This window comes from Telmatherina bonti, assembly GCF_933228915.1.
Source record: "Telmatherina bonti genome assembly, chromosome: 16".
In the NCBI taxonomy this organism is placed as follows: domain Eukaryota; kingdom Metazoa; phylum Chordata; class Actinopteri; order Atheriniformes; family Telmatherinidae; genus Telmatherina; species Telmatherina bonti.
Window position 1 is genome coordinate 33,769,610 of NC_136614.1, and position 288,358 is coordinate 34,057,967.

Consider the following 288,358-nt stretch of genomic DNA (forward strand, 5'->3'; position numbering starts at 1 on the left):
ACACCTGCAGAACGCGGCTTTGCATCGTCTTCCAAGGACGTCTGTGAAAAAGATGTCGCCCCACTGTTACCTAAACCTGTTCACCCAAACAGGTGTTCCTTAACCTAACAGGTGTTGCCTCCGTTCCAGCTTTTCTGGAACAAGTTGCAGATCCCAAAAATAGGCGAATTTTAGCCCCCTCAAAAGAAAAAAGTTCACTTTGAACAACGTATTAAAATGATTGATTAAAAGGGATTTGTCATTTTGTTTGTATTTACATTTCACACCCTGCTCAGCATCACTGGAATGGGGGTAGTGTGTAATTCTGCGGAGTAAAGTGCGGTGGATGTCTTGTCCTCCAGAAATCTATGGAAGTTTTTCCTGGTATTTATATCCTGGACTATTTATGTTTAATCCACAATGAGTGAGCCATAATAACATAAAAAGATCATTTTCACCACTGGCTTCCTAAGAGACCTGAAATTTCACCTGGAAATTGTGATAAAGGTACATTCTGCCAAACTTTTTACTCATCAGAATCCTTAAATAGAAGAAAATATCCAATCAGAAGCAGCCAAACATCAAGCAGAAAGTTGTGTGTGTGTCTGAGTAGAAGAAAAATAATGGCTGAAATTTAGACTGATGTTTTCGATGCGACGCGTTGCCAGTGAAACCAGCTGAACGTAACGGGTAGTACCATCCTTTAGAAAACAGCTTTCTTTCAGGATTTCTAACTCCTATGAATCTCTGCATCACTCAGGTGTTTGTCATTTTAAATTTCCTGCTGGGAGAAGTTCATCTTTTATTCATTTTAGAAGATTTAAATCTTTTTAAGCCTCTGTTACTAGTTGTTTCTCACTTGATTTGAAGTTAAAATAAAATGAGAATATTTTACAATCCACTGAGGTGGAATGATGAGGTTTGAGTTATATTTTATTTGTTTATATTAAGTAAGGATCAGCAACTTTGCTGTATGAGCATGAGTCAATCTGAGATAAACCTTGTGGTCTTTTGGAAACATCTGTAAAATTCACTCAGCAGGAGGGCTGACTCCGGGATGGACTAACCAGTCTGGCTTGGTGTTTATAAGGGAGACCCGACTTGGAAAGCTGCAATCCTGCAACTTCTAGCTCAGCGGTGCCCAAGTTTGGTTCTTCAGATCTACCATTCTGCAGCATTTAGGCCTTGTCCACACGTAGCAGGTGTCTCACAAAGATATTTTCTCCAATTTAGCCCGTCATCCACTCCAAAACGCAGATTTCTGCACTTAAAAACGATGGTTTTAAAAACCCAAAGTGAAGGTGTGTGAATACTCCGTCTGCATGTGGACATATGTAACCGGGGGTTTTAAGGTTTGTAAACGTCCCCGTCTGCGACATAAAATGCCATGTGGGACCTTTGTTCATGCGTCTGTACTTTTATAATGTATAAAACAAAAAAGTTCTGCAGAACTGGGACAGCCGTCTTATTTCTAGTCAGCACCGTTAAACTTTCACCAACAGCACGGCGCAGACTTCCGTCGGCACGCCGCTTACTGAACACATGAACTCTTTTACATTTACAGCAACGTGGACGTCCTCCAAACTGTGATGCCGTTATCTGTTGTCCAGGCGCTTGTTTGTTTTTACAAGCTCAATATAAACTACCAACAGCAAAGGACAACATTCAGGACAGTTAAGGTAAAGAGAGGTTTATTTGATTCAGATCTGTGGGACATGGGTTGCATAGAAAAGTTGCAGGATGGCAGATTTTACGGACTGAACTTGGACACCCCGGTTTTAGATGCATCCCTTCTCCAACACACCTGATTCAAGTCTGAATTCCCTCCGCTGCAGTTCATCCAGCTCTGCAGAGGTCAGGTAACTACAGTCATCTGATTCAGGTGTGTTGGAGAAGGAATGATGCTGTAAATGGCAGGATAGCAGATCCGGCACCGGACTTAAGCTCCCCTGGTTCACATGAAACTAACACATCCAGGATCCTCTGACAAGGCTGGGAAGCAGGCTCTAGGTTTTTCCTGGTTCAGACTTTAACATTCCTGCCCTTCAGAGCCTCCAGGTGTAACACGCTTAGTTTTTACAGTGGCTTTCACTCTGACTTGCAGTGACGGGCTTTGACCTCTGGGGGGCAGTGTTGGCAATGGGACTGGTGTGTACTCTGTATACAGCTCTGGTAAGTCGCTTAAGTTTCCATATCTTAAATTTCTTTTTTTCTTATTATTATTACTATTTTTATTTTTTTATGTTTATTTTTTATTTATTTTTATTTTTTATTTATTGTCATTAAATTTTTTATTTTTATATTTAATTTTTTAAAAACATTTAATTATATATATAATATATAATTTTTTAAAAATTTTATTTAATTTTTTTATTCTTTTCTTTTTGCACATTTTTGATGAATACGACTGATAAACCACACCGTTCGTGTCTCCCAGGGGGGTCTGAAGGCAGTGATCTGGACCGATGTGTTCCAGACTGTGGTGATGTTTGCAGGCCAGCTAGCGGTTATCACAGTGGGGGCCAGTCAGGCTGGCGGCATGGGCGAGGTGTGGAGGAAAGCGATCAATGGCAGCCGCATCGCTGGACTAGAGTGAGTACTGAACAGCTATAACACGAGGTGATGCTGAAGCAGAGGTGTAACCTGGACTTTCTGGCCGTAGCCTGAACCCCGACCCTCTGCAGCGCCACACCTTCTGGACGTTGGGAGTGGGAGGAGTCTTTCTCATGTTGGCTCTGTACGGTGTCAACCAGGCGCAGGTCCAGCGATACCTCAGTTCCCGCACTGAGAAGGAAGCAGTCATGTGGGTATCGTCAGTTTGTCGGGACGTTCCCGGCTCCTCCGCTGAAAGGTTAAACAATGTGAAACTGTTCCGCTTCAGGTCCTGCTACGTGGTTTTCCCCTGCCAGCAGATCGTCCTGTGTTTAGGTTGTCTCATGGGTCTGGTCATGTTCGCTCGTTACGGAGAGGACAGCCCTCTGGATATGGGCTACGTCCAAACCAACGACCAGGTCCAGCACAGACACACACACACACACACACGCTGCAGCAGCGTGAAGACGATCCCGTTGTGCTGATGGAAAGTTTCTCCGTGCAGATGGTGCTGTACTTTGTGATGGACGTGTTCAGGGATCTGCCTGGCCTTCCAGGACTCTTTGTGGCGTGTCTCTTCAGCGGAGCGCTCAGGTAAAATGGCTCACGGCTGCGTCATGCTGGTTTCCAGTGAGCTGTGTAGTGCTGGAAGTCTGATCAGGAGATTTATTATCTGCTAGACCAGGGGTCGGCAACCCGTTGGTCTAGAGCCGCATGCAGCTCTTTAGCGCCGCCCTAGTGGCTCCCTGGAGCTTTTTCAAAAATGTTTTTTTTTAAAAAATGGAAAAAGATATATTTTTGTTTTGATCTGGTTCTGTAGGAGGACAAACGTGACACAAACATTAACGTTTTCCAATGCTGTAAAAATGTGTAGAATAAATATTCAATTTTAACATTTCTGTCAAGGAAGATTTGCGTCATAGCCTGAGACACACGTAGCCTATCAGCAGCGCGGGAGGAGGCAGGTGGCGTTGTAAACAAACCGGGGCTGTGTGATGGGACATGGATCCTAAAGGGAAAAAGAGAAAAATAACCGAGGAGAACAGAGGATTCAACGTTTCTTGGACCGAATCATTTGCATTCATTAGCAATGCGGAAGGATTGTCTGAATGTTTGCTCTGTAGCGAGAAGTTGTCAAATAACAAAAAGAGTCATGTGGAAAGACATTTCCAGGGAAAGCATGCTACATTTGCAGCCAGTTCCCAGTTGGGAGTGACACAAAAAGTGCGATTGCATTACTTCTGGAGAAATTAGAGAAGCGCAAAAATAGATTTAAGTGGATTGCATCTCCAAACTCCACTACTGCTGCAAGTTTTGTTGCAACCCGGGAGATAAGAAAGCGTAGAAACCCGTTCTCAGATGGTGACTACATGAAGGAGTCAGTCATCAACATATCAGGACACGTATTTCCAGACTTCAAAAACAAAACCGAGATAAAAACAAAACCCCTCTCCGTTAAGACAGTGAAGGAAAGGACCATTAAAATGGCGGCAACATCACCGATCAGCAAATCAAGGACATTAATTCAGCACAAGTTACATCTTACATGTTGAGAAGCTGACCAGTGATGTCCGACAACAGAAGTCACATTAAACGGGTAAGAACATCATCCTTCATACACACATATTGAGAAACAAAGTGGATGTTTTTATAAAATGATTTCTGATTTTTGTCAGTATATATCTGGAATGACACGTGGTAATGGTGCTCAGGTCGGAGGATAGCTGCGTTGGTTGCGTGTCTAAAGAGAAGAAGATGCTGCTGCGTTTTATCCTTGCACTGACTTGCTTGACAGAAATCAAACTGTATTCATTTGATTTTATATACTTTACCTTTTTTTTAAAAGGCTGCTGGTTTATTTTTTATAAATGCAGGCTGCGTTTTATTGCGCTCTGTTTATTACCCAGATAAGGGGCGCGTTATGCACGTTCCATTTTGTTGTTTTCAAATTCTTAAAAATAAAAATGACATTAAAAAAAATCAGATTTCTTTATTGGATTGTTTTAGTTTGATCAATGCAACGAAACACAACTCATTAATATAGTAATGAAGTTAAACATGAGACGACATCGTACAACAGAGTAGTCATGTGGTGCATCATTCTCTACAGGATGCGCAGCGGGGAAAATAAACATTTTATCATTAAGGCTTATTATGTATTTGTAGCCATATTAGTCATTTTGATAGTAGGCTAATATAGATACATAAAACATGTGTTGCCTTCATGATAAGGCTTATATTAGGCTTTTAATTTTTTGCAGCTCCGGACATATTTGTTTTTTGTTTTTTTGGTCCAATATGGCTCTTTCAACATTTTGGGTTGCCGACCCCTGGTCTAGAACGTTCAGACAGCTGTGTGTGTTCCCTGCAATTCATTCTTCATCTGTTCCTCCCTTCAAGCACCATCTCATCAGCTTTCAACTCCTTAGCAACAGTAACTATGGAGGACCTGATTAAACCCCATTTCCCTAACATGACTGAAGCAAAGGCCACTCTGCTCTCCAAAGGACTCGGTAAGACGAGTCTCTTCTTATTTATCGGATGACTAACTCGGTGAAGGTGAAAAAGGTTCTTGTCTCCTCAGCTTTGGTCTACGGCCTGGTGTGCCTGGCTATGGCCTACATCGCCTCTGTAATGGGATCTGTTCTGCAGGTAACTCCTCCAGAGAAGCAACACTGACTCGTCTGTAACGGCCGGACAGAAACGTGTGTTTAGCTGGCGACTGCAGTAGTACCACCAGCAGTAAGCAGTAGTCGGTTTTTAGGCAGGTTTATATGTTTGTCACCTTTCATGTAGAAGACAGTTCAAAGTGTTTTACATGAAACAAAAAAAAAAAAAAAAAAAGCATGACAGAAAATACAAATAACAAAATCACAATAAATCATAAATGATATTAAAATAATTAAAAGCAGAATGAATTCAAAGTTACTGTGCAGATGTCATGCAGGCGCATGAGAAAAGAAATGTTTTTAGAGACTGGTCTGGACTCTGGTCTGATCTGGTCTAGACTGGTCTGGACTCTGGTCTGGACTCTGGTCTGATCTGGTCTAGACTGGTCTGGACTCTGGTCTGGACTCTGGTCTGATCTGGTCTAGACTGGTCTGGTCTCTGGTCTGGACTGCTTGGTTTATAATCTCTGAACATATCTATCTGGTCCAGAACCATTCTGGGATCCTGTAAACCAGGGGTCACCAACTCTGGTCCTGAAGGGCAACCATCCTGCAGGTTTTATATTTTTCCAGGTACAACACACCTGACCCAAACCAACGGCTCATTAACAGGCAGGTGCAGAAGATGACAACAAGTTCTTGGAGAACCTTTTCACTTGGATCAAATGTGCTGTACCAGGGAAACACTAAAAGCTGTAGGATGGTAGCCCTCGAGGACTGGAGTTGGTGACCCCTGCTGTAAACCATCAGCAGGTTTACAGGACACGGCGTGACGGTTCATTAAGTCCGCTCTGGCTTCAGACAGAAGACTTATTTTAGAAAACAGTTTTACCTTTTGTTACGTTTCGACTGTCACTAAAATCTTCTTCAGAAACGTCGTCCGTCTTCACTCGCTGCTGGATTCCTGGGGGCGTGGCCTGCCTGCTGATCTGACAGATGTGTCGGCAGGCCACGCCCCCTTCCTCCAATAGGACAAGAAATCATGAGTCGGGTAAAAGACACCATGAGTCGTGATGGCGAGGATGGATTCATGCTGTTCCAGACTTGCGACTCTTTCCTGCAGAGACCAGCGGAAAGTGTGGATCCGCCAGCTGATAAAAACACGTCTTGTTCTTTGGACAGCGGAAAGATAAAACTACTGAGTCGTTGTCTGACAAATGGAAAGTAGATGTTCCCAAAGTGTGGTCATGTTTGTGTCCTCAGGCCGCCTTCAGCATCTTCGGCATGGTGGGGGGGCCGCTGCTGGGACTCTTCTGCCTGGGCATGTTCTTCCCCTGGGCCAACCCCATCGTGAGTCGGACTTTAAGAGAAGGAAATGCTGAATCTTTGTGTCTCTTCTGAGTCTTCATGTCCCCGTTTGCTCCTGCTCTCAGGGTGCAGTGCTCGGCCTGGCGGCGGGCCTCGCCATGGCCTTCTGGATCGGCATCGGCAGCTTCATCACGCGCATGTCCACTCCAACGCCACTCCCACCGCTCAACAGCACCGTTCTGCCTCCGTTTGGCAACATGACGAGCACCGTTCTGACCTCGCTGGTCGGCGCCGCTGCTCCCAGGCAACGGTAACGCGTTGCATCTGTTTGCTTTTGCACATAAAATCTTTTATCGTTTTTAGTTGAAATGTTTTACTTCTGGATTTGTTAGAAAGATGAAACGTTTTTCCAAGTAACACGTGTAAGAAAACGTTTTTATTTCTCTTTGGTCCGTCGTTCAGGCCGAACGGCGTGGAGGCGCTCTACTCGCTGTCCTACATGTGGTACAGCGCTCACAACTCGGCCACCGTGGTGGTGGTTGGGCTGATCGTTAGTCTGGTAACAGGTGAGAACATGGAACTAGAACACAATGTTTTCTTTTCTTTCCCAGCATTTCACGTGATCCAGTTCTGGTCGGCATCGGTGTGCTCATCGGCTCTCTGCGTGGTATTTGTAGGAAGTTCTGTCAGTCAGTTGTTTTTGGTTGTTCAGGGTGGCTTTTATGCTACTGATGCTTTCTTTTTTACATCATTTTATCCTCAAAATCCGACAACTGAGGCTGTCCTGAAACATGTCTGGATGTGAACTGGGACTAAAAGGTGTAGATTTAAACTAATGTAATGCTACTTTTAACAGCTGTTTGTGAAAGAGACCGACGCCTGCAGTGTTAAGTTCAGCTCTGTCCTCATCCAGCTGGAGTGGAAACACAGCTGAGGTGAACGAACACTGCACAGCACGTGGGAATGAAGCTGTTCAGTCCTACCAGAAGGTGGAGCACTCTTATCAGCACTGAAATGCAGATGTTGCAGCACTTTCGCCTCAAATCTTCTCTCATCTGTTCAGTCTTTCTGTTTCTTTTTCTGCTTAGATAAAAAAAAAGGTGAATGTTTCATCCTGCTGCCATGTGCAGATAAAAAGAGAAGAGAAGAATTCATCTTGCTTCAGTGAAATCAGGATCAGATTCTTTTCTTATCTTAGTTTCTGATGGAAATCTGAAAAGTTGCTTGTTTTTATGTTCGTCTTTCTTAGTGACAATAAAACCACAGTTAGAGTGGACGAATACACGCAGTTAGAAGCTTCATCTGCTATTGTCAAGGCATTGTGAGGAAATGGAGCATTTTCCATAGTACAACTTCTACTTTACATACTACCTCCTGTCTCTTCCTACACCTCCTCCCTGTGACATTAAAACACTGCAGAGAAAAAAGCTGGAAACGCAACCAACTATAGGCGAGAGCGATCTGTGAGTGGTTTCATTTCCTCTTTTTTTAAAGTTGAGATTTTGTTTGCATCAACTCTGTAAGCTCTTCATCAGATCCACCATGGTAGTACCGGGTTGGACCCCTTTTTCTCTCAGAACTTCCCTAATTCTAATTAGGGAATAATCATTGTCATTTCATTCTGTGTGGTGGATTCAACAAGGTGGAAACGTTCCTCAGAGATGTTGCTCCAAATCTCCCGTTCCACCCAGCCAGCAACCTCCGGCGGTTAAAAGTGAAGCCGATGCAGAAGTGCATAAAACAGTTCCCCCTTCGTCCACTAGGGGCTGCAAAACAGAGCAAATCCCATGTGACTCCCATGTTAAAAAGACCAACTTCACAGCAGACATAAACATGTTTACAGCAGGAATAAACATGTTTACAACCTGGTTCAAAAATCCATTTTAGGTTTAATAGGTCAGGTTTACCTTCATGACAACTGTGGGGGAAGTGAATTTTTTTCCAACTCGCCCGTTTAAAAGTAATTTAATCTCAAAGTTTGGCATATTTCGGGGCGTGTCCTTTTGATTGACAGGTACCCGATCTCCCGCTTTATGTAAGAAGAACGTAGAACAACTGCGGTTTTTAGCCGGTTAACAACGTGATTTAGCTTTAGCCCGCTTACCTCCGTTAGCTGATTAGCTCCTGTTATCTCCAGGTTAGCTCAGTTAGCTCTTAGCTATAGAAAGCTCGGAGTCCGCTAGATGTCAATCATCCACCATGACACTCACAGCCCCCCTCTCAGCTCCACCTCTTTGCCCATATTTGTATTTTCCGGGCGAGACAACACACATGCCCCTGCCAAGATGGCGACGATGGGAACCGATTCAATTCAGCTCTTCATGAAGTGGAACGTGAAATATTTGACTTCCTGTTCCTTTCTATCCTCCAACCAGTCAGTCCAGTCTCCTCTGACATCAACCAGACGTTCTGGTCCAGACACCTGCTGCTCGCTGTTACGTCTCTTTTTCAGATCATCTCTGTAAAAATCCCAACATTTAAAGTAATTTAAATCATATTTCTTCCTCATTCTGATGCTCAGATTGAACTTCAGCACGCCGTCTTCATCGTGTCTACATGACTAAATGGTTTTCTGGTAAACTGGTCTGCTGCCACAAGACTGGTTGACTTTAGATATTTGTGTTAAGAAGTCATTGAACTGGTGACCCAGATGAAGTGGATGTTGTCCTGAAACTGACTGAAAATCATTGTGAATCATTCATTCATTTTGATTGTGAAACAGCAGCCATATTTCTTTGTCTTCTTCTTCACTTTTAGGCCCTATGAAGGAGAAGGAGCTGACTCCAGGCACGGTTTTCCCAGTCCTCGGCACGTTGCTCTTTTTCCTGCCAGAGCGCTACAAGGAGAAGCTGTGCTGCGTCACTCCGCTGGGTCAGAAGGTAACTTCATGTTTCCACCTGCTACAGCTGCACGTTCCTCACAACATGTGCTTTCAACGGTTTCTTTACTCTCACTGACCAGTCCAAAGAAATCCACATGCAGCCTTATCAAATGGCCAAGAAGGAAAGCAACGGAGCCGCTTACTGCAAAGAGGACTTGGTAACGGAGGACAAGGAGGCAGAGAGCGACAGAGCAGAGACAGAGGACGACGATGTGGACACAAAGATGTCTCTGCCCTCGTGCCAGCTGGCGAACACCACCGTTCAGGAAACATCTTTGTGATCCTTTATTGTCCCTTTAAAACGCACGTATTCACTTTGACCCCAGCTGCTGTAGTATCCCGTCACCATGTGGGAAATGGCAGCGAAAGACAGGTGGAGGAGTATAAGCGATCGCAGCTTTAGTTTAATTTTCTTATAGAGCAGAGAGGAGACGATGAAAACCGAGCACACGGGATCAAGGGTCTGTCCAGGTGTTTAAGTTTGGCATGAAGAAACCAGGCAGCTCCCAGCCACAATGATCTGTCCCACCCCGACCGGATCCTCGCCTCCTTTTAACCCTAACAAAGAAATCAGGTCGTTAAGTGATGCAAGACGTAAAACTTTTATTTTTGTAGGGAAGATTAAGCTGCCGAATAGCAGAGTTTATGAAGATAGTAAACTCGGAGAAGGAACTTTAATGAAGGGCGTCGTGTCTTACAGCGTTGGTTTAACACAAAGATGAAGCCGTGAGGATGAGGAGGATAGAAGAGTGGCATCTCATGGGAGTCTGCCAACACTAGTCGGCTGTGTTTCAGTCATAAAACATGATTGGCTGCCTGGACTTTTCTATCACTGTCGATATTCGACGATACCGAAGCCAATTTAACGATCACTCTTATTCATATCAAAACACTAAAGCAACTAAAATAACTTATGTCTGTTTATAGACGTAAAGCAGGATAGAGTCTAAATGTGCAATCTAGTTCCAACCAGGTACAGTTAGAGCAGATCAGATCATAACATTTTGAAACATTCCCTTCAATCGATCGTTTCTCTCCTTTCATAATACCAGCTGGTGTTGCATTATATTACCATTACATGGTTGGAAAGCCTGGTGTCCAGGTGTAGCCATCCTCTTGTCTTGCTAGCATAGGCTCCAGCTTCCCAGCAGCCCTGAAGTGGAATAAGCAGAGTAGAAAGGAAAGCCTGATCAGTCACCCTGGTAGGAATGGTGCTTCTGCAGAAAGAGCAACACAGCTTAGCATGTGGGTCGGTGGGCCAGAATCTCCTGCAGTATCCATATGTTGGTATTCACTCTGTTTCTGAGGTTCTTACTGGTTCGGATGATGGAAAAACCATCACATGTTGGCCACTTTAATTTTCCATTCAACATTCAAAGTCGCTTAAATCCCCTTTCTTCCTCATTCTGGTGCTCAATTTGAACTTAAAGTCGTGTTGATCAAGTCATTGATTTGCTACCATGTGATTGGCTGTGAAATAGGATGCAAGGTGTCTGAAAGCCATCATAGATATGGCAGAGGTTCTGGGTGTGGATAAGGAGGGAGTATTGGGACTGGGGGCATCAGTAATGGGGTGGCATGGAGAGATCGCTGCCATCGCTCCACCAGCAATAGATGTACGAAGGTTAAAGGAGAGAAACCCCGTTGACTGGTGGTCCCCAGCTGATGACCGACACACGCCCAAGGAGATGTTTCGACTACACTTGTGTAAAGGCAGCAGGTCTACCAGCAGGTAGAATGTTAACAAGTAATTGCAAAAATGGGCCAAACTCCTGTAATATTCATATGTTGGTTTTCACTCTGCTTCTGAGGTTCTTAGATGGATGGAAGTCTCCCACAGTAAGATGGAAAAACTCACATATTGGCCCTCGAGCTTATTCCAATGTGTCTGTTCTTCAGTCGGGTTCGCATTGCACATCTAAGGCCTTGTCCACACGTAGCAGGGTGTTTTGTGGAAGTGACATCGTGAGATGGAAGGTTATTCTGATTGGACAGGACTATGGGTGCTACCAACGGCTAAAGGTTTGATATGCTGATGAATGTATTAACAACGCGGCGATGCAGATAGGTGTGGATGCATTTGTTTTTGGAAAATGAGGATTTGTGGACTCGTTTTTTTTTTTTACTGGCCGGTCCCCCCAGAGGGGGGACAATATTTGTCCATCCATTCATCCATCTTCTACTGCCTATCCGGAGTCGGGTCGCGGGGGCAGCAGCCTAAGCAGGGAAGCCCAGACTTCCCTCTCCCCAGCCACATTTGCCAACTCTGCGGGGGGATCCCGAGGCGTTCCCAGGCCAGCCGAGAGATATAATCCCTCCAGCGTGTCCTGGGTCTTCCCCGGGGTCTCCTCCCAGAGGGACGTGACTGGAACACCTCACCAGGGAGGTCCAGGAGGCATCCTGACCAGATGCCTGAGCCACCTCAACTGGTTCCTCTCGATGCGAAGGAGCAGCGGCTCTACTCTGATCTCCTCCCGGATGACCGAGCTCCTCACTCTATCTCTAAGGGAGAGCCCGGCCACCCTGCGGAGGAACCTCATTTCAGCCTCCTGTATACGAGATCTTGTTCTTTCGGTCAAGACCCACAGCTCATGACCATCGGTGAGGGTAGGAACGTAGATCGACTGGGAAATCGAGAGCTTCGCCTTCTGGCTCAGCTCCTTCTTCACCACGACAGACCGACGCAGAGTCCGCATTACTGCAGACGCCGCACCGATCCGTCTGTCGATCTCGCGCTCCATCCTTCCCTCTTCATAAACAAGACCCCGAGATATTTAAACTCCTCCACTTGAGGCAGGACCTGACTGCCGACCCGGAGAGGGGAAAGAAACACTGGAAACCAGCTGGAGAATGTTACAGAAGATTTCTGTACTTCAGCTGTTTGTCGTTCCACAGAAGCACCTTCCTTACCACTTCTATCTGGCTTTAAGCAGCCAATCAGCTTTCCTCCATGTATAATAATAATAATACTGGTATTAAAGGGGAGAAATGACCAACTGTATAAATGTTTCCAAACTTTTTAATAGTTTAAATCTTTGAATATTTACAAAATTTCATCATCAGATCCAAGTCAGCAGGTTGGCTTGAATTATTAGGTTGTTAAAAGAGAAAAAATAGAAATGATTGCATTTGATTTAGCCAAATTATATATCTTAGAAAAATAGTGACGGTGTTGAGGTTATTGATCACTGGATCCTAGTTTCACACTAATAAAGTGATAATCACATTTACCATTCTGACCGTGAATCATCCAGAATGTGACGCACTGGAAATGGGCGGCTCGTGTTACCGACAGACCAGAACACTTCAGAGATCAGCATGGTGGAAACGTCATCGGTGGGAGCCACCCTGGTTATTTTACCTCCATTGTGTTCAAGCAGCAGTTGTTTGTGTCAGAATTTGACGTTTAAGTGCCTCCCCGACTAAATGTTGTCTGTAACTCTAAGTCTAGATGTTTAGTTTTCAGCGACGTGACGCATTCTCCTAGCTGGACGTGGAGACGTCCCACAGACCCTCGTGGGTTTAACTCGGTGACGCTCTTCATCACAGAGAAAGTGTGCGTGGAACAAAGTATCTCGGAAAGTGCCCGTGTCCTCATTCATTTTCCCTTTTAAATGTAATTCAGGTTGTTGTGGATGTGTCCTGACATGAGTGGATAATTTCAACGTGTCACATCTTCATCATGACTTTTTGGAATCTGAATTCTTGACCATTCACTCACTGTGTAAACGTCACTGTGTTTAGTGATGTTTCTGCTCCTCCTGGTGGACTCGGTGTCCATGTCCTGTCACCTCACTTAGGTTTATTCAGCCCAGGGGTGTCAAACCAGCTCGCTGGATGAATTTGGCGAATGCAAAACTGTGACGTAGCACTTTTTTAAAAAAAGATTTTAGGTGTTTGATATTTTCTAAAAGGAAAATTGGTTAATTAAATGAAAATATTCTGATCTCTGTACATCTCTTAGCAGTAAGACAGATAGATTTGGAGCGTTTTTCTGTTTTGTTTTGTTTTTTTTTTCTTTTTGGGGGGGTTATAATTCTGCTGGTTAGCTGATCCAGCCAATATGAGATGAACTCCCTTTCTGCCAGCCAGTATCATAGCCGAGAGCTCCAATCTTCTGGCATTTTGAAGCATTTTGGTCTTTTCACGATGCACAAAATGCAGTACTGGGACCACAGAAATGAAGCGCCAGTTTGGCCGGGTGTGTCTGACCAGGTGTCTTCTTGAAGCACGTTCACAACACATTGGTGCACGAGCAGAGTGCGTATTTTTGGGACATTTTGACGCACACACCTGGCCAAATCGGCTTTTTGTACACAGAAACCGCAAGGCGCCTTTTGGCGTCTTTGGCGGTGAACATTCGGGTTCAGAAGGCGTCTTTGCACCAACGAGATGACAACACATTTATACCAGCCTTTTTGATTCCAATCCGCTTCGTTTGGAGACTTTTAAATAAATTGAATTCAAATCAAAGAAGTGGACTCGTCAGTCCATTTCCAGCAAATCAAATGCAGGAAGTGGAGCGCGAAACAAAAGTTGGCATAGTGTGTGTAAACAACCGCAACGTCTCATGTGTGGGATGATAGGTGACTGTACAGGAACAACGGCTCGGAAATGGAAAGGTTTTGAAAGAAATATGATCAACACAAAACCTCTTGGCCCTGACGCAGCTCCATGTTTAGGTGTTAGGTTACCAGAGACCAAAGCTGACCTGCGTAAACCAACCGACGGGTTTCCTTCTTCGTTGTGAATCTCGTCGTCTTTCGTAATTGTTGATGCAGAGAAACTTGTCTCGTTAAAGTTCTGATTCGTGTGAGTGGTGCAATGTGAATGCAACATCGGTCCAAAGGAAGGTTTCACCTCCCAAACTGAACAGAACTCCCAGTCGGACCGAGTCTGGTAGACTATTCTGCTACGTGGCTCCCGCACTAAAATGGCTCAGCTGTCCTGGCCAACCCAGTCCGACTGGTTTACGGCAGATGTTCCGCTGTCGCCTGGCATCATAAAGTCTTGAGTTAATTTGCCAAATGAAAAGTTCTTTTTGTTTTTTTAAATCGTGCAGTCCAGACAATCCGACTCTGTTGCTGAAGAAACGTTGAAAACACCGGTCCATTATGGAAGCAGCGTGTTCATCCCATCGTCCCAGAACCTGAATACCTCAGATCTATCCAAACCATACAGAATCTGACTTCTTTCAGATTTGTTTCGTACCAATCGAATGTATATTTAAAGTCTCATTTAGTATATTTTTGGAATCTTACATAAAGCCTTCACATAGTGAAATGTGAGATTCTATATGCAAGAAGATCATGATTTTATTCTTTTCCTGTGAAAATCAAGGTCAGGTAGAATCGGTGATGTAGCTCTGTCCACTAACTCATGAAACTGCAGCATAAACATCGTTTTTAAACCTCTGACAGCATTTCATGTGAGAAATGTTGGCAAGTGTTTTATTTTTTTGTGCTACATCCAGAAATTCTGCCAAATTCTCAACTATTGAAAACCTTTAATGCCTCAGAGTTGAGCTGTTTTTAATGCCATGTGTACTTATGATTGCCTTGAATCCTCCTTCATACCTGAAATTACTTGAAGTGTGTGCCTGTTAATGATCCAGATGATGTGCCCTTTCACTGGAAAGGAACCAAATTTAAGAGTTCGTATGTCGCTTGTCAACCTGGAACACTGTGATGATATTAAACACTAAGACCGAGAATATGCTTGCATCCATGTTTTCCACCTGTTTGCCACGGCTGCCGTGCGTCTTTTTAGGTTTGTTATAAGCATCGTAGAAATTTACGCTCCATTTACAGACTGGAAATGATGTGACTGACCTGTGGGGGACGGTTTAGGGACCAAGTTGTCTGGATGTGATGCGAGAGGGTCGACGGCAGTAAAAATGACCAAATGTTGAAGACTAACTCGTTGACCAAAGTCCTGTCGAGGCGTGCGAAGGTATGAAGTGTTACAACAAACCCCAGTATGGACTAATGGAATATTCCTGAACACAAAAGTCTGTTTTACCGCTGCAAATCTTACGTTCCCCATTTTCGACACCTGCTAAAGAAACAGATTTCTCTAATCGCTAATCAATCACAAGACGAGGACGACCAAAATTCTTTGCATGCACAACCAAACTACTAATGGTCTGGAAGACCCGCGCTACGGCGGTCTGACCACCGCCATCATCTTCGATAGGGGGAGCATGGCGGGAAAATGGCAAAAGTTCGGTCGTGTCTTTAAAGCTAATGTGGTTTCTGGAGATTAAATTAATTTTTTTTTAAAATGTGTCTGCTATGATTTGATTCTGCTATGGGTTCTGAGTTATCTACTCTAACCTGATTTACTGGAAAGAAGCTGTAGCCTGGTTTCTACTGGGGTCCAGCGCGCGATGGAACGGTTTAGGTAAAATCTGATCTCTACGGGATTTCCGCTGCCATCAGATCAGCGTCAGCGGGGTGTTATAGCAGCACATTGTCTGGAAAAACAGGACAGGAACGCTGGATATCCAACCGAACGCCATGAATCTTTTTACCAATCAGCAGTGTGCTAATCTCCACCCTTTACAGTCAGACTGGTTAGACTGGGATCCAGTTGGAGTCTCTCAAAACGTAGGATGGCTTGGATTAGATATTCTGGCATCTGTTCCAGTTTATTGCTCTGGAAACTACAAAAACTAAACTCACGTCCTGTTCTGACCCAGTATGGACACGCAGTAATGCGAGGCTTGCGGCGCTTGTCCTGACGATTGGTTAGGGTTAGAGAAATCTGATTGGTTCAGAGTCTGTGCCTAAAATGCTGAAAGTGCTTTACGTATATTAAAACAGTAAAACAAATTAGACACATCATCATTCACAGACTGACACCCCCCCAAAGTCATGATGCCTGATAAAGCTTCTAAAATAGTCTTCTGTCTCTTTAACTGACAATAATAATAATAATAGTAGAAGAATAAATGTAAAAGAGATAGCATCTGGCTTGGCAAACTGTGAGGAAACGATAAAACTGACCCTTTTTTTTGTTTTGTTTTTTGATGTTTAAGAATTAATCTGCACTTTTTACATTTCTGTCCTTGTTAGGGTTTTAAGTATGGACAAAAATTACTTTTTGTCCCAATCCTGGTTCCGTACCAGGCATTAGACACCCAACTGTGTTATACACCTTGATGCTTCTCATGAACTAGTTTACAGCTCTTTTAATTTGTTAAACTCTTAACTAACCAGCTAACCTGTTGCTGGGAAGCCATAAACCCTGAGACGTCTTCTCCACAAATTACTACGGTAGATATTTTTATTTACACTACAAAGTCTGAGTTCTCTGTCGTAAAGAGTGTGGTATAAAAACAGGTACGCAGGTGTGTGTGGAGCCGGTTGCATACGTGAACTTGTGGTGAAACAGCAAGTATATTCTCGGCCAAACGCCTCATAAAGCACAACGGGATCAGTTGTTCTGCTGCTGGAAGAATCTGACCGAAGCCATCAGATGCTGGAAAGCAGCTGGTAGCATTTTTATAATAATCAGTCAGTTGTTGATTCAGCAGGTTAAATAAACTGATTTTTGTTACCTTTTTACACTAAATTAGTGAAACAGTGTGGCACTTAGTAATTTCTGCTAATAATAAATATTGTTTTGAACAATATTTATTTTTCCTCCACAAGAATTCCTCCTGTCATGCATTCCAAAAATAAAAGGAAAATCAACCCCATAAGCACTGAAGTCCGGCGGACTCTCTGCTTTGGATGTGCCTTCATTGTGTGATGGTGTCGTTTCTCCAAAGTCCTCTCCATCCTGATGTACTTTCCAGAATTAATGAGCTGAAATATCTGTCCAGAACTGGACCGAACCAACATGTCGATGGATGGACGGACAGGTGTTGGAGGGATAGCAGGAAAGCGGTGCATGCACCTTCCATTCAGTGGAAAACTAAGCTACTACAATGAATATGTCATGTCTAAGTGTTTGGATGTTGTAACATGTATTAGATTTCTACTTTGAGATGACATTGAGGATGCTGACACGTCCACTGTTTCTGTAAGAACTTGTGGAGAAACGTTGGTGAACTTGTCTTCAGTGTGGATGTACCATCTAGTGGAGAAGCTGTTTAAATGCCCCTCTTCTGATTAAACTGCTGGAATCAACAGAAACATGACTGGACATTGTGTGTGTTTTGAACTGTAGCTGAAATGTGAAGCGTTAGGCGGTAACTTATCTGTGTTTTAAAGACTTTTTTTCACTCATATTCCAGATTTTCTCAGCCACTTTGTCACCCTTCTTACAACAGAATTAACGTTAACAGATAGTGTGTTCCTCAGAACATTTGGTACAAACTGCAGAACCTGATGGAAAAACCTGCAGAAGCATCGCTTGTTAAAACGAAAAAAAGCAAGAATTTAAACTGTCAGAGCATCAACATGAAAAGTCCTGTCGGCATCGAGTACCCAAACAACTCAGACGTGTTTTCTTTGAGATGGTCTGACCTGTGTTTTATGAATACAGAGCAGCCAGATCTCAGAGACAGCCTGAAAATGCCAAAAACAGCACAACATCCTGGACGTACAGCCATCTGAAAACTACAGTAAGTTACTGATTTTAATGGAGAAACTGAAAACATGACAAGATTCACATTTTACTTAATTTGTTTGCCAATTTATAGTCATGTATTTAGTTTTTTGCCACAAAAAAAAAAAACAGTTGAACTGTAAACTCTATCATAATTGTACTGTAACAGTACATTTTATTGTGTTGAATGGAACATAACAAACTAAATCACTCCTGTATAGAAAACTAATCCTCCAGGACTTTTTCATCGATTCAACAAAGTGGAAACTTTCCTCTGAGATGTTGCTCCACACTGACATGAAGCTTCAGGAGTTGCTGCACATCATGATGATTGAAATGAAAGGGAACTAGATGAGCATGTTAAAGGTAAACCCTACAACACCACCGCCAAGCAGCTTGATGTTCCAGGTGCTTCTGCTATATATTCACGGGACTATAAGCCAACGTCGCTGGATGTGGCCGCAGGAGGAAGACTGGTGACAAATCAGACGGATAATACGAATGAGCCCAGAGAGACTTCTAAAGAGATTAAATGTGAACTTCAAGTTCAATGAACATCAGTGTGAGATCGCACCATCCGTTGTTGTTTGAGCCAAAGTGGACTTACTGGGAGATGATTGAGGAGGACACCATTGTTGAAAACAAATCATAAAAAGCCAGATTGGAATTTGCCAAACTACATGTTTACAAGCCACAAAGCTTCTGGGAGAATATCCTACGGCCAGATGAGACAGAAATGGAACTTTTGCCACATCAGCTCCATGTTCAGATGGAAAAAAGAAGCATGTGAAGAAGAGAAGACTGTCTCTGCTGTGAAACATGGAGGATGATCTGGTATGTTCTGTTCTCTTATGTTCTTTGCTGCATTTGACACAGGATGTCTTGAATCTGTGCAATGAAATCTGAAGACTTATCGAGAGATTGTCAGGAGAAATGTGCTCCCAGTGTCAGACAGCTTGCTCTCGGTCGCAGGTCATGCGTCTTGCAACAGGACAATGAGCCTTGATAGACAGATATATAGTCGTCCTTAGATGTATTCATACCCTCCCATTAAAGAAGGAGAAAAACAGCTGCCTGGGAAATAAGATGAAATTGACAAAACTAATAATAAATTACAAATTTTATGAAAATCATCACATTATTTTCTAATTCTGGTTCAACAGAAATATTTTTTAAAAAGCAAATTTGATAATATATATTATATCACTCATAAACTAATATTTTGTTGAACAATCCTTTCATGTTTCCACTACAGTCAGATGTTTTCGGTTCCTCTCATTCAGACTTCTGCACCTGTTGACAGGTATTTTGTCCCACTGTTCATCAGAAAAATACACTTATTTGTCCAGGACCCATTTGTTTGTTTCTTTTTTTTCTTTAACTCAACTAAATGACAGTGTCTTTTATCTCTGAATTATATTTTAGCACATTTTTAATTATTGTTCCTTATTCCAGTCTCCAGTTATCTGAGTGACTGAAATAAATTCAGCCTTTTCTTTAATGAAAGGGGATGAAGACATCTGAGAACGACTGGAATTAAATTAATTTGTGGTTATTGGACACAATACCGCTGTCCTCCCAGCTTGTCTGCTGGGACAAATAAGTGTGTATATATATATATATATATATATATATATATATATATATATATATATATATATATATATATATATATATATACATATATATATATATATATATATATATATATATAAGAAGAGGGCATATAGAATGGTGTTGGACTGTCAGCTGTGAGGCAGACTAACTATTTTTGTTTGTTTATTTATTTATTTTTCTTTTCTTTCCTAGTCTTTTGTTCATTTGGAGTTCTCCCCCCACCAAATGTACCTGGTGGTCAAATAGACCTTGGTTTCCCCGGCTCCTGAACCCTGACTTTTGAGCGTTGGTCTTCACGAGTGAGACTTGCAGTGATGGCTGATTGGTGCGCTTTGTGGTGCCACTTTTGGGTCGTTTTTCAGGGTTCTGGGTATGCTGAGGTTTTTTGGAAGTGTATGACCAGTCCAGCTTAAACTGAGGTGGGATTTCACTGAAGTTTATGTCAATAAAATTGCTTGCTAATTTAAAGAGAGTTCTTTGTTTATTGATAGTTACCTGTTTCACGAGTTTATTTTTATATAATCTGTTGAAGCCTGGTTGAAAAGCAACATCTGAGTTTCATTGGTTAAATTTCATAGAATTTTTATTTATTATTACTTTAGTCAGATTCAAGTTATTCAGTGAGTTTTTCGGTCATTGACCAACATTTTTGTCCCGTGTGTATCCACACCCCATCCGCCCTGTTCTGAACCTCCTCCATTGGTGTAACGAAGGTAGAGGACCACCATGTTATATCCCACAAACAGGATGTGAATGTTAGACTGTAATAAGGGTTGTTAGTACGATGTGTGCTCTAATCAGACCGTCATTGTTCTCCTGCCTTCTGTTCTCCCTTATTCCCTCTCAATCTTTCATTCTCTCCAGTTATTTCTCCTCCTTGTTGTCAACTCTTCCCTTGACTTCCGTTCAGTTCCAGCAGAGGTCTGGCCAAAACAGAGGGGGTGGGGGGGGAGTGTGGCCTAACAGGCCAATAAATCCAACCTGTAATCAGCATGTACTGGCCATAATGAGCAGGAGATAGGGAAAATATGCTGATTATCTGCAAACATGAGGGAGGTAGACACCACAGACACACACTTTGTTGAAGCTGTTCCAGTGGAAAAAAAATTTCTGAGCAGGGAAGCAAAACGTGTTCTACAGAGATTATTATGAAGAAGCGAATGTCTACAAATGGAGACGATTAAGTTACTTAAAACCTCTTTTAAGGATTAACATATTAAAACTGAAGTGTTTTGTCTTGCAGCTTTGGCAACACAGCTGTTCATCTCAGAGAGGCCACATCAATTCAACAGGTGATAAGTGATGATTGTGACAATGAAGAGCCAAACTCTGTGAAAGTTTTACATTAATCATATAATATGTAAGGAAAATGATAGAATATATTGCTATTTGTAGGTGTTACAGCTAAAGTAGGACAGAATGACATTATTTCCAATCCAAATGGGAAAAGACAACTATCTGTTGACGCCTTTCTATAATATTTTCTGCTAAATAAAAGCGATATTTCTACATGTCGACAAACAACAATTGCGGTTTGCGGCTGTTTCCATGGTTTCCATTAGACAGCTTTTACTGCGTTAACCTCCGTTCTCGTAAAATCCCGTTCAGGTGACGAGATGTTGCGAGAATTGTAGCGAATACAAAGTGGCCACGTAGCGTTAGATTTGTGTTTTCTACTTGCTCTGGAGAACTTGCTACGACTTTTCAAAACTTTTGTCCCTCATTTTCTTTTCTAAAGATCTTAAATTCGCTGTTGTTTGTTTCGTACCGCGACATTTTTTTAAACCGGAAATGAACTGGTCACATGACCCTCACGTCACACCTGGGGACACGTAATTGCTTACAAGTGTTTCTATTACACTTTTGCAATATACTTTTATATCAAAATGTCTGAAAAACCACCTGATGAGAGCGTAAAAACTTTTTCGTGATATTTAATACTGTTTTCTAAATGTAGTTGTTTCCATTAGTGATTTATTTTTTAATTTGCAATGTTTAATTTTTTTGCTAATCACGGTGTAATGGAAACTGTGTGAAACCAGCAACCTAGTCTCATTGGATGGTTTGAAAAGACTTTTTTCCCACCACTGGTCAATGAGTGACCAGTACTCTCTGGTGGTTTTACTGGTTATTGGCTGGCTCCACTAGCTTCTCAGTTTTTTAAACCATCTGTCTTTTATTTAGGCCTCTGCTAAAAGAATAGCATGTTTACAATTATGGGAATTTATTATGGGTTTAAAAAAAAACCTTCAACATGAGTGCACGGTGGAATAGTGGTTAGCACTAATAGTTCACGTTGGTGGTCAAATGATGGTCTTTCTGTGTGGAGTTTGCATGTTCTCCCCATGTATGCGTGGGTTTTCGCCGGGTACTCCGACTTCCTCCCATGGTTCAAAGACATGCATGTTAGGGTGGTTACTGGTTACTAACTGGTTACTCTAAATTGTCCCTAGGAGTGAGTGTGAGCGTGAATGGTTCGTTGTCTCTAGGTGTTGGCCCTGAGATGGACTGGCGACCTGTCCAGGGTGTACCCTGCCTCTCACCCAAAGACTGCTGGGATGGGCTAAGGGGCAAGAACCCGGAGAGAACCCACGCATACATGGGGAGAACATGTAGTCTCCACACAGAAAGGCCACCGTTCGAACCCCCCAGCTGATGTGTGAAACCAGTGACCACTGTGGTGCCCATCAGGTATATAATACTAGATTAATGTTAAGATATTGATTTCTAGCTGAGAAAACTGTGAGATAAAGTAGTTTTTGTTTTGTCTCTTTCTAAGCAATAGCATTACTTCTGAGATTTAGTTTTTTTTGTTGTTTTTTTTGGATGAGTGTTTTATGTATTTGTCATTTGTTTAAATATGTCTTTTTAGGTTGAGTCTGGCTACGATGCGTTAAAAAAAAAAATGCAAAGGGAACAGCTGACGAGCAGAGAGGAACACCAAGGGAAACACCCATCCAGGCATCAAATGGTAGATTAAAGACAGATATTAATTGTTTTATTTGTTTTCTTTTTCAGCATACAGATGAATGAATATGTTTTCTCTCCAGACTGCGACGTGGAGAACCCGATGACCTGTTGTGTCTTCTTCGCTGAGGTTCTGCATGAAGCAGAGAAATTCATTGCTGAGCTTCCAGAACTGCTGTATGCTCCATTCCGTCGGCCAGACAAGGAAAAGTTTGCCGTTTGGGAAAACCTGTTGCTCTGTTTGAACGCTCTGTCTTCTAGCTAAGGATGCTCCAGCAGCTAAGCGCGCATTTTTCAGTAAATTTGTCCTCAAATTGGATGTTAAACTAATGGTCTGGAGGCAAAACCCAGACCACCAGAGGGTGCATTTAGGGAAATGTGAAAACCCCATAGAAAGGACAAACTGCAGATTTTTACTCAAAAGAACTCTTGATTTATTCTCTGGAAGTCATGTTCTTCATTTAAATATGAAATATTTACAATGTAGGAAAAACTTCTTGTTGTGACGCTTACTTAATAGAGCTCATTTCAGTTTGGATAATCAGGTAAGTTTAAAATGGAACTATTATGTGCATTTCAGGCTAATTTATTTTTATTTCTGAGACCAGAAGGGCTGGGATTGATCGAGTTATTGTCACAAATCACTTTATTTACTTCAGACCGACCCTCTCCGTAGGCTGTCAGATCAGCCTGCGGGCAAAATGAGTGGATTGAGACTCTTCCACATTAAGCCCCGCCTCCTGCCACTGCACTACATCGGGAGCGCGCACCACACCTGCTTTCGCCGTCATTGTAACATCTCATAAACAGAAGGATTAGGCTAATATGAGCTCAATAAAACAACAAAATACAATGTCAACACATAGCATACAGCCCTACATGTTGGAACCTGAATCAGAGCCTGAAAACGAAGTGGAAAACAGCAACCCACAGCAACGAATGCAGCAGGATGTCTCTCTTTGGTAAACTCACCAGCCATCGTTGGAAATAACTTTATCCCACGTTTTCCACCCGCCTGATGTATTTGTACATGCCCTTGTTAACCAGTAGAAGGAAACCAATCACCGAACCTTATCCCCCGGGATGTCACAAGGATTTCCAAGTAGAAATGGAAACCGAACAGAGAGAGTGCTGGAACTGTTTATAGGTTATTATGCTGCTATTTGAGGCTCACGGAGATGAAATTGGGATGAATGTGGCCCTCACCAAAGTGAAATGGGTTTGAGACAGATAGTGTGAGGATTCAGTAAATAAATACGTCAAACTGTCCCAAACAAGCCAATACATCCACAAGAGGGCGTTGCTGAGTTTACGTTCACTTCCGGGTTCTGAACTCTGATAACAGCGATGGTGGCGGTGCAGGAGATCATGACTGTTCTTGTACTTCCCAACTGTACTTCAGGATTATTTGCCATTACACCCTGGTGTGGTAACATTACAGATGAATTTGTAGCTCCGGACACATCTGTACAGCTTCCCTTATAAACTTTCTACCATTTCTGTTGTCTTCTTCTTTCCTGTTCCTTTTGTTGGCCACATGTGAGCTATGGATGAATTTGGGAAAATACCCTGCATTGGCTCTGGTTGCTGCTGCAACAGAAACCGATGACTTCTGGGTGACGTGGAGGTTTGGGACCGAACCATGCAGTTAGCAACCCTCGTCCCATTGGGAGTTCTGGGATTATTGCCATCATTTATTACTACAGTGGAACAACAAAGCATGACTCGTCAGAATATTGTCTGATTAAAGTCACATAATGTGGCAGCAGGATGCTTGCTTCTTTAAAAGCTGTTAACATGCAAACAGAGGAATAAAAAATCACATTTTCTTTTAATTTCTTTTAACATAAACGTTGTATAAACTCAGACTTTCTCCCCGTTTGCAGCCATTGGAAAGCTATATGCGACTGTTGCTCGACTACATTGTCCAGCTTGACCCTTTGTTTCACTCCACCAGCTCCAAATTAGTCATGGTTACACATGGGAATGGAGGGCCAACCCCCCCCCCTTCAGACAGATTTATAGAGCTAACCTTGAACGCTGGACTGTTGCTTGTGGAGCTGAGCCCATTTTGTTTAAGGGGGGAGATGACTTCAGGAAGAGTCTGGTCTTCCATCTGTGGTAGGCTTCTTCTATCCAAAAACAAATCAAAATGACTTACTGGGCTCTCGTTTCTAACAAAATATGATGGTAAACTATGAATTGAGATACAAAACGGAGACATAATGTGGAAACAAGAGGACCACACAGCCAACCAGCTTAACGTTGGTTTAACCAGTTAATAGTTTTAGTATCTTTTAGCATTTTCATTTAAGTAGCATTATTTCTAAACAGCAGTTTGAGCTCAAAGTGTTGCAGTAGTTTTACTTATTAGTCGTGTTCTAGACCGACTTAATAATGCCTTATGGTAAATTCGAAAAGGGTTTTCAGCCTCGTCAGACAGCACTGGTCAACGTGTTCTGGTCGAGTATCAGTCCTGGTTCTGCTGGGACTCAGTGCTGTGTTTGAGACTGTACCTCACAGAATCCTGTTGGACAGGCTGGAAAACTGCGCTGGACGTTCAGGAGCAGTCCTTAACTGGTCCAGGTCCTCTTAAGAAGGCTGGTCTTATTTTGATACGATACGTAGCTATGGCTCTGAGTGTGTGGCCTTTGACTTGTGGAGTCCCTCAGGGGTCAGACCTTGGCCCTCTGTTCTACTTATACATGCTCCATTGAGTCAAACATTGCAGAAATTTAATTATCACACTTATGCAGATGATACACAACTTTACGAGTCTGTGTCACCAGACGACTGCAATCCAGTTGGCTTACCGTGTCGGTGTCTGGAGCAAATTACCAACTGCATGACAGAATTTTCTCCAATTTAAAAAGAAAAAACTGAGATAATTCTGGTTGACAACAAAGGAAACTAATTCATGCTGTTTTTTTCACTATAAGATTGAACTACTGCATCATTGATGTTCCAAACATGCCCTGAAAAGTCTCCTGCTGGTCCAAAATACTCCATCGAGGGTTCTGATGAGAACTAGCAGGACAGATCATATTTCTCCAGTTTAATCTTCTCTACTGGCTTCTTTTTTAATCTAGAATCCATTAAAAAAAATTCTTCACATATAAAGCTCCTCATGATAAAGCTTTTTATATGTCAAAGATGCTGAGGTCCCATAGACTCCCAACAGTGTACTTTGCTCTCAGACTGCAGGTCTACTTGTGGTTCTGAAGTCTTAAACAGTGCATTTACATCAGGATAGTCTGCTAGACTCGGTCTGATTGGGGACTTGGCTCAGTTGTAGGGGGGTGTATCCATGCAGACCGAGATCGTGTTCACGTTGCAGCTTGGTTATCCAAGCCGAACCATTAGAATAATATATCCCCATTTCCACCAGAGGCGGCGCTGCACTAGTATTTAGCAAAAGCGAGAACAAGACCTCCATGAAGAAGAAAACTGTTTCCTCCACCTTCAAGTTAAACATGGAGACCAAACTATGGCTGTTTTGGGTTTTTATTGTGTCTTATGCAAGTATACTGCAGAAATACTCTGCAATGGACGCAGTATGAACACCAGACAAGGCAGAGGACTCTTAACGCCATCGTCATGTAATTACCAACAATACAATGTTACGTCACATGCAGGAAGTGACTTTTTTTGTAGTCTGCTTCCTGTATTTGGTCAGATCAGATTTTGTTCGGTGCGCTCACATTTCCCACAAACGAAGCACTTTCCGAGCAAGCGGGCTCGGATTCAGATCAAAAAGGCTGATGTGAATGTGTCCTCAGAGTGAAATTGGAGGTGGAACTCCACTTATCAGGTCCTTGTGTTGTAGAATCAGCTCCCAGTTTGGGTCTGGGAGGCAGACATATGACAGTGTTGGCTGTTTTCCTGTCCTCTCCACTGCTTCTGCTGGAGGTTTTCCTCTCTGTTACAGGAGGCTTTTTCTTCTCCTCTGTCGCCCACCTTTACATGCAGCTCAGAATGATTCAATCAAAGCCTAGATTTGATACAATCTGTCAGGTTTTTTAAGCTAAGCTTTTATTTTTTACATACTGATTTATTTGTAAAATGACATTGTTGTAAATTACTGCTTTACAAATAAAGCTGAATTGAAAGTTAAGTTGAAAGACAAGTCAGCTGTGGTAATAACATGAGACTGTCTCTTCAGATCCCACGTTCCCCACAGCGCTGATTTTAAACCAACTCATAACATCAGTAGAATAAAGGTTTAGTCCCTAAAATTCTGAGCTGAAACAGATCCAGCTGCCTATAACAGCATTTTTTACAGTTTTCTGCAAAAAGAGCATAAAACATCTGCATCAGCTGTCATCCAAGTCAAGTCTCTCTGATCTTTGGCTGTTTTTTTTATGTGTACTCTGTCTTCTAAATCTCTATTTTATCAGCTTTTTATACTGAAATGTGTCCTTCAATACAGAGTAAAACACATAGATGTATTTTTTTAGGTTTCAGAATGCAGCTTATCAGTATAACACGCAGATGATCAGATTCAGTACTTATTACAAGCAAAAACAATAAAAAACAGACCAAGAAAAATGCAAAAACAAAAAATCTTCACATTAAAGGCAAAAAGTGAAGTCTAAGTGAAAGGATTGCAGCAGCATGCAAACTTCACGTTTATGCCTTTTCTTGTGTGAAAAGATCTACTTTGTGGGTCTGAAGGAGAGTTTTTCCAGAGCTGCAACATGAGACGGAGCAACATGTCATGCAAACACGTATGTTTCAACACGGATTTAATATTCTCTCTTTTTTAAAGACGTTATATTCACTTTTAGTTGACGTCACCTGTTTCAACATGACCTTTATTTAAAGTCTAACAGGTATATGACACATAAAACTACCCAAACGTCTGATACTAACGTAAACATCTATCTGTGGGTTTTTGTTGGTTTTTGTGAGTGATTTAAAAAAAACAAACAAACAGATAATTATCCATTTATAGTACGATTATTTAATGAGTAACCCCTGAACCCTGTCAGGCCAGCGATGGTCCCCCAGTGTTAGCCTGGACACCAGATAGCTGCAGTCTGATGGATAGATGCAGAGAAGAAGATTCTTTCTTTTATCAGATTTAATCTTGTGATTGTCAGAGTCCAGATTAGAAACCAGACCAAAAATTAGACCAGAAACCAGGCTTTTATGGTTCCACAATGAAAGCAAAACTCCTGTGAAATTTATAAACTAGCTGACCTTTAAAAGAGCTCAACTAAACATATCGATGCTCAGACTGGAACCTGAACCTCACACAAAGACATTAAGCGTAACTTGTATAGTCTTTCATCAAAACCAAATAACACACAGAGCAGGAAATGACAAACAACAAGACAAAGCTCACCAACTAACTAAAGTTAATCACCCTTCCCCTCCCCGCTACCCCATCCCCACCACAATCCAGCAGCACATGGCAGAGCCTGATGAGCTGCCGTCCAGATTTAGGGCTCCTTTGACACACCTGTCATGCTCCAGGTAAGGAATTAAATCATTCCGAGTTTACAGTATTCTCCTAAGTTGGAGGTGTACATGGAAACACATCCTTGCTTAATTCTGCTTCAGATCGGCGGGTTGGGAAGGGTTCCGACAGAGGGTGGACGTGACATGCTTACGTCTACTGAAAGTAAACAAATTTCACTTCCTGAGTTCCTTAGCTTTACATGAAGCTTTACATGAAGCTTTACATGAATCTTTTCATGACACTTTACATGAAACTTTACATGACGCTTTACATGAAACTTTACATGAAGCTTTACATGAAACTTTTCATGACACTTTACATGACGCTTTACAGGACACTTTACATGACGCTTTACATGAAACTTTACATGAAGCTTTACATTAAACTTTACATGAAACTTTACATGAAGCTTTACATGACGCTTTACATTAAACTTTACATGAAGCTTTACATGAATCTTTTCATGACACTTTACATGAAACTTTACATGACGCTTTACATGAAACTTTACATGAAGCTTTACATGAAACCTTTCATGACACTTTACATGACGCTTTACATGACACTTTACATGACGCTTTACATGAAACTTTACATGAAGCTTTACATTAAACTTTACATGAAACTTTACATGAAGCTTTACATGACGCTTTACATTAAACTTTACATGAAGCTTTACATGAATCTTTTCATGACACTTTACATGAAACTTTACATGACGCTTTACATGAAACTTTACATGAAGCTTTACATGAAACTTTTCATGACACTTTACATGATGCTTTACATGACACTACATGACGCTTTACATGAAACTTTACATGAAGCTTTACATTAAACTTTACATGAAACTTTACATGAAGCTTTACATGACACTTTACATTAAACTTTACATGAAACTTTACATGAAGCTTTACATGAATCTTTACACAAAGCTTTACATGAAGCTTTACACGAAGCTTTACATGAAGCTTTACATGAAGCTTTAAATGAATCTTTACATCAAGCTTTACAGGAACCTTTCATGATGCTTTACATGAAGCTTTACATGAAGCTTTACATGAAGCTTTACATGAATCTTTACATGAATTTTTCATGATGCTTTACATTAAACTTTACATGAATCTTTACATATGTACTGTTAATTCAGAATTATTTAATTCTGAATTACTCATTTTGAATGAAAAAACATCACATAACCGTACCTATTGTGGGGTTTTGGTCATCACAAGCTGCATAAATAAACAAACATAATCACAACCTTTCCTTTGTTCAGTATTGTAAGTTTAAAGAAAACTATGACTAATAGCAACTTTTTTTTTTACAGTCAGAATAAAAATGATTATTTCTGGGTCTGATTTCATATTTGAGCAAAGATCTATTTTCAGTATGATTCTGAAATAATATAATAAAAATAAATAAATATATTTCTTAGCTTTAACTTTGTTCTTTGGACATAAACTTTATTTATATGTTTTATTTTTCCTGCTCAGGATATTAAACTATTTTTAATTTAATTTAATGGCCTTTGCATGTCATCTGAGTTTAGATGCACCGCTGCTTTCCAGTTCACTTGTAATGATCACACTTATGTCCTCTCAGCTTAACAATCTCTCACTTACGAATAACTTTTTTATCATTTTCCACGCTGGATTTTCTCTTCGCCAGTTTGCAGCTTTAACGCACCAGTAAAGACATTAAGAACCAGATGATAAAAGGACCAGTCATGTGTCCGTTCTGGGCCTTCTGGCCTCCTCCCCAGACCCACCCTGACGTTAAGCCGTCAGAACAGTGACTAATGTAAATTACATCATAGCTCAGTGTTTTTAGCCAATCAGATCATTTCCTTGCAAAAAAAAATATTAAATATAAACTTAAATGTCAACATGATGGAATGATTTTGTGTTTTATTTCAAAAGTTGCTTCATTTGATCATTTTCTGTACTGCTTATTTGTAGCAAGAAGACCTTGCTTTTGTCTGTTAATTATGTAGTAACCCAGAGGAGTCCGACAGGGGCCACAACGGTCCCACAAAGGGCCCGATGTGGCAGATGGGATGAATCGAGACATTATAAAAATGACATAAACAACATTAACTGCAATGTTTAAATAAAAGTAACCTTCATCCCTTATTTTTACACATTGTGTTGCATGTTTTGCATAAACAGTCCAGGAAAACTACTTTTATATCCATTGTACGGAACGGATCTGACTCCAGTTTATATCATGAGCTGTTCAGATGGTCAGGATAACTACATACATGTGCAAATGTACATGCATCTAAAAACACCTCTAGCCCATTAAAGGTTCCTCTAATCAGGATGTGAAGTGCTGCCATTTCCAGTCCATGACGGGTGATGTGATTGATCCATCTGCATGGCTGATCAGCCAATCACACCTTGACTCTTCGCTTTGACTCACATGATGGTGGTCAGTGACGACCGCCTGACAAGAGCTCACGCTCAGGACCAGAACCACGAATAAAAAGCTCGTTTTGTTTGGTCATTTCATCCTCACAGAGACAAATCAGAAACATTCACCTCTGCACTCAGTTTAAGGAATCAATCCTTTGATAACGACGCTGATAAAGAAGCTAAATATTGTTTTAACGGCAGTAAAAAGCATCAGATGATGAACTGACACCGACGTTAACGTCTGACTGATATTTTTCATCTCTGAATTCTCTGAACAGGAACCAGTAAAAACGTCTTCCTCTCCGTGGATTCATCACAAACTGGTTCAGGATATTTTCAGCTTATTTTTCCTCGACGATGTTTTTCTTGCTGTGAGGAAGAAACAACGTGCACACTGATGTCTCGTGGAAGGAAAAGGTCACATTCTGTGGCAGAGCTGTAATGAGAACGAAGTGGTCAGACAGCTGCTGTGTTCCCACAACAATCCCTCCCTCATTGCTCATCTGCCCATCCATTCAGTCACTCCCAGCGCACACACACACACACACACACATAAAAATGATGAAGTAAGCTTTAATAAACATGTTTTATTTCTTTTAACAGCAAACAACTGACTAAACACTTCAACAATGCAGAATCAACACCTGAAAAGCAAATGAAATCCAGATCACAGACAGTTCCTCCATTTGTTATGTCATCAGTCTTTCCAAATTTTACATATTTAAGTCAAATTTAAGTAGCAAAATTCACAGGCTGCTACTGGACAATCAGACAAGAAGAAAAGTTCTTTTCCCTTAAAATGGGACATGAGGACACAGAATGAGGAAATTTGGGTTTGGTGGATTTTTTCTCAGTTGGAACAATGCCTCTGTAATAAATCTTATAGTGCAGGAAAGTCTGTTTATTTCCCTTCTAAATAAAGCACAGTTTGAAGGAAAATGCATGTTTGCGATGACTGAGCGGCCGGGCAGCTGAGCATGTGGGTCGCACACATTAAAAACTTACCAAATCTTCTCCAGAAATAATAAATGATCCACCAGGAACTAATTTACTGACATTTTTGGTAAATTTTATGGTGAAAAAATTAAATTAATGACAGGGGAAAACAAAACTGGTATAACATGTGAGATCCTTTAGGATTATTTTTATGAAATAATTACAAAACATTTTTTTGTTCTCCAAAAAGGGTGAAATTCTTTTCCCAAGTCCGATCACTGTTTGTCTGTTGGAGGGGTCAGAGGTCGTGTCCTGTCCTGTCCAGTTGGAGGGATCTGATTGGTTGATAGCAGCTCTCCAACCGCACCACAGTAGAGCAGAGAGCGCATGGGCCACTTCTGAGGACAGATACATTATTATGTCATTACACTCTGAATGGAATCACGTTTTTACGTTAATCACCGATTTTATTTTTGTATAAACACACAGGTTGTTATAGAACGGTGTAATAGTGGTGGGACTCTGTAATTCCAGCTGATTTCAGCCAATGAGACAATTCAAGACGACAAAAACTGAACAAATAGAATCACACTTTATTCATCACCAACAGTAAATTATATTCTTACATTATTTATATTTATGATATTTTGTTATCAATTGATGATGTGCAATAATAGTGATAATATTTTATTTATTTATTTTGAAAACTTATATGACAAATATGTAATCCACCAATCACAGCAACTCGGTGCATGTAGACATGAGAAAGATGAACCACTGAAGGTCGATCTGAGCGCCAGAATGAGGAAGAGGGGAGATTTAAAAGACTTTCATTGTGAATTGGTTGCTGGTCTGAAGCTTTACTGGGACTTTCACACACAACTATCTCTAAGGTTTCCAGAGAAGTTCTGAATAAGAGAAAATATCCAGTTGTTGATGTCAGTAATAAGAGAAGAACAGACAGACTGGATGGAGATGATGGAAAGACAACAGGAAGTCCAGTAAGTACTGGTTCCAACAAAGATTGAATGGAGATTCTCATGGTGATGAGTTGGAAAGGGAGATTTTCATGGTGATGTGGTGGAACCAAGCGGCAACCTCCGGTGGTTAAAAGTAAAGCCTATGCGGAGGTGCATAAAACTGCAGTTCCCCCTTCATCCACTAGGGGCTGCAAAACAGAGCAAATCCCCATAGACTCCCATGTTAAAAAGACCAACTTCACAGCAGGAATAAACATGTTTACAGCCTGATTGAAAAATCCATTTTTGGTTTATAGGTCAGGTTTACCTTCATGACAACTGTGGAGGGGTGAATTTTTTTCTAACTCACCTGTTTAAAAGTAATTTAATCTCGAAGTTTGGCAAATTTAGGGGCGTGTCCTTTTGATTGACAGGTACCAATCTCCGGCTTCAAGTCCGAAGAAGGCAGAACAACCGTGGTTTTTAGCCGGTTAACAACGTGACTTAGCTTTAGCCCACTAACCTCTGTTAGCTGGTTAGCTCCTGTTATCTCCGGTTAGCTCGGTTAGCTTTTAGCTACAGAAAGCTCGGCATTCGCTTGATGTAAATCATCCACCATGATGCTCACAGCCCCCCTCTCAGCTCCACCTCTTTGCCCATATTTCTATTTTCCGGGTGAGACGACACGCATGCCCCTGCCAAGATGGCGATGGTAGGAACCGCCCACCGAGCTTCAATTCAGCTCTTCAGAAACCTACGGGTGACGTCACGGAGGCTATGTCCATTTTTTTATATACAGTCTATTGGTGAATCGGGTGATTCTCATCATGATGTGCAGCAACTGTGTGATTCTTCATGTCAATATGGAGCAAAACCTTTGAGGATTTTTTCCAACACAAAGAGTTAAGAAAGTTATAAAGGGGGTCTGAGGTAAAGATAGGGACGAAGTGACTACAACTTGTCAGTCACTTCGACAAGTTGTGTCTTTTGTCAGTGAAGACGTGTCCATTGTCTTCACTGACAATGGACAAGTTTGCTGTTACGCTTTGAGTTCAAGGACACCTGGAAAACCAGGTTAATACCACTGCATACCACTAAAAGATCCAGTGGCGCTATGCAGTACCAGAAAGAAAGAAGAGCGGCTTTTAAGACCTCATTCAGAGACCCTTTTAGGTTTTTGCTCGTTACCTCATGACCTGTTCTTAGACACTTGTCTTCTGGATGTTCCAATGTTGTAATTAAAAGGAACAGTTCAACATTTTGCCAAGTGTTTTTAGTTCCCACCTCTTCCACAGGTTCACAGGTAGCCTGCTGTAAAATACTGAAATGTTTTGTTTGTTTGGTTTTTATTTTGCTTTTTTAAAATGGATTAAGTCAGAGATAACAGCTTGGGTTTGACAGTAGTACAAGCAAGACGTTCAAATTACCTTCACCCTTTGTTTCGTTGCATCAGTCAAACTTAACCAGGCAACAATCAGTTTGCTTTCCGTGTGGAGAGTAAAACTTACAATGGCACTGTTTGGTATCATTTCAATGAACCCTGGTCTGCATCCAAAGATAATCCATTTCATTTAGAACATTGTGAACGTGCATTTACCAAAGAAGTGTAGTCTGGTTCAGCAAAAAACCGCGTGTCTGGATTAACTTGCAAAAGAACCCTGGTTCAGTTCACTCACATTGTGAAAGCAAACCAACCGTGCAGGGAACCAAACAGAGGAAGTGGCATACGGTGGGTCATGGAGCACCATGCTTGACACTTCGCTGTCTCTCTTGCTGATCATACTGGACAGATTCTTCTGTGAAATATTGGAGATATTCTTGCCAAACGAACACTTTGGACTCTGCTGGTGTAAATATGTCTAAAGTCGGACGCAGTGGTGTTTTAAACGTCTCTTTCCCAGTTTAGCTGAAAGGTGTCGATGGTCATTCTGTATGTTATCTTTGTACCATATTCAGCAGAATATCTTTTGTTTTTTACACATTTTATATTTATAGTATTTTTACAGGGAATGTCAATCTTTCCTCTTGTTTTACTCATAAAATGAGTGAAGAAGTTCAATACTGTATGTTAAAACAACAAAAGTCAGTTCATGTTGCTGTCCCTCACCTTAACAGGGTGCAGGTACCCTCCGGGCCTGGAGGGCAGAGGGTGATCAGCTGCTGTCCCTCCCTGGTCCAGCGTCTCTGTCAGGTAAGCTATATAGTTAGTAGCCAGAACCAAAACATCCAGCTTGGAGAGTTTGGTGTCAGGTGGGACTGAAGGTAAAGCTGCCTGTAGACAGATGCATGTTTTAAAATTTACATTTCCATTTTAACTCCAAATAAAGGAGCCGGTTTGTACCTGCAAACTGTGGAAGGCTTGCCGCAGGTTGCGCACACGACTCCTCTCTCGAGCTGCATTTTCTGGGGAATGCTGATTCCTCAGCACCCTGGGATGGACCACAGGCCCACAACCAGATGCAGAGACTGACCTGGATCCACACACGGCCTGCGCCTGAAGCAGAAAACCAGACATCCAACCGGATTTTTCTGTGCAACTCTTTAGTGTTTTTACTCACGCTTTTTTATTTTAGATGTTACGCTTTTTTTTTTTTTTTACATTCTATTGTTTCTTTGTCGAAATGGACAGAAACTCTGGAAGACGTCCGTCTCGTCACGGTGGGGCAGAAACTCTGGAAGACGTCCGTCTCGTCACGGTGGGGCAGAAACTCTGGAAGACGTCCGTCTCGTCTCCGTAGGACAGAAACTCTGGAAGACGTCTGTCTCGTCTCTGTGGGACAGAAACTCTGGAAGACGTCTGTCTCGTCTCCGTGGGACAGAAACTCTGGAAGACGTCTGTCTCGTCTCCGTAGGACAGAAACTCTTTATGACGTCTGTGCCGTCTCCGTAGGACAGAAACTCTGGAAGACGTCTGTCTCGTCTCTGTGGGACAGAAACTCTGGAAGACGTCTGTCTCGTCTCCGTAGGACAGAAACTCTGGAAGACGTCTGTCTCGTCTCTGTGGGACAGAAACTCTGGAAGACGTCTGTCCCGTCTCCATAGGACAGAAACTCTGGAAGACGTCTGTCTCGTCACGGTAGGACAGAAACTCTGGGAGACGTCTGTCTCGTCTCTGTGGGACAGAAACTCTGGAAGACGTCCGTCTCGTCACGGTGGGGCAGAAACTCTGGAAAACGTCCGTCTCGTCACGGTGGGGCAGAAACTCTGGAAGACGTCTGTCTCGTCTCCGTAGGACAGAAACTCTGGAAGACGTCTGTCTCGTCTCCGTAGGACAGAAACTCTGGAAGACGTCTGTCTCGTCTCTGTGGGACAGAAACTCTGGAAGACGTCTGTCTCGTCTCCGTAGGACAGAAACTCTGGAAGACGTCTGTCTCGTCTCTGTGGGACAGAAACTCTGGAAGACGTCTGTCCCGTCTCCGTAGGACAGAAACTCTGGAAGACGTCTGTCCCGTCTCCGTAGGACAGAAACTCTGGAAGACGTCTGTCTCGTCACGGTAGGACAGAAACTCTGGGAGACGTCTGTCTTGTCTCTGTGGGACAGAAACTCTGGAAGACGTCCGTCTCGTCACGGTGGGGCAGAAACTCTGGAAGACGTCTGTGTCGTCTCTGTGGGACGGAAACTCCGGAAGACGTCTGTCCCGTCTCCGTAGGACAGAAACTCTGGAAGACGTCTGTCTCGTCACGATAGGACAGAAAGTCTGGAGACGTCTGTCTCGTCACGGTAGGACAGAAAGTCTGGAGACGTCTGTCTCGTCTCTGTGGGACGGAAACTCCGGAAGACGTCTGTCCCGTCTCCGTAGGACAGAAACTCTGGAAGACGTCTGTCTCGTCTCCGTAGGACAGAAACTCTGGAAGACGTCTGTCTCGTCACGGTAGGACAGAAACTCTGGAAGGCGTCTGTCTCGTCTCCGTGGGACAGAATCTCTGGAAGACGTCTGTCTCGTCTCCGTAGGACAGAAACTCTGGAAGACGTCTGTCTCGTCACGGTAGGACAGAAAGTCTGGAGACGTCTGTCTCGTCACGGTGGGACAGAAACTCTGGAGACGTCTGTGTCGTCTCTGTGGGACGGAAACTCCGGAAGACGTCTGTCACGTCTCCGTAGGACAGAAACTCTGGAAGACGTCTGTCTCGTCACGGTAGGAAGGAAACTCTGGAAGACGTCTGTCTCGTCTCCGTGGGACAGAAACTCTGGAAGACGTCTGTCTCGTCACGGTAGGACAGAAATTCTGGAAGACGTCTGTCTCGTCTCCGTGGGACAGAAACTCTGGAAGACGTCTGTCTCGTCTCTGTGGGACAGAAACTCTGGAAGACGTCTGTCTCGTCACGGTGGGGCAGAAACTCTGGAAGACGTCTGTCTCGTCACGGTGGGGCAGAAACTCTGGAAGACGTCTGTCTCGTCACGGTGGGGCAGAAACTCTGGAAGACGTCTGTCTCGTCACGGTAGGACAGAAACTCTGGGAGACGTCTGTCTTGTCTCTGTGGGACGGAAACTCCGGAAGACGTCTGTCTCGTCTCCGTAGGACAGAAACTCTGGAAGACGTCTGTCTCGTCACGGTAGGAAGGAAACTCTGGAAGACGTCTGTCTCGTCTCCGTGGGACAGAAACTCTGGAAGACGTCTGTCTCGTCACGGTAGGACAGAAATTCTGGAAGACGTCTGTCTCGTCTCCGTGGGACAGAAACTCTGGAAGACGTCTGTCTCGTCTCTGTGGGACAGAAACTCTGGAAGACGTCTGTCTCGTCACGGTGGGGCAGAAACTCTGGAAGACGTCTGTCTCGTCACGGTGGGGCAGAAACTCTGGAAGACGTCTGTCTCGTCACGGTGGGGCAGAAACTCTGGAAGACGTCTGTCTCGTCACGGTAGGACAGAAACTCTGGAAGACGTCTGTCTCGTCACGGTGGGGCAGAAACTCTGGAAGACGTCTGTCTCGTCTCCGTAGGACAGAAACTCTGGAAGACGTCCGTCTCGTCACGGTGGGGCAGAAACTCTGGAAGACGTCTGTCTCGTCTCCGTAGGACAGAAACTCTGGAAGACGTCTGTCTCGTCTCTGTGGGACAGAAACTCTGGAAGACGTCTGTCTCGTCTCCGTGGGACAGAAACTCTGGAAGACGTCTGTCTCGTCTCCGTAGGACAGAAACTCTTTATGACGTCTGTGCCGTCTCCGTAGGACAGAAACTCTGGAAGACGTCTGTCTCGTCTCTGTGGGACAGAAACTCTGGAAGACGTCTGTCTCGTCTCCGTAGGACAGAAACTCTGGAAGACGTCTGTCTCGTCTCTGTGGGACAGAAACTCTGGAAGACGTCTGTCCCGTCTCCGTAGGACAGAAACTCTGGAAGACGTCTGTCTCGTCACGGTAGGACAGAAACTCTGGGAGACGTCTGTCTCGTCTCTGTGGGACAGAAACTCTGGAAGACGTCCGTCTCGTCACGGTGGGGCAGAAACTCTGGAAGACGTCTGTCTCGTCTCCGTAGGACAGAAACTCTGGAAGACGTCTGTCTCGTCACGGTAGGACAGAAACTCTGGAAGACGTCTGTCTCGTCTCCGTAGGACAGAAACTCTGGAAGACGTCTGTCTCGTCTCTGTGGGACAGAAACTCTGGAAGACGTCTGTCTCGTCTCCGTGGGACAGAAACTCTGGAAGACGTCTGTCTCGTCTCCGTAGGACAGAAACTCTTTATGACGTCTGTGCCGTCTCCGTAGGACAGAAACTCTGGAAGACGTCTGTCTCGTCTCTGTGGGACAGAAACTCTGGAAGACGTCTGTCTCGTCTCCGTAGGACAGAAACTCTGGAAGACGTCTGTCTCGTCTCTGTGGGACAGAAACTCTGGAAGACGTCTGTCCCGTCTCCGTAGGACAGAAACTCTGGAAGACGTCTGTCTCGTCACGGTAGGACAGAAACTCTGGGAGACGTCTGTCTCGTCTCTGTGGGACAGAAACTCTGGAAGACGTCCGTCTCGTCACGGTGGGGCAGAAACTCTGGAAGACGTCTGTCTCGTCTCCGTAGGACAGAAACTCTGGAAGACGTCTGTCTCGTCTCCGTAGGACAGAAACTCTGGAAGACGTCTGTCTCGTCTCTGTGGGACAGAAACTCTGGAAGACGTCTGTCTCGTCTCCGTAGGACAGAAACTCTGGAAGACGTCTGTCTCGTCTCTGTGGGACAGAAACTCTGGAAGACGTCTGTCCCGTCTCCGTAGGACAGAAACTCTGGAAGACGTCTGTCCCGTCTCCGTAGGACAGAAACTCTGGAAGACGTCTGTCTCGTCACGGTAGGACAGAAACTCTGGGAGACGTCTGTCTTGTCTCTGTGGGACAGAAACTCTGGAAGACGTCCGTCTCGTCTCTGTGGGGCAGAAACTCTGGAAGACGTCTGTGTCGTCTCTGTGGGACGGAAACTCCGGAAGACGTCTGTCCCGTCTCCGTAGGACAGAAACTCTGGAAGACGTCTGTCTCGTCACGATAGGACAGAAACTCTGGAAGACGTCTGTCTCGTCTCCGTGGGACAGAAACTCTGGAAGACGTCTGTCTCGTCTCTGTGGGACAGAAACTCTGGAAGACGTCTGTCTCGTCACGGTGGGGCAGAAACTCTGGAAGACGTCTGTCTCGTCACGGTGGGGCAGAAACTCTGGAAGACGTCTGTCTCGTCACGGTGGGGCAGAAACTCTGGAAGACGTCTGTCTCGTCACGGTAGGACAGAAACTCTGGAAGACGTCTGTCTCGTCACGGTGGGGCAGAAACTCTGGAAGACGTCTGTCTCGTCTCCGTAGGACAGAAACTCTGGAAGACGTCCGTCTCGTCACGGTGGGGCAGAAACTCTGGAAGACGTCTGTCTCGTCTCCGTAGGACAGAAACTCTGGAAGACGTCTGTCTCGTCTCTGTGGGACAGAAACTCTGGAAGACGTCTGTCTCGTCTCCGTGGGACAGAAACTCTGGAAGACGTCTGTCTCGTCTCCGTAGGACAGAAACTCTTTATGACGTCTGTGCCGTCTCCGTAGGACAGAAACTCTGGAAGACGTCTGTCTCGTCTCTGTGGGACAGAAACTCTGGAAGACGTCTGTCTCGTCTCCGTAGGACAGAAACTCTGGAAGACGTCTGTCTCGTCTCTGTGGGACAGAAACTCTGGAAGACGTCTGTCCCGTCTCCGTAGGACAGAAACTCTGGAAGACGTCTGTCTCGTCACGGTAGGACAGAAACTCTGGGAGACGTCTGTCTCGTCTCTGTGGGACAGAAACTCTGGAAGACGTCCGTCTCGTCACGGTGGGGCAGAAACTCTGGAAGACGTCTGTCTCGTCTCCGTAGGACAGAAACTCTGGAAGACGTCTGTCTCGTCACGGTAGGACAGAAACTCTGGAAGACGTCTGTCTCGTCTCCGTAGGACAGAAACTCTGGAAGACGTCTGTCTCGTCTCTGTGGGACAGAAACTCTGGAAGACGTCTGTCTCGTCTCCGTGGGACAGAAACTCTGGAAGACGTCTGTCTCGTCTCCGTAGGACAGAAACTCTTTATGACGTCTGTGCCGTCTCCGTAGGACAGAAACTCTGGAAGACGTCTGTCTCGTCTCTGTGGGACAGAAACTCTGGAAGACGTCTGTCTCGTCTCCGTAGGACAGAAACTCTGGAAGACGTCTGTCTCGTCTCTGTGGGACAGAAACTCTGGAAGACGTCTGTCCCGTCTCCGTAGGACAGAAACTCTGGAAGACGTCTGTCTCGTCACGGTAGGACAGAAACTCTGGGAGACGTCTGTCTCGTCTCTGTGGGACAGAAACTCTGGAAGACGTCCGTCTCGTCACGGTGGGGCAGAAACTCTGGAAGACGTCTGTCTCGTCTCCGTAGGACAGAAACTCTGGAAGACGTCTGTCTCGTCTCCGTAGGACAGAAACTCTGGAAGACGTCTGTCTCGTCTCTGTGGGACAGAAACTCTGGAAGACGTCTGTCTCGTCTCCGTAGGACAGAAACTCTGGAAGACGTCTGTCTCGTCTCTGTGGGACAGAAACTCTGGAAGACGTCTGTCCCGTCTCCGTAGGACAGAAACTCTGGAAGACGTCTGTCCCGTCTCCGTAGGACAGAAACTCTGGAAGACGTCTGTCTCGTCACGGTAGGACAGAAACTCTGGGAGACGTCTGTCTTGTCTCTGTGGGACAGAAACTCTGGAAGACGTCCGTCTCGTCTCTGTGGGGCAGAAACTCTGGAAGACGTCTGTGTCGTCTCTGTGGGACGGAAACTCCGGAAGACGTCTGTCCCGTCTCCGTAGGACAGAAACTCTGGAAGACGTCTGTCTCGTCACGATAGGACAGAAACTCTGGAAGACGTCTGTCTCGTCTCCGTGGGACAGAAACTCTGGAAGACGTCTGTCTCGTCACGGTAGGACAGAAATTCTGGAAGACGTCTGTCTCGTCTCCGTGGGACAGAAACTCTGGAAGACGTCTGTCTCGTCTCTGTGGGACAGAAACTCTGGAAGACGTCCGTCTCGTCACGGTGGGGCAGAAACTCTGGAAGACGTCTGTCTCGTCTCCGTAGGACAGAAACTCTGGAAGACGTCTGTCTCGTCTCCGTAGGACAGAAACTCTGGAAGACGTCTGTCTCGTCTCTGTGGGACAGAAACTCTGGAAGACGTCTGTCTCGTCTCCGTAGGACAGAAACTCTGGAAGACGTCTGTCTCGTCTCTGTGGGACAGAAACTCTGGAAGACGTCTGTCCCGTCTCCGTAGGACAGAAACTCTGGAAGACGTCTGTCCCGTCTCCGTAGGACAGAAACTCTGGAAGACGTCTGTCTCGTCACGGTAGGACAGAAACTCTGGGAGACGTCTGTCTCGTCTCTGTGGGACAGAAACTCTGGAAGACGTCCGTCTCGTCTCTGTGGGGCAGAAACTCTGGAAGACGTCTGTGTCGTCTCTGTGGGACGGAAACTCCGGAAGACGTCTGTCCCGTCTCCGTAGGACAGAAACTCTGGAAGACGTCTGTCTCGTCACGATAGGACAGAAACTCTGGAAGACGTCTGTCTCGTCTCCGTGGGACAGAAACTCTGGAAGACGTCTGTCTCGTCACGGTAGGACAGAAATTCTGGAAGACGTCTGTCTCGTCTCCGTGGGACAGAAACTCTGGAAGACGTCTGTCTCGTCTCTGTGGGACAGAAACTCTGGAAGACGTCTGTCTCGTCTCTGTGGGACAGAAACTCTGGAAGACGTCTGTCTCGTCTCCGTGGGACAGAAACTCTGGAAGACGTCTGTCTCGTCTCCGTAGGACAGAAACTCTTTATGACGTCTGTGCCGTCTCCGTAGGACAGAAACTCTGGAAGACGTCTGTCTCGTCTCCGTAGGACAGAAACTCTGGAAGACGTCTGTCCCGTCTCCGTAGGACAGAAACTCTGGAAGACGTCTGTCTCGTCTCTGTGGGACGGAAACTCTGGAAGACGTCTGTCCCGTCTCCGTAGGACAGAAACTCTGGAGGACGTCTGTGTCGTCTCTGTGGGACGGAAACTCCGGAAGACGTCTGTCCCGTCTCCGTAGGACAGAAACTCTGGAAGACGTCTGTCTCGTCATGGTAGGACAGAAAGTCTGGAGACGTCTGTCTCGTCTCCGTTTCCGGCAGCCAGCAGCAACCATCACACATCATGTCTTACTGCAGCTGGTTTTATTCCAGCTGTGACTATGCTTTTGTTTGATGTGACTTAGGAAGGTCCTGTTGTTTCCATGGAGATGAATGTCATGCTCGTTTCTATGGAGATGAAGGGGGTCACTCTTCCTATCATAAACTACTTTGGGCTTTGCGTCTTTCCGGACCCTCATTGTGTTTTTAAGGTGAATTTGGGGCGATGGTTCCGGTCTCCAGGCTCTGACATAGAGGTGTTTATGAGCAACACTGGACGATGGGATTTTTACTCCTCTAATAAAACAGCTTGAAAACCGCACAGATGGTATATTTTAGCCTTTTTAGCTATATTTTAACTAACTATTATCTTCTGGTTTTTCTGAAAGTAATGTGGTTTTCTTGTAGGAGGAAATAACCGTGTTCCAGGTGATTTTACTCTGTAACTCACAGCTTATGACACTTCTGTGTTACTCACACACGTCTCATCTTTCTGTTGAGTCCAAGATTATTCATACAGACCTCGTAGATTTGCTCAATATATCCTGATCTCATTTTGGATGGGAGGCAGAGAAGACAAGAGAATAAGCTTGGTGAAGAAAAGATTCATATTTTGTCTGATCCATCCAGACATAAAGCTTATCACTTAATGCGTTTCCTTATCTTCAACTTTCCAATGCATTAACATAAAACAATTTTTTTTTTGTTACTGTTCATTTATTCTTGCTATGTACTTTTATGTAGCATTATTATTATGATTATGATTATTATTATTATTGTTATTTATTCAATATTATTATTATTAGTAGTAGTAGTAGTAAAAATAATATTATTATCATCATTATTATTATTATTGTTATTATTACTATTATTTTATTTATATCAATAATAGTAATAATAATAATAATAAGAAGAAGAAGAAGAAGAAGAAGAATTTAATTATTATTAGTTGTAAAATAATTATAATTTTTAATATTATGAGTAAAAATATTTTTATTATCATTATTATTACTATTATTATTATTTTATTAATAATAATAAAAATAATAATAAGAAGAATTTTGTTATTATTATTAGTAAAATAATTTTTATCATTATTATTATTATTATTATTACTATTATTATTATTGTTATTATTACTAATAATAACAATAAGAATGACAAGAATAACAATAAGAATTTTATTATTAGTACTAGTAAAAAGAATTTTTATTATCATTATTGTTATTATTAATATTGTTGTTGTTGTTATTGTTATTATTATTAACTACACACACCCTGATATATGTATGAATGAGAAATATGCAACATTAACTTTAACTTCCTTTATTCCTTTATTAACCCACTTTGCGTCAGCCGACAGCTGTGACACCCCCCCCCCCAGCATCCTGAGAGCTGCATGAAATAATCTGATGCTTCACTGCAGAATCTGTCTTTCCATTGACGTTGTAAAAAGTGCAGCGTGGGTCCAGACTTACCCACTTGCTGGGTTCCCGGCTGGCCTGCACGCCCTGCCTGCATCTGTGCAGGGATGCAGGGCCATCAGCTGCAGGAGGCTGCAGGCTCTGCTCCTCTGCTGTGGAGCTGGACACCAGCTGCTGGTTCACCGCCACTGACATGAGACCCTCCAGGGGATTCACCTCCATGGACGCTGCCAGAGTGGACACTTTCAGCCTCTTTATTCTGTTTTCATTGGCTGTTGGGAAAGATCCCGTCTGCTTCTATGAATTTCGCACAACAAAACTTGCAGTCTCTGTTCATATTTTCAGCGAATCTGAGTGCATCTTTGACGTCGTCCCTACGCTGAGGAGCAGCTGAAAACACTCTCCAGTTCCTTCTGGATCCTTAAAACAACAGCTGAAAACTTAAGAAGCTGGGTCTCTGCTCATCACTGGCCAGCCAGTGGATTCCTCCCACTTTCTCTCTCTCTGCTTCGCTCCCTGCTTGTTTCCTAATCGGGTGAGGTAATGTAAGGAACTTCATGCGGCCCTTATCTCAGCCGCCCGGTCATCTTGATCCTCCCATGGATGTTTGGTTGCCAAGAGGAGCAGGCAGGCAGTCGTGCCTGTGGGAGTGCAGCATTTGGAGGGTGTCCTGAGCCAGGCCAATGGAGGGACCTTGGGAAATTCAGAACTCTGCTTACAGCTGGACGGGGGGGAGGGGGCTTTGGGGCCCGGGGTATTGCGACATTAACTTACCAAAGAGGGACAGAAATGCATTTAGTTTGGTTCATGATATTTGAGGCATCTGGGAAGCTTGGTCAGATCTTGTGAGACAGAACAGGAGACGAGTCTGCGGAGAGTTTCTGGACTTTGGGTTTGAGGAAAACCTTGAACTCTCAGTCCCAGCAGCGATGCCCAGCTTCTCCCTGCTGCAGATGTGAAGCTGAACGAAGCCAGGCCTGTTTGTGCGAAACATCTGCATCTGTCCACAGATGTGCAGGAGTCGTCTTAGTGTGACCCAAAAAAAGCACCAAACACAGTGTGCACACACACAACGTGCTCTCAGGTTGGCTGCTGTCAAAGACCTTCGTTGGAATTTAAAGTAAATAAATAATGTCCCATCAGGATGGTGACCTGTCCAGGTGTTCCCGCCCCCGTGATTGATGGGAAAGGCTCCAGCTTCCCTTGACTGGAATAAGCGGTGAAGAAAACAGATGGATGTACCGCTAACCCAGCTGACTGAATAAATTAAACTACAGCCTCAGTAGTTATGATATGAAATGTAAATAAAAAAAGATTGCAACAACTTCCTAATCTCATCAACTCATATTTTATTCCCAATAAATAGGATTCCAGCTGCTCCACAGTCCTGGATCCTGGTTTGTACTGGTGGAACTGGACTTCAGCAGACCAGTTCTCCTGTTCCACCATCAGGATGTGGTCCAGCATGGTGGAACCTGCAAGGTCTTCCCTGAAAGAGACGTTGTCTGGATGGGAGCAGATGTTTCAGCATTGATGGAGCTTCCCAGATGTGGAAGCTGCCCACGCCATCGGCACTAATGCAACCCCATCCCATCAGAGATGCAGGCTGATAACAAGCTGGATGCTCCCTCTCCTCTTTAGTCTGCAGGACACGCCGTTCATGCTGTCCACAAACTATTCCACATCTTCATCCAGGTTTCCACTCAGAACATTTTAAATGCGCTTTGGTCCAGAGAAGACGGCGTGTTTCTGGATCCTGTTCCCACTTAATTGTACATTTTGGTGTACATATACATATTTGTATTTTGAATATACAGTTGTGCTCATATGTATTCATCCCCTTTCATGAAAGAAAAGCTGAATTTACAACAGTCACTCAAATAACTGGAGACTTAAAAAAGGAACAATAACTGAAAATTTGCAAAAATATAATTTAGTAATATAAGACACAGTTTTTTCATTTAATTGAGTTGAAGAAAGAAAAAAGAAAATTGGTCCTGGATAAATAAGAGCACTTTTCTGTTGAACAGTGGGACAAAATACCTGTCAACAGGTGCAGAAGTCTGACTGAGAGGAACAGAAAACACCTGACTGGAGTGGAAACATTAAAGGATTGTTCAACTAAATATTACTTTATGACTGATGGAATATGTAATAAATTATCTAATTTGTTTGCTTTTTAAAAAAAATATTTCTATAGAACCAGAATTAGAAAATAATGTAATGATTTTCATAAAATTTTTATTATTACTTAAGTCAGTTTCAGCTTATTTTCCAGGCATCTGTTTTTTTCCTTCTTCAATGAAAAGGTATGAATAAATATGAGCACAACTGTGTCTGTAATGTGACCACAGTATTCAGAGCAGTGTGTGTTAAGAAAGAGGAACACGGCAATTTCCTTTCTTACTGTGACGGGGGTCAAATGCAAACCCCCCCCGTTAGCTAAGAGCTAACCGAGCTAACCCGGAGATAACAGAAGCTAAGTCCCGTTGTTAACCAGCTAAAAACCGCGGTTGTTCTACATTCTTTTTACTTGAAGCAGGAGATCGGGTACCTGTCAATCAAAAGGACACGCCCAGAAATATGCCAAATTTCAAGATTAAATTACTTTTAAACAGGCGAGTTAGAAAAAAAATTCACTCCCCCCCACAGTTGTCATGAAGGTAAACCTGACCTATTAAACCTAAAATGGATTTTGGAACCAGGCTGTAAACATGTTTATTTCTGCTGTAAATGTGTTTATTTCTGCCGTAAACATGTTTATTCCTGCTGTGAAGTTGGTCTTTTTAACATGGGAGTCTATGGGGATTCGCTTTGTTTTTCAGTCCCTAGTGGATGAAGGGGGAACTGCAGTTTTATGTACTTCCGCATAGGCTTCACTTTTAACCGCCGAAGCCGCCGTCCATCTTTCATATACGGTCTATGGGTCCAGAGGGAGAGGCTGGTGGCAGGGCCAGGCAGGAGGGTTCCCCTCTTGGGATTGTGGACTACTATATTTGCTCCTCTCTGCAGGTCATGGGACGTGGTGCCGCAGAACAGACGACTGCGTAAATGAATACGTCGCCATGGAGAGGAGGACCAACCCAAGCCACACCGTGGATCTTTTAGAGGACTGGGTTGGTGGTTGGGGTTTTAATATTTTAATCTTTTTTATCTGTTTTTTCAATAAATCGGTTTTTACTATTTTAAGGTTTAGTGTGGTTGACTCTTCTCCCCCTGATTTTTAAAAGGACCAAAATGGCTCGGAGGACCGTTAGTTTGACCTGTTTTTACTTTATTTATTTATCTTATGTTGTAACATGTCCCGCCCCCAATGGTCTATCCCAACCATTGGCCTTCATGTATAAAGTGAAACTCCACCACTAAACAAAACACACTTATTTATATATATATGTATATATATATATATATATATATATATATATATATATATATATATATATATATATATATATATATATATATGAATTTTATTTTAAATCTTGATATAGAAACTTCAGAAGAAATAAGAAAGCCATTCACACACTGGCAATAACACGTTGAAGCCACGAGTGTGTGGAATAAGCTGCAAGCATTTCTGTCCTGTCTGTGATGTAAATACTACAGCTGCATCGCTACGAGCACTGGAAGTAACACCGTACAAGTTCCTCTGTCTATAAACGTTTGAGTTCACAGCTAAAACAAGACCAGAGATCAGTTTTTTAATGATCCTGGTCTTGTTTCACAGCATCCAACCTGCCTACAGATCCAGTGCCAACACGTTCTGCACACAGAAAACCGTCTTGGTCACAACTTTTCGGCATTCTCGCTGGTAAACTTTCACACTTTGCAGGGAAAAACAAACAAGACGTCATAAAACTGTAATCATAAAGATAAGTTTTTAGGACTTTAACTGCATTTACATTCTCCATCTGAACAAGATGTGGGACCAGGAGAAATCACAGCTTCAGCTTCCCACCAATCGCCGCGTTGATCTGGACGTCGTCACGGGAACGAAGTCGTCCCAACACCTTCGCCAAATCCAACAAATTTACAGTCAACAGTTTGTGCTGCTTAATGTTTTGTTTTTGCCACCAGAAATTTTAAAGATATAAAAGTTTAAAGTTATCTAAAGGTTCAACGCCTCTGTGTGGCAGCAGATGATTCGCTGTGCGTAGCATCAGACAAAGAAAATCGACCAATCAGAGTTGGTGCATACTTTTCTGGCTTTTCAACAGGTTACCGCTTTATTATGTGATTCATTAACTGCTGGATGCAAAAGTAAAGTTTCTGAATCCACTCCCTGTGATTATTTCTGAGTGGAGGAGAAAGTCCACTCACGTCTGAGCATCAAGCCGAATCGCTCTGAAAACAGCAGGAAGGATTGACGCCATTTTGTTTGGTTTAGTTCCTGCTGATGACCAAACTTTTATGAATATCTTTAAAACACCAGCACAAACATGAATTTTAGCTGCACAACTGTTTCAAAATTGATTGATTTCAGATTTAAATTCATCAGTTTTTTTTTCCACCAACAGGTCCAGGTGTTACATTTCCATAACAACCACATTGTCACAGGACGTCCAACCCCGCCCCCTCAACATTTTGATTGGATTAACCCTAACCACCTAACTACGCCCATTTGACGTCCAACCCCGCCCAATATCCAGGCCCGCTCTATTCTTCAGGCTGCAGCTGGGGTTATTGGCGTATCGATCAGACACCCATCAGCTACGTGGTAGCATGCGAACAAAGACTGTATATAAAAGATGGACGGAGGCTTCGTGATGTCACCCAAAGGTTCCCACCGCAGCAGAATGGTGGACTTCCAGCAATATGCGTTCTCTCTTCCTGACTTCTGGCTTTAAACAACCAATCAAATGATTCTGACCAATCAATGGACTTCAGCGTTTCAAGCTCCAAGCTGATGGGGGCTGGATGGCCCTAAAACATCCATATCTTCCAATCAGAAGGGGTGCAAACCACTGACACCAGTGTTTAAAGCCAGTGTGTGTGTGTGTGTGTGTGTGTGTGTGGCGGGGGGCTTTTATAGAAAACTTTAGCATCAAAGTGGCACACACAAGAAATTTTGCATCCCAAATTTTTGACATAATCTCTGTCAGATTTGAAGAAGTTGGGAAAAACTTTGCGCAGGTTAGATCTTCGTCGTTATGAAACGAGTTTGTAAACATTTATTTCCAGATGTTTGCTGAAAACGATATGGAGATACTTTCACACTTCGCTTGGCATGATTTCCAGTAAAGCAACATATTCAGCCTCCACATGCTGACGACAGTAGCCATCACATCATGTCAAACTTTATTTTGTTCATCGTATCGTTCTACTGTTTCTTTGTCTTCTCAACCATTCTTATGAATTTCTGAATGTCTTCCGCCATCAGCTGGGGCTCTTCCATGGCAGCAAAATGCCCGCCACGGGCCATGGGAGTGAATGTGAGGAGTTGGTGGTATTTCTGTCTGACCCACAGCTTGGGTGTGTGCATCAGCTCGTTGGGAAAGCAGGCGAAGCCTGTCGGAACGTAGACTGGGATCCTGGAAGAGACGATGGTTGTCTTGCATCAAGGAGAAAACTGTTTGCACGTAAAAGCTGTTATAGAAAAGTATAAACCATCTGAACTGTCATTTAGCTTCTCATCCAGAAATCTGTTATTATTCAACAGCTTGCACCTCTTCAGGTCATCTCAGTCCAGAACGCAACCACTGCCGTGTTTAGCACAGCCTCTATAACTCAAACGTCACTGAGTCAAATGTAATTTAATTATTTCCAAATAGCACGAACTCATATTTTCTTCCCAGTAGAACATAAACAACATATCAGATGATGAAACGGAGACATTTTATCATAGAATATAAAACATGAGCTGAATCTGATGCGGCAACACGTCTGTAAAAAGTAGTTCCAGGATAATGTTTAGCATCGCTAGCATCTCTTCCTCTAACATCTGTCTGTATACATCTGGGAAACATCAGCGTGTTCCAAACTCTTCACAGACGTTTCGCTGCTGTAAGATTCAGAATTAGTCCATTTTCTGGCTTTTGACAACATTCATCTCCTAAAACTCCAGCAGCTGCTCTCCTTACTTCCCAGATGTTTCCAGACAGATGCTAGAAGAAGAGGAGATGCTAACAATGCTAAACATCATCCTGGAACTACTTTTTACAGACACATTGCTGCGTCAGACGACAAATTCTCCATAAAATGGTAATTTGTTGCAGTTTAAACGTCTGATATGTTGTTTATGTTCTACTGGGAAGAAAATGTGGGTGTGGGTGTCCCAAACGTTTTTGGAACTGGGGTTGTGTATGCTAGGAGGCTAACACTTACTTAGCATGGGGCTGGTTCAGACCTTTTCCAAAGTTTTCCTTGTAGAACCTCATGGAGGAGACGATGCACCCGGATGTCCAGTAGATCATCACATTAGTCAGCAGGTCATCAAGAGAAAACTTCCTGTGACACAAATCACAAGGAATTTTATTTTCCTCTGTCAGCATCGTGGAGGTTCGAGTTCCCTGACTCAGTTTGTGTCCTGCTCTATGCACCTGGTGAGTCCACCATCCTCCAGGTTCCTGAACTCTCGGCTGGTCCATGTGGAGAACTTCTCCAGGATGTAGGCAGCCAGACCCACCGGGGAGTCATTCAGCCCTCGACCTGACGGGAAAAGACGACAACAGACGGACAGAATGAGGAGATACCGGATGATGCTGCTGAAGGCTGCCTTCCCTCTGGTTCTTACCCACAGTGTCCGGTTTGGTGGCCTGGATGTGCATGTAGCCAGACTCTTTAATGGACTCCACCACCAGTTTGTCCATGCACGGGTAGAGCCGCTGAACATCAGTTTCAGAGAAGCCGAACAGCGAAGGGAAGCGATGGCCGAGCATGACGGATAAAGTCACAGCCAATCCCGGCTTGGACGGCGGAGCGAAGTTCACATGCAGGCCTTTAACGGTCCTGGAGCGTCGACACAAACAAAGCCACAGAGATTAGAAGACTTGATATTAAATGACTCACAAAGAAAGATGTAAATGAGCTTCAGCATCTACACAAGCACCGCTTGCTCCAACAATCTACAGCTTAACAAGTCCATCCAGCCATTTTCAGTCCAGTCGCAGGAAGCTGGAGGCTGGAGACTTACCAAGACCGCTGCCAAACTGGCCTACATGCAGAGCCTGGATGTGTATTTCTAACATCACAGCATGGTTACACCTGTCATGCCTTCATCAGAGAAACTTATTGTGTCTTACTTGGGCTCCAGCTGAGCCATGTTGGTGGTGACCAGCCATCCCCAGTCTCCTCCGTGGGCGTAGAAGTGTTGGAAGCCCAGACGCTTCATCAGCTTGAGGAAGATGCGCGCCGCACAAATCGAATCAAAGCCTGTGTGCAAAATTAGAACCGTGTCAGGTTGGGTAAAGTAAAACTTTAACCAGCACAAAACACTCCGACACACCCTGCATTCAGTTCAATGTGGCACTGTTACTTTCCTACGTTGGGCTGAATTCACCATCATCCACCTACGAACTGCAACTTTTGTCATATTGTTCCTAAATGTCGACTATTCTTAGTTGAAAGGACGGATCAGCGAACTTTCCTTTGCAGGAAATCACCCATAAAAGGTCAAAACGTACAAACAGACACGGACAAGGAGAGAAAACATGATGGAAAACAAAAGCTAATGAAGAAAAACTGTGTAAGAAATGATCCCACGATGAGCTTCAAATAATGTAAAAGCAGCTTTGTACAAACGGGTCATTAATCCATCCTGAACGTGGACAGCTGTCTGGTCACATGAACGCATCAGGACGCTCAAAGGGAAACATACGTTGTCATGATAGAGCCTAATGTAGCTTCTAGAGCTTTTCAATTCAATTCAACTTTATTTATATAGCGTCAAATCACGGCAATGCCATCTCAAGACGCTTTACAGACAGAGGGGAATACATAATGAAGGCCAATTCATAATAGCCTATATAAGGAAACCAACAGATTGAGTTGAGTCCAACTCAATCTCCCATCCTGAGCAAGCACACTGGCAACAGTGGGAAGTAAAAAACTCCCTTTTAACAGGAAGGAAACCTCCGGCAGAACCCGGCTCAGGACAGGCAGCCATCTGCCTCTGCTGTGTGGGGGGGAAGAGGACAGAAAGACAACAGACAACAGGAACTGCTACTCCCGGCCAGGGAGACCTGCTGAGACAGGAGACATACATGTTAATGATGCAACACTGTTATCAGGAAATGTCCCTCAGCAGTCTAAACCTATAGCAGCATAACTAAGGGAGTCTAACCATCCCTAGCTATAGGACTTATCAAAAAGATAAGTCTTCAGCCTAGTCTTAAAGGTGGGGAGGGTGTCTGCTTCCCTAACACTAACTGGGAGCTTATTCCATAAGAGAGGGGCCTGATAACCAAAGGCTCTGCCTCCTGCTCGGCTCTTTGAGACTCTAGGAACCACAAGTAAGCCTGCAGTCTGCGAACGAAGTACTCTACTTGGTATATAAGGAACAATGAGGTCTTTGATATATAGTGGTGCCTGGTTGTGGAGGGCTTTATATGTAAGGAGAAGGATTTTAAATTCTATTCTAGGTTCAACAGGCAGCCAATGAAGAGAGGCTAAAACTGGAGAAATATGATCTCTCATGCTGGTTCTGGTCCCATCAGCTGAAGGCTTTTCAGGGCATATTTAGGACAGCCCAGTAATAGAGAGTTACAGTAATCTAGTCTCGAAGTAACAAAAGCGTGAACCAGTTTTTCTGCATCACTCCGAGACAGAATGTCCCTAATTTTGGCTATAAATGAAAGAAGGCTGTTTTAGTAACCTGCTTTTAATATGTGGACCAAAGGACAGGTCAGGGTCAAATATTACTCCAAGGTTTCTCACTGTAGCACTGGAAGCTAAAGTAATGCCATCCAGGTTCATTACAAAACCGGAAAATTTAGCTCTGAGTTTTTCAGATCCAACGAGAATTACTTCAGTCTTATCTGAGTTTAAGAGGAGAAAATTTCTAGACATCCAAGTCTTTATGTCTATGAGACAATTTTGTAGCCTATTGGGCTGATTTGTTTAATCTGGTTTAAAGGATAAGTATAGTTGAGTATCATCTGCATAACAATGAAAGTTTATTCCATGCTGTCTAATAATTTTGCCTAAAGGGAGCATATATAGCGTGAAGAGTATTGGTCCAAGTACAGAACCTTGAGGAACTCCATGACTTATTGTAGTTTGGGAGGAGGACTTGTCATTTACATGAACAAACTGAAGTCTATCAGATAAATATGATTTAAACCAGCTTAACGCTGTACCTGTAATTCCAATCACCTGTTCTAGTCTTTGTAACAGAATGTTATGATCGACTGTATCAAACGCAGCACTAAGATCAAGCAAGATAAGTACGGACACAAGTCCTTTGTCTGAGGCCATAAGAAGGTCATTAGTAACTTTCACCAATGCCGTCTCAGTGCTATGATGAGCTCTAAATCCTGACTGAAACTCCTCGCATAAATTATTTCTGCTCAGGTGGGCATGTAGCTGAGCTGAAACTATTTTCTCCAGAATTTTGGACATAAACGGGAGGTTAGATATAGGTCTATAATTTGCTATCACCTCTGGATCCAGAGATTGCTTTTTAAGTAAAGGCTTGATTACAGCAGTTTTAAATGATTGTGGTACATATCCTGTCACTAAAGACATATCGATAAGACTTAGTAGTGATGTATTAATTAAAGGGAAAATGTCCTTAAAGAGGCTCGTTGGGAGAGGGTCTAAGATACAGGTGGATGGTTTAGATGAAGCTATTATTTTAGTTAATTCAGAGGGTTGGACAGGACAGAAACTATTTAGACACAAGTCAGATCCTGGTTCTAAGGATGCTTCGGAGACCACAACAGGCTCAACATTATAGGTAGAAGGAAGAGTATTGTGAATTTGATCTCTAATAGTGTCAATTTTATTCCTGAAAAAATACATGAAATCATCACAGCTAAGTGAGAAAGGAATACATGGCTCCACAGCGCTCCGGCTCCTAGTAAGCCTGGCTACAGTGCTGAAAAGAAACCGAGGGTTGTTTTTGTTTTCCTCTATCAATGATGAATAATAAGCTGTTCTTGCCGTACGTAAGGCTTTTTTGTATACGATTAAACTTTCTTTCCAGGTTAAGTGAGACTCCTCTAATCCTGATGAACGCCATCTGTTTTCCAAACGCCTTGATGCCTGTTTTAGAGCTCGAAGCTGGGAATTAAACCAGAGAGCCTTCATAATCTTACCTAATTTCTTCTTCTTTAGGGGAGCAGCATTATCCAAGGTTGTACGCATTGAAGCTGTTATAGTATCAGCATGTTGATCAATCTGAGCAGGAGTAAGGCTTAAAGGGGGACTCTCAGTCATGCTAACACATGGTAGAGGTGAAAAAATTGATTCAATTGATTGTTTAAATTTTGTAATATAATTCAAAGGTTAATAAGAAGTGATCGGACAAGACAGGGTTTTGAGGAAATACTTTGAGCTTATCAGTCTCAATACCATATGTTAGAACAAGATCAAGAGTATGACCATGAGAGTGAGTGGCTCCATTGACATTTTGTGAAAACCCAATTGAGTTTAGAATAGAGCTAAAGGAAATGTTTAAACCCTCATTTTCATCGTCAACATGAATATTAAAATCACCTAGTACAATGACCTTATCAGTAGTCAGCACTAACTCAGACAAGAGATCAGAGAATTCGGTCAGAAACTCGGAGTAAGGTCCAGGTGGGCGATACACTAATGCTAAAAGGAGCGGTTTCTCTGAATTCCATTTTGGATGAGATAAATTTAATGTCAGGAATTCAAAGGATTTATAGTTAGTTTTGTGCTTAGGATTAATTAAAAATTCTGACTTAAAGATAGCTGCAACACCTCCTCCTCTGCCTGTAGTTCTAGGAATGTGAAAGTTTAAATAGTTAGCTGGCGTAGCTTCATTAATACTAACATAATCCTCTTGCTGTAACCAGGTTTCATAAGACAGAATAAATCAATGTGGTGATCACCTATCAAGTCATTGACTAATAAAGACTTATTTGGGAGGGATCTAATATTCAGTAGGCCACACTTTATTGTCTTATTTTCAGATTTTATTAGATCCATTGTTTTTATTTTTATGAGGTTTTCACGATTAACCCCAGAAGTGTTTTTGTGTTGTTTAATTCTTACTGCTGGGGAGTTGTATAAAGGTCGGAATGGGGTTTTGGGTGGGTGGCGGCAGGTGGGAAGCTGCAGAAAAGTGTGTAGGACTACAATTCTGCCTCCTGGTCCCAACCCTGAGTTGTCAATTTAGCTGACTAATAAAAGAGTCCATATTGCTAGATAAGAGAGCGGCTCCATCCAACGTGGGATGGATGCCATCTCTCCTAATAAGACCAGGCTTTCCCCAAAAAGCGCTCCAATTATCTATAAAACCCACGTTGTTATCGGGACACCACCTAGACAACCAGCGGTTGAAGGATGACATGCGGCTAAACATGTCATCGCTGATTAAATTTGGCAAGGGACCAGAGAAAACTACGGAGTCCGACATGCTCTTGGCAAAGTTACACACCGAAGCAACATTAATTTTAGTGACCTCCGATTGGCGTAACCAGGTGTCGTTACCGCTGACGTGAATTACAATCTTACGGTATTTACGTTTAGCCTTAGCCAGCAGTTTCAAATACGATTCGACGTTGCCCGCTCTGGCCCCAGGAATGCATTTGACTATGGTCCCCGGTGTCTCTAGAGCCACGTTTCTGACTATGGAACTACCTATAATCAGGGTTTCTGCCTCAGCGGGTGTGTCGCCGAGCGGGGAAAATCTGTTAGAAACAAGCTTGTGGTGTAAATTTGCACCTGTGATAAATCCTGCAGGTGATTCTGACAGGTGGTTGGTAACCAGGTGGGCGTGAAATAACTGATTGGCTAATGAAGATCACCATCAGAATAACAAGACACTGAATTTTACATATATGTGCAACTTTACTTTGATGTGTCGTTTTCATTGATGTTGAAGCGTTTTCTATCTGTGACTCTCCTCATCATCAACCAGGAGGTTTGAACAAGTTCAGGTGTTTACACGTTTTCATTTTCCACACATGAAATTATGAATCTGAGACCATGGTCCTCGGCTGGAATAGGGTGGATTGCCCTCTCCGGGTCCGGAGTCAGGTCCTGCCTCAAATGGAGGAGTTTAAATATCTCGGGGTCTTGTTCACGAGTGAGGGAAGGATGGAGCGCGAGATCGACAGACGGATCGGTGCGGCGTCTGCAGTAATGCGGACTCTGCGCCGGTCTGTCGTGGTGAAGAAGGAGCTGAGCCAGAAGGCAAAGCTCTCGATTTACCAGTCGATCTACGTTCCTACCCTCACCTATGGTCATGAGCTGTGGGTCTTGACCGAAAGAAGGAGATCTCGTATACAGGCGGCTGACATGAGTTTCCTCCGCAGGGTGGCCGGGCTCTCCCTTAGAGATAGGGTGAGGAGCTCGGTTTTTTGTAGTTAAAATCAAGAAAAATGACGAGCAAATAAAAAGTTTTGGACATTTTTTTTAATCTACAAAAATCAGCAATATGGAAGAATTGTGAGAATTGTAATTTTATTATTATTATCATCATCATTATTATTATTTTTTATTATATTGAATTTAAACCGAATCAACACCCAAAAAAATCGGAATCGAATCGGGACACAGGCATGTCGTCACAGCCCGACCGTACTTAGTACAGCGAGTTTACCTGAGAATATATATACTGGGAATCTATAATACTTCAGGTATGAATAGAGCAGGACAGCGAATGACTCATAGAGTTACGATTTCATCTTCCTTGTTTATTGGCTACTGGTCTGCAGACTAGCACGACTTTAGTTTTGAAACCACCGCCGTGTCCCAGCTGGACCAGCTCGGTCCCTCGCAACGTTCCAACTCACCTTTCTTCTGTGGTGCGTCAGAGAAGCCATACCCTGGTATGGAGGGACACACCACCTCGAACACGAGGTCCTCGGTGTCTGGAGGCTGTGTTAACAAGGGGATCAAGCCATAAAACTCATAGAAGGACCCGGGCCAGCCATGAACCATTATCAGGGGGATAGCACTGGTCCCCTCAGGCACCTTCGTGGGCTTCACGTGCACATAATGGACGTCAATACCTGGATCAAAGTTACAAAAGCCAGAATAAGTTGGAGATAACAACCATACCTGCTGCAGATGGCCCAGCCATGCCATCTCACCTTCAATACTGGTTTTAAAGTGGGGATACTGGTTCAGTTTGTCAACTTGTCTTCTCCAGTCAAAGTCATTTCTCCAGTAAGAAACCACCTTCTGCAGATACTGGGAGTTGAAGCCGTAATGAAACTGGCTGTCCTCCAGCGAGGGAACAGGACGGGTCTGGTCAATCCTCCGGTGCAGGTCCTGACAGAGAGGAAAGCAGGCGTTGCCGTAGCAACAGGAGACCATGGAAGGAGTCTTAAGTAAGAGAGGAACTGACCTCCAGCTCTTCGTCACTGGTGGCCACTTTAAAGGGACGGACGGTGACGTCTTCGTCACTGGGATCTCCTGCCCTCCACCAGCCATCTGATGTCTGCAGAACTTGGGTTCTGCTCCTCTGAACCAGGAAGAAAATCAGTCCTCCGATCACCACGGCAACAAGTATCTCCGTCAACATGATGATGTGTCTGAGTAGTGATGAAGATAGGTAAGATGGAGGAAGATGATGATTTTATGTTCAACATAAAGACACAGAAAAACCTGATGTAGACAAACAGATTGTTTAAAAGTTGAACTAAATACAAGAAAAAAATTACTGCAGTTTAACTGCTAAGACTGTTTCAAATACATGACAAGACCATCATAAATGCCTTGTGTGGATGTGAACATGCACTTCAACAAGACGACAAACACGCTGACAGAGGCATGAAGTCAGGCTGCTGAAACCAGCCTCATTTAAACAAGAAAATACATTAACTGGATTTTTCCCAAGCAAATGGAAAAACAAGGACTTATAATAAATTTATCATTGAAAAAAGTGATGAGAAAATGAGGCAGTGTTTAAATACAAACATCTAGAATAATAAAAGGCTCAAATCAAACATCGACTGATAGTTTGTGTCTGTTCTGGATGATATCTGGAGCCTGTGCTCCTGCTGCCTTCGAGGTCAGCTCTCTCTTTTCCAAGAGAGAGCTGACCTCGAAGCAATGTGGTTTTTAATCTTAAACTAATTAAATAAACTGTAGAGCCTGAGAGAGTCTTTTTCTGCATAAAAATAAATCCACAAACTTTCCCACAAACTCTGTTTGGTTGTTGGAAACCCGGAATTTAAAGGTCCAGTGTGTGTGACTTACTGACATCTAGTGGTAATGATGAGTATTGCACCACTGTGAACTTCTGGCGTCAAGGTCTTTCAAGGCCTTACGTATCAAATTAAACTTTATTTATTGATCAAATCAAACTTTATTTATTGAGCATTTTAATGCCAGAGGCAACACAGAGCTTTACATGACAAAACCAAGTCATACAGATTAAAAATAAAGCAAACCGTGATAAAAAAAAAAAGATAACATAGCATCTAAAACTATTGAAAAAACAGTCATATTCTCTTTCACACACACACACACACACACACACACACACACACACACACACACACACACACACAGAAACACGAACCAACAGCAACATTGGTGCTACAGTTTTAAAGCTCACTGGGTTCTCACTTCCCACAGTTTGTCCATTCAGAGACACCGTAGCAAGAATGGCGGCACAATCATAGCAGCTACAATGTATGTAGACCACAACAAGTAGATATAAAAGGATCATTACAAGAGGATAAAAATGAGTCATTTTAGTAACATGAATTTATATAGAATTATATAAAAGCAAAATAAATACAAAGAAATATATTTTCATCTATTTATATATTAGTACCATTAAACATAGCAGCAAAGTAACTATATGTAATAAATGATATATAGTTAATAAAATAAGACGATCTGAAGAAGAGAAAACATCCAGCGAGCAGCAGCTGTCTGGACCAGCGTGTCTGGTGGTCCGAGAACACTGGACAGACTGGTTGGAGATGGTAGAAAAGTAACAGGAAGCCTGATAAATAATGATGTAATATGACCAGAAGTCCACAAACAGTCCTGCACACAGTTTGTGTTGTAAAGCGAATCTGGGTCACAAGCCTTTCATCGCTGCGAGTTTAAAGCTAGCAGCACTGGGACAACAGAGTGGTTTTGTTTGTGACCAGTGGACGGGATTAGAGAGCAAAGCTGAGAGCTGCATGACGAAGCTTTTTCCTCTCAAATCCCTTCCAACTCGTAGTTTTCACGCTCCAAACGCAGCTTCGTCAACACGAGTCACACTGACACCCAGGAAAAACTGCAAATAGTTGTTTCTGAAGAAGTTGACTGATCTGTTCAGACTCAGCCGCAACATTCCCAAATCACAAAACCATTTTCTCTTCTTACAGAGAGACTCGGCGTCATAAAACAAGCAGTGTGAGGTAATAATTAACCAAAGTTATGCAAATTAATTACTCGATCTGAAGACAAAACAAAGATCAAACTGTGCGGTGACTAATCCGCATCAGGTGTGCCCAGATAGGACCGCTGTCCTAGCGGCTTTCCATGTGTCCGTGTCCCTTTAAATATGCCGAATTTTATATAAAATTACTTCTAAACAGAAGAGTTAGAAAAAAATTCACTCCCCCCACAGTTGTCATGAAGGTAAACCTGACCTATTAAACTGAAAATGTATTTTTCAACCAGGCTGTAAACATGTTTATTTCTGCAGTAAACATGTTTATTTCTACTGTAAACATATTTATTCCTACTGTAAACATGTTTATTTCTACTGTAAACATATTTATTCCTACTGTAAACATGTTTATTTCTGCTGTAATCATGTTTATTCCTGCTGTAAACATGTTTATTTCTACTGTAAACATATTTATGCCTACTGTAAACATGTTTATTTCCGCTGTAATCATGTTTATTTCTATTGTAAAAATGTTTATTCCTGCTGTAAACATGTTTATTTCTACTGTTAACATATTTATTCCTACTGTAAACATGTTTATTTCTGCTGTAAAAATGTTTATTCCTGCTGTAATCATGTTTATTTCTACTGTAAAAATGTTTATTCCTGCTGTAAACATGTTTATTTCTGCTGTGAAGTTGGTCTTTTTAACATTGGAGTCTATGGGGATTTGCTCTGTTTTGCAGCCCCTAGTGGATGAAGGGGGAACTGCAGGTTTTGACCTTTCTGCATCGGCTTTACTTTTAAGCGCTGCAGGTCGCTGCTTGGTTCCAACACACCTTGCTTACATTAAACAGACCCATCAGCCTATTAAGTTCTGCACAATGTCTGATTCATAGGAGTCAAGTGTGTTGGAACAGGGATACATAGAAAACCTGCAGGATTTAGGCCCTTAAGGGCCGAACACCCCTGACCGCTATAGATCAGTGGTGCCCAGTTTGATCCTGCAACGCTTCTGCAACAATGGCTGAATTCCCACATCTGCATGTGGTGCAGACGCCCATTAACGAGATGTTCATCAGATTCAAGTCTGTTGGAGAAAAGTTGCAGCTTATCCGCTCTGGAGGACCAGACTTTGGGCGCTACTGGTGGGAATAAACTCAGTCCAGCGTTCAACATGCTTTTATTGTTCTTTAGCAGGATACCATAAAAGTTCAATAATAAAATAAAATACCACAATTAGCATTTTCTCAATTTAAATAAACTTTTCTTACATCTAAAAGAGTGTTATTAATTTACATATTGTATAAAATAATCACTGACTTATCAGGAACTGGTCTCCTGGGGTCCAAGGACTTCATGCACACCACGAATCAGAAGCCAACTTCAGCCTCGCGCACTTTAACCCGCATAAGCTTGCACAGCGGTCTAAAAACATCTGTAAACTCCCAGTAAAACCAGAGCTGGAGAGCAGTTGTTTCCAGTTACTACCGCAATAACTGCGCTTATTCAGCGTTTCTGCGCCATTTGCAGATCATTGGAAACGTTCAACAGCTCGTGCAGCTACTTTCTTCTATAAGTAGGTTTACAGACTAAATACACATAAATGCAAAAACACAGCAGGTTTGTGAAATTTTTACCTGGATTACATCCACAGTGGGGAGGAGGAAGACCCAGACCAGGACCAAGACTCTGGAAGCCGTTTCTCTGCGTGGGATTCCTAAACTCTGCAGACGACCAGTGAACTGCACAATCTGGCCTAAACTAACGCCCCCCCCCCAGCTGGAAGGGAAATAAGTGACGTTTCAGAACTGCGCATGCGTGCTGGGGAACAGAAAGGAGGACCAGCAGCACCAGTAACAGTTCCAGTTCACCATCCCAGATACTGTTCATGTATAATTTAAATATGAGCTTATTAGATCTGTAAATAAGTGGATTCTGTTTGAACATTTTAATAAATGTAAATCCAAAATCTATTTTTATTTATAACTGGTGTCATATAAAAAAAAAAACACTGAAGATAAACAACTAAAAAAAGAAGCTGGTTGGGTTAAACTCCCAAAATTAAAACCTCAAGTACCTTTTAATTGAATCCGGGTGCAGAAGCCCATCGTCACAGAACATCTAGATTTGGGAATATTTCCAAATCTTCCAGATTTTTATTTATTAGAATAAATGTTATCAAATCAGGAGATCTAATGGTGTTTTCTGATGATGACCTGGCACACTTCAGCAGCCAACACATAAATTACAGCACACAATAAAAGAAAGTAATAAATAAAGTTTGAACCCGTAGAACCCAGCGTGACATTTTTGATACAGTTTCTGAGACATTTGGCATCAGCTCATGATACAAACTTTGCTTTAAATCCTGTAGAACATGAGTTTTGTATTCTACTCCTTAATGCAGTGTTTTTCAACCTTTTTTTAAGCCAGGGCACAACTTTTTTCACTGAAAACTCACAAGTCACACCACAAACCAAAATGCTTTTTTTTCCTAAAAGGCCCATATTATTAATATAAAGTCATCCTGTCAAAGTGTCTTGAATAGAAATAAAATAAACACAAGAAAAAAGGAATTTTATTTTATTTCACCTGGGCCTCTTTGGACGAACACGGAGCTGCCTTTTCGACCAATCAGGTGAAATTGGGTAATTTCTCAGGGCACACCTGATGATCTCTCACGGCACAGTGGTTGAAAACACTGCCTTAATGGACACCAGAAAGGAGATAACACTAAAAGAATTTGACATATTACATGGTAATAAACGGTAAATAAAAAAAGGTTCTTTATTTTACATTTAGTTAAATAATGACATCATATTGATAAATTGGACTTCACTGGGTTGGGTGTTGATGGGTTAAACTGACCAGACCCGGTTACTGAACTTTAGGGTCAAACGGTCTCAGACGACTGCAAGATGCCACATAAAACACACTTCTGCCTCACTTAGCAGAATGTTTTGTTGCCGTTTCATTTTGGTCAGATTTAGTCTTTTAATGTTTAACTTATGTTCAGTAAGTGCTTTATAAATAAAGTTGGCTTGTGAGAGGAGAGCAGATTATAAATACGCATATAATCAGTGTGACCATCGTCTAAAACACTTAAACTGTCTTTTCCAAGCAGTAAAGTTAAAACACAAATCTTTTCTAAACAACTTCCTGTTTTCCCATCAGGTGTTCTCTGAAAGTGAAGTCACTGCAGCAGCAGTTGTTTCCTTCAACTAACAGAGGATGTGAGCAGAGAGCGAGGCCTGGAAAAAGCAGGAATTTGGTTTTCTTTGCGGTGAGAACCAGGTTCAGGTTTCACACAGAACCCTGGCCGTACTGGGGGAGTCTCGTGTTCTCAGAGCCCCTCTTCAGGTCACAGTTCTTCAGCTGGATCTTGTTCTGGCCTCTGGGTGCTTCTTGTCGACGAGGTTGTCTGGGCTCATCACGTTGCCTGAACGTTGTGGTTCCAACGTGAACCCGGTCCCCTGTGGGTATGGTGGGGGCTCTTCATCATATCACGATTACTTGTGCAATTATGAAAGATTTTATGTCGTAATATTTAGCAGATTGGCGGTCTCTGGTGCTGCTCTGTAAGAGGAGACTTCATCATCAGTCTAGACAGGTGGAGCATCGTCACCTGTAGGACGCATCCAGAACTTTCTGCAGGTCTCAAGGATCATTGTTGGACGTTTCCAAAGCATGAAGCAGAGTTGCTGCTTCCGTGTTTTTCCTGTTGCAGGTAAAACGGATTGTTTTGATAAAACAGCTGATCGAGGTGGTGAGAAAGTAGGAACATTTTTACATGTGGCATTAAAACACTCGGACCCTGCCACGTGCACGACCCGCCCCACCGCGGACGAAGTTGCTTGTTAAAAATGAAACTAGAAACTCGGAGAGCGGAAACCACAATGTTAAAGAATCCTTTTAAAACATTCCTGGATCCAAACGGTGATCCGGATCACCACCAGAATTTCATCACTTCTTCATTTTCACATCTCCAACAACTCTTGAAATGTTTATAAAAATCTGTCCGTAACCTTTTGAGTAATCTTGAGCACAAAGACGGCGGAAAAAACAACCTGGTGGAGGAAACAACCGGGTTCATTGCACATAAAAGCAGACATCGCCCCCCTGCTGCAGACCTACTTCTCCTGGAGGATGGATGGACCTGACCAACTCAGTTCTTGCTTCTCGTGGAGGATGGAACAAGCTTTACTGCTTACTGTACACCGGGAGGGTCCAGCTCCGGCCCTCAAGGGCCACAATCCTGCAGGTTTTCCATGTTTCCCTGCTCCAACACACCTGACTCAGATGAATCAGTCACTGTGCAAAACTTCATTGGCTGCTGGATCCGAGCCATGTGTGTTGGAGCAGAAAAACATGGTAAAACCTGCAGGATATGGGCCCTGGAGGACCGGAGCTGGACACCCCTGGTGCAGCACATCTTGTTGGGATGGGGAGTTTGTGGATGACGGAAGACTGGCTCATCACGGAGGGAGGTGTGAAATTACAACAAGCTGGTCCTCAGCACAAAAACGTGGAAAAGACGGAGAGGGTCTCTGGCTACTCGTCACCTTGGTAACTATGGATCAAACATGACCTTCCTGAAAGTTCTGAGCCGCACCGACGCAGCCGAGGAGCTGCTTCTATAGATGCGTCGCCGAAAGTCTACAGACATGGTGCATTGTGTGGTTGCCAGCGCCGCCAGTCAGGAAAACAATAACATGAGTCGTCGGAGAAGGTTGGCACCGACTCCTTCTGGGAGGAGCTGCAAAGGTCTCCCTGCTTACGAAAGCATTGCACCTGCTGCACGATAAGACTGTACCTCACCTGAATGACACGATATTTGTCGTCATCAGTCTCCACAGCATCTGCGACCACTAAACCCCACCGTCTGCGACATGAATGAAGCTCAGATCCGGGATGTTTCAGGGAAAATAAACATTTATTTAACAGATAATGAAATCCTTCCTGGTGGATGGAGCTGCATTTTGAAGCCTGGGCTTTTCTCTGCGGAAACAGGATTTTTATTTTCTCCTCATCCTCGTAGGAAAACGGAGGATCCCGCCTGGTCGTTGGGGCACAAGTACGTTAAAAAAACTGAAACTGCAGGACTTAAATGCAGATGAACATAAAAACCTGTTTTTCTGCCCAACATAAAAAAAACAAACAAAAAACAACACATTTTGACCCTCCGAATTTTCCCTCCTGTGGCGTTTTGTCAACATCTGCGCAGCCTCAACAGAGCTTTTCTAGAATGATGCCGTTGGTTCGTAAAAACGCTAAAAAACAAGACAGGATCATGAGATTTTACCGACTGAGAAGGTAAAAAAAAAAAAAACAGAATCCTCAGAGAATAAAGTATAAATTATGTATTTATGTTGCTCCACCATGTCAGTGCGTGCAACCGGATCAACCTCCGTACCGCCGCCGCCGCCCGTCAGCCCCACATCACACGCTGATGCTTCTGCGCCTTCAGTCCATGTCCACCAAGCTCAGTCCAGGTGCTCCGAAAGGTCTGCACGGCATGTTAGTCTGTCTCCATGGCGCTGCTGTGAGTCTCCTTGGACACCATGAGTCTCATCAGTTTCCCGTGGAGCTTCTCGATCTTCTTGACATCCTGGGCTTGGTCAGTCTTGTACTGTAAACACTGAAGACAGAAAAACACAAACTTTCTTTTAACTATGATAAAAAGAAAAAGCCCCAAACTACCATTCCGCTTGACTTTCATCAGCTTCGATTCCAGCAGCTCCGGAAAGGTCACATTTATCTCAGAGCTGCACTCATTCTTCTTTGAGGTCTTAAACGTCTTACTGAACATAGACCTGACCGGCTGCAGCAACTCCAGGTAATAGACCGCCCCCACAGGCCGGTCCAGTAGACACCATGATGTCTGCATCACTTCATCTGAGTCTAATCCCACCCGGATGATCCTTCTGGAACAGGGTCCATGTGGATCCATCAGACCACATGGTGAATGTGTAACAGGGTCCATGTGGATCCATCAGACCACATGGTGAATGTGTAACAGGGTCCATGTGGATCCATCAGACCACATTATGAATCTGGAAAAGGGTCCATGTGGATCCATCAGACCACATGGTGAATGTGTAACAGGGTCCATGTGGATCCATCAGACCACATGGTGAATGTGTAACAGGGTCCATGTGGATCCATCAGACCACATTATGAATCTGGAAAAGGGTCCATGTGGATCCATCAGACCACATGGTGAATGTGTAACAGGGTCCATGTGGATCCATCAGACCACATGGTGAATGTGTAACAGGGTCCATGTGGATCCATCAGACCACATGGTGAATGTGTAACAGGGTCCATGTGGATCCATCAGACCACATGGTGAATGTGTAACAGGGTCCATGTGGATCCATCAGACCACATAATGAATCTGGAACAGGGTCCATGTGGATCCATCAGACCACATGGTGAATGTGTAACAGGGTCCATGTGGATCCATCAGACCACATAATGAATCTGGAACAGGGTCCATGTGGATCCATCAGACCACATAATGAATCTGGAACAGGGTCCATGTGGATCCATCAGACCACATGGTGAATGTGTAACAGGGTCCATGTGGATCCATCAGACCACATGGTGAATGTGTAACAGGGTCCATGTGGATCCATCAGACCACATGGTGAATGTGTAACAGGGTCCATGTGGATCCATCAGACCACATGGTGAATGTGTAACAGGGTCCATGTGGATCCATCAGACCACATGGTGAGTGTGGAACAGGGTCCATGTGGATCCATCAGACCACATGGTGAGTGTGGAACAGGGTCCATGTGGATCCATCAGACCACATGGTGAGTGTGGAACAGGGTCCATGTGGATCCATCAGACCACATGGTGAGTGTGGAACAGGGTCCATGTGGATCCATCAGACCACATGGTGAGTGTGGAACAGGGTCCATGTGGATCCATCAGACCACATAATGAATCTGGAACAGGGTCCATGTGGATCCATCAGACCACATGGTGAATCTGGAACAGGGTCCATGTGGATCCATCAGACCACATAATGAATCTGGAACAGGGTCCATGTGGATCCATCAGACCACATAATGAATCTGGAACAGGGTCCATGTGGATCCATCAGACCACATGATGAGTGTGGAACAGGGTCCATGTGGATCCATCAGACCACATGATGAGTGTGGAACAGGGTCCATGTGGATCCATCAGACCACATGATGAGTGTGGAACAGGGTCCATGTGGATCCATCAGACCACATGATGAGTGTGGAACAGGGTCCATGTGGATCCATCAGACCACATGATGAGTGTGGAACAGGGTCCATGTGGATCCATCAGACCACATGATGAGTGTGGAACAGGGTCCATGTGGATCCATCAGACCACATGATGAGTGTGGAACAGGGTCCATGTGGATCCATCAGACCACATGATGAGTGTGGAACAGGGTCCATGTGGATCCATCAGACCACATGATGAATCTGGAACAGGGTCCATGTGGATCCATCAGACCACATGATGAGTGTGGAACAGGGTCCATGTGGATCCATCAGACCACATGATGAGTGTGGAACAGGGTCCATGTGGATCCATCAGACCACATGATGAGTGTGGAACAGGGTCCATGTGGATCCATCAGACCACATGATGAGTGTGGAACAGGGTCCATGTGGATCCATCAGACCACATGGTGAATGTGTAACAGGGTCCATGTGGATCCATCAGACCACATGATGAGTGTGGAACAGGGTCCATGTGGATCCATCAGACCAGATGGTGAATCTGGAACAGGGTCCATCTGGATCCATCAGACCAGATGGTGAATCTGGAACAGGGTCAGTCTGGATCCATCAGACCACATGACCTTCTTCCAGGTCCGGAGTTCAGCCCTTACGCTTTTTTCCACCATCTGGTTCTAGATGTTTCCCTGCTGCAACACACCTGGTTCAAATGAAATGCATTTACGACAGTGGTCTAATTCTGTACCAGCCTCTTAACGAGCCACCGATTAGCAGCACAGAAACCTTAAACACTGAGGTCTGCTGGACCAGGAGGTCTGGAGTCGATGATCCCTAATGATTAATTAACAATTAAATGATTTGTTGATCACCAATAACGGTAAAATCAACATGTTTTCTGACCACATTTCTTCCAGGAAGAGGATGTTTCTCTGCTTTTCTTCCAGTTTAAAACACTATGTTGCAGTTTTTTTCACCTAATTTTAGTAGTTTCAGAATCTCCAAACATGTTTTTCTTCACATGACGCCAATACTTTGATCCTTCTGAAACATATTGACATCTTTTAAATGACCACAGTGTGCGTCTTCCCACACGGCTGTTTAACCCTTTAAACATCAAGCGGTTTTTCTTCCTGACTTCATCAATGGTTCGTTTACAGGCTGGTGCAGAAGATGGTGACAAGTTGGAGGACCTTTCCATTTCAATCCAGTCTGTTGTACCAGGGAAACACGAAAACCAGTACAGGAGTAGGCGACCTCTGAGGCTTAAAGAACAGCTGGAACATCATCATTTATACAGAATGAGCCAACAGGAGGTTCTCACCTATTTGCTTTGTTAAATCCAAGTGGGGGCAACCAGCTTTTATGTTTTTATCTGTACTTTCGCCTTAAATTACCAACATTTTTTATGCTCATGCGGTCGCTTTACACACATTCCGGCCACATTCCGACGTGTGACAAACTAGAGGTGAATATTTACACCTCCGGGGGGGGGGGAGGCCCTCTTAGAATATTCTAAGAGCCCCATGACTTGATAGGGGCCCGAAAAGATGTAACAAACTATATAAGAAAATCATTAAACCTTCATTAAAAATAATACTTTCATAGGCCCCAAAATTCCTGGCAGCGCCCCTGCTCGTGTGGTCACATTCCAGCCAAATCCAGTGATGTGTGACAAACTGGAGGTGATTATTTACGTTTAATCAGAAATTATTTAAGGAAAACTTCACACTAACTCGGTCTTATAGGAAATTACATAAAATGAGCATATTAGTGATAAGTAATGTCAGACATTAGGAGATTTTACACAGAAAATGAGCCGCAGATAAAAGCTCTGTTCCGCCTTCAGTCTCCTGGCTTTAGCAGTGTAAAAACAGCAGGTTGGTTCAGATAATGTGCGTTTTAGTAGTTTTACTGACCACGGCGTTGTCGGTGACTTTGATGCAGAGGTTTCCGTCACAGTGTCTGTACTTCAGAACCACCCTGACCTGCAAACAAAACGACAGACATTTCCGAGTCAGGAGCTATCCGGCTACCATGTGCGGTGCTGGGAATAAAGCCTTCTCACCTTCATGGGATCCGTCAGATACAGTTTTTCTGCTGCGCGAGCGAACTCCTCCCACGTTTGATAATAAGGCATTTTGGTTTTTTTATTTTATGCTTTTATTTGAAGTTCCTAGCTCTCAGTTTTAATCAGCTTGACTTTTATACTCGCTAACTTCGGAAACAACACATCAGCAGCAGCAGAAGGGGGCGGAGCCACTCAGGAGGAAGGAGGCGGAGCCAGATCTGTATCCGGTTACATCCTTTCACAATAAAGACTTAGTCGTTTTTTGTTGTTGTTTTTTTTTTGTTTTTTTTTTGTATTATCAAAGCCGCATGACTTAACAGTGCGTCATTTTACATAGTGGGGAAACAGTTAGCTTCTATCTATCTATCTATCTATCTATCTATCTATCTATCAATCTATCAATCTATCTATCTATCTATCTATCTATCTATCTATCTATCTATCTATCTATGACTTTGTTAGTTTGCATTGTGCTGATGAACAATGGTGGATGTCCTTGGAACATATTTCGTCTTTAAGGCAGCATATGATGCTCTGATATGCCAGTGCATATTTCTGCAACGCATGAGATTATTATTATTTTTTATCTAGCTTAACTTTTATTTGTACATGTAGTCCAGTGGAAACATTAAGTCTCATTTACATAAATAAACTTTATTGTAGACACAGATTAAAACTTAATAACATCACAGACTCTTTAGGACTTTCTGCTAACAACAATCTAAGTATTTTGTTTTTCTCTTTGGTCCACACATCATCCACTTTTTTCTCAAAATGTCCAGAATGCTGATTTGTCTGATCTCCACTACATGTTTCCACCACTCGATGATCCCAGGTACCTTTAGTGGTTACAGGTTACCAAATGTCTTGCAGGTTATCAACTGGAATATTATTTTTCCACAGAAAATACAACAATTTAATAACTCACTATATATCAATGGACACAGTATATAAGAAAAATGTCCTTTTTTCAATTTTATTTGAACAATTATTTCATAAACTTGTTTGTAAACAGAATGCCACACAAATAAGACACCCTGTTAAGGTTATTTTGCGCACTTTTCCTTTTTCTTAAGTAAAATTTTCATTTATTAAAAGAAGTTATTGCAATTTCTTAAATACATTTCAGTTGGGGAAAAGCCTTCCTCGCAAAAAGAACATTACATTTGTCAGTCATGTGTTTATAACTGTTAACCATATAAAACATACAGATTGGGGTGCAAAATCAATGCTACAAATGAATCTGAAGGTTGAAGTGATTGTTCCAGCACACTCAGCCCTCACTCTGCCTCCTCTGTCACAACAGGCTTTTAATGTGAAATCACCCTCGTTCACAGACCCGGAAGTGTTTTCCTGCTGCTGCTGAGTGAAACTTTATGTGTCGCCCTCTGGTGTTTGTTCGTCCACTTCAGGAATACATGTCTTTAGATTTCCCAAAGTCTCAAAGCTAAATATAAATAAATAAAATAGAAAAATTGAAATAATAATAATAAAAAAATCTAAGTAAAGTCAGCAAACATGTTGAGCTTTTCTGGAGGAAACAAATGTGTCACTTGTTTAGAGACAGAACGATGCAAACATGACTAACATGAAACAAAGCTCTTTTTTGTGGTTTATTTTTGCCATTAATTCAGAAAGCACTCAATTACTACATTCTAATCTAGTAATTTGATGAGCTAAATTAAACAATCAGAGAAGAATGTTTTTCTTTATTTTTCTTTTGAAAAATCCAATTAAATAATAAAAATAAACACCGAAAATGTATTCTAAATGTAAAATTAAGTTGTTCAAAAAAAGCAGAGCATTAATTATTCAGTTTACAAATTAATTTATCTATTTTCTATGTTCCATCAAGCTTCTAATAATGATGAAAAAATATTAAGTGAAACACCAGATGGTACTCTTGGCACACAACACAACAGTGTAACAGGCGGAAGAAACCTGGGACTCTTATCATCTCTGCTTATTGATCCATAACAACTGCTTTTTTCCTGGAACAAATTAATTCCCTTAAATTAAATGAAGTATTGATTTAACCTTTTAAACACAAAGCATTAGGGATGACCTTGGTTCTTGAAAATAAAATAAAATAAAGAATATTTGAAAAGATTTTTAAATAAATAATACATTTTTTAAGGAACAAAAATAATAACAAAAAAAAGTATAACTCATACAAATTATAATTAAATGAATGAAGTAATAATTGGAACATTGTAACTCAAATTACTAATATTAAAACTATTAAATAATTTAATATAAATTAAAAAATTTAAATGATGTCAATAACTTATTTATATCTATGCAATATACTCTGTTTAGATTATTAAAAAAAAGACATGCTTTAAAATAAAATAAGATTACTTCATTTGTTAAATAAGAATTGCATTTTAAACTACTACAGTTTCACAGTTTCCACAAGAGAATATAATAATTATTTTCATTCTATTTTTTCAAGTAATTTAGTTTCAGAATTGGAGAAAGAAGACAAACATAAAAAAAAACTGAGTAATAATGCTGCCTGTGATGCGAGTCATAGTGTTTATCAGAAAAATCATGTATTGAGGTTTTTGCTGATGCACAAAATAAAGATCTGAAGAGGTCAAAGGTCAGTCATTTTACATCAGTCCCATTTGTTTTCACACTTTACCTAAACACACGTACACACACACACAAGTATCACACTGCCAGTGACCACCTGTGGCAGAGCGTCAGCTGCTTGCTGTGTGTCTGACATGCCACACACACACACACAGTGTGTGATCTGTAATGCCAGATAACACATGTAAAACAGCACAAACTGGAGTGAAAAAGCTCTTAGTCAAAACTACCAACTGAAGCTAACAGCTTATATACACACACACACACACACACATATATATATATATATATATATATATATATATATATATATATATATATATATATATATATATATATATATATATATATATAAAATAATAATAATAATAATAATAATAATTATTATTATTATTATTATTATTATTATTATTATATAATTATTATTATTATTATTGTGATTATTACATCAAGTTGAGTGATGTGCATCAAGTTTCCCAAAACTGGTCCAGTTCTGAAAGTGATCCTTTCAGTACTGGACCTTCATATTTTCTACCAGTATGTTAACAGATTCAAACTACTTCTGTATGTCTCTGTTGCAGGTTTATGATTTTTTATAAAGACAGATTACACAATGTGTGATAATTTCAACAGAAACTATCAGTTTAAAACTCATATTTTTATTTCCTGATATCAGTTTAACACCTCACACGGATCAAGACATTAAACTGAGATGTTTGTGCGAACTGTGTGTGTGTGTGTGTGTGTGTGTGTGCGCGCGCGCACGCTCCGGTCTACACGCTGCGTCCAGTGCTGCGTTCATGACCCTGTGAAATACCACTCTCAACAAGTAGCCAGCAAGTCCAAGTAAACAAGCTGCTGCTGGTCTCAGTTGTCTAATAAATTAATCTGAAATTATGGCGAAATAAACAACAGCAACTGTTTTAAATGAGAAAGAGAGGGGAAAAAAAGACATTATTTCAGTAGCAACAGCTAACTTTAGAACAACCAAAGATTTATAAAAACGCATATTTCTTGTTTAAAATGTCCATTAAGCTAGTTTATCTAACTTCAATCAGTCTGTTTACTCCTACAAACCTTTTGGAGACGATTTAATCATTTTAATCTGGAGGTTTTCCCTCAAGCGGAGAGTGGAGTGTTGCGTTTGCGGTGCAGCCGTGAACGCAGCACAAGTCGCAGCCAGCAGGCAGCAGAACCTCATCCGAGCTCCGCACAGCTCCGCATCATACAATAGTTAGAGGGGAGAGAAGAAAACGCTGCGGTTTTCCACTTTCCTCCCACTGACTCATCGCCACAAGTGGAGCCGCGATGCTCCACGACATGCTGGATTAGACTGTTTCCTTTCCAAGCCCTATTTTCCCCCCATTTTCTTTTTTTTTTAAATGTCTTTGCTGGGTTGCCTGCAAACAAGCCGTCAGAGCAGCATTCACAGGGTCCCCTGTAGCCCACCATAGCAGCGAACTTTTTGGTCAAACTACAAGCAACGCCCCCGTTGTCGCTTCCCAAAGAGTCGGATCTATTTTCGGCCTGACAGCGCAGCGAGCATGAGGTAAGGACGCATCTCTGTGGCGTCTTTTTTTCCTGTTATTACGGGGTAACAGTGGAGAGGAGATGGTCCGGAGGGAGACAGCATGAGGAGGGAAAGGCAGGGGAGAAGATGGGGAGGCATCGCGCAGACCAGCTGGGAGCGCGAGGAAACTGTTGGCTGGAAATGTTGCGCAAAAATGCGCATTTCCATCAGCTGCGGCTGAAAAAGTGCTCCAGCCCAGCTGGTAGGGGACACGCGGCGTGTTCTGTCCGCGTGCACTGCCAAGCCAGCCTCATCTTTGGGTCAGCGTGGCTGCTTTTCTGCTCGTGCAGCATTACAGCCAGTTTGTGGTGCATTTTTGGGACGTGCGCGAGGTCGGAATGGCGCTGCTGCTGCTGCTGCTGGTCCCACGTTGCATTACAGGGATTATCTGTTAGGGCTGCGTTTATTTGATGCCACTTTGTGATTGTCTCTCTCTCTCTCACACACACACACATGTTCGTGCACTTTTGTCAGCTGGGAGACGACACACACTCTTGTTTTATATCTTTAAGAGGACTCTGATGTGAGGTAAAGAGGATAAACCAGTCCCAAACTTAAATGGACCAGTTTGTGATGGAAATTAGTTGGTGGGATGAGCAGCAGAGCAGAGTGTGATGTGTAGCCCTTAGTGTTTAAGTAAGAATAAACAAGACATGTTGGCTATTTAACTATTTATTCATCAGTATCAAGGCCGGATTATCCAGTGGGCCTTATGGGCACGGGCCCAGGGGCCCACTATTGAGGGTCCATGTGAGGCCGACGTAGGGCCAACACCAGCAGTTTGGACATGAAACATAATGTACATAAAAGCCATATAGTTACACCACAGTGTCTAGTGTATTGCTAATAGTACCACTGGCATGAGAAATGTTAGAAAAGTCATTTCAGAGGGTATCATTCACAGTTTTTACGATATTATGTTGTGGAACGGGGCCCCATGGAACACTCTGGACCCAGGGCCTGTGCACTTTTTACCCGACCCTGATCAGTAAGATGTGGAGGAACCATCTGCAAACCCAACACCCTGACCAGTTTGGTCACACATCAGGCATTTGTTGAGGATGTCCCAATTACTTGATTAATCATGGTATTAAATGCTACAATGAATTAATCTTGAATCCTCAATATCTTGACTTTCCATGCAGGATTGTATCCCAACCATCAGAAACTTGGAGGCATGGAGGGAAGTTACATAACATCGGTGTGTTACTGCTTGTGTTGCTTTGTTTACAAGTTGCAAAAGAAGCGAACAGGAGTGAGAATGTATGGCAGAAAATTACATCATCCTTGTTGGATTTCTTTGGTAATAGTTGCGCTTAAAGGTGCAGCGTCGAATAAAAACCACTAACAGTCATGTTTCTACTGGCATTTAATCTCTTTACCAAAACAACTGTTATGTTTTTATTTCTCTTAGAATGACACATTTAAATCCACTTCCACACACACATGACAGCTGCCATATTTGTGCCATCAATTTAAATACGGCGTCTCGGAATGGACAAACAACTTCGTTTTTGAAGTGAGGGCCCCCTAAGCTTTAAAACTGCAGATGAGAAGTAACCATAGACCGTATATGAAAGATGGATGGAGCCTTCAGTGGTTAAAAGTGAACCCTATGCAGAAGTGCACAAAACTGCAGTTCCCCCTTCATCCACTAGGGGCTGCAAAACAGAGCAAATCCCCATAGACTCCCATGTTAAAAAGACCAAGTCTTCAAGTCAGAAGAACGTAGAATAACCGCGGTTTTTAGCGGGTTAACAACATGACTTAGCTTTAGCCCGCTTACCTCTGTTAGCTGGTTAGCTCCTGTTATCTCCAGGTTAACTCGGTTAGCTCTTAGCTACAGAAAGCTCGGAGTTCGCTCGATGTCAATCATCCACCATGACGCTCACAGCCCCCCTCTCAACTCCACCTCTTCTCACACATGAAAACGTGATTTTTTCTGGAAGAATTTTGGCCACTGATGGCCACCATCCATTCACACCTGTGTTTGGTGTTCGAAGCCATTGCTATAGCCATAATTTGTCACTAGATGGCAATAATTCATCCACATTAGTCCTTTAAACATGTTAAGACGATATGCTTTTGTCATGATTCGATTCCGATTTTTTTGGGTGCCGTTTCGATTTAAATTCTTATAATTTTTCAGTGTTGCTGATTTTTGTAGATTAAAAACAAAAAAATCGTACAAAACTTTTTTTGCTCGTCATTTTTCTTGGTTTCAATCAGGATAAAACAACACAGTAGCCAGACCATCACTCTGCTGCTATAATGCCCAAGAAGACAAGTAAAAACATCAATAAAAACAATAAAAATGACAAAAATATTATAATGGATTATTTTTCTTTACTTTAAAAAAATCGATTTTAAAATTGTGAAGCAAAACATCCAGATTTTTGATTTTTCAATTCGATTTTCCCACACCCAACAGCAATGCACTGCAAACTAACGGTAGACATTCCATAACTTAGAGTAAAGGTTATAAAAGAGTTGGGCAATATGGCCAATTAATAAAATCTAGTTTTTCCAACCAAATCTGAGTGGCGATTTGAGTATTTGTCCCTTTTTTTCCTAAAAAACTGTAAAACAAAGTAAAACTTGAGCTTTAGGTCTATTCAGTTTTGCCGTGATATATTTTAGGATTCCTTTTTTACTGATTTGAATTGAAAACACATTTTTTAATCATTAATCGAACCCGAGTTTACAATATGAAAGTCTGAGTCTATTTTTTGTTTCAGCCGTCCACTAAAACCTATCTATCCATTTTCCTGACTGCTTGTTCTAATTCAGGGTGGTGGCAAGATGGAGTCTATCCCAGCAATCGCTGGGCGAGAGGCAAGTACACCTGGACAGGTCACCAGTCCATCACTGGGCCAACTAAAATCCATTTAGATTAAAAACTTTGCCTTTTTGGAACAAATATTCTTATGTAACTAAAGCGCATTGATTAATTCATTTTTTTAAATCAAGTCCCACCTCTAATATGTATGAAAATTAAAACAGTGTAATATTTACTGCTAAGAAGTTTTATTACAACAACACAGTAATCCACCAAACATCCATTTACTGACCTTTATTTGTTGATTTGTGAAGTTTTTGTTTCATCAAGCATTATTTCTGCTCATGCTTTGTGGCTTCTACAATGTTTCGACCAGCATTTAGCAGGAAACCCACACAGTTATGTTGCTGCCACATTTCTCCGGCAGAGTTTGTGTTTGCTGTTGTTGTCGTGCATAAAAGTGGCAGACGGATCATTTTAAGCCGGCTTTTGTTGGCGTGGAGCTTCCTTCCCTGCAGGGACGTGCCATAAAGCGAGCCTGAGGTTGCTGATGAGGCAAAAAGCGTCTGTTTTGCTTGATTCTGTCAGACATGGACGCTGCAGAAAAGCAGTTTCAGTTGCTTTGGCAATGTTCTCGCGACGCTGATGAAGAGAAAAGAATCTGTCAGCATGTCTTGGGTGGAAGTGTGCGGTTGTGATGTAGGTTTTTGTGTCATTTATTATAAGGTATGTATGTTTTCTGAGAAGTGAGATATGCAGTCTGGGCTGAGGCTGGTCCCGTTTAAGGAAAATCTCTAATTCAGTCCAGCTGGTGGAGTCTCTGTGCGGCCGAGCTCAAACTGTGGTTAACAATAGCTTTGGCCGCGTTGCAACTACGTCCCAGAATGGAAACCACTGAATTTTTCATCTTTCTCATCCCCTCCCCCGCTTCTCCTCATAGTTTTAGGCAATCTCTCAGTAGTTGCTTGTAGACCATCGACAACCCCCGACAGCAGATGATGCTTTTAAACACAAGTTGTTCACCGCTGCTGTTTTTCAGAGCGAAACGTGCGTGTCGGTGTGTAACAGGTGTGTGAGCAAGTGGCTGCCGCAGCTGCTTGACGCTGACTCATGCAGGACGCTTGTGTGACTGTGTGTGTTTATGTGCCAGATGGTAACGCTCTTCACCATGAGCTGCTGTCAGGACCGTAGGGGCCTGTTCAGGACCCGTCTTAGGCTTGAAGACTCTCCAGTGTCCAGAGAGGTCATAAGGTCACCTTCACTGATCTGTGGCCAGCTGAGACTCATGGTGGAACCGTTATAGATGTTCCTATTGTTGGAGAAATGACAGGATCAGGACCACATTGTCATGTTTTATGTGTTAAAGGTTTTTAAGTTGGATTCTTTTTTTCTGTCTTTTGGTGGCAACGTAACAAAGTAACCCAGAAGAGTCATTCCAGGTAAAAAAAAGACTCAAATCTGACTGTTTGTGCACATGTGACCCATATCTGATCTTTTTAAAAAAAAAATTTTTATAATTTTATTTTTATTGGGACAGAAGTGCATATATGCTAGGGGTGGGAAAATTGAATCAAAAAATCAAAATCAGGATTTTTGCTTCACAATTTTAAAATGGATTTTTTGTTAATAAATAGATTTTTTTTCAAATAAATAAAAATAATCCATTATAAAATTTTTGTTATTTTGACTGTTTTTATTGATCTTTTTACTTGTCTTTTTGGGCATTATAGCAGCAGAATGATGGTCTGGCTACTGTGTTGTTTTTTCCTTATCGAAATCAAGAAAAATTATGTGCAAAAATAAAAGTTTTATACATTTATTTTGTTTTTAATCAACAAAAAAGAGCAATATGGAACAATTGTGAGAATTGCAATTTAAATCGAATCGGCACCCAAAAAATCGGAATCAAATCGAATCGGGACAAAAGCGTATCGTCACAGCCTTAATATATATGTATATGTTTACATACAATATATGTAAATCCGTCTTTTTTTTTACATTTGTAAATTGAAAAAAAATAAAACAAAACAGGGATGGAAAAAACAAACAAACAAATGGACAAGAAAAGATGAAAAAAAACCCAAAAACCAACACCACCACAGATATTGTACATTCGTTCAGCCTATGTGGAGTTTGTCTTATTTATAACTGGTAGCCAAATGTGCAAGAACTCCTCGAGGTTATCTTGTGTGCTATACGTGAGTCTTTCCAGAGGGAGTATCTTCAAAACCTCTGCATACCAGTCTTCAATTTTAGGGCAGTACTCAGAAATCCAAAACTTCAAGATAGTCTTTCTCGCCAAATAAAGAAGAATTTCAGCCAGTTTAGCATGATGTTTGTTCCTCTCATTTTTCACTTTGCAGCGAGAATACACTGAAAAGTTGAAAGCTCTAGATTATATTCTAATATTGCACACACTTCATTTTATATCTGATCTTTTTTATGACAATCTGAACTGCACGAATCCCACTCAAGCCAAAGTAAAGTCATTATTACTGTTAATTTAGCACCACATTTACTTCTGCGACTTGTTGGATCAAGTAGTGGCGACGTCTGGAGTTAAAGCTCAGGTGTGATTTTAGGGATTGTCACAGAAGCGTTTCTTGCAGGTGGGTAACGTGTGATATGTTTTGCTAACACACACTGCTTGTGTACAAACCTGCCAGGTCTTTTCCCACAGGCAGAGGAGGATCACCTCCTCAGTTCTGACTCACCGGTTGGGAGTTTCAGGCCCAAGTGATGCGTCCAGATTGACTCGGAGGTCAGAAGTCAGATCTGGGAATGACGTCATTGATAAGTAAAGTGCGTTCTCGTTTGCAAAGTCGGAAAAGTCAAAAACCAATATGGATGCCGCCGGGAAACTATTTGTTTCATTCGCTTTGCCATGTTTCACATGAATCCATTGGAGCTGAAATACTTTTTTGACGTCTAAATGAAGAAAAAACAACTTTTGATTTAAACAATTCCTCATAAAACACGATGGTTTTAGAGTTGGTTGCTGTGTTTTTCTGTTTTAGTCAAATTGTAAGTTTTACTGAACTCAAAATAACTGAAATTAAACCTGCAAGCAGCGTTGGAAGCCCTCGCACCCACACTCTCAAAAATAGAGGTACAAGATAAGGACATTTCTGTACCTATAGGTACATTTTAAAGAAATGTTCTCTCAAAAGTACAATACTGGTCTTTAAGAGACCAGAAGCACACCTTCAGAGTACGAAAAAGGGTTCAAAGTGACATAAAGTACAAATTTGTACCGATTTGACCATCAGGGTACCTGCAGCATTGAAAAATGTAATGTTAATGGCTGTAATGTTACAAACTAGAGCAGAGTTGAGTGATGACAGTAGTACTACTTAACAGTCATTTACTACACCAGACAATGAAGGTCAGATGCTGCAAACTAAGTGTACGGCTGGTCAGTATTTTGAGTTCTTGAAGATTATTTCTAGATTAAAGATAAGATAATATTGCTAAGTGGAATGGACCAGGCCTAATGCTGTGGAAACATAAAAAACATAACTTGATAAGGTGAGGTTGAACTTGATAAGGTACAAAAATAGACCAGAAATGAAGGGTACAGAAATGTCTCTCAAAAGAGTACACCCCCAGCGACAAGCATTTGTACCTTTTTAGGTACAAGCTGGTACCTCTACTTTTGAGTGTGTACGGGGCCGCTCGGTCTATGTCGCCACGGCGTGCCCCATGGTCCTCTTCCCCCACGTGCAGCCAGACTAAAGATTCGGCCATTTAGGCTTTAAAACGAGGGACTTTCTGTCTCCAGAAAATAATTTGTTCTCCAATTATTGAAAAGCACATATGTTCAGGATGGTTTAGCATCATATGTATGAAATTTGGTGCAGAAATCTTGTTTTATGGGGAGAGTTTTATCATTTTGTTTCTCATGACAAGACATCAAACTTTGAGGCCCCTACACACCTCATATTCTGTAAACGTTTAACACAACTTTTAATCACAAATGCCTCCTGAGCATCCTGACCAAATTTGGGTGCAGTTGGATTAAAGGCCAAAGACGAGGTCGGTCAAATGCGCGACAAAGAAAATGGAAAAAATTGGCCAAGCCAATGGCAACTTTTTCAAAATGGCAAATTTCCTGTTTAATTTAGCCAGAAGGTCCAAGAGACATTTTTCTACGTACTGCCGTCTTCTTTCATCGTGCAGAATTTCATGCATGTCGGTCAACATAACTGATGGACACCAGGCCTGTGACGGTATGTTTTCATCCCGATTCGATTCCAGTTTTTTAGACGCCGATTTGATTTAAATTGCAATTTTCACAATTCCTCTATATGGCTGATTTTTGTAGACTAAAAACAGAAAAAAATATCCCAAACTTTTATTTGCTCGTTTAATGCCCAAGAAGACGAGTAGAAAGATCAGTAAAAAAATGACAAAAATTAATGACAAAGATTGTTTTTATTTCTTTGAAATTTTTTAAACAAAAAAATTGATTTTAAAATTATGATACAAAAAAATCCCGATATTCAATTTTTCCATTCGATGTTCCCACCCCTAAAGGACACAAAATGAGTTTACAGGTAGAATTCTAAAAGATAGAAAAAAAAGTAGATTTGTGTTCACGTAAACGATCGTTCATTCATTTACTAAACCGCTTAATCCAATTCAGGGTTGTGGGGAAGCTGGAGTCTATCCCAGCTGGCTTTGGGTGACAGGCAGGGTACACCCTGGACAGCTCGCCAGTCCATCGCAGGGCCACACATGCTCACACCTAGGGGCAATTTAGAGTAACCAATTAACCTAACATGCATGTCTTTGGATGGTGGGAGGAAGCCGGAGTACCTGGAGAGAACCCACTGACCAAACCCCTCCCCAACCAAGGATTGAACCAGTGACCTTATTGCTGTGAGGCCACAGTGCTAACCACTGTGCCACCGTGCAGCCTAAACAATTGTGTTTAGATAAAAATGAAAGTTTATTACTGGTATGATTGTGTTGATTAGCGTCTGCCCCGACGTTCCGACTTATAGAACGTCGGGGTAGAAATCGCACCGTGAAGCTGTCGTGTGTTTCACAGACCTAAATGACCCGTTCTTCGAGCGGTTTGGATGTTTAGCAGCTGCCTGACAGAGCAGAACGCCGCTTCACCTTCGCTCTCCGAGCTGATCTCTGCAGATGGATGGTGGAAGGTTGGGGGTGGGGGAGGGGGGACGATCTTCGAGCCACAACTGGTAACGGAGGCGTTTCTGTATATTTACACGTCAAACATACCTTTTTACCAGACGATACTTAACCTGACACTGGCTGGATGTGTGTAAACACACACACACCCATGCGGGACTGGGCTGACTTTGCTTCGGGTGCGTGGAATAGCGGGAAGGAAGAGCGAAGATGTCTTCCTTCTTTTGGTCGCTTGCAAACAGGCGCTTGGATTCTGAGGAGCAACATTTCTGAAGCTTTTTGTGTCAGCTCTTCAGATACGAGAGCAGACACACATTCCTGAAGCCCGCGGAGCAGAACGCCATTTCCCTGCACCGTATCAGAGCGCGCCGATGCTATCTTATCTTTAGCTGTCGGTTAAGCAGCATTGTCAGGGTGACCGGGCTGCTAAGTGTCATGGTAACACATCTTGACAATTGCTGAAAGGCCTTTTGCCTCCCAAGCACTTCGTGTTGCTTCCTGCCACAGATGCATGACAGAAGCTGAGGCTGCATGCAGGCAGGCTGGAACATTTTAATCTGACGACATCACTTTATGTGGAGACAAACGCCCCCGATCCATTTACAGCTGATGCTGGACGGCAGCCAATCACGGTGGGGAGAAAAAGAAAAAGGAACTCATTTGACAGGTTTTGTTTTCATGGTTTGTGACTCTTAAAGGAGAGTTTCAGTCAAAATCCAGATTATCTGAAAAGATCTGAATGTGTTGAGGTGAATAAAGTAAAAATATAAACAAAAACAACAATAAAAACCGGTGACAACACAGGTGCAGATGAGATTTTATGATGTTTGAGCTGACAGCAGAGTAAATAAACCCAGACTGATGAGTGGAGCAACTAAACCACCAGTCAGGAGACGGTTCCCCGGAGGTTTCCCACCAACTCACTGGGATCATAAAGCAGGAACACAATCCAGACTCCAAAGCGGTTTGGATGCTGTGTGAAATGCAAATAAAACAAAACATTTATGAATGACATCAACTTGTCTTTTATTCCTAGTAGAACATAAAAAACACATCAGGTGTTTTTTTAACAACTTTAATGAAGTATAGAAAGCTTTATTGAAGGTTGGAAAGCTGATGCAAATCAAAACCAACTGGAGGCGCATTTGACAATCAACTGGTTTAACTGGCAGCAGGTCGGTAATGTGACTGGGAGTGTTTCAGCGAGGGAGAGTGTCTCAGATGGAAAGATGGACTTTCGCTCAACAATCTGAGACAAATAAAGTCAGAAAATATCTGAAAACAGGTTCTTCAGTGTAAAATTGTCAAGAGATCCCATCATCTACAGTATAATATCATAAAGAGGTTCGGAGATCCAGGAGGAATCTCTGCATGCATGGAACAAGGCTTAAGGTCAAACTGGATACTGGTGGTCTTCTCCATTAAAAACAGACATGATTCTACTGGAAACCAGTGCATGGACTTTTTACAATTCAGTTCAATTCAACTTTATTTATATAGCGTCAAATCACGGCAATGCCATCTCAAGATGTTTTAACGACAGAGGGGAAAACATAATGAAGGCCAATTCATAACAGCCTATATAAGGAAACCAACAGATTGAGTTGAGTCCAACTCAATCTCCCATCCTGAGCAAGCACACTGGCGACAGTGGGAAGGAAAAAACTCCCTTTTAACAGGAAGGAAACCTCCGGCAGAACCCGGCTCAGGACAGGCAGCCATCTGCCTCTGCTGTGTGGGGGGAAGAGGACAGAAAGACAACAGACAACAGGAACTGCTACTCCCGGCCAGGGAGACCTGCTGAGACAGGAGACATACATGTTAATGATGCAACACTGTTATGGGGGGGGGGGGGGTAAAAGAAAGAGATAAAGAGAAAAAGAAAGAAGCTCAGTGTATCAGGAAATGTCCCTCAGCAGTCTAAACCTATAGCAGCATAACTAAGGGATGCTAACCATCCCTAGCTATAGGACTTATCAAAAAGATAAGTCTTCAGCCTAGTCTTAAAGGTGGGGAGGGTGTCTGCTTCCCTAACACTAACTGGGAGCTTATTCCATAAGAGAGGGGCCTGATAATCAAAGGCTCTGCCTCCTGCTCGGCTCTTTGAGACTCTAGGAACCACAAGTAAGCCTGCAGTCTGCGAACGAAGTACTCTACTTGGTATATAAGGAACAATGAGGTCTTTGATATATAGTGGTGCCTGGTTGTGGAGGGCTTTATATGTAAGGAGAAGGATTTTAAATTCTATTCTAGATTCAACAGGCAGCCAATGAAGAGAGGCTAAAACTGGAGAAATATGATCTCTCCTGCTGGTTCTGGTCAGGACTCTGGCTGCAGAATTCTGGATCAGCTGAAGGCTTTTCAGGGCATATTTAGGACAGCCCAGTAATAGAGAGTTACAGTAATCTAGTCTCGAAGTAACAAAAGCGTGAACCAGTTTTTCTGCATCACTCCGAGACAGAATGTCCCTAATTTTGGCTATAAATGAAAGAAGGCTGTTTTAGTAACCTGCTTAATATGTGGACCAAAGGACAGGTCAGGGTCAAATATTACTCCAAGGTTTCTCACTGTAGCACTGGAAACTAAAGTAATGCCATCCAGGTTCATTACAAAACCGGAAAATTTAGCTCTGAGTTTTTCAGATCCAACGAGAATTACTTCAGTCTTATCTGAGTTTAAGAGAAGAAAATTTCTAGACATCCAAGTTTTATGTGTATGAGACAATTTTGTAGCCTATTGGGCTGATTTGTTTAATCTGGTTTAAAGGATAAGTATATCTGAGTATCATCTGCATAACAATGAAAGTTTATTCCATGCTGTCTAATAATTTTGCCTAAAGGGAGCATATATAGCGTGAAGAGTATTGGTCCAAGTACAGAACCTTGAGGAACTCCATGACTTACTGTAGTTTGGGAGGAGGACTTGTCATTTACATGAACAAACAGAAGTCTATCAGATAAATATGATTTAAACCAGCTTAACGTTGTACCTGTAATTCCAATCACCTGTTCTAGTCTTTGTAACAGAATGTTATGATCGACTGTATCAAATGCAGCACTAAGATCAAGCAAGATAAGTACGGACACAAGTCCTTTGTCTGAGGCCATAAGAAGGTCATTAGTAACTTTCACCAATGCAGTCTCAGTGCTATGATGAGCTCTAAATCCTGACTGAAACTCCTCGCATAAATTATTTCTGCTCAGGTGGGCATGTAGCTGAGCTGAAACTATTTTCTCCAGAATTTTGGACATAAACAGGAGGTTAGATATAGGTCTATAATTTCCTATCACAAATCCCTTACAGACATGTTGCTGCATTTCCATTTTCAATTAAATGAAAGAATCTCATTTTCAACATGTGATATGTTGTTTCTTTTCTACTGGGAATAAAATATGGCTTGATGAGTCACTGTTTTTACGTATTAAGCAGGTATACTTTTGGTGTCTGTTCCACTGACTTGCCTGGTGCTTTCATACTGGTTGGTCATCAGTCAGTGAAGCATCCTTTTCTCTCTAATTCCACAGACGATACAGTCTCCCATGTAATCATCAGATCTGCGCCGTCCTCGGACCACAGCTCTTCAGCTGAAAGTCATCATTTATGAAATGTACTTTGAAACACATGAATGACTCGTTCATCTCTCCTGACCACAAATTGGTAGTTGTACCGCGTTGCTGCTCAGCAATGAGCTTTTATCCCTGCATTCCTTTTACAGTTCTGGGATAGTTTCAACATCACAGCCTCTCTGACAAGATGACGTCATAAAGAGCCACTTTCACCACAAAACACAGGAAGCTGCCCATACCATAAATAACATCTTCTTACCAAGCATCCACAACATCTGTGCCGCAGCAGTCCTAATGAAAGTCCAGTTTTCCCTATTCAGTTATTGTTGTACTTTTATCCAATTATTTTCTTTGTGTTTTTCTGATTTCTTTAACAAGGAAGCAGTTGTGATGGACGGAGCCGTGAGAAGACAGTCAGGCACAGCGTGAAGTCATATAAGTTTGTTTTTTTAACCCAAAAGTATTTAATGTAAAATGTACAAAATGAGTTGGAAAATGAGCCTGTAAAAGGCGTCAAAGTGTACTCAGAATAACCCGATCAATCGGGAATTTAAGTAGTGGCTGATCAGCCCACAAACAAAACAAAGATGCATGAAAATGCAACAAACTAAGGGTGCATTCACACTAGCTTTACAGTAAACTGAGGGGTCTAACTATATTTCTCATTGTTCATGATTACATAATGTACAGACTACTATCAGGACGAGGAACCAATTCACCCAGAGTGAAATAAAATGTCTCTGAGCTACATTACCTACCCCAGCTTTAAGTAAGGACGTGTTTCCATGTGGAAATTTATTGTTTCCATGTAAACTTGTTGAAAAATAATGTGACTTCAGAATTATTTAATTCCGAATAATTAATGCAGAATTAAAAACCATCATGTAATTTGTAAAAGATTTGGCATAATGTAATGCAAGGGCCTTCGATAAGATGTGCCGACCATTTTTATTGTATCTGTCGAGAATAGCCTAGTCCCTGTGGATACCCATTGCTCTCCCTGTTCTCAATCTAATTTTTTCTATCTGTGCATGTACCTAATTGTGTACAAACTGTACTCGAGTTGTACTAGTTTTCTTTTTTTGTGTGTACAAGGAGCCCCCCCCCCCCTTTTTTTTTTCTCCTTCTTTTTTTTCCTTTCTTTCTCTACCTTGTGTCTCTATGTATGCATTTGTGTTCGTTACCTGGTTTGTTGACCTATGTACGTGTTCCTTATTTGCAGAAAAGTTCTAAAAAACAAAACAAAACAAAAAAAAACCCATCATGTAACCATACCCAATGTGAGTGCTTGTAGTCCGGACCAATTAGCTTTTAGCATATAGGCTAGCTCCCCTTTGAAGCCAGGAAACTTCAGCTGAAGCAACTCAACAACAAGAAAGAGAAACAGTTAAATCAACCCATTTAAGTTAACTTTATCAAATATAAATTTAAAATTAGCACACTTATTTTACAACACAGTGTTAATAAAATAAAGCTAAAACTAGGAATGCATATTGTTCTATGAATTAAATCTTATATCCAAAGAAAACAAAATGTGTGTTATGTGTGAAGCGGTTTACTGCAAATGTTTGCTGGTTAGCATGTTTGTGTGTATTTGCATCTGCAGCAAACATCAGTCACACGATGACTGAGCTCCCGGGACGTTTACAGATCAGTTTCAGCTATAGAAAAACACATGTTGGTCCACTTTTGGCTAACTGTTCTGCTTTATATCTAATGCTAAATGAGATCTTGGTGATGTCTGCCTGAGGCTAAAATAAAATTAGATTTAAAAGGAAAAAGATCCAAACAAGGACTCCACTCAGCCAACCTGAAGCTGGTGTCTTCTTTACAGAGCTGACTGATGTACGACTTCACTGTCATGCCATAAAACATACGACTTCATCACTGACTGGATGACTGGGCTAAAATGAATTTTCATATTCAAATCTATTTTCATTTTCATGACTCTCTAATGATTCATAAAACCCAAGATTGATGCTGTAATATGTGTCTTTACCAGTGGGAAGCTTTGCCGTTCGTCATGGTTAGCAGTGCGGACCCTCAGTCCTGGTTCTGGTTCTTTTGTTGTGTTCAAACACCTGTCAGCTTCTAGTTAAAATATCCCAAAAAGGACTTAGGAACTGAAGAGAAATAAGAACTTGTGAATGAGTCTGATTCAGGAAAGACGAAGGCGCTAAATGTCAGTGAATGTCAGCGTTGCAGGCTTTGTTCTAAACTTCCAAGTGGCAGATTTCTCCTCCATCAGCGCTCCTCTTCGCTCTATGGAGAAACGAATTGCCCTCTAGAGCTGTTGTTTCTAACCTGCACAGGTTGTCAAAGTCAAGCTTAGACATCTATCTGACCATTGGCTGGACTCTGAAGAAACTTTATTTTGTTTGGCAGGCGATGATTCTGTCGGATTCCTCACGTTAAACCAAACAGAAATGTCTCTACTCCATTTCCTGGCTGCAGGGATCCAGACTAACCTTCTGCATGGGTCATGTTGATGTGCCTAACGTCTTAACTGGAGTGCACGAACTTCCCAGTTGCTCTCAGCCAATCAGAAACCTCTGAAAGTTAAAAGCGAAGACTACGCCAAAGTGCAAGAAAAACTGCAGTTCCAATCGCCTCCACTAGGGGCTCCATAACAGAGCAAATCCCATGGTAAAAAGACCATCTTCACAGCAGAAATAAACATGTTTACAGCAGGAATAAAAATGTTTACAGCAGAAATAAACATGTTTACAGCAGGAATAAACATGTTTACAGCAGGAATAAACATGTTTACAGCAGGAATAAACATGTTTACAACAGAAATAAATATGTTTACAGCAGCAATAAACATGTTTACAGCAGGAATAAACATGTTTACAGCAGAAATAAACATGTTTACAGCAGGAATAAACATGTTTACAGTAGGAATAAACATGTTTACAGCAGGAATAAACATGTTTAGAGCAGGAATAAACATGTTCACAGCAGGTATAAACATGTTTACAGCAGGAATAAATATGTTTACAGCAAGAATAAACATGTTTACAGCAGAAATAAACATGTTTACAACAGAAATAAACATGTTTACAGCAGGAATAAACATGTTTACAGCAGGAATAAACATGTTTACAGCAGAAATAAACTTGTTTACAACAGAAATAAACATGTTTACAGCAGGAATAAACATGTTTACAGCAGGAATAAACATGTTTACAGCCTGGTACAAAATACTTTTAAAGTAATGTTTCTCTCTGACTTTTAAGTAAAGTCTAAAACTTGTTATTGCAGATCCTGTCCAAATGTTTGAATTTCTCTTTAGCAAAACTTGAACTATTTTTCATCCATTTTATTAATGCAAGAACAAGTCAAGATGGATTTAATTCTGGTTTTCCTAACACCATCGATGCAAAAGACTTCACACACACACCAGATCTGCTCCCTCAACCACTAGAATATCACTTCATAATGTCCAGGTCACCTGAGACTCGCAGATCCGCCTGCTGGTCTTTAATAATTCAAATTTACCACAACAGCAGCTTCTTATTATCACCTTTAAGTAGTCAGTACTGCGTCCTGGCTGCCTGCTTTCTATCAGACTCACCTGGAGATGTACTTCTCGCTCTGCAGGCGAATTGTGTCTTAAAAACAAGCCACAGCATTCATTCAGCTGCACTTTCCAGTAGGAGTTGTTTGGAAATGACACCCTGCATGCAGCCCACAAAGGCACTCACAGGGCAAGTAACTAAGATCATTAGGGCTGTGTCGATATGCTTTTGTCCCGATTCAATTCAGATTTTTTTGGGTGCCGATTCAATTTAAATTGCGATTCTCACAATTCTTCAATATTGCTGATTTTTTTAGATTAAAAACAAAAAAATAAATGTATAGAACTTATTTTTACTCGTCATTTTTCTTGATTTCAATTAGGAAAAAAACAACATAGTAGCCAGATCATCATTCTGCTGCTATAATGCCCAAGAAGATGAGTAAAAAGATCAATAAAAACAATAAAAATGAAACAAAACAACAAAAAAACAAATAAATTGTATAGTAGATGATTTTTTTTTTTTTTTTTACAAAAAATCGATTTTAAAATTATGAAGCAAAAAAATCCCAATTTTTGATTTTTCGATTTGATTTTCCCACCCCTAAAGATGATCATCACCTGCTGGGTGAGACCAGAAGTTTTCATTTCTACCTGCCAACATGGACTTCAGAGAGGGGACTATCAGCGGCCTTTGTCTGGATGTCTTGCATCAAACGCATCAAACGCTGCCGTGTCGCACTGACATACGATGTTATGAAGACAGGAAGTGGAGGAATAATTATAAAACCTCATCTGAGCTACTTGTCTGCAGTTTCATGTAAAACATTACACGCCCTCTCCAGTCAGACCAGTCAGCAGATGCAAGGTCGTGGGTCACACATGCTCTTCATGCACAATCTGAAGGAGAAAAAGTGCCAGAAAAACAAAGCAACGCATGTCTGGCACTCCAGTGTTTGGACCGACACGGCGAGCAGCTCGTCTGTTTGCTGTTTTTTTTTCTTATTTTCAGCTTTTAATGCTCTCCTCAGTGGGATTCTTTGTTTTTTTCTTTAACATGTCAGAGTGAAAAGTCTCGAATCAGATTTATGAAGCGTATTTCAGTATTTTTCCTCTTTCATTCCCATAAATGGCCTATTTTGGCGTCTTCTATGAAGAATTTCTAATTCCTCAGTTTTTTTTTCTGTTCAGGTATTTCATGAAACAAAACAGTTTCATCCATCACGTCGTATCTTGTGTCTTATTCCTTTTCCATCTGCTGGAAGGCGATCTGCGAAGGTAAAGTCAGTCCAAGGAGAAAATTAATTACATCCCCAGACTTCGCAGGATTATTGCTGATTTGCTGCAGTGAGACGACTTTTCAGAAGTGTTTATATTGCAGTAATGTTAAGTCGTGGTGGAGAAAGCTGGATGAGTCCTGTGTGTGTGCACGTGGGGGGAAATGTGACAGTCTGAATGACTGATTAAACAGATTCTGACCTGAGGACAGTCGTCTTAGTCTCCTTGCATCCTCCATTTCAGATTAGAACGGGAAGTTGTAAAACCAGATTAGCAGTGGCAACTTTACTTTTCACACATCCAGCTGTTAGAGATGCACAGTTTTAGAGTTTTTTATATTATAACTCGAGCAGCACTACTGGGATGCTCGATTATGACAAAAATTCTAATCATGATTATTTTGACTGAAATTGAGATCTCGATTATTTAACACAATTATTCAGTATATTTATAAACAACGCAGCGCGTCGTGGTGTTCTGGACTCCGTGTCGTGCATTATAACCATCTAATGCACGGTTCCGAGTTGTTTAATCCACTTTTACTGCTTATATAGGAACTCTTTTATATTATATTATATATTATATTTATTTTATATTGGCCTGGATGTACGTTTTATACCAAACAACCGCTGTCAGGCTGCAGCACGTTTCTCTCATTCACCTGTTAAAAGACGGCTGATCTGAACCAGCTGGTTAACACGTTGCTATGGTAACGCCCCGTAACGGAGGGATATTACAGTGTTTAACTGGCCATTTTGGCCGTGTCACATGGATCAGAAGTCCGACCCTCCTAAAATGTCCTGGCAGCAAATTGCAAACATCAGAGACGTCAGGAAGCCTTTCAGCTGCTGATTTGTTTCATTCATTCATTCATTCATTCATTTTCCGAACCGCTTATTCCAATTCAGGGTCGCGGGGAAGCTGGAGCCTATCCCAGCCGGCTTTGGGCGACAGGCAGGGTACACCCTGGACAGCTCGCCAGTCCATCGCAGCTGATTTGTTTCATTATTTGAATATTTTGGTTTCAACGGACATGAGAACAGATGAGGTCTTACTCCATATGTAGGTTGTTTAAGGCCAAGTAAAACCAAAATAAAATGTAATTGTAGCACTAAAGACATGTGACAGCAGCTCCGTTCCAGCCCGGGTTGGAGGAGCTTGTTGTTCCAAATACTACCACATTCATCCTGAAAATATGTTACATATGTTCAGATTTATTCACGGTTGGACATAAATAAAAGATTATGGAAATAAATGTGTTTGGTTGAATGGAGTAGAAAGTAGTATAAATGTAGTCACAGAAAATAAGCCTAAAAGGGGAAAAAAAGTTGCATGAAAATCCTGATAATTGTTTAATAATCTAATTGTAACACGTTGAATTGTAATCAAATCATGAGGTACCTAAGATGGTACAGCCCTATGACTCGATACGTCTTCCCTCTGCTTCGTTTCCCGTTGCAGACGATATTACCCCCTGTCCGTGGTAGAATCAACTTTTTCCTGGACGAGCTTCGCTGTGTAATTAGAGCGGTTATCGTACTGAGTTTGACTCAGAAGAGTTTAAATATCTGCTGGCAGTGATCGTAATGAGCTGTCCTTCGTTAGCAGATAAAATAACATCCGTTATTCACGTTCACAGTATGCAAACCTTGAACATCAGTATCTGAACTGTGTTTTGGACACTCAAACAACTTTTTTCTCTGACCGGCAGAGTTTCAGTGTCTCTGGAAAGTCGAAGCATCTACAGTGCACCTGAATTCTCAGTGTGCACCAGCGTGTTGTGTCCAACACAGCATGTGTCATTTGCCATTAAGCCCGGTTCTGACCAGCTCTGTGCCCACAGTGGACTCATCTTTGTGATTTGCTGGCTGGAGGCCAGAAAGCCCCGATGAGCCCCAGCAGCTCATGACTGTGCATTCCTCTGCTGCGTTCTCCCAGTTTCTGACTCGTCAACCCCACCCCCCCAGTTTGCCTTTCTTTGAGGTTATTTACGCTGTTTCAGCTGTGCTGGTCAGCAGGCAGTGAGGAGTGATAGGGATGATGGTAGAGGAGAGGAAGCAAATGTGATGCAGAAGCATATTTTTCTCTGTTTCTGCTGAGTCCAAAGGAAAACTGGTGGGATGAAAGCTGAGCTGCTGGTAACAAAATACTTCATCGGTTTTAGAGTTTCACTTTAAATGTTTCTTCTTGCCTTTGGAAAATGTTTTTGACTAAATCCTTCACAGTCCATGTCTCCATGAAGTCAGGCTGCGACATTGATTAGTGCTTCTGTTAAGGAGGCGTATTGATGGAAAGCCTGCTCATCAGCTGACCTCATCTTTGGCAAGACAACGCTGCTGAACCAAGAGTCCATTCACACCAGGATAAATCGCTAGACTTGTTTAATTGGGGATTTGGCTCAATTCACCGACTATAGGACCTTTTATAACGTGTTCCATTCTCTACCAGAGGAGGTGCTGCACCAAGAGTACCGAAACAAGAAGAGGAGACACACAGCGAAGAAGAAAAGTTTGTCATCTATCGGGTTATGCAGAACAACTTTATTTAGGACATATTTAGTTAAATGTGGAGCTGCGTCCGATCATAATGGTCTTGTGTTGCTCTGAGCTGTTTCTCCAGTCCAGAGCTAACTATCGTCCCCTGCTTGTTTTGGTTGTGTTTACCCACAATGCACTTTGTTTTGTAGTCCTGTATTTGGTCTGCTAGAAACAGACCTGAACTTGCATTTGTAGGTGGACCGAGTCAGATTCTTTGATTCAGTTCAGACCTTGTTTGCGCTTTCAAACCCCCCGGATGAAACAGACTTTTTGAGCAAACAGACTGGAAGTCCAATCAAAAAGGCTAAAGAAGAAGGCATACGCCGATACCATAGACTGTATAGACGTACAAATCTACTGTCTTCTTCCATGGTTACATCCATAGACTGTTTACAAAAAGATGGGCGGAGCCTCTGTGACGTCACCAGTAGGTTTCTGAAGAGGTGAATTGACGCTTGGTGGGCGGTTCCTACCATCGCCATGTTGGCAGGGGCATGCGTGTCGTCTCACCCGGAAAATACAAATATGGGCAAAGAGGTGGAGCTGAGATGGGGGCTGGTGGATGATTGCCATCGAGCGAACGCCGAGCTTTCTGTAGCTAAAAGCTAATCGAGCTAACCCCGAGATAACGGGAGCTAACCAGCTAACAGCGGTAAGTGGGCTAAAGCTAAGTCACGTTGTTAACCCGCTAAAAACCTGTTGTTGTTCTACGTTCTTCTTACTTGAAACAAGTGATCGGGTACCTGTCAATCAAAAGGACACGCCCCTAAAAACACTGAATTTCGAGATTAAATTACTTTTAAAGGAGCGAGTTAGAAAAAAATTCACTCCCCCGACAGTTGTCATGAAGGTAAACCTGACCTATTAAACCTAAAATGGATTTTTGAACCAGGCTGTAAACATGTTTATTTCTGCTGTGAAGTTAGCCTTTTTAACATGGGAGTCTATGGGGATTCGATCTGTTTTGCAGCCCCTAGTGGATGAAGGGGGAACTGCAGTTTTATGCACTTCCACATAGGCTTCACTTCTAACCGCCGGAGGTTTCAGCTTGGCCGATATGCGTTGGTGTATTTTAATGGTTTTGTCCATTTTTATTAAAGTCATTTAATTTCTAACATGCCTGGACCTGGATTTTTATTTCCAATCACTTTAGATTTGAATCCTCTCCTCCTGACCAAAAGGCTGGTGTTGGTGTGCCCCACAGCTGACTGACTGAAACAGCTCCAGATGTTTTGCATGTGATATCTGTGTGCTGTTCTGCCAGCGACAGGAGAGACGGATTGTTTCACCTTCACTGTTAGTGTGAGGTCCTAAAGCTGGACTTTCAGAGCCAGGAGTTTAGATATTTGTTGAAAACGCTTTGAAAACTACGTACTAGCATGACATCTAGAAAACATGCAATATTTAGCAACACAGTTAAAAGTTGCCATGACAATATGACTTGTAGGAAATAAAATTTGATGTTTTTTTACACGGAGCTCAACATGCTGCTATAGTTGCCCTGTTTCAGCTTATGTTAGACTTTAGGAACTCTTCCAATAGCTCCTTGTGGTTGTACTATAGGTGGCAGAGTATATTCTCCATGTTTCCTCCGGTGCTTGGCACAAGTACAAACAGAATATTTGTGTCTGTTGTCTTTTATTTAGCCACAAGTTTTTTTTAGAATCAACTATGTTATTGCGCCTCTTGCTGTCGTCAACAATCACAATATTCTCTTCATGTGTGATAGCGTTGTCTCCATGTTTAACTCTGAAGTTGAGGAAACACGGTTTTCTTCTTCATTTGGGTCTTGTCCTCTTTTGCCAAATACTAGTGCAGCGCTACCTCTGGTGGGAATTGGGATATATTATTCTAATGGTTTGACTCATTTGACCAAAGTGCAGCGTGAACACGATCTCGGTCTGCATGGATACACCCCAACTGAGCCCAGTCCCCAATCAGACCGAGTCTAGCGGACTATCCTGATGTGAACGCAGCCCTAAAGCCTGCAGTATGGTAGCTCTCAAGGACCAGAGTTGGAGACCCCTGAACTGTGGCGACGTAAAAGATGCATGGAAGAATGAGGATGGCGACGTCTGAAAACATTTGAAACAGACGTCGCTATTTATGTACGTTAGTGAATATAAATGACGTCATCAAGACTTTGAAGAAAGAGAAAATGTGTTTCTCAGACGTTTGGTGGATCGGTGCCACTGATCCTCGACACAATGTGATAGTCTGATAATATATTGGTTTACTTCAGGATAGGGGTTGGAAAATCGAATCCAAAAATCAAAAATCAGGATTTTTTGCTTCACAATTTTAAAATAAATTTTTAGTGAAAAAATGTTTTGTTTTAAAAAAAAAAAAAAAAAAAAAAAAAAAAAAAAATCCATTATAAAACTTTTGTAATTTTTATTGTTTATATTGATCTATTTACTTGTCTTCTCGGGCATTATAGCAGCAGAATGATGGTCTGGCTACTGGGTTGTTTTTTCCTTTCAAGAAAAATGACGAGCAAAAAAAGTTTTGTACATTTTTGTTTTTAGTCAAAAATCAGCAATATTGCAATTTAAATAGAATCAGCACCCAAAAAATCGGAATCAAATCGGGACTAAAGCATATCGTCACAGCCCTACTTCAGGATAACGTAGCTAAACTATTACTAAAATGAGCTGCAGAGTATCTTTTTGTTTTTTAAATCTTTCCTGAAGTAAGATAGAAGAGAAAGTTGTACTTTGTCACATGACTGTATAATGACCGCCACTTAAACTGGCCCAAATACTTGTCTCATCACATCAGTTGACATGGCAACGCAGCAGTCACTGTGTTTGACTGTTGGATTGGACACTTCACTGCTAGCTGCATGTTGAATGACCTGATGCATTCTTAGCAAGACAAAGAGAGGCAAAAGACAGGAACGAGACAGAAGGAGGAAGGACCCCTGAAACAGGTCATTTCCATCGCAGTCAGGCTTCATTTGGCCTCCGTAATGGCGAGTTCACACAAACCTTAACCTCTTTGTTGCCCAGAACAATGGCTATGCAATGGGAGGGAGAATCATCCGACCCATGAACTCCCAGTTGTCAGTTGTGCTGCAAACAGGTCGGGCACACACTGGGGAAAACTGCCAGTCTTCTTTGGTTTTATGAGAATAGTTTGTTAGTCATGAAACAGACCAGAGAATTCACTAGGAACATTATTTACTTGGCGTTCCTGCCCTTTATATTGTGTATGGACTGGGTTTAAAAATAAAAAAAAAAAAAAAAAATCATTTATAAAAAGCATCTAAAACTGGTGAGGAAGGACTTTTTTATTTTTTGGCTATTTTATTTAAAAATTAAATAAATAAATAAAAGAAATAAAAAAACATAATTAAGACAACAAAACTCCTTTGCGTTTTTTTCCTGCAATGAAATTCAAGGTATCAAGAACTAGGTAGTTGAGGTAGTAGCTGAGCTTTCAGAGAGCTGAGTCAGTGTTTACCGGGAACACGCTTCATTCTCATGCCTCCTCTAGGGCTGGGCGATATATCGAATATACTCGAGATATCGTGGCTAGTCCCCTGTGTGATATAGAAAATGCCTATATTTGTCATATTCGAGTAGCCTGTTGTCACGCAGGTGTTTTTAGCTGTGGGCGGGGTTTTCTCCCTCCTCCTCGACTCTGCACCGCTTTGCACAGAGAGTTAAAACAAGCGCACCTCGTTACGTACATAACGTGAGCTACGTGCTACGTCATGAGAGGCAGCGTGGAGCCACTGTTGCCCACTTGGCGACTTTCTCGCTAAATCTGGCGACTTTTTTTGTGAAAAGCGACTAGCGACAAATCTAGCGACTTTTACAGGAGTTATTGGAGACTTTCCTGATGTTTTGGCGACTGACTATAAAGCGCATATTGTAAAGTTATTGTCAGAAGGAGAGTCTCTCCCCGTCCTAAAGCACTCAGTCGCTCCGGCTGCAGCTGCAGCCAGTCAGAGCAGCAGAGAGGACACCTGCACGACTCCACCTACAGTCACAATGAACAGCCAAATCCGCCACTGATCCCGCTCTGGATTACAGAGTGGGACGTAAATTACAAAGTTTTTCACGTCACGCAAAAATAATTAATTCTATTTGATTACATTCACAGCCTCTGTCACTTACTCACCTCATCCACTGTGTGTGACACAAGCATATTTATCTGGCTCCTCATGTCTCTAGAAAGTACAGAAAGCAGTGGGAATCAAATCCTGAATTAAAAACTGGCTGAAGCCGTTTATTGGAAACGATACGAGGACATTCTGCCTGGATTATAAGACTGATTTCTATGCTAAACTCTGCGATTAAAAAAAACATACACGACAACTCAAAAACGTAACCATAAAGCAAAGCCTGATAATAGTTCATCATTTGAAAAGTCCCCCCTAGAGCACCTATTTTCATACGTTGCATTTATTACATCATGCAAAGTCACTTTATTTCGTTTTAAAATGATTTGTTTTGAAAATTTCTGCCACTGCTTTAACTGTTCAACAAATACGGTTTTGATCAGTTTGCTTCGTTACAATTTCATCCTTTTGGCATGAATGTTTAAAATCAGCATATCTTAATGCAGTATTAACAATTATGTTTTAATGGAGACACAAAATCATCTTACTGATGTGATTGTATGCACCAAAGCATTAATTCAAGGCTAAGGTAAATATCGCGATATATATCGTATATCGTGACATGGCATAAAAATATCGGGATATTACTAAAAGGTCATATCGTCCAGCCCTAGCCTCCTCTGATAAACATTAACATCTTACATGTTAACATTAACATAACATGATGCCCCAAGGCGAGTACAACAACATAACTGGACAAATTTTTGTCCCGATCTCCCCTTTATGATGAAAACCAGCAAAGACTCGATTGTTGAATGTTTGCGAACAACATTGCCTGCACTTACATAATGTCTTTTAATTCAGGATTAAATAATTCAGGATTAAAGTATTTTCCTTTTACATGGGCTTTTACATGGTTTACATGGAAATGGTGATTCTGAATTGAGTTTTAACTAGAAAACTTGTTTATTCATGTTTACTTAATTCTGCTTTAGATTGGCGGGTTGGGACAGATTGGACAGGAGGGGACGTGACGTATTAATCTCTAACAGAAATAAAAAAGAATCTACTGATCTAATGAGAGACATCTTATGTGATCTGTGTTTTTTTTGGTCTGGTCTCTAAATCTGTGAAGGTTTTAAGAATCTGGCATTGAGCATCTTGAATTAACCGGATTCTTGGCTTCTGTGCGGCTCTTCGCCAAGGCTACGATACAAAGTACCTGCTGAATGTCTGCCAGTGGTTGTGAATGCAGTATTACACACTGTACCCTCTCAGTTTGTCATACAGAACACTACAAGCTGTAAGGAATACTATTACCCCCCAAGAAAAGAAAGCTGAAGGGGAAGATCAAGGTGGCAAATCTATCAGAGCTGAAAAAGCATAAAATAAAGAAAGAAATACAAGAAACTGTTCATACCTGAGGGAATGGAACCCCCCAAACAAAGACACACAGCTTTGGTTGCCACAGGTAGTCTAGAGAAGCAGAGGCGAGGAGAAAGAATATCCTCACCTCCATCCAGGGTAGACACCATACATAAAAAAGCATATGGGACAGGAGGCATCACATAACACCAGCGCTCCATGGCTGGTGGATCTGAAAGCTCTCTCTGAAGCTTTCAGAATCGATTAGATTCCGATTCTGAAAATTTAGAATTGATTATCACAACTGGATTCCTCATAAAACACGATGGTTTTAGAGTCGGTTGCTGTGTTTTTCTGTTTTAGTCAAATTGTAAGTTTTACTGAACTCAAAATAACTGAAATTAAACCTGCAAGCAGCGTTGGAAGCCCTCACACCCACAAAAATAGAAGTACAAGATAAGGACATTTCTGTACCTATAGGTACATTTTAAAGAAATGTTCTCTCAAAAGTACAATACTGGTCTTTAAGAGACCAGAAGCACCTTCAGAGTACGAAAAAGGGTTTAAAGTAACTTCAAGTACAAGTTTGTACCATTTTGACTATAAGGGTACCTGCAGCATTGAAAAATGTGATGTTAATGGCTGTAATGTTACAAACTAGAGCAGAATTGAGTGATGACAGTAGTACTACTTAACAGTCATTTACTACACCAGACAATGAAGGTCAGATGCTGCAAACTAAGTGTATGGCTGGTCAGTATTTTGAGTTCTTGAAGATTATTTCTAGATTAAAGATAAGATAATATTGCTAAGTGGAATGGACCAGGCCTAATGCTGTGAAAACATAAAAATCATAACTTGATAAGGTGAGGTTGAACTTGATAAGGTACAAAAATAGACCAGAACTGAAGGGTACAGAAATGTCTCTCAAAAGAGTACACCCCCAGCGACAAGCATTTGTACCTTTTTAGGTACAAGCTGGTACCTCTATTTTTGAGTGTGTAGTGCGGTTCCACTACTTCCATTCGCTGCCTGAAGCCCTCATTTTCAACAACAAAATAAGGGCGCATATCCTTGCAAATGAAGCCCACAATCGCCTGTTATTATGAGAGAACATACAGAATTGGCTGGTAGATGTAAAGTTTTCTTGAGTTTAATCTGTTGCCGCCCGGTGGACGGCTTAGACATGAGATGTTGGTGATGTCTCAACATGTGGTTCCACAGGTTTGTTGTATATCTGCAAAACTTCACCTCCATTTGGCATGTCTTGCAAATCGCTTTGCTTTTGTTGAGTTCCTCTTTCTGTTTGTCTTCTCTGAGTTCAAAATATTTCCAGATCTCAGCCTTAAAAGTTTCGGGCATTTTCAAAGCCGGGGCTAGGCTAACAATGCTAGTGCCTGACGCAATGTTCATTGTTTTAAAGTCGTCACATGAAAAGCACATGTTTGAATTCAATGACGTGGCAAAAAGGCAAAGTTCACCGGGGTAAAAAGTTCTTTTGAAAAATATATCTTTGGACTTACGGATCAATCTTTAGGAATTAATATGAAAATCGATTCAGAGTTGCTAAATCGATCTTTTCAACACACCTTGACTCAGACAGACAGACTTTGATGAGCTTGCCACAAAGCAAGAATCTCACATTTAGGACAAACACTGAAGAAAATACTGAGAATAAAGATGTGGCCGTAGAGAGGGAAGTGGATCACAGCTGATGTTGGCGACATCTACGAATACCTTGGGGTCCCACATGGAAATGGCCGCCTGTTAGAGGCTACAAGTAGTCGGCCACAACCAAGAGACTTTAAAGAGTGAGTCAGGTCTTGTAGCATTAGCTTGAGGAGAAGAGGTCGTGAACACAAATATCCTGCCGGTTGTCGGCGTAGCCTACTTGTATAATAACTTGGAGGAGGAAATGGAAGCTACTGATATTAAAAGGGTCCAGAAAATCTAGGGAGGTTTTTAACCAGAAGTCCAGCACTGAGACTGCTCAATAAGTTCACTCTCAATACAAAGTCATGAAAGGTTTGTTGGCTGTAAATGAATGTTATGAGTGATTTCAGAGTTTATATTTGTAAATCAAGATTTGTCATCGTGCAAAAAGAATCTGCCTGAAAAATCCAGGATCTGTATCGGGGGGATGAGGGTGTTTCCCTGTCGCAACACATCCCGATTCCAGTCAGGCTTAATTTGCAAGACTTGTCTTGATGTCAAGCTAGATATACACATTGATCTGAGTCAAGTGTGTTGCAGCAGGGAAACTCTGAACACTTGCAGGTCTGCAGCCCTCAAGGACCAAGATTTGCATTTCTGGAAGAAAATTGTTCTTCTGCAAACATCATGTCTATACATGCGAAGCATAAAACTGCGTGCAAGACTCTGAAGTTGCAGATATCAATTTTGTCCTTGTCTGTATGCTTCTGTCTGATTGGGTGGTGACCAATCAAACTGTCCAATCAGAGAGCAGACGGCTTCCTGTCCTTCCACACCGCTGCAGGCTCTTGTAATGGAGCAAATATCCCTTAATGGCGCTTTACAGACAGCTTACCTGACTTGATGGGTAATGGGCATCGAAATTAAGGTATTTATATTTTAATATGTTAAAGTCACCTTCCACTCCCAAAACTCTAGTTTCTCAACCCACCCTTCTCCTTTCTGCTGTTGTTCCAGTGAAAAGGATGTGTGATTTTCAGCTTCCATGACAAACGTCTTGTCCATGAGGGACAAAAAACCAGAGACCCCCTGATAACTGACTTCTAGTAGTAGTGACGTAGTTATTAGAAGGTTCATTGATGGCAAACCTGCACTGAGGACTTTATTTTGAAATTTGCTGAATGTTTCCCACTGCTCCTGTGTCTGATTTCCAGTCTGGCTCCATCTGAACTGCTGAGCTTGACGCGTTCTGAAAGCATACTGGGTCAAAAATAGACCTGGCGCGTATGTTGAGCCATGACAAGATGCTTCTGGGACGCACCTGACCCTCGCCACGGCGCGCCCTGTGTGAACCACACCATTGACTAAAACCACCACGGGCACGCGCACCTGGTGGAAATTGACCTAAAGTGTGAAGGAAGAAGGCCTGGGTGTTGATAAACATCAGACTCAGCACCAAAGCTCCAGAACTACATCAGTGAAGGCCCATGTGATGGACTGCTAAGTAAGCGTCTCAGGCAGCGGGACCCCGCTGAAGCAGAGGTTCCCCTTCATCATGGAAGGCTAAACTCTGCAGGGTATGTTTCAGTGACAGTTTGAAGACGTGGTTGATACAGAGAAGGCCTCTCAGCAACCAAAAGACAGGCCCTAAGTATGAGAAGCAGGGAATGAGACCAGGAGTAACAGAGGCTACTTCCACCACAGCAGGTGTGCAAAGCAGCTCAGTGAAAGTAGCCGATGTCGGCGTTGTGTACATGGAGATCCGCAACAAGGCGATGAAACAGTGTGCAGAAAAACAGCCAGCTTTGGATTGGAAGTACCAAATGGCAGAGCTAGGAGCCCATGGAACTTCTAAATGCAGCCTGATAAACTAGACACGGTGGACACGATGGGGATGCAACATGCATGCGACATGATCTTCCTTCTTCTTCTCACTTAAAATATAACAAGATCACAACAATCCGATGCAGTTAGGATGTGCTCAGCAGGCAAAGTGCATAAAAACTGTCAGATTTCCGCTGAAAGTATGCTGCACCAGCTCAACATGTCACATCAGATTTATGTGAAAGCATTTGTAAAAACAGATTACTTGACATAAAATGACAAAGTTCATTACAGCTCAGTAAAGTAAGCAGTTCACAGCAGAATCAGATAGCTGTAGAAAATGTGGCTTTTATTGTTTGTTTTTTTTTCTAAAATGACCCAAATATTCCTAATCCAGTTTAGTTTTTCAGCTTTTGATCTATGAGGAATCATGTTGGTGCAGATCACATTCCCAGTGATGCTGTATTATTTCTGCAAGTTCTGTTTCCACACATGTAACCTTGGTAGCAGATGTCACTGGTCGCAGAAACTGCAAGAGGCTTAAGCAGCCTGTAATTCCTCTGCCAGCCTAATGCTCAACACCCTGCCCTGACTGCCAGTCTGTCTGCGTATACATGTGGCTTTGTGTTTGGTTTGTTTTCGCTAATCCTGTCCAGACTACATGCTTGTTGCTTCTCCTGCTGTGACTCCTTTCTGTGTGATAAAAACACAAGGTGTGGCACATAAATGGCTTAATCTGTAAAATCAACGAAGTTCAGTCATCGTAACATTAACAGCGTTCAGTCTCATCCAGACAGGCACATCCATGATGGGAATGTTTCCTAATGTTCTCTACCGTAGGGCCCCTTAAAAGCCGTTTTATTTTTTCCCAAATTCCATTTTTTTTGTCCTAAATTCTGTTTTTTCCATTTTAATTTTTGGAAATTCCATTTTTTCCATTATATTTTTTGGGAATCCCACTTTTCTTTCTTCTACTTTCTTCTACTTTTTACTCCTAAGTTACTTTCAAAAACATTGCTTTTTATTTAGACAACTATAATGTACACAAATTAAATAAAAATATACTTTAAATTTATTGAGGTGAACTCTACTCAAACTCCAAGATAACACGTCGGTGTTTGCAACACGATAGCTAAACAATAAACTAAACCATTTTTACACACTGTCTTCTATTTTATTTATGTGTTTAGAATGGCGTGTGGTGCGCTGATTGGCCTGATCAGAGCCGTTTCTTGCTAAAGGCAAACTTGGCGGCGGCCTCGGACCCCCAAGCCACCAGAGGGCCACAAAACTGCATCTTTAGTCTCTTCTGAGGAGAATTAAAATATCAGTTTTTATCTGCAGTTATCTTGTGTGTTTTATTACCCTTATAAGCTTAAAAATAAATGTTGGGCTAAATAAAATAGTAATAGGCAGGTTGTTGTACTTAAGGTGATGCAGTTGGTTGTATTGTGACCTGAGGGTTGGTGGTTTGAGGTCCTGATCCTGACATTGCCTACTCACAAGTGATGATTTGCTGTAGTGAGAGTTTTTGTTTTGTGTTATATGTGGTTATATTTATCTAATTTGTCTTTTTTTCTTTCTGTTTTTCTTCACGTTCCATTGTTAACCTTTGAATTGTACAATTTTGATACAATACTTTATTTTCAGACTCGGGTAATTTAGCATCCCTGTGTGTGTTGGTTTATTGGATTTTCTTATTTAAAGTAAACACATTTTTTCTTAAATAAATACTTAATATTTTCTATTTATTGATATATAGACAATTCTTTTCCTTGTATTACGTGTAATTTTAAACAGTTTAACTTGTTGAGTGGCTTAGCATAAGATCTTTTCTTTTACCTGCATCTTGATTTGCTCATGGAGTGTAATAGATGGTGGCATCTTAGTAGACCATCTAAAGGTTGAGGAATCTCTTCATCACAGTTTGACAAACTAGAGGCCCCCAGACAGCATCTTGCCCAGGGTCCCCACAAAGTTAGAAACGGCCCTGGGCCTGATAAAGCGGCAGCTGACTGTGTTTCTGCAAGCATTTATCATGGAGGAGAGAAGTTTTTAGTGTTGTTAAGTATTTAGTGGCCTGTTGAAGTTGTTGAACAGCGGATCACAGCCCAGACTGGAGGTCCACAGATCCAGATCCACAGCTGTTCTGCATGTTTGTTCTGTTAATGTGGCTGCTGTAGTTCATACTTGTGCAGTGGTGAAAGTGATATGTATGAGTTTCTTGGTCTGACCTAGTTAAGACTGCCAGGAGTCGTCCCGATCCGATGCCTGAACACCTCGGCTGATGCAGGGTACTGGCTCTTCTCCAAACGGTTTCTAACGGGCTGGGAAATCCTGCATGTTCCACAGCAAGCATCGTTTCTTTTCCCCATTTATTGAAATGATTAGGAATTCAGCGCTTTGCAGTGTTGGGGATAATATTCTTATCAGCAGTTAACAATGCAACGCAGCTTAAGCTCCTTTGAATACACTGCAAGTTTCTTCCGTTCTATTCCACTAAAATATCTACAATGTGCAGAACTTGTACCTTGCTCCGTCGGTACCAGACTGTCCGTCTTAGGCAGGTTTCCAGCGGCGAGCTGAGCCTCTGCCTGGATAGTAGATGTGTGTGGGGACAGATTAGGGCGGCGGGACATGTCTAACCCTGTGATATATATACAGTATCATAAACAGTAGAGGAATTTTCAACAGATGACTTGAAGAGCACTTTAAGTTGCAGTCCTGCCATCCGTTGACATGAACCTGCACTGATCTACAGCACAGCTTCTGTCTGTTTCTGAGTTATTCCTGTTGTTTGTTTGCATTTATTGTGCCAGAACCTGAGTAAATGTTTCTTTCTATCCTGTTTCATTCACAACTGCCTGAATCTGAGTAGCTGTAAACAAAAACGGACCGGTTCACCATCCACGGATGGACAAATGAACATGCAGGATCTGCGATGTGACTGTTGCACATACGTACGCTGTGATGATGATGATGTGTGAAGGTTATGCAGCTCCAGGACAAATACATAAACAGAATAAGTAAAATATAACTTATGCTCAGCTAATTCTGCAACAGCTAGCATACTTTTATTTTATCTAGATTAATAAAAAAAAATCCAATATTAATCCAAGAATGACATCAGGAACATGATTCCAGTGTTGGATTGGATTGGTCCAGGTTCCAGACATAAAGGATAGATGTTCTCATGTACACTGGACCTGATCATGCAGGTTTAAGATGCATACAGTTAAACTGAGGAGGAATAATCATAATCATTTCATTACTGACCATATTTATGACCACAAAACAACGCCATTTTATCTTCGTGGATGCAGTTGGAGACATCTGGACATTGAAATTAACGTGGAAAAGCGTGAAGCGGAATGTTGTCGCTTCACCACTTGATCGAGATGGTGAGAAAGTAAGAACATGGATGCAAGTTGTGGACCGTTTGCACACACAACCTGCCCTGCGGTGAAAGAAGTTCCTGTTCAAGAGGAAATAAGTGGGTTAGTTGCTCATTGTGCATCGATCCTGTCCCGTCCATGGACTGTAAATAAAAAGATGACGTCACCCGTAGGTTTCTGAAGAGCTGAATTGAAGCTCGGTGGGCGGTTCCTACCATCACCATCTTGGCAGGGGCATGCGTGTCGTCTCACCTGGAAAATACAAATATGGGCAAAGAGGTGGAGCTGAGAGGGGGGCTGTGAGCGTCATGGTGGATGATTGACATCGAGCGAACTCCAAGCTTTCTGTAGCTAAAAGCTAACCGAGCTAACCTGGAGATAACAGGAGCTAACCAGCTAACGGAGGTAAGTGGGCTAAAGCTAAGTCACGTTGTTAACCAACTAAAAACTGCGGTTGTTCTACGTTCTTCTGACTTGAAGCAAGTGATCGGGTACCTGTCAATCAAAAGGACACGCCCCTAAAAACACTGAATTTCAAGATTAAATTACTTTTAAACGGGCGAGTTAGAAAAAAATTCACTCCCCCCACAGTTGTCATGAAGGTACCCTGACCTATTAAACCTAAAATGAATTTTTGAACCAGGCTGTAAACATGTTTATTTCTGCTGTGAAGTTAGTCTTTTTAACATGGGAGTCTATGAAGATTCACTCTGTTTTGCAGCCCCTAGTGGATGAAGGGGGAACTGCAGTTTTATGCACCTCCGCATAAGCTTCACTTCTAACCGCCGGTTGTCGCCGCTTAGTCCTGTCGCAGACAAATTTTCTCGTGGAGGAGGAAATGACCGGACCAAAACAAAAGTTTTTCTTGTCCTTGCAGTCTTTAGAAAGAGAAGAAAGTTCTCGCTTCTCATGGGGTGTGTAACAAGCTTAAGCTATGTAGATGGAAGCATTTTTCACAAAGAAAGACGATACAAGTGTGTGTGAGCCCGAGACAAGCTAAAACACCTGGTTTTTAGTTTTCCAGTTTGTTCGTTCTTCCATCATGCGCATATTTCTCATCTGGTTTGGGGTCACAAGCTGAATAAAAGCACAATCATACGTAGACTTACGTAAGTGGAGGTGTCCATCGGTTGTTAGGCGGTACGTCCATTAGAGGGCAGTACAGAGTTTAGAGTCCACGTCAAGCTTCCAACGTCAGTTCCGACGTAGACACGAGCAGCTCGACTGTGGAGAAAATGATGATGATGATGATGCACATCAGAATGATGTGCAGCAGAATCATTGTTCTTTTGCTGGTCACACATCATGTGAACTGCTCAACGCTGCCCCCTGGTGGTGCAGCTCCGGTTACTACACAAAGGCAAGCAGAAAGCTCGATCTGTTTAAGTCAGTAAGTTGAGCTTTTTTCACACATGCAGTGGAGTCCTGAGATGTTGACAAGCCCTGGAGAGAAGGCATGTATGCAAATATGTGCAGCATTTGCTCTAAACCTCTTGTGGAGGTTCTACTCTGAGAGATATGGAAGTAAGACCATGTTTAAACTCAGCCATAAATCCTCCTCAGCGCTTACTGCTTGTGGACAATACGCCTTCTTTTCTCTTTTTGCTGGTTTGCATGTTGCATTGTTGATACAAACAGATACATGGTGCACTGATATCAACACAGAAAGAGCCTAAATCTGCTGTTCTCAGTCTGTCATCAACTGTCTTGCAGATCGACAGATGCCATTCTCTCTCCATTTTTTCCTAACGCTTTACTTCTCAGTTGCCTGTCTGTTTTCTCTGTTGTGCTCATGCACGCACAAACACGTGCAGCCGAGCTATTGTTTCACACTGCAGACATCTCCAACTGCAGGATATTTTTCAGACTTTTTTAATAAAACCGTTTCATACCTGTTGAAGGCTTAAAGAGACGTCCATCTGGAGAACGGCTCCATTTGTTTTGTCTTAATTCTCGTTATGTGTGATAGAATTCATCAGGTGTGTAGTTTTACATCCTCCAGTCCCAGACTGTGTGTTTATATTATATTTGGAGGAGAAGATGGGAAGGAAAGAATCACAGGAAGCCAGGAGCTCGACTCCTACAGATATTTTCACCAGTCGGAACGGTGCAGCGGAACAGCAAGGTGACGGGAGGAGAGTTTTTTTGTTTTCCTTTGCTGATGCTGTTGCTGAGTCCTTGTTGTACTCATTAAAATTCCTGCTGAGTGAAAACCTCTGGCTAATGAACCAGCAGCGCCAGACATTCCCTCTTTTTTTTTTCTCCTCATGACAAAAGTACGTTTGTGAAGTGAAAACTTGCCGTTGTGATGGATCGTTTTGCTTTTAAAGGTTTTCAGATCCCGCCTCTCTCTTAAATATCAGTCACGCTGATTACTTTATGTATTTATTCGATGACATATTGTCCACAACAGCGGCAAATCCCACATCACACAAATAGTCGGCAGTTTTGAAGTTTAAATTGCAGATTTTTTTTATTTTTCTTCATTTTTTTTTATCTTTATCTTTTATTCTTTTATTGTTACTGATTATCTTAGTTATTTTAGTCTATATATATATATATATGTATATATATATATATATATATATATATATGTGTGTGTGTGTGTGTATGTATGTGCATCTTGCTGTAAAGCACTTTGGCTGGCCGTTGCCTTTTTAAAATGTTCCATATAAATAAAGCTGACATTGACAGATCTATGATGAGCAGTAAAACATTCAATGAGGAAAACGCAGCTTTCTGACTGAACAAGAGATGGTATATAATTAAAATAGGAAATAACTATCAATAATAATGTTAAAGTGTAATGTGATGACTTCATGACAAAAATACAGACAAACAAGCCCCAAAATAGTCTTTATATTGATCAGGAAGGATGTAATGGGAATGAGTTTGCGCTATATTTACACCAATAGGATTTGATGCTTTACAGTGTGTAGCTTGGAGTGTGTGTGTGTGTGTGAAGAGATAAATGAAGGCTGACTCTGGATGTGGCTTTCGGCAGGGAAGCAGAGGATAGGTCAAAGCATTGCCTTTGTTGTCATTTCTGATAATGCACAGTAGAGATTACCAGTTTGTTTTTAGTGATGTTACCTAACGTGACGGATTCTGGCTGCTGAAGAGCTTTTAATGTTGTCAACCAGCGACTTACGCAACATCCTTTTCACTGTAATCCCATAAAACTAACAGTTAATATACATTTTCTCTGCTGGTAGTGATATTAAAACATGGTGATTTTACACATTTATGTTTACTGTCCAACTCGCTGGTATCCTTTTATCCTACAGAACTGCTTTAACCTTAAACTCAGGACCAATTTCTGTCCTAAATGATGCACCAAAGTTATTTTCATGAGGCCCATTTTTCTGCTTCTGATACAAACCCAAAATAAATGAAAAGTTCCACAACTACAAGGGCTGTATGTAAAGTGTGTATCATCTTAGACTCAAAAGAAAGCTGAGACATGTGAGATTACTACAGTAATGTAAGAATTAAGATGTGTGTTACTGTGTCGGAGCAAATTCACCAGGAACACAGTTTTATTCTTCTGAAAGAAAACTGTTAAGACATCAGCCCAGTTCATCTACTCCCATGTTAAAAAGACCAACTTCACAGCAGAAATAAACATATTTACAGCAGAAATAAACATTTAACAACAGAAATAAACATGTCTACAGCCTGGTATAAAAAAATCCATTTTAGGTTTATAGGTCAGGTTTACCTTCATGACAACTGTGGGGGGAGTGAATTTTTTTCTCACTCGCCCGTTTAAAAGTAATTTAATCTCAAAATTTGGCATATTTAGGGGCGTGTCCTTTTGATTGACAGGTACCCAATCTCCTGCTTCAAGGTGGAATGCAGAACAACCGCGGTTTTTAGCCGGTTAACAACGTGACTTAGCTTTAGCCCGCTTACCTCCGTTAGCTGGTTAGCTCCCGTTATCTCCGGGTTAGCCCGGTTGGATCTTAGATATCGAAAGCTCGGAGTTCGCTCGACGTCAATCATCCACCATGACGCTCACAGCCCCCCTCTCAGCTCCACCTCTTTGCCCATATTTGTATTTTCCGGGCGAGACAACGCGCATGACGCTGTCAAGATGGTGATGGTAGGAACCGCCCACCGAGCTTCAGTTCAGCTCTTCAGAAACCTACGGGTGACGTCACGGAGGCTCCGCCCATCTCTTTATATACAGTTTATGAGTCAGACAAATGACCAACTCTTGAAGGCTGTGGAATTGACGCACGATTTCACGCTGAGCAGATCTAGGGCTGGTGTTTAAGTAGAGGGCAGCATAGGTGAGGATAATCAGCATTCCAGCAGGTTAGGAGTGCAGAAACCATGACAGAAAACACAAATTTCTGCCTCATTTCTGCCGGAAAACAACAATTCCCCACACCTTTACATCATCTCCACCAGCTGACATGTTTGGGTGAACAACAGCGACTGGAACAAACTGTCTGGGCTTCTTTATGAAAACACACCCCACAACCGCAGCATCAGCTGACTGAGAAATGGCGAGTTCAGTCCACCGTGGTTGTCCACAGTCTGGTTTACAGTGAACCTTGTGTTATTGTTGAAAATCACACGAGTGTAGCTGCGTTAAAGCGCTGACATTCCTTCCTCTGATGAGCCTGAAACACACAGTGGCTCATTCATTCCTCCAGCAAGGTATCGTGACTCACTGTCAGGTGTTGAATTTCGGATGGAGAGGTTAGGAGGACATTCCTGCTTACAAACAGGTAGAAGATCAAAATAAAAGTCATTCAGTCGATGTGACGAGCTGTCAGCTTTACTCCTGTTGGGGCTGTAAACTGCACGCAACTTACCTTTGACAGTATTCCCTCACATCCCTCTTACATGTCCGGATTTTCCAGCTGCTGATGAAGCAGGTCTGATTCAATGTCACTGGATTAAATGTAAGTTTCTGTAACAGAAGTCAGAGAAAACACTTCCTTTGCCAGTAACGGTCAGAGTTAATGCGGTGTGGGAAATGTGTTTCTCTTTGTGTCTGACAGAAGCTGAGAGGAAACCAACAAGACCATTGCTAAAAAATTCAGCTTTAGATAATTTAACACTTTCATGCATAGTGGCGCTATGTAGAACACCTATTTACAAGCTTTTTTTATTGCATATGCATGAAAGAGGATGGTATTTTCTGTAAACAAACCACTTCAGTGGATGTTAGTGAGTCATCCAATATGTTTCCACTCGCTGGAGAATAAATAAATATATGATTTAACTGGGCCTTGCGATGGACTGGCGAGCTGTCCAGGGTGTACCCTGCCTTTCGCCCAAAGACTGCTGGGATAGGCTCCAGCTTCCCTGCGACCCTGAATTGGATTAAGCGGTTAGGAAAATGAATGAATGAATGATTTAATTGAATATAATGTTAACTAGAAACAGCTATTATTGAAATAATAGCTAATGTGAATGCCCATTTATTGAACTATGCTGAATTATTGAAATGAAATAGCATAAGTATAAGAAATTGAAAAATAATAAAGCACAGCACTCCTGAAGTGAAGCACACTGACTTAACCCACTATGCCACTAGTAATCTTAATTTCATTTTGTAAAAAAGGGTTGAAATTTTTCCAATTAGCATGGGAATGTTTTTTTGTTTTTTTCACTTCCAGCAGGGTGTAATTAGCGGGATTGCAAAAACATGTGCGAGGTTCAACTAAAGTTCATTAAAGATGTGAAAGACTTTTTTTTAAGTTGTTTAAGATTTATCAAAGTGTTGAAATGTTGCAGGGAACATTGTTGGAACAAATCCTTCATATTTAACTGTGACATTTGCTAATAAGTTCCTTTGCTCCTTAAAGTGTACAGCTGAGACCAACAGTTCACGTTGAGCAGCCTGCATGCCATCACAGAAGCAACGACTAACAAACAACAACAAAGCTGTATGTTAGATGCTGTATTTGAACCAGTGCCTTGTATGTGTACCTGTGTACCGGTGCACAAAATGGACCAATCGCTGAGCTGATTTCCGTTTCGTCCAATCACACAAACGGATTTCAATCCATTGACAAAAACTTGAATTACTTAAAAAGTTTAAATGTTACAAAGACCAAAAGTCATAGCACATATCTCCTGAATGGGCTGAAGAGTTTGATACCTGAATGGTTAACGTGAGACAAATGGTGATCACGTTAACCATTAGTACCAGAAGTAACCAGAAGTAGCGTTTCAAATATTTTGCAGGACAGACACTGGGGACGAGAAATTGATGAACCGGACACTGCAAACCGGTGCAGAGCTCCAAAACCCTGTTGACCAATCGCTGTGCTGAATTTTTGCAAGGTCCAATCCGCATTTGGTTGGAAGGACTTTCATCCAATCACAAGGCTGAATTTATTTTTACAAAATTCTAAATATCTCAAAAACTACAAAGATTTAAAATAAAAAAAATCGCAGCACACATGTCCTGAAGGAGCTGCACAGTTTAAGATCTGAATTATTGAAGTGACCTGAACAGTGCAGGAGGAGTAGCGCGGCAAAGTTTGGCGGAATAATAATAAAAATGACCGAACAGGATCTCAATAATATGAATGCCTCATGGGCATTCACATTAATTACACAAGTTTGTCTTTGTGATAAACAGGAAGAGAAAATGACAGCTGTATTTTGTAGAAGATGCAAAGACAGATCAGGACGATCGAGTCGTGTTGTTCACTTTGAATTTCAAGGTAGAACGCACCCCTGATCTTCACCAGTAAAAAGTTACAAAGAAAAACTGGAAATAAACTTTTATTTGTGTGTGGGTTTTTTTAAAGAAATAAATGAAAAAGACACTATGAACACATTTTTTAATTCCCTATTTAATCATGTATAAAATACCAGGCTGTTACAACAATAAACAAGAAAGATATGTGCTTTTGAAACAGGTAAGCTTGATTTTTTTTCCTGTTTGTGAAAAAAAAAAAAAAGCAGTTTTATCAGGAAAAAGTGTCATTTTTTATGCAGTGTGATGAAGGTTAAAGGAGATAGAGACAGTGGAGGGATGATAACCTTTAAATGTCTCGAATAACACCTTTAGGATTACCTCTGCTTGTAGCTTGCAGTATTGGTAACACAAACTCAAAGATCCTTTACGTGAAGCAGGTAACCATGGCAACATGCCAACGTGCCAACCTGCACATACCAAACTGTCTGCTTTTCCACTAGAGCATCTTAGACGGTGAATACGGTGGCTTGGCCAGTCTGAAACAGAAGCAAATCTGGTTTTAACAGACTTTATCTAAAATGGGAAGACATTAATCATAGAATGAGCATCATCTTTGCAGGATAAGTCTGAGCAGGTTGGCGTTCTCTCGATGAGTTAGGATTATGTTGATGACAGAACACCAAACTACCGAACATTTAGGGTTTTTGTGTTTGTTCTTCTTTGAATGTCTGATGATGAGTAGTTTTATTTATTAGACAGAAGTATGAAGTTGGAAATGTTTCACGTTGATTTGAAAAATAAAAGAAAGATTACTCTGTAAAATATCTTTTTTAAAAGGATTTTCTAAAACAAACCAGTAAATTAGCTGCTACCTTTTGACTGATGGGGTTGTCGTTGCATCAGATGGCTCCTGTTTGACATTGCTTGAGGTGAAATTGTGTAACTTGCTGTGAGTGTTGAAAAACTGGATGGTGGGAATAAAAAGGCTCCAGTTGCCATCTTGCTTCATGTAAGTACACCACTCTCATGCTGTGCCATTATCCTCCAGGGCTTTTCTCACCAGCAGTGAAATAAATCATATTACTGCAAAGCTGTGAATGCTGGGAACACGATACACACCCACTTTATCTGGTTCCCCTGTAAAACTGCTTGTTTAAACAAATAATCGTCCAATGTAGACATGGTGAGGATGACGTGCTGAAGTTCAGTCTGAACCACAGAAGGAGGAAGAAAGGAAATTTAAGCAACTTTGAACGCAGCATGGTTGTTGAGTATTTACTGAAAATATCCAGCGGTTGTCTGGACCAGAATGTCTGGTTGATGTCAGAGGTCAGAGGAAGGCACTGCTTTGTCGTCCGCTGGTGACCTGCAGGGGCCCGTAGAGTTCCCTCCAAACGTCCGGACCTCCTCGAACATCCATGAAGCGATGTTTCCACGTGCCATCTTTGACCAGAGATTTGATAAACAAGTCTGTTTCTGTGAACATGTTGCAGCTCCTGCTGAACATGTTTTAACATCTTTTAACATCTTTTATGTTGTTGTCTTCTCCTGGGAATAAAATCTGGGTTGGTGAAGGGAAAAAAAAATCACTGCATTCTTTTCTATTCTATTCCATTCTGGAAAGTTAGGTTGGGATTATTTGCAGTATTTTGCAGAGGAGTCTCTAGTTACAGAAAAAGTTTTTAATATAAGGCCGATGGAGGGGTCTAAAAAGGAGCTAAATGTTGCGTCAGCGCAATCAGTTTACCAAGAAATTGGTAACAAACACTGACAAACATGCAGCATTGCTTGAACTGCCATTAAATGCATTCATTTCTTGGCTTTTATGTAAGTAATCATAATTAAGGTTTTAGACTTCCACTTTCAATACACAAAGGGAGAAGAAGTTAGTTTGCCCTGATGTATTGCTGTCTTTCTTCTACGAATACAATCTCCTCTTCATCCCTGCTCCTGAGTATCGTTTCCAACACTATCATTTTATTTTTGTCTGCTACTTTCTTTGCGTCCTGAAGCCTGTTCTGTTTTGTGTTTATGTAGTACTTTATGGAAGATGTTGTGCTGCTGTGATGTCATGCTAATATGTAGCTGAGGACTCTATCGCTATCCGGTGTAAACACAGTGTTACAACATCGTGATGGCTGGCCAAAAGCAAACCGTCCCTTACTGAGAGTTGGTTGAAACGAGGCTAAAATGTCTTGTTAATGTCACGATTCTCATGGTGATGAGGTGGAACGGGAGATTCTCATCATGATGAGGTGGAACGGAAGATTCTCATCATGATGAGGTGGAACGGGAGATTCTCATCATGATGAGGTGGAACGGGAGATTCTCATCGTGATGAGGTGGAACGGGAGATTCTCATGGTGATGAGGTGGAACGGGAGATTCTCATCATGATGAGGTGGAACGGGAGATTCTCATCATGATGAGGTGGAACGGGAGATTCTCATCATGGTGAGGTGGAACGGGAGATTCTCATCATGATGAGGTGGAATGGGAAATTCTCATGGTGATGAGGTGGAACGGGAGATTCTCATCATGATGAGGTGGAACGGGAGATTCTCATGGTGATGAGGTGGAATGGGAGATTCTCATCATGATGAGGTGGAACGGGAGATTCTCATGGTGATGAGGTGGAACGGGAGATTCTCATCATGATGAGGTGGAACAGGAGATTCTCATCATGATGAGGTGGAACGGGAGATTCTCATGGTGATGAGGTGGAACAGGAGATTCTCATCATGATGAGGTGGAACGGGAGATTCTCATCATGATGAGGTGGAATGGGAGATTCTCATCATGATGAGGTGGAACGGGAGATTCTCATGGTGATGAGGTGGAACAGGAGATTCTCATCATGATGAGGTGGAACGGGAGATTCTCATCATGATGAGGTGGAACGTAAAAATTCTCATGGTGATTAGGTGGAATGGGAGATTCTCATGGTGATGAGGTGGAACAGGAGATTCTCATCATGATGAGGTGGAACGGGAGATTCTCATCATGATGTGGTGGAACAGGAGATTCTCATCATGATGAGGTGGAACGGGAGATTCTCATCATAATGAGGTGGAAAGGGAGATTCTCATCATGATGAGGTGGAACGGGAGATTCTCATCATGATGAGGTGGATCGGGAGATTCTCATGGGAATGTGGTGGAACGGGAGATTATCATCATGATGAGGTGGAACGGGAGATTCTCATCATGATGAGTTGGAACGGGAGATTCTCATCATGATGAGGTGGAACGGGAGATTCTCATGGTGATGAGGTGGAACGGGAGATTCTCATGGTGAGGTGGAACGGGAGATTCTTATCATGATGACGTGGAACGGGAGATTCTCATCATGATGAGGTGGAACGGGAGATTCTCATCATGATGAGGTGGAACGGGAGATTCTCATGGTGATGAGGTGGAACGGGAGATTCTCCTCATGATGAGGTGGAACGGGAGATTCTCATCATGGTGAGGTGGAACGGAGATTCTCATGGTGAGGTGGAACGGGAGATTCTCATCATGATGAGGTGGAACGGGAGATTCTCATCATGGTGAGGTGGAACGGGAGATTCTCATCATGATGAGGTGGAACGGGAGATTCTCATCATGATGAGGTGGAACGGGAGATTCTCATGGTGATGAGGTGGAACGGGAGATTCTCATGGTGATGAGGTGGAACGGGAGATTCTCATCATGATGAGGTGGAACGGGAGATTCTCATCATGATAAGGTGGAACGGGAGATTCTCATGGTGATGAGGTGGATCGGGAGATTCTCATGGTGATGAGGTGGAACGGGAGATTCTCATCATGATGAGGTGGAACAGGAGATTCTCATCATGATGTGGTGGAACGGGAGATTCTCATGGTGATGAGGTGGAACGGGAGATTCTCATGGTGATGAGGTGGAACGGGAGATTCTCATGGTGATGAGGTGGAACGGGAGATTCTCATCATGATGAGGTGGAACGGGAGATTCTCATGGTGATGAGGTGGAACGGGAGATTCTCATGGTGATGAGGTGGAACGGGAGATTTTCATGGTGATGAGGTGGAACGGGAGATTCTCATCATGATGAGGTGGAACGGGAGATTCTCATCATGATGAGATGGAACGGGAGATTCTCATGGTGATGAGGTGGAACGGTAGATTCTCATGGTGATGAGATGGAACGGGAGATTCTCATCATGATGAGGTGGAACGGGAGATTCTCATCATGATGTGGTGGAACGGGAGATTCTCATCATGATGAGGTGGAACGGGAGATTCTCATCATGATGAGGTGAAACGGGAGATTCTCATCATGATGAGGTCGAACGGGAGATTCTCATCATGATGAGGTGGAACGGGAGATTCTCATGGTGATGAGGTGGAACGGGAGATTCTCATGGTGATGAGGTGGAACGGGAGATTCTCATGGTGATGAGGTGGAGCGGGAGATTCTCATGGTGATGAGGTGGAACGGGAGATTCTCATGGTGATGAGGTGGAACGGGAGATTCTCATCATGGTGAGGTGGAACGGGAGATTCTCATGGTGAGGTGGAACGGGAGATTCTCATCATGATGAGGTGGAACGTGAGATTCTCATCAAGGTGAGGTGGAACGTGAGATTCTCATGGTGAGGTGGAACGGGAGATTCCCATCATGATGAGGTGGATCGGGAGATTCTCATGGTGATGTGGTGGAACAGGAGATTCTCATCATGATGAGGTGGAACGGGAGATTCTCATCATGATGAGGTGGAACGGGAGATTCTCATGGTGATGAGGTGGAACGGGAGATTCTCATCATGATGAGGTGGAACGGGAGATTCTCATGGTGATGAGGTGGAACGGGAGATTCTCATCATGATGAGGTGGAACGGGAGATTCTCATCATGATGAGGTGGAACGGGAGATTCTCATGGTGATGAGGTGGAACGGGAGATTCTCATGGTGATGAGGTGGATCGGGAGATTCTCATGGTGATGAGGTGGAACGGGAGGTTCTCATCATGATGAGGTGGAACGGGAGATTCTCATGGTGATGAGGTGGAACGGGAGATTCTCATCATGATGAGGTGGAACGGGAGATTCTCATGGTGATGAGGTGGAACGGGAGATTCTCATCATGATGAGGTGGAACAGGAGATTCTCATCATGATGTGGTGGAACGGGAGATTCTCATGGTGATGAGGTGGAACGGGAGATTCTCCTCATGATGAGGTGGAACGGGAGATTCTCATCATGGTGAGGTGGAACGGAGATTCTCATGGTGAGGTGGAACGGGAGATTCTCATCATGATGAGGTGGAACGGGAGATTCTCATCATGGTGAGGTGGAACGGGAGATTCTCATCATGATGAGGTGGAACGGGAGATTCTCATCATGATGAGGTGGAACGGGAGATTCTCATGGTGATGAGGTGGAACGGGAGATTCTCATGGTGATGAGGTGGAACGGGAGATTCTCATCATGATGAGGTGGAACGGGAGATTCTCATCATGATAAGGTGGAACGGGAGATTCTCATGGTGATGAGGTGGATCGGGAGATTCTCATGGTGATGAGGTGGAACGGGAGATTCTCATGGTGATGAGGTGGAACGGGAGATTCTCATCATGATGAGGTGGAACGGGAGATTCTCATGGTGATGAGGTGGAACGGGAGATTTTCATGGTGATGAGGTGGAACGGGAGATTCTCATCATGATGAGGTGGAACGGGAGATTCTCATCATGATGAGGTGGAACGGGAGATTCTCATCATGATGAGATGGAACGGGAGATTCTCATGGTGATGAGGTGGAACGGTAGATTCTCATGGTGATGAGATGGAACGGGAGATTCTCATCATGATGAGGTGGAACGGGAGATTCTCATCATGATGTGGTGGAACGGGAGATTCTCATCATGATGAGGTGGAACGGGAGATTCTCATCATGATGAGGTGGAACGGGAGATTCTCATGGTGATGAGGTGGAACGGGAGATTCTCATCATGATGAGGTGGAACAGGAGATTCTCATCATGATGTGGTGGAACGGGAGATTCTCATGGTGATGAGGTGGAACGGGAGATTCTCCTCATGATGAGGTGGAACGGGAGATTCTCATCATGGTGAGGTGGAACGGAGATTCTCATGGTGAGGTGGAACGGGAGATTCTCATCATGATGAGGTGGAACGGGAGATTCTCATCATGGTGAGGTGGAACGGGAGATTCTCATCATGATGAGGTGGAACGGGAGATTCTCATCATGATGAGGTGGAACGGGAGATTCTCATGGTGATGAGGTGGAACGGGAGATTCTCATGGTGATGAGGTGGAACGGGAGATTCTCATCATGATGAGGTGGAACGGGAGATTCTCATCATGATAAGGTGGAACGGGAGATTCTCATGGTGATGAGGTGGATCGGGAGATTCTCATGGTGATGAGGTGGAACGGGAGATTCTCATCATGATGAGGTGGAACAGGAGATTCTCATCATGATGTGGTGGAACGGGAGATTCTCTTGGTGATGAGGTGGAACGGGAGATTCTCATGGTGATGAGGTGGAACGGGAGATTCTCATGGTGATGAGGTGGAACGGGAGATTCTCATCATGATGAGGTGGAACGGGAGATTCTCATGGTGATGAGGTGGAACGGGAGATTTTCATGGTGATGAGGTGGAACGGGAGATTCTCATCATGATGAGGTGGAACGGGAGATTCTCATCATGATGAGGTGGAACGGGAGATTCTCATCATGATGAGATGGAACGGGAGATTCTCATGGTGATGAGGTGGAACGGTAGATTCTCATGGTGATGAGATGGAACGGGAGATTCTCATCATGATGAGGTGGAACGGGAGATTCTCATCATGATGTGGTGGAACGGGAGATTCTCATCATGATGAGGTGGAACGGGAGATTCTCATCATGATGAGGTGAAACGGGAGATTCTCATCATGATGAGGTCGAACGGGAGATTCTCATCATGATGAGGTGGAACGGGAGATTCTCATGGTGATGAGGTGGAACGGGAGATTCTCATGGTGATGAGGTGGAACGGGAGATTCTCATGGTGATGAGGTGGAGCGGGAGATTCTCATGGTGATGAGGTGGAACGGGAGATTCTCATGGTGATGAGGTGGAACGGGAGATTCTCATCATGGTGAGGTGGAACGGGAGATTCTCATGGTGAGGTGGAACGGGAGATTCTCATCATGATGAGGTGGAACGTGAGATTCTCATCAAGGTGAGGTGGAACGGGAGATTCTCATGGTGAGGTGGAACGGGAGATTCCCATCATGATGAGGTGGATCGGGAGATTCTCATGGTGATGTGGTGGAACAGGAGATTCTCATCATGATGAGGTGGAACGGGAGATTCTCATCATGATGAGGTGGAACGGGAGATTCTCATGGTGATGAGGTGGAACGGGAGATTCTCATCATGATGAGGTGGAACGGGAGATTCTCATGGTGATGAGGTGGAACGGGAGATTCTCATGGTGATGAGGTGGAACGGGAGATTCTCATGGTGATGAGGTGGAACGGGAGATTCTCATCATGATGAGGTGGAACGGGAGATTCTCATGGTGATGAGGTGGAACGGGAGATTCTCATCATGATGAGGTGGAACGGGAGATTCTCATCATGATGAGATGGAACGGGAGATTCTCATGGTGATGAGGTGGAACAGGAGATTCTCATGGTGATGTGGTGGAACGGGAGATTCTCATCATGATGAGGTGGAACGGGAGATTCTCATCATGATGAGGTGGAACGGGAGATTCTCATGGTGATGAGGTGGAACGGGAGATTCTCATGGTGATGAGGTGGATCGGGAGATTCTCATGGTGATGAGGTGGAACGGGAGGTTCTCATCATGATGAGGTGGAACGGGAGATTCTCATGGTGATGAGGTGGAACGGGAGATTCTCATCATGATGAGGTGGAACGGGAGATTCTCATGGTGATGAGGTGGAACGGGAGATTCTCATCATGGTGAGGTGGAACGGGAGATTCTCATGGTGATGAGGTGGAACGGGAGATTCTCATCATGATGAGGTGGAACGGGAGATTTTCATGGTGATGAGGTGGAACGGGAGATTCTCATCATGGTGAGGTGGAACGGGAGATTCTCATGGTGAGGTGGAACGGGAGATTCTCATCATGATGAGGTGGAACTGGAGATTCTCATCATGGTGAGGTGGAACGGGAGATTCTCATGGTGAGGTGGAACGGGAGATTCCCATCATGATGAGGTGGAACGGGAGATCCTCATCATGATGAGGCGGAACGGGAGATTCTCATCATGGTGAGGTGGAACGGGAGGTTCTCATCATGATGAGGCGGAACGGGAGATTCTCATCATGGTGAGGTGGAACAGGAGGTTCTCATCATGAGGTGGAACGGGAGAGTCTAAAGGTGATGAGGTGGAACGGGAGATTCTCATGGTGATGAGGTGGAACGGGAGATTCTCATCATGGTGAGGTGGAACGGGAGATTCTCATGGTGATGAGGTGGAACGGGAGATTCTCATGGTGATGAGGTGGAACGGGAGATTCTCATCATGGTGAGGTGGAACGGGAGATTCTCATGGTGATGAGGTGGAACGGGAGATTCTCATGGTGATGAGGTGGAACGGGAGATTCTCATCATGGTGAGGTGGAACGGGAGATTCTCATCATGATGTGCAGCATCTATGTGATGCTTCATGTCAACATAGAGCAAAATCCCTGAGGAATGTTTCCAAGTTGTTGAATCAATAACTTCAAGAATTGAGGCAGTTCTGAAAGAAAAAAAAACTCTGAACCAGTAAAACCCAGTAAGGTATATTATACACAGAGTTACTTCTGACGATGGCAGCTATGCACAGTGGAAGTAAATCAGCTGGAAACTCCGGACTGAAAGTGATTTATGAAAAGGTCTGATAATAATGTCACATGAAAACTCATAGTGCTTATTAGACCCAAATCTGTGTTATCCATCATTATTACATCATTAAAGCTTTAGCCTTTTATCTGATCTGGAGCTGCTTGGATTTTAGAGAAAGACCAGAATTCCTGAGAGCAAAGAGTAAGAATACAACCTTTGTTTTTCTTTCTGTGGCTCCAGTCTCTGTTCTTCTGTCTCATTCTCCTGATTACCAGCTATTTTCTGTCTGCACAGCCTTACTTGTAGCCTTTATTCCCTTTAGGTGCAGGTTTACCTTCCTGGTGCAACTGCTGCCAAAATCTTCCGTAGAATAATTAGTCATCCTCGCCGTTTATGTGGCGGCTGGCTGGGCAAACTCCGCCTTCCTTATACGCTCCATGTTGGGTTAACTGGCCAAATTTAATTTCCTCCTCTTCTAATAGATGAGTGTGACTAGTTCATTATCTCCCACTAATCTATTTCCCAGTCATATTCTGTGTGTCTGAAATCAAACTGCAGCTGAATAGACGGGACTCTGGAGTGTTACCAACGCCCCATGTACACGCCAACACAGAGACAGTAAAAATGCAAACGTTTTGTTGGGTTTTGGACTTAAGTTTTCACAGTAACAACATGCAAGGCACACAGGTTGCTTCCCCTGAATCCTTTCCATCCATTGGCCTCATTCTCTGCGCCCTTCAATAGAAAGAAAGGTACATTACCATAAAGACAACATCAGCGGTCCATTAGTATGAGAGGTGAGCCGAGGAAATCAGAGGACAGACGGAGAGCAGAGACAGAGGGAGAGAAAGAGGATACCCAGGGAGGAGTGGTGCAGAAGTAGGGGCCAGAGGGAAAGAGATGAATGAAAGGGAAGTGTCTGAGTGTTGGCAGAGGGAGGCGGGGGAGTGCAAAACTTTAAAAGAAGTGATACATTCACTCTTTTTTTCTTTAGGAGAGGAGGTTTACCGCCGTGGATAATTCTGCTTTCCTTGCTTCTCTATTTCCTGCTTTCTTTCAAACTTGTTCTTTCTTCATTCAGATGCAGTTTGTAAAACTTTATTTAGGCTGAGAAAGCGTTTGGTCCTCTACAGAAACACAGCTGACAACGCAAACGCAGTCCGGACGAACAGATCGCATTGAGGTTTGAGAAAACCGGATTCTGTTTGTCTTTGTCAGTCCAGAAGCTGAAGGAGTTTAACCTCAGCAGAACATAAACAACATGCCAGATGTTCATTCATTCATTCATTCATCTTCCTAACCGATGAAGGGTCGCGGCGAAGCTGGAGCCTATCCCAGCAGTATTTGGACAAAAGGCAGGGTACACCCTGGACAGCTCGCCAGTCCATCACAGATGTCAGATGTTGAAACTGAGACGTTTTATCATAGTAAAAGTTCCAGGATGATTTTTAGCATCTTTAGCATCTCCTCTTCTTCTAACATCTGTAAACATCTGGGGAGTGAGGAGAGCAGTTCGTCCCGTTCTGGTCTGATGCAGGATCCCAGCTGCTCCACAGTCCTGGATCCTGGTTTGTACTGGTGGAACTGGACTGCAGCAGACCAGTTCTCCTGTTCCACCATCAGGATGTGGTCCAGCATGGTGGAAGGTCTTCCCTGGAAGAGACGTTGTCTGGATGGGAGCAGATGTTTCAGCATTGATGGAGCTTCCCAGATGTGGAAGCTGCCCACGCCATCGGCACTAATGCAACCCCATCCCATCAGAGATGCAGGCTGATAACAAGCTGGATGCTCCCTCTCCTCTTTAGTCTGCAGGACACGCCGTCCATGCTGTCCACAAACTATTCCACATCTTCATCCAGGTTTCCACCAGAACATTTTAAATGAGCTTTGGTCCAGAGAAGACGGCGTGTTTCTGGATCCTCTTCACATATGATGGAGCTTTAACCTGCATGTGTGGATTTCAGGCTGAACTGGGTTCACACTGGTTTCTGGAAGCTTCCTGAGTCCATGCACTGGTTTCCAGTAGAATCATGTCTGGTTTTCATGCAGATCACCAGTATCCAGTTTTTACCTTCAGTCTTGTCCAGTGAGCACAGAGACTCCCGCCTACTCGCTTTTGATGATGTTATACACAGTAGATGTTGGGAACTTTGAACTATTCACAGTTTTAAGTTGAAAAACATTTTTCTAAAAGTTGTCCACATTTTTTGGACCCGGTTTGTCTCAGACTGATGACTGGATGTCCGTGTTTCCATCTGAGAGACTCCGCCTCCCTGAAATATTCTTTCACACACCGTTACCTTCAGTGGTTAAATTCCCCCCCAGTTCCTTTTCCAGCCTGTTGTTGCTCCTGTCGAAGCTTTTAACCCGTGTTGCTGCCGTCAGATATAAAATAAGCTCATATTTTCCATGAGACATTAAAAAATGTCTCAGTTTTAACATCTTTTACGTTGTTTATCTTCTACTGGGAATAAAATCTGGGTTGGTAAAGTGAACAAATCACTGCATTCTTTTCCATTGTGGAAAGTAAGGTTGGGATAATTTGCAGTGTTTTGCTTCGTGTGCTGCGCTGCCAACATGTGACCAGCTCCAGTTTTTGAGCACCTGCAGGACTTGATATGAAACAGCTGAAGCTATCCTGAAGCTGAAGCCTCAGCTCCAGCAGCCCACACTCAGACATGCTGAATATATTTGTGTCTTGCAGACAGAAGCTTGAGACGTCAGATGAAGAATCTGAAGACAGCAGAAGTATTTCGCAGCTACTGTACATGTGGATGACACCAGTCAAGATGGCTGACTTCTATTTTTTGTGGAAGAGAAGCACTGGATATGTTTGAACTTTGACCTCTGTGTCGGCTTTTACACAAACCGTCTGGCTTATATAACCTGTCAGGAAGGGGACCGTGTTGGAGCGATGGACTTATCTCGTTGCTCCTCTTGTTCGCCCTTCTCAGCTCACCAAATCTCATCCCAGTTCAGTTACTGGTGAAATGTTGGTGATAAGAGGATAAAACCAAGGATCTCCCTCCATACAGTCAGTGTACTCACTAAAAGAAAGGGTTTTTTTTCACGCCAGTCCAAAGCTCACCTACCTCCACAAACATCTGGTTTATGTCTCCACTGTGAAAGCGTGGAACTGCTACTGAGTCCAGGTTAAATGACTCTTTACAGGCTTATTAGCTGCAGCTCAACAGGACAAAAGTTTGTACACAGCATCCAGCTGTGCGCTAATGTTCAGTGAGTGTGCTGTAGTGGGCGCGGCTCAACTTTTTCTTCTCAGAAACATGTTGACATGAGGTGCGTTTCCATGACGCCTAGAGTTACGCAAAAACTAAATATTGCAATTAAAAAACGCAAATGGAAACACATTTTAGGGCTGTGACGATATGCTTTTGTCCCGATTCGATTCGATTTCGATTTTTTGGGTGCTGATTCGATTTAAATTGCGATTCTCAAAATTCTTTGATGTTGCTGATTTTTGCAGATCAAAGACAAAATAAATGTATTAAACTTATTTTTCTGCTTGTCATTTTTCTCGATTTGAATTAAGAAAAAACAACCCAGTAGCCAGATCATCATTCTGCTGCTATAACTCCCAAGAAGAAGTAAAAAGATCAATAAAAACAATAAAAATGACAAAAATTTTATAATTGGTTATTTTTATTTCTTTGAAAAAAAAACTGATTTTTTTTTTTTTAAATCAAATAATCGATTTTAAAACTGTGAAGCAAAAAAAAAATCCAGATTTTTTATTTTTTTATTCGATTTTCCCAACAGGGCAAGAGTTTGTACTCAACATCCAGCTGTGCGCTAATGTTCAGTGAGTGTGCTGTAGTGGGCGCGGCTCAACTTTTTCTTCTCAGAAACATGTTGACATGAGGTGCGTTACACCTAAAGTTACGCAAAAAATATTGCAGTAAAAACTCCAAATAGAAACACGTACATTTTGATAAAAGGCTCAAATATTGCTAAAAAGTTTTTACGCTCTCATGAGGTGTTTTTTTTTTTAGACATTTTTATATAGAAACATATCGCTGAAGTGTGATGGAAACACTTTTTTTGCATTTACGTGTACGCGGACGTGACGTTGGGGGTCATGTGACCCGTTAATTTCCGGTAAATATGCCACGGTGCGGAACAAACAGCGAATTTAAGAGTTTTAGAAAAGAAAATGAGCGAGAAAAGGCGTAACAAATTCTCTGCAGCAAGTAGAAAACCCCAAATTAATGTCGCAGTTTTTGTAAAATCTCTCGAGAAGAACGCGACTTTTCAAGAATTGAGGCTAATGCGTTAAACACTGATCAATGGAAACACGCGCAAATTGCAACTGTTTGTTGCTTTTATTCGCTTTTATTTTCTGAAAAATTAGATGGAAACGCAGCTATGGATGATATGAAACGTAGATGAGCAACTCAGACATATGAGAAGAGAAGCACTCTGCAAAAAGAATTTCCTCGTCTCATAAAGCTCATCAGGCCTCCTGTCCAACACAAGCTTGTTGACCTGATCTACTTTTATCGTAGCACAAATGTTTTTCCTCCTTTGAGGATCCAGTAATCCCATCAGCATCCATCCAGATCCGTACTGGGAGCCGTTGTGGCTTCATGTTTGACCTCAGCGGATGAATCCGCTATGGTTCACAGTGGGAACGGAATTGTTTTGTTTCAGCAGAATTACACGACTTTAAAACCTTTTTAAACTTGTTATATTTTCTGTACGAACTGCTACATTAGCACTTTAAATCTTCATACCTTTAGGAATGGCAAAGAGTGTGCAGACACCAGAAAAACACCAGCGAGGAAGCTACAACACTTTACTCTGCAGATAAAACAAGTCTGTGGGCCTGAACTGGTTCTTGACATTCATTACTCAGCAGGTGAAAAAGGTTCAGGTGGAGGTTGAGTGTTGTTTTAGAGGTGTTGACCTGTACTTATGAGGTTTGGGCTTCCACATTTTCATCCAGGAGGACGTGGAGTGTTTGTAATGTTCAGGCCTTTGCAAGTGTTTTCCCACAGGTGGAGGAGAGCTGCTCTGAATGAGGCATTCTTTCTGACTGTGGAATACATTGTTATTCTGCAGGGAACGGCGTGTGCTGCATCTGGTTCAGGCACAGAAAGCAAAAGGATGGGATGGTTTTTTAGTTTTATAGTTTATTTTATAGCAAATGAAGGCTTTACAAGAGACAAACTTACTGATATGAAAGCATTTCACTGTGCCGGTTATAATCAACCATAAAAAGAGAAAATCAGTGAAACAATTAAAATACTAACAAAGCATAATTAAGAAGATTTCATGCTAAAATATGTTGTTTATAATTGTATAAATTCATGAGGAAAATTTTTTTTTCACCTGGATTTATTTCTACATTATTGGATTTATGTCTTTATTACTAAATTTATGTCTGTATTACTGGATTTAGGTCTAAATGACTGGATTTAGGTCTAAATGACTGGAATTAGGTCTACATTACTGGATTTAGGTCTAAATTACTGGATTTATGTCTTTATTACTAAATTTATGTCTAAATTACTGGATTTATGTCTATATTACTGATTTATGTCTACATTACTGGATTTATGTCTATATTACTGGATTTAGGTCTGTATTACTGGATTTATGTCTATATTACTGGATTTATGTCTATATTACTGATTTATGTCTACATTACTGGATTTATGTCTATATTAATGGATTTATGTCTTTATTACTGGATTTAGGTCTCTATTACTGGATTTAGGTCTAAATTACTGGATTTATGTCTACATTACTGGATTTATATCTATATCACTGATTTATGTCTACATTACTGGATTTATGTCTTTATTACTGGATTTAGGTCTACATTACTAGATTTAGGTCTAAATTACTGGATTTATGTCTACATTACTGGATTTATATCTATATCACTGATTTATGTCTACATTACTGGATTTATGTCTTTATTACTGGATTTAGGTCTACAGTACTAGATTTAGGTCTAAATTACTGGATTTATGTCTACATTACTGGATTTATGTCTATATTACTGATTTATGTCTACATTACTGGATTTATGTCTATATTACTGATTTATGTCTACATTACTGGATTTATGTCTTTATTACTGGATTTAGGTCTATATTACTGGATTTAGGTCTACATTACTAGATTTAGGTCTAAATTACTGGATTTATGTCTACATTACTGGATTTATATCTATATCACTGATTTATGTCTACATTACTGGATTTATGTCTATATTACTGATTTATGTCTACATTACTGGATTTATGTCTTTATTACTGGATTTAGGTCTATATTACTGGATTTAGGTCTACATTACTGGATTTATGTCTATATTACTGGATTTAGGTCTACATTACTAGATTTATGTCTAAATTACTGGATTTATGTCTACATTACTGGATTTATGTCTTTATTACTGAATTTATGTCTACATTACTGGATTTAGGTCTAAATTACTGGATTTATGTCTACATTACTGGATTTATGTCTGTATTACTGGATTTATGTCTACATTGCTGGATTTATGTCTGTATTACTGGATTTATGTCTACATTACTGGATTTATGTCTATATTACTGGATTTATGTCTTTATTACTGAATTTATGTCTATATTACTGGATTTATGTCTATATTACTGGATTTATGTCTATATTACTAGATTTAGGTCTATATTACTGGATTTATGTCTATATTACTAGATTTAGGTCTATATTACTGGATTTATGTCTAAATTACTAGATTGAGGTCTACAGTACTGGATTTATTTCTACATTTGGGGAAGGTTTAGTCTTCACTGACACTTTGTTCCACTTGTTTGCAGCGTAAAGTTAATCCTGCTTCAGGAATTCTGGATTCCCGTTGGTTTTGCTGAAACATTTTCAGTTTTCTGTATCTTAAAGGCCCTGCGATGGGCTGGCGAGCTGTCCAGGTTGTACCTCGTCTCTTGCCCAGAGACTGCTGGGATAGGCTCCAGCTTCCCGCACGACCCTTCATCGGTCTGAGCAGTTCGGATAATAAGAAAAAAATTAAAAGAGAGAAAGAAACAAAACAAGAGTCATGGTGAGATGGTCTCCTGCTGGCTGGAGAGAGCTAACCGGTTAGGTAGGATGTAAGATGGATGCCAAGTTAGCCGTCGATGGGGGCTGTTGGCGGGAAAATGGCAAGCGTTCTGCTGTTCATCTTTAAAATCCTGATTTTGACCAACATGAATGTTGATTAATCCAACAGGCTATCTGGCTGATTCACCTGGAATATTTTTACTACGCCGCGTTCAGAAATAGATGCTAACATCTGCCGCGGAATGAGTAAACATTGTACTGGTGCGCCTCGAACAATTCCCCACATAGTTCCGGCTGATGATGTGTCCAGGTCAGGATCTATTTTGGAACAGCAGGGAGAGATATGCTTCAGCCCCCATTGCTGGAGTCATTGCACCCTCTACTTGAGCCCACCCAGGTGATCCACTTTTAGCCCAGGCTCCAGAGGGGTGGGTAGGAACAGGGGGGGCTCGCAGCTCTCTACTGTCCCTGTCCTTCTAAATATCAGTTCCCCCCTCCACAGTCCGTCATTCAGCCAAGCAGCTGCTTCGTCAGTCCGTCTGTGGAGAAAGTGGACACTCGAAGAATCAGACCAAACTGTCCTCGCGACAGATTTTCCCGTAGGTGGAGCGGCAGGACTCACGTGTTGCCGACGCCAAGATGACTTGTGACTCGTAAGTTTTATTTTTACCCCATTTTATTTTACCAGTAGTTGAGTTTCTGTAGAATAAGGAGGTCAAAAGATTGCAAATGGGAATCCAGTGTTTTCCCTTTCCTTACCCCCCCATCAGCACTTCGACAGCAGATTTTACATGAGCGGGATCAGAGACGGGAGCTTAGTCCACGTTCGCCGTCCGCCTCTCTGCCGAGACGCTCCTTCTGCCTTCTAACTCAAAGTGAGAAACGCGCTTGAGCTTTTAGCAACATCCACCAATTCATTTATTATTTGGAGCCGTGTCTAAAAAAAAAAACTCGGAGGAGAAGCCGTTATATTTATAGATTAGCAGCGGCTGTTAAACTCTTCAGAGTCCAATCAGCAGGGGTTTTCATCTCAGTTACAGGATAGGGTTGTTGGAGGGGCTCTTTTCTCCTCGCCGCTGCTGTTGGAGCTGCTGCTACCTTCCTGGATTTCTGCACTTTGAATGCATTAAAAAAGCTCTTCGCAGGTTGTCAATAAGGAGTTATGGGTTCCTGCTTAGTTGCAAAGTGTAAGTTTTGGGTGGTAAAAAACAAAAACAATGATTAGTTTCTACCAGATTGTGTCGTAAGCACAAGTGCAGGTTAATGCTGCTTGATTAAAACCCACATATGCAGTGAAAGTAAAGTGTATTTATACAGAAAAAAAACACAAATTTCTGTACAGTAAGGGGGTTTTAATAATACAGCCGAATAATTTAATAAAAGAAATGAGGAAAAACATAAACTAGAAGCTTTCCTGAATGACATGAAAGGTCTTTGGGACCTTCAGGAGGCTCTGGCCTGCAGACAACGGTTTTGAGGAGTCGGGGCTCAGCAAGTCAGCGATAAACTGGAAAGCCTGATAATGTAAGAACATATAAACTAATTTCTGAATTCTACTGATTTCTGAAAAGCTTCTACTGATGATGTCATCGGGAAATTCCATTCTGATTAGCAAAAAAATACAATACTTAGACCCGAGCACCGAAAGGCCTGTTGAAATCCTAAACTAACGAAGTCGGAGTTGGTCTATTAGAAACAGAGCTTTCAGAATACTGTGTTAAACCACAGGTGTCAGACTCCTCGAGGGCCAGTATCCTGCAGGTTCTTGTTGTCTCCATGCTCCAACGCACCTGATCCAAAGTGAATGAATGACTAAAAACTGTTGGATCCATTTCATTAGAAAAACAACAAAAACGTACCGGATGCCGGCCCTCGACGACTGGAGTTAGACACCCTTCATGGGGTTGTATTGATAGAAATAAATTGATAAATTAATAAACAATTTATAAATAAATTGTTTATGAATATTTATAAATAAATTGTATTTATAAACAATTTATAACAACAATATTTATAAAGAATTTATAAATAAATTGTTTATTGATAGAAAACAGGCATCGTTTGGCTTTACTAGAAGCCACATGATTTATTTGAGGGTCAGAAATGTTATTTTTTGTACGCTGAACAGTCGGGTAACGCTCAGGTTGTGGGACATCCGCAGTCCAGCAGTCCTGAGGTCTCATGCTGCGTTCTCATTACATTTTTTGCAAAATAAAAGCAATATTTGTAAGTTTCAAGAAACAACAATTGCGATTTGCAGGTGTTTTCATTGAACAGTGTTCAGCACTTAAGCTGCAGTTCTTGTAAAATCTCGTTCGGCTGATGATATTTTACGAGAACTGCGTCCTATGCAAGGTAACCATGTCGCGTTATTTTAGGGTTTTCTACTTGCTGAGAAAAATTTGCTGCGACTTTTCTCCCTTATTTTCTTTTCTAAAACTCTAAAATTCACTTGTTTGTTCCACATCGTGTCATCTTTACCAGAAATGACCTGGTCACATGACCCTCCACGTCACATCCGGGGACACATAAATGCGAAAAAAGCGTTTCCGCTACACTTTGGTGATAAATTTATACATCAAAACGTAAAAAAAAAAAAAACACCTTACGAGATCGTAAAAACTTTTTAGTGATATTTCTGTATTTTTTTCAAAATCTAGGTCAACTTTAACGTTTTTTTTATTGCGATATTTAGTTTCTGTGCAATTCTTGGTGTAATGGAAACACACCTTTAGAGTTTTAATTTACCAGGATGACTAATTTAATTACTCTGTTCTTTGTCATGTCACCTCCTTTGAAAAGTTGTAGTTGTGCATTAGTGTCTGTGTGCGTGTCACCTGTTGCCAGTGTGGCGACTTTACCCGACAACAATGACATCATTGTTGTCTGGCCAGCAGAAGCCACTCAGGTCAGATGACAGCAACACAAAGTTATGCTCCTGTGTGTGTCGTTGTCGCCCTGTGGCCTTGAACGGCGACTTTAGGGCAACATTTAACCAAGTAACAAGTCCAACAAGTGAAACGTTGGTCTGTGTCATCTCAGGCTGCTTAGACGACACCTCTGTATCTTATTATTTCCATTTGTCAGACAGACTCTACTGACTGCACACACTGCTGGAAAACACTTTCATACATAAGTAATTTGTCTTTGTCAGTGTTTCAGGGCTACTGGGACAACTCCAGTTGGAGTTAATGACATTAATCAATGCCTGAGTTGGATGGTTTACTGGGAGGCGTGGCGTGGATCATCCTGGCTTAGCCTGCGTTGTGTCCAACCCCACCATTATAAACACAGACACATACAACAATAAACACCCAGTAATGACATTATTTATGATCCCAGTTTAAAAAATAAAAAGTTGGGAGGCTTGTTAAAATGTAAAGAAAAATCCCACCATGATTTACAAAACATTTTATTCCCAGCACAGTCATGCCTGCAGAATCATGCAGAATCACCAGCATCCAGTGTTGACCTTGAACCTTGTCCCCTTCTGCACAGAGATTCCTCCTGATACTCTGAATCTTTTAATTTTATTACATAGTAAATGTAAAACTACAATAAAAAGAACAATGTAAAACTGTGAAGACCTTCAGTCTTCACAGTTTTACATTGTTCTGAACGGATTCCACGACTTTGACACAAAGTTTGTCTCGGTCTAATGAAGCTCTGAGACTCAGAAATGCTCCTTTTACACGCAGTTATGTTGCCAACATGCTGCCAACTAACCTGATCAGTCGTCTAATGCGTCTCCAGTCTTATTTTTTATTACTTTTCCAGTCTTTCGTTGCTCCCGTTTAAACTGTTTGCAGATGTGTTGCTGCCATCAGATTCAGAATGATTCGGTATTTTAAACCATTAAATGGTCAAAGTGGTCAGTTTCAACATCTGATGGGTTTTTAACAGAGGTGTCTAAAGTAGAAGTAGAAAGTAGAAGTCCGGTCTGGCCAGTTCCACCCAGTCACTAAACCAGTTGAATGTCGTCAGCTCAGCTCCACTGATGAGCCTGTTGGTGAAAACACCAACCATTACCACCAATGCATTAATCTAAATGCATCAGTAGATCCAAAAACATGGCAGGACTTCTACTTTTTTTTTACTTCTACTTCTAATTTATACGCCTCTGGTTTTGAACAGGGGCCTGGAAAAATCTAATCCCAGGCTTTTTAATTAATTAATGTAATTTAATTGATTCACATAAGATAATAAAAAAAAAGCAACTTTTTTTTTTATATTCAAATGGACTAAATCAAATAAAAGACACAGACTTTTATTTGATTAATTTGATTAATGTTGTAAACGGAAGCTCCAGAAATATCTAGAAAAATGCTTTTAATTTGAAATGCTTTCAGTAACATCTGCAGCTGTTCTTTAATAGTCACTAAGAGTCTCCTATACCTGCAGAAAAGTCACTAAACTTGTTGATAATTGCTTTTCCCCCCCAGAAAACTCACTAAAAAGTCTGAAAAACCGCTAAATACAGCGCCATGTGTTGATACGTTACGTACGTTACGGTAGGTACCGTGTGCATTACTGTAATCAGTGTATCAGTTTCACAATTAAATACATCATTTTTGCTTAACGCATTAATTTTTCTGTGATTTATTAGTCATAGTTATGTATTTATTGCATTAAAGCCCCCCTATCCCAGCTTTTAATCTTTTATTTGGAATAAAATATGTGTTTATAAGGTTTGCATTTAGTTTTTGATGACATTTTAAGGAGCAACTTTTTGTAATTATAGGTTGTAAAATAAAAATGCCTTTCTGCACAGTTTGTTAAACATTTAGCAACAAGTTATTTGTTCAAAACATTTGAACAGATAACTTGAATAGTTAAAAGTCTGTTGCACTTCATTAAAGTTAATAAAGGTCCATATTACAGAAAATTCCCATTTTCTTTTTAGAGCAGGACAAGATAGTAACCAAATATGTAAAATTAATTACATGAGATAATGTCTCAAATTCAGATAGTTTATGAATAATAATGGGTTTATGTTGGTCTTTATTGCTGCATGGTTACATTATCCATCCGCTCTACATTCAGTCTTAGTGATGGGAAGCTACATGTGTAGCTATAGCTGTCCTGGACACACTGACAGAAGCGATTGTAGGTCAGCAAAACTAAAAACTGAATAGCATTAATTCATTTTAGCATATTTAAATAAATATACAATAGTCAGAGATTTTATATCTAAACATAATTTCTCCTTCCCTTCCTTCCTTATTGAAACCTAATGGCGTCTTTGACCATTAGTTTGTGTTTATTCGACTCTCGACTCACCAATCAAGACATTATCCAACCTGGATGTGCTGATCCACAGAGATTTCTGAATTGTTTTATTAAAAAGAATAAAAAGGCGCAGTAAAGATGGACCTGCCTGGACCAGTTCTGTCCTCATGTCACTGGAAAAGCAGCGAATGGGATTTTTTACTTGATCGTGCTGGTGTTTGGTGCATTTGGACCAGCTACAGAACCACCACCTGGTAGAGAGGCGATGTGCTCTCTGTTGTGTTTTGGTGTTCGATGGCAGTAAGCTGTTTATCAGAAATGCTTTGAACATTTAACTTTTGACCACTGGTGACTATTAAAGCCGTAAAAGATGGAAAATATGAAGCAGTGATGCAGTTTAGACGGAGACAAGCTGCTACTCTGATTCAGAACATGATGTGTGAAAACTGTACACGGTGTGACACATCCTGTTTGGTAATTTGATTAAATTATGACAGGTCATCACTGGAAGTCGCACCCAGAGACAGGCGGATTCATTAAATTATACACCACATGATGAGAAGCCACAGTCTCATATTCAACGTGCATGTCTCTGTGGTCTTGTGAATGTGTTGCGTGGGCATCAGCTTGTGCTTTATCAGGGGTGTTTGTGGCATTTGAGCCACCTGTGCCTGAAGCCTCCTGCAGTGACACAAGCTGAAATGGCATCAGGCCTCAGGGGAGAACCGAAGGGCTTCTCACTTCCCTCTCTAATTTCTCCTCCTGCCTTTGTTTTCCTTCATAAGCCCAGCCCTCTCCATATGTCCTCTGTTATTCCCGTCCTCACCCTGTCTCGAGCTTTTCTTCTCTGTGAACATCTCAACATCCGCCACGCCCGGGGTAGCAGAGAGTCGGGTTAACACCCGGCTCTGCAGTGTGTCCTGTCAGGTCTGTTGTGTAAATATTAATGTGTGATTTCCACTTAAAGCACAGAATCTCAGCTAAAAGCTCATTGAAAGAACCTCTATCACCAGCAAACACAGCTAGGACAACAAAGCGGAGGTAAACAAAGTCAGCATAAAGACGTAAACACAAATAATGGGTTCATCTGGACAACCCATGGCATCTACACAAACAAGGAAGCTCCGTTTCCATTATATTTTTTACCAAAATAAAAACGATATTTCTAAGTTTTGACAAACAACAATTGCAACTTATGAGTGTTTCTATTGAACAGTGTTTCGAGGATTAGCCTCAAGTCTTGTAAAATCTTGCAAATTGCAGCTCATGCAAGGTAGTCACGTAGTGATTTTGGGGATTTCTAGTCGATGTGGAGAATTTGCTTCGGCTTTTTGAAGCTTTTCTTTCTCGTTTCCTTTTCTAAAACTGTGAAATTCGCTGTTTGTTCCATACAGCGCCATCTTTTTACGGATAATTAACTGGTCATGACCCCTCCCCACCACGTCACATCCAGGGAGACGTAAATACAAAAAAAGTGTTTCAAATTACAATTTTGAGATATGTTTCTGTTTTAAAACGTCTGAAAAATCACCTCATCAGAGATTAAAAACGTTTTAGCGATGTTTTAGACTTTTTTTCCGAGATGTGTTGCCATTAGCGTTTTTTTTTTTTTTTTTTATTGCGATAATTGCGTTTTTTGCGCAATTCGATGTGTAACAGAAACGCACCTAATATCGCTGCTGAAAGCACACATCTCGCCGATTGCATCACTGAGGATCAGTTGGGAGTTGCGACATTCTTCCTGACAGAGTTATTCCACTTTCCACCAGAGGGGGCGCTGCATCACGATTTCCTGATAAGGCGCACAATGAAAAAGCAAACTGCTTCATCTATTGGTTGATAATGGACAACTTCCATTTCTACTACTGCATCGGATCCAAGCAGCTTTGACATCGAACCGCGAGCCGTTTTCCCGTCCAGGCTCGCCTGTCGTCCCACATGCACCAGTTTGGTTGTTTACCGGCCGTGTGCTTATTTGTTTACTTGAAGATTGGACTGAGTCCACGTCTTTAATCTGAATTGCAATTCTCCGAATGGCATTGACTTTCTGAGCAAATGGATCTGAATCCACAAGGCATCTCGTCTTGCCAAGAGGAAGATCCACGGAACCAGAAACAAGAAGCCAAAGTAAAACTCTGCATTTGAAAACCATAATAAACTCTGTTTTATCTTTGCTGTTGGTTTCAAAATAGTTTCTCCACCAAGATAAAGCCGCATTTACTGAAAATCTCAGTGTCCGGAGAGAAAATCACTGTTTTCTGTGTGGTTACATGGACAAACACGAGCGTCATTCTGCAGCACAGATAATCCCCTTCTTATTGATGATTATTGACAGTATTGATGTAAACATAGTGGATGGTGTAATTCTTCTGGATCCCTCAATTGAAAGGAGGATCAGTCATGAAAGTCGGTTGGATCGCAGCTGAGCAGCAGTGCCAGAGAGAGGGAGAGTCCCTGTTCGCAGTGCTATCTTCCCTTTTTTGGCTACTTTTGGATAAAATTGGAATCCTAAAAGAAGCACTAGAAGATGCAGAAGATGGTTTTAAAGAGTTGTGTTTCCCAGATTCGTCGAGGACCTCGCTGAAAACGCGACGGCACATGCTTTGTTGTATCACTAGCTCTGCTGAAAGCAGCAGCAGGTGCTTTATACAACTTCTTCCTGTCTCTCTTCCCTCGCTTACGTTTTCTCCTCCTAACGGATTGTAACACTTCCTGATGTGGGTGCAGTTGTTGAAACAGCTCTTGACTGTGTTTAACCTGAGTGTGACCATCTGCTCTCGCCATGGACCTTCCTTCATTTTCCCAGGATGCTCCTTGCTTTGTAAAGAGCCAAATTAATAATCCAGTCCAAAAGCGTGGCAGCTCCATCTCACAGCCGCAGCAGTGATTTCATGTGATCGTAAATCACAATTAATTTCTGAATAAAAGGCCGAAGCTTCAGCAGAGTAGATTCAAGCATGATCACCTCCTGTTGTTAAACAGCTACAATAATTTCTGCCTTTTATAGTGTAGAAGAGTGAATCTAGCGTGCTTGTGTTGTCAGTTCTCAGAGCTGCGATGTCCTCAGGAGCTGTTGTTGTTCTGAACTCAGAGGTTGTTAAAGCCTTCCGTTGCAGCCATGTCTGTGTGTTTGTGGTATCTCGCGTCCTACCCTGAAGGCACTGAACATGTTATGCCTTCTTATTTCATCTATCTATTATGAAAAGGGAGGGAAAGGGGCTTTTTTTTAACACTTGCAGTAATTGCATTGGATTAGTTGGGTCTAAATGACAAGTTTGTTCATGGAATTATCTAGTTTTAGGAAGCAACGATCAGTATGAGATGGTATCAGTGATTTTAGCACAACGCTCCAGTTCATAACAAGTAGCTAGCATCAGTGAAACTGTTACTTGTGTACCATGCTTGTTACCAGAAAATTCCACTTGGAGGTGCATTAGAGAAATCCGACTGGTGAGAGTTGATATATTTGTGGTTCGTAAACAAATCGAAACATGGCGATGAGATGGTAGCGTACGTTTGAAGATAATAGCGGGAAAAATAACTATAGCAGTGGCATATTAGATGGTTGGCAAGGACCCTAAACCAAGCACTCTGTGTCTTATCTTACACTCTTATCAAAATATTTAGTATTGTAGAGGGTGTGACTTTACATCTGGTCAAATCGCTGCACTGCCCCCTACTGGTCATATGCATATTGCAGCTTGTGAATACACAGGAAACGATGCAAATGAAAAACACAAATTTGCCACACAAATTTGTACTCCTAAGCCTGATCAGACATGTAAATTAAAAAAAAAAAAGTTATTTTAAGATAGATAAACTAGACTACATTCTGTAAGATTTCATCGTAAATGTAAGCCTTCATGCTGCTCGCCGTCCTCTCATTTGTCTTCATATCTGTGTTGGAACTACACATTTAATTGTTGGACAAACATTTTCGGTCAATGAGAAACTCACAAACATTTCTCTCAATGTCCCGACATTTTCCTGGTCAAATTGACTTTAAAAATGGTGAGAGGAAACTGTCTCATGAAACAGTTGAACATCTTTCAAGACCATTAACAATATGAAGAGTTTAACTGGATTCAGAATCCAACAATCGATACACACATTCATTCACTTTCATTGATATCAAACCAGTTTGAGGACTGATCGACAGTTTTCATTGATGACTTAAATGCAGTATGGAAAGAAATTTTTTTTTAAATGCTCTGATAAAACCGTTTCATTCAGATGAGTCGCACTCAAGCAGCAACCTCTGGCGGTTAAAAGTGAAGCCTATGCGGAAGTGCATAAAACTGCAGTTCTCCCTTCATCCACTAGGGGCTGCAAAACAGAGCAAATCCCCAAAGACTCCCATGTTAAAAAGACCAACTTCACAGCAGAAGTAAACATGTTTACAGCAGAAATAAACATGTTTAGAGCAGAAATAAACATGTTTACTGCCGGGTACAAAAATCAATTTTAGGTTTAATAGGTCAGGTTTACCTTCATGACAACTGTGGGGGGAGTGAATTTTTTTCTAACTTGCCCATTTAAAAGTGATTTAATCTCAAAATTCGGCATATTTAGGGGCGTGTCCTTTTGATTGACAGGTACCCGATCTCCTGCTTCAAGGTGGAATGCAGAACAACCGCGGTTTTTAGCCGGTTAACAACGTGACTTAGCTTTAGCCCGCTTACCTCCGTTAGCTGGTTAGTTCCTGTTATCTCCGGGTTAGCTCGGTTAGCTCTTAGCTACAGAAAGCTCGGGGTTTGCTCGATGTCAATCATCCACCATGACACTCACAGCCCCCCTCTCAGCTCCACCTCTTTGCCCATATTTGTATTTTCCGGGTGAGACGACACACATGCCACTGCCAAGATGGTGATTGTAGGAACCGCCCACCGAGCTTCAATTGAGCTCTTCAGAAACCTACGGGTGACGTCACGGACATCTATATACAGTCTATGATCGCACTAAATAGGGTTCAAGTTCAGATCTCAGATGACTTGTTGAATTAAAAAAGAATACCGGAAACATTTCACGACTCAGATGTGATTCCAGTGACAGTAAGTTCACATAGTTCATGTTATGTTCTACGCAGCAGAAATACTCCGTGTGATCATCACTGGAGCATTTCTGGTCATTTTCACTTTTCTGGGAAAATTAAAAAGCAGAAAAAAAAGATTTTCAGTGGGTTGGCGTCTTTTTCAACGCTGCTGTCTGTCTGCTATTGGAAGTGTGCATGCAGGTGTTTTAAGGCTTAATTTCCACCAGGTCTGCGTGCACCACGGTGTTGTTTTGACGACCCTCAGTCCACATCAGAGGCGTTTCAGAGATGCGGATGTAGACTACACAACTGCATCAACGAGATTACGAAACACGCGATCTTTTAACAGGTACCGCTCCTAAAAGTTATTAGATGTATCAGGTGGGTCGTCCTGCAGCCACGTGCACGCTTCAAAACTATCTTCATAAGTGAGGAGGATGAAGTGGCACTGACATGCCCAAACTTTGCTTCCTTCGCTGAGATGAAGACGGATGATTTGTACCGTCTCATATGGTCACAAGCTGCGAGTAATCACCGAATGACCGTGATTTTAGAGACAAGCAGGTTTGCTCTTCTTCATAATAAGGTGAGAAGCTCTAGAGCTGCTGCTGCTGCTTCACATCGAGAAATGCCAGATGATTTGGCTCGTGAACGCCTCCCTGGCATGTCGCACAGCGGGACGTCTGGGGAACACCCAGGAGGGGCTCCGTCTGTCAGCTGGCCTGGGAATTCCTCAGAATTCCTCCAGAAGAGTAGGAAAAGTGGCAAGCGAAGGAGCGGTGTTGACCTCTCTGCTTCAGCTGCTGCCCCCGTGACCCCGACACTTTTAATAAGCAGTAAAACACGGATGTATGGATGGATACTGTACTTATATTTTGAATTAGGATTTATATAATGACTCGTTGATCGCCTCATTGATATAATGGTAGAAGTGATGATTGTTTGCTCCACGCAGCAAATAGCTGAGTGGATTGCAGTGAAATCTCTGTACAGCAAGTTCTACATCATAACAGTCTGCAGACTTTTTCCTCCATCGTTTTTTTAGGAGCTCTAATGAGCACAATGATGGCAGAAATGCCCGTCAGCAGATAACCTTGTGGCATTTCAGTTCATTATTGTTCTTTTATATCATCCATGCTCTGATGAATGACATTATTTTCTCTCCTTCTAACTCATTACAGCTGAAACGATGAGCACAGCGGCACAGAAGAAAGGCTTCAGTGTGCTGCTCATCATGTTCAGATGAAGGCGGTGTGTCTGTGTCTCGTGATGAGAAAACCTTCTTATTGGAGTGTGTTGTTTTTGAACGATTCACGAGTAAAATATCATTTCTTCTAGCTGCTATTTCTTCAACTGTCTTTAGCATATTTATTTTGGAGGGAGAGAGAAAGAGAGGGAGAAGTTGAGTGGGTGGATTATGATTTCACATGGAGAGTCGCTCACATGAAAGCAGAGAGAGGAGCTTGGAAGGAGGAAGGGAGGACGCAGATGAAAGGGGAAGGGTTGGGGGGGGGGGGGGGGGGGGGGGGGGGGGGAGATCAAGTGAGACGCAAAGATGTGAGATGCATGTAGCCGAATCTACCAGGTGAGAGGAAGAGGAGCGACCGCAGGCAGCCGAAGATCAGCCCTACGTAGACCCTCCTGAGGAGAGCCGTTCTGGGATGCTCAGCGTTGCCGTGGGGAATTCTCGACAGCAACCTCCACCGGGACGCACGGAGCGAAACAGCAGCTCGAGCAGGAGCCTGTTGCCTGGATACCTCTGCTGTCGCCACAGTGGCGAGAAGCCAGGACTGAACAGCGTTAACGTGTGTTTATGTGTGTGTGTGTTTGCTGGCTACAGTCGCTGCCATGAGAAAAAATACAGCTGCCTGACTGGATGACTCCCTCGCATGCCCACTTGCTGGCTGATTTGCTGACATTGCATGTATGATTATGGAAAGAATCACTGATACGGGGGCTTTGAGGAGCGGAGGAACAGAGGCTGGCTGTGTGAGGGGGTGGCTGGCACACTGATTTGGGTGATGAAGACAGCTGGTTAGTAGAAAGACAGAAAAAGCACAGATTATTTTGACTACCAAGTAAAGAAGGGGAGGCAACAGAGGACGAGAGCACGGTACAGGAGAGCTGATGGAAAGCAGTAACGGGGGCAGCAGACTGTTTTACTCCAGCAGCTTGCAAGCCTTATGAAGCCATGCAGATCCAGTCCTCTGGTCCACAGTCTAAAGCCTCCAGCTTCATCCTCAGTCAGAGATGTATACTAGCCTCCAAAATGGAAATCCACCGGTACGTACCTGTTGTGCAAGAGTCATTCCAATAATAACACCTGTGGTGAAGCAGAGTTATCGCCCTTGTAATACTTATTCTGTAACATGCAGCTTTGTTTATTCCTGCTGTCTTACGGTTGTTCTGTTACATAACAGCTGTGGTTTAAGGCAAGAACTGGCACGATTCATGAATCACAACTGCAGAGTCTGCTCTTTATTCCCTTTATAAACCTGCCAAAGCAATGCCATGGCATTACTCATTTTGGCACATTCAGTATCCATTTTTCATCCTGTCTCTTCTCCCAGACCTTTCCAACCAGTAAAAGTCAGTCTGTTGACTCTCATTGTTTTCCGCCATAACGTACCTCTCGTGTTTCTTTGCCTAATTAGCCATGTTAAAACGGCTTGTGATGTGGTAGCTTCAAGCGAAACCCAGCTGTAACACGATGCTCCAGGCTGGAAGTGTGAAGTGTGGCGTCTCAGCCTCGGTACACCGCAGGGCAACTTCAGCTCCAGGATTGTACATAAAAGCTGGCAGTGTGTCATCAACTCAGAAACAGTTTTAAGTTCAGTTGTGTCGCTTTAACCCATAAAGACCCAACCCATTTGAAAATAAGGTCTTTATTTGTTCATTTAACAGAATGTAAAATAAAAAAAAGTACCATAATATTTTAGGGATATTTTCCATTTATTGCCATCTGATATGTCTATTTTTATAGAGTAATTTCTACTTTCTGGTGTCCATTAAGGGGCAAAAGACAGAAAAAGGATGTATTCAACAGGATTTGTCCCATAAAGTGAAGCCAAAGGTCTCATAAACTGCTGTATTGGCTCTATTGGTTAAAAAGAAGCTAGACGTATTCCACTTTTGTGACAAACCTCATGGTCTTTGTGGGATCATCTGCACCCGGTTTGACTTCATCACTCCTCCTAAGTTGCTGTGTTCCAACAAAAACTGGCAACAGAGACACAACCGATATGTTGATATAGCAGTATATTGCAAAGTGTAGACTTAGAGGTGACTAAGGTTCGCTTGGTGAAAATGAGATTGATTAAATCTGGTTGCTCTGTCAAGGCGAGACCAGCCCTGCTTTCTTCTTTTATCATGGATAAAAGTCCTGCTTTTGTGTGGTTATATGAGCTTATTTGGCTGTCAAAGCCAACGGACAGAAATGCTACATTACAGCAGAATTTCCTCATGGTGTTTAAAATACATGAATAAGGCTGCTCCTTCACGGTTTTAAAACTTTAACCATCGAACAACCCCAGAAAACAACTATGAATGCTATTCATGAACCTGCTTAAGCTTCTGTGTACTGCATGTTTTAAGGTTCATTGTATAGGTGTTACATGTGTACAGGTGTTAACATGACACTTTGCAAATCAGTCTCTAGATTTTCATAAACGCTGCAAGTATTTACCTCGACTTTCCCACCAGTAGATGTTAACATCTGATAGCACAACAGAACGTGAGAGCCATTTCATAAACTTTATGAGCTCTTTGCGACAGTCCACCTCTGTGTTCTGACCTCCACAAAGACAGATATGTACAGTTTCTCAGCTCAGAGCAAAACTGGTGGCTGATCCAGTCCATGACCAGTCCAGTCCAGACCTACTCGGCTTTCAATGCGTCCCCTGTCTGCATTAAAGCAAGGACTTCATTGGCCAAATGTTAAACGCACCAATAGTTACCGTAGCACAACTCTGTGTGTGTGTGTGGGTGTGTTTGTGGGATTAGCTACAGTTAAAGATTACATACCATCTCAGGCCTTAAAAAGAACTGGTGAACTCTGCCATCTTTACAGCAGAAGCCAATATCCAAAGTTACTTTTACCGCCTTGCTTCAACAAACTGCTAGTGCTAACATTTGCTAACTGCTAGTACTAGCATTTGTACATTTCTAGGGATAGCATTAATGAATTGCTAGTCCTAGCATTTGTTCATTTCTAGTGATAGCATTTATGAATTGCTAGTCCTAGCATTTACTAACTGCTATTGCTGATATTTGCTAACTGCTACTACTCGCATTTGATCATTTCTAGTGCGAGGGTTTACTAACTGCTAGTGCTAACATTTGCTAACTGCTATTAATAGCATTTGCTCATTTATGGTGCTAGCGTTTTCTAACTGCTAGTGCTAGCATTTATTAATTTCTAGTCCTAGCATTTGCTAACTGCTATTGTTAATATTTGCTTACTGCTAGTACTAGCATTTGATCATTTCTAGTGCTTGGGTTTACTAACTGCTAGTGCTAACATTTACTAACTGCTATGAATGGCATTTGCTCATTTCTGGTGCTAGCATTTTCTAACTGCTAGTGCTAGCATTAATAATTGCTAGTCCTAGCATTTGCTAACTACTATTGCTAATATTTGCTTACTGCTAGTACTAGCATTTGATCATTTCTAGTGCTAGGGTTTATTAATTGCTAGTGCTAACATTTGCTAACTGCTAGTACTAGCATTTGATCATTTCTAGTGCTAGGGTTTACTAACTGCTAGTGCTAACATTCGCTAACTGCTATGAATGGCATTTGCTCATTTCTGGTGCCAGCATTTTCTAACTGCTAGAGCTAGCATTTGCTAACTGTTAGTGCTAACTTTGAACAGTCTTGTAGATGAAATGTGCTCTACAAATTAACCTGCCTTGCTTTGCCTACCAGCGGTATTGTTAGTTTGCTAGTTTGGCTATATCCTTCTTACGCATGTCTTCAGACATTGTGTTTGTGACAAAGTCTTCTATTGTTCCACATTTAACCTCAAATCTGCTTTTTATAGTGTCAAAGTTGCCATTAATTTCTGATTTATAGATGGTCATTCTGTTGTATTTTCCTTCTCAAATATCCATCAGTAGTTGTTGAAGATGGATGACCTGCTAGCTTCACCCGCATACGTTGAAATGGACCTCATTACATTCTCTTGAAGGGGCTTCACAGGACTTATAAATGGTTATTATTGTGTACTGGACTCTGGCTAACAGTGTTGACTTTAAAGTTTTCTAAAAAAATAAAATTGAATTGGACTAGATAATGTTTCTTGTATTAATAATATTGTGATGTGGTGGAACGGGAGATTCTCATCATGATGAGGTGGAACGGGAGATTCTCATGGTGATGTGCAGCATCTATGTGATGCTTCATCTCAATATGGAACAAAATCTCTGAGGAATGTTTGAAACAGCTTGTTAATTCAATGACACCAAGACGAATGGGCTCCAATTTGGCACATGCTACCTTAGCTGCCAAGCTTGTGTATACTTTTTTAATTTATTACCATGAATAATGAGCTTCAGTTCTCTTCGTTAATAAATAATATCTCATTCTGATCTGAGGAAACCAGGAGACACGATTCACAATTGCCACCTTGTCTTTACTTCATCTGACACGAGATGGAAGTTATGGTTTGTCTCTAGGGTCTGACAGATTATCCGCTGCAGACCTCTGAATGGGATTTCAGTCGCCCCTGTTTGGTTTGTCTTTATGTTAAGAAGTCTTCCATGTTGTTGCGCAGCTTTGTCGCGTCAGCAGAGACTGTTTCCACTGTAGCAGGGATGGAGTCCTTTTACTCTTCCTGTTTCTCTAATAAGCAGGTTGTCTGGATGTATCTGTCTCACATGTTCGATCCCCTAACCCCCATCCAACTCTGATCATGGCAGGAAGTTGGGTCAGCAGTGAGACCTCCTGGAGTTGCTGGGCCCCCCTTTGAAGTCAGAACCCTTCTTACCTCCCAGCATTATTAATATTAATGAAGGAGATGAAAATGTTCTCGTTTCTTCTCCCTTCATCCATTCTCTTTCTCATTAGCTCTTCGCTGCCTGTCCCCCTCTTCATCGGGGGTCTTTAAATAGCATCACATTTGGAAAATTTCATTTCATCACCTTGTAATATTGCAGCATATTTCACATTAAGTTTTCCGCTGCTCATAAATTCAAGATATTAACTGGTTAGTGACTGTTTGTAAGAAGGCGACTATGATCTGCTGGGACCATCGTTACAATCTAAAAAAGGAGACGACTGACTGAGTTGGCTGCAAGCACGGAGATGGCTGAGCTCCTGGGTTCGAGGGAGGAGATAACCGGGATTTGATGTGGGTCAACAAGCCTTAACTCCACATTTCACCCAGATGGTGACATCAGGGTGCTGCAGTCCGCTAACATGCACATAAATCTCACAGAAGAATGTAAATAATGCTGACAGTGTTGTAAAAGCGAGTTGGGCAGTTTGTTTTTCTGCATTGTAAAGCACATACATGACGTTATCATGTCTGCTTCACGCTACGCCTCTGACAGATGCTTTAAGGTCTTTTTCTCTACTTTCACCGGCAAGTTTTCTTCATGCAGCCGAAAAGAAGTTTCTTCACCTCACAAAAATGTGGAGTAATGAAAAGAGCGCTTGCAGCCCAGCAGGGGACGGTTGATCCTCTCCATCGGTCCTGAACACGGATTTCTAGCAAGCTTTGAGCGTTGTCTAAAAAAGAAAACTATGAAGAACAACATAAAAATGTTAATTAAGGTGAAATGAAAAAAAGAGAAAATTTTACTAAGCTGATAAAGTGATGCATGAAATTTGCAGCAACTTTCTTGATATTCTGCTGAAAAATGATTAAAGTGAAGAAACTTCCTGCATGTTTTGCAGCAAAACTTGTTTAAAAAACTTAAAATAAAGCAACTTCTATTCAGGCGAATGTGTTTTTAGCATTCCCACTATCAGGAAAACAATCCTGATTCAATGTCCTGCAGAAAAGTTTTAGACATTTACATATTTTGTAGTTACTATCCAGGACTTTAAATGAAAAAGTACTATTACAAACAGAAGGATGAGACAACATGCGCCTCCCCACATCTGGCAGAGGTTGTGGTTGCAGGTTTAACACGAGGAAACAAAAATATCATCTACAGGTTAAAGCAGGAGAAAACAGAGTAAAGAACAAAAATAATATTAAATGTAAATGAAGTTGGAACAAATTAATGAACAGTTCAGGTGAGACGAAAGACGTTGCACATGATCACGTTGCAGCGTGTTGATCAGAGCTCCTGCAGACCGGAACTCCTGGTGGTCCTCGTGGTCCTGGGCGACGTCCTCGGTGATGCAGGAGGTTCTTCCCAGCAGCAGGGACCGTCTGTCTGCAGCTGTTGTTCTGCGTGACGCCCCCCCCCCCCCCCCCCCCCCCCCCCCCCTTGTAGAACCCTGGTAGCTGGAGGAGAAGAGGACTTAAAGCATGTCCTGGTGGGGGGGCTAAGGGTGATGGTGGAGGTTGTGCTGACTGGAAAGTGAAAGAGAAAGTCTGCCTCCCAGTTGCAGATGTGCAGGTGAGACCAGGTTGTTGAGGAGTCTGTGGGGTCGTCGTGGTAACTGGAAGAGAGAAATCCAGGACAGGAGACTCTGCCGATGAACTAGAGGAGACGGCTTCGGCACCACAACGGTTCCCCCTGTAGGCGTACAGCCGGTTGGGTTGAGTCCGCCTCTAAATCCCCCAAAGTGAAGCAGTAAACCGTCCCACCAGGCTCTGGGGACGGTCGGGGTCTCTGTTCTTGTGGTTCATGTGGCCATCGAGCATCCAGATCACCGACTTCGCACCTGAACAGAAAACAGCTCTTCTTTTATTATTTTATCAAAAAAGATGTTTTTAAACCAAGTTTTTGCACCTTTGTTCATATAAAAATACTTTTATTTGAAAGGTTTTCATTCGGCATCAAACCACCGTTGACGGTGTGTGTAACCAAGTAACACACGTAGTTTTATATGTGTGTTTGAATTTATGGTTTTACAAATTGTGGTTGTGCACACAATTATTATTTTTGCATGTACTTTTTTTTGCCATGTGCACCGTTAAATCTTTATGGAAAAATGTATTTTGAGCCACAATGTAGGCATAAATATGTAAATACATGTTTTAGGATGCATATTGTGTGTGTGTGTGTGTGTGTGTGTGTGTGTGTGTGTATGATGGTTTCTACATATGTGTGGAATCATAGTAACAGTACATTAGCATGAGTAGCTTGTATCTGTATTTAAAAGGACACACACACACAGATATACATATATTAGTCTTTGTCTAAATAAAATGTAAATAAAACAGACATATAAACAAAGATCAGCTGAAATGCTTTACAACGTGAAACTTGTCATGAAACATTATAATAACATAAAATCACACGAAAAACAAACAAATCTGCACCCAAACTAAAGTTAGTCCAACAAATACAGCATAAAAACACACAAACACCCTGGAATGAATATAAATTGTGTTTTCTATCAGGGTCACACTGAGCTGAGACTAAAAGCTCATTTTCAGGATTCCAGCTGCAGTTTGTGCCTCATGAAGCGGATCCATGTCCCGCTTGTTTCCTTCCCAACGAAGAATTCATCTACAGAACAAGCTGCACTGCAAAAACTGAGATCTAAGTTTAAAACTCTTAAACTGAGTACACAAACGCTTATTTTTTTAAATGTAAGATAATTCCTCTTGTTTTAAGAGTATTTTTACTTGTTTTGGGAAGTCTTGACAAGCCAAATTTTCTTGTTCTGTTGGCAGATAATTTATCTTGCTTTAAGTCAAATTTACCTAATTGTATATTTTTTCTTGTTTTTTTAAGGCTGAGTTTTTGCAGTGTGGTTGTGACTTTCATAGTTAAAAAGAGTAAAAAATCAACAGAAGTAGGAATTTTCTGCCAGGCTGGACATGAGAATCCCACCTTGTTTGGAGTTTCAGTGGAGTTTCAGTGTCCAGATCTTCACCCTGCTTCCTGTGTGTCGTCTGCTGCAGTGAACAGAGCATCTGCCAGGCGCGAGCCGCTGTCATGGTGTATGACGACGCCAACAAGAAGTGGGTCCCGGCCGGCGGCTCCACGGGCTTCAGCAGGGTTCACATTTACCACCACACGGGAAACAACGCCTTCCGCGTTGTGGGCCGCAAGATCCAGGATCACCAGGTTAGTGGTTGCCACGGCAACTCTCTCTCGCCGTGAAGCTACTCAGCTGACGACGACTAAAAGCAGAAGATACAGGAGAACTTTAACGAGTGTTTATTGATTGAGATCGAGTCATCTGAGTGGAACGTCACACACACACACACACACATCTCAGGCCTACTTTGTGTGTGTTACCCAGCATTCCTCCCAGCAACAGTCATGTCACCAGTCAGCAGGAAACGTCCCGTTCTGGTCGTGTAAGTCTGTGTGGTGCGGCCTTGTTGCTCCCTGAAGCATTCAGATGATGCTTCCGGCTTCGTCAGACTAGCTCCCTCACACCGAAACGCACCAACCTTGCTGCACCGTTGTGTGTCTTTTCAGTTTCAGACATTTGAATCTGGTGAAGGGAGGAAACTGAGCTCTCAGAATTTGAGTGGAGCAGTTATTTTCTGCACGCGTCAGCCTTGTGGACGACCTTCTCAAAGGCACGATATCATACTCTGGTGTGATATTTACTCGTTATCTCCTCCAGGTTTCTGTTAAGCCAAACACACACAACGAGACCGAAGCTTCAGATTCCTCAGATGAAACATTTTATGTGAAGGATGGAGATTGTTTTCTCTCTAATGAGTCCATCATAAATCCTCGGATCAGTGCCGTCACACTCAGATTGAAGGTTTAATACACTGAAACCTTCAGTCAGCTTTTACATGAATCATTTTCCCATTTTTTCTTTAGAATTACCGAGATAAAGACTCGTTGTGTTGTAGACCAGGTGCTGATTAAACATCTTCTGCATGAGAGCCTGTGTGGACGGCAGCATCACGTACGGCGGGAAGCAGCGATGCTAACAGGCAGCATGACGGGGAGAAACTCTGCATCCAAACCAAGCGGCAACCACAGGTGGTTAAAAGTGAAGCCGATTCGGAAGTGCATAAAACTGCAGTTCCCCCTTCATCCACTAGGGGCTGCAAAACAGAGCGAATCCCCACAGACTCCCATGTTAAAAAGACCAACTTCACATCAGAAATAAACATGTTTACAGCAGAAATAAACATGTTTACAGCAGAAATAAACATGTTTACAGCAGAAATAAACATGTTTACAGCCTGATTCAAAAATCCATTTTAGGTTTAATAGGTCAGGTTTACCTTCATGACAACTGTGGGGGGAATGAATATTTTTCTATCTTGTCCATTTAAAAGTAATTTAATAAAAAAAAAAAAAAAAAAAGTAATTTAATCTCGAAGTTTGGCATATTTAGGGGCGTGTCCTTTTGATTGACAGGTACCCGATCTCCAGCTTCAAGTCAGAAGAACGTAGAACAACCGCGGTTTTTAGCCGGTTAACAATGTGACTTAGCTTTAGCCCGCTTACCTCCGTTAGCTGGTTAGCTCCTGTTATCTCCAGGTTAGCTCGGTTAGCTCTTAGCTACAGAAAGCTCGGAGTTTGCTTGATGTCAATCATCCACCATGACGCTCACAGCCCCCCTCTCAGCTCCACCTCTTTGCCCATATTTCTATTTTCTGGGTGAGACGACATGCATGACCCTGCCAAGATGGCGATGGTAGGAACCGCCCACTGAGCTTCAATTCAGCTCTTCAGAAACCTACGGGTGAGGTCATGGAGGCTCCGCCCATCTTTTTATATACCATATGATCCAAACCAAACACAGTCAGGACCTCTGATCATTTCTTCACACAGACGAGGCGACAGGTTAAAGCAGAGACTCAAACTGATTTCTTCCAGCTGTAAAAATCTCTGCTGATGTTCTGCAGCCGTTTGGCCAACGCTTTCATCCAAAGCGATGAGTTATTAACTAACCCAGCATGCATGTCTGATGGGTGGGAGGAACCTGGAGCAAACCCACGGCGAGAACATGCAAACACAGGTTCAAACCAACCAAGGCTCGAACCAGCAGCACTAACCACTACGTCACCGTGCATCATGAAGGTCCTGCTCGTTCCCATGGAGATGAAGGGGTTTTATAGAAAGGCAACGCTTCCTATCATATATTATTTTGTTCTTGTTGAAGAATTTACCTGGAAAACTGCTCAGATTCCCAGTTTGACCTTCTGCTGCAGCACAGCTCCTCATCAGACTTGACCTCACTGCTGGTTCTCCTTCAGGAGGAAGGAACATGTTCCACCGCGTTCCAGAGAGAGTCACACACGTCTTTATTGTTCGGTTCTGACCTCAGCTTTCTGTAGAGAACCAGACCGTACACCCAGCAGTCTTTTATTTTCCTGTCAGACAGAAAGATCTGATGAAGAAGGGCTGAACTCCTCCTCCTCCCATAACGTTCCCTCTTTCCTCAGGTGGTGATAAACTGTGCCATTCCCAAGGGGCTGAAGTACAACCAGGCCACGCAGACCTTTCACCAGTGGCGCGACACTCGCCAGGTCTATGGCCTGAACTTCGGCAGCAAGGAGGATGCCAACGTATTTGCAAGTGCCATGATGCACGCGCTGGAGGTGCTGAACTCCCAGGACACAGGTGAGACTGTGTGACAAGCCTGTATTAACCCAAGCAGAGAGGACAGGTGTGTCTGGGCTGTTCCAGGGTTTCTGGTTCATGTTGTGCATCAGTACTCTGAGTAAATGAAGGAAAACTTCATGGTGGAAGTCGTTGTGTGACGTTAAATCTGGCAGACCAGCTTCCTGCTGCAGAGCGGCGGGGTTAAACATCCGACTGTGAGCAGCAGGGTTCATGGAAAACCATCCGATGCTCTTCCACAGCTCTGAGGCTGAGAATGAAGGAACTTAATCAGCACATTGATCCAGATGCGAGCGGATCTGTTCTCCATCATGTGGAGTTTGTGTGCACTCTGAGGCACGTTGGTGCCGTTTCCTGCTGTGTTTGTTCCTGCTGTGTGTCATGTACATATGTGCATTATGTAACGTTGCAGTATGCAGCTGTGTGCATGTGTCCGTGACAGATTTCCGCTCAGGGACAGTACAGCTCGTCTTGTGAGACAAATCTCTGCACAAACAAAGCTTAAACTGCTTTAAACTGGGAAAAACCTGCCGTTTCCTTTAGAACTGGTTTTCCTGACAACATCTCGGCGTAAATATCTGGTCGCTGCAGTTGTTTGAGGATTTTCTGCTGTTACAGGATAAATAAACTCTATTTTTAGCCAGACCTCTGCATTTACAGTCGATTGCATCAGCTACAACGTGACTTTGTGCTCCAGCGGGTTTTCCTTCTATCCAGGCTCCAACGAACCTGAATCAAACGTGGGATACGGTATGAGATGTAAATCTTTTTATCATTTCATGGAAGATTTGAGCTCATTTTGAATCTGGTGCAGCAACGTGAGCGTGATGTTCTCCTGTTCCACCACGCTGCTGGTCTGATGCAGGATCCCAGCTGCTCCACAGTCCTGGATCCTGGTTTGTACTGGTGGAACTGGACTGCAGCAGACCAGTTCTCCTGTTCCACCATCAGGATGTGGTCCAGCATGGTGGAAGGTCTTCCCTGAAAGAGACGTTGTCTGGATGGGAGCAGATGTTTCAGCATTGATGGAGCTTCCCAGATGTGGAAGCTGCCCACGCCATCGGCACTAATGCAACCCCATCCCATCAGAGATGCAGGCTGATAACAAGCTGGATGCTCCCTCTCCTCTTTAGTCTGCAGGACACGCCGTCCATGCTGTCCACTAACTATTCCACATCTTCATCCAGGTTTCCACTCAGAACATTTTAGATGAGCTTTGGTCCAGAGAAGACGGCGTGTTTCTGGATCCTCTTCACATATGATGGAGCTTTAACCTGCAGGTGTGGATTTCAGCCTGAACTGGGAGGTTTCTGTAATCTTTCTGAGTCCATGCACTGGTTTCCAGTAGAATCATGTCTGGTTTTAACTCTTCATGTCTGATTCGGTCCCTAGTGACAGAAAATGACACGATTTAAATGATTTTAACTCCTCGAGCTTTTTTCTATCGCTGTCATCAGGATTCCAGCAGACGGAGGAGCAGCTCTGATAAATGATGAGTTTTGTGGCCTGAAAGCAGCCGTTTATAGTCAGAATTAATTCACTGATAAAAGAGGTTCATTAGTGACGTTTTCTGAGAAAGTAGTAGTGTTAATGTTGTTTCTGACAGTTTTTTGTTTCTTTATTCAACATGAGAGGGACGAACACTCAACGGATCCTGAAAAATTGTTTTTGACACATTCATTCAAACAAATGAGGAAAATTCACACAGTCCTGTCTTAGCCCATTCATACAGAGATTCCTTTTGATTCTCTGAATCTTCTGATGATATTCAACACTGTCGATGGAGGATCTTCAAAATCTGACGAAGATCTTTCCTAAAGTATTTCTCAGTTTTTAGATCCAGTTTGGTGACACTCTGTCCATCTTTCATCTGAGAGACTCTTCCTCTCTGAAATGCTCCTTTTATTCCCACTCATGTTGCTGACCTGTTGACAGTTAACCTGGTTAGTTTTCATTGTTTACTTTCCAACCTTTTGCTGCTGCATCAGATCCTAAATGAGCTCATATTTTCTTTGAAATGGAGAAAAGTCTCCGTGTCGTCGTCGGATATGTTGCGTGTGTTTTCTGTGGGATAAACCTTCTGGAAGGAAACCTCATCGTTCGGCAACTTTTCTCTAAAATGTGCAGATTTGACTCCTCAGTCAAGCTTTTGTAAATAAAACCAGCAGCTTCTATTTTCAGCGTCTCTGAACATCTGGTTGCAACATCTGACAATAATGGATCATTTATGAAGTTTGTAATGGTCCACTGGTCTAAACGTAACACGGACGACCTCACCATCCCAAGGTTCCTGCTTTGCATGCACACACACACACACACACACACACACACACACACACACACACACACACACACACACACACACACACACACACACACACACACACACACAGACTAGTCTGATTTCTGCAAACTGAGTAGGTTGCTGATGTTGAACAGATCCGTCCTTCTGAGGCGGCTTTAAAGAGGTTGAAGTGGGAAGCAGGGAGGTCTGCAGCATCCATTCCAGAAGGGGCGTGTCAAACTGCTGGTATCTGGCAGGTTTTTGTTGTTTCCTCTACCAACACCAGGGATGCACCAATACCAATACCAGCATCAGTATCGGCTCAATACCAAGCCTGTGTACTCATACTTGGTATTCATAAAAGTGTACCGATACCACACTAGTCAAGCCAGCGCGGATGTGTGTGATGACATGCTTCGGACATGTTTTAAAAGAAACAAATGCCTTGAGTGTTGAAATATTACATTTTTTGTTTCACTAAAAGCGAGATCTTTGTTTCAAAACCACACATTTATAGTTGTATTTAGGTAAAATGTGCCGAACCAACATAAAACTTGTTGAAATTTTTAGATCTGTAATGTTACTATATGTGTATTGGTGAGGTAACTTCAGAAAGGATGGGTCATTTATTACAACATAATGAAATCTTACACAGTTATAACAACAGTAATAACCATAGTCACAATAATGTTCACATAAACAGGTCTGGTATCGGCAGATATTCAAATTTCAGGTATCGGATCGGATCTGAACTCCCAAAAAGTGGATCGGTTCATCCCGAACCAACACAGCTGATTCACATCAGATGGATCCAGCGGCTTATTGTCAACATATTTATGGATTTCAGTCAGGTGTGTTGGAGCATGGAGACTACTAAAAGTTGCAGCATACCGGCCCTCGAGGACTGGAGTCTGACACCTGTGTACCTCATCTACACCTCTCATCACATCTGATCCCAACACTAGTTAACCCCCCCCTCCCGTCAGAAACATACTAAGAAATGCATCTTTAGGTTTAGTGGCTGTATTCCAGGTAACTATGATTAAAACCGTGTCAGTATTAATATCCGTTCTTCTGCTTCAGTGTGAAACGTTTTAAACCAGGAATCTCTGCGAACGACTTCATGTGGGTTTTCTATGAGACGATGCTGCTTCAGTAAAACAACTTTGTTGGATAGTTTATTTCTAAAGTAACCTGCAGGCTTTTCTTTGTATTCAGGATAAAAAGTCCCCAAGTGGTGGAACTTGTTTAGCTTCATACTTCATGGTATTTAATAATAATATTTTGGAACATGCAAAAAAAAACTTTGGTCTCATTATTACCCACCATTGATTATTATTGTTACTAGCCAAGCAGGGACAGATTTGGTTTGTGACTTGAAGTCTCTCTTGTTGATTTATCATCATTTTTACAAATGTATCAAAAACTCCCAATTGTTATTTAGCCTTGCCCCCCCCCCCCCCGTGATGATTCTGGGCCCCCACTGGGGAACCCGCCCCCCAGTTTGGGAACCATTGAGTTAACCTGATAGTGGTGTTTTTCATCACACTGATGGTGCAGAGATGTTTCTGCTGGGTTTGTAAGATGTGGAGAAACGGAGTCACAGAGACTCTGATGAGACCTTTCTGCGTTTTCTGCGTGCAGAAATGTGTTTCTGTCAGCAGCAACTTTCAGGTTTTACTGCAGTTTAACTTCATACGCAGGAAAGTCCCGCCAGGAGCACGACATCTGCGTTGCATGTCTGCTGCATCTGTTGTGTTTCAGCGTTTGGCTGCAGTGCTGCAGCCGCCTGCGGTTGTCTCTAACACAACACACCGTTGTCGTTGATCTTAAATGCAAAAATTTGCAAAGTTTGTGAAGAAGAAGAAAAAAGATGGAGGTAGTAATCCTGTCAGATGGCGAGTTGTTGAGTTTTATTAACAGAACTTTACAAGACGTCTGAGCAGCAAGTCTGTTTGTTTTTTCTGTCTTCCAACAAAGCTCTTCTATAAGTGAAGATGAACACTCGTCGACAAACTTCAAGGTTAACCTTTAGATGAATACGCAGTTCATTAGTTCAATGATGTTGGAAAAGAACGCAGTCACGGATCTGCAACACGTCCTGTGGATCCGTGTTGTTTGCAGCTGCAGCTCAGCAAACTATATGCAACACGAACGCCACACACGTCCTCACACGTCCTGGCGTGGACGCCACACACGTCCTCACACGTCCTGGCGCGGACGCCACACACGTCCTCACACGTCCTGGCGTGGACGCCACACACGTCCTCACACGTCCTGGCGCGGACGCCACACACGTCCTCACACGTCCTGGCGCGGACGCCACACACGTCCTCACACGTCCTGGCGCGGACGCCACACACGTCCTCACACGTCCTGGCGCGGACGCCACACACGTCCTCACACGTCCTGGCGCGGACGCCACACACGTCCTCACACGTCCTGGCGTGGACGCCACACACGTCCTCACACGTCCTGGCGCGGACGCCACACACGTCCTGGCGCGGACGCCACACACGTCCTCACACGTCCTGGCGCGGACGCCACACACGTCCTCACACGTCCTGGCGCGGACGCCACACACGTCCTCACACGTCCTGGCGCGGACGCCACACACGTCCTCACACGTCCTGGCGCGGACGCCACACACGTCCTCACACGTCCTGGCGCGGACGCCACACACGTCCTCACACGTCCTGGCGCGGACGCCACACACGTCCTCACACGTCCTGGCGTGGACGCCACACACGTCCTCACACGTCCTGGCGCGGACGCCACACACGTCCTGGCGCGGACGCCACACACGTCCTGGCGCGGACGCCACACACGTCCTCACACGTCCTGGCGCGGACGCCACACACGTCCTGGCGCGGACGCCACACACGTCCTCACACGTCCTGGCGCGGACGCCACACACGTCCTGGCACGAACGCCGCCCACGTCCTCACACGTCCTGGCGTGGACGCCACCCACGTCCTGGCGTGGACGCCACCCACGTCCTGGCGTGGACGCCACCCACGTCCTGGCGCGGACGCCACACACGTCTTGGCGTGGACGCCACCCACGTCCTGGTGCGGACGCCACACACGTCCTCACACGTCCTGGCGTGGACGCCACACACGTCCTGGCGCGGACGCCACCCACGTCTTGGCGCGGACGCCACACACGTCTTGGCGTGGACGCCACACACGTCCTCACACGTCCTGGCGTGGACGCCACACACGTCCTGGCGTGGACGCCACCCACGTCCTGGCGTGGACGCCACACACGTCCTGGCGCGGACGCCACCCACGTCTTGGCGCGGACGCCACACACGTCTTGGCGTGGACGCCACACACGTCCTCACACGTCCTGGCGCGGACGCCACACACGTCCTCACACGTCCTGGCGCGGACGCCACACACGTCCTCACACGTCCTGGCGCGGACGCCACACACGTCCTCACACGTCCTGGCGTGGACGCCACACACGTCCTCACACGTCCTGGCGCGGACGCCACACACGTCCTGGCGCGGACGCCACACACGTCCTCACACGTCCTGGCGCGGACGCCACACACGTCCTCACACGTCCTGGCGCGGACGCCACACACGTCCTCACACGTCCTGGCGCGGACGCCACACACGTCCTCACACGTCCTGGCGTGGACGCCACACACGTCCTCACACGTCCTGGCGCGGACGCCACACACGTCCTCACACGTCCTGGCGCGGACGCCACACACGTCCTCACACGTCCTGGCGCGGACGCCACACACGTCCTCACACGTCCTGGCGCGGACGCCACACACGTCTTCACACGTCCTGGCGCGGACGCCACACACGTCCTCACATGTCCTGGCGCGGACGCCACACACGTCCTGGCGCGGACGCCACACACGTCCTGGCGCGGACGCCACACACGTCCTGGCGCGGACGCCACACACGTCCTCACACGTCCTGGCGCGGACGCCACACACGTCCTGGCGCGGACGCCACACACGTCCTGGCGCGGACGCCACACACGTCCTCACACGTCCTGGCGCGGACGCCACACACGTCCTGGCGCGGACGCCACACACGTCCTCACACGTCCTGGCGCGGACGCCACACACGTCCTGGCACGAACGCCGCCCACGTCCTCACACGTCCTGGCGTGGACGCCACCCACGTCCTGGCGTGGACGCCACCCACGTCCTGGCGTGGACGCCACCCACGTCCTGGCGCGGACGCCACACACGTCTTGGCGTGGACGCCACCCACGTCCTGGTGCGGACGCCACACACGTCCTCACACGTCCTGGCGTGGACGCCACACACGTCCTGGCGCGGACGCCACCCACGTCTTGGCGCGGACGCCACACACGTCTTGGCGTGGACGCCACACACGTCCTCACACGTCCTGGCGTGGACGCCACACACGTCCTGGCGTGGACGCCACCCATGTCCTGGCGTGGACGCCACACACGTCCTGGCGCGGACGCCACCCACGTCTTGGCGCGGACGCCACACACGTCTTGGCGTGGACGCCACACACGTCCTCACACGTCCTGGCGCGGACGCCACACACGTCTTGGCGTGGACGCCACACACGTCCTGGCGTGGACGCCACACACGTCCTGGCGTGGACGCCACACACGTCCTGGCGTGGACGCCACACACGTCCTCACACGTCCTGGCGCGGACGCCACACACGTCTTGGCGTGGACGCCACACACGTCCTGGCGCGGACGCCACACACGTCTTGGCGTGGACGCCACACACGTCCTGGCGCGGACGCCACACACGTCCTGGCGCGGACGCCACACACGTCCTGGCGCGGACGCCACACACGTCTTGGCGCGGACGCCACACACGTCGTCACACGTCCTGGCGCGGACGCCGCCCACGTCCTGGCGCGGACGCCACACACGTCCTCACACATCCTGGCGCGGACGCCACCCACGTCCTGGCGCGGACGCCGCCCACGTCCTGGCGCGGACGCCGCACACGTCCTGGCGCGGACGCCGCACACGTCCTGGCGCGGACGCCGCCCACGTCCTGGCGCGGACGCCACACACGTCCTGGCGCGGACGCCACACACGTCCTCACACGTCCTGGCGCGGACGCCGCACACGTCCTGGCGCGGACGCCGCACACGTCCTGGCGCGGACGCCGCACACGTCCTGGCGCGGACGCCGCCCACGTCCTGGCGCGGACGCCACACACGTCCTGGCGCGGACGCCACACACGTCCTCACACGTCCTGGCGCGGACGCCGCCCACGTCCTGGCGCGGACGCCGCCCACGTCCTGGCGCGGACGCCACACACGTCCTGGCGCGGACGCCACACACGTCCTCACACGTCCTGGCGCGGACACCACCCACGTCCTGGCGCGGACGCCACCCACGCCTCTGCAAGACGCCTCTGTTTAATAAAACTGTCAAACACAGCTGCTCCTCCAGAAAATGCACAATTTTTTTTGTTGTTCAATGAACCAAAACTGGATAAACAGTCAACAAAACAACAGGAGTAAGTATGGACGACGTTCACGTCCCTCCGAAGACATTCAGAGACAGGAACAGGGTGGGATAAAGGCAGGAGTGATGACCAGGAACATCGGAGGAAAACACAGAAGTGAATAAAATGGAACAAAATAAAAGACTTAAATATCTACTCGTCCTTTTGTAAACATTATGATTCATGTGCTTTTTAACACGCCTGTTAAACTGCCAGACACTTCATGAACATCTTGTTTGTACTTACAGTTAATAACCAAAACAAATAAATATATTTATATTCAGTCCATATTAATTCCCTCCTGTTAAAGCCGTTTGCAGCAGCAGAAAATTAAATTTACAGGGACTGCGCCGCTACACGGCAGCTCCAGGGTCCAACGGGACCCCCTTCAGCCTGACTCGCACTGACGATAGAATAGAATAGAATAGAATAGAATGGAATTCATCCTGACAAACGAGACTTTGCACTGCTGGGACTCCTTTTCTCTAATCTTTTTTTCTACCTTTTCTTGTTCCCCTCTTTTGCAGCGTTTCTGTTTTTTAACCTGCTGTTTCTTTAGGCTCCGCCTCCGTCACGTTGTCATTTCTCTCATGTGTTTCCTCCTCTCAGTGGTGCAGCACGCTGCATACAGAGCCGGAGGAAAGGTCTGAGAACCGCACAGTCCCTTTTAAAACACCAGATTTACCCCGAATCGGTCACTCCTCCTGCCATCATACCTGCTTGTATGTGGTCATAAGTGCATTGGGATTAATGTGATGATCACTAATGATCATGTTAATCGCTAATGATGTAAAATACTTCTGTCAGTAACATTTAATAGAGTTGTGATTCACACTGCGACACTTTAAATGGAGAAGTAAGCTTTTAGTGGAAGTTTTTCTCAGTCCAGGAGAAATCTGCAGCCTTTTACAGGAAACAATTACCCGGATCAATAACTAGTGAAAACAGATCAATGCGTGACCTTAACAAAAGGGCTCTGGGATGACAACCCTTTCTTCCATTAGCATCTGTCACCAGTGAGCTGGTGTGGTTGCACTGGCCACTCTGGTACCATCAGCAGGTCCTGTTGTTTGTTTAATGGGGTTGGGATCACATCATGTGGAAACACTAGATCAGAATGGATCACGTCACGTGGAAACACTAGATCGGAATGGATCACGTCACGTGGAAACACTAGATCGGAACGGATCATGTCACGTGGAGACACTAGATCGGAAAAGATCACGTCACATGTAAACACTAGATCGGAAAAGATCACGTCACATTGAAACACTAAATCGCAATGGATCGCATCACATTTGAACATAGATCGGAACGGATCACGTCACATGTAAACACTAGATCGGAAAGATCACGTCACATTGAAACACTAGATCAGAAAGATCACGTCACATTGAAACACTAAATCACAATGGATCGCATCACATTTGAACATAGATCGGAACGGATCACGTCACGTGGAAACACTAGATCGGAAAAATCACGTCACATGTAAACACTAGATCGGAAAGATCACGTCACATGTAAACACTAGATCGGAAAGATCACGTCACATGTAAACACTAGATCGGAAAGATCACGTCACATGGAAACACTAGATCGGAAAGATCACGTCACATGGAAACACTAGATCGGAAAGATCACGTCACATGTAAACACTAGATCGGAAAGATCACGTCACATGTAAACACTAGATCGGAATGGATCACGTCACGTGGAAACACTAGATCAGAACGGATCATGTCACGTGGAGACACTAGATCGGAAAAGATCACGTCACATGTAAACACTAGATCGAAAAGATCACGTCACATTGAAACACTAAATCGCAATGGATCGCATCACATTTGAACATAGATCGGAACGGATCACGTCACATGTAAACACTAGATCGGAAAGATCACGTCACATTGAAACACTAGATCAGAAAGATCACGTCACATTGAAACACTAAATCACAATGGATCGCATCACATTTGAACATAGATCGGAACGGATCACGTCACGTGGAAACACTAGATCGGAAAGATCACGTCACATGTAAACACTAGATCGGAAAGATCACGTCACATGTAAACACTAGATCGGAAAGATCACGTCACATGGAAACACTAGATCGGAAAGATCACGTCACATGGAAACACTAGATCGGAAAGATCACGTCACATGTAAACACTAGATCGGAAAGATCACGTCACATGTAAACACTAGATCGGAAAGATCACGTCACATGTAAACACTAGATCGGAAAGATCACGTCACATGTAAACACTAGATCGGAAAGATCACGTCACATGGAAACACTAGATCGGAAAGATCACATCACATGTAAACACTAGATCGGAAAGCTCACGTCACATTTAAACACTAAATCGCAATGGATCGCATCACATTTGAACATAGATCGGAACGGATCACGTCACGTGGAAACACTAGATCGGAAAGATCACGTCACATGTAAACACTAGATCGGAAAGATCACGTCACGTGGAAACACTAGATCGGAAAGATCACGTCACATGTAAACACTAAATCGGAAAGATCACGTCACATGTAAACACTAAATCGCAATGGGTCGCATCACATTTGAACATAGATCAGAACGGATCACGTCACGTGGAAACATTGACCTGAGATCTTTATTAGGAATGATTTCAGTCAGAGTAAAAACAAATCTGTATGTTTAACTTTTTATTACATTTTATAGAAATGTCTTTGAACCGGAAATCAGAACTGTCTTTCTATAAACAAACATTCACACGGCGATATGGATGCTAATCCTTTTGAAACACTATATCGGAATGGATCACATCACATGGAAACACTAGATCGGAATGGATCACGTCACGTGTAAACACTAGATCGGAACGGATCACGTCACGTGGAAACATTAGATCGGAAAGGATCACATCACGTGTAAACACTAGATCGGAACGGATCACATCACGTGGAAACACTAGATCGGAACGGATCACGTCACGTGGAAACATTAGATCGGAATGGATCACGTCACGTGTAAACACTAGATCGGAACGGATCACATCACGTGGAAACACTAGATCGGAACGGATCACGTCACATGGAAACACTAGGTCGGAATGGATCACGTCACATGTAAACACTAGATCGGAAAGATCACGTCACATTGAAACACTAAATCGCAATGGATTGCATCACATTTGAACATAGATCAGAACGGATCACGTCACGTGGAAACATTGACCTGAGATCTTTATTAGGAATGATTTCAGTCAGAGTAAAAACAAATCTGTATGTTTAATTTTTTATTACATTTTATAGAAATGTCTTTGAGCCGGAAATCAGAACTGTCTTTCTATAAACAAACATTCACACGGCGATATGGATGCTAATCCTTTTGAAACACTAGATCGGAATGGATCACATCACATGGAAACACTAGATCGGAATGGATCACGTCACGTGTAAACACTAGATCGGAACGGATCACGTCACGTGGAAACACTAGATCGGAACGGATCACGTCACTTGGAAACACTAGATCGGAATGGATCACGTCACATGTAAACACTAGATCGGAACGGATCACGTCACGTGGAAACACTAGATCGGAACGGATCACACGTCACGTGGAAACACTAGATCAGAACGGATCACGTCACGTGGAAACACTAGATCGGAACGGATCACGTCACGTGGAAACACTAGATCGGAACGGATCACGTCACGTGGAAACACTAGATCGGAACGGATCACGTCACTTGGAAACACTAGATCGGAATGGATCACGTCACATGGAAACACTAGATCGGAACGGATCACGTCACGTGGAAACACTAGATCGGAACGGATCACGTCACTTGGAAACACTAGATCGGAATGGATCACGTCACATGTAAACACTAGATCGGAACGGATCACGTCACGTGGAAACACTAGATCGGAACGGATCACACGTCACGTGGAAACACTAGATCAGAACGGATCACGTCACGTGGAAACACTAGATCGGAACGGATCACGTCACGTGGAAACACTAGATCGGAACGGATCACGTCACGTGGAAACACTAGATCGGAACGGATCACGTCACTTGGAAACACTAGATCGGAATGGATCACGTCACATGTAAACACTAGATCGGAACGGATCACGTCACGTGGAAACACTAGATCGGAACGGATCACGTCACATGGAAACACTAGATCGGAATGGATCACGTCACATGTAAACACTAGATCGGAACGGATCACGTCATGTGGAAACACTAGATCGGAACGGATCACACGTCACGTGGAAACACTAGATCGGAACGGGTCACGTGGAAACACTAGATCGGAATGGATCACGTAACGTGGAAACACTAGATCGGAACGGATCACGTCACGTGGAAACACTAGATCGGAACGGATCACGTCACTTGGAAACCCTAGATCGGAATGGATCACGTCACATGTAAACACTAGATCGGAACGGATCACGTCACGTGGAAACACTAGATCGGAACGGATCACACGTCACGTGGAAACACTAGATCGGAACGGATCACGTCACGTGGAAACACTAGATCGGAACGGATCACGTCACGTGGAAACACTAGATCGGAACGGATCACGTCACGTGGAAACACTAGATCGGAACGGATCATGTCACTTGGAAACACTAGATTGGAATGGATCACGTCACATGTAAACACTAGATCGGAACGGATCACGTCACGTGGAAACACTAGATCGGAACGGATCACGTCACATGGAAACACTAGATCGGAATGGATCACGTCACATGTAAACACTAGATCGGAACGGATCACGTCACGTGGAAACACTAGATCGGAAAAGATCACGTCACGTGGAAACACTAGATCGGAACGGATCATGTCACGTGGAAACACTAGATCGGAAAAGATCACGTCACATGTAAACACTAGATCGGAAAGATCACGTCACATGGAAACACTAGATCGGAAAGATCACGTCACATGTAAACACTAGATCGGAAAGATCACGTCACATGGAAACACTAGATCGGAAAGATCACGTCACATTGAAACACTAAATCGCAATGGATCGCATCACATTTGAACATAGATCGGAACGGATCACGTCACGTGGAAACACTAGATCGGAAAGATCACGTCACATGTAAACATTAGATCGGAAAGATCACGTCACATGGAAACACTAGATCGGAAAGATCACGTCACATGTAAACACTAGATCGGAAAGATCACGTCACATTGAAACACTAAATCGCAATGGATCGCATCGCATTTGAACATAGATCGGAACGGATCACGTCACATGGAAACACTAGATCGGAAAGATCACGTCACATGTAAACACTAGATCGGAACGGATCACGTCACGTGGAAACACTAGATCGGAACGGATCACGTCACATGTAAACACTAGATCGGAAAGATCATGTCACGTTGAAACACTAAATCGCAATGGATCGCATCACATTTGAACATAGATCACGTCACGTGGAAACATTGACCTGAGATCTTTATTAGGAATGATTTCAGTCAGAGTAAAAACAAATCTGTATGTTTAATTTTTTTATTACATTTTATAGAAATGTCTTTGAACCGGAAATCAGAACTGTCTTTCTATAAACAAACATTCATACGGCAATATGGATGCTAATCCTTTTGAACCAGAGTTGAGTAGAAAGTAGTCTCCGATAAGCGTGATCTATTTTACCCGTCATCGCCAAACGTTCTCTGATAACATCCTTATTGGAAACGTGATTTTGTGCTAATCATCCAATGTTGGAATATCTGGTTGGAACCAGTTCTGAGTCAGGGCCGTCTTCCCTCCCATATGTAATATCTTTGTTGCTTCTTTCAGTTACTTCTTTTTGTCAGATGAAAAGATTTCCTGCTCTCATAAATACTTTTTACATCTTAGAATAATTTTCTTTATTTGAGTTTGTCTGGACAAGATTGTTGTTATTTATCGGTTTGGTTTCTACGTTGCATTTTCTCACCAGAGGAAGCCTGCAGTGCAGAACGCCACCTTTTGACAAGGCAAACAGGTGAATGAATTTTGGAAGTGTGTGTGTGTGTGTGTGTGTGTGTGTGTGTGTGTGTGTGTGTGTGTGTGTGTGTGTGTGTGTGTGTTTCTTTTTATGGAGTGCACAGAGGAATGTGTGAGTAACAAAACACAGAATAGTTTCCATGTGAGAGAAGATCCTCAACATGGTCCAATGATGTGAAAAAGCTGCGTGTTTGCTTGTAAGGAGTTGATTTATGGAAAATACTATTCGGTCTGGTGAGGGTCATAGTCTGTAAACACTGGACTCACCAGCATCTCCTTCATCTTCTTGTCTTATTAAAACAAGCCTCCCCCCTTCGCTCGAAAACAGGAAGCTGGCAGATCGAAGCAGCAACCTTCAGTTTCAGAAACATTGCTTCAGTTTCAGCTTTTTATCTCCAAACGGGCTGCAGGGAAGGGAGGGTGGATCACAGACTGCCAGCCAAGCGGCTGTCTTTGTGTTGCTCTGACCAGTTATTGCTTTAAGGACGACCGGGGAGAGAAAAAATAGGCTTCAGATATGCAGGCAGACGTAATATTAAAAAGGTCTGCGCTGATTGATGGGGAGATATTTTTTAATCAAAATGTTCTCTTCTGTTGAATTAAGATTTATGCAGATTTCATTAAACTTACAGTAAAAAGAGCTCATGAACCTGGAAGCATTTCTAGTTTAAAAGTCTCCCCAGTAGTTAGTTTTTATTTTAGCAATATAATATTAGCATAAGAAGACCCTCCTAAAAACTGTTCTGTAAAATTAACAATATAATCTGGTGAAAAATGACCCCAAGTTAGAGGTAATATCTAAATGCTGTTAGATATTACCTCACACCAACCACAAACAGTCAGGCCTTCATGCCTTTATGATGTTTGTTGTCCAACATAGTGGTTTCCAAAATAACATATGCTGGTGTTCGCAACCCCCCCACCCACCTAAACTCCTCGCCAAGGTGAATTAGTACCCGTAATAAGTTTGTTTATGGACATCAGATGATTAAAAACTAGATGTAAAGCTGGAAAACTGTCAGAAATGTCACAAATGACTGGACTGGTATCATGAAAAGGCCCGAGTCAGCAGTTTCTGCTGAGGACGTCTGGTTGCATCAGACATCTTCTACACACAGCAGATGTTTATTTCTACTCAGTTTTACATCTACATTCACTTAAGAGACGGGAGTTCATGTTTGTTTGGAACAGAAGTGTGTGTGTGTGTGTGTGTGTGTGTGTGTGTGTGTGTGTGTGTGTGTTTTGGGTGTGCATGCTGTTTGAAGGAGATTATTATGTCACATGTGTTTCTGTGTTTTTAAATCGATACCTTGCTGTGTGGACGCTTTATGTAAATTTGCAGAAATTGTTTTTTTTTCATGTAAAGCAGGTTTTGTTGCTGTTTGCATGAAAAGTGATTTATAAATAAAGTTTGTTTTTATTATTTGGAGCAGAAAAACCTGAACAAACTAGTGGGGAAAGCCAGCTCTGTAGTCCTTTTTATTACCATCATCATTAACTGCTGGTTAATATGCTGATGTCACTGCAAACTCTTATTGAACTTGTCCCTTTTTACAGGATCATAGGAATTTCCCAGCGGTGGGACTAATAATGAAAGAACCAAGATAAACTCAGTTTGATGCTTTCAGAAAACACCTAAACCCCTAAAATCAGTTTATTTGTTTGAAGTTGTGACGAAATCAGGTTTTTAATCAGGAACTTTGTGTTTTAAGCATTAATGCTTCAAACAAATATCACATGTATACAACAGATAAGCTTGGTTGCATTAACACATTAATATTGACACCTAAAGAAATCTCGGATTAATATATTCAGGTTTTTTTTACAATGATCTGACGACCCCCTCAAACCCAGGGATCCCTGTGGCGGTCAGGACTCCCAGCTTGGAAAAAAACTGGTCTAACTTATCTGTCATCTCCTCATCATCACATCTTCATGATGTACTGTCTAATATTTTTCTCCATGACTAAGCTTTAGTGTACGGAAAGGAATAAATGATAGAATCATGTGCATCTCTCTGTGTTATATAAGTCGCTGTGTGGAGTTGTAGCTCTGAGCTGGAATAACATAATAACCATCTGTACCGTGCTGTTGTTGTTAAACTGAAGAAGCCTCTTAATGAACCACTTTCACATTCTCCTTGGCACAAACAGCTCCAGGGGCCCCGCAGTCGTCCCCAGCATGGAGCCAGCCAGATTTCTCACCCAGCAGATGGTCGCCAAGCAGATTGAACTCTCCATTACAGACTTACAGAAGACGTGCAGCATCTTGCTAAGCTGAGATTCCCCAAGAAGTAGCTGGATAGATTGTAAGACGTAGTTTAGTTTACATGCGCAGACGTTCACATCAGCCTTTCTGATCCGAATCTAAATCCATTTGCTCTGAAACTCTGCTTTGTTTGTGGAAATGTAAATACACCAAACAAATTCTGATTTGGATCGAAGAAGTGGACTCGGTCAGCCAACAAACAGGTTTCAATCCGTTCAAGCGGACTACTAAAAAAAAAAAGTCACTTCCTGCATGTGGTGTAGCATTGCATTATAGGTAATTTCCTATGTATTTACCCACCCACTATGGCATTAAGCGTCCTCTGCCTCGTCTGATGTTCATACTGCGTCCATTGTTGCAGTGTAATTCTGCATTATACTTGCAGAAGACACAATAAAAAAAAAACCTCACAACTCTCCATGTTTACCTCACAACAGAGTTTTCTTCTTCACGCAGGTCAAGTCTTTTCTTTTGCTAAATACTAGTGCAGCGCCAACTTTGGTGAGAATGAGAATATATTGTTCTAATCGAGTTTGTTTTTAATACAAACTTTCAAGAGCTCAACATTATTGTACATTTAGATGTTAAGAAAAATAGAAACATTAAACTCTTTTAAAAAAAAGTTCACGGAAAATGTAGCAAAGCACAGAAATGCCAGGATCACATTGCTTCAATAAATACGAGAAAATAACAACAAACAAAGCAACTAGTGCGCTAACGTGACATTTGCCATTATAAATACTGCCGTGTTTTATGAATCTACTTGTCACACGACTGTAAGACGATGATAGTGTCACATGTAAGCACTGGATCGGAACAGATCACTTCACATGAAAACATTTGCATTAGAGATGTAAGGATGTCGCTGTATGGAACAAACAGCCGTGGATTTCAGAGTTTTAGAAAAGAAAATGAGGGAGAAAAGCTTTTAAAAGCCATATTAAATTCTCCACAGAAAGTAGAAAACCCCCAAAAATACTACATGGCTGCCTTGCATACATCGCAATTCTCGTAAAATCTCGCCAGCCAAACGGGATTTTACAAGAACTGAGGCTAACTTCGCACTGTTCAATTGAAACACCTGCAAATCGCAACTGTTGTTTGTCAAAACTCAGAAATATTGCTTATATTTTGCGAAAAAATGTGATGGAAACTCAACTTGTCACGTCCGCTAACACCAGAAGCTGTTAACAGTCGATGGCCGCTAGCTTTTTGCCTCCCAACATGGCAACGTAAGAAAAAAGTTTCTGTTTCTTCAAAACAAACTCACTTGTGAAAACAAAAAGGGTTTTTACATGGTAATAGTTAAAATATTGTAAATTTCAACATAATTAATATTAAAAGGAAACTTTCAGGATTTTTTTTAGTTAAAAGGAAACAAGCTGGATGTGTTTAAAGCTGTAAACATTCCTGATGGTATATTACTGCCATCAGGTGTGTTATCCTGCTGGAAAAGACTACAAGATGACTTAAAATCTCAGATAATATGAGATTATTGTCAGTTAGTCTGCAATTTGACATTTTCTGTTCAACTTCTGTTTGGCAGCAGGAGATATGATGACGCGATCGGAACATGAAGCGACATGTTTAGTCCGTACACAAGTTAGTTTAAAGCTTTTTAAAACTCTAAATCCTTTTATTTTGAGATTTTAACTTTCCGCTTGGACGTGGTAGTTCGGGCCCCACTTAAAGGGATATGCCCACCAGCAACACCAGCATCCTTCTGCAGCCAGTCTCCTCTCTGAGATCTCTCCAACCAGTAAAAGTTAAGCTATGTCACGTAGGTCTATGGCGGCGTAACACGCACCTCTTCCAAAACTGACAAGATGTAGTGCTTGTAGTGCGATTACACAGAAATGCTCCCTTGTGGTTGGTCAGTTTGTGTTTCTGGATCTTCTCGCTGAAGTTATGTGGTGACCACAGAAGAGAAACTGCAACGGTACGTCGCTTCGATGTCAACAGCGTCGGCTCCTGCGGCGCAACCGTACGCAGTAGCTGCGTGAGCAGAAATCCAGCATTAGTCGATAGTTGAGTCATCTTGTGTCTTGCTCTTTGCTTTTTGTCCTTTTTCTTCCTGCATGTCTTTGCTAAATCAGCCAGTGTTAAAAAACAGTGTCCAGTTTCTGTCATGTGACACGGTGCCGTTAAGCAAAACTCGGCTGGATCGGCTTCAGGCTGAAACATATGGAGAATATATGCTAGGTCTGGGCGATTAATCGGATTTTAATCTCAGTACGATCTGGGTTTTCAACGATGATAAAAATAAAAGGGTGTGATTATTTTTCTCTCTGCAGTTTCCTCTCCTGCTGTCTTCAGCTGCTAATCGAGCGTCTCTGGCGTTGCAGCGCTGTGCTGTAAACTCCTCCCACAGCCGCTTTGCTTTCATTCAGACACTGTTGCCAACTTGGCGACTTTCTCGCTAAATCTGGAGACTTTTATTGTTAAAAGCAACAAATCTAGCAGCTTTTACTGGAGTTATTAGAGACTTTTCTGGTGTTGTGGCGACTGACTTGAAGGCACATATTGTTCTGCAGTTACTGTAAGGAAGGAGCAGCGGGAGCCTCTCCCGTCCTAAAGCACTCCCAGGCGGCCAGTCTCAGTCGGCTCCGGCTGCAGGTCAATGTAGAATAACTGCAGTAGGTTGTGGAAGTTCACCTAAACATAGTTTATACCATTGTCAGTGACAACTGGTTGCATTATTTTCCTATACATAGTTTGGTGAGTTAAACACTGTAATATCCCTCCGTTACGGGGCGTTACCATAGCAACGCGTTAACCAGCTGGTTCAGATCAGCCGTCTTTTAACAGGTGGATGAGAGAAACATGCTGCAGCCTGACAGCAGTTGTTTGGTATAAAACGTACATCAACGCCAACATAAAATAGTTCCTATTTAAGCGGTAAAAGCAGATTAAACAACTCGGAACCGTCCATTAGACGGTTATAATGCACAACACGGAGTCTAGAACATCACGACGCGCTGCGTTGTTTATAAATACTGGATAATTGGGTTAAATAATCGAGATCTCAATTTCAGTAAAAATAATCATGATTATAATTGTTGTCATAATTGAGCAGCCCTAGTATATGCATAAAGTATACTGATGTTCTAAGTCTACCTGATTGGACAGTCTCACCACCTTCTCTCTAAGGACGGGAACGGTTTCAGACTTTGCTGTTGATTTTCCTGCCATGTTTTTTTTTTTTTTTAAAGGAACCTTTTCATGGTGAGAAGGAGAGAATGCAAAGAAAGCTGAAGTTGCAGATACAGACAAGGATACAAAGGGACACTTCTTCCCTGGTCCCATAGAAACAGAGCCCCCCCCCCCCCCCCCCCAACCCCAGCTGTCCAGAGGGAGTTTGTTTTTACAGGTCACACGGTTGAGACCACGGTGTAAACATTTTAGGATATTGCTGCTGCCAACCTTGCACCTCATCGGTCTGGCATGCACTCGTGCTGGTTTTGTCGAGACGGGATCCCTCCAACCCCGCTTCCATCGGCCCACCTGCCCCACTTTTCTGTTTATTAATGAACCCGTGGTCTGTGGGATCACAACTGGCTGGCAAAGTGGCAGACTGCACAGCTGGATAACAGCAGAAAGAAGAAATGGAGGAGCTGCTGTAGAGAAAATTCAGTTTGTGCTCAGCAGTAAATGCAGAAAGGAAAGAAGAGTCTGAGTAAAGTTTAACAAATAAAGGCAGTGGTTTGGTAAAACAGGACGACTCTGAGGCCTCATCACCACAAACATGCCTGCAACAGCAAGAGTTCAGCGGTTCCAGGATCAGCGGAAGATAAGCCATACTCTCATCATCCTGAGGAGTGAGTAGTCACCTTCGGGATTCCTCTGAAAGCTCTAGTTTCATGTTGGATTTACTTTGCTTGGTTTGTGTCTGATTTCCCAGCATTGGATCTGAACTGGGATCCTCTGGGTCCGTGGTGGATGGATAGCACCTAGAAATACGGAGAGATCTTAATGCGACATGCGACTTTTTTAGTTTTGTTGTATTTGCAGCCTGATGATTGTGCGTACGTAGCATCAGTGTGACGTGACGGCTGTGTGAATATAGACGAAGCCGTCCAGGCTGCACGTTTCAGACATCGTCCCGGCTGTCACATTCACAAATGAGTCATTTTATGGACTAAGAAATGTATTAAAGGGGAAAGCACACATATTTAGTGATATTTTTTAATGCAGAAACAAATCTTTATGACTTAGTTTGAGTCAAAACATGAGTTTTTTTTACTTTTAAATTCCACGTACAAATTTCCACGTGTACAGAGCAAAACCGCAGCATCGAGTCATATGGTGTGGTGATCGAATTGAGCCTATCAGGTCCACCAGATACAGCGGTGGCTGCAGCTCAGGGGGAACCGCTGTCATGTGTGTGATAAAGTAAAAGCACTTGGTATATAAAATGTATGAGTGTGTGTGAATGGGAGAGTGTGACACGTAGAGTTAAAGTGCTTTGAGTGGTCTAGAAAAGCGTTGTACACGTACAGTCCATTTACCTTGCTGGGACTGGGTTGGACCGAATTTTTCCTCCAGAACTGCTTTATTTCTTGGTGTCGTAGAATAAAGAAGGAGTTGAAAACATTCTTTAGACATTTCTCTCCATCAGAAGACGCTACACTGTAGTCAGCAGCAATACTGAGGTAGGCTGTGGTGGTTAAACCATGTCATGGTGGTACTGAGGGACCAAAGTGGGACGAAGATCGGATGGCGGTTCCAAAGTCCAAGAACCAGGTCCTAGTTTGTGTTTTTCCCACATTTTAAATGTTGCATCTGGCCAGTTTATAACATTTTATTGAACAGATGGAGGTCAGTACTCTCATATGATCAGTAGCCGGCTGGTCTACATCCCACTGACCGAAGACGAGCCACAGCTGGGATGTGGTTCTGACTCCAACCCTCCTCTTTCTGAATGTCTGAAACAACTGCTTACCTTCACGCTTCCAGGCCAGCTAATCATTCACTTGTTGCCATGCAGTTCTGAATCTATTATGAGCACATGCTTGAAGGTTGTGTCACTGACATCCGATGCCACTCATCTGACAGTGGTTTCAGGATCATCCCAGTTGAGTCATCCAGACATGCTGACACTGTATTGCATTGGGAAAACATCCACTAGTCATGTGCAGGGTAGCGAGAGCAACATGCAGCTGAGGTGCAGGCGAGGGGGGGGGTATTTTACAGCCGCTCCAGACATCCTGACCCCCATCAGCCTTAAAATAATTCCCCAATGTGTAAATACCATGAGGGAGTCAGTTCAGCTGAACTACGTCTTTCATCGTCCATAAATCTGCTTTTAATCGCATTCAGTTTAATTAACATGAATTTATTCTCTCCGGATATGTCAGAGGTTTATGATTCAATCAGTGCTGTTTTATTACGGATATTGTTTTCTTTCCTTTGGTTGCACAGAGAGGAGAGTCAGTGTTGGTAAACACCTGGAGACTTCCCACTAAAACCACTAGACTGGATTACAGGAACGATCTTTTCAATGGACTTCCCACTAAAACCAGCAGACTGGGTCAGTGGAACGGTCTTTTAACAGGAATTCCCACTAAAACCAGTCAACTGGATTATGGTAACAGTCTTTTAACAGGGCTTCCCAGTGAAACCAGCAGACAGGGTCACTAGAATGGCCCAGAAACATAAAACAATATCCCACTTCAGGCGCAGAAAGTCATTTTTTCGGCCCGTGCCTGGCTTGGAGACATGACCACCACATGAGCTCCCACAGATTACTGTCATATGTGTCCAGCTCAGCTCCCAATATATGGACATTTCTGCTCCACAAGACACTTCACGGTGCAGTTACTGAGCTGAAGCAGCCCGGATTGGACCCAGTCGGATCTGCTACGTGACTTATAAAGACCCTGACCTGCCCAGTGCAGGGCCCAGTGTTTCCCATTGTCCCAGAAAGAACCTGGTCTTGCTCCTGCCAGCTCAGCTTTTCCAGGCCTTTACAGATGGACCCTGTGTCTGATAGCTGACTAAACTTTGGGAACCTTTGCAGCACCTCTTGTCTTTATCGCTACATATCATATGATACTTGTGCTCCATGAGCATCAAACCTCTCCGAGTCACACAGGCCAGCATTTTTCTGTTGTTTTAGTTTTGGAAGCAGCTTTTGCCACATTGATGCCAGCCTGTGTTAGTAATAACACATAACCACCAGTCACATGTTGCCATGGTACGTCAGTAAAATTTTAATTTCTGATTAAGGCTTTATGGAAATGGTTACCCATCTATTGCATATGAATCGGTTCCAGTGGATATTTTAATGCTACGCATATTAAAAAGTGTCTCCTCAATGTTTACTGAAGATATTTTAAATGTTCTTACCTGCAAGTGTTGCGTTGGGGTGTAAATCTCTGCTGTGTGTTATTATTCATGTTACTGGGCTGCTTGGCGACCATCATTGCTCTAATGACAGTTTGCTGTTCCTCAACCTAACCCTGACCCTTCCGTAACTGCTTCCTGATCTTCCCCACGTTGATCAGGCTGATTTGGAAACGTGGTGGAGTTTGAGAGGTTTTCCTCTGAGATCAACTGGGCAGGTTTTTTATAAACAGATTTTGGAGGATGACGTCAGGAGCTTTGTGACGTTAGGACCTCTTTAATCCTGCAGCCTCAGCCGTTACCGGACAGTCTAGATGAACGGGGGCGTTTGGTCAGGTTGACAGAGTGAAGACGGGGTCCTCAGATTATTTAGAGGGCTCTGTAAGGCTATCTGTTAGCCAGTGTGTTGAGTTACCGGTGTCGGGACTCTCTGGAGACACATGCTAAAAAGGTATGTTGCTCCGATGCTTTCAGGCTCGGAGGATCAAAGTATGGATCAAAACAGAGAATGCTTGTCATATATTATTTACAGCCCAGTCTGCATGTCTCTGAAAGTTTGATAGATGGACGTGGATGGAAGAAGGCCCTGAATAAATAATCATCTACTGCAGACGCACACCGAGCACAGAAACACCTTGACCCCCGACAGTTGACAGCATCAGCTCGAAAACAGCTTTGGTGACAACTTGTTTGTCAGCTGGTAGAATGGATAGCTCTGAGGGTCAAACAGGGGAGAATAACCCCGTCACTGTGTCTCATCCACGTCCTGCGACAGGTTTGCATTTCTTCGTTTGTGTGTGAAAACATCAGTCCGGCGTAGAATGGCCATGATGGAGACAAACGCCAGAGACGGGGGTGAGGATGGGGGGTGAGTCGCTGAGGCAGCCATCCCCAGACGATGGATAAGATGTCGCAGACAAACGGTCACTGTCGTGCCTGATTATGGGTTGTCAGATCGCAGAATAAGCGTCTTCACCCCGTTTAGGGTGACATAATGAGAGACTGGCGATGTGGCGTCCAGAACGCTTCACAACCCCGACACGGAAAGTCTGGTGTTCCAGATGTGTTCCTACATTTTCATTAATAGCATAACAAAAATAATAAATAACATCTGTTTATTAGTAGTTATGTAGACATATGTATATATATATATATATATATATATATATATATATATATATATATATATATATATATATATATATATATATATATATCGACAGCCCAATATCACCCAAAATTGCCATGATGGATTGACACCTGCTTGTCCCGCCTCCCCATCTTGTGGCCTCAGAGGATGATTGACAGCACGCGATGGCCCTGGTCCTTCTGGTATTGGGGCCCCTTACCAACACAAGACACTGCTCAAATTTTTGACACCGCGTCTGTTAATCTGAAGTAATGAACGTCGTGAACGATGAAAATAATCGTGTCTTCTGATCCAGGTATTGGGCCACTGCCCCCCCCACCTGATCCCGGTTTTACACACGCCAACCAAGTGATGGAGATACTTCGGGCAGATTTATTTCCACAAATAAAATAAAATAAGCTCTTCCAAACAGTTAAGCAACCTTATTTTGCTTTCTGTCTTCATGTCACTTCATTTAACTTTTGCTCCTTGTTCAGCTGCACTTTGGTCAGACGGTAGCGGGTAAATAAAAAACGCCACCATGCAGCCAGCGGGTGTATGAGACCAGCGCGGAAGGGTTTTCTTACAGGAAAAGACGTGAAAGCACAATCCAGTGAAGGTCAGTCAGTTTTAGTTCAGTCATGCTGAGTAACAGAAACCATCTAAAGAAAAGCAGCAAGATTTTCACGCCTCTATTTATCGGAAATACACGGGTGTATAGAAAACAGAGTTAAATGAAAAATACGGCTGATATGGCCTCTCACATCTACCTGCACTTTTCATTTTACTCATCAAAACAAAACAGAAAACCGTAAATACAAAGATTTACTTTACAAATTAACTTTAAGCATCCATTTAAAACTATTATTTGATTTAGCTCCTAACTCTTTATTCCATAAACAAACAGCTTTTTTCAGCCATGTGTCGTCATTTTTAGGTTTATAACAGTTGTCTGTTTTGATGGGAATGTGTTCATATGTTCCCCATACATGGTTTGTAAAACACACTGACTGGTGAGGTTTGTCTTTATCAATAAACATCATGTCATTTGTGCGAGTATCTCTTCATTGTTCCCTTACTGCCCCTTCAGCGTCCCTTCAGCGTCCGTTCAGCGTCCCCTCAGTCCAGGGACAATCTATCTTTATAAAACATCTCTGGAGGGGAATGAATAAAGTATCTATCTATCTATCTATCTATCTATCTATCTATCTATCTATCTATCTATCTATCTATCTATCTACCTACCTACCTACCTACCTACCTACCTACTTACCAACCAACCAACCAACAGCTTTAACTGGAATCACTGGCTTCGGAGCTGGACCGTGACTTGTATCCTGGTTTTAATGAGCATTTGCTTCATGGACATGTTGTTCTTTTGTAAACAGTCCTGGGTGGACGATTCTGTTGCTTTTTTTCCTCTCTGGCTGCGATGGGATCAGTCTTCACCTGGTTTATGTCCACACAGATGCCTAAAATCCACCCTACCAGTGGAGATGCAGAGGTTCATATGAAGAACATAAGCAGGAGAAAACAGGCTCCTGATTTATATAAATATGATGCTTTACTGTATAAGACCAGCAGATAATCAGCTGGAAGAGGAAGACGGTGTGGATAACCCATTTAAACATGTCCTGTGCAACTGGTCACCAACGCTTTGTTAAATTTCTTGAAAGATACTGATGCCAGCTGAGAGCCTAAAGGGAGTTTGCTTGTGTGTGTCACCTTCTGCAGGCCCGACGTTGTCAAGGCAGGGCCCACAGGTCCAGAACGGCCCGACACAAGAGGAGATGGACCTGCAGAGAAGGTAGGAAACTTGGCCTGACGAACACGGATTGCACAAAACATAAATGACCAAGGTGTTTTCCAGAATGAACCGGGATGTGTGTCCACATGAAGCCTTCAAGGCTTCATGTTCCAGCTCACTTACGCATCTGTCACTGTTTCAGCCCCGCTGCGACAATTTGTTGATGTCCCGATGTTTAAAAGATGAATGGTTTGACCCAAGCAGGTTACCGTCCCAACACTTAACGTCCTGCACAACAGCAACTCCCAAAATGTTTGGAAAATATGTAAAATAGAATAAAGGAGAAGTCAGTCATTTCCAGATCTCAACCCATATTTTCCTCCCAACAGGAAGATCTTATGGTGAAAGGAAGACATTACACTCTTTTATGGAAAATATGAGCTCATTTTGAATTTGATAACAGGTCACAGAGTCCACAGTCATTTCACATTTTGCTCCATCTGACCACAAAACTGTTTCCCACTTTTCCTCCAACCATTTTAATGACTTTGGTTCAGCGAGGACGGCAGTGTGTCTCGTTCATACTCGTATACGGCTGCAAGTTTATAATTCTGAGTTTTTATGTGCTGGGAACGTTTCCATTATTCACCTGGGAAGAACCAGCAGCATAATGACAGCTCCATCAGCATGGAGATGAATGAATTATCTCCAAGCAATGAGTAATGAGAGAGAGAGCGAGAGAGAGGTGAGTCACCAGTAGTCCCCAGTCTAATTAGAAGAAAAGAATCATTGACAGTAATAAAAGATGTACATTTAATTAATCATGAAAAAATAATTCTACAATATTCAGTTTTATTTGTAAAGCACCACTTCATAATGTCGTCTCAGGAGGCATCACTCCAGCCAGGTCAAAATAAACAGCCTGGATAAGGAAAACCAGCAGACTTGGGTACAAATTCTCCATCCTGAGCAGCTCGAGGCGACAGTGGGAAGGAAAAAACTCACTTTTAACAGGAAGGAAAAACCTCCAGCAGAACCCGGCTCAGGAGAGGGGGAGGTTAGGAAAGAGAGACCAACGTGCACTAGGGTTGTTTTTCCAGGAACACCTGCAAAAAGAACCAATATAATGTTATTTATTAACGTCATGGTTGCATGTCTGAACATAAACAGACAGAAAACCAGACTGATAATCAGACAGATTATCATGTAAGTCTGAGTGATTAGGCTTACTTTCAACTTTTTCCCCCAAAATGTTTAATAACACGCAATAAAATATGGTTACATGACAGCTGGATTCAATCTAGTGTCCATCAGAAAGAGGACGCCCTAAAAGCACATCCCATCGTCATGGATATGCAGCAGTATGGAGACGCCGTTAAGGCCTGTTTACACGCAGAAGACAGACGTGCAGATGGACAGACGGTTTTATGTGTCTCCTGCATCCGTTATAATTGGTCCTTTTTCAAGGAGCTAATCACGTTTCCATGACATTTTTTTGTTAAATATAAGTGATATTTCTACGCTTTGACAAACTAAAATTGCGATTTGCTTTCGTTTCCATTGAACAGTGTTTAGCGTGTAAGCCTTAGTTCTTGTAAAATCTCGTCAGTCTCGTGAGATTTTACAAGAATTACGGCTTTTGCAAAGTAGTCACGTAGCGTTATTTTGAGGTTTTCTAGTTGCTGCTTAGAATTTGCTACGACTTTTCAAAGCTTTTTTCAGTCATATCTTATCTTAAAACTCTAAAATTTGCTGTTTGTTTCACACCATGCCATCCTTACCGGAAATGAACTGGTCACATGATCCCCCGCGTCACATCCAGTGACACGTAATTGCAAAAAAAAGTGTTTTCGTCACACTTCTACAATATGTTTCTGTATTGAAACATCTGAAAAACCACCACATGAGAGCGTAAAAACTTTTAGCCATATTTTGAGACTTTTTTCTAAATGTAAGTGTTTCTATTAGCATTTTTTTTATTGCGATATTTAGTTTTTGCACAATTCCATGTGTAATGGAAACACACCTAGTGAGTCGTTGCTGTTCTTTGCTCTCAACCAACATCAGTTTTAGCCGCTGATGCTCATATTGTTGGGTTATTGCTAAGCAAAGCGTCATCACCGCGCTACATGTAGCAGATGTTCTGTCATTACTACAGGCTGAGATTTTCCATACTTGGCTGTTCTGAAGTTCAATATGTTTATTGCGTCATGCCTCAAATATGCAGAGAGCTCTCATATGAGCAGTAAAACATTGTTCAGGAGTGAGTCAGCGGTACTTCTTTTGTTTGAGTTAAACTCGTATCTGATGAGTGTTTCACACGCTCTTCATGTCTGAGGATCTTCCAGCCTTTTTCTTTCTTTTTCCTTCTCACCTTCCCCTCCTCGTCTCCTGTCTCGGCTCCATTTTTAGCTCTGGAATAAAGACTGGCAGTCAGTGGATCGGTTTCTGAGCTGATCCGCTGATGTGGGGCCAGTGTGGGCCCAGCGGGAGAGAAAGCGAGGGATGTCTGACTCGGAGTGAGAATAACATGAAAGAAGTGAGGCGTGGGATAGAGCAAGAGGAAGAGGAGTGTGCCGATTAGAATGGATGAAGAGTGACTGAGAATTGGAAAAGTGGCGGGTCGTTGAGGAACAGATGTTATTCCCACTTTCTGTCTTTTTGTTGTAACGTCTGTGAAAAATACGACCGTTAGTCTTTCAAAACTTGGTTTCAATAAATTTCAAACATCTTTGTAGCTTCGGTTAACCTGAAGGTTTATTCTGCTACACATCACACCAGTTTAACATCTTCCACTGGTTTCCAGTCGGTAACAGAACATTTTAACCCAACTGATGGTCCACAAATCCCAGAGAGGCCCAGAATCCATGTAAACCTGCCAGACCAGAGTCCAAACCAGAGTCCAGGCCAGGTACCAGACCAGAGTCCATGCTAGAGACCAGACCAGAAACCAGACCAGAGTCCAGGCCAGGTACCAGTCCAGAGCCCATGCTAGAGACCAGACCAGAGTCCAAACCAGAGTCCAGGCCAGGTACCAGTCCAGAGCCCATGCTAGAGACCAGACCAGAGACCAGACCAGAGTCCAGACCAGGTACCAGTCCAGAGCCCATGCTAGAGACCAGACCAGAGACCAGACCAGAGTCCAGACCAGGTACCAGTCCAGAGCCCATGCTAGAGACCAGACCAGAGTCCAAACCAGAGTCCAGGCCAGGTACCAGTCCAGAGCCCATGCTAGAGACCAGACCAGAGTCCAAACCAGAGTCCAGGCCAGGTACCAGACCAGAGTCCATGCTAGAGACCAGACCAGAGACCAGACCAGAGTCCAGACCAGACACCGAATCAGAGTCTAGATCAGAGTCCAGTCTAGAAACAAGACCAGAGGCCAGACCAAAGTCCAGACCAGAATCCAGACCACAGACCAGATCAGAGTTCCGGCCAGAAATGAGACCAAAGTCCACACCAGAATCCAGACCACAGACCAGATCAGAGGCCAGACCAGAGACCATTATTGCTCACATTAAGCTGATGTTTGGGTCTATAGACATCATCATGGTTAATTACGCTGTTAGCAAACGGCATGCTGTCTGGTAAACACTGAAAAGTTTTCCATGTAAATTAACATTTTGGAGAAATTCAAATTAAATCTGGTCACATGACCTGCTATATCACATCTGGTGACACGTACTGTAAATGTGAAAGTGTTTCCATTACACTTTTGCGACATACTTCCCTGTAGACACATCTAAAACCACCCATGAGAGCGTAAGAACTTTTTATTGATATTTGAGAGGTTTTTCTGAATGTCTTCATTGCCAGTTTTGATTGTGATATTTAGGTTTTGTGTAAAACTAGAGGTGATGGAAACACAGCAATTATCTCTTTTACTATGGAAACATTTTCATCATTGAGTCTCTGCGATGAAGGTCACATGACAACACAAAAAAAGAAGATGTTCTTTTATTTTTCATTGCCTGTCTTCTTTCCATGTACACTGGATCCACTTTGCCCTCCCTCGCATACTTAATCCTTCTTCCTGTGGAGACGTAGAAGGATTGCTATAAAAATTAGTGCATTGAGGAGCAGGTTTATAACTGGATGAGGGGGAGAAAGCAGGCATAAAGCACCTGTTACAGGGTGTTACACTCAGATTAAAGAGCATGAGGTGGAAACGATAAGCTGTGGCATAGATGTCTGTGTGTTGTGTGGGAGTGAGAATCTGGTAGAAATGTGCTGCACTGAGTGAAAGTAAGAATGAATTGTCATCCTTCAATGCTAAGGTTTTAAACATCAGGCAGTAATACAAAATCCTCTTGACCATTTTACCAACAAACCTGCTGAACCTGTGGAGATGATGAAGGCTGCTAAACTATTCAGGCTGTCTCTCCTCAGAGGTTTGCATGACTGTCTCCCAGAAGCAGGAAATGCAGACTGAATGCAGATCAGCCCTTTAACTAAAGAACATTTTGTGACTCTCGTCCAGCTAAGTCATCATCATCTTTTCCCTTCTCTTCTCTGAGCTCCCATCAGCGAATGAAAGTCCTCTTGCTTTTGTTAATGTCTCAGCCGTTGTGCTAGTTGTTGATATTCAGTTGCTAGCGTGTGACGCGGTTAGTAAAATGAGACTCGGCTGTAAATTGACTCGTGTGAAGCTCGTTTTTACAGCCTCAGGACACTGTTGGAAACAGTGGTTCCAGGAATGGACTTAATGTCACTTGACCGATGAGTCAGAAACAGGAATGTCAGAATTAATTATGTTATTAAACACTATGATTAGTTAATTGGAAAGAGCCCATGATATTATGACTTCACATCATAGACTGTATATAAAGAGATGGACGGAGTCTCCGTGACATCACCCGTAGGTTTCTGAAGAGCTGAATTGAAGCTCGGTGGGCGGTTCCTACCATCACCATCTTGGCAGAGGCATGCTATTCGTCTCGCCCGGAAAATACAAATATGGGCAAAGAGGTGGAGCTGAGAGGGGGGCTGTGAGCGTCATGGTGGATGATTGACATCAAGCGAACTCTGAGCTTTCTGTAGCTAAAAGCTAACCGAGCTAACCCGGAGATAACGGGAGCTAACCAGCTAACGGAGGTAAGCGGGCTAAAGCTAAGTCACGTTGTTAACCGGCTAAAAACCGCGGTTGTTCTACGTTCTTCTTACGTGAAGCCAGAGATCGGTACCTGTCAATCAAAATCCCTAAATTTGCCGAACTTCAAAATTAAATTACTTTTAAATGGGTGAGTAAGAAAAAAATTCAAACCCCCCCTCACAGTTGTCATGAAGGTAAACCTGACCTATTAACCAAAAATGGAGTTTTGAACCAGGCTGTGAACATGTTTATTTCTGCTGTAAACATGTTTATTCCTGCTGTGAAGTTGGTCTTTTTAACATGGGAGTCTATGGGGATTTGCTCTGTTTTGCAGCCCCTAGTGGATGAAGGGGGAACTGCAGTTTAATACACTTCCATATAAGCTTCACTTTTAACTGCCGGAGGTTGCCGCTTGCTTCACATAAACAGTTCTGCCTCAACTGCAACAACAAATCATTTCAAAGAACGGAAACAAGGTTAACTAACATCTGTGTGCTATAGCTTACATCTCTTTGTTTTTGTTTCATGTGAGTTGCAGAAGAGGCATGTTAGAGTGGGAAACAGTGGCAGATGGTGACTTATGCCATCTAAATAAATAGATTAAATCTGCAGAGTTTCTTGCTACAGAAAAAATGAAGACATGCATGCAAAAATAAGGGAAAGATCTAGTCTTTACACATTTGTATTGTTGTGAAGAGAATAATAATACTTGCAAAAGTTACATAATATTCATAAACACATTTTATATATATATATATATATATATATATATATATATATATATATATATATATATATATATGACGCTCACGGCTGCCCTCTCAGCTTCACCTCTTTGCCCATATTTGTAATCTACCATATACAAAATACATACAAAAACTATACGTGTTTGTATGCATGTGAGAAGACTTGCATGCTTTCACACTGACTCACTTAGCAACGGTTTCCCCGGCAACTCCTGCAAGATGCAAGTGTGACATCAGGAGAGGTTTTTCACAGATTTGAATGCTGTTACATTTCCCTGACAGGCAGAGGAAAGAGATGGCGGTTTTGAGTTGACCAATAAGAGGAAGAGCCTAACTTACACGGGAAGCAATGGGATTTAAAGGAGTCATAACCTGGTCTTTTCACGTCTCCACTGTCCTCTCAGTGTTTTTAAATAATTGTACCAGCCTTTTCCACGATTTTTGTACACACTTCCAAAAATCCAAATAAAAAAAAATTTTGAAAAAAGGGAAAAGGATTTAGAAAATTACAAATGATTTATTTTTCTTTAAACAAAAAAATAGAATAAAGGTGGATCATTACATGTTTGTTCCAGTTAACAAAAACCAACAAAACGCCTGAAAGTGGTCAAAAAATCATTTCATCCTTTCTCACACCACCTGACACTGATTTCCAAATTTAAAAAAAATACAAAAAACACCACCACCGGACGTGACAAATTACCTGTCTTCCCTCACCGTTCTCACCCTCATCCAAAAGCTAAATACCAGACTTTAAATAAAAATCTATATGTGTAATATATCCTAATATACTAAAATATAATACGAAAAATAATCTAACTTCCAGAACAGCCATTTCTTATAAAAGAAAAAAGAAAAAACAACACATAAATGGCCTCTCCAATAATTGTTTAAAAACTTATTAAACCTAAAAATGTTTTTTTTTTTAAAATGCTTGTTTTGACCATTTATTCATAATAAAACTTTTTTTGTGACATTTCATGTGAGATTTTGATGAACATAGATGTTAGTTTAAATAATGTTAATGAGGTGCGCGCTGATTGGTCGCTGGATATCCAGCGCCGGAAAGGGGCGGGGCCAGTATGTCCGATGCTAAAAACAGCAGCTAGTGATAGCAGCTAACTGAAAGCAGCAGCTTTCTGATTTCAACCATTTATGTTTGAACTGGACTCTGAGCCTGAGAGAGAAGAAATGGAGATGGTGGAAGAAGTACGTTTACAACAAACTGTCTGTGAATGATAAAGTCATTTTAAAGTCATTTTAAAGTCTGCTCACCTTTCTGTAATGTCAGATAGCATGCTGACAACGAGGCATGTTGTTCATGTTAATACGTCTCAGTTTTATTCTGTGTGGACCGTTTTTTAAACTATGAATGTCCTTTCATTGTTTCTCTTCTATACCCAAACATTCAGAAATAAAGCTAATCATATGGCAAATAACTGTAAAAGGTGATTATATATGTTCTTGCCATTTTATCTAACAAATCGTAACTTTGCTGCAATCACTTAGGACAAAAGTTATATAAATTAAATACACAACTTTACCATATAAACATCTCTACATCTGACTTCTGAATTTAAAATGTAAAGCTCATTAAAAACAATGTATTTATTAACGTAAAGAAATAAAATCAATGCTCATTATTATTGTAATAAAATAAAAATGATATTTTCAGTCTTTGTCAGTCTAATAGCAACATCTACCTGTAGACAGCTGGTGCTGCGCATGGCATGAGATGTGCTGGACTAATTTCTGCTAATAGAAGTTTGAAAAATATCACATTATCTCAAAATAATGAAACAAAATAATAAAAAATAACCATAACCCTAACAACAGATAAAATCAAACTTTATGAAACACTTTAATGCGAAAGGCAACACAAATTTTTTTTGCATACTTTTTTTAAAAAAGTAAGATGTCACTTTTTTCTTTATACAAATACATCTCCTCACTGATGAAATGACTCCAGCATCAGATGACATGATGATCACCGTGTTAGATTAAATGATAACAACTGCTACAACACCGGCATCATGACAAACCAACCATCATAAATACTGTACTTACTGTGTGGTAGCAGGCATGAAAAATAAGAAATAGAGAAGTCTTTTACAAATATTTACGTGGCAGAGCACAAGATAGAAGAAAATAAAACATGGAGCTCATTTGTTCACAGCAGGATGTTAAACCTTTAGCTTTATCCCGTTAGCATTAGCATTATCTGAATATGGTCATGGATGAATAGAAGGGGTCAACTGGATCAGATGAAAAAAGAAAACTCCATACAGTCCAATTAGTAGGAAATGATGACTTTGAAAACACGAAAATGAAATTCTAGCACATTTGAGTTTCAAGGAGAAAAAAAAAGAATTTTTTTTTATCTATGTTATTCTCAGTAGAACATAAACACCTATCAGATGATGACACTTGAGGTCATGTTGAATCTGATGCAGCAACACGTCTGTAAAAAGTAACCAGGATGATGTTTAGCATCGTTAGCATCTCCTCTTCTTCTAACATCTGTCTGGAAACATCTGGGAAGTGAGGAGAGCAGTTCGTCCCGTTCTGGTCTGATGCAGGATCCCAGCTGCTCCACAGTCCTGGATCCTGGTTTATACTGGTGGAACTGGACTGCAGCAGACCAGTTCTCCTGTTCCACCATCAGGATGTGGTCCTACTGGACCAGTTCTCCTGTTCCACCATCAGGATGTGGTCCAGCATGGTGGAACCTGCAAGGTCTTCCCTGAAAGAGACGTTGTCTGGATGGGAGCAGATGTTTCAGCATTGATGGAGCTTCCCAGATGTGGAAGCTGCCCACGCCATCGGCACTAATGCAACCCCATCCCATCAGAGATGCAGGCTGATAACAAGCTGGATGCTCCCTCTCCTCTTTAGCCTCCAACACTTTGTGTTGTTGCGTGTTCTTCTGGAGGGAATTAAATATGGGTTCAGATCATTGTATGCTACTTTCAGTCACATAAGCCTGTCTGATCAATTTTTACATTATCAATTAGCCATTTTTCCATTTATTCACAAAAATATTTCTTCAATTTTTGAGAGTATAATCAATTATTTTAACCATTTATCTCTTTTTAATCATCCCAACCACTGCTGTTTAGTTAGGGGTTTATTGCCTTTCTACATGCAGGTGGTAAAATCCTGAGAATACGTCATTTTTACTTACATATTCCTTCATATCTTCACAACACTTTCTGTGTCTTACATTTCTAGTGTATAAGAGAGTGCAGTCTTCTGTGTTCTGGTTAGTCGCTAAGATTGATCTGAGCCTCTTCCTGCTGTTTGCCCAAATCACAACACTGACAACTCCATTTCAGTTTTCCTGGAGAAATGAATCACCAGCTAAAGAAGGAAAAGTCTGCATAGTTTAACCCATATTTCTCCTACAAACCCTGAAATATTTCCATTTTCTAACCACGGATCCATGCAGTGATCCTTTTTTCTTTCCAGCCTTTGAAACTGTGATCAATGAAACTAGGTTTGAGTCCAAACCAATCGTTTCCCATCTCTGACTTCAGCTGTTGTACTAACTCGCAGCAGATGTGGAGTGTGTGGGAGGTGTGTCCTCCAGGTTTTGAGTTGCCTACGAGGGCTTGGACTGGAATGTTTGCCTCTTTATCTCAGTGTTTTTCCACTTTGAATCGTAGTTCAATGTTTGACGGCAGTTGTAGGTTGTTCTGCATGATATCAGTGATTTAGATTTGAGGAGTGCCATGTCCTCCTGTCCTTCATCAGTTGTTGTGGAGAAAATTCTTTAAGGCATTTTCCACCAATATGTAACTAGAAATAGCAAAATGTCTACTTTAAACTGTTCTTGGAGTATTTTAAAAGGAAGAGATTGGAAAAGAAATTCGAAGGGGCAGGTTGGGGCTATATAAGGGTGTGGTGGTTCACACTGCAGCCTCAGAGCAGGACACTGGTTCGATCCTTGGCTAGGGAGGGGTTAAACAGTGGCCTTTCTGTGTGGCGTTTGCATGTTCACCCTGTGTATGCCCCGGTTCTCCTGATTCCTCCCAACATCGCTTTAAATCCTCTCTAGTAATGAGTGGTTGTTTGTCTCTGTGTGTTGGTCAAGCGATGGACTGTCCAAGGTCTCCTGCGTGTTGCCAGATGCCTGCTGGGATTGGCTGTAGTTCCCCGTCACCCTGAATGGCACTAAGCTGTACAGAAAATCAATGACTATGATTGGAAAAGTTCATCTGGAGAGTATTTTTATTTTACTACCTCGGCCAAAGAGATGGTGGAGGTTACGTTTTTGTCGGCGTTTATCTGTCCATTTTTATTTTTGTTAACTTTATGCAAAACTCCTGAATGTTTCTCTGAGAACAGATCCTGGTCTAACTTAGATCCAGATCAGCATCTGAATGCAGGAATGTTGAGAAGGATTCTTCCTCATTGTGAGATAGAACCATTTTAAGTATATCTGCAAATAACTCCACAATACATGGTGAGAAAATCCAGAAGTTTCCAACAGGTTTTCCAAGATATCAAAGATAGATGTGGAACCTTGCAACAATCTGGATACGACCATCCAGAACAGGAACAACATTCCTAATGCTACTATCCAGAACAGTAACAACGTTCTGGATACTCCCATCCAGAACAGGAACAACATTCCTAATGCTACCATCCAGAACAGGAACAACATCCTGGATACTACCATCCAGAACAGGAGCGACATTCTGGATACTACCATCCAGAACAGGAACAACATTCTGGATACTACCATCCAGAACAGGAACAACATTCTGGATACCACCATCCAGAACAGGAACAACATTCTGGATACTCCCATCCAGAACAGGAACAACATTCTGGATGCTACCATCCAGAACAGAAACAACATTTTGGATACTACCATCCAGAACAGGAACAACATTCTGGATACTACCATCCAGAACAGGAACAACATTCTGGATACTCCCATCCAGAACAGGAACAACATTCTGGATGCTACCATCCAGAACAGAAACAACATTTTGGATACTACCATCCAGAACAGGAACAACATTCTGGATACTACCATCCAGAACAGGAACAACATTCTGGATACTACCATCCAGAACAGGAACAACATTCTGGATGCTACCATCCAGAACAGAAACAACATTTTGGATACTACCATCCAGAACAGGAACAACATTCTGGATACTACCATCCAGAACAGGAACAACATCCTGGATACTACCATCCAGAACAGGAACAGCGTTCTGGTTACTACCATCCAGAACAGGAACAACATTCTGGTTACTACCATCCAGAACAGGAACAGCGTTCTGGTTACTACCATCCAGAACAGGAACAACATTCTGGTTACTACCATCCAGAACAGGAACAACATTCTGGTTACTACCATCCAGAACAGACACAACATTGGACATGAGTCCCAGCGTTTCTGTTATGGCCCGCAGCTGAGTGGAGAGATGGGATGGCAGTCCGCATGTCGGATTTAACTCAGTTCTCTGTCGGTCCATGGTTTATTCTAGCTGCAGGGATTTAATACCCTTAATGAAGTCTTCATGGACCCAAATCAGAGTTTTTGGGTTAGAAACGTACGCAGTGCATCTTTAAAGCCTCCTAAAAGTAGCATCCGTTACTTTTTGCTGCTGCCAGCTCAGGGTTGAGTTACTGTATCGATTGATTTATCTGGTTAAACAAAGACAGAAAATTCCTCCCATTAAACATGTAAATATGTAGGAAGTAGAATGGAGGGTATATTATCCCTCAAATGGCAGAGGTTTCCTCTGAATGTCCACCAACCTTTTTCAAAGTTGGAGAATTTCTTGAATGATTGTGGTCAGGTCCGTCTTCGGGCTCGTTGCAGCTACCTTTGTGGTTTAATGATATGTTAGCATCTCCTGTGCGGATGATGTAACCCTCTTATTCTTACACTGTGTCAGTAAATATCAGACAGCTTTCTCACACAATGTGTATTAATGCTGTGTATTAATGTTTACGCTAGGTTGTTCTGTTTCTCTGAGAACGGTGATGTCCTGTTCGTTCTTTCATTTAAGGGTTTCAGTTTGAACTTGTTTTCAGCGTCGCCATCCCTCCTGATGTTGCCTTTCGGAGCGAGCGAGTGCATTTAGAGATGTTTGGGACTGATATTTCTGCAGCTAGCTATAAATGTGATGCAGGTTCTGCCTTGGTTTGTCGGCGAAGCCGTAAAATTACCTGGGGATCTGAGTCAAGCGCTATGGTGCCAGGAGCGTGATTATGATGCACTCCACCGGGGTTTTGACTTGTGTTATATTGACGGTATTCCCCTGCCTTCATTCTGTGTCTACTTTGTTTCTAATGAGGACGCTGCGCAGCCGGGCAGTTTGTCGATTCGAACATAGACATATATAGGTAGACGCCGCATTTTCTCTTTTTTTTTCTTTCTGATTTTGTTCATGTTCCATTGGTAACTTTTGAATTGTATAATTTTGACGTTGTTTTCAGACTTAGTACAACTTTATCTCTATATTGATTAATTATTAAATGGAAAAAAGAAAGAGTCAACCTTAGTCAAGAGAAAACTAGCAACTATTCCCGTATTTTGTTCAGCATACTGTTGCAATAACCGGTGAAATATTGAAAGCAGATGGTGTGGAATTACATTTTACAAGGTTGAATAATAATTTGTTATTTGACCAGATAAAAATAGATAAATCAAAATGCATCAATAAACAATGTTAGTATCAAATTCATTTATACATTTATTTATATTGTAGCTGCCTTTTGTCTTCGTTAAATAGCATTATAGAAAATATTTTAGCAAAAAAAACACGTTTATTTTGGCGGCGAGATGAGACGTCAGCTCGTATTGGCAGCGTGACACCATGCGGCGTCTATGTAAATGTCTATGGTGTTGAACTTGTGAATACTTCATAAGAATCAGAGAATAGCAACATTTCTTTTCTTCTATGGTTTGTTTTCAGTTCAGAAACAACTTTTTCATCCACCAGTTATTCCAAGATGTTTGTTGTTTGTTAAAGTTCTTCTGTTTATTCCATTATTGTGTCAGTTTTCCGTCACCTGATGTGCTCGTAAAACTACTCCAAAAACAGCCGACAGGTTCCTTCATTCCCCACAGAGTCACAGCTGTACAACCTCTGGTAGAGATTATCTACGCAGACACGAGCAGAGCAGCAGTCGTCGTGTGCACAACTCAGTGTGTATTACATACAGTGGTACGGAGTCTATAAGCAAGGCACAGTTGCAGAGTTCCATACGTCCGACAGCAACGTGACCGCATTCTCATTCTCGTCTGTCCACTTTCACAGTGGATGATTTCCCAGGCTGTCCACAGTGAACTGTTTCTGAGCCTGTTGGTGCATTCTGCCCGATGGGAGGGTGGGAAGCCAGAGTCCTGAAAGATACCCGCTTGTGCAGGCAGGCTGAATGACGTCCTCCTTCCTGGGAGATGTGGATCTGGATGGAGGGAAATGGTAAAGTCACTGGCACAAATCAAAAGAAAATGGATAATTTGACTAAGAACTGGGTTAAATGGCAGCAGACCAGTAACAGTTTGGGTATAAAAGAGCATTTCAGAGAGGCAGAGCCTCTCAGATCTAAAGATTTATAAAGTTTCACTGATCTGAGACAAACTGGGTGTAAAAAAATTGTTCCTGGATGTAAAATTGGGAAGATTTTTGGAGTTTCCATTGGTTTTGTAACGACACAGTTTTCCTTTCGCTTCTTTTCACATCCACATCCACGCTTGTGGTTCCTGCACCGAGTCCAGCTTCTCTCCTCCACACACCGCTGCTGGTCTTACTGGTTCAGCAGTTGTTGAGCTGCCTTCTGCTGACACCTACTGACCAGACGCTGCTCAGCACATCTACAGGGAATGCCTGCAGGACACGGCAGGAACAGCACATGCAACTTGTTGTTTCTATTTATTTTTTATCATAATAATTCAAGCTGCTTAGTTTGAGGCAGCTATTGAAGTCAAAACGTCCCAGTAAGGCAGTTGGGGTCAGATGTGCATGTCAGGCTGGCGATGCACAGCTTGGTGGGCAAACGTTTCACCCACAAGCGGCTCTCGCTTCATTGTGTGATTTTAATGAGCTCTCTTGTACGTGAAGCTGTAATGGTTACATAACATCATTCTGCCTGACAGAAATTATTGTGAGATTTATATAATAAGAAATAATTTCCTGTTTGTCAGGAGGGGCGATGCTGCTTCCTACATAATTCACTGGTTTTGGTGGCTATTTGGTTAATTAGAGCTCGCTGTTTGGTTTTCTGTCAGGATGGACGCTGTGTTACGTTATGTGAAGCCCAGCTGTCACTTCTCCTCCCTCGCATCCGTCTTCACTCCATCCTTTCTCTCTCTCCCTCAGGCAGCTTCAGGAGCTGCAGAGACAGAAGGAACTGGAGCGGGAGCGTCAGGAGCGGGAGCGTCAGGAACGGGAACGCCTTGAGCGAGAGATGCTGGAGCGGCAGGAGCGTGAGAGGCAGGAGCAGGAGCGTCAGGAGAGGGAGGCGCAGGCGGAGAAGGAGCGACTGGAGCGGGAGCAGCAGGAGCGCACTGAGAGCGAGCTGATGGAGAGGGAGAAGGTGGAGAGAGAGCGAGTGGAGAGGGAGCAGGAGCAGCTGGACAGAGAGCAGCAGGACTGGGAGAGAGGGAGACGCGTCTCCAACGCCGGTGAGTTTTCCTGCACAACGCTGGAAGATTTCAGCCTGATGAGAAATTATATTTCTGTGCATTGATAACAGATTGTAAATATTTCTTTTAAAAACAAAAAAATGTAGACTTTATAAGCTGTAGTTCAGAGAGTTTCTCCAGAATATTGTTCCACTGGTTTATGTCAGCAAGCAAGATGGTTTTATCAGTGGCTTCTTTTACGTCATTTTAGGGCATTTTCATAGCAAAATGTTAAATATTTTATGCTACAGGACATTTTATTTTTTACCCCCAATTACAAAGAGATGTAACGCTGTGAAAATGTAAATAAAAACAGAATCTGATGATATAAAAATCTCATAAAGCCATATTTTATTCCTAATACATCGTAAAAATGTTTTAGATGTTTAAAACAAGACATTTTACCATTTCATGGAAAATATGAGCTCATTTTGAATCTGATGGTAGCAACACAGGTCAGAAAAGGTCGGAACAGGAGCAAAAAAAGGACAGGAGAGAATTTAATACAAATCAGAAACAACTGGAGAAACATTTGGCAGCTAACTGGGTTGAGTGTCAGCAGATCAGTGACGTGATACTGGAGCATTTCAGAGTTTCTCAGGTATAAACACCAAGTTTCACCGTATGAAACAAACTGAGTTTAAAAATTCCGAAAAATTGTTCCTCATCATAGAACTGTGAAGACTATATAGATCCCACCATTCATAGTGTATAAAATCAGCCTCTGTGCACAGAGCCAGGTGGAAAAGGTAAAAACTGGATACTGGGGTCCAGAAACCTCCCAGTTCAGCCTGAAATCCACACCTGCAGGTTAAAGCTCCATCATATGTGAAGAGGATCCAGAAACACGCCGTCTTCTCTGGACCAAAGCTCATTTAAAATGTTCTGAGTGGAAACCTGGATGAAGATGTGGAATAGTTTGTGGACAGCATGGACGGCGTGTCCTGCAGACTAAAGAGGAGAGGGAGCATCCAGCTTGTTATCAGCCTGCATCTCTGATGGGATGGGGTTGCATTAGTGCCGATGGCGTGGGCAGCTTCCACATCTGGGAAGCTCCATCAATGCTGAAACATCTGCTCCCATCCAGACAACGTCTCTTTCAGGGAAGACCTTCCACCATGCTGGACCGCATCCTGATGGTGGAACAGGAGAACTGGTCTGCTGCAGTCCAGTTCCACCAGTACAAACCAGGATCCAGGACTGTGGAGCAGCTGGGATCCTGCATCAGACCAGAACGGGACGAACTGCTCTCCTCACTCCCCAGATGTTTACAGATGTTAGAGGAGATGCTGACGATGCTAAACATCATCCTGGAACTTTTTACAGACGTGTTGCTGCATCAGATTCACAATCAGCTCATATTTTATAGAAAATATATTTTTTTAATTACATTTTATGCAGCATCTAAACTATAGTTTTTTAAATTTAGCTTTTTTTTAGCTCCAGATAAGTCCGCTGTATCATCTGCCACCAAATGGGCTCTAAAAGATCGCTATCCTGTAACGTGGGGGGGGCCTTAATGTGTTTACATGGACCACTCTGAGACCCTGCTGCCATCAACACAGACAGCTTAGCATAATGTTGCTCCTGTGTGAAGAAATCACCACTTCCACTCGAGTTAAGCAGCAGGGCGATGTGGAGTCGCAGATGGGAGCGTGCACACGAGGTGCGGTGCTGTGATGGAGGAGCGTTTGCTTGTCAGATCAGGAGGAAGTTCGCTGCATCCCTGAACGGGGCCAGCAGGGAAAGCTTGCTGTTTGCCGCTCATCCATGTCATGCTTGGGTTGTTGGCGTATGCATGGGTGAACACACACACACAGAACAGACACACATCACTAAACAGATGAGGGACAGATCTGCTGAGGCTTCCAGACATTTTGGTGTTAACAGAAACAACATGACTGTCAGTAATGTAGCATCGACAGGGTTTGGACACTTTTATCGTTGCATCTGGCGCTGCTGCACGTTAACGTACGGCCATTTGGAGGGGTGAAATAAGTGACTGCAACTTATTTACTAAGTCTCAGTTCTCTGCTGCTTTGTTCATGTTTAGCTTTGACAGAAAAAGTCAACTTTTATGTCTGACTTGTTTGTGTTTGGTGTGTTAAGGCGGTACGAGAGTCACCTGAACACAAGTTTCTGTTTAAGGTGTTTTTAAACCAATTATTTGATGAATCTGTGACACGAGAAAAGCTGGAAAACAAGGATAGATAGATGGATAAATAGATAAGCCATAAAAGGGATATATATATGTCTATATAGCAGCCTGTGGACACAAGATAAACAACAACGATGTTTCCATGCTGACATACTCAGAGAGAGGATAGAATGGATATATTATGACTCATGACTCATCATAACGATTATATCTGGAACTATCATTTAATTTTTCCCACTTTGGTCACCGTATCATAAATCATTTCAAATGAGTGGAATCTTAGCTTTCTAACCAGCTGTTAAAGTATTTATATCGGTTCATGAGTGACTGAAGTCTGCCCTCAATGTGTGTAGTAACTATGAGCTATTTGGCTCCGCCCACTGGATTTTCTATGAGCAAAGTAAAGTTGTAGAGTTTTGGACACAGTTCTGAATCCCTTTTGCTTCGTTGGTCACAAGTAGCCGAAACCATTTTACATTTGTAACACCTGCTCCAGTATAGCTAATGCTAATGCTAACATAACCTGCTGGGCTAACACCATAGACCGTATATGAAAGATGGACTGAGTGGTTAAAAGTGAAGCCTATGCCGAAGTGCATAAAACTGCAGTTCCCCCTTCATCCACTAGGGGCTGCAAAACAGAGCAAATCCCCATAGACTCCCATGTTAAAAAGACCAACTTCACAGCAGAAATAAACATGTTTACAGCAGAAATAAACATGTTTACAGCAGAAATAAACATGTTTACAGCAGAAGTAAACAGGTTTACAGCCTGGTTCAAAAATCCATTTTAGGTTTAAAAGGTCAGCTTTACTTTCATGACAACTGTGGGGGGATTGAATTTTTTTCTAACTCGCCCGTTTAAAAGTAATATAATCTCAAAATTCTGCAAATTTAGGGGCGTGTCCTTTTGATTGACAGGTACCCGATCTCCCACTTCACGTAAGAAGAACGTAGAACAACCGCGGTTTTTAGCGGGTTAACAACGTGACTTAGCTTTAGCCCGCTTACCTCCGTTAGCTGGTTAGCTCCTGTTAGCTCCGGGTTAGCTCGGTTAGCTCTTAGCTATAGAAAGCTCGGAGTTCGCTCGATGTCAATCATCCACCATGACGCTCACAGCCCCCTCTCAGCTCCACCTCTTTGCCCATATTTGTATTTTCCAGGCGAGACGACACGCATGCCCCTGCCAAGATGGTGATGCTAGGAACCGCCCACCGAGCTTCAATTCAGCTCTTCAGAAACCTACGGGTGACGTCAGGGAGGCTCCGCCCATCTCTTTATATACAGTCTATGGCTACCACAGACCGCCTTTCTAGCAAACCACAAATACAGATGTTTAAAACCCCAACTCCAAAGAAAATGGTCACTTTGTAAAATGTAAATAAAAACAGAAATTACAGATCTTTTTACCGTCTAATGGAAAATATGAGCCCTGTTTTAATCTAATGCAGCAACATGTCTGTAAAAGTAGTTCCAGGATGATGTTTAGCTTCGTTAGCATCTTCTCTTCTTCTAACATCTGTCTGGAAACATCTGGGAAGTGAGGAGAGCAGTTCATCCCATTCTGGTCTGATGCAGGATCCCAGCTGCTCCACAGTCCTGGATCCTGGTTTGTACTGGTGGAACTGGACTGCAGCAGACCAGTTCTCCTGTTCCACCATCAGGATGTGATGATGCAGGATGTGGTTCAGCATGGTGAAATCTGCAAGGTCTTCCCTGAAAGAGACGTTGTCTGGATGGGAGCAGATGTTTCAGCATTGATGGAGAAGAAGGATTTCTGGATCCCGTTGACAGATGATGGCTTCTACTTTGTATGATGGAATAATTTGTGAATTTCAGCGTGAACTGTGTCACACAGGAAAACCTAGAAGTGTTCTTGACCCCCAGTTAAGAATATTGTCTGAGGACCTCACAACTGGTCCCAAGCACACAGAGATTCCTCCTAATTCTCTGAATCTTTTCATGTTATTCCACACTGTAGATAGCGTGATCTTCAATGTGTCTGTTGAGGAACATTAATCTGAAACTATTCCATCTTTTTAGACACAGGTTTTCTCAGATTCCATATTTTGTTGCTCTTGTTCCAACTTTTTATAACATGAGCTCATATTTTCCACAAAATGGTCTTATTGTCAACATCTATACAATACAACTTTATTTATAAGGCACTGTGAAAACAACAATGTTGACCAAAGTGCCGCAACAACATCTGACATGTTGTTTGTGTTTTATTAGGAATAAAATGTAGGTTGATGAGATTTAGATTTAAATCTTTCTTTATTTCAGAAAAAATAACACAAATTAATCAACAGGTTAAAAAAAGTAGCAAATCTTATCGAGTCTGAAAAGGAACAGGATGAAGCAGTGCTTATGTATTCCTGCCCTCCTGTACATTTACAGATCTGCACATGTTTTAGAGCTTGAGTTCGTGAAAGCCTTAATCTATTTGTCCTCTATTTCAAACAGCTTTAATGATGTTAAAAACAAATAGCATGTTCACCTTTTTGCCCACTTTTACTGCTGTTTAGTTGGGAGCAGACCCTGGCTTGTTTACTTAAATCAATCAGTTACAAAGAGAAACTGATGTTTAGTCATTCAGGCCAGATGTGAGGGGGTGTTTATAAAGTACTGGAACAAGATGGCGAACTCTGTCATTAAGGCTTCATTCTTCGTGTTCTGCAGCTATTTCTGTTTCATCGAACAATTAATCAACCAACGTTTTCTACAAAAAACACAAAAAAACATTTCAAGAAGATGCCAAATAAACACAATATGAGTTCTGTGGTACCATCCGAGTTGTATCGGACTGTTGACCATCTGCAGGCCTGCCTGTTTGTAGCTCCAACCGTTCAGATCAGCCTGTTGCCTCAGAGTGTCACTTAATCAATCACACAATGTCGTTTTTATTTCCAACAGCCAACACATAAAGCATTTGGTAATATCTTTCGTATATTACCAAACTTCTTATCCTTCATAACTCTCAATGACCTGTTGCAGACCTCATTCCTCTTCCTCATTGGACAAGTTCTGGTCTTCACTCGTTGACTTTAAAGACTTGTTGCTCTGCGCTGAAATGATGTTTAGATGTTTGGTTGCATTGATGTGATTAGGAACTGTTGTAAATACAAACATTGTTGCTTTTCCTGCGGTTTCGAGGCATAAAAGTACAATTCAATGGTCTTGTTTTTCCTTTATAAATATTTTCCAGCAAAATACAAAATTACAGTGTTGTTAAATCCATCGCCTGTAAATCTTTGCTAATATGTCTATTTTATTGCAACCACAATCACACACACACACCCAGCACTTACTCACATCTGCAGGGTTGCTTACTTGACAACTTATAGACTTTATTTGTGTTTATTTTTTTCTTCTTTAAGACATTCGTAGCTTTAAACGTAGTGACATGTCAGACCAAGCAGTCGCAGTGATTAGTTAAAGCAGTGTTTCCCAGTCCAGGTCCTCAGGACCCCCTGCCCTGCATTTTTTATGGGAAACCCTACTTTAAAACGTGCAGGGCGGGGGGGAACTGAGGACCTAGATTGGGAAACACTAAGTTAAAGGCTGGACTCAGCCCAGCCATGCCCAGTACTTAATCAAAGAAAAAGGAAGCTTAAACACAGATCAGCTTAACTTAAAGCCACTGACAGATTATGTCTGTACCACTAATTCTTTACATTGAAGTCGCTTTGTCACTTTGTCACCTACCTGAACGATTTTATACACGGCTAACGTGACAACAGTCCTCCCCTGGAGTTGCACCCTGCTCTAGCCCTGTTGTTTGACTCCTCACTGCCAGGAATATGGTTTTTATGCTGTATTATGTGATGTGTGAAAAGTGATAAACTTAAGCTTTACTGTCCGACTCTTTGCTTGTAGTTTCCATTTTCTTTCAGCAAGCAGAACTCTGACATCTTTGCGTCTTTGGGTTCTGGTAGTTTATGCTAACCCTTGTCCACTAACACGGTACCTTCACCTCTGTCTATTGATGCATTCGCACCAGGATAGCTTGGGTGACTCAGGTTGATTGAGCGGGGAAATTTGAAGAATTTTACTTGTTAATTTGCTTTCACACTTTACTCAAGCAGACCAAAGTACTCAAACATCTCACAGCTACAACAACTGCTCGCTAGGGTGCGAAATTCCCTGAAATGACCACTGACCAAGAGGAACGTAGAAGGAAAGCTAGCAGGATGAAAAGGATTCTGTTTTGGCTAAAAGTGAAGCCAAAACCTGCAGTTCCCCCTTCATCCACTAGGGGCTCCAAAACACAGCAAATCCCCATAGACTCCCATGTTAAAAAGACCAACTTCACAGCAGAAATAAACATGTTTACAGCCTGCTGCAATCCATTTTAGGTTTAATATGACAGGTTTACCTTCACTTATGACAGGGGCGGGGGGTTATAACCCATCTAATAATATGTTATTTAATTTTGAAAGTCCTGTGATAGACTGGCGAGCTGTCCAGGGTGTACCCCGCCTCTCACCCAAAGGCTACTGGGATAGGCTCCAGCTCCCCCGCGACTCTTAATCGAACTAAGCGGTTAGCATAAAGAAAGAATGAATCTCGAAAGTCTGCATAATGACAGGTGCGTCATTTTTATTGACAGGTATCTGATATCTGGCTGCCAGAGCGAGTGTAGCCAGCTAATGGTGTCATTTAGCTTTCGCCCACCTACCTCTGTAAGCTGATTGGCTCCTGGTTAGCTTGCTTAGCTCTAAGCTAACGGGTGTCGCCACCCATCTGTGGTTTATTAATGGAAAGCAACAAAAAGTTTATTTTGCCAAAATCATTCCCAGAGGGCAAAAATTCTGCAGGTTTTCAGTGTATCTCCAGTTCCAACGCACATGTCTCACATTAATTAAACCCAACAGCTCATGGAGTTCCTCGTAGTGACTCATTAAATTGAGTCATGTGTGTTGGAGCAGAGATACACACAAAACGGGATTGTGGCCTTCTTGTTTTAGAACTGGACACCCTGGTTTATGCAGTCTTGTGGCATCTGGCATCTAATACAGTTTTCACCAGAATCTTTGCGTAAAGAGCTGCAGTGACTCTGCTAGATACGTAACATGTTGTGGTGCATCACGTGATGCATCACTTCCTCTTTTTGCTTCACTGGATGGTTCGAACAGAAGAACTGAGACCCCCCAACACCATGTTTTTGAGTAGTTTATGATCCGTTACTCCAACCAAACCATTCATACTGGTGCTGTTTGGATCGTTTCAAATGAACTTCCAATGGTGGTATGGTTCGTTTGGGGCTGTGTGAACATTCCAAAAGCGAACTCTGTACCGGTTCACTTCCGAGTAAAATGTTTTAAAATCAACGTTTACAACCTCAAACCATTTTAGGTTTAATAGATAGCTTCATTATAACTGTGAGAGAGTGAAGATTTTGTAACTCCTCCATTTAGAAGTAAGTTAACCTCAAATTCAGCATAATTAGGGGCGTGTCCTTTTTGATTGACAGGTACCCGATCTCCTGCTTCAAGATGGAGGAATGTAGAACAACCACGGTTTTTAAGCCGGTTAATGGCATGATTTAGTTTTAGCCTTTTAACTCATTAGCTGGTTGGCGCCCATTAGCTCCAAGTTAGCTTGGTTAGCTCTTAGCTACAGGCAGATCGGAGCTCACAGCCCCCCTCTCAGCTCCCCCTTTTTGCACATTTTTGTATATTCTGGGCGGTTCCCACCATCTCAACCACCCAAAGAGCTTCAATTCAGCTCTGAGTAAGGTCACAAAGGCTTCGCCCATCTTTTTATGCAGTCTGTTTTTACCATTTGCTTGCATCCGGGTCATCCAGTGAACCAAAAACCAGAAGTGACATGATCACAGACCAACATGCTGGGTAGCTGCTCTCCTGCTGCTCATACTGGACAAAACCAGTTTGAACACTAATAAGACAGAACCACATGAATTCACCCTCGCTCCATTGTTTACCTGTCATAAAAGAACCGTTTACAGTCCTGGACCATAAATCCAGATTTACTCCACCGTTCGTCTTGGTCAGTAGTTGGGTCCTCCAGACTCTCCAGGTGTGAATGAAAAACTACAGAAAGGAAGTTTGATTTCGCTGCGTGCTGGTTTTTTTCCTGCTTCATCTGCCCCATTCTCTTTTTTTCCTCCCTCCCTTCTTCCTTCTCTCTCCTGCTGTCCTTCCCTCCTGTGGCTGCTTCCTTCCTGCCTTCTCTCCTTCCTTCTGTCCGTCCGTCCCGTCTCGTCTGTGACCTTGACCTCGGCGTGCGCTCAGCCTTTGAAAGCACGCTCAACGCTCCAACGCCTCCGGAGTACGACAGGACATCTTCCACACCTGTATCTCCGTCTGTGCCAGCTTACCAGTCTCCTGGGACGCCATCTTTCTCCTCCTCCACACCCCCCACCCCGCCTCTCAGGCACTCAGCCTCCAGATTTGCCACCTCCCTCGGTTCTGCCTTCCACCCGGTCTTGCCTCATTACGCCACAGTACCGAGACGACAACAGGCGTCTCCCCAAGCCCCTCCTCTTGTGCCAGCCCCCCCACCCGCTACCATAACTCCAGTCAAGTCTGTGGTCTGTAATTTCACCCCCTTGCCCCCCTCTCCCCCCGTCATGATAAGCAGTCCACCAGGAAAAGCCACAGGTCCACGGCCCCTCATCCCCATTGCTACACCCTCTCCTCTCAGCCAGAAGTCCCCCTCGCCATCGCCCAACGGCCCCCCCATGTTCCCTGCACCTTCCCCTGTCACCATACAGCACAGCCACATCCCTTTTGGCATTTCCTGCCCGACGCCGCCTCCCCCACCTACTCCTCCCCCTCTCCCTTCACCCATAGCTACCCCTCCGTCTTCCTCCTCCTCCTCCTCCGTCTTGTCTCCCCCCTCCTCATCCCAGGCTCCTGGTGTGCCCTCTCCCTCCACAGCGCCCCCTGCTGCCGCCACCGCCGCCTCTGCCTCTGCTGAACACCTCTCCCTCCCCGTGGGTCTGGGCCTGTCGGGGCCAGGGGAGGCAGACACGCCCGCAGGCCCAGAGCCCCACCCAGCGCAGGGGGGCTCCTCCTGCCAGCCCCAGCCCCATGGTAAGGCTTCCAGTCTGGATTCTGCTCTTTTTAAAGGCTTTCCTTCCTCTTTCTGTCTCTGCCTTTGACTCACACACTAACAGGGAGGTGCAGCTCTGGTTTTCCTTCGCGGTGCAGCGGCTTCTCCGCGGACATGCGCTCGGCTTGTCTGCTGGATCCCGACGAGATGTTATCTGGTTTTACAGTTATCTGGCAGCTACACGCTGCTGACAGATCAGTTGGAGGCCTGATCAATGATTATTACAGGTCATCAGTGTGTGTGTCACATCCCTGCTTTGGTTTTCTGCCACCGATCCATTTTATCGATTCAGACACCAAACTGATTATCTGATTTTGCTTTTTTTTTTACTTTGCCTCGCAGTCAGGATAGATCACAGACCATGTGAGCTTAGAGCTGTTGTCTGTCAGTGTTGCAGATTATTCACCAAAACGTCAAATTGTTTCAACAGGAATGGTCGTGTGTAACTCTAAAGGATGAAACGTGATGGATAGCATACACTTACCGTGCTTTGCGGAAGTTTTCCAGGCATTTATATCTTTTCCAATCCAGCCACAAACGTTGTGTTAATTCAAAAACTCAGTAAACTACAGTAAGTGATCCATTACAGAAGCATTATGTCACATGTTCTCTGTAAGAACATCTCCATGACCATTGTACTGCTAAGCAACGTCTGTTTTGACCCTGAAATTATCATATTTATTTATAAACTGCTTCAGTTGCATAAAGCAACAGAAGGTGCTTCACATAATGAAAATAAATTATTGAAAAAAAGTAAAACTCTTCACACACCTGAGTATAAAACAGCAGGTGGAAATACACACCTCATTAGAGTCTCTGTCGTACCCTATCACACACTCTCCCCAATCCCAGCTCCTGCAGCAGTTTGGTCCTACAAGGGCCGCAAGCCAGCAGGTTTTTATGAATCATTGTGCTGACCCTGATTGGCTGTTCAATCGATTTCATTTGATTCAGGTGAGTTGAAGCAGATCAGACCGGTCAATCGCCATGGTTACAACCCAGCTGCAACATGTAGTGTTTATCCAGAGACTCTAGGTGAATGCACAATGATCCATGATAACACCATTATTTATCACATCGTCATCACTACCATGTTGCTAAGAAACCTCTACTTTCACCTGGACATGATGATGAAGTCACTTCCTGTCAGACTTTCCACCAATCAGAGAGCTTAAACTGACGCTAATGCCCAATCAGGAGCAGCCAAAGATCAACAAGTGATGAGAAAAGCAGGAAAATAATGATCCTCTATGGCTGGAATAAAGCCAAGAAGACGTTTGGGATGCAGCTGAGGTGGAGGTGCTTTAGTGAGGATAGCAGGTAGATAGTAGCAGGAAGAAGTGTGTAAACATGGAAACAGTGTGTGTGTGTGTGTGTTTCAGCCGTGAGAGAATGATGTGCAGATGAGAAAAGACTTGGTCACTGCTGATCTGTGTGTGTTATTTCTACACACTTCTGGTTGCTCTTTATGCTGCTTTATCTGTTCATGCATTCATTTTACATAGTTTTAGCCTCAGAATCTGACAGCTGAGGCTGAAAACATCACGTTTCCATGGAAACATTATGTCTGCATGGAAACACCACGTCTGCATGGAAACATCACGTTTCCGTGGAAACATCACGTCTGCATGGAAAAATCACGTTTCCATGGAAACATCACGTCTGCATGAAAACCTCACGTTTCCGTGGAAACATCACGTCTGCATGGAAAAATCACGTTTCCATGGAAACACCACATCTGCATGGAAACGTCATGTCTGCATGGAAACATCATGTCTGCATGAAAACCTCACGTTTCCATGGAAACATCACGTCTGCATGGAAAAATCACGTTTCCATGGAAACACCACATCTGCATGGAAACGTCATGTCTGCATGGAAACATCATGTCTGCATGAAAACCTCACGTTTCCATGGAAACATCACGTCTGCATGAAAACCTCACGTTTCCATGGAAACACCACATCTGCATGGAAACGTCATGTCTGCATGGAAACATCACATCTGCATGGAAACGTTACGTCTGCATGAAAACCTCACGTTTCCATGGAAACTTCACGTCTGCATGAAAACCTCACGTTTCCATGGAAACATCACGTCTGCATGGAAACGTCATGTCTGCATGGAAACATCACGTCTGCATGGAAACATCACGTCTGCATGCTGACTGGACTTAAAACGGTCTTTTCCACATAAAAACAAAATTCAGCAGAACAAAAACAACAAACAGCGGTTTGGCATTTAAAGGAGGTTTGCACATTTATTTTATGGAAATTAAAACTTTATGTGTTTTCAAAAGACATAAAAGGGATTTTCTGAACCTACGTTCACAGATAAAAGCAGAACACTCTTCTAGTATTAAACTAATGTTCTCGCTTTATTTTTTTTGCACATTTTTGCAGTTGCACTTCACCAGTCTTACCATTTTACTTTGTTGTTGACAGATGCATAAAAAAATTTCTGTATCTTTGTCAGATATATCATGTGACTTCTCCCCTGTGTTCTGCAGAATGCATAATTGGACTAAATAAAACACAAAATCATCTCCTTATTAAAAACAAAAAACAACGAGGTCATCAGAGTTCAGGTTATTTAAGGTAAATAAAATGTTGATACAACATGATATTTCTCAGGTTTGATGTTTATTAAAGCAGATTAATGTGGATTAAAACATTCTGGACCAGTTCATGTTTAACTTGCAGCTAAATCTCTGATCATTTACATTATTTTCTAATCTGTTTTCTTTTTGCCTCTGATCACGTTGACATCTCCCACAAAGCCGTTGATACGAGTCATTCGGCTCAAACGGAGGAATAGTATTTCTGGCCGCATGATTCATCGTTATGAAACGTTTTGGTTCCCACAGTCACAGAGCTTCAACGTCACCCAGAGTCTTTAGGCTGCGCTGTGGACTTAGCTCATCCAGCAGACCGACTCACATTCACGCTGGTGGTCCTTGTATGGCAGCAGCCTGCAGGTCTCAGTGTTTCCCTGCTACAACACACTTGAATCAGCTGAAAAGGGTCTCCAGGAACTTCTTCTGCACCTGCATGTTAACACGAATGGGTCAGGTTTGTTGCAGCAGGGAAGCAGTAGAACCTGCAGGATGCATTGTGATTCCACGCCGTGGAGCTGGTGATAAAACCAGAGCTGTTCTTTCGCCTCGTGTTGGAAACAGCAGATCATTTAAAAAGATTTAACCCTTTATGGCGCAAGCGACTATTTTATCACTTTATTTTCTTTCATATTCAGCATGGAAATATTTTTTTTATTAATGTAACAACAGAATGGAAGTCTTGGTTCACACCAGCAGGACAATTTTAGGTTAATTTCAGTGTATTTCATCATAATTTTCCATAAAGGGTTAACAAACAAACAAACGGTAGTTTTAGCCAAACAAAGTCTTACAGACAAACCGTTGGTGTTCGCTGTAGAAACATGGAAACCTGACTGAAATCAGATGGTTTGGTTTTCTGTTTGTGTTCTTCAGCTCTTCATGCTTTTATTCTCTTAACGTGTTTTCATTCAAACTGGAGGCAGAAAGTTGAGATGAGATCAGGCGTCCCTTTTTCTGAAGGACGCTGGAAGGAAATTCTCGTCGTTTAGAAGTTGGAAGCGGTTTTGAAAACGAGTCGTATGTGTAAAAAGATCCACGCGGCTGCACCGATGATGTTTTATAATTCCACAGCGATGAATCCTGAATGCGCTGGTCGACTCTGACAGTGTAAACAATGCGCTCCCTCGCAGGCGTTTAGCCTGATGTGTGAGGGTGATAATATCATCGTCTTCCCCTGTCGTTCATCGTGTTTGTTGTGGTTTTACTGTGGTTTCGTACACCCCCCACTCCGTCATGGCTACTCCGTACTCCTGCATGTCAGCTGCGGTGTTGTCACAACTAATAACATGACTTTTATTGTGAAAATCCTTGTTGTCTTATTGCAGCGGGGTCTAATGTGCTGGTTGAGCAGAAATGTTGAATCACTGTTTAATAAACTGTTTATATGTTGTTTATATTATCATCACATTCATTCTGTTTGTTTTTCTGTCCCTCTCTCCTCACCCACTCCCCCCGTATCTCCCCCCCTCCCAGAAGATGTGCTGCAAACCCCCGGTTTGACCACCCCCACCCCACCCCCACCTCCACCACTGCCACCCGGCTCAACTGTGACCTCTGCGACCGCCATCCATGCCACCACCCCCATCATTCCAGCCGGCCACCCCCCTCCTCCCCCACCTCCCCCGCTGCCCCCTATACTGACTCCTGGTGGGACGCCCCCTCCTCCACCAGTTCCGCCTCCTCCTCTCGGAGTCCCACCACCTCCTCCAGCTCCTCCGCTTCCCGCTGGACAGTTCTCCCCAGCGGAGGACCGCCCCCTCTCAGGCCTGGCTGCCGCTCTCGCCGGAGCCAAACTGCGCAAAGTGCCGCGGGTGAGTGCACGTCACGACGTCACATGTGAGCTGCATGGGATGAGAAATGATGGATGATAAGGATTCTGGAGTTTTGGTTTTTAGTATCTATAAAGACACAAACATAAAGCTGTGAGACCGGAGCATATTATGTCCTCATGCACACACACCGTCCTCATGCACACACACCATCTTCATGCATGATATCACATGAATACACGGTCACCATCTGCCTCATGCTGCTTCTCATATCACGCTGACACGCTTGTCGACTTAACGCCACAAAACACGACTACATTTCACAAAGGAAGAAAAGTCCAAAATAAATGAATGAATTATTTTAAAAGGTAAATAAATATATAAATGAGACAGAATACAGACTAAAATTAATAAAAGAAATAGTGAAATAATGATTTTTAAATGACTAAAATAAATAAATGAACAAATAAACAAATACAAATAAATTCTAAATAAATGTAAACAAATAAATAAAAATATGTTTAAATGAATCAATTTTCATATATATATATATATATATATATATATATATATATATATATATATATATATATATATATATAGTGTGTGTGTGTGTGTGTGTGTGTGTGTGTGTGTGTGTGTGTGAAATAAATGATTGTCTGGGACTAAAAATAAATTAATAAAGTAAAAATTAATAATTTATTTATTCAAATAAATAAATTAATAAATAAAAAATAGATTAAAATAAAAATAAATGAATAAATAAAAATAGATTGCAACAAATAAATGTAAATAAAATAAGTAAATAAATATCTAATAAAAACAATGAAAATAAAATATATAAATTGATGAATAAATAAAGTAATAAAAAAACCAAATGACTAAATGAAATAAATAAATATTCTTTTAAATAGACAAAATAATTAAAATCAAATGTAGAATTAATAAATAGTAATAAGTAGTTGTGTTGTTACATATTTACATCTTGTTTCAAATAAAAAACGCAGTTTGATCCATTTAAAATGTGACCTTTGTTTCGTCAGAGTGACGACACGGGCGCCGCTCTGGCAGCAGCCATATCGGGGGCTGCAGGGACCACAGGGGCGAAGTCTGAGGCCAGGGGCAACGGTCCTCTGGCTGGAGGGGGAGGCCTTATGGAGGAGATGAGCGCCTTGTTGGCCAGGAGGTACAACCACGTCTTCCTCTCCAATCTGTTAAAGTTTAGTTTGCTGCTGCTCTGCCACAGTTTGTACAGATGGATGCTGTAACGCAGCGCCATGCCCCCCCACCCTGCCAGCCAGCAGAAAGCCCCCCCCCCCCAGCTACCATGTGATTGTTCCTCCTGCACTTCTCTGATGTTTATGTGTGAAAGCAGCAGGAAGCCGTGTTGCTGAGTTATTTCTGCCACATTTATCTGGTTTTCATTTGAAAAAGTGTCTGAAAGCGCAGAGAAAAGCTCATTCAGCGTTCCGTCTGTGTTGCAGGAGAAGAATAGCAGAGAAGGGCTCTTCACCTGAACCTGACCAGAGATCAGTAAGTGTCTCAGATTTTAGGTTTCTGCTGAGTTGTGCTCATATTTATTCATATTTATTCATCCCCTTTCATTAAAGAATGAAAAAACAGCTGCCTGTAAAATAAGCTGAAATTGACTAAAGTAATAATAAATAAAAATTTTATGAAAATCATTACATTATTTTCTAATTCTGGTTCAATAAAAATATTTTTTAAAGTAAACAAATAAGATCATTTATTACATATTACATCAGTCATAAAGTAATATTTAGTTGAAGAATCCTTTAATGTTTCCGCTCCATTCAGGTGTTTTCTGTTCCTCTCAGTCAGACTTCTGCACCAATTCGGTTTTTTTTTCTTTCTTTCTTCAACTCAATTAAATGAAAAAACAGTTTCTTATATTACTAAATTATATTTTTGCAAGTTTTTAGCTATAGTTATTTTTTTAAGTTTCCAGTTAAAAATGTTCCTAAAGGAAAACTTTGGAAGACTTTGAAGAGACACAGAAACAGGAGGGAATCTCTGTATGCACCGAACAAAAGCAACAACTGGATGATCCTCAGTTTTCTGATAAATCATCAGCTGGTGTTGAAACAACCTCATGTGTTTGTCTGTCCAACAGGAGGAGGGGGAGGTAAACACCACCCCTAAAGTCTCAGCTTGTAGCACACCAGGTGAGTGTCGAACGGGAAGGGGGGGGGGCTTCATCATGTCTTTTTATCCAGGTGAAGAAAATGATGTAAGTTTATTGTGACTCTTGAGACACCTGAGGTTTATTGTTCAGACAGATTTCATGACATGAACTCTGTTGCTTATTGATGTTACGGCACCAGGAAATAAACCGTATCATTTGTATCATGTCTTCATCAGACCGCTTATCAAACAAACACAAATTAAAGTCACTGGTTTTGCAGCATTTTGGGGAAACCAGTGTCAGGTTGTTGCTGTTTTCTCTGATGTATTGATGAGGATGTTTTTCCTCTGAGATGACGTGAGCCGGCTGGGAAATAGTCCCTTGAAAGATTTAAGCAGTTTATCAGTGTAATAAGCCAGTTTCTGGACTCCAGCTTGTGTTAACATCTTTTTCTTCTGTGTTGTTTCCAGACATGCCCAGGAAGCCATGGGAAAGAACAAACGCCATGAATGGTAGCAAATCTCCAGTTATTGGAAGGTACAGTGTCCTCGTTCTTCTCTGGTCTAACGTCAAGGGGTTCTTATCAGGCCGTTTGGGTTTTTTGGGGGAATATTGTTGCTTTCTGAGTACAAACTCTCCTAAATAGGCTCAAAATGTATGTTTTTTGTTTTAATGGTGCTATCTATTACAACAAAACTCAGGTAGAGAAACTATGTGAGCACAAAAAAAATCCATTTTCATTGGCGAGCTTGAGCATGATGCACAGCTATGTCTGTCCAGTGTTGGTTATCATCACTAAAGCTTCAGATGCTGAAGTTACATACAGGTTACAGGTACAGAGGTGTGTGCAGGAGTGAAACATATCGAAATGCCACATTTAACTGGCAGTTGTCAGAACAAAGATGCTTTTCTTTTCAAATTCATTTTATTTATCTGTTAAAACTTCATTTGCAGAGGAGACACAATAAAAACATTAAAACATGAATACATAGCACGTCCATTCACACTGTTCTTCGCAATAATAAAAAACTAAATCAGCTGTTTAACAAGCAGATAGAGGTTGGGACGATACTGGACGATACACTCTTCTCAGCCTTCAAGCCGTTTTTGTGTCCAACTTTTGGTCTCAACTTGTTATATTAGAACATAAACACGTTAGTTACTGGGAATTACAATAGCGGGACACATTTACACTAAAGCCCGTCCATATATGTTCCATCTGTAGTGGGAAGAAGACGTTTCATACATGAGCTTGGCATAAAAAACAAGGACTTGAGTTGCTGTCTGAAAGCCTGTTTATTATGGTTAAGACGTATTTGTGGGATGAGGAGCAGAGTTGAATATTTGGGAAAATATGTCAAGCTGGTATCACAGAGTTTATTCAGCTGTTGGGCTTCTGGAAAGCCCAGTTTGTCCCAGTCAGGTCCCAGTTTAGCAGGACTTGTGGGAGAACGTTGCTGCAGCGTGTTGGTGTGGGGCAGCATGTCCCACTGTGTGTTTGTCATCATTTGGGGAAATCGCCGTGCAGAGAGATCTATTTCCGCGTCTGAACTCTGTTCTCCATGATCAGCACTGGCTTTGTTTCTTCAGACTTCTTCATCCAGTAAACACCACCCAGGAGTTAAAACCTAAACCAGTTCATCGGCAGAGGACATTCTGCAGCCAACAAACTCTGCTGCTGCATCACACAAATGCAACATGGCTTCACTTCAACTGGAAATAAACTGACTTTCACGCGGTATAAAATGTATCTTTATGACACAAAAGAAATAATTCACCCAACACTCATTTCTTTGCTTGTGCTGCTAGATGGAGGCAGATGCTGAAAACACCAGAAGATCCTGATAGTATAGAAAAACAACACTCATGTTTGCATAAACGTTACCATTTTACTGAAGTAATTAATTATTATAAAACTGAGGCTGGTCTCATAGAAAAAACATAGAATAGTCCCTCAGTTTACATGAATCCACGCTATCGAACATGGATTCTCTTGGTGTTGACAAGAGACTAGTTTGGAGCATCTGTGTGATCCTAAACGCCAGCAACCATGAGGCAGCGCTTTGACCTCTGACCGGGGAAACACAGAGAGATGAGTTGTTATGAGTAAAGTCGGTGTTTCTGCTGCTCACACAGACGAGAGTCTCCGTGGAGAAATCCCATGGGAACGGATTCCTCCAACAGGTAGAGCGAAAAGGCCCCGCAGCGTTTGGGAACTCCTTTTCTGTGAATCAGAGTTTTTATTCCCAGTTTGCTGTGATGGACATGCTGTTGCTGATGAGGGAATGAATCCTGTGCTGTCTGTATTTCCTGTCCTCCTCGGGTCGGCTTTGTGTCTTTTGTGGTTGGATTTGTGTCAAACGGTCCAGTTTCTCTAAGCCAGGCGTCTCCACCTCTGGTCCTCCTGAGCCACCATCCTGCAGGTTTTAGTGTTTCCCTGCTGCGACACGCCTGACCCAAATCAGTGGCTCGTTAACAGGCATGTGCAGAAGGTGACAAGCTGTCAGTTTGTTGTAGCAGGGAAACACTAGAAACCTGCAGGATGGTTGCGGTAGAGGACCGCAGTTGGAGGACGCGGCTCTAAGCCAAGGTTTCTCTGGGTGACGGGCTTCTAATGTCATCTAGTTAGTGTGTTTGCATGCTTTGAGCCTGGGTTACTCAAAACTAGACTTTCCAAAAAACTTGCAATCCATTCATACCGTACACCCGCACTATCATACATGGAAACTGGGACATGTGTGTCCGCCCAGTGCAGAGGAGACTTGGCACAGAATTATCACTGCAGAGCCCGAACAGATCCAGCCTGTTCTCATAGATAAGGCTGTATGTGCAAGTGTATGAGCGCTTCAGTGCATCGGACAGGAGGCCAGATGCTCCGACTTGTTAACATGTGGTCCACAGAGAGCCATAAACCGCCCTACATATAAAAAAACTTTTTATAAAATTAATTCATTTCACTTTGTAAATACTGTAAAAGCTATTAAAAAATTATTTAATCCAGATGCTGATCCATTCCTTAGCTCCAAACCAGTAAATAAACCCAAAGAAGCACAATCATATGCCTCTTTGCCATTAGTATCAGCTTGTCTCAACTCAACTCGTCTCAGCTTGGTCCTGTTTGTTTTCCATTACAATTCAGTACCAGCTCTAAAAATGGGCGGGTTTGTGTGAAATCACTGTGTCGTCAGTGTTGTGGGAAAAAACCTTTAAAATATATCTGCTACTTGGTCTGTGGCTAGTTTTCAGCAACAAAATAGCGCTAGTTAGCACTAACTGATATCAACTGATATTAGCCGACGTTATTGGTCACACAAAATGCAGAAGAGTATCAAGCCATCATCCATTAGTAACTAGCTGTTATTATTGTTATTATTACTTCAATTTATGTATTATCTCCTGTACACCAAATAATAACCAATGTAAACAATGGAAATCCACTCACCATCCACCAATACACTCTCCAACACGGTAGTGGCCAAATCAACACCAATTGTCTTCCCATTGCTCGCCGGTCGCTGACCATAAATGGCATCCATTTGTTGGAACCACTTCCAGTCTGGTTTGTTTGATCCACTCCGACCATCGTGGTCGTTGACTTGCCGATAGTCACTTTTGAGCTTTTTCAGCTTCTCTCGACCCTTTGGTACCCGTAGCCATTGAATCAGAAAGCTCCTGATAGATTTTTTCCTTTCGTGTCGCTCCATCTAGTTAACTCTTTATCCTTTCCTCAGCAACCAAGCAAAGAAATGTCTCCACCTCAGAGCTGGACCATGGAACAGACTTTTGTTGCGCCATTGCTTGTCACTTAATGTAAACAACTTGCGAGTTGGAGTCACTCTTCCAGTGATGTCACTTTCTGATCCCGAGCTCTGATTGGCCCGATTGGACGCACCCCTGACCAATAGCGGCATGCAGTCTGACCACATCACACATTACCCGATTCAGCTCGCTTAGAACCTGGGCTGCGGAGTTACAAATAAAGTACCGGTAAATGGGTATAAAAGCCGAGTGGAAAACCCTACAAGCCGAGCCGAGGCAAGTTAAGTTGAGACAAGCTGATACTGATGAAAAAGCGCGATTTAGTTTCCATGTTTACACCCTCTTAATGACTCACTGCTTTTTTATTTTCATTTCCTGCATTCGACCCATCTGTTGCATTTAGATGTCGCTTCATCTAAATGTTTGACTGTTCTCTGATTTCTGTCATGCTTTGCACCGACTTTGCTTTCCTCCAGTCATGTGGGGGAAAACAAATGGTAGAGTTCTACAAAACTGTGCTGTAGCCTGCTGTATGTATAATCTTCTAACAGAGGAGTGTATATCTCACCAATCCCTAACCGTTTTGACGTGATCTCATCACAGTGCAGCATTACCATTATCAGACCTGAGCAGTGCTTAAAAATTACCTTTAAAATTGTAAATGAAGCACAAACTTTGTCTCAGGTTCCATTAAGCGGTAACCTCTGGTGAAAGCCAGAAACTGCAGTTCCACCTTCATCCACTAGGGGCTCTAAAAGGGACTAGGTCCTCATAGAGCAAGGATCAACTCGAGGGCCGGTGTCCTGCAGGTTTTCCAAGTGACCCTGGTGGAACACTCCTGACTCAGACCCAGACAAGCTCTGCTCATGTCTGCTAAATACACATTGATTCTAATCATGTGTGTTGCAGCAGGGACACTTGGAAAACTTGCAGGACATTGGTCCTTGGGGACCAGGATTGTTTGATCCCTGCCATGAAGTTCCGTGGTAAAAAGACCAACTTCCCAGCAGAAATAAACACGTTTAAAGCCTGGAACTAGCTTTAATAGGTTAAGTAAGATCAGTTGAGCGATTGGCAGCCGAGTGTGAAGCGGCCGGGATGAGAATCAGCACCTCCAAATCTGAGACCATGGTCCTCAGCCGGAATAGGGTGGTGCCCTCTCCGGGTCAGGAGTCAGGTCCTGCCTCAAATGGAGGGGTTTAAATATCTGGGTCTTGTGAGAGAAGGTTGGAGCGTGAGATCGACAGACGGATCGGTGCGGCGTCTGCAGTAATGCGGACGCTGTGCCGGTCTGTCGTGGTGAAGAAGGAGCTGAGCCAGAAGGCGAAGCTCTCGATTTACCAGTCGATCTACGTTCCTACCCTCACCTATGGTCATGAGCTGTGGGTCGCGACTGAAAGAACGAGATCTCGTATTCAGGCGGCTGAAATGAGTTTCCTCCGCAGGGTGGCCGGGCTCTCCCTTAGAGATAGGGTGAGGAGCTCGGTCATCCGGGAGGAGATCAGAGTAGAGCCGCTGCTCCTCCGCATCGAGAGGAACCAGTTGAGGTGGCTCGGGCATCTGGTCAGGATGCCTCCTGGACCTCCCTGGTGAGGTGTTCCAGGCACGTCCCTCTGGGAGGAGACCCCGGGGAAGACCCAGGACATGCTGGAGGGATTATATCTCTCGGCTGGCCTGGGAACGCCTCGGGATCGCCCCCGCAGAGTTGACAAATGTGGCTGGGGAGAGGGAAGTCTGGGCTTCCCTGCTTAGGGAAGCTTAGGCTCTGTACAAGCTGAAGGGTCAGCTTGTACAGAGGAGTAAATGAGGATGGCCTGAGGAAGAGGCGTACTCCAGGACAGCTCCAATCTGACATCTGAAAATAACAAATCCCACATTCAGATGCCTGATCAATTAAACAGACAGTCGTTGTGCATGGGAAGGCAGGTGTCAAGATACTTAGCAGAGGGGGTCATGGGTCAGAACAGGGGTCAGTGTCAGGATAATCACAGGCTAGGAGACGTAATCCAGAGGCGTAACTTTGTCAGCAACTAGAAAAGCAGACAGGAGAAGGCAGAAACATGAACCATGACACATCACTCTTCTCAGCGCCTCTATCCAGCTCCTTTTGGGTGAGATTCCCAGGACAGAAGGTGGCATAATCCCCACTGCCCATGGTTCTCTTTCAAGCTGTAAACCGTCTAAGAAAGGACTGAGAACCACCTCAGCTGACTCCTTAAGATGTGGAGAAGAGGTGACTTTACTCCGAGTTCCCTCTCAGATGAACAAGCTGCCTTAAAGCCTCAGCTCTGCCATCCTTCCGGGGAAACTCAGTTGGATCTGATTCTTGGTCACTTCCCAGATGAGAAGTGAGGAAGAGGTTCAAGGCAGGCCTTTCTGTGTAGAATTTGCATGTTTATGTAGGGGTTCTCTTCAGGTGCTCTGACTTTATTATATATAATCAGTCTTTATTTTGTTTATTTGCTTATTTAAGTATATTTATCTTTGTGTATTGTGTATTTTATTCATATTTATTCCTTATTTTATGTAAGATTGATTGGTCCCTCCTTGCTGAGCTGTCGAGGGTGTCCTGGAAGCTGACAGGAGAAAGCGGTCATAGAAAACCAGTGGATTGATTCACCAAAGTGAGAAGTGGAACATGGATGAGCCAGTAAAAAGGAAGCTTTGCCATCCAGAATAATGCCTCCATTGCTGCTGATGAAGCGTTAGATTATCAGCATCCATCTTCCCAGAGGTTCAGCGGCTGTGTTGTCCACTTCGAACCTGGCAAGAAGCACTTCAGTGCATCGTAGAGATTATGGCGCACAGAGACCTACAGTAGAGACGCAGCCCTGAGGTCCATAATCTTCACACTGCTGAGCACAGGATTGATAAACAGGAATAGCCTTGATTCAGTCCAGCATGCAGCGTTATGTACCTCAACTTCTTACACTGGGACCCAGTAATCCCCAACATCAGAATTTTGTGTTCTCACGGCACCAGAAATAACAGCAGCTGCATTTACATCACCTCTAGAATGGTGCAAAACCTAAATATTGCAATAAAACATGTAGAAAAAAGTTTTTATGCTGTCAAAAGGTGGTTTTTCAATGTGTTGATGTAGAAATACAACACAAAAATGTAATGGAATTCCATTTATCATTACTGGGGGTCACATGACCGGTTTATTTCAGGTAAAGATGGTGCGGCATGTATGGAAAGAGGAGGAGATGGAAATCTTTTTAAAAGTAATTAAAGAAAAAGAAATAGGCTCCATCTTGAAGTTTTACAAGGAATTTTAAAGAGAAATGAAGTGGAAAGGCTTGGAAAAGCAGTGAAAAACCCTCTGCAGCAGGTGGAAAACCCTGAAACTACGCCACACGGTTACCAGGCATAAGCCGCCATTCTTTACAAGAATTACAGCTTGAAAATCATAGTTATAGTGTGTCAAATTTTTCTAAAATATCCCTTGTATTTTAAGAAAAACTGTAATAGCTTATAAAGATCCCAGGTTTAATACTATAAGAGAACCCAATGGGACCCCAGTCCAGTGTGGGACCGAGCTGAAAGGGACCAGACTGGGGCGGCCGGGAAGAGGTTCAGATGGATAAATAGTTGGTTAGACTGGGAATTTAGATTCTTCTCTTTACACATGGTGGTATAAACTCACCAAAAGAGCTGCAGAGGTAATGATGGTGTGTTTTTGTCTGAACTGTCAAACATGGCTGACAACCTTGTTTGATGTCATGTGTGCTTCCATGCATGCTGAGCTGTGTGGGCTTTAGTGCAGGATGTGGCTCCTGGCTACAGGTTACCGCTTTGTTTCTTTTACATTTTATACCAGACAAACTTCAGGAAAGTGATCAGGTTGTTGTGAAGGTCATGTGTTTCTCAGAGTTTATAACACAAAACGTACAAGCGAGCTGCCTGCTGGTCACACGTTCTGAAATGATGCTGAAATATAATAAGTAGCATAGTGTGTGTTAAGCCACGAGGTAAACAGCTGGAAAACTAACATAAATCCAGGTGTTTAGAGTGAATAAAGTAAAACCCAACTATTTACTGCTCATTTATTAAGATTTTTGTCCCTCTTTGTGTTCATTGTCTCTTTCGTTAGACCTAAAGCCACTCCTACACCAACTGCATCCATAAGTGCCAACGGTGTGCCAATAGAAGCCGTTGATTATGACAAATTGAAACAGGTGAGTGGACACTTCAGACATTTTTTAATACAGAAGCTTCAAAATGTTGCTTTTCTTTGTGTTATCCACATGAAAAATGGGAGCAAGGGTGTCAAACTCTTGCCAAAACAGTAAAATAACGACACAATAACCTATAAATAATGAAAACGTCAAAGTTTTGTTTTGTTTTGTTTTTTTTCCCAAAATACAAGTTTATTATCAAGATATTTCCGTCTTTTTAAGCCTGTCCTGTCTGGCATCATAACATGCAGAACTTGTCGCTGGTCTGTGTGCCAGTTTGTAGATTTGCTCTTCCAAGAGAGGCATCTCGTATATATGGCTACCCGGTTACTTTATATCCATTTTATGTTTATTTTATTTGCATTCTTATTTAGTAGTTGTTGGAAATGTGAAAAGGAAGAACTGATTTATGATCCGGATCACCGTTTGGATCCAGGAATTTTTTAAAGGATTCTTAAACATTGTGTTTGGCGGAGGTTAGCGCTCTCTGGGTGCTTTTCTGGTTAGCTTTGTTTTTCTCTGATATATAAATGCCAAAGCCAACAGGAGAAACAAAGAAGAAGAAATGGGTTAAACATAAGGGGCTAAAGGAGAGGAGAATAAATGGAACTGGAATGAAAGGTTGAAAGGTAAACAGACCGGGCCCTACTATAGCAACATCGACATTTTCAGTTCTAAAAGATGAACCAAAATACTTAAACAAGTACAGGAGCAACCCGCCATCCAGGAGCAACTCACCATCCAGAAGCAACTCACCATCCAGGAACAATTCACCATCCAGAAGCAACTCGCCATCTAGGAGCAACTTGCCATCTAGAAGCAACTCCCCATCCAGGAACAATTCACCATCCAGAAGCAACTCACCATCTAGGAGCAACTCACCATCCAGAAGCAACTCACCATCCAGGAACAATTCACCATCCAGAAGCAACTCACCATCCAGGAGCAACTCACCATCCAGAAGCAACTCACCATCCAGGAACAATTCACCATCCAGAAGCAACTCGCCATCTAGGAGCAACTTGCCATCTAGAAGCAACTCCCCATCCAGGAACAATTCACCATCCAGAAGCAACTCACCATCTAGGAGCAACTTGCCATCTAGAAGCAACTCCCCATCCAGGAACATTTCACCATCCAGAAGCAACTCGCCATCTAGGAACAACTTGCCATCTAGAAGCAACTCCCCATCCAGGAACAATTCACCATCCAGAAGCAACTCACCATCTAGGAGCAACTTGCCATCTAGAAGCAACTCCCCATCCAGGAACATTTCACCATCCAGAAGCAACTCGCCATCTAGGAGCAACTTGCCATCTAGAAGCAACTCCCCATCCAGGAACAATTCACCATCCAGAAGCAACTCACCATCTAGGAGCAACTTGCCATCTAGAAGCAACTCCCCATCCAGGAACATTTCACCATCCAGAAGCAACTCGCCATCTAGGAACAACTTGCCATCTAGAAGCAACTCCCCATCCAGGAACAATTCACCATCCAGAAGCAACTCACCATCTAGGAGCAACTTGCCATCTAGAAGCAACTCCCCATCCAGGAACATTTCACCATCCAGAAGCAACTCGCCATCTAGGAACAACTTGCCATCTAGAAGCAACTCCCCATCCAAGAGCAACTTGCCATCTAGGAGCAACTTACCATATAGGAGCAACTCACCATCCAGGAACAACTCACCATCAAGGAGCAACTCACCATCCAGGAACAACTCACCATCCAGAAGCAATTCGCCATCCAGGAGCAACTCGCTATCCAAGAGCAACTCGCCATCCAGGAGCAACTCGCCATCCAGGAGCAACTTGTCCTCTAGGAGTAACTTGCCATCCAGAAGCAACTTGCCATCCAAGAGTAATTCGCCATCCAGAAGCAACTCACCATCTAGGAGCAACTCACCATTTAGGAACAACTCACCATCAAGGAGCAACTCACCATCCAGGAACAACTCACCATCCAGAAGCAATTCGCCATCCAGGAGCAACTCACTATCCAAGAGCAACTCGCCATCCAGGAGCAACTTGTCCTCTAGGAGTAACTCGCCATCCAGAAGCAACTCGCTATCCAAGAGTAACTCGCCATCCAGAAGCAACTCGCCATCCAGGAGCAACTTGTCCTCTAGGAGTAACTCGCCATCCAGAAGCAACTTGCCATCCAAGAGTAACTCGCCATCCAGAAGCAACTCACCATCCAGGAACAACTCACCATCCAGAAGCAATTCGCCATCCAGAAGCAACTTGCCATCCAAGAGTAACTCGCCATCCAGAAGCAACTCACCATCCAGGAACAACTCACCATCCAGAAGCAATTCGCCATCCAGGAGCAACTCGCTATCCAAGAGCAACTCGCCATCCAGGAGCAACTCACCATCCAGGAACAATTCACCATCCAGAAGCAACTCACCATCTAGGAGCAACTTGCCATCTAGAAGCAACTCCCCATCCAGGAACAATTCACCATCCAGAAGCAACTCACCATCTAGGAGCAACTTGCCATCTAGAAGCAACTCCCCATCCAGGAACAATTCACCATCCAGAAGCAACTCGCCATCCAGGAGCAACTTGCCATCTAGAAGCAACTCCCCATCCAGGAACAATTCACCATCCAGAAGCAACTCGCCATCTAGGAACAACTTGCCATCTAGAAGCAACTCCCCATCCAGGAACAATTCACCATCCAGAAGCAACTCACCATCTAGGAGCAACTTGCCATCTAGAAGCAACTCCCCATCCAGGAACATTTCACCATCCAGAAGCAACTCGCCATCTGGAACAACTTCCCATCTAGAAGCAACTCCCCATCCAAGAGCAACTTGCCATCTAGGAGCAACTTACCATATAGGAGCAACTCCCCATCCAGGAACATTTCACCATCCAGAAGCAACTCGCCATCTAGGAACAACTTGCCATCTAGAAGCAACTCCCCATCCAAGAGCAACTTGCCATCTAGGAGCAACTTACCATATAGGAGCAACTCACCATCCAGGAACAACTCACCATCAAGGAGCAACTCACCATCCAGGAACAACTCACCATCCAGAAGCAATTCGCCATCCAGGAGCAACTCGCTATCCAAGAGCAACTCGCCATCCAGGAGCAACTCGCCATCCAGGAGCAACTTGTCCTCTAGGAGTAACTTGCCATCCAGAAGCAACTTGCCATCCAAGAGTAATTCGCCATCCAGAAGCAACTCACCATCTAGGAGCAACTCACCATTTAGGAACAACTCACCATCAAGGAGCAACTCACCATCCAGGAACAACTCACCATCCAGAAGCAATTCGCCATCCAGGAGCAACTCACTATCCAAGAGCAACTCGCCATCCAGGAGCAACTTGTCCTCTAGGAGTAACTCGCCATCCAGAAGCAACTCGCTATCCAAGAGTAACTCGCCATCCAGAAGCAACTCGCCATCCAGGAGCAACTTGTCCTCTAGGAGTAACTCGCCATCCAGAAGCAACTTGCCATCCAAGAGTAACTCGCCATCCAGAAGCAACTCACCATCCAGGAACAACTCACCATCCAGAAGCAATTCGCCATCCAGAAGCAACTTGCCATCCAAGAGTAACTCGCCATCCAGAAGCAACTCACCATCCAGGAACAACTCACCATCCAGAAGCAATTCGCCATCCAGGAGCAACTCGCTATCCAAGAGCAACTCGCCATCCAGGAGCAACTCACCATCCAGGAACAATTCACCATCCAGAAGCAACTCACCATCTAGGAGCAACTTGCCATCTAGAAGCAACTCCCCATCCAGGAACAATTCACCATCCAGAAGCAACTCACCATCTAGGAGCAACTTGCCATCTAGAAGCAACTCCCCATCCAGGAACAATTCACCATCCAGAAGCAACTCGCCATCCAGGAGCAACTTGCCATCTAGAAGCAACTCCCCATCCAGGAACAATTCACCATCCAGAAGCAACTCGCCATCTAGGAACAACTTGCCATCTAGAAGCAACTCCCCATCCAGGAACAATTCACCATCCAGAAGCAACTCACCATCTAGGAGCAACTTGCCATCTAGAAGCAACTCCCCATCCAGGAACATTTCACCATCCAGAAGCAACTCGCCATCTAGGAACAACTTGCCATCTAGAAGCAACTCCCCATCCAAGAGCAACTTGCCATCTAGGAGCAACTTACCATATAGGAGCAACTCACCATCCAGGAACAACTCACCATCAAGGAGCAACTCACCATCCAGGAACAACTCACCATCCAGAAGCAATTCGCCATCCAGGAGCAACTCGCTATCCAAGAGCAACTCGCCATCCAGGAGCAACTCGCCATCCAGGAGCAACTTGTCCTCTAGGAGTAACTCGCCATCCAGAAGCAACTTGCCATCCAAGAGTAATTCGCCATCCAGAAGCAACTCACCATCTAGGAGCAACTCACCATTTAGGAACAACTCACCATCAAGGAGCAACTCACCATCCAGGAACAACTCACCATCCAGAAGCAATTCGCCATCCAGGAGCAACTCACTATCCAAGAGCAACTCGCCATCCAGGAGCAACTCGCCATCCAGGAGCAACTTGTCCACTAGGAGTAACTCGCCATCCAGAAGCAACTCGCTATCCAAGAGTAACTCGCCATCCAGAAGCAACTCGCCATCCAGGAGCAACTTTTCCTCTAGGAGTAACTCGCCATCCAGAAGCAACTTGCCATCCAAGAGTAACTCGCCATCCAGAAGCAACTCACCATCCAGGAACAACTCACCATCCAGAAGCAATTCGCCATCCAGGAGCAACTCGCTATCCAAGAGCAACTCGCCATCCAGGAGCAACTCACCATCCAGGAACAATTCACCATCCAGAAGCAACTCACCATCTAGGAGCAACTTGCCATCTAGAAGCAACTCCCCATCCAGGAACAATTCACCATCCAGAAGCAACTCACCATCTAGGAGCAACTTGCCATCTAGAAGCAACTCCCCATCCAGGAACAATTCACCATCCAGAAGCAACTCGCCATCCAGGAGCAACTTGCCATCTAGAAGCAACTCCCCATCCAGGAACAATTCACCATCCAGAAGCAACTCACCATCTAGGAGCAACTTGCCATCTAGAAGCAACTCACCATCCAGGAACAATTCACCATCCAGAAGCAACTCGCCATCTAGGAGCAACTCGCCATCTAGAAGCAACTCCCCATCCAGGAACAATTCACCATCCAGAAGCAACTCGCCATCCAGGAGCAACTCACCATCCAGAAGCAACTCACCATCCAGGAACAATTCACCATCCAGAAGCAACTCGCCATCTAGGAGCAACTTGCCATCTAGAAGCAACTCCCCATCCAGGAACAATTCACCATCCAGGAAGCAACTCACCATCTAGGAGCAACTTGCCATCTAGAAGCAACTCCCCATCCAGGAACATTTCACCATCCAGAAGCAACTCGCCATCTAGGAACAACTTGCCATCTAGAAGCAACTCCCCATCCAGGAACAATTCACCATCCAGAAGCAACTCACCATCTAGGAGCAACTTGCCATCTAGAAGCAACTCCCCATCCAGGAACATTTCACCATCCAGAAGCAACTCGCCATCTAGGAACAACTTGCCATCTAGAAGCAACTCCCCATCCAAGAGCAACTTGCCATCTAGGAGCAACTTACCATATAGGAGCAACTCACCATCCAGGAACAACTCACCATCAAGGAGCAACTCACCATCCAGGAACAACTCACCATCCAGAAGCAATTCGCCATCCAGGAGCAACTCGCTATCCAAGAGCAACTCGCCATCCAGGAGCAACTCGCCATCCAGGAGCAACTTGTCCTCTAGGAGTAACTCGCCATCCAGAAGCAACTTGCCATCCAAGAGTAATTCGCCATCCAGAAGCAACTCACCATCCAGGAACAACTCACCATCCAGAAGCAATTCGCCATCCAGGAGCAACTCGCTATCCAAGAGCAACTCGCCATCCAGGAGCAACTCACCATCCAGGAACAATTCACCATCCAGAAGCAACTCACCATCTAGGAGCAACTTGCCATCTAGAAGCAACTCCCCATCCAGGAACAATTCACCATCCAGAAGCAACTCACCATCTAGGAGCAACTTGCCATCTAGAAGCAACTCCCCATCCAGGAACAATTCACCATCCAGAAGCAACTCGCCATCCAGGAGCAACTTGCCATCTAGAAGCAACTCCCCATCCAGGAACAATTCACCATCCAGAAGCAACTCGCCATCTAGGAACAACTTGCCATCTAGAAGCAACTCCCCATCCAGGAACAATTCACCATCCAGAAGCAACTCACCATCTAGGAGCAACTTGCCATCTAGAAGCAACTCCCCATCCAGGAACATTTCACCATCCAGAAGCAACTCACCATCTAGGAACAACTTGCCATCTAGAAGCAACTCCCCATCCAAGAGCAACTTGCCATCTAGGAGCAACTTACCATATAGGAGCAACTCACCATCCAGGAACAACTCACCATCAAGGAGCAACTCACCATCCAGGAACAACTCACCATCCAGAAGCAATTCGCCATCCAGGAGCAACTCGCTATCCAAGAGCAACTCGCCATCCAGGAGCAACTCGCCATCCAGGAGCAACTTGTCCTCTAGGAGTAACTCGCCATCCAGAAGCAACTTGCCATCCAAGAGTAATTCGCCATCCAGAAGCAACTCACCATCTAGGAGCAACTCACCATTTAGGAACAACTCACCATCAAGGAGCAACTCACCATCCAGGAACAACTCACCATCCAGAAGCAATTCGCCATCCAGGAGCAACTCACTATCCAAGAGCAACTCGCCATCCAGGAGCAACTCGCCATCCAGGAGCAACTTGTCCACTAGGAGTAACTCGCCATCCAGAAGCAACTCGCTATCCAAGAGTAACTCGCCATCCAGAAGCAACTCGCCATCCAGGAGCAACTTTTCCTCTAGGAGTAACTCGCCATCCAGAAGCAACTTGCCATCCAAGAGTAACTCGCCATCCAGAAGCAACTCACCATCCAGGAACAACTCACCATCCAGAAGCAATTCGCCATCCAGGAGCAACTCGCTATCCAAGAGCAACTCGCCATCCAGGAGCAACTCACCATCCAGGAACAATTCACCATCCAGAAGCAACTCACCATCTAGGAGCAACTTGCCATCTAGAAGCAACTCCCCATCCAGGAACAATTCACCATCCAGAAGCAACTCACCATCTAGGAGCAACTTGCCATCTAGAAGCAACTCCCCATCCAGGAACAATTCACCATCCAGAAGCAACTCGCCATCCAGGAGCAACTTGCCATCTAGAAGCAACTCCCCATCCAGGAACAATTCACCATCCAGAAGCAACTCACCATCTAGGAGCAACTTGCCATCTAGAAGCAACTCACCATCCAGGAACAATTCACCATCCAGAAGCAACTCGCCATCTAGGAGCAACTCGCCATCTAGAAGCAACTCCCCATCCAGGAACAATTCACCATCCAGAAGCAACTCGCCATCCAGGAGCAACTCACCATCCAGAAGCAACTCACCATCCAGGAACAATTCACCATCCAGAAGCAACTCGCCATCTAGGAGCAACTTGCCATCTAGAAGCAACTCCCCATCCAGGAACAATTCACCATCCAGGAAGCAACTCACCATCTAGGAGCAACTTGCCATCTAGAAGCAACTCCCCATCCAGGAACATTTCACCATCCAGAAGCAACTCGCCATCTAGGAACAACTTGCCATCTAGAAGCAACTCCCCATCCAGGAACAATTCACCATCCAGAAGCAACTCACCATCTAGGAGCAACTTGCCATCTAGAAGCAACTCCCCATCCAGGAACATTTCACCATCCAGAAGCAACTCGCCATCTAGGAACAACTTGCCATCTAGAAGCAACTCCCCATCCAAGAGCAACTTGCCATCTAGGAGCAACTTACCATATAGGAGCAACTCACCATCCAGGAACAACTCACCATCAAGGAGCAACTCACCATCCAGGAACAACTCACCATCCAGAAGCAATTCGCCATCCAGGAGCAACTCGCTATCCAAGAGCAACTCGCCATCCAGGAGCAACTCGCCATCCAGGAGCAACTTGTCCTCTAGGAGTAACTCGCCATCCAGAAGCAACTTGCCATCCAAGAGTAATTCGCCATCCAGAAGCAACTCACCATCTAGGAGCAACTCACCATTTAGGAACAACTCACCATCAAGGAGCAACTCACCATCCAGGAACAACTCACCATCCAGAAGCAATTCGCCATCCAGGAGCAACTCACTATCCAAGAGCAACTCGCCATCTAGGAGCAACTTGTCCTCTAGGAGTAACTCGCCATCCAGAAGCAACTCGCTATCCAAGAGTAACTCGCCATCCAGAAGCAACTCGCCATCCAGGAGCAACTTGTCCTCTAGGAGTAACTCGCCATCCAGAAGCAACTTGCCATCCAAGAGTAACTCGCCATCCAGAAGCAACTCACCATCCAGGAACAACTCACCATCCAGAAGCAATTCGCCATCCAGAAGCAACTTGCCATCCAAGAGTAACTCGCCATCCAGAAGCAACTCACCATCCAGGAACAACTCACCATCCAGAAGCAATTCGCCATCCAGGAGCAACTCGCTATCCAAGAGCAACTCGCCATCCAGGAGCAACTCACCATCCAGGAACAATTCACCATCCAGAAGCAACTCACCATCTAGGAGCAACTTGCCATCTAGAAGCAACTCCCCATCCAGGAACAATTCACCATCCAGAAGCAACTCACCATCTAGGAGCAACTTGCCATCTAGAAGCAACTCCCCATCCAGGAACAATTCACCATCCAGAAGCAACTCGCCATCCAGGAGCAACTTGCCATCTAGAAGCAACTCCCCATCCAGGAACAATTCACCATCCAGAACCAACTCGCCATCTAGGAACAACTTGCCATCTAGAAGCAACTCCCCATCCAGGAACAATTCACCATCCAGAAGCAACTCACCATCTAGGAGCAACTTGCCATCTAGAAGCAACTCCCCATCCAGGAACATTTCACCATCCAGAAGCAACTCGCCATCTAGGAACAACTTGCCATCTAGAAGCAACTCCCCATCCAAGAGCAACTTGCCATCTAGGAGCAACTTACCATATAGGAGCAACTCACCATCCAGGAACAACTCACCATCAAGGAGCAACTCACCATCCAGGAACAACTCACCATCCAGAAGCAATTCGCCATCCAGGAGCAACTCGCTATCCAAGAGCAACTCGCCATCCAGGAGCAACTCGCCATCCAGGAGCAACTTGTCCTCTAGGAGTAACTCGCCATCCAGAAGCAACTTGCCATCCAAGAGTAATTCGCCATCCAGAAGCAACTCACCATCTAGGAGCAACTCACCATTTAGGAACAACTCACCATCAAGGAGCAACTCACCATCCAGGAACAACTCACCATCCAGAAGCAATTCGCCATCCAGGAGCAACTCACTATCCAAGAGCAACTCGCCATCCAGGAGCAACTCGCCATCCAGGAGCAACTTGTCCACTAGGAGTAACTCGCCATCCAGAAGCAACTCGCTATCCAAGAGTAACTCGCCATCCAGAAGCAACTCGCCATCCAGGAGCAACTTTTCCTCTAGGAGTAACTCGCCATCCAGAAGCAACTTGCCATCCAAGAGTAACTCGCCATCCAGAAGCAACTCACCATCCAGGAACAACTCACCATCCAGAAGCAATTCGCCATCCAGGAGCAACTCGCTATCCAAGAGCAACTCGCCATCCAGGAGCAACTCACCATCCAGGAACAATTCACCATCCAGAAGCAACTCACCATCTAGGAGCAACTTGCCATCTAGAAGCAACTCCCCATCCAGGAACAATTCACCATCCAGAAGCAACTCACCATCTAGGAGCAACTTGCCATCTAGAAGCAACTCCCCATCCAGGAACAATTCACCATCCAGAAGCAACTCGCCATCCAGGAGCAACTTGCCATCTAGAAGCAACTCCCCATCCAGGAACAATTCACCATCCAGAAGCAACTCACCATCTAGGAGCAACTTGCCATCTAGAAGCAACTCACCATCCAGGAACAATTCACCATCCAGAAGCAACTCGCCATCTAGGAGCAACTCGCCATCTAGAAGCAACTCCCCATCCAGGAACAATTCACCATCCAGAAGCAACTCGCCATCCAGGAGCAACTCACCATCCAGAAGCAACTCACCATCCAGGAACAATTCACCATCCAGAAGCAACTCGCCATCTAGGAGCAACTTGCCATCTAGAAGCAACTCCCCATCCAGGAACAATTCACCATCCAGAAGCAACTCACCATCTAGGAGCAACTTGCCATCTAGAAGCAACTCCCCATCCAGGAACATTTCACCATCCAGAAGCAACTCGCCATCTAGGAACAACTTGCCATCTAGAAGCAACTCCCCATCCAGGAACAATTCACCATCCAGAAGCAACTCACCATCTAGGAGCAACTTGCCATCTAGAAGCAACTCCCCATCCAGGAACATTTCACCATCCAGAAGCAACTCGCCATCTAGGAACAACTTGCCATCTAGAAGCAACTCCCCATCCAAGAGCAACTTGCCATCTAGGAGCAACTTACCATATAGGAGCAACTCACCATCCAGGAACAACTCACCATCAAGGAGCAACTCACCATCCAGGAACAACTCACCATCCAGAAGCAATTCGCCATCCAGGAGCAACTCGCTATCCAAGAGCAACTCGCCATCCAGGAGCAACTCGCCATCCAGGAGCAACTTGTCCTCTAGGAGTAACTCGCCATCCAGAAGCAACTTGCCATCCAAGAGTAATTCGCCATCCAGAAGCAACTCACCATCTAGGAGCAACTCACCATTTAGGAACAACTCACCATCAAGGAGCAACTCACCATCCAGGAACAACTCACCATCCAGAAGCAATTCGCCATCCAGGAGCAACTCACTATCCAAGAGCAACTCGCCATCCAGGAGCAACTTGTCCTCTAGGAGTAACTCGCCATCCAGAAGCAACTCGCTATCCAAGAGTAACTCGCCATCCAGAAGCAACTCGCCATCCAGGAGCAACTTGTCCTCTAGGAGTAACTCGCCATCCAGAAGCAACTTGCCATCCAAGAGTAACTCGCCATCCAGAAGCAACTCACCATCCAGGAACAACTCACCATCCAGAAGCAATTCGCCATCCAGGAGCAACTCGCTATCCAAGAGCAACTCGCCATCCAGGAGCAACTCGCCATCCAGAAGCAATCACCATCCAGGAGCAACTCCCCATTCAGGAGCAACTCACCATCCAGAAGCAACTCACCATCCAGAAGCAACTCCCCATCCAGGAGCAACTTGTCCTCTAGGAGTAACTCGCCATCCAGAAGCAACTCGCCATCCAAGAGTAACTCGCCACCCAGAAGCAACTCGCCATCCAAGAGTAACTCGCCACCCAGAAGCAACTCGCCATTTAGGAACAACTCACCATCAAGGAGCAACTCCCCATCCAGGAGCAACTTGTCCTCTAGGAGTAACTCACCATCCAGAAGCAACTTGACATCTAAGAGCAACTCGCCATCGAGCCCAGAGCAAAGGATACTCCCAACCAGAGCCCCCCCCCCCCCCCCCCCCCCCCCCCCCCCCCCCCCCGCCTCCAGCATCACGGGCTGGGGTACAGAGCGGCACAGAACAACATCAAGCAGGTCCAGTGGGCATCAGTCCTCAAAGATCGGTTGCATGAAGGGTCAGCACCCCGATGGGTCTAAGAACCACGTATATCAACTGGAAGCGCTGTTCCTGCCTAGGAACCTAACCGACCCTGATGGGATGTGTTAGGACCTAATGGGACCAGACAGAACCTGATGGGACCTGATGGGATCTAATGGAACCTGATATGACCTAACCGGACCTAATTAGACCTGATGGGACCTTATGGGACCTGATGGGACTTGACGGGACCTTATGGAACCTGATGGGACTTGACGGGACCTTATGGGACCTCATGGGACCTGACTGGACATGATAGGACCTGACAAAACCACCCTGATACCAGGTCCAGATACCTCCAGGGACGAGGAGACGTCAGAACAAAAAGAACTCTCCTCCAGGGGACACTGGCTTCCCTGCTGGTCTCGGTAGAGGACCTGGTTCCCTCAGAACCACCAGAGGTCAGAAGGACAGTTCCTCATCAAGACTTCCTCCCACCCTGGGGGGTGGGGGGCCAGGGATCCCCACAAGCCCCACCAGGGCAAACCCACAATGTAAGGGGGACAGACCCCCCCATCCCATCACCCTTTCCACCTCTTGCGTCGCTTCCCATCCCTCCTCCCTTCTTCTCCCATCCCCTCATACCCCCACCCCCTTCCGTTCCCTCCCTCCCCACCCATCCCTGTCCTCCTATGGACGCGTCGTAAGTGCAGGTCCACCAGACTAATGCGTCTGCTTTTTAACTGCTAACTTCTTCTTCATCTTTGTTCAGGAGCGAAACAAACCGGGTTTGGTGCTGCTGACCTTGCACAGAAACTCCAACGTCTACACAAAAGTCTATTTATGGTCATTAACAAAGGCAAAAGGCTCTTTGAACAGACTGTGCTGCAACAGAGAGACCAGTGGTTTTGTTCAGCAAAGCGCACACAATGCCATGCTAGCAGCGAGGAACCACACATCTTCTGCATTTAGATCCAGTTCCGATTCTTTAACTTTGTCCTGGATCCGACTCCGGCTGAGGGTCAGACATGGGAACAACGTTCAGGCTGTTATTCTTCATCCTTTAAAGTTCACAGAGAAATGTTTCTTATTGTTTCATTTGGACAGCGTTAGAAATGTTCAGATGGAAAAAATACTGAAACAGACGCCTGCTTGTTGTGATGCGGACCTGAACCGCGTGGTCGACGTGGCTCGGGTTTGTTTTCCACACGTACCCTAATAAAATGTCTTATAGTCACTGAAAAATGTTCACTGCAGCTGTTAACGGGCGAAACATGGCTCATAACAGACACTCAACAGATATGGGGTTGTTTGTTTTGTTTGTTTGCTTGGGATTTGTTTGTTTGTTATTTGTTTGTTTGTTTTTTGTTCTTGTTTGATTGTTTTTGTTTCTTTGCTTTGGGGTTTTGTTTGTTTGTTTTTTGTTTCTTTCTTTTGGGAATTTGTTTGTTTTCTTGCTTTGGGATTTTGATTGTTATTGTTTGTTTTTGTTTTTTGTTTGTTTGCTTTGGGGTTTTGTTTTTTTTGTTCGTTTTACTTTGTTTGCTTTGGGATTTTGATTGTTATTGTTTGTTTTTGTTTTTTGTTTGTTTGCTTTGGGGTTTTGTTTTTTTTTGTTCGTTTTACTTTGTTTGCTTTGGCGTTTTGTTTGTTTGTCTTTTGTTTATTTGCTATGGGATTTTGTTTGTTTGTTTCTTTTAGGATTTGGTTTGTTTGTTATTTGTTTGTTTGCATTGGGACTTTGTTTGTTTGTTTTTTGCTAAGGGTTTATGTTTGTTTGTTTGTTTCACCTTTTCCTCTGTGGTCACTAATGAACAGCCTGCCGACGAGTTCAGCCGTGTGTGTGTGTGTGTGTGTGTGTGTGTGTGTGTGTGTGTAGGTGGGTGTGTGAGCAGCTCCTCCCTCTGACCTCAGTGAATGAGGCTGTTAGATAAGTCAAGTCTTCCTCTGTCCTGCCTATCTGTCAGTACAACTGGTCATATTGGTAAGATGGGGAGGCAGATGACCCCCCAGCAGAAATGTGTCGCAGGTTTGTGTACTCTGGATGCAGAAGATGAGGGATTGGGCTTTATAATGCTGTTTGACGCTTTCTGGCAGTCACCTCTTGGTGTCGTTAAGTCGGTCTGTGGATCTAATCTGGCTGGATCCTCTGCAGGGATTAGTCGTTTTAGTCAACCAGACAAAGAATCTGCTTCGACCAGTTGGCAGGACCTTTACTAACTAGCTTTACCTCCTGAAGAGACATGAAATCTGCCTGGTAACTCTGGTGTGTGTCGTCCCTCAGATCTGAAATGTGACTTTGTGTGTGTTTCTTTTTTAGGACATTCTTGATGAAATGAGGAAGGAGCTGTCTAAACTAAAGGAGGAGCTTATTGATGGTAATTATCACTGAAACCTCGTCATTATTTTTCATCCTTCAACAAACCAACCAAGCTGTCTCACTCCTGCTGTAGCTCCAGTAAAAAGCGGAAATTAAATAAAACAGAAATTTTAGACGCAAAATTACAGTCGGATCGTGTGTTTTGTGTGGATTATTATGACTCTGTTCATGGGAACTTGGTACAAGTAACTGCTGTTCCCATAGACTGTATATTAAAGATGGACGGAGCCTCCGTGACGTCACCCGTAGGTTTCTGAAGAGCTGAATTGAAGCTCGGTGGGCGGTTCCTACCATCACCATCATGGCAGGGGCATGCGTGTCAGCTCACCCAGAAAATACAAATATGGGCAAAGGGGTGGAGCTGAGAGGGGGGCTGTGAGTGTCATGGTGGATGATTGACATCGAGCGAACTCCGAGCTTTTTGTAGCTAAGAGCTAACTGAGCTAACCCGGAGATAACAGGAGATAACCAGCTAATGGAGGTAAGTGGACTAAAGCTAAATCACGTTGTTAACCAGCTAAAAACTGTGGTTGTTCTACATTCTTCTGACTTGAAGCGGGAGACCGGGTACCTATCAATCAAAAGAACATGCCCCAAAATTGCCGAACTTTGAGATTAAATTGCTTTTAAATGGGCGAGTTAGAAAAAAATTCACTCCCCCCACAGTTGTCATTTAGATAAACCTAAACTGAAAATGGACTTTTGAACCAGGCTGTAAACATGTTTATTCCTGCTGTAAACATGTCTATTTCTGCTGTAAACATGTTTATTTCTGCTGTAAACATGTCTATTTCTGCTGTGAAGTTGGTCTTTTTAACATGAGAGTCTATGGGGATTTGCGCTGTTTTGCAGCCCCTAGTGGATGAAGGGGGAACTGCAGTTTTATGCACTTCCGCATTGGCTTCACTTTTAACCGCCGAAGGCTCCGTCCATCTTTCATATACAGTCTATGGGTGTTCCATAGCTGAACAACATGAGCCTTCCAGCACACACACAGTCGGTCCAGCGTGGATCAACCCACACACACTTGTATTTGTCCAGCGTTTGCCATCACAAGCTGACATGTGGAGCCATGTGCACCAGACACACTGATGCTTGTACTTCCTCCATTTCAGACAGATGGGGGGTTTTCAGTCATAGCAAGTTCAGGTGATGCAAGGTGTTTTTTTGGTCTGTTAAACAGTTCAGATAAAAGGTTTACAAAGGTCAGTGAATAAGTGTGTGTTTGGTGTGGTAACTAAGGTACGCAGATGTTTGCTCGCAACAATAAAAGAAACACAGACAAGTGCTTACAAATAGTTTTTTTACAGTATCTGTTTTTAAAAAAAAAAAAAAAACTATTTATGCGACAACAGAGAGAACCAGATGCTCACAAAATCAACAATATTTATGTTTAAAAAGGAAAAAATGGCTCATCAGTCTATTCCAGTCAACTCCAGCGAGGAAATCCTCCATCGTCCTGCGTTCCTCCACAAAATCTGTGCAGAGATTTCTTCTTCAATTCCTCATTTTTATATCCTCCTTGACTACCAGTAGTTCAACTTGTCCTCTGTGGAGGACCTTTGTAAACCTAAATATTTTCATCTCCCTGAATGCTACTGAACTAACAGCTTTAGGTCTTTAAAGAGGACATTTAGTGCTTTTAAATGGTACCTCATTTGTGGTGGGGGGGGCTTTGTGAACTTTCTTTCTCTCTTAAAGAAAAATGGCCTCCATTGCAACAAGCATGTTTATGGAAAGAGCAAAAGAGCAGAATACTTTTCTTTGTGCTGATTTTTACTTGAAATTTTGTAGTTATATTTTCATTGAATATCTTATAAACACATTAAATCATTTCTTAGATAAATATAAATATATTTTACCACAATATTTAAAATTTTAAGCAATGTCCTCTATAGTAGACATTTGTCGTTACACATTTTTTCCTGGTAGTCAGGAGGATATATCTGTAAAAAAATGTCACTGTAAATACAGGATTTTAAACGATCGACTCTTCTTCTCTCTCAGCTGCTCCAGGAGAATGTTGCTGAATCTGTTCTGTAAAAGTCAAACTCATGATTCTACTTCTACCTCTTGTGTGGTGTTTACTGGAGGGAACGACTGAAGTCAGACAGAACAAGGCAGATTGGTGTTTTAAACATTTCTGAACAAGCGGGAGCCTCGGTTGCATGTGGAAGAACCGCACACAGCCTGATGTTTTATGTTCTGAACCCTGAAATCCCAGAAGGAAAACTTGCATTTTCGTGTCTCTTTTCTGTGTCTTCAGCAATCAGGGAGGAGCTGGGTAAGTCCAGCACGGCGTAGAGGGTCCGGACCTCCTGTTCGCAGCATCTACACCCGCGTGACCAGACAGACTACCACGGTCCATTTAACAGCGTAGTGAAGACACAACAGAAGCGGTGGAGACGGAGACTTTGACAGCGGAGGGGACAGTGGAGGGTCATACAGAGCAGCAGTGAACAGGGTGCTGGTGGGGGGCTGCCATGCAGAGGATTTAGTCCCCCCCCCCTCCCCAAGACCCCTCCAGTTTCCCTCCTGCTGAGAACATCGCATTGTCTGGAAGAGGAGTTTGTCTTTATGCAAAGATGGCTTTGCTGCATTTATCCCACAATAACAACAAACAACTCTTCACTGATACTGTATTAACCGTAAGTCAACAGATGACATGTCCTCATTTACTGTCAAACTTTCTATTACGCAAGCTGGAGACAGGAAGAACTTAGAGAAAACTTTTTCCCATAATGCCACAGGGGTAGCATGTGTGTGTGAGTGTGTATGAACGAGTATGAGGGACTGTAGTCCACCACTGCAGGACACTAAAGCTAGTCTTCCTCAGATGCTGTTTCAACCTGAACATGGACAAAAACTGAAATCTATTCAGAGAGAAAGAATCCACCAGACGTGTCTGTTTCAGTGTAGATCTACGGCCATATCAAGTTCTTCAATAACGCCGTTTTTCCTGCGGGATTTCCTCTCGTCTGTCTCCGCGTCAGTAAAGTTAGAACCAGAGGAATCTTCCTCCTTTAGTGAGACGTTCTGCAGGTTTTTCTTCGTTGGTATTGGAAGGTAGATGAATGAAACTCAGAGCCGCCTCTCGCAGCGAGACATGTAGATAGAACTTTTCCTTCTTGCACCTTTCGGTTTCTTCCCCGTTTGTCAGATTTAGGTGCTCAGTTTGACAGCGAGGGTCGCCAGTCTGCCACGAAACTGCATCCCGCCACTGGTTTTATTACGAGCAATAAGGTCCAGCGAGCCCACCCCAACAGCAGCCGGTGGAGCTCCCGTTGGTCACGTTCCTGCATCTCTGCTGTGGCAGAAAACCAAGACTGCTTTGGATTAACATCATCGTTTCATGAAAGTTTTTTTTCCCGTCTAATAATATTTTATGTTTAAGCCACTTTTTCTTCTTTTTTACCTCAAGTAACATTTCTAAGGAAGCCCCAACCCCCTCCAACGTGCACCGGAAGGCGTCCGTAGGAGGATGTGCCACACGAGGGATCGTTGATGTTTTCTTTGGTTTTTTTTGGCCTTTTTCTTCTTGCTGCTGTCAAACCCGTCACATGAAGAGCTGCGGGATTCTCCAGACAAGTCATTTATCTCTTTATTAGGGAAAAAAAAACACATTTGCTCCAACATCTCTCAGTTTCTTTCACTGAAATGTTGATGTACAATCAGCTTGAAAGGGATGTGATAGAATCTGGTGGGATAAACTGAAAGTCCAGTCCGCTGTGACTGGTCAGCTCCACTGGGTTTATTCACCACCACACACCACGGTGCGTCACAGCCGCTGAAATCGGACATGCAAACAACATGTTTATGTCAGAGAGGTCCAGTTCTGGTCATGGAGGGCCTTTACCTTAAAGGTTTTAGTGGTTTTCCTGCTCCAACACGCCTAATTCAAAGGAAAGGATCAGTAACAGACCTTGATATTTATACTGGGTGTTGATGGAGGCCCTCAAGGACCAGAACTGGGCATCTCTGGTGTTTTTTTCAATGCAAATTTAGCATAAATTTATTATTTCACTGGAAATGAAAACTCCAAAACACGTCTAAGAAAACCGGACAGTTATTTTTCTACCCAACGTTGGACCAGACTGATGAACGGTGTTACAGTAGATCATATACAAACTTTAAAGCCTTAAATATGGTATCATATAACACTAAGTGTGTGTGTGTGTGTGTGTGTACTGTAGCCACAGTTTACAGTCACTGTTCTGCTTTATAAGTGTGAACTGCGATCAGACTAAATGCTGAACCCAGTTTTGGTCAGAGATGTGTAAGTTTCGGCCTCACCGTGACGACATCAGGGTTCGTTTTCACCCCTTCACCTCAAACATCTCGCAGCTCTTAACGTTCACTCCTCATGGTAATCCACCTTCAGGTATGACGTCTGTGGTTTTAGGTGTTGAACTGGAGAATTGCCCAGTGAGTTGTAATTATGGGCAGATTTCAGACCTTGTGTCCACGATGATGGTTTGCTTGTTACCTGCTGGCGTCAGCTGCAAACACCCCTGCTGGATATCGCTCTCTAAAACCGTGTCTAAGGGCTTCGATGTGCATAAAAGACATCACAAACAGGAATTTCCCCGCCAGGTTCTGTCAGACTGAGTCAAACGTGCCGTTGAAACAAAATCTCCTACAATAAACAGAGTTTCTAGTCTCACTGTAGCTGAATAAATGCCTTTTGGTTCGAGTGTGGCAACGTGTTCACAGGTTCGTTTCACACTCTCATCGTCTCGTCCACCTTTTCAGAAAGAAAACTAAGAGGCTCCCCGCATCCAGTGTTTCCATAAAAGTGACGGCACTTTAAGACAAAACCTCACAAAGCAATCTGACGTCCTCTGACAGCAGCTGTCTGAGGCGTGTCTCACCAAAGGACTCAACCCAGGAGCCTCCCTCTGAACTTCATCACTCTGCAAAGTCGCCTTTCTCTTTTCTTTGTAGATTTTTCTGTCAACTGGATGAAAAGATATAAAAAAAATAAAAAAAAAGGGAAAAAAGGTCTTCAGCGATGTGGCAGATGGTGAAATGTTTTTATAGAAACATCTGTGTGAAGTGATTTGGTGCCTTGTTCCGGAGTTACAAGTAATAAAATGCAGGAGCTGTCATTATAAACAGTTATTGATTAGTCTTGATTAGTTTTCATCTCACACACAGTCACTAGCAGGGAGAGTTCGGTGATAACGATACGGAGAACTTTTCTCTTTAAAATATTTTTTTAAAATATGTCTTTGCACTGAGATTAGATGACATAACTGCCAAATGTTTTCTAAATTACACACACACACACACACACACACAGTATACTACCTATAGTAGTAGTAACATATAGAATGAAAGGTATCTGCGCCCTCCTATTAAAGATGGGGCTAAATTTACAATAGTAACCTAAATAACTAGAAACTGAACATATATATATATATATATATATATATATATATATATATATATATATGTATATATATATATATATATATATATATATATATATATATATATATATGTGTGTGTGTGTATATATATATGTATATATATATATATATAGATATAGATATATATATAGATATATATATATAGATATATATAGAGAGAGAGAGATATAGAGATAGATATATATATATATATATATATATATATATATATATATATATATATATATATATCTCTCTCTCTCTCTCTCTCTCTCTCTCTCTCTATATATATATATATATATATATATATATATATATATATATATATATATATATATATATATATATATATATATATATATATATAAGTTGTGGTTGAAAAAAATAATTAAAAAAAAAAAAAAAAGATCCCAGACAATGTAGAGAATTTTGCTGATGGGCAGCGGGTCTGAACACCTGCTAACAGGTGCAGAAGTCTGATTGACAGAAAACATCTGATATGAGTGATCGGCTCAAAGAGTTGTTCAGCAAAATGTTAGAGTTCTGGCGCCATCATGATGGGTTTTTTGTTTATTTCCACTGAGCCACAAATCAAAAGCAATGTCAGAATTTTCTTTTAATTTTCTTTTTTTTCCCGTAAATTGTCAATTTAGGCTTATTTCAGTAGCTGTTGTATTTTTTTTCCACATTTAATAGATGGGTACCAATACACACACATGTATATCTATATTTATATAGATATATCTATATATAAATAAATGTATATTTATATATACATGAGAGAAAACCTAAATTGCATTTCAGAGGTCCAGATGAAGACAGTGCTCTGTGGTCCCTCGTATCATTTTAATACCACTGAAGTCACAGGGTGTTTGTTTGGCCGCTTACCTTTCTTTACATGCAAGTCAAATCTTTTTTCTTGTTTTGGTCCCTGCAGTGAGATCTACTTCATGTTAATGCTGGACACATTTCTGTCTGTGTAGCCGTTTTCTGCAGAGGGAGGTGAAGCTGTCAGGTGGCTCCGGCTGTAATAAGTTGAGTTCTTCTATCATCTGCCATGTACCATACTGTTCACATGTTAATCGGTCTTTTCTTACATGCTAACATGTTGTTTCGTTTGAGCAAGTAAAATAAAAGTTGCAATACAAGACCAGAAGTTGTCTTATTATGAAAAATGAAAATATGAATCCCCCCTTCGGACATTTTGGTTTTCAACTCTTTTTGTTCTCATTGTGATCATACTGGTATCGTTCCAGCTCATGGCACAATTTTTTGCAATAAATCTTCTTTTTAGTCTTTTTTTTATTCAACATCTTTCTCTTAGATGTGTTTTAACTCTGTTGATGCATTTAGCTTCATCTGGTGCCCTTCATGGCCACGCATTTGTTTTGTGTTTGTTTGAAATAATTTCCTTTTTAACATCGAATCATGATTTAAATACTTGTCAGAAATATTTCACACACAAGCAAATCGCTAACCCAGTACGACATGAAAACGGCAGAAATGCCGTTTTCACGGAGGTCAAAGGGGCATTTTTGGCCAAGATCACTGCAGGAGTACCTGATACTGTAAAGACAATCAATTAAATTTCACAGCTAAACTCTGACATATCCAAGACTGTAATCACCAAACTACTCATGTCCTACTTTAAAAAAGCTAATTTCTTTTGCATGTTTTTTTAAATGCATCATTCAAATTAATGAAGCGGCATTTTATGTTAAAATGATTGATTTTTGGCAGTTTTGAGCAGGTCTGCAGCCGATTTATAAAGTGAAAATTTAAAAACTATGTTGATGGTTTAATAGGCCGTGATGGACCTGTCCATGTGTTCCTGCCTCTCCCAGTGATTGCTGCGATAGACTCCAGCGTCCCGCCACCCTAAACTGCACCAAGCGGTTCAGAAAACTTATCATTTTATAGTAACAAAAAAACCTTGAAATGGTCTTTATTGTTTATCAATTCAACTTTTCAGTAACGTGTAAAGCTTAAATTTGTTGTTCTTTCAGACATTTTACTCCCAATGACCCAATGATTTGCATTTCCTTTCCAGTGACATCAGGTCACCTTTTTTGCAACCCACCAGCAGGAAGATGAAGCCCGACTGTCTCGCAGTAGAAAAAGAAAAAAATGGCAGACTAAAAATGAGAGCATGCAACTTTTCCACCTCAACCCCACACAATGTGTGTGCCTCTGCACGTCGACTGCTTAATGAGCTGAATCTGAATCTGTCACCTGTCATGTTTTTATTGCATAATCCCCTCACCCACCCCCACCTTTGCACATTTCTTTATTTTTAATATATAGGGTACAACTTTATCAAACATTCTTATACAACTCAGTTGTAGATCTTGTGTCTACGATTAGATGAACTTGTGTCACTAACGGTAGTTGACGTGTTGCACTGCAGATACAGTAACACTTCCTGTAGGTGGAACACGAAGCGCTCTGGCAGAGCATCTACAGTCTGTACGAGGTTCAGTTTGACTTGCATTGGCATAAGGTTGAAAACAGGAAAGAAAAGTGAGCTGCACAGAAAAAAATATGTCAAATGAGGAAGTCGATACAGCATGGTGCTGCAGTTTGATTGGCGAGTTTGAATTTTCACAACCAATCTCTTCTGGGACTGCGTTTAAATGTGTATGTAAGCTATTAACCCCAAAAGACACATCCTGTGGTCATCTAGAAGATGTTGAAGAAGGGTGATTTCACTGGAATGTGTCAAGCAGGGAAAAGAGAGATACAGAAACTACTAAAACTGAGTTAAGAACTGTCCAACGAATTAATAAAAACTGGAAGTATAATGGGGAACCATCGTCTTCCGGGAAGAAATGTGGCAAGAAAAACATTTTAAATATTGTTATTGGTGGTCACCTGAAGGTTTGGTGAAATCAGAATAAATAAAAGCAGAAGTCATATTATGTTTAATAGTGAAAGTTAGAACATTTCCACATGAACAATGGGATGGAACGCAAGAGATTCTGTCTGAACAGCTGTGGAGCCAGAAGAAAACCACTAATCCGTGAGAACCAGGGGAAAATCTTCAGTTTGCTAGGAAGCATAAAGACTGGACTCTGGAGCTGGAAGAAGGTCATGTGGTCTGAAGGATCCAGATTGATCTTGATCCAGTGATGGGAACATAAGGGTAAGAAGAAAGGCAGATGAAGTGATGCAGACATCGTGTCCAGTGCCTGTACAAGCCTGTAGGCAAGGCCGGATAATCCAATGGACATTGTGGACATAGGCCCAGGGGCCCATGCCCACTTGGGGCCAACGTAGGGCAAACACCAGCAGTTTGGACATGAAACAAAATGTACATAAAAGCCAGATAGTTACACCACAGTGTCTAGTCTATTGCTACTGGTACCATTGGCTGAGATGTTAGAAATGTCGTTTCACAGCGTATCATTCACAATTTTCACAATGTTAAGTTGGGGAAGGGGCCCCTGGAATACTCTGGGCCCAGGGGCCTGTGCACTTTTAATCCGGCCCTGCTGGGATAGACTCCAGCTTCCCAGCGACAGTACAGAAAATGAATGAAAGTGAAGCCTGAAAGGTGAAGCTACTTGTAGCCATTGGAGCAGATATCTATATATACATATTCTGCCTACCAATTAAAGGTTGAATTTGGAATATAGATTGTTTTGGTATAGATATGGGCAGAGACAGAGAGAGGGAGTTTCTGCTAACTTTCTTCTCTTTCCGTTTCTACCATTTTGTCAGACGGTCATTTGACACCCGTAAACAAAGTCGTCGTGACTCTGAATGAACCAATCCCATCTCGTTTAAAAATCCTCAACCAACCAATGACAGCGCAGAATTATTTGAAATGAACGCTGAGCTGTCCAATGGGAAGCCTTCGCGCCTTCCGAGTCACCGGTGGGTTTCGCCCAGAGAGGGAGGGAGATCAAGCTTTACGTCAAACCTTAGCAAAGTTCTTTTAAAAAATACAAACCTTAGTTTATAATTTCATCTTTTTCCAGCGATTGTCTATCAGCTTTATCCATTGGGATTGTTTGCATAACATAAGGTAGGTGCATATATTCGTTGCGCGTGCATGTGTTTCGAAACAGCAAACCGCTATTGGTTTCTCTTTGTTGGGAAATTAGGGCTTAGCTGATGCTAACTCAAGGGTACAGACTAATTCCTGGAATCGGAACTCATCTCTACTAGTACTAACCTAAACACCGCTGGAAATGTGGAGTTGTTTATTTACATATGTGGTGCCAAGTCTTGTATTATAAAGGCTCATTGTTTCTCTGACAGTTATTTCAGATGTATTTAAAAGTGAGATACACATTATTTATATGACAGGGCTCTTTGCCAACAGTGAGATTATCATACGCCACCACGCTGCGTGCAGGAATTAGTCGGTGCCTCCAAAGTGAAACACCGTTTTTAACATGTGATTAAAATTCACCTCAGTTGTATTTTCAAATACATATTCGTCAGATTTGTGGAATTATTGGTTTGGTTAAATAACCGGATTTAGTGTATTTAAACTTATTCCTACACGCTTATAAGTTTCTTCTAGTTTGAATGCATGACGTTTTCCCTCCTTTCCTTTCTGCAGCTTGTTGCCACATCAAGACCAACAAAGCTAAACATAAACAGGTTTTTAAATGAAAAATAAATAGAAACTGTGTTTATTACGCTTAATTTGTACTATAATTAACTAATTATACAATAATTGAAAGTAAAAGCGAGGGGAAAAAAAGTGTTGCAGTTTCGGGATGTTGTTGCGACAATTATGATTTCTCAACAATGGCTTTCTTTTAATATTGCGTTATATTTAAATATTTTTTATACTAATATACATTTCTACAAGACTATTGCAAACTAGTTTAGTAAACTACTAAATGGAATAAATTTAAAAATGAATTTTATTTGAAGGTTTGTATTTTAAAGTACTGCTCCAGCCTTAGAAAGAGTCCATCTTTTAGTTTGCAACTCCAGGAGCTGAAAAGCTCCATGAAAACGCCACCAGGGTTGCAGTTTGCATCCTTTCATCAAGCCAACCTGAGGAAACCAATCAGTATTCAGCTCTGACTTCCACACCTCACGTTGGAAGTCTGCAAACACACCAGGGATGACAATATGCATGCACTGAGTGCACTGTTGTAGTAGGAAATGTGTCCCCTGTATGAAAGAGGAAAATACATAAATAAGTAAAAAATTATGTTGATTAAATCAGGAGTGTCAAATGCATTTCAGTTCAGGTGCTACATACATTTTTATGCCAGCTGGACACAGCCAATGAAGTAACAGCATAAAAAGCTATAAATAATGAAAAATATTTTTGTATTTTGCGGGGAAAAAAAAATTTAAGTACAATATTACTTGAATATTACTATAACTATATTATTATATATTATATGTCATTACTAAATCAGATCAAACTATTTGTATAGCACTTTTCATATAAAAGCATATCAAAGTGCTTAACATTACAAAAATTAAAAAGTGTTTAACATTTAAACACACACACACACACACACACGTTAACCCACACACACACACACAACCCAACCCTTCCACTGACCATTAATGCCAAAATAAAAACTAATAACTTTAGGATTCTGTCATCTGTATCTGGCTTGACACTGCTGACTTGATTGCTCAATAAAAAATAAAAAAATAAAAAATCTTACTTTTTTAAAAAAAAAAAAAAAATCAAATATTGGGATTTTTTTTCCCTTCACAATTTTAAAATAGTTTTTTTTTTGTCAGAAAAAAAATCAATTTTTTTTTTGGGGGGGGGGGGGGGGGGGGGGAATAAAAATAATTCATTATAAAAATTGTTTTATTGTTTTTATTGATCACTTTACTTGTCTTCTTGGGCGTTATAGCAGCAGAATGATGGTCTGGCTACTGTGTTGTTTTTTCCTAAATAAATGAAGAAAAATGACGAGCAAACAAAGTTTTGTACAATGTTTTTGTTTTAATCTACAAAAATCAGCAATATCGAAGAGTTGTGAGAATTGCAATTTAAATGGAATTGGCACCCAAAAAATTAGAATCGAATCGGGACAAAAGCATATCGTCACAGCCCTACTTACTATATCATTATATTAATATACTATTAGTGAAATGAAATTAAACTTATTTTAAAATATCATGAACAATCTAAAACTGAGAAAAATGGGTGAAATTTCAGCAATATTTAGGCTCGCTTAGACATTTACATGTTCTGACTGCATATTTTTTTATTTTTTTATTTGTTTTGTATAATCTCTTGTCTATTTTAGGTGTATCAGATGTGATTTCAGTATTTTGTATTTATATGGAAATGCACTTATGGAAGGTGTTATTTCTATCAGTTTTAATTTACAGTTTTATTAATATTTTTATTTGTTCATGAAAAAATTCTGTAGTTTTTTAAAAAGATCATTTTTATTTACCTATAAAATTGGTTTACTTTTCCCCATCTCTTTTTTTAACCTGATTTATTTGTTGGTATTAACACTGACCACCTGAGCTGACTAGGAAGCCTAAATCACATTCCTCCTTCTCACCACTGACCTACCTTTCCCCTTTCCATACTTTATGTCTATAAAAACAATTATGTGAGGTGATATAGGTGAAAACACTTTAGTTAAACTAAAGTCAGGCTATTTTAGCTCTAAGACCATTTTCTGACTGGAAAAACTTCAACCACTAGTTTGTGAACTTATTTATATATTTTCTTTCAGAACAGATCAGTAAACACCAGAACAAACAAACTAGTTAGTACCATCTAGTTTGTTTTTTTTTGTTGTTGTTGTTGGTTTTTTTACCTTAATCAATTATAAAACATTAAGTTTACTCTTTTTTTGGTCTACATTCACATATATGACTTTAAGCCCGTGCAGGATCAGCCAGTGTTGGCTTTAGAGTCTGGTCATGGGTCAGAGGTGAGCATTACCTGTTCTGACTGCTGCTGGGAGCTGTCAACACTGTAAACAACTGGTACTTTCTGGAAATGGCTGTAGGAGCAGAGCTGTAGGCGATTACCTGTGGAAAATGGTTTTCCTTACTGTGAATCAGTAGATGGCAAAGTGGCATTCATGTATGTACCAGTGCTGGATAATATCTAACTAAATGATCATTTTCAGTATTGATTAGTGTCTGAGAGGATCACTGATCCATTATCATAATTTCCCACCACAGTTGCCCATATGATTAAGCAATAATGTTATATTATGACATGGACTATACAGATTTTATACAAAAGAGAGGTCCTATAAGACACCAGATATGCTTTCAGAAATGAAAGCATGACGTGGAGGCGGGAACCAATGAATGCTTTCGATGGTTGCTTCTGCAAAGTCCATTAATCTCTGATACTGGACACCTTGGGTTTTGGGCATTATCCCGTTTATACCATGTTTTCCTAAATGGTTTTTATTGCAATAAACGTTATCCACCAGGGCTGGGGCAATATGCTTTTCTCTTGATGAGATTTTTAACTATTTTGGGGGCATCAACTTGATTTAAATTGCAATTCCTCAGTATTGCCGATGTTTAGTTTGCTTTTTAAACACCAGACCATGTGAAAACATTGCACGATGACCAAGTTTACAGACTATATCTCAAGCCAGATTTCACAAATAAAAAAATCAACCGTGTCAGTTTTTAAGATTTATTCAGCAGCGATATATCTGAAGCAGCTGGTTAAACTTCAGGTTCAGGTTATCCATCATTCTCCGTCTCCTATTTACGTGTTTTCCATACAACGTCACATTACTAGACAGTTAAAGAGAAACATTTCACCCTCTGCTGGAGAAAAGCGGTAACTTTTTCTCCATCTGGCATATAAACATGTAAACATTTGAAATTGGTTAAAAAAGATATTTAAATAAATCATATTTATAAATATCCTAATTAACTTGACTGTATTTTAATGGCGACAACAATGATAGTATTGTAACCGAGTTTACTGGGTTGTTGATGCATTAGTGATACATAACTACAATTTAAGCATTCTTTAAAGCCAGTAGGTGTTAAAACCTTTGGTACTGGGACTGTGTTTTTTACCTGAACCTGGAGCGTTTGCAGCAGAGACGTTATGATCCAGGTTTATTACAGTTGCCTCATATGTTGCCTCACATGGCCGGCACCAAGGACAGAGCGCTGAAGACAAAGTGTCACACTTAGTTATTGATTGATTAACTCCGATATCCTGTGCATACAAGAGATTACGTTATCAGAACAATTGGGCCAATGTCATTCTGCTAATAGTGTGCATTTTATGGATCTTAGTATTTAGTAGTAAGTATTATTAATTAATATTAAAACTCCATTTCTGAAGTCAAATGACGTATTTATGAGGGTACAGGGGTGGATGTTTAACAATTTACTCATTGAACTGTTAAAGATTCCATATTTTATTGACAAGAAATGCACCATCATCGATTCTTTAAGTAATAATAATTCATTGACATCACTGGCGTTCTCCATATAAATCTTTCTGTAATAAATAAATAAATAAATAAATCCAATTAATTGGCCTTTACATCATAAACACAAACAAGCATTAGGCAAATGCATAACCAGAAGAATGAATCAGCAACATGCCTGACTATCATTTCTGTTCTGCACATCTCTTTGTTTGCACTTGTTAATCACTTAAAGCAGAAACCTTCTGCAAAAACGTACTTTTTCTGTTAAAATGGGTATGATGGGAATGATCACATTGAATTTGTTCTGAGAGGAACTGCAGCAGATTGGAGACGCTGAACGACTTGGCTTGAACAGGCTGAGCGCTAGGGCTGTGACGATATGCTTTCGTCCCAATTCAATTCCGATTTTTTTGGCTGCCGATAAGAATAAATTGCAATTCTTCTCGCTAACGCTAACTTTGCCATCCGGGATGCTGGAAACCATGACTTTGGGGTGCTTTCCTTCCAGATGCTCATGCATGACTGTCGTGCTGCCGTGGTACGCCAACTCTGCGTGGCAGATGACATGTTTCACCTGTTTGACACTTTGTTTAGCGTGAAATATCCCCAGACTTTGGAAATAGTTTGCGCCGCCGTCGTTTTTGTCTTCGTTGTTTAAAAAAAACGACAATACTGCCCCCAGCACTTCCTGTGGTGGTTTGCGTCGTTTTCTTGTTGTTTAGAGTTCTTATACTGTCTGAAAAGCCGTGTTTGGTAAATGGCGTGAAGTTGCCTGGAGCAGCGTTTTATTAGCAAAGCCGTTAACGCGACAGATCGCCAAATAAATTTCGCATTGATGAATTTTCATATTCGACGTTGTTGACTTTATTGACAAATCGTTCCGGCCTTACTATTGAGAAAATAATTGACCAAATATCAGCATAGCGGCGACTCCATGTGCTACTCGCTATGTGTTTTTTTTTAAGATATTTAGTACCTGTCAAAAGGACACGTCCATTAATTATGACGAATTTTGGAATGAAAATGGTTATAAACGAATGAGTTACATATGAAAAAAAAAAAAAAATCAAGCTGCTGCTTGGCTACATCAGTATAAGTCATTGTGGTGTTTCTTCCTCCATTCTCTGTTCACTTCAGACTAGCAAGGTTTGTGTCATTCGGTGAATTTCTGAAAAGTTTTTTTAATCCTCATTTGCACATTGAATGCATAATCGTACAATTTCATCGATCAGTTTTGTTTGTATCCGTGTATCTGTGAATTACCCAGACTTGCTCGTGATGGATTCATCCATTATTACGTGAAACACAGGATTTTTTTTTAGCACTTGTTTGTCAATATCTTTTACAAGTGTACCTGTAATTTCTCAGACCCTTTTCATTCACCACAGCTTGATCTTTTAGAAGGATTCTCCATCTCTGTCATTAATTTAACCAGAGAAAAAATTTACTTTAGCCGGTACATTTAGTACATTTGGTTACATCAATTGCAAATATTACTAATGCATCAACAACACAGTAAGTTTTCATTCAGTAAACCTTCTGTATTAATCTCACCATTAAAATATAATCAGATTAGATGATAATCCCTTTAACTAACGAGTGGCTGCAACTTAACATTACTGGCACCAGCACTACCTGGGTTCCCAGAGGAATTGGATCATTACCAACATCACTGACACCAACAGCACCACTACCAGCACTGATCTTTTCTTCTGGTGTTTTTTTTCTCTTCACATGCTGTAAGGTTAGATTTTTAACCAGCAGGCTGTGGATGTGTGATTCCCGCAATCCTGCAGTGAATTTCAGGCCCTGTAGATGATGACTACCACACTTGTTCCTTTTGTGAAGTAAGTCAAAACCTCTACATATGTCCAACAGTAACAAGTATCAAGGTGTTCATGATAATAATAACGGCTCTAAATTGCAGGAAAAGCATCATAAGGTGTAACTTTGACATAAAATCTTAAAGCTACTTTAAGATAGTACTGCGGTACTTCAGCCAGTTGTAATTAAGGCAGTAATGACCTGGGTTAAATTAAAGAATATATTCCTGAAAACTTCTGGCCTCATCAGCTCTGCTATTAATACTGAATAATAGTCTCTGCATTCAGATGGAGCAGTTTTGTGAGGCTGCTAAAAAAGGGAAACACAAATAAAATGCTAAATTTTTATCCCCAGATACTGGATTTCCTGCTCTACAGCTGGATATCGCTGATTCGTTTGTGTAGTTTTCATGAGTAAATACACTTGTTGGAAAAAGCATTTGTTCTTATTTTACACTTACAGAAAACAAACAAACAAAAAAAAAAAATCTTGTTACATGTCAACATGTCCAAACAGTTAAAATAAATAGAAAGAAATCTAAAGATTATGCATTAATCACCTGCCCTGATTTCTAAAACTTGGCACTGAATGTTGGAAAACTCATAGATTGACCTCGAAAGTTACCCGCTGAGATGTTAATAAAGCATGGCGGTTAATAGGAAAGCTGTCATCAGGATGCGAGGCTAAAAATTACCACCAGACAGAAGAGGAGGTGAATACTCAGACATTTACAGAAATGTCTTAATTTGATTAGGTCAATTAAAATATTAATGCAGGAATAGCATCATAAAGCTGATTCCCTTCCACCGAAAGGAAAATTTTGTCTGTAAACATATAAATTAAGCAAAATAAACACAACAGTCAATAAAAATTAACAGTACAATAAAACAAAATGTTAATGCATGCAATGTTAACGCATAAAAGTCTTAACTTCAGAGTTTATTTTAGGCATATTTAAGTCACAGTGTTGTGTCATGCCCTGGTGTTTTTTCCTAGTATCAAGCTTCTGTTGCTGAGGGATTTAATGTAAAACATGCATTTTTAGAGATCTTCAAAGATCTTTTATTCTGATCACAGATGTGAAACATGGCTGAACTTGAATAGTTGATTATTTATTGTTCATTTATCAGTTTATATAGATTGAGTTTCTGCAGGACTGTGTTGCTGTTAAACTCTCCGCTAGCGTTGACAAACCTGACGAGTACCAGTCCTGCTTGGTCTTTTTTCATCTGTACAGTGCCGTAAAATTGTTTGCCTGGTCGACTTAATTTCTTTCTTACACACAGACACGCGCAGCTTTAAACAGGGACATGCCTGTCAGCAGTTCTGCATTAGTGTGGTGGTTTTCTGAACACTGAGCCTCCATGCTTCCTAATGTGCCATAGTGCTGACCTAGCCTTGCCCATTCTCACTGTATGCAACACTGTGCACTGCTATAGCATTTTGTCCCTCTGTGTTGCTAATGAGAGCGCTGCTGTCAAACAGCGATACTGTTTAAACCTTAATATAAGCAGAACAGGTTAAATGAGCTCCTTATCATTTAATTTTTATTTATTTTTTTTTAATTTTTTTATTTATTTTTTTTTTACCAAATGTGGTTTATTAGGGGTGGGAAAATCGAATCGAAAAATCAATCTGGATTTTTCTTTGCTTCACAATTTTAAAATCGATTTTTTTTTTTTTGTTAAAAATCAATAATTTTTTTTCAGACAAATAAAAATAATCCATTATAAAAATGTTTTAATTTTTATTGTTTTTATTGATCTTTTTACTTGTCTTCGTGGGCGTTATGGCAGCAGAATGATGATCTGGCTACTGTGTTGTTTTTTTCTAATTGAAATCAAGAAATATTATGAGCAAAAAAATAAGTTTTATACATTTATTTTGTTTTTAAACTACAAAAATCAGCAATATCAAAGAATTGTGAGAATCGCAATTTAAATCGAATCGGCACCCAAAAAATCGGAATCAAATCGGGACAAGAGCGTATCGACACAGCCCTATAATTTATGCATCATTTTTGACGTTTGAAGAGCAAACTACTTGATATTTGCCCTTTTGTTCACGTTTACATGAGTTATAACTCCTCTTTAATTCCCAATAAAAGTTAAATCCTCTAAACAAGAGGGAAACACCTGTTGATGGTCCCACGAACCCGTTTTAAAACCCGGGGAGACTGTTCCTTTAAAGCGCTCTCTGGATTCAGTAGAGGCTTTTAAAAACCTCTTAAACATATTTGTTCAGGCATTTTAGCTCCAAAAGGACTCAGTGACACTGCTGTGTATTTATACTGTTTGTATTTATTTTATTTATTTTTTTCCCACACATTGCAGGTTTTCTATGTTTTCATTGTTGTGAAGCACTTTGTGACCTTGTGTCTCTGAAAAGCGCTATATAAATAAAGTTGACTTTATCTTATGTAAACGGATGAAAAATGACCATGTAAACACAAAATTTTGAATGAAAATAAGTCAGAATTAAAACTGGTTCTGAAATAAGTGCCAGGTTTATTCCCATTTTAAATCCAAACTAATGAAATCCTCTATCATGTACTACTGGAAGTGGTTCTGCACATGCTCCCTACGCTGTCCAGTAGGACTGTGATGATATGTTTTTGTCCCGGTTCGATTTCGATTTTAGTGGGTGTCGATTTGATTTAAATTGCAATTGTCATGATTCCCTGATATTGCTAATTTTTTCAAGACTAAAAACAACAAAAAAAATGTACAAAACTTTTATTTACTTGTCTTTTTTTTTTTTTATTTAAATGAAGAAAAAACAACACAGTAGCCAGACCATCATTCTGCTGCTGTAATGCCCAAGACAAGTAAAAAGATCAATAAAAACAATAAAAATGCCTAATTTTTATAATGGATTATTTTTATTTATTTGAATTTTTTCACAAATAATTGATTTTAAAACTCTGAAGCAAAAAATCCTGATGTTTTTGACAATTTTGCCACCCCTGTTGTCCAGTCCCGTCCAGTTTACATGTCCCATGCAGTCTTCTACCTCCAGTCTCCAGTACTTTGTCGCGCTTCTCCTCCACTGCTGCTGAAAAATGTGAAGTACTCTGCTTGTGTCGAGCTGGTAATTCAAAATGACCATCGTGAAAATAGTTCTTGTTTTGTGGTTTTCTATTTCATAGCCGAAAAGATGAGAAGCAGAAGTAGAGTTTATTTCTGATAGATGTTAGTAAATCACGTTCCCCTCTGTCCAACAGAATCCTTCCCAACCTACCGATGAAAGTGGAATTAAGTAAACGCCAATAAACTTTAGTACTTGTTTAACTTTACAGCAGAGGAATTTTTAAAAGCAAAAACATGCCACAAATCATGAAACCTCTGGCTAGCAGCAGCACTGATGAATTTAGCTTTAGGTCATAGATGTGTGCCGTTAATACTGAGGGAAGTTGCTGGAAAAACTTCACTGATGCAACTCTTTGCCTTTAATGTTAATTTACATTGGCTACGGTTACATTATGTTTTTTAATTCGGAATTAATCATTCAGAATTAACATATTATCCTACGAATTTACATGAAAATAATATTTCTGAATGAACGTTTACATAAAACACGTCGTCACTTAATTCCTCTTTAGAGCGGCGGGTTGGGAACGGTTCTGATTGGACAGAGGGTGCACGTGATGTATGACGTATACCGAAATAAACAAAGTTGGCTCCCTGCTTCTCGTCTTTTCAGTCGTAACTTGCAAAAACTACATAATAAGTACCAATTTCGCCACTATTTTTATTATAAAATTGAAGTAACAGCTCAACACGAGCATACTACTTCACTTTCTGCAGCAACTGAGAAGGAGAAGAAAGATAGACCGCCGAACACGGGAGGCAAAACAACGCACGTCATCGGGACAGGACAAGATAACGAGCATGCTCAGAACGACCAGAATTAACTTAGAGCGGAATGAAGGTTTACATGACAGAGGAATTAAATAGTTCGGAATTAAAATGCGAATAAACTAGACACTTGCATCGGAATTAAGTTTAATTCTAAATAGAAATTAGCATTGGGAATTAAGTGTTTACATGGTCGTTTTTCCTCATTTTAAAGTGGAATTAACTTTTATTCCGAATTGTAGAGGAATTAAAACCCCCATGTAAACGTAGTGTATGTCTTTATTCCATTCTTGAATAAGGACACACGATAACCCATGTAGCAAATTAAAAACTCAAGATGTCAAAACATTTGAAGTATATAATGGGCACAAACAGTCTGACACAACAGCACATGCTGGGTTGCTGTTAAAGCCTGTGTCACCTTATAGTTTTTTTGACAAAGTAAACATCGCTCCTCTGAAAATGCACCTCAACACACACCTGACAAAGTGATGAACAGTCTTTCTGTCTACTGTCTCATTTCTGTTAATTACGCAGTTACTTCCTTGCTTTTAAGCTGTTGGCTAATGCTAACAAACAGTGTAAAAGTCTCTGTTGCTAACTGAGAGGACGATGTATAATAAGGAAGATTTGCTACACACCGTGATACAAACTGATAATTTATTGTGACATTCTTTAAGTTACAGATCATACCCGCACATCGGATCACTCTTAATATCACTTTGCAGCATTATAGGTATACTACAGACAGGCAGGAACAACTTAAACTAAGTTAGCACAACTTTAGCAATGTAACGTAAAGGGAGAGCCCTCACTCGTCATTACATATCGCAGAGGTAAACTGAAACTGGAGACATGTTGAGTCATCATTATTTCACAGCGTCGTTATGAACTTACCTGTCGGCAAGCTTTGCTTGATGCTACACTCCCTAAAAGTTACTAATTGAATTTATAAAAATGTGAAATGCTTACTGTATTTTCACGACCACAAGGCACACTGTATTAAAAGGCGCTATATCTGTATTTAACACACAATAAGGCACACTGGATTTTAGGGTGCAGTCATGGTAAAACAGACCGGTACTCTAGCTTAAAACATGCTTGCGTGTGTTTTAAAAAAGGCAGCGGAAGAAAAACTGAGTTGTTTTACTTTATTGAAGAATTTAGCAATGTTTTCATGTTGTTTTTTGATCAATCCTCATTCACAAATCCATCAAAGTCCTCCTCTTCTGTAGCCGACATGAACAGCTGGGCTAGTTCCCCATCGAACACGCCGGGTTCATAAATGATGCCAGCTTTTGCGAAAGCTTTTGACAGCAATGCAAGTAGACACGTTAGCCCAAGCTTCCGCAATCCATTCACTTCACTTCAACTTCACTTTGAATGCCCAGTTTATATCGATGTCTAGCGGTTGGAGTTCCTTCGTCAAGCCCAAATTGGGCCACCTCGCCCTGTTTCCGTGGAAACACAGCTTTGTGTAGCTCGTTTTCCTGCTTCCTCCACTTGCAAACCATGGACTCATTGATCTTGAATTCTCCCACGACTGTTCGATTCCCATTTGTTTGTCCGCGTAGCTGATAGCTTGCAGTTTGAACTGGGTTTCGTAAACGTGTCTCTTCGCAGGGGCCATTTTAATAAGGGGTCATTAGCCAGACCAATGTTGTTTTAATGCGCATACCGGCACTCTATACCTACTGAGGACATGCCTTTAGCATCTTCTTTCACGTCCACACTTCCCCTTTAACGTTCTCATGCTGCCCTCTGTTACATCCGCCTTTTATCTATATAAGCAGCGTGTCGGAAACGCTATGTCAGTCAGTCAAGCAAAGCGCTCATCAAAGTCACACAACAACATTTATAGATTTTGGAACTCGGTACACACACATAAGGTGTTCTGTCTATTTCAGAGAAAATAAGACTTAGGTGCGCCTTAGAGTTGCGAAAAGAAGGTAATTCTCAGCATTTTGAAGGCAAACACAACACACTTAAGTGAATGGAAAAGGGCTGTTAACTTCTTCATTGCTTGCAATGATATCTTGTAAAATACCAAAGTGAACTATGTTCCATATCTGTAAGTAAACCAAATGTTCAGTTTCTTTGGTTAAAACTGTTGGTGTCTTCTTGGTGTCTCTGTTGTTTACCATTTGTAAGTATTTATTTGTTACAGGCTAAACTACGGTGTGGTCAAAGGACCTAAAAAACAACTATAGAGGACCTTACAATGACTAGATACTTGCAGCAGGGATCTATTTCTTTGAATATTTTATTGTGGGGCTTTTTTTTTTGTCATGTTTTGTTCTTCATTGTTATTTAATTTGTCGCCATTTATCTCTTGTAATTTACCTTTCCCAGGTTGTGGAGGATGCCTACTCAGAAGTACCAGAAAGGGGACACGGTGATGGGCCGCTGGCCTGGCAGCAGTCTCTACTATGAGGTCAAGGTGCTGAGCTTTGACTCCAAAAATAAGCTCTACACTGTCATCTACAAGGACGGTACAGAGCTGGAGCTCAAGGAGCAAGACATCATGGTACGACTGCTATCACAGAAAGGGCTACAACCTGAAATAACTTGTTCTGCAGTTTCAATATTTCAATAATTAAGAAAATGTTGTATTTTAACATCTAACTACAAATTCATTTTGAAACAAACGTAGCTATAACGTCACATCCAAGCTACAGAATTTGCCTCAAAAAGAAAACAAAATAAATAAAATATTTTAATTGTGCAATCGTTTATTTTCTTCCCTTTTCATAATCCGGGAAATTTTCGGGAAACTAACAATCCGGGAAGACCCCTTAAAAAACAGTTTCTGCGTCAAAACGGGATACTTGACAGGTACGAAAACCTACGTAACTACTCTGTAATGCTAACTTACCCATCCGGAACGCTAGCAGAAACCATGACTCCTGTCGTGCTGCCGTGGTATGTTAACTCTGTGTGGCAGGCGACACATTTGACCTTTTTGGACAGGTTGTTTAGCAGGAAAACTCCCAAACTTTTGAAGCACGAGGTCTAAAGCTTCTTTTCACTCGACTGTTTTGGTTGCGCTGTTGAGTTCTTTGTTGTTTAAGAAGACGCTGCACAAAATGACAGTACTGCCCCCCGCACTTCATGTGGGGCTTTAAGTCATTTACTTGGTGTTTACAGTTCGTATACTGTCTGAAAAGCCGTGGCGTTAAGTTTTCTGGCGCAGCGTTTTATCAGCAAAGCCATTAAGGGCGTTTATAACACGGCGCGTCAACAATAAAATGTTGCGTTGATAAATTTTTATTGTTGACAAATTGTTGCAGCCCGAAGCAAGAAAGCTCCTCCCCTTGCTTCTCCTGTTCCAGTAAACCTTTCTCTCTGAAGCATTTCTACAGAAAACTGCACCCTAACCTGGCAGGTAGGACTTAAACTGGAGAGCGATTGATATATCAGTTATAATATTGTAATGCCCTTGTAGCGCGATGTCTTTTTTAAAACAAAATACGAGAGTGATGGACAGCCAGGTGCTCTTTTTTTTTTGTTTTTTTTCCCTCAGCACTTGGCTTTAAATAACAAAGAAATTGACTTTACACTTAAATATGATGCTGTTAGAGCTTTGAATCCTAAAGAAAGTGATAATTTCACCGATCAATGATCTGCAGGTTATGAAGCTCCATCCTTTAGTGTTGAACTGGTAAGATTGGGACCCCAACAGGAGGACAGATCCGACTGGATACTATGACATTTAACATGACTATTCAGTTTTTCCATGTGAAATTGTGTCCTCTGAGCTGGACCTGCTGGTCGAAAAAAGACTTTAAAAGATAGTTGTGAAGTGACTGAGCATGTACGCGCAAGGAGAGGTATATGCAAGCAAATAGGCCTGCTGTAATTGTGTGCATGAGTAAAGGAAGTAAGTAATGTTTTTATTAGGGTTTTAAGGTACCTTCAGGTACAGAATCAAACGCAAAACATAAAACTGTTTAACTCAGAGAACATTTTAATATTTTTTTAAATTAAACAAAAAAAAAAAAAAAAAAAACACAGTTTGCAGTAAATTTTCCTGTAAAAAAATTCTTAGATAAATAAATTATGACATAAATAGAGATAAATCCATAATAGACAGTATCTGTATGAGTGAGGCATGTTTCAAGAGGAAAGTCAAGACAATTAAATCAAACTTACGCAAGTAATAATTTAATTCACAGTTCAATATTTCCTAAGAGTAGAACATAACTCATCTATTACAGCATAAATGCTATTTAACATGATTAGCTGCAAGACTGTGACGTGTTTGGTTAATAAAACTTATGAGCACTTTTTCAGATAATCTGTATATTCAGAGTAAAAGCCCTTAAACCATTTCACACATTTTATTTACTTTATAGTATTTATTGTTAAAGATAAAAGTAGTCCAAAATATAAATAAGTAATTTTTTATTGCTTTTTAAAATAGAAACTAGTTGAAATGTCGTAGAAAAAAAGGCCAAAGCAAGTTTTCGGTGAGAGCACGCTGCTGTTCACAACTCTGTATAAGACTGTATTAATCTTCTCCACATCTCCGGGTCCATGTACCGAAGTCACTGGGAAGCCAAAGCGCTCCCAAACAGAAGGTTTTATCAAAGGAAGAGAGTCTTAAAGCTCCGGCGTCTGCTAGAAACTGTTGCCACGCTCGGTGTTGCCGTTAACATCATGAAGGAAGTATGTGCAAGGCAGGTACTTTTCCATGTGGGAACTTTGTATACCTCAGTTCAATACCGAACCCAAAAAATCCAAACACGAATCTATGTACCGTTACACACCTAGTTTCTATCTTATTATTATTCCAATGAACAGTATTAATCTATATTGTGATTGATCAACTGAAGTTGATCCCGAAGCCCGAAGTTTCAGTTTGTGCACCTTTTTTTTTTTTCTTCTCTTCAGAGCATCGCAGGTTTCCAGAGCCGCTCTCGGTCCCGCTCTCGCTCACCAGGACGCCGACGCAGCAGGTCGCGGTCGCCTGCAAGGACCACACGCCGTTCGTCCTCTCGCACTGCTGCCACCGTAACAGACGGTACACCGTCGTCTCGCCGGGATACAAGGCTAAAGGACACTCTGGAAGTCAAAATTACCCCACTGGTAAGTACTTCAGCAGAATGATGATCATAAACTGATAGAAAGTGCCATAAAGTACTCCTGTTTCTCCGTCTGGTTGGACATCACTGTAGGAGTTAGATCAGAGGTATTCCAGCCTGTTTTTACTGTTTAGTCTTACTTCTATAGGATGTAAATAGGCCTGAAAGATACAGGGGGGGAAAAAAACATATTAATCTATATAAATTATTATAAAAAAATAGATATACATTAAGTGCAGCCCTGGACATTTCATGTCATTTTATGACGGGGTTTGCCTCTTGACTGGTCTCATGATTCAGTTTTATTACAAATATGTTATCTTTAATACGATTCATAACATTTTTTCACTGCATTTTGCGACTTTCTGAGTACAAATGATTACAAACTCCCTGTGTATTTCTACTTATATGAAAAATCAGTCTGAATTAACAAATATTATAAACATGTAAATATTTAATGTACATTAGTTTCATTGTTTAACTTAATTGTTCCATTGCTGGAAAATCGAGAAAAAGCAGCTCTCTAATGGCACGATTTCTTGCGTTGAAGAACTGTGTTTGCCAGGGGTTTTACTGAATGCTAGCAAACAAATGTTATTTTCCATTAACATTAGCCATAAGCTAACAAATAGCTTTTAATACAGTTTGATGTGCAGCGTTTTGTGATTTCACTGAAACAATAAATGTACTTCCAGTAAGATATTGACTAGTAATGACCTTACACCACAGGCTATAAGGACAAATTTTTTTGTCTGGCGCGCCAAACGTCTATTGACCATCCAGGCGTACAGCAGAATTATGTATTCATCAGAAACTTTGTAGGTGTAACATGCCGTCCTACGGTGGCCGATGGGTTCAAACGCGCTTCATATAGTAAAATAGATGCATATAGGAAAAGAAATGCGAGCGGGAAACTCTACATGTATAGAAGAAAACAAAAACATAGAAAAGCACTGCATAAACAGTTGCAACAAGAAAACGCTGCATATTCAGTCTCACAGCGGAGGTGCTCCGGTAAGTTTCCACCCAAGAGACAAACAATTAATTTAAATTGCGATTCTCACAATTCTTCGATATTGGTGATTTTTGTATAAATAAAACAAAAACAAAAAAGGTATACATTTTTTATTTTGCTCGTCATTTTTCTTGATTTCACTTGTAAAAAAAAACAACAACACAGTAGCTAAACCATCATTCTGCTGCTATAATGCCCAAGAAGACAAGAAAAAAGATCAATAAAAACTATAAAAATGACTACAATTTTATAATGGATTATTTTTATTTATTTGAGAAATGAAAATGAAAAATTCCAAAGACAACTTGTTTGATGTTGGATTTATTTATGGTTCAAATTTAATAAAAGATAGTGGAGATAAATTTATTTGGTTATTTGAATACTGAATGGAGTAAAATGGAGTGTGGAGAAAAAGATGAACCCTGATCATAACTTAATAATCTAATCGTAAATGGAGTCATGAGGGACCTTAGACGGCTCTCCCGAACCAGATTACACCACTATTTACAGCAGAAGTAAAACGCTGGATTTATACGACATCAGGAAATGCAATGGGTCGTTTGTTTTTCTTTCTTTTCACAGTTCCACACACGTGGACAAAATTCTTGGTACCCTTCGGTCAAGTAAAGAAAACTCACAATGGTCACAGAAATAACTTGAATCTGACCAAAGCAATAATAAATAAAAGTTCTATGAGATTTAACCAGTGGAAGTCAGACGTTGCTTTTCTATCAGGCTTCATATAGAAAAAAATAAGCTGATGAAACGTGTCTGGACTAAAATGAGGGTTCCCCTGACTGAAAGGCTCATGCAGTGTCTGACTCCGTTTCACATCATTTGACACGATAAACAGCCGTTTCTGAATTTTACATATTAAAACAACGAGAGGACGTTGTGGCCGGTAAAGCTGCACTCAACTCCAGGTCATTTTGGAACGACTGTACCACAGATTCATGCCTCTGAAAAGGACTGGGCCGAGTTACTTTTCCAGGTTTGGGTGCACGTCGTCTTCGGTATGAAAGCTATGCAATCCGTTACACATGAGATCCCAGGGCTACACAGGGCGGACATAAGGGATTACTTACTCCTCGGATCTGGGAATGCCTGGAATTTCTCAGAAGGATCAAGAGATTAGCACTTTAAATGAAAACCTCTGTGTCTCCTTCATCCTGGATTTTGATCATAACATTGTTGTACCTTCACAATTCCTCACATTGACTTTTTCTTTCTTTATTTTCGCCTCTCATCTGGATTGAACTCCATTGTCTGATGGCAAATATCAGCCAAAGGCAGCGGAGAACAGCAGCAACAATAAGCATGACAAGGACGGGGAGAACAACACCGCTTCCAAGCTGAATGAGGTGAGTTTTGTCTTCTGAAAAGTAGATTTAAACTAATAGCTGCCACTGACCCGGGTCAGTGGCAGCTATTATTTATTTTGATCTGAGTGTCAAAATAAAAAGAAAACAAACAAAATGGATCTAAATGTTGTTTTTATTAAAGGAGTAAAACTGATCAGCAGGACATGCTGATGTTACTGATGCAGATGTTGTACCACTAAGCACGCAAGGGATTTGTATTAATCGCAGATCGCACTTCTCCCCTCATCCACTAGGGGCTCCAAAAGAGAGTCAAACCCTATAAACTCCAACGTTAAAAAGGCCCAACTCGGTTAGCTACAGGCAGCTTATTGTTTTCCCAGAGCGACGGCGCGCATGACGCAAAATGCCGCTGGTGGGAACCGCTCACCAGCGTCCAGATTTAATCAGCTCTTCAGAAACCCATGGGTGACTCGGTCAAGTTTCACCCTATGAGTCCTGCAATACACCAGGTTTTAAATGTATTCCTGATTCAACACACTTGAACCAAAAGTAGATCTGAGTGCCTGCTTCTGCACGATGAGTTAATAATAGGAGTCAGCTCTGTTGGAGCCAGAATACACGGAAAACCTGCTGGGATAGGCTCCAGCTCACCCGCCACCTTTGATCTGATTAGGCTGTTTCCAATAATGAATTAATAACTTGCTTGTATGACTGAATTATGGTATTTATATGAATTCAGATTTCTTTATTATCACTTTAGATTAATACAACAAAATCAGGTTAGCATATGTCAATGTTTTATTTAAAATAGCAAATTTACACCGCAACAGCATCCAAAGTGCTTCACATAATCAATAAAAATAAAGAAAAAGACAATTAAAAACATTAAAAACACTAAAATACAAGGACAAAACACAATCACACATATAGTCTAATCCTCTGAACATCGTCAGCCAAATGGCAAAACTAGCATCTTTCCTACACTACAGTAAAACCTAAAGAGTAACAACGTTAAAAACCTTTCCCTACTCCACATGTACATCCAGACATACAGCCCGTCCCATCTCTCGCTGTAGAGCACCGCTGTATGCATCCACTGCCATCTTTCCACACTGGATCGTTCACACCCAGTTATACAGTTTATAACCCAGGCTGTAGTGCAAGGAGATGGCATCTGCCATCACAGCTTCACACTGATGAAGCTGAACAAAGACGCCATTCTGCAGGTTGGGGAGGCATGACGATATATGACATCATGATAGGTCTGAAAATATCTACCAAGGCTCATTACACCTGGTGACGTTAACACAAAAGCAGCTGAACAGCTGATAAAGACTCAATCTGTGCGTTTAAACGGGAGTTTTAATTCATGTTTAATTCCGAATAAAAGTTAATTCCACTTTATTCCACAAATTAATGCTCATTTTTATTCGGAATTAAACGTAACTCCGATGTAAGTGTCTGGTTTATTTGCATTTTAATTCCGAACTATTTAATTCCTCTGTCATGTAAACCTTCATTCCGCTCTAAGTTAATTCCGGTTGTTCTGAGCATGCTCGTTACCTTGTCCTGTCCCGATGACGCGCGTTGTTTTACCTCCCGTGTTCGGTGGTCTATCTTTCTTCTCCTTCTCAGTTGCTGCAGAAAGTGAAGTAGTATGCTCGTGTTGAGCTGCTACTTCACATTTAGAATAAAAATCGCGGTGAAACTGGAACTTATTATGTAGTTTTTACAAGTTACGACTGAAAAGACGAGAAGCAGGGAGAAAACTTTGTTTATTTTCGGTATACGTCACGTGCACCCTCTGTCCAATCAGAACCCTTCCCAACCCGCCGCTCTAAAGAGTAATTAAGTGACGACGTGTTTCATGTAAACCTTCATTCAGAATTATTATTTTCATGTCAACTCATAGGAGAATATGTTCATTCCGAATGATTTAATCCCGAATTAAAAAAACATCCTATAACCGTAGCCGATGTGTTTTCTCATTTATCACTTTGAATCTGTCTAAATGTATGTTTACATGTTATTTCAGAAGCCAGAGGCCAAGGTGGAAACGGACCCCGAGAAGAATCAAAGCCGTTATAATCTACGCCGCAGGAAGGATGATGGCGACTCCGCCGTTACTGAAGCCAAGACCGAGCCGCAAGAGGAGAAAAAGACTGCGGTGTCTCCAGTTCCCGCTGCCGCCGTCGCCACCCCACTGGACTTTGGAGGGAAGATAGGTAGATAATGAGACAGGAAATACGTTTTTGTGTGTGTACACAGGACGGATATCCAACTCATGAAAATAACACGGTGTACAAATGAATTTTTAGTGTTTTTAGTTCGCTCCTTGACATGTTTTCTAGCACATGACAGGATTAAAGCTTGAAGCTGCAGTGTAACAATAAGACTCTTAAAAACCGGTTCAGACTTCCAGGTTTTCACATACGCCCACTTGGAAAACAGGCCGCGATGACCCGAAAAATGGACCCAAAAAATCACATTTATGCCATGTTAAGCCACGAAGAATTATTTTTACTTCTAATTAAAAGATTTTTTAAATAAGTGCCTGAAAGAAGATTTAAGGCTTGAGTTATCCTGAAAAAGCATGATGGGATGCGTGCTGCAGGCTGAAGTGAACTTTCTTTTTTCCCAACTTGTCTGCTCCAGTCTGGCTGCTTTGTTGTGCTGAACAGAGCTTTATGGGCGGTGTTGGGCTTCTCCTGATACTTAACCTGTTGTTGATGTGTCTTCTTTCCAGGAGCATACTTCTGGCTGCTCTTCCTTCCAGCCTGGGTTCTCTTCTTGGTGCTTAAAGCCAGCCAGGAAGATCCCAGTCTGGCAAACTTCCCACCTGCTCTGCCTCCCCTTGAGACCTTCTGGGATGCCCAAGCTCTTGGCTTTGTCGTTCTCTGGATCCTATTTCAGGTTCTCCTGTACATTTTGCCTGTTGGAAAGGTGAGTGTCATGCGCTGAATTTGTACTTTTATGGACCAGAAATGTGGTTTGACTTTCCTTTTATTACTATAATTCTTAAGTCAAAAAGATTTTTGCCAGCTGGATCTTTCTACATGACTTTTTATATTTTTTTGGACTGAAATTGGACTAATAACCATGAAAAAGAGTCAATGAAATCATTTCCACAAAACTTAGTAAACTAAATAAAAGCTATTTTAGTCCAAAATTTGCTTCTCTTTACTATAGATCGAAGTCTTTCTTCTGTGGTGTTGCATCACCACACCTAAGTTGTAAAATCTGTGGTTGTTGTCTTCTTTTCATGTGAACTTGTTTATTTTATGTATTATTTCTTTGCTTGTGTCCCTGTAGCTGAGTGAAGGCATGCCACTGAGGTCTGGGAAGAGGCTCAAATACAGAACAAATGGTGAGGCTGTGTGACGCTAACACACCAGCTGGGTTTCAATCTCCCCTAGAATTGTACAAAACCTAAATATTACCATAAAAACTGGTGATGGAAACACCTACGTTTGGAAAATCCTCTGACATGCCGCTAAAGTTTTCATTCACACTTTTTTCACATTTAAATGTCATTGAACATGACGTAGATAATCACGTCACCAGATCATTTCTGCTAATGGATGGGCGGAGGAGGAGACGGAAATGGTTTTACAATCAATTAAAGAGCAAAATACAACCTCCGTCTTTGGCAGCCAACAAGTGAAAAAGTTTTACAAGGAATTAGGAAGAGAAATTAGGGAGAAGGGCTTCGAAAAGCTGTGGAGAATCCTCCACAGTCGGTGGAAAACCCTGAAACAACTCTACGTGACCTCCTGGCATAAGACCCAATTCTCCATCCATAGTTTATCCCAGAGGTGCCCGAGTTCGATCCTCGAGATCTGTCATCCAACCATCAAATCAAACTGCTGAACTCCCTCCTCTGCATGTCATTCAGCTCTGCAGAGGTCTGGTAACGAGGCTTTCATGTGATCCAGGTGTGTTGGGCTGCATGTAAAAGTTGCAGGATGGTAGATGTTAAGGAGCCCTGGTTTACCCCCTGCATGACCTACAGAGGTTTTCCAGGCACTGATACCCCGTTCAAGAGGTTTACAATCCAGCTGCAAAATATAGTGTTTATTCTAAGACTCTGTTAAATCTGCAATGATAAAAATACAATAATGTCATCATTTATCACGTTCATAAAATAATAAAAAAGATCATTGTGTTCTAGAAACTATGAAGAAACAACATTGTGTCAGACTGAAAAATGACCTTAGAAAAATGACCTTAAGGCCCTGATAAGATCAACAAGTGAGCAGAAAGTTCTGTCAGAAAAAACTAAATGGTTCTGAATAAAACTAGATGTTCCTGATGCACAGTGGTGCCAAAGTCAGCTGAGTTGGAGGATAGTGGGTCAATAATGCATAAATGACTATAAATAGAAAATAAAAGCTGTTGTTTAGTAGGAGTGTGTGCACCTGTTGCATGCACATGGCTGTGGGGCCGGGCGAAATGACAACATATATCATCTGTACAAGAGAAAACGTTTATCGTTTCACATGAGGTTCTATTGTTTACGCCACCATAAGGTGCTTTACTGCAGTATTTTACGTCAAGATGAGCTTGTCACTTGCCACAAACATGTAGGAAGACGGTAGCAGACGTGTTTCAGAGGATGATTCACTAAAAGATGAGCAGCCAACCCAAACTGATGAGCTTGTTCCTAAAAGAGGGAAATTTCTGTCTGGATGCGGTTTGGATATAAAAAGACCGACATGGAACCGACAACAGACTAGCTCACCGTCCCAACAACGGACTCCGACACAACTAACTCATTTTATCACCTGGAATCAGGATAAAGAATAAAGAATAGAGTCAACGATCAAAAGCAGCGTAAAGTGGAGGCGAAAGCTCATAATAAACTCCAGACCAAACACTGCAGCAGGTATTTAGGTATTGACTCATTACACAGTTTTATATGGTTATGTATGTCGTTATGGGGATATAAATAGTAGGAGTGGGAAAATCGAATTGAAAATCGAGATTTTTTTGTTTCACAATTTTAAAATAGATCTTTTTGTTAAAAAAAAATCCTTTTTTTTTTTTTAAATTAAATAAAATTAATCTATGAAATTTTTGTCATGTTTATTGGTTTTATTGATCTTTTTACTTGTCTTTTTGGGCAGTATAGCAGCAGAATGATGGTCTGGCTACTGTGTTGTTTTCTCCTAACTGAAATCAAGAAAAAAGTTTTATAAAAAACAAATTTGTTGTTTTTAATCTACAAAAATCAGCAATATCAAAGAATTTTGAGAATCACAATTTAAATCAAATTAGCGCCCAAAAAATCAGAATCGAATCGGGACAAAAGCATGTCATCAGAGCCCTAATAAATAGAGCTATATCAGGATATGAGGTTTTGGTCATTTCTCCCAGCCCTTGAAATGCTTTATGTGCATCGGGGAGATAAATCTGATTAATGCATGGCTCATGTTCCTGTCCTTTAATATCTGCTCCTGGAACTCTTTGTGTCCCTTCAGGTTTCTTTGCCATGGTGGTCAGTGCTGTAGCGGTGGGGGCAGCAGTGTACCAGGGCGTTGACCTTACCTACATCCACAGCAACTTCCTGCAGCTGGCCACAGCCTCCTTCCTCATCTCTGTTCTGCTCAGTTTCTATCTTTACATGCGCTCTCGCTCCGCCGGGCCTGAGGACTTGGCTCTGGGTGGAAACTCTGGTAAGGAATGTCATCAGACACATTTTTGTTGGTGATTTGAGTCTTTGGTTTCTAATTTTTCTTCCTGGTTCTCCAGGCAATGTGGTCTATGACTTTTTCAAAGGTCGTGAGCTTAATCCCCGCATCAAAAGCTTTGACTTGAAGTTCTTCTGTGAGATGCGTCCTGGACTCATTGGCTGGGTGAGTCCCAACAGGAAGCAGACTTTTAAAGTCTCTGTGACTAAAATTTCCAGTTTGATATGTAACATGTATAGATGAGCTCAATGTGGACCAAGTTTTCTCTGCACAGCTCCCTCTGGTGGTTAAAGACAAACCTAGCATTCACTTCTGGTTTTATAAATGAGCCTTTACAGCTGTTCAGGTCCAATTTAACACGTTTTGGCATTTTAAAAAAAGTGAAAAAGTCCTAAACATAATTTTTATTAGTCTATAATTCTATCACATTTTCTAGTCTATTAAAATCCTTATGCAGTTTCAGGTCAAATTCTACCTGCATCTCTGTTTATGAGGTTTAGATCTGCCAGCGTGGGTCAAATCAAGGAACCTAGTTTAAGGGAATAATAGAACTGTGTGTCTTGTTTAGTATTTTTCATCTTAAATAATGTTTTTAAAGGCTAAGCATTGTTTTTTTTAGTAAATTCAGAAAGTTGACAGATATTGATGTATTGACAAGTCCAGAAAGTTCATACCATTATTAAATTAAGTAAAATATATCTAAGTTATAGTGGTTTAAATGTTTTATTCAAAACATTTTTCTCCGAAGGTGTGTTGTAAAACTGAATAAATACACTCGTAATGGTAATGGACATTTATTTATGATTAATCATGCAGCTATGCATGTTCCTGCTTAGATCATTTCAAAAATTTGTGGTTCAAAATTTTGTAAAGATTCATCCTACAAAGGAAATCTCAGCTCCGGTCGAAATAGACATGAACCATACTAAAAATGGACCAATTATAAACGCATGTAAGGTTCAAGAAGGTTTTTTTTTGTTTGTTTTTGTTGGTTTTTTTTTTGTTTTTTTTTACAGAAAAAGAAAGAAAAGTTGTTGTTTTCTTAATCAAGAAGTAATTAAATGGAAAAAAAATTATTATATTTCTGAGTAAATAATACAGATGTTTTTGTTTGGTTGTTTGTTTTTCACCCCTATTGAAGGGAATATGCTTCAGTAGGCGACCACATCTTCATTAGATTTTTATCAGACGTATTAATGTGCTCTAAAAATCAAATGACTGATTCTTACATGTATTTACAGACTTATAAAATGGTCAGTGAGAAATCTGACGCCAACTGGCTGCATTATTTTTATCTATATGCACACGTAGCTTGTCACGTTAAACCACTGTAATATCACTCCGTTATAGGTGTCACCATAGCAACGCGTTCATCAGCTGCTTCAGATCAGCTGCTTTCAACAGGTAAATGAGACAAACGCGCTGTGGCTTGACAAAAAACTACATCAAGGCCACGTAAAATAGTTCCTATACTTTTTAGTAGGGCTGTGATATGTTTTGTCCTGATTTGATTTAGATTCCAGTTTTTTGGGTGGTGATTCGATTTAAATTGACATTCTCGCGATTCTTTGATATTGCTGATTTTGTAGACTAAAAACAAAAAAAAAAAAGAAATGTACAAAACTTTTTTTGCTCGTCATTTTTATTTGATTTCAGTGAGGAAAAAAAGTCAATCATTCTGCTGCTATAATGTGTAAGAAGACAAGTAAAAAGATCAATAAACACTGTAAAAGGGACATTTTTATAATGGATTATTTTTTATTTGAAGAAAATTCTTTTTTTTACAAAAAAAACTTTTTTTTTTTTTTTTTTTTTTAAATTGTGAAGCTAAAAATCCCGATATTCGATTATTATTATACGATTTCCCACCCCTATACTCAACACACCCCTATATATTTACAATTTTTTTACTTAAAAAGAAGTAAACATTAGTTATAACTGTTCACTGTGTGGGAGCACGGATTAAACGAATTAAACATCTTGGATCTGAAGGATTGAACGTGATAATGCACTTCACGTCATGGTGCTTCAGACTCCACGTTGTACATTATAACCATGTAATGCACGGCTCCTCGCTGTTTAATCCAGTAACTTTAGTTTGTTATTTTAGTGGGTAAGTCATGTTTCATCAGCTGGCAGACGTTTCATGTTTGTTTACAGCCCATAATAGTTGAGTTTCTATTTGTTTTTGTTTTTCTGACAGTCAGCAGGTCTGTCATAAAGACTTTTGTCAGACTTTGTGCATTTCTTGTCTTTTCAGTGTTTGATCAACTTCGCCATGGCGCTGGCCGAGATGAAGCAGCAGCGTCTGGATGCTCCATCACACTCCATGATCCTTGTGAATCTCTTCCAGTTGCTATACGTGGTGGATGGTCTGTGGAATGAGGTGCGTCCAGCAGAACACCACAAAACTTCAATGAATTTTATGTTTTCTCTAAAATATTAAGAAAATGTGGGCGGGGAGAAAAAATACCTAATTAACAAGTCACTTTTTTAAATAGACTGGGTGACAGCTCAATGTTTCTCTCCTTCCCCAGGAGGCCATCCTGACCACCATGGATTTGATGCACGATGGTTTCGGTTTCATGCTGGCTTTTGGGGATTTGGTCTGGGTTCCTTTTACTTACACCATACAGGCTTATTACCTGGTTGGTCACCCCCAGACCCTGAGCCTCCCTGTGCTCGCCGCCATCGTTTTACTGAAAAGTAAGTAGACCATCTTTCTGTGGGAGTTTGATTTCTGTATTTTAGCCAAACAGCAACCTCTGGTGGTCAAAAGAACATACATCCGCAGTTTTTATCTGGTTTACCGCGTGACTTGGCTTTAGACCGCTTACTTCTGTTAGCTGGTTAGCTCTGGGTTAGCTGGCTGGATCTGAGTTAGCTTGTTAGCGCTAGGTTAACTGGCTAGTTCTGGGTTAGTTAGTAAGCTCTAGGTTAGCTGGCAAGTTCTGGGTTAGCTGTTTAGCTCTAGGTTAACTGGTTAGCTCGAGGTTAGCTGACTAGCCCTCGGTTAGCTGGTTAGCTTGTTAGCTCTAAGTTAGCTGGCTAGCTCTGGGTTAGCTGGTTAGCCATGGGTTAGCTGGTTAGCTCAAGGTTAGTTGGCTAACTGGTTTAGATGGTTAGCTTTGGGTTAGCTTGTTAGCTCTAGGCTAGCTAGCTAGTTCTGGGTTAGCTGGTTAGCTCTAGGTTAGCTTTGAGTTAGCTTGTTAGCTCTAGGTTAGCTGGCTAGCTCTGGGTTAGCTGGTTAGCCATGGGTTAGCTGGCTAGCTCTGGTTTAGCTGGTTAGCTTTGGGTTAACTTGTTAGGTCTGGGTTAGTTGGCTAGCTCTGGGTTAGATGGTAACTTTGGGTTAGCTTGTTAGCTTTAGATTACCTGGCTAGTTCTGGGTTAGCTTGTTAGCTCGGTTAATTCTTAGCAACAGGCAGGTCAGAGTTTGACAGATGCTAATCATCCACCCCCACGCTCACAGCTCCACCTCTTCACGCATTTTTGTGATGAGGCTCATCTGTGAGGGTCTGACATAACTCCCAGTAGTTTTACTGTTTTATGCAGCTGACGGCTCGATAACATGTCTTCTCCTTCTCTGTTTCAGTCACCGGATTCTACATCTTCAGGAAATCCAACTCGGAGAAGAACGCCTTCAGGAGAAACCCATCAGACCCCAAACTTTCCAGTAAGTTTCCATCTAAGCCCAAACTTTCCAGTAAGTTCCCATCTAAACCCAAACTTTCCAGTAAGTTCCCATCTAAGCCCAAACTTTCCAGTAAGTTCCCATCTAAACCCAAACTTTCCAGTAAGTTCCCATCTAAGCCCAAACTTTCCAGTAAGTTCCCATCTAAACCCAAACTTTCCAGTAAGTTCCCATCTAAACCCAAACTTTCCAGTAAGTTCCCATCTAAGCCCAAACTTTCCAGTAAGTTCCCATCTAAGCCCAAACTTTCCAGTAAGTTCCCATCTAAGCCCAAACTTTCCAGTAGGTTCCCATCTAAGCCCAAACTTTCCAGTAAGCTCCCGTCTAAGCTCATGGCTACAACAATTCATCTCAGTTCAGTTCCATTTAGTTTAGCCTCATGTGTATCATGCCACTTCTGTGAACTGGTCAGCTGCTATGGAAACTAATGTCTCCCAACACAAAGCAGCATGATTTCTTCTTAAGTCATTGCATCATCTCAGTAACTTAATGTGTTTCTATTAAATATTTAGACACTTGTTATTGAATAAACAGCTACAAATGAAGTTTAATGATGCTGATAAACGTGTCTCATCTGACTGTTGCTTGCAGGATTTATAGAAAATAGTCATGAAAGGATTAAAACACACCAGAGGAAGGAGTTTTATCACGTTTGACTTGTGTTTTCTGCAGATCTGAAAATGATCCCCACAGCTACAGGAAAAAGTCTGCTGGTGTCGGGCTGGTGGGGCTTTGTCCGTCACCCCAACTACCTGGGAGACCTCATTATGGCGCTGGCCTGGTCCCTGCCATGCGGTGAGTTTGTTTCAATCTTACATAAATCTTTTATTTCAATTGAAGTGAAATGTACAGAATTTGTGATACATCAAAGCAGTAAAGTAGTAAATTTTATGAGGTTTAGATGTTCTGACTTTTAACTTCTGGATTGCATGAGAAAAAAGTTTACAGAAACAGACCAGGATGTTGCAGTTATTGATTTTATTTGTGGGATTATTGATTTTTAAAAAAAAACAAAACATTATTATTATGTGTTCAATGTGTTCACATGAACAGTTTTATTTATTGTTGTCTGGAAACATCTGGAAGGAAGTGTAGAACGAATCAAGAAGTGATTTCTGCTCACTTACGTCTGCTTCAAATGTTGCCATGCGTCGCCACTCTCCACTACTTCCACGCGTCGTTTACGTTGCTGTAGTTTAGTCAGCTCATCCACCAGTGGGCGGAGTTGAGTTTGAAGTTCATTTCTGCATTTTGACGATACACTGTACATAAAAAGATGGGCGGAGCCTCCATGACATCACCCGTAGGTTTCTAAATTGAAGCTCGGCGGTTCCTACCATCACCATCTTGGCAGGGGCATGCGTGTCGTCTCGCCCCCGAAAATACATATATAGGCAAAGAGGTGGAACTGAGAGGTGGGGTGTGAGCGTCATGGTGGATGATTGACATCGAGTGAACCCTGAGCTTTCGAACTATGAGCTAACCGAGCTAATGGAGGTAAGCGGGCTAAAGCTAAGTCACGTTTTTACCCGACGAAAAACGCAGTTGTTCCAAGTTCTTTTTACTTGAAGCGGGAGATCGGATACCTGTCAGTCAAAAGGACACGCACCTAAATATGCCAAATTTCAAGATTAAATTACTTTTAAACAGGCGAGTTAGAAAAAAATTTGTCGTCCCCCCCCCCCCCCCCCCCCCCAGTTGTCATGAAGGTAAACCTGACATATTAAACCTAAAATGGATTTTTGAACCAGGCTGTAAACATGTTTATTCCTGCTGTGAACATGTTTATTTCTGCTGTAAACATGTTTATTTCTGCTGTAAACATGTTCATTTCTGCTGTGAACATGTTTATTTCTGCTGTAAACATGTTTATTTCTGCTGTGAACATGTTTATTTCTACTGTGAACATGTTTATTTCTGCTGTAAACATGTTTATTTCTGCTGTGAAGTTGGTCTTTTTAACATGGGAGTCTATGGAGATTTGCTCTGTTTTGCAGCCCCTAGTGGATGAAGGGGGAACTGCAGTTTTATACACTTCTGCATCATAGGCTTCCCTTTTAACTGCCGGAGGCGCCGTCCATCTTTATATACAATCTATGATCTGCATAAAGTGACAGAGCAGTCGGAGGAAACTGAACTTTTCTCTGAGGGAATAACGGTCTCTAAATGCTACTTCGCTCTCCTGCAGCTGCAGAGCGAAACAAAGCAGCACAAACAAAAACACACAAGATGCTTCGTATCTTTTTTGGAAGGTGGCCTTGATATGCGAGTACTGAAGGTACCAGGATGTATTACAGTGTGTTCACGTTGTGTTTTTCTAATGCGTTTCCTCCTTATTTTCCCATCCCCTCAGGCTTCAGCCACCTCCTGCCGTGGTATTACATGATTTACTTCTTCATCCTGCTGGTGCACCGAGACTCGCGCGACATGAGCGAGTGCAGGAGGAAGTACGGCTCAGCGTGGGAAGAGTACTGCCGGACTGTCCGTTACCGGATCATTCCCCACGTTTACTGAGGCGCCAGCCGCACGTTGGAGCTTTTCCCTTCATTTTTCACCCAACATTGTTGCCACTTGCTAAAATAGAAATGGATTTACTGACTGATTTGACATTTTAGACTTTTTTTTTCTTCTTTTTGTTTTGACTGAATTGAAAAAACTGAATTTTTTTTAATGGATGGAAAGAACTTTTTTTTTTCTAGATTTTTTTTTTATTTTTTTTTTTAAGAATTGCTTTTTAAATATAAAATATTTTTTAAAAATTGTAACTTAAAAAACGTGGTTTGGAAGTTCTTCTTAGGATAAACTGTACATTATTTGTATATATATGCATTGTTTTTTTACAGCCTGCTCACCGTTTCTGGACCATTTTCCGCCTGTGTAACAATTTTCAACATATTACATCTGCTTGGCTATAAGGAATAATTCTGTGAAGTTTAATTATCATCTAATCTTACTGCTTGTGTATTTTGTGAACGACGGGATTTTCCCTTTTGATGAGCTGTACAGAAGAACTACAGCTCATTTCTCAGGACCAGCAATTTCAGAATTGATGATTTTATATAAATTTTATATAGAAATTTAGTTTTGACTGAAAAAAGAAATAGTTTTAGAGATTTTAGGAGAAATGCACTAGTTTGTTGACTTTTTTATATCTACTATAAAGTGTATTTGATTTTGGTTTTGCTACCTCGAGTTCACTCACTGTCCAGTTTCCCTCCGTTGTGTCCTCCAGAAGGTGGTGTGTGAGACGAGTTTCTGCAAAATGACTTGTTCATAATGAATCGGCATCCCAGGCGATTTGTTAGGATGAAAGTTTCACGTCGTCCTTCATTTTTAAAAACAACTTTTGAAGCTTTAACTTGGATCAGAAGAGACATTTTTTTAGAAAACTGTGACAACAAACAGCTGATTTTCAGACCCAAAACGGCATTTTAAGCATGTGCAGCTGTACACGACACGGTAGCAACACGTCAGCTCTTTATGCTATTTTGACTAAGTATCATGTAAATATTTGTAACCATGTGATGATGATGTTTCTCAGTAGCTATTTAATGTTGCTTTTTGCTTGGGTTTTCATTTATTTAGTTAACCACATGAAGCTTGACCACTATGTTTTGTTTACAGCCAGAAGCGCCGCGGTATTGGAGCCAATGTTAGAACCATTTCTTATCATAACTAGATGAGGAAACGCAAATGCTTCTCGTTATTATTGACGACGTCTTTATTAAACGTCTTTATTAACTGCCTGCTAGTGGAAAGCAAAAAGTTTGAAGTATTAAGTGACACCAATGAATGAAATATTGTTAATATGACCAATGAGCTGCCAGTGAAGACAGAGGCAGCTGAGAGAAGCTTTTCTGTACAAACGTTGCAACATGAAATAAAGTTTTTCAGGATGTTCTTTTCTTTTTGGGATCGTTTGTTAATCTGTAAGACGAGCTCAGTGGTGAACAACGCTGCTGAACAACTCCAACAAAGCTGCAATGGTGGCTTGGATGTAAAAAAGACAATGAATTTACTTTAAATGTTCATCGACCCATTTCATTCCCAGTAGAACATAAACATGTCAGATGAGGAAAATTGGACATTTTATCATTTCATGACAAACAAGATCTCGTGTTGAATCTGATGCAGCAACACGTCTGTAAAAAGTAGTTCCAGGATCATGTTTAGCATCGTTAGCATCTCCTCTTCTTCTAACATCTGTTAATTTGGGAAGTGAGGAGACCAGCTCGACCCGTTCTGGTCTGATGTAGCATCCCAGTTCAGGCGAGTTCAGTTAGATCCTACGATCCACATTCCAGCATGTTTTCCATGTATTCCTGCTTCAACACACCTGAGTCTCACAGCCAATCAGGTTCTGCACAGCTATCCATTCATTTGAGTCAACTGTGTTGCAGCAGGGACACATGGAAAACCTGCTGGTCTGCAAACCTTGTAGGACTGAATTGAGTATCCCTGTTCCAGCTGCTCCACAGTCCTGGATCTTGGTTTGTACTGGTGGAACTGGACTGCAGCAGACCAGTTCTCCTGTTCCACCATCAGGATGTGGTCCAGCATGGTGGAAGGTCTTCCCTGAAAGAGACGTTGTCTGGATGGGAGCAGATGTTTCAGCATTGATGGAGCTTCCCAGATGTGGAAGCTGCCCACGCCATCGGCACTAATGCAACCTTTTGCTCTGAATCTCCAACTTCCTGTTGTGTGTTCACAAACAGCGTTCAGTTTCTTCCAGCTGGGTTTTTTTCCTCCAAGGCTTCGGGAGAAACAGCCAAGTTCAGAGTGAAACTTGCAACTAGAAGAGCAGTAGCCGTAAAATCAGCAGGTGAAAAGTCTGCATAGATTCACCTGTAGACATGTTCACCGTCTTTCCAGACCACTGTTTCTCAAATGGGAGAATGCGTACCCCTGGGGGTACTTCAATTCAGGGGGTACGAGAAAGTTTTAAAAAATATCTATCACAGTTTTCTTTAAAATGGGCTGCACGCAGTGGCGCAGTGGTTAGCACTGTGGCCTCACAGCAAGAAGGTTGCTGGTTCAATCCTTGGCTGGTTTGGTCAGTGGCCTTTCTGTGTGGAGTTTGCATGTTCTCCCCATGTATGTGTGGGTTCTCTCCAGGTACTCCAGCTTCCTCCCACCATCCAAACACATGCATGATAGGTTAATTGGTCACTCTACATTGCCCCTAGGAGTGAGTGTGAGCGTGGTTGTTCATCTCTCTGTGTGGCCCTGCGATGGACTGGCGAGCTGTCCAGGGTGTACCCTGCCTGTCGCCCAAAGCCAGCTGGGATAGGCTCCAGCTTCCCCACAACCCTGAATTGGAATAAGCGGTTTGGAAAATGAATGAGTTTTCTTTAAAACATCCTTAAATAAAATTATATAAATGTAATATCATATAAATATTTAATATATTTCAATAAATGTAAGTGTACATTCATAAACTGAATTTACATTTAGATTTGCATCATTTCATTCCTTCCAAAATCCCACATTTCGACGTGAATTGAACCCCACTGTCGCCTTGACAACGCGAACAATGGAGTCCTGGTTGAAGCGTATAGTAGAGATGTGCAAAACACAAAGTTTAAAAGGCCAAACACAAATGATAAAATGCTGTGTTTAAATGCTGGTTAGGGGGTACTTGGCTGAAAAAATATTTTACAAGGGGTACTGTGTTGCGAAAAAGGTTGAGAACCGTTCTAGATCCTGTTCAACATCATCTACAGGTCTGTCTAGATCGAAGGGATTTAAGTCAAACAGATTTCTGAACGTGCAGGTAGAGAAGTCGTACAGGTGCTTTAAAGTTCCACCTTCACGTTAACATGCCAACGCCTGTTCTGCGTTTAACAGGTCTCTTCTTGTTACGTATAGTCATTATAGTCATATAGTATAAGACTGAAAGATACAGAAGATCATTCCTGCCATCAGCCTCCGGAACAAGACCTCTTCCAAGTTAATTATGATCTACTACAATATTGAATTTCCATTTTGGGATTAATAAAGTATTTTTCATTTCATTTCATCAAGCCTTTTTATATAAGCAGCAGTAAATGGATGCATGTTGATGCCAAATGTCTCAGAAACGATCTCGTGTCACGTTGGGATCTTTCAGTTCCAACAACGTCGAATCTTCTCTGATTCTGCTGTCGATTGTTGATCCGAGCTTCTCAGGTCTTCATACTCAGCTCCCTAATCAACACGGACCCTGCAGCGATCGGTTTGCAAGCTGGTGTCCCAGTATGATTCCCAAACAGCACTGGTATCGAGGGCAGGTAGAGGAACGACACCAGATTCTGATGATGACGTCAAGCTGTGGAGATGAGGCAACAACAGGTTGACTGGACGTCCTAAACCACAGGTGTCAAACTCCAGTCCTCAAGGGCCAGTTATCTGCAGATTTTTGTTGTCTCCTTGCTCCAACACACCTGACTGAAACTCATAAATAGGTCAACAAGAAGCTGCTGGATCCATTCGATTTAAAGGAAACAAAAACCTGACGGAAACTGGCCCTCGAGGACTGGAGTTTGACACCCCTGTCCTTAACTAACCAGTATGACTGAAAGTTGTACGAGGACAGATTGGCGATGGGAAAAATGTGCAGCTTTCATGTCAACACAAATTCCTCAAGGAGACAAAAAAAAACATCTTTTATACCGTGAAGATTTATTTTCTGTGAAGAAAATGGACGTCAGCAGAGGGACGGCAGATGTGTCCACGATGAGAGACAAAGGTCTTCTATCATTTCCACACATAAAGAAGACAAACAGATGGGACCAAGCTGACATCAAACAAGAAATAAACGTTTTAAAAGTCACGTAGGAATCAAGTCTCATCACGTCCATGCAGTGTGTTTCAGCTCCATCCTAAAAGACGAGCGTCTCGTCATCAGTCTGCGTGACGAGACGCTCCTCTCTGCATGCTTTCCTCTCGCTGTCTGGCTTCAGAAAACTCCTGCTTCACCCTCTGCAGCAGCTCCGGACAGAGGAGGACGTCCAGGGCGGTCATGGCCAGAGCCTTGGCAGCTCTCAGGGTGAAGAACTGAGCGCCGTCGCCGCCTGCAGGAAACACGCCGAGTCAAATGGTTTTTATCAACACATAGCAAAACCAAACACAAGCACCGCTGCAGGTTTATAACTTCGGCTTTTAAAGGGAATCCTCCCGATTCTCGGAGTCATTTGATGAGATACGATGTGGATTTCTGGAGGTTTCTCAGTCCGTGCAGGAACTTCCAGTAAAATCACGTCTGCAGTGCTGCCTAAAGGCTCCTTTCTGGTCCCTTACGTACATAAACGCCACGCAACATAGTTAAGTCAGCTCATCCACCAGGGGGCAGTGTTTTTCAACCTGTTTTGAGCCTAGGCACACTTTTTTCACCAAAAAAAAAAAAAAAATCACAAGGTACACCACAGACCAAAATGTTGTTTTTTTCCAAGTCCATATTATTAACATAAAGTCCATCTCGTCAAAGCCTCTCGAATAGAAACTAGATAAACACAAGAAGAAGGAATTGTCTTATCTTTTACTGGGACCTGTTTGGATGAACACAGAGCTGCTTTTTAGACCAATGAAGTGAAATTGGGTAATTTCCCAGGGCACACTTAAACACACCAGTGTTTCAACTCCGATCGGTAGTGGAAACACCAGAAGAAGAATTTTGTTGTTATAAACTAGTTCTTTTTCTGCTCGACATCTTCATGGTTCTTTTCTTCTTCTCTGGTTGTGTGTCAGCGATACAGCTCCACAGTGCCCCTGTGGTCACCGCTGGTATTGCTCCGCTGTCTACATGTAGTGACGACTAGCTAAGCTTCCTGAAAACCAAATTACATAGGTGACCTTCGCAGGAGAAGGACAAAACTGTCTATCTACCTCACAGCCAGTTGCCATGGCAGCGGCCCTAAAACACTTTCCTGCTTTCGCCTCCAGGACGGGGAGCTCGGCTCTGGTGGGGGTTCGTAGGTAATACTCCAGTTCGGTGTAGGAAGGGATGATGTTCGGCTTGACTCCTCCGTGCTTTTAGCCTTGTCCCATGCACACAGAGATTCCTTCTGAATATTTTGATATCTTCAAAGTTTTCACAATTTATGTTTTTTCTGAAATTGTTCCACAATTTTCAGACCTAGTTTGTCTCGGATTGGTGAAGCTTCGTCCATCATTACACCTGAATTACACCCATTCTTTTTTTTCTTTTTTTTTTTTTAAATTGTTGGGGGGTTTTTTCAAATAAATAAAAATAATCCATTATAAAAATTTTGTCATTTTTATTGTTTTTATTGATCTTTTTTCTTGTCTTCTTGGACATTATAGCAGCAGAATGATGGTCTGGCTACTGGGTTGTTTTTTTCCTCATTGAAATCAAGTAAAATAAGTTTTAGACATTTTTTTTGTTTTTAATCTACAAAAATCAGCAATATTGAAGAATTTAGAGAATCGCCGTTTAAATCTAATCGGCACCCAAAAAATCGGAATCGAATCGGGACAAAAGCATATCGTCACAGCCCTATCTCTTAGTCTGATTCAGGATCACAGCGAGTCTATCCCAGCAATCACTGGTACACCTGGACTGGCGACCAGTCCAAGTTTACACGCTCCCAGAAACAGTTCAGAGTTATGTGTGGGAGGACGCCGGAGAACCGGAGGGAGCCCACACAGACATGAGGAGAACATGCCACACAGAAAAACCACTGTTTTGAACCCCTCCCCCAGCTGAGACTCAAACCAGTGACCTTCAGTGCTGACCACTTCTCCACCGCACCGCTCTGGTGTACAAAGTGATATCTTTAATGGAGGGTGCATTTCATGTTTCTGCGGTCCCTACCTCACAGCCGGTTGCCATGGCAGCGGCCCTAAAACACTTTCCTGCTTTCGCCTCCAGGACGGGGAGCTCGGCTCTGGTGGGGGTTCGTAGGTAATACTCCAGTTCGGTGTAGGAAGGGATGATGTTCGGCTTGACTCCTCCGTGCTTAATGATGCCTGCACAGAACCGCAGGAATGACCAGCAGCTGCCCAAACCTCGGAGCAGAACATACGTGTCGTGTTCTTACCGTGAACTCTCCAGTCTGGCTTCAGCTGCTGCCTGAGCACCGACAGGTTGTTGTAGCACAGCACGGCCGCATCCAGCGCATTGATTCCTTCCCAGGGGTAGGCGGAGGCGTGAGACGCCTTACCGTGATACTTTATAGTGACGCTGGAAAGGCGAAGCAAAGACTCGTCATGCTTCATCTTTACTGAGATTAAAGCAAGACGCAGCAACAAGCAGGACAACACGAAGACAACATGGAGACAACATGCAGACAACATGGAGACAACATGAAGACAACACGAAGACAACATGGAGACAACATGGAAACAACATGAAGACAACATGAAGACAACATGGAGACAACATGGAGACAACATGAAGACAACATGGAGACAACATGGAGACAACACGAAGACAACATGGAGACAACATGCAGACAACATGGAGACAACATGAAGACAACATGAAGACAACATGGAGACAACATGGAAACAACATGAAGACAACATGAAGACAACATGGAGACAACATGAAGACAACACGAAGACAACATGGAGACAACATGCAGACAACATGGAGACAACATGAAGACAACACGAAGACAACACGGAGACAACATGGAAACAACATGAAGACAACATGAAGACAACATGGAGACAACATGGAGACAACATGGAGACAACATGCAGACAACATGGAGACAACATGTAGACAACATGGAGACAACATGCAGACAACACGAAGACAACATGAAGACAACATGGAGACAACATGCAGACAACATGGAGACAACATGAAGACAACATGAAGACAACATGTAGACAGCATGGAAACAACATGAAGACAACATGAAGACAACATGGAGACAACATGAAGACAACACGAAGACAACATGGAGACAACATGGAAACAACATGAAGACAACATGGAGACAACATGACGACAACATGAAGACAACATGGAGACAACATGCAGACAACATGGAGACAACATGGAAACAACATGGAAACAACATGAAGACAACATGAAGACAACATGGAGACAACATGAAGACAACACGAAGACAACATGGAAACAACATGAAGACAACATGAAGACAACATGTAGACAACATGAAGACAACATGAAGACAACATGGAGACAACATGCAGACAACATGGAGACAACATGAAGACAACATGAAGACAACATGGAGACAACATGGAAACAACATGAAGACAACATGAAGACAACATGGAGACAACATGAAGACAACACGAAGACAACATGGAGACAACATGGAAACAACATGAAGACAACATGGAGACAACATGACGACAACATGAAGACAACATGGAGACAACATGCAGACAACATGGAGACAACATGGAGACAACATGACGACAACATGGAGACAACACGAAGACAACACGAAGACAACATGAAGACAACACGAAGACAACATGGAGACAACATGCAGACAACATGGAGACAACATGAAGACAACACGAAGACAACATGGAAACAACATGAAGACAGCATGACGACAACATGGAGACAACATGCAGACAACATGGAGACAACATGAAGACAACATGACGACAACATGGAGACAACACGAAGACAACATGCAGACAACATGGAGACAACACGAAGACAACATGGAGACAACATGCAGACAACATGGAGACAACATGAAGACAACACGAAGACAACACGGAGACAACATGGAGACAACATGACGACAACATGAAGACAACATGGAGACAACACGAAGACAACATGCAGACAACATGGAGACAACATGAAGACAACATGACGACAACATGGAGACAACATGTAGACAACATGGAGACAACAACATGAAGACAACATGGAGACAACACGGAGACAACATGAAGACAACATGGAGACAACATGTAGACAATGTGGAGACAACACGGAGACAACATGGAGACAACACGGAGACAACATGAAGACAACATGGAGACAACATGTAGACAATGTGGAGACAACACGGAGACAACATGGAGACAACACGGAGACAACATGAAGACAACATGGAGACAACATGTAGACAATGTGGAGACAACACGGAGACAACATGAAGACAACATGGAGACAACACGGAGACAACATGGAGACAACACGGAGACAACATGAAGACAACATGGAGACAACATGTAGACAATGTGGAGACAACATGAAGACAACATGGAGACAACATGGAGACAACATGACGACAACATGGAGACAACACGAAGACAACACGAAGACAACATGAAGACAACACGAAGACAACATGGAGACAACATGCAGACAACATGGAGACAACAACATGAAGACAACACGGAGACAACATGGAGACAACACGGAGACAACATGAAGACAACATGGAGACAACATGTAGACAATGTGGAGACAACACGGAGACAACATGGAGACAACACGGAGACAACATGAAGACAACATGGAGACAACATGTAGACAACATGGAGACAACAACATGAAGACAACACGGAGACAACATGGAGACAACACGGAGACAACATGAAGACAACATGGAGACAACATGTAGACAATGTGGAGACAACACGGAGACAACATGGAGACAACACGGAGACAACATGAAGACAACATGGAGACAACATGTAGACAATGTGGAGACAACACGGAGACAACATGAAGACAACATGGAGACAACACGGAGACAACATGGAGACAACACGGAGACAACATGAAGACAACATGGAGACAACATGGAGACAATGTGGAGACAACATGAAGACAACATGGAGACAACATGGAGACAACATGACGACAACATGGAGACAACACGAAGACAACACGAAGACAACATGAAGACAACACGAAGACAACATGGAGACAACATGCAGACAACATGGAGACAACATGAAGACAACACGAAGACAACACGGAGACAACATGCAGACAACATGGAGACAACATGGAGACAACATGACGACAACATGAAGACAACACGAAGACAACATGGAGACAACATGAAGACAACATGAAGACAACATGGAGACAACATGGAAACAACATGAAGACAACATGAAGACAACATGGAGACAACATGAAGACAACACGAAGACAACATGAAGACAACACGAAGACAACATGGAGACAACATGCAGACAACATGGAGACAACATGAAGACAACACGAAGACAACATGGAGACAACATGAAGACAACATGAAGACAACATGGAGACAACATGTAGACAACATGGAGACAACAACATGGAGACAACACGGAGACAACATGGAGACAACACGGAGACAACATGGAGACAACATGTAGACAATGTGGAGACAACATGAAGACAATGTGGAGACAACATGAAGACAACACGGAGACAACATGAAGACAACATGGAGACAACATGGAGACAACATGGAGACAACATGAAGACAACATGTAGACAACATGTAGACAACATGGAGACAACATGAAGACAACATGTAGACAACATGGAGACAACATGAAGACAACATGGAGACAACATGTAGACAATGTGGAGACAACATGAAGACAACATGGAGACAACAACATGAAGACAACATGGAGACAACATGGAGACAACACGGAGACAACATGGAGACAACATGAAGACAACATGTAGACAACGTGGAGACAACATGGAGACAACATGGAGACAACACGGAGACAACATGGAGACAACATGAAGACAACATGTAGACAACGTGGAGACAACATGGAGACAACATGGAGACAACATGAAGACAACATGGAGACAACATGGAGACAACATGAAGACAACATGTAGACAACGTGGAGACAACATGGAGACAACATGGAGACAACATGAAGACAACATGTAGACAACGTGGAGACAACATGGAGACAACATGGAAACAACATGTTTTTTGTTTTTAATCAACAAAAATCAGCAATATTGAAGAATTGTGAGAATCATAATTTAAATCAAATCGGGACAAAAAGCATATCGTCACACCCCTAGAAGATAGTGTAACACACTGTCACAGGGTTCTGCGGTGTTCCCAGTGAATAATGGAAACGTCAAGGTTTCGATGAGGTGATTTATTTTCGTCCTCCTCAGTGTACAATATATGTGTCCCCACTAAGTATTTACAATATTTACAATATTTACAAGATCTCACCAGTAGTTCACTTATTGCCAGCTCTGCAATTTACCATCCCAAGTCTCACTCTCGCCCTTTAGCCCAGAATGAGCGTCTTATAAACATCAAGCTTCACAGGAAGCTTGCCACTTAGCATAGAAAATACAGTTTTTCTTAAATTCCATTTGTTCTTCTTCACAAATATACATACAGTAACATTCTCTTACATACATACATTTACACAACCCCAACATTGTAATGATCCACACTGTGAACACAGAACAAACAGGATAACACGCCGCAATGCAGTGTTTCAATTTGTCAAACAACGATGACGTCACCGCCGCATTACGACATCGGTTCTTAAGTGCCGCGCTACAGATGCCTCGGTTTTCCCAAACTACCGTCAAGCATGGGGAACCCTTCCTACTGTCAGTAGTACCACCGATACGTGTGCACCCCTAATGTCTGCTACGCTAGGTGAACTGAGGAAAATGTGGCTGCTGAACTACCGTGGGTGTGTCGCTGGTAGCGTGGTGGTGCAGAAACGACCCTCGGGTAAGCAAATCGGTGTGTGTGTGCGGGTGTGACGCGGGTCGACAATGAGCGTGACAAGGCTTTGTCACACACACAAGGCCGAATTATCCAATGGGCTTCAAGGGGGCTCAGGGGGCCACACCCCCCACTTGGGGCCCACGTAGCGCAAACACCAGCAGTTTGGACAAGAAACAAAATGTACATAAAAGCCATAATAAAATAAATTAATTAATTAATAAAAGACACATTTACATTTTGAAAATATTCATTAATTTTTCTAAATCTAGTCTCACAAGACAAAGGCAAATGCACACAATAAAATAATGAAAATTCCAGTCAGAACCTGTTTTTCCTGCTAACTTTTAACATAAAAAAGTTGCGGTGGGGACGGGGGGCCCCTGGACCACTCTGGGCCCAGGGACCTGTGCACTTTTTACCCGGCCCTGTGCTGACTGCCTTTAGGCTTGGCTCGGTTCTGTTGCGGCCTTACCTGCACGCGGACAGGCAGTTGCACGTTTTCCAGCACAGCTTTGAGCCCCAGACCCGCAGCAGCTCCAACCTCAGCTATCAGGTTGTGTCCGCACGCGTGTCCGATCCCCGGCAGGGCGGCGTACTCGCACAGGAAGCCCACGTGGACCACCTCAGCCTGTCCACTGGTTCCGGTCCCCCAGCAGGCTCTGAATGCAGTTCCCAGTTTAAAGTGACTGTCCACCGTCCAGCCGCCCTCCTGCTGGAAAAACGCCACCAGCGTGTCGTGGGCGTTGGTCTCGTGGTAGGCCAGCTCCGGACGGGTCCAGATGTCCTGACTGAGGCGGTGCAGCTTCGTTTTGGCTTCATCGACACACAAGCTGATTTTCTGCTTCAGATCTGCCACAAACTCTGCTCCAACGCACTTTCTTCCCGCATCACGAGACCCCACGCTGTTGCAGCAGGAGGACATGGCCGTGGGGAGTCCGGTGTCTCCCAGTCGGTGGGGGGCAAAGGTTGAGAGGGAAGTGACATTGCCGGTCACTTCCCCAGGACACACGCATTATATATACATATGTGTGTATATATATATATATATATATATATATATATATATATATATATATATATATATATATATATATATATATATATATATATATACATATATATATATATATGTATATTTATATATATATAAAGAAAACTGGGTAGAGACACACCCACCATATATATATATATATATATATATATATATATATATATATATATATATATATATATATATATATATATATATATATATATATATATATATATATATATATATATTTATATATATATAAAGAAAACTGGGTAGAGACTTGTGCAAGTAAAGTGCATAGCGTGTGTGTGGGTGGGTGTGTGTGTGCGTAGATGATTGTGGAAGGGGAGCGCAGGGATGAAAGAGAGTGAGTTTAGATGGGCAAGGGATCCCCAGCTCCTTATAAACCGGGAGCAACCGAGGGGGAGGTCTACATTCCCCTGAAGTTTACATTAGGGAGGTATGGGGTCTAGGGTAGTGGATCCACAGCTGAGGGCCCCCCCCCCACTACCCTGGTGGGGAAGTGGAGGAAGGCTGGACTGTGCTGGTTTGTTTGTTAAGCAGGGAAATGGAACTAGGGACAAAGGAGAGCTTAAAGTGGTTGGACTTGCATTTGCTCGCTCTATAGCGCCTCCCTGAAGGCAACAGGTTGTACGAGAATAGAACGTGAGAAGCGTCAGCCGAGATTTTCGAAGCTTGCCTGACCACAACCTCCTCATACAAAAGCTGAAGAGGTTGCGAGTCTGATTTCTCCACTAGCTTCAGTGCTGTTGCTACCATTCTGGACCAGTCTTACTCTGGACTTTCAGGGAGCCGCACCACACTGCCATACTATATCTTACAATGTTCCCACAGACTGCACTGTAAAATATGGCCCTGATCCCTGCGCGCACGCCAAACAGATGTAGCCTTCTGAGAAGGTGCTGTCTTTGGGCTAGTCTGCTGTAGAAGTAGTCGACATGTTCACTCCATTTCTGGATAGTCATGAACCACAGGGTCCATATTTCCAGAAACAATGTGTTCTCCAGCTTTTGAAGGGTAAGAAGCCCAGCCTGCTGGAAACGTTCTGCAAACTATGTGTGAATGGTGTCAAGTACTTTGTAAAACTCAACTCTGTAGTATTCCAGAGGGCTTTTTGGATTAGAACCACTTGATTCTCCACTAAAGAGCTTGGGTGGCTGTCAAACTCTTGGGATTGCTACGGGTTCTAAAGACTTCACAACTGTAGACGCCTTCTCAAAAAGGCTTTGGAAGGCTTCATCACTTCTCCTGCCACTGAGAGTAGACTGAACCTTAGAAACAGCTGCCTGCATACCTAAAACAGTCTGTGTCCTCCTCTGAAGAAAACTGTTGAGACACTCAAGCTCTCCAATAACACATAGTGCCATCACAAGACCAAGTACAGTACTGCCTCTCATAAACTGTTGATACAGACCATTTGCACTGCCATGTCCTCTAAGGCTGTGAGGTTGGAGTCATACTGTTTTAAAACCAAGCGGCAACCTCCAGCAGTAAAAGTGAAGCCGATGCAGAAGTGCATAAAACTGCAGTTCCCCCTTCATCCACTAGGGGCTGCAAAACAGCAAATCCCCATAGACTCCCATGTTAAAAAGACCAACTTCACAGCAGGAATAAAGATGTTTACAGCAGGAATAAAGATGTTTACAACAGAAATAAACATGTTTACAGCCTGGTACAAAAATCCATTTTAGGTTTAATAGGTCAGGGGTACCTTCATGACAACTGTGGGGGGAGTTAATTTTTTTCTAACTCGCCCGTTTAAAAGTAATTTAATCTCGAAGTTTGTCATATTTAGGGGCGTGTCCTTTTGATTGACAGTTACCCCATCTCTGCTTTAAGTAAGAAGAACGTAGAACAACCGCCGTTTTTAGCCGGTTAACAACGTGACTTAGCTTTAGCCCGCTTACCGCCATTAGCTGGTTAGCGCCGGGTTAGCTTGGTTAGCTTTTAGCTACAGAAAGCTCGGAGTTCGCTTGATGACAATCATCCACCATGACGCTCACAGCCCCCCTCTCAGCTCCACCTCTTTGCCCATATATATATTATCCGGGCGAGACGACACGCATGCCCCTGCCAAGATGGCGATGGTAGGAACCGCCCACCGAGCTTCAATTCAGCTCTTCAGAAACCTACGGGTGATGTCACGGAGGCTCCGCCCATCTTTTATATACAGTCAATGGTTAAAACAGAGCAGATAGCACCGTGTCTTGTTTCACACAGTGGTTTCAGGGCATTTCAGGTTCCATGGCCAGATATTACTATCTGATGAAACATCTGTTTGAATTTGACAGACTGTCTACACAAAACTCTCACATCTCGCACAACTGTAGAAGCTTTTGATGCCTTTTGTGCGACCAAATCCACAGTACACATATAAAGCCAGTGGTTGTTTCTCCTCAATAAGAGCCTGTGTACATATTTGCCACGCCATCGTATGTTTGCCCACGCGGTGCTGACAATGGCATATTTAGTACATCTAATGCCACTTTTGCTGGATGCTCTCCTGCTGTTTCAGTCACTGAATACATCCCAATGAATTCCTCATGAGGATTTAGGTCCTGATCCACATCACAAATACATCCAGAGTCTTGCTCTTGACCTGATATCTGTTGTGTTCCATCAACAATCAAGGCGAACTGTGAGACTGGGAGGCATCGAATAGTGTTAGCTATTCCTCTGATTATCTGGTTGCTCAGTATGCCGAGTATTTCATTCTGAATGAGAGGACTGGCGTCTCTAACCACGTCTGAAAAACAGGGTCATCATCTGTTTTCTCTTTAAGAAGTTGGTGTAGATTACCTTTCTCATCCACAGGTCGTCGTAGGGCCAAATCTTGCCGAGCCAAGTATTTGATGGAGCCTACAATCTTTCACAATCCATTCTTTGCTTCTGCCTGTTGCCTGGCAACAGCTGTGAAGCGACATCTTTTTGAGCATAGATGTTCATGGCATGGATATGCAACTGACATTTAGCATGTTCTGAGGATCTCTGGAAAGCCTTTTTCCATTTTCTAAAGCCTACACTCACAAAGGCAGGGTCACACTCTCAAACGCTGACTGGTTCGAATGAGCTTCAGCGCAGTGAAAACATGACCGCTTGTAAAGTGGCACTGTAATGCAACCAAGGAAAAGTTAACACAGTTAGCTCGCTTCTGCACTACTATAAATCAGGTTGTACAGGTCGTGATGTCTGTCACATCAAATCCGTCTCTGTCACTGTTGTCAGTGTTAAACTGGTCTCTAACATCGAGCTGAAGTCCCTGTGGTGAGTCTGACAAGTTTCTTTTTTGGCAGAATCCAAAATATCAGTGTGTTAAATTAATATCTTGTAAATATCAGGAACACTATTTACAATTAATTCAAGTTTCCTTCAAATGATAAAAAATATGACTTGCATTAAAGCTAAGACCAAAAGAGGAACGCCAGCAGCGTCACACATGTGTAACGCCGTCAGGTAGATTCATTGAAATAATAAGTTAAAAATAAGTTTCTGGCGCTCGCTGTTAGCCATCCCACCACCTTCAGTCCAAACTTCAGCTTCATTGCGAGACAAGCGTAGCCGACAAGGTTGTCCTTTTAACAAGTCACACAACCAGACATCCACAGATCTTCAGCACATTAAAAGGGACCAAATCAAACTGATCAGAGAAAGGTTTTATTGTTTATAAAGTGTGCGTATATGCAGCAGAACTGGCCACACAAGATCCTTATCAGCATTACAAGCTGAGTTCTAAACATCCCATACTGGTCACCAGTAGCACCAGCAGCTCCTGTTTCCTGCAGACAACACGGCTCTGAGCACGTTTCATATTTATTACACAAAATGAAAACAGAAACACCGCTGAGCATCCTGTAACGGCGCCCGTCAGGTTCACAGAAACACGTACAGGACGCCGTCAGGACGCATCATCTGATTGGACGGACAACAGTCCAACATATCCAGACATCTAATTGGACGATAACGGGCAGAGAGCTGATCATGTGACCTGCGAGGCTGCAGCGTCTCCATCGTCACTGTGATGCAGGTTACCAAGGCAACCAGCCAACATAACTGGCCTTTCACCTCCCTTTTCTGCTCCTTTCATTCAGGAGGATGATGATGATGATGATGATGATGATGATGCAACCTCTCTGTGAGGAACCAGCTGACTTCATCTACGTCAGGCTAAGCAAACCCAGCCGAACATGTTGGAATCTGCTGAGTCATGCTTTCAGAGAGTTAACCCGTGTCCGGATCTGCGTTCCGGTCCAGATGAAAGTCTTCAGGACATCCTGATGAATCCGGATGGCGACCAATCGCGTTAAAGTCTGTCCTGCTTCCGGAAGTGGTTCATCGGATTGGGAAGTTCGGGACATTCTGGACCGCCAACCTGGAGCAGAGCCGCTGAAGGACGCCAGCTCGTTTCTTTAATTACATTTCTGTTTATTTATGCATTTAAACTTATTTCATATTAATTCTCATATTTTTTCAAATATTTACATCTAATAAATTATAATTTTTTGTTTCAATTGAACTTTTTTACTTTATTTGCTTAAATCTAATTGTGCCTTTTTTACTTTTAATTTAATCGTTTCACTTCTTTTTTACTAAAATGTTTTATTTACTTCCAAATGGATTGGAGCTTTTGATCCCAGGAGGCTTTTCTTCTCGTCTATTTGGAATAATCTGCGTTTGTTTCGTTAAATCCAGATTTTCATGCTTTTAACTCTGTGAAGTGTTTGTTTTCCAGCCTCGCAGAGTGTCGAACTTCACAGTTTGTATAAATAATGAGGTAAGAGTTTCTCGTTGCAGCTGCTGTCCTACGAAGCCTTGATCTGCTTGGCTGTTCTGTTCTTGGGAGGAATGATCTCCACCTTGAACGGGACGAAGAACTCTACGACTGCTTTAACGTCTTTCAGCTCCAGAGAAAATTCCTGAGCGATCTTCTCCGGCGTCCACGTCTGAGGCTGGTGCTGGTGACTGCCGAGCGCCTTGACAGCCTCGGCGATGGTCAGTTTGCCTTTGGGGACGTCCGTGAGCTCCGCCAGGCCGAACGTGCTGCCTGGAAAACTGACCCTGAGGGGTCGCCGCTCTGCTTTCTCACTCGTAGCCGGCTGCTTTGATGCCTGCGGGAAAAACGGGAAGAGAAGAAGCGGATCAGTGGAAATCCTGCAGTTCTGACTGAGACAGGAAGGAGACTCATCACGTATCGCTGAACCTGCGCTGGAGCAGGAAAGTTACACGATTAGATCCTGCTGTAAAATGAAACATGAAGGCTGTCATGTGAGAAGAGCTTAAAACAGAAACTTCCATCTGAAAGTAAAACATCAGAAGTAAAATAAAGCCAGAGATGAGCTGCAGCATTTATGTCTCTGCTGAGTCTGGGGTCCTCCTTCAACACCTGCTGGCATGTGGGGAAGACAGGATAAAGAACAAATACATTTATTCATTTAAAATTAACAGTAATAATTAAGATATGTCTGAAATAAAATGATTCATTAAATAAATCAGAATTTAAGACAAATCTAGAAGATGCTGTAGAAGAACCGACCAGAGGAGCAGCTGTGACGATATAACTTAGATAGATGGAAAGTAACGAAGTAGAACTACTTCACTACTGTACTTAAGTAGTAAAATGTGGTATTTCTACTTTATTGAAGTAGTACTTTTTCTCTTCTTCCACTTTTACTCCACTACATGTTTTAAATCACTATGATACTTTTACTCCGACACATTTTTATTGTACTGCATCGTTATTCGTTACAACAGAAGAAAAAAAAACACAATGGTAATTTGTTTAAATGCATTATACTTGTCAGAGTGTGATGTGCGTCGCTATAGACAATCTCTGTAAGTTTCACTTTCATGCCAGTTAAAAAAAAAAAAAAAAAAAGAGTGGGACCTCTTTCCTCTAGCGAGTTAGCAGCAACATAATATGCCTGTTGTGCTTCATGAGTAAACCACATGTGTGTGTGTGTGTGTGTGTGTGTGTGTGTGTGTGTGAGTGTGAGAGAGAGAGTCTTCGGAAGAGGGATCCCGGATCCAAAAGGACACGTCCGCTGCAGGGGAATCAACACTACTAATTACTTTAGTTTTCACAGAAGAACTAGCTTATAAGTATCCAACTTGCCGTTAGCTGTCATAAGTTTTGGATGGAGATTACATAAAATAAAGCATCTAAAGTATACTGACTGTTATAAGGAGGGGAAAAGCTGTGGAGGGGAATGAACACACATGATACGTGTTTTTTTTCATGTATGTTCCTGTTCATGTACGACTGATCCAGCTAAAGGATTTCTGAATGTCAGATTAAAAGTCTGTATATCATATTGTTTATGAATTCAAAGTTTAATGTTGTCTTAAATAATTACACAACATGATGAACTATTTTTATTTTTAGTACTTCAGTAAAAATTTTAAAATAAACTACTTGTAATACTGAAGTACAAAAAAATATTGAATACTTTAGTACTTCTATGTAAGTGGGGCACTTCAAGAACACTTCAACTTCTATTCAAGTAACTTCATTCATAGAGTACTTTTAATTTTGAGTCTTGATTTCTAGTACTTTCAAACCAAACTTTATTTGTATAGCCCTTTTCAGTGCTTTACATTATAAAACAATTTACATCAAAATAGATAAAACACTAACACACATACACCCATAGTTCGCTTTCACCGACCCACAACCACCCTCACCCATGCCCTATTTGCCCTATAACAGTTAAAAGAAGATGAAAGACCAGGTGCATTTGCACCAGATGTGCATCAGATAAGGAAACAATATTCTCAGGGAGCCTCTACACAAAGGGTTACCCCCTACCAAGACCACCCAGGCCATCACCATGGGGGCCACCCGGGTCCGGGCAGACAGGACCCACGCCACAACTGTAAGGCTGCAGCGCCGGATCCCGACCCACCCGACAGGGACAGCCCCCACTGCAACACCCATGCAGTCAGAGCAGGGGCAGCCCTCGGTGAAGAGGACCCCAATGAGGAGAGAGCTGGAGTGATTTATAGATGTCTGGTTTTCACCGCCCCAAAGTGTCAGGCAGAAGCTAAATGGAAAGTAAAACATTAAAGTATTTCAGCTTAAAAACTGAAAAATGCAGGAAAGAATTAACACACCCATACAGTCGTCCTGAAATCTGTTCACACCCTTTCATTAAAGAAAAAGCAGAATTTACAACAATCACTTAAATAACTGGAGACTAAAAAAGGAATAACTAAAAAGTTGGGAAATTATAATTTAGATACAGTTTTTTTCATTTAAAATCAGCTGAAGAAAACAAACTGGGAGGTTCAGAAAATACCTGACTGTAGTGGAAACAGTAATGTAACATTTATTATTTTATCCTATTTGTTTGCTTTTTTAAAATAATATTTCTCGTGACCAGAATGAAAAAATGTAGTAATGATTTTCACAAATTTTTTATTTATTATTACTTCAGTCAGTTTCAGCTTATTTCACGCGCAGCTGTTTATTTTTCCTTCTTTTATGAATAAATTGGAGGACGACAGCAGAAACAAACAGGGTGAAATTATATTTACATCCAGCAGGTGTCGCTGGATGGAAACACAGACCAGACAGTCTGGTTTTGAATTAATTATCCTCCTAAAAATATGATTATTTTTCCTTATTTATCATTTAATTAAGAATAATTCTACATATTTTAATGGTCTTATTGTGCAGAAAGTGAATTTAGAGGCTTAAACTCGCACCTTAAGGGAGCCCTAACCTTCCATGATGGTTTATGTTCAGTAAAGTGCTGATTAAATACATTTTATTAAGTTATAAATGATAGATACTGCAGTAATTTATTTGTTTTACATGTACAGAATGGATAGATGAGAAGAACCGGCATGAAACGGACAGAGTTTGGGTCTGACCTCTGTGGCAGAAGCTTCTGGATCTGTGGACTCCACGAACACGGACCTGAGGTGGGACAGCAGGGGGTCGTTCCTCTGATTCACCGCGTGCGCAGCTGAAACACACACACACAGCACGAGCTCTTCAGCAACAGGAGGGATCTCCATCAGGCTTTTCTAGAAGGATCAGCAGTCAGTTTGCAATGACACCTGCAGGGTGAACAGTTACACAAGTCCGATACCCACCCTCCGAGCTGGCGGCAGCGGGCGGCTCGCTGGCCGCGTGGCGAGGCGCTGCTTTCGGCTTCTCCTTGGAAATCTCCCGTAACGCCCGGTTTTCCAGGTTAAAGTTTCGGAACACTCTCGTAACCCGTGCACCCATGTTGATAATGTCACTGTCAATAAAGTTTTTTATATCTGTGGACGGTGAGCGAGAGAGCTCAAAACGGAAAGCGAACAAAGCAGGCAGCAGCGACACCGCGTGGAGGGAGGACTTTATTATTTACAATGATGATCCACAGATGCGCTCATATTTATTCACCCCCTTTCATTAAAGAAGGAAAAAAAAACAGCTGCCTGTAAAATAAGCTGAAATTGACTAAAGTAATCATTACATTATTTTATAATTCTGGTTCAATTGAAATATTTTTTTTAAAAAAGCAAACAAAAAGGATAATTTATTACATATTACATCAGTCATAAACTAATATTTTCTTTAATGTTTCCACTCCAGTCAGGTGTTTTCTGTTCCTCTCAGTCAGACTTCTGCACCTGTTGACAGGTATTTTGTCCCACTGTTCAACAGAAAAGTCTCAAATTTGTCCAGGACCAATTTGTTTGTTTGTTTGTTTTCTTTCTTCAACTCAATTAAATGAAAAAACAAACAAACAGTGTCCTATATTACTAAATTATATTTTTGCAAATTTTTAGTAATCTTTTTCTTTTTTTTTTTTTTAAGTGACTGTTGAAAATTCAGCCTTTTCTTTAGTAAAAGGGGATGAATACATATGAGCACAACTGTAGTAGTTTATATTGTTTTCCGGATACTGTGACTTGAGCAGCTTAAACACGCCTTTCTTTTCTCTCTCTCTTTCTCGCCTTTCAACACCTTTTTTTCCTCTTCCCATGCCAGGTCCAGCACGGCCATATCCAGACAGATGATGATTACAAAAATAATAATAATAGTAATAATAAGAATAATAATAAAAATAAAAATATTCAGATCATTAAGAGGAGCTATATACCTGAGATGTCTCCCTTGACAGAGGAAATCTGTCTGGCAAAAATATGGCACGCAGATTGCTGCTCTGTATGCTGAGATGCTGGACAGGTCATAAAAAAATAATTTACAATGATCATTGTTACAAAATTAATTGTCATACAAAGCTAAACAAAATAATAAATAAAATAAAACTTCTCCTTGAAAAAACTATTATGTTTCTGTATTCATTGTTTTTATTGTTGTATTTTATTTTATTTTGACTTAATTTTCCTCTATGGCTCAGGTGTCGAACTCCAGCCATCGAGGGCCGGTATCCTGCAGGTTTTTGTTGTCTCCATGCTCCAACACACCTGACCGAAACTAAAAAACATGTTGATAAGAAGCTGCTGGGTGCATTTGATTTGAATCAGCTGCGTAGGTGGAGGGAAACAACAAAAACCTGCAGGATACTGGAGTTTGACCTCCCTGCTCTATGGCCTTTTAAAAGGGAACAATATATATGTTCAAAAAGGAGTGGGAAGAAGTGTAAAACTTATTAAATCCTACCACTTTTTCTGATTGTCAATGTTGCACATCATATAATCACACAGCAAAAATCCACATGTAAAAACAGAATTAGAGCTTCAGACATCAGACCATGCATATTAGCCGAGCCCCCATCATCAGGCATACAAGATCTTAACTCACACATAATCACCCCAGACTACATTATCCATGATCATGCAATCCAAAACATAACAACGAACATTATTCCATTATATTTGTCACGATTAATAATCATCTAGACTTAATTTTATGTATATTGCTGCAAGGTAAAGTTGACCTTGAGTGTAATGTAAGCGGAGGTGGTAATTCCTGGTCCAGAAAGTAAAAGTCCAGTCCGGCAGCTGTTCTGACCAGTCACCAAACCAGCTGAATTTAATGAGCAGAGTTTCTTTACCAGGTAAACAAGCCTGTTAGTGAAAACACCTGTTGTAAATGTCCAGGTAGATCCAAAAACATGGCAGGACTTTTACTTTCTGGACCAGGAGTTGCCACCTCTGAATATAAGTTATCCAGAAATAAACGGTATTGTTTTTATGGGAATAATTTAATTTAATTTAATTTAATTTAATTTAATTGACTCAAATATAAATAAATATTTCTAGATAGGTCTAATACCATATAGCATTGATAAAGGGTCAGTGTAGCACAGAAAAAAGGCAGAATTGTAGACTTTTGTTATAATTATGAGAGTAAATATAGACATTTTCACAACCTGATTAAAGGAATATGTATTCCTGTATGCACAGAGTGTTTCTCTCTGGATGTAAATGATAAATTAATTGCTGTTTTAAGAGTAACTCATTTAGTAGGAAAACAATAAGATCCATTTTCTTTGTTCATTTATCTAAATAATCTGTTTATTTCTACATTTATTTTTAGTCAATTTATACATTTCCTCCTAGAAGTAAAACCTAGAAGCTGTATTCTTCTCCACATCCAGCAGATGGAAGCATTTAATCTTCTTCCTCCCTCAAACATTGTCTCTATGTTTAAGTTGGCTTCTTCTTTAGAGTCCTCTTTTTTATCAGAACCGTTTCTGACCCAAACCACCTCTCTAAATCCTGAAGCACAATTAAGAGTCAAATCCACAAACCTGACAGCAGACACAAGTCCTCGTGTGAGGGAAAACTCAGCAGCACATCTGGAAGTGTTTAACAGCTTCGTCATGAGACAAACTGACAAACAGAAACAGGATTCGTTCCACCAGTGACTGGTGGTGTCTGTGGATGTGGGGGCTTCAGTGACTGTTCAGCATTTTTCATCCAGAGGTATTGGACTGTGCAGCTGTAGAAGGAGTGTCCATGCACAGAGGACTCGGGTGGTTTTGCAGTGTGAAGTCAGTGAATAACTGCAAGCCAGTGCGATTCAGAATGTCAACCAGGTCTGAAGAATTTAATAGCTTCATACATGCCAGAGTTGCAGACAGACGTAATAATAAAACTCTGCAGAGGAATGCTGGTATACACATTAATGTAATGTAACTAAACATGTATTTCTTTTTCTTTACAAAAAAGAGCGGATAAAATTATCAATCCAGTCCATATTTGCAAAGTTAGTTTTTAAAATGTAATGATCTAGTTGATTACAGTCTTCTTAAGGCCATGAAACTGATAGAAAACTTTAACCTATAATAACTACAAAACAAAGAGGAGAAAAAAGACAAATGAATTCAAATATAAAACGAATTAAAAAGCTATAAAAGTGCTGGAAGATGTGTTTCTGTGGACAGAGTGTATTAGTGCTGGGAAAATCAAACCGAAAAATTGAAAATCTGGATTTTTTTGCTTCACATTTTTTTTTTTCAAATAAATAAATATAATCCATCACAAATTTTTTTTTGTCATTTTTATTGTTTTTCTTGATCTTTTAACTTGTCACCTTGGGCATTAAAGCAACAGAATGATGGTCTGGCTACTGTGTTGTTTTTCCCAATTGAAATGAAGAAAAATGACAAGCCAAAAAAAAAAAGTTTTATACATTTTGTTTGCTTTTAATCTACAAAAATTAGCAATATTGAAGAATTGTGAGAATCACAATTTAAATCAAATTGACACCCAAAAAATCGGAATCGAATCGGGACAAAAGCACATCGTCACAGCCCTAGAGTTTATGCAATAATCTGGATACAGAAACTAAAGACACATAATTAATTATTCATTCATTCATTCATTCATTATCCTAACCGCTTAATCCAATTCAGGGTCGTGGGGAAGCTGGAGCCTATCCCAGCAGTCTTTGGGCGAAAGGCAGGGTACACCCTGGACTGCTCGTCAGTCCATCGCAGGGCATAACCAATTATTGTGTTTAAAAAAACCTTTAAAAGCTCTATGATAAGAAAACACGCATATCTG

At 42.4% G+C, this 288,358-nt stretch overlaps 8 protein-coding genes across 12 annotated transcripts in view; 3 read left to right on the forward strand and 5 right to left on the reverse strand.

Moving 5' to 3' along the window:
* Window positions 1–9,650, forward strand: part of slc5a6a (solute carrier family 5 member 6a) — a gene marked incomplete at both ends in the record, with an annotated part of 13,927 nt that extends 4,277 nt beyond the window's left edge. The window contains 12 exons of the mRNA XM_079255017.1: window positions 2,084–2,151; window positions 2,417–2,571; window positions 2,642–2,782; window positions 2,861–2,990; window positions 3,077–3,165; window positions 4,972–5,084; window positions 5,156–5,223; window positions 6,444–6,530; window positions 6,614–6,798; window positions 6,951–7,054; window positions 9,246–9,367; window positions 9,450–9,650. Coding sequence (XP_079111143.1) covers window positions 2,084–2,151; window positions 2,417–2,571; window positions 2,642–2,782; window positions 2,861–2,990; window positions 3,077–3,165; window positions 4,972–5,084; window positions 5,156–5,223; window positions 6,444–6,530; window positions 6,614–6,798; window positions 6,951–7,054; window positions 9,246–9,367; window positions 9,450–9,650 — 1,463 coding nt within the window. The remainder of the gene's footprint in view (window positions 1–2,083; window positions 2,152–2,416; window positions 2,572–2,641; window positions 2,783–2,860; window positions 2,991–3,076; window positions 3,166–4,971; window positions 5,085–5,155; window positions 5,224–6,443; window positions 6,531–6,613; window positions 6,799–6,950; window positions 7,055–9,245; window positions 9,368–9,449) is intronic.
* Window positions 9,651–31,598: 21,948 nt separating this feature from the next.
* tcf23 (transcription factor 23) lies at window positions 31,599–43,517 on the reverse strand (the record flags this gene model as incomplete). Its single annotated transcript, XM_079255177.1, has 4 exons — window positions 43,338–43,517; window positions 34,624–34,776; window positions 34,390–34,554; window positions 31,599–31,721 (listed from the first exon to the last, which is right to left on the reverse strand). The coding sequence occupies exons 1-4, from the start codon at window positions 43,503–43,505 to the stop codon at window positions 31,599–31,601; spliced, it is 609 nt and encodes a 202-aa protein (XP_079111303.1). The 5' UTR covers window positions 43,506–43,517.
* Window positions 43,518–48,601: 5,084 nt separating this feature from the next.
* On the reverse strand, window positions 48,602–60,530 carry ephx1 (epoxide hydrolase 1, microsomal (xenobiotic)). Its single transcript, XM_079256046.1, has 9 exons — window positions 60,399–60,530; window positions 56,767–56,953; window positions 56,510–56,690; window positions 56,210–56,428; window positions 50,525–50,654; window positions 50,017–50,231; window positions 49,823–49,931; window positions 49,608–49,730; window positions 48,602–48,814 (listed from the first exon to the last, which is right to left on the reverse strand). Exons 2-9 carry the CDS (start codon window positions 56,941–56,943, stop codon window positions 48,604–48,606), a joined length of 1,365 nt encoding a protein of 454 aa, XP_079112172.1. The 5' UTR covers window positions 56,944–56,953; window positions 60,399–60,530; the 3' UTR covers window positions 48,602–48,603.
* A 3,151-nt stretch (window positions 60,531–63,681) lies between these two features.
* Window positions 63,682–68,236, reverse strand: srp9 (signal recognition particle 9). Its single transcript, XM_079255961.1, has 3 exons — window positions 68,059–68,236; window positions 67,910–67,978; window positions 63,682–64,399 (listed from the first exon to the last, which is right to left on the reverse strand). The coding sequence occupies exons 1-3, from the start codon at window positions 68,128–68,130 to the stop codon at window positions 64,280–64,282; spliced, it is 261 nt and encodes an 86-aa protein (XP_079112087.1). The 5' UTR covers window positions 68,131–68,236; the 3' UTR covers window positions 63,682–64,279.
* A 3,789-nt stretch (window positions 68,237–72,025) lies between these two features.
* On the forward strand, window positions 72,026–230,784 carry enah (ENAH actin regulator). 5 transcript variants are annotated; one of them, XR_013771618.1, is made up of 15 exons: window positions 126,462–126,599; window positions 145,236–145,401; window positions 147,699–147,876; window positions 173,136–173,208; window positions 187,335–187,639; window positions 196,055–196,858; window positions 200,968–201,305; window positions 202,307–202,449; window positions 202,748–202,796; window positions 203,398–203,449; window positions 203,880–203,946; window positions 211,265–211,349; window positions 225,321–225,378; window positions 227,647–228,028; window positions 230,133–230,784. XR_013771618.1 is itself a non-coding variant. In XM_079255286.1 (14 exons), the coding sequence occupies exons 1-14, from the start codon at window positions 72,204–72,206 to the stop codon at window positions 227,682–227,684; spliced, it is 2,361 nt and encodes a 786-aa protein (XP_079111412.1). In that variant the 5' UTR covers window positions 72,026–72,203; the 3' UTR covers window positions 227,685–230,111. The 5 variants fall into 5 exon arrangements, 4 of the variants coding, with proteins under 4 accessions (XP_079111412.1, XP_079111411.1, XP_079111413.1 ...); XM_079255286.1 differs by lacking the exons at window positions 126,462–126,599; window positions 230,133–230,784 and adding an exon at window positions 72,026–72,208 and having other exon boundaries at window positions 227,647–230,111; XM_079255285.1 differs by lacking the exon at window positions 230,133–230,784 and having other exon boundaries at window positions 227,647–230,111.
* A 16,428-nt stretch (window positions 230,785–247,212) lies between these two features.
* On the forward strand, window positions 247,213–264,169 carry lbr (lamin B receptor; the record flags this gene model as incomplete). The annotated part of the gene is made up of 13 exons (XM_079254927.1): window positions 247,213–247,377; window positions 249,744–249,938; window positions 252,233–252,310; window positions 254,307–254,496; window positions 255,018–255,214; window positions 255,584–255,638; window positions 257,752–257,946; window positions 258,023–258,126; window positions 260,222–260,347; window positions 260,499–260,667; window positions 261,557–261,637; window positions 262,328–262,450; window positions 264,009–264,169. 13 exons carry the CDS (start codon window positions 247,213–247,215, stop codon window positions 264,167–264,169), a joined length of 1,839 nt encoding a protein of 612 aa, XP_079111053.1.
* Window positions 264,170–268,537: 4,368 nt separating this feature from the next.
* On the reverse strand, window positions 268,538–276,259 carry LOC306767257 (peptidase M20 domain-containing protein 2-like; the record flags this gene model as incomplete). The annotated part of the gene is made up of 5 exons (XM_079255178.1): window positions 268,538–268,707; window positions 270,369–270,408; window positions 270,468–270,622; window positions 270,694–270,836; window positions 275,757–276,259. The coding sequence occupies 5 exons, from the start codon at window positions 276,257–276,259 to the stop codon at window positions 268,538–268,540; spliced, it is 1,011 nt and encodes a 336-aa protein (XP_079111304.1).
* Window positions 276,260–280,048: 3,789 nt separating this feature from the next.
* Window positions 280,049–284,622, reverse strand: ndufaf4 (NADH:ubiquinone oxidoreductase complex assembly factor 4). The gene is made up of 3 exons (XM_079255271.1): window positions 284,486–284,622; window positions 284,261–284,355; window positions 280,049–281,496 (listed from the first exon to the last, which is right to left on the reverse strand). Exons 1-3 carry the CDS (start codon window positions 284,619–284,621, stop codon window positions 281,191–281,193), a joined length of 537 nt encoding a protein of 178 aa, XP_079111397.1. The 5' UTR covers window position 284,622; the 3' UTR covers window positions 280,049–281,190.
* Window positions 284,623–288,358: the final 3,736 nt, after the last annotated feature.

What these genes read in the sequence shown, in the direction of transcription:
- enah (XM_079255285.1), top strand. An exon ending in CTGCCAGCCCCAGCCCCATG is followed by an intron (nt 196,859 to 200,967) that starts GTAAGGCTTCCA and finishes CCCCCCTCCCAG; the next exon opens with AAGATGTGCTGCAAACCCCC. An exon ending in ATTATGACAAATTGAAACAG is followed by an intron (nt 211,350 to 225,320) that starts GTGAGTGGACAC and finishes TTTCTTTTTTAG; the next exon opens with GACATTCTTGATGAAATGAG.
- srp9 (XM_079255961.1), bottom strand. Translation starts at nt 68,130, where the DNA reads ATGCCTTATTATCAAACGTGGGAGGAGTTCGCTCGCGCAGCAGAAAAA. An exon ending in ATCTGACGGATCCCATGAAG is followed by an intron (nt 67,979 to 68,058) that starts GTGAGAAGGCTT and finishes TTTTGTTTGCAG; the next exon opens with GTCAGGGTGGTTCTGAAGTA. An exon ending in AAGTCACCGACAACGCCGTG is followed by an intron (nt 64,400 to 67,909) that starts GTCAGTAAAACT and finishes TTCTGTCTTCAG; the next exon opens with TGTTTACAGTACAAGACTGA.
- ephx1 (XM_079256046.1), bottom strand. Translation starts at nt 56,943, where the DNA reads ATGTTGACGGAGATACTTGTTGCCGTGGTGATCGGAGGACTGATTTTC. An exon ending in TGACGCACCACAGAAGAAAG is followed by an intron (nt 50,655 to 56,209) that starts GTGAGTTGGAAC and finishes TTTTGCACACAG; the next exon opens with GCTTTGATTCGATTTGTGCG. An exon ending in ATGGCTCAGCTGGAGCCCAA is followed by an intron (nt 50,232 to 50,524) that starts GTAAGACACAAT and finishes TCGACGCTCCAG; the next exon opens with GACCGTTAAAGGCCTGCATG.
- ndufaf4 (XM_079255271.1), bottom strand. Translation starts at nt 284,621, where the DNA reads ATGGGTGCACGGGTTACGAGAGTGTTCCGAAACTTTAACCTGGAAAAC. An exon ending in CGCTGCCGCCAGCTCGGAGG is followed by an intron (nt 284,356 to 284,485) that starts GTGGGTATCGGA and finishes TGTGTGTTTCAG; the next exon opens with CTGCGCACGCGGTGAATCAG. An exon ending in CAGAAGCTTCTGCCACAGAG is followed by an intron (nt 281,497 to 284,260) that starts GTCAGACCCAAA and finishes TTTTTCCCGCAG; the next exon opens with GCATCAAAGCAGCCGGCTAC.